The following is a 271,544-nucleotide window of genomic DNA, read 5'->3' on the forward strand; positions in this document are numbered from 1 at the left end:
TCCAGAAGCCCCTGCCCAGACCCCCCAACAACCTCCCCCTCCCCACGGTGAAGCCTTGCTCTCAGCCCCGCCCCCTTGGGGCCCAGGGACAAAGCTCCAGCCCGTCTCTGAGTGCCCACTGGCTGGCACTGCCCGTCTGGGGCCCCTCTTTGCCCAAGAGCCCACCCTGCAGCCCCACTACCAAAGCCTGGGCCAAGACCCCTGACATCTGAGGCAGGTGAGCACCCCCCTGAGCAGGACCCCTGGCCCCTGGCACAGGAGGGAAGGGAAGGTGAGCCCCAACCCGCGTACCAAAGAGGCAGCAGCCCGAGGAACCGCGTGGGGAGGGGCCGGGGCCGCCGTCAGCCCCCGCCAGCCCAGCTCCTTGGGGGCAGGGAGCGCGTGGAAGACGCCGTCTCACACCGTCAAAGGCCGCCCCCAGGGTGGGCCCGGGCCCAGCCCACCTGGGGAAGGGGCTCACGCCAGTGTTTGCATCCCACCAGGCCTCGCCCTCGGACACGCAGGCCTTTGGCTGGCCCCAGCCCCCCCACGCCCCTGAGCACCGTGCACCCCCCAAGGGGCTCCGGCTCCTGGTTCTCCTCACATTCCAGCCCACCCGGGGCCAGCAGTCACCCCGCAAACCCACACTGCACACACCAGGATGGGGCCAGGTCCTGGGGTGTTGGAACCAGAATGTGAGCCAAGGAGGCAGGCACGGCCTCTGGCTGGGCAGCAGGCCCTCAATCAGCGGGAGGCCCCCAGGGCCACGTCGCGCCTCCATCAGCCAGGCCCCCCAGGCTCCTGTGAACCCCCACGAGCCACTGACATACCCAGGGAGGGCACACACACACGTGATCAAACATGGCCTCCACCCTGCTGGCTATGGGCCAGCCGCCAGGGCCAAGAGGGTATCACCCATCTCCTGAGGGGCCGGTAGGACACCTGGGGGCATCCGTGGGGGGATCAGAAGAGGAGGGGAAGCCCCACACCCAGACTGCCCCCACCTCCCCTCACCCAAGACCCTGGACACACCCCTCTCCAGAAAGCTGAGCCCAAGTCCAACCTGAAACCACAGAGAGCAGACAGCATGGGCACTCCGGAGCCCGTGAGGCTAGGGACGGGCGCAGAGGGTCACCCAGCCTTGCCTGGGTCACCGGGACAGAGTGAGAAGGCAGTCGGGGGTCAGGGGTCAGGGCTGGCTGAGGCTCACTGGAAGGGCTGGAGAGTGCAGAGCACAAAGTAGCTCCCTGTGCGCCCTCTCCAAAGCCAGGGTGAGGCGCAGGCCGGCTCCCCACACTCTTGGGCCCCCCAGCCGTCTCCAAGGCCCTGCTCACACGACCTGCTCCAGGGTCCTGGACAGAAGCCCCCACGCCCCGCCCTCTCCCGTGACGCCACTGAGGCAGGGCCCAGCCCCCTCCTCGGTCCCCAGGGCCATAGTGGGCGCACCGCGTTCCAAACTCGCCCCAGCTCACGGGATGGAACTGGACTTGCAGGGGGCAGAGGTGGTGGAGCCACAGGGCCGCTGCCGGCCGAGCGGAAATACCAGGGCACTGGCATCACCACACGGGCCATGGACCCGGCAGCCAGGCCACGCTATCCGTGGGGAGGGGGAGATAGGAGCGGCCCTCCAAATGCACAGCCACCCCACTGCCCCACCCCCACCAGGGGCTGGGCCACCCGCCCCTCCCGGGTGCGCCCAGCACCCACCACCCCCCCCCCCCCCCACCCCCCCCCCCCCCCCCGGCTGCAGGCCCCTGCCTGGGAGACCCGGGCCTGCCCCGTCCCATTCCACGCCCGGCCGGCCGGTGGGACCGATAGCGCAAGGGACACGCGTCGGCCCGCCACATTCCTTCAAGGCCTCCCTGCCCCCACGCCCACGGCTGCCAACTCGAGCAGAAAACACATCCTCAGGTAGCGATTTCGAACCGCGCTGGCCCGGGCCCAAGCGCAGATGACAGGCTGTGGGCCCTGCTCAGACCTGCCTGCCGCCCGCTGCGGGGGCGAGGGGGCTGGGCTCATCCCAGTGCTCGGGGCCTCCCAGCCTGCCCCTGCCTCCCTCCTGTTCCACCTCAGGGACACACTCCCCACCTGCGGCCTGGGGGTCCAGGGAGACTGCAGAGGCCCCAGGCACACAGGGGCAGGGCTGTGGCCAGGGGTCAGGAAGCAGAGGGAGGGGGTAGCAGGTGAGGCCTCCTGGCCCAGGACACGGAGAAGATGCCAGCTCAGGGCTCAGAGCTGGGTGGCGGGGCGGGGGAGCCCAACCTCAGCCTGGCCTCCACCCCCAGTCTCTTTCAGAACCACAGCCCCAGGTGGACATGCTCTTGTGGCCTCCCAGTGGCTGATCCAGCCAAAGGTCCTTGGTCAGAAGAACAGTCCCTCAGTCACAGCCTGGCACCCTGCTCTGGGCACTGTCCACACACAGACACACCCCAGCTGTCCGGACCTGCCCCTGCACCCTGGGACCCCACTTAGTGGGAGCCGCTCTCCTCCCTGCCCCCACCCAGTTCCCCGCACGCAGCACAAAGACCTGGGAGGCCAGGCTTCAGGCCACATTGGGCAGCAGGGGGCCTGGCCCGCCGCAGACCCCACCCACCGGGACCCTGGACAGCCCATTGAGATGGACCGCATCCCTGCCAGCATTCCCAGGCCCACAGCTCCTGTCTGACAGGCGGGCCTCAAGCCCCTTCTCCAGAAAGAACAAACAAAACGCCAAACGCAAGACAGGAAGGTGCTTACAGAGAATCACCGCACCAAGGCCCCTAGAGTCTTGCCCCCGGGTCTGGACCAGCGGCAAAGGCTGCCACCAACCCACAGCACGAGATCCCTCGGCCCCCCGCCCGAGCAGCCCCCCACCCCCACCCCCAGCCCCGGGCATCCAGGAAACGGCAGGGCGGGCGCAGGCTGGCCACGGGCCCGGGCGACTCCGCCGGGGCCTGCCCCGGACCAGCCCCAGCACGCGCGGCGCACATGCCTGCGCGGCCTGCCCGGGCCCGAGGCTCCCGGCCGCGCCTCCGCACCCAGACAGACACGCGCAGGGCGACGCAGGCACACGCCGCGGGCCGCCCCGTACGCGGGCCGCGGCCACCCCGCGGCGCCGCGACCCCCCGCGCGCCCACGTGGCCGGGCGCGGACCCCGGAGCAGGCGCCCCCTGCCGGCCCCGCCCCGCAGGGCCCGGGCGCGCGCGGCTCGCCCGCGAAGCCGGGGCCGCAGGTGCCGGGGGGCCGGGGGGGCCTAGAGGCCGGGGGGTGGCGGGCAGGGCGAGGCCGGAGACCGGGCGCCCGGAGAGGGCAGCGCGGGAGAAGCAGACCTACCGGCCAGGCGAACTGGAACGGGATGACGACGAGCCCGGGGTCCTGGTCGCCGCCGGCCCGGGCCCGCGCCCGCGCGCGGTCCCCAGCGGCGCCCGCCGGCGGCAGGTAGAAGGAGTTGCCGCCCAGCACGGGCGTGGCGCCGTGACCGTAGCTGCAGGGCCCCGTGGGCGTCACCTTGGCCTGGTACTCCTTGAGGCACACGCGCACGTACGTGTCGCACTCGTCGTGGCCGCAGCCCCCCGCGCGCGTCGTCCGGCCGCCGCCGTCGCAGCAGGCGCCGCTCAGCAGCTCCCCGTTGGCGTTCCGCAGCGCGCTCAGCTGCAGCTCGAAATAGCCCATGGGCCGCGCCGCCTAAAAATAAGGCGGAGGAACAGCGTGGGGAGGCGCGGGCCGGGGTCGCCCGCCGCGCGCCCCGCCCCCGCCCACCGCGCCGCCCCGAGGGCTTCCGAATCGCGGCGCCCGCGGGCGGTGCCGCCGGCCCCGAGGGCGGCGCGAGGCGCCCCGTCCGCGCCCCTGCTCACCTGCACGCAGAGCGCCAGTAGCAGCAGCAGCTGCCGGGGCAGGCGCCCCCGGCCCCGCGCCCGCATAGCCGCCGCGACCCCGCCCGCCGGCCCGCCGCTGCCGCCGCCCCTGCGCGCCGGGCCCCGGCCTCCCAGCGCCCGCGCGCCCGCCCGCCCTCCGAGCGCCGGCGGCAGCGGCAGCAGCAGAGGCGGCGGCGGCGGCGGCGGGCGGGGTCGAGGCGGCGCCGCGCGGGCGCGGGCGGCGGGCGCGCGGGGGCGGCGGGCGCGCCGGGGCGGCGGCGCTCGGGCTCGCAGGCGGCGGCGCTCGGGCCCGATCCGGCTCCCTCCCGGCGGCGACGGCGGCGGCGGCAGCGGCGGCGGCGACAGCGGCGCTCCGGGCCTCGGCTCTGCGCGCCCGCGCTGCGCTCGCCCGCAGCCGACAAGTTCGGGCCGAGACTGACAGCTCGCTCGCCCATTCGTCACCCGCGCACCTGCATATGCATGAGGGGGCGGCGCCGCTCCCCGGGGTGGGGCGGGGGGGCCGGGGGCGCCCGGGATTTAAAGGCGGCGGAGGGCGCCTCCTGTCAGCGCCCTGGCCCGGCGCGCGCCTCGCTCGGCGGCCGGCTGCCGGGCGGCTGGGGCTCCGCTAGCGCCTCGGTCGGAGCCAGGAGAGCGGGACCCGGCGCCGCAACGCGGCCGCACCTCGCCGGAGCCCTGCCGGGTCTCCGGAGCCAGGGGGGTGGGGCGCCCCCTGAGGTCACCGCCGCGGTTCCCTCCCACCGGTGCGCCGCCGCCTCGCTCCTCGCAGTCCCAGGGGAGAGGCTGCCTTCTGCACAAATCAGGGCTGTACCCTACTTGGGGCGGGCGCGGCCCTACTACGCGCCCCCGCCCCCGGGAATACCTCCCCCCGCCACTCCCGCCGCAGGGGGCGCTGCTCCCCTCGGACGCCCCCCCCCGCCCCACTGCCCGCAGGTCGGAAGCCACGGAACTAACGGCCTTCTGCGCGGCCCATGTCCAGCTCTACTCTGGTGTCGGGGGTCGCCAGGCGGTACTTCCCAGGGACGTCCGGGATGGGGGTCGTGGTTTGGGCGCAGATGAAGAGGGTGCAGATAAAGGACGGGGTGCACGCCCCAGAGGACTAAGTGAGGGCCGCCCAGAGAAGCTGCGGCTGCTGTCCTGGTCGCCAGGCCCCCTTATCCCACCCCTGCCATCGCCTTATTGCCCTCTGCGGGAGTAACCTCGCTTCACCTCCACGGAGTCACGCCAAGGCTCTGGGTCTCCAAACACCGCCTCCTCTCTGCCAAACAGGGTCCCTTCCAAGGCTGGAGATCGCCTTGGTTGTTAGGGATACCGCTTTGGTCCAAAGGGGTTTTCCCGCCCAACCCCGCGTAGCAGCTGGGCTTTCTTCCATCCCTGGCTCCTCCCACAAATTTGCCTGCGGCCCTGGTTTCACTGCCCAGCCAGGGGGTCCAGCCCCCAGGAGTCTAAAGAGCTGGGCCTGACTGCTCCCTCCAAACACCCATCCCGACCTGAGCCCTGCTCTAGGCTGGGAGGGGGCAGGACACAAGCCAGGACCCGCCATGCACGGCGACCCCCACCAAGTGAGGGGATGTGAGCGCTGTTCATAGCCTTCCAGTTGCTTCCCGGGTAGCGGTTACCGCCTGTGGTGGCAGCGGGTTCACGGAGAGAGCCCCCCCCCGCCCCCGCTCTGGTCCAGGGGCAGCGATGAAGTCCTGCAGGCCCCAACAGGGACGAGCGAACCCCTGTACCATTCCGGGGGCAGAGCTCCATCCTGGCCCTTGCCCGCTGCCTTACCACCCACTGCCCTCCAGCACTCACTCACGCAAGGTGGACACAGCCCCTGCCCGCCCACCCACCCGTGAGTGGTTCCCAGTGGGGGTGGTGGAGTGGGCAGAGAACTTAGTAACACGAACAGCAAACTGTACTGAGCGAGGCACGTGGAGGTACCCTACCCAGAAGGCCTGCTCAGACCCAGTGGGCAGGCCAGGGTCGGCCAGGTAAAGCTGCTGCAAACAGCACGTGCAAAGGCCCTGGGGCTGAGGAGGAGGACTCGGGGCCCCGGCAGAGCAGGTGAGGGGTCTGGGGAGGCTGGAAGGGGTGGCGAGCACCGGCTGTGCTGGGCTGGCCTGGCGAGCCTTCCTGCGAAGAGTGACGGGAAGTCACAGAAAGCAGCTGAGCTGGGTTGGGCTGCACATTTGTGACTTACATTGTCACAGAGATCCCTGGCTGTAGGGGGGAAGGGCAGCACGGGGTGAGGTCAGACAGGGAGGCCAAACGCAAACGAGAGGAGCCGGAGGCCTGGCCATGGAGGGGCCGAGGGGGCAATTCCGGCACAAGTGAGTGGTGGAATCCAGAGAACAGCACCCCCCCTCCCGCACTCTATGCCCCTCCCTTGTCCACCTCGAAGCTTCCTGCTGGCAGTCAGCTGCAGGAGAGGTGGACAGCCGGGATGCGCCACAGGGCGCCATGGCTGACCCTGGCGGCCAGGCTGCGGGTCCCAGGAGCTGCTGCTCTGGGCGGAGGCCCTGCCCTGCTCGAGGCTGTCTTTGCTCAAAGGCAAAGGTGACAATGAGGGACGCTCAGCCCACCTCCAGATTCCAGCTCAACCTGCTGGGGGCGGGGCCACCCTGGGGCCCAGGGAGACCGCACCCATCTGGCCCCCTCTGCTTCCATCCAGGCCCTTTGGGAGCAAAGCGGGCTCCCTGCCTCCCTGCCCAGGGTGCCCCCTGCAGGCCACAGATGCCCCTCATGGTCCCCTTCCCCCCACCCCCTGCCTCCCAGGAGCCACAGCCTGGACATAATTGACCCAGGAGAAGGCAGGATGCTGGCCGCTTGAGGGAAGGAGCCGGGACTGGGGCTGCGGGGCAGGCGATCCTCCTATAGGGGCCCCTCCTATGGAGGGGGCAGCCAGAGGGCTGAGACCCAGAGACAGACAGGCTCCCGCCTCTTCCAGGAAGACCCCACATAGTTTGGGGCTCCCTGGGTCACACTCTGCTCAGTGTCCCCTAGCCCAAGGGCTCCCCCTTCGAGTCCCCTGCCCCAGGGCCCTCCAGGCAGACCCTGGGGTGGGTGTCACTCTGCGCCAGACAAGGCACCCAGGAGGGGGCACGGCTCGGCCGGTCGGGCTGCTCAGGACCAGGGCCCGGCTGCCGGGCATGTGGACAGAGCCGGTGGGGCTGAGTGAGGTACTTCCGCCCGTGTCTTGCGGTGCTAAATATAGCGGCCAGGGAGGGGAGTTTCCGGTTACAGCCCCCCCCCCCCCCCACTGCCGGGAAATCGATGCCAGCTCCATTAGGCCCGGCGGTGCCTGCTGACCTGCCCCAGCGGGCTGCTGAGCAGAGTGCGGGACTGGACCGCACCCAAGGCCAGGGCCCTGTCCTGCCAGGCCGAAGCCTGCGCGCTCCCCAGGGCAGAGGGCCCCCAGCTCCCCCCGGGGCCCAGCAGAGGCCCCTCTGAGCGTGCAGGCAGCAGAGCTCAGGAGGTGGGCAGTGGCAGCCGGAAGGTGCAGGCAGGGTGGGGCAGCCCCAAGCTGGGCAGAGCCCCTGCCTCAGACTCTCCAGACGTCCCGGCCCAGGGCCGCCCTCAGGGCCCCTCTGACAGGGTGGAGCCGGCGCTCGGGACCCCAGCACGGCACCACCCTGCCGGCCCCACACCCAGGTCCAAACACCCCCCCACAGCGCCCCACTGCTGGGCTGGGCTCCCGGGAGACCCCACCTGGGTCACGGCCGTCATTTGCATACAGGTGGTGCTGCCTGCGTGGGCCTCCTGGGTGCAGCCACCCTAGGCCAGCCCCGAGGGCCAGCCTTGGGGGCCACGGGCTCCGAGCCACTGCTGGAGGGGCTCAGCCACAATGACCCGAGGCCAGCAGGAAGGAAAGTTCCTGCCGGCCCGGGGCAGGCCCGCGAGGGCAGGGGCACCTCAGCCTGGGCAGCTGTGCCCTCCTGACAGCAGGGTCTCAGCAGAAGCCAGAGGCAGCGTGTCCTCGCCCGGCGTCCTCTCCCATTCCAGCCAGGGCCCAGGGCACGCAGGTCCACAGCAGAAGCTCCTGGTCGCCCGGGCCCCCAGTCCTGACCTGTCTGTCCAGCAGGATCTCCTGGACACTCTGCCCTCTGCAGGGTCAGTGGATCACGACCCAGGATGCCCCAGATCCTAGGGCATCACCCTAGGGGCTGGCCAGAGGATTTGGGGGCCTCTGGGAAAGGGCCAGGCCAGGCCACCACCCTCACAGAGGGGCAAGCCAGCCTTCCCTCCAAGAAACCTCCCCGGCCCTCATCCCCATCTGACGGCCCCGCCGCGCCCACAGACGCCCACGCCCATGATGACCCGCACCCTCCTCGCAGAGGGCTCCGGCACACACTGGAGGTCCCGCTGGGTGCCTGACGAAGCAGACGTCCAGCCCTCCTGGGACCCCACGTGCTCAAGGGTTTGCAGAGGGCAGCTCACGTCATCCCTGACCCCCCGGGTGGGGGTTTTGTGGGGCTTGCAGGCCAGCCTGCACACAGGTCAGCAGGTGGAGCGAGACTCATCACCAGTGTCCAGGGCCACAGGGCTACTGAGGGGGCATCGGCCCAGCCCTGGGCAGGGAGGACCCAGGAGCAGGGAGCATGCGCCTCTGAGCCTGTCCACGCCCTCTTCTGCCGTGACTGGCTCAGCCACCGCCCCAGGGATGGCCTGACCCAACACCATCTTCCTGCCTCTCCCCCGCCAGCCAGTGGCGCTGCCCAGGCCTGGCCTAGCCCTCTGCCAGCGGTCAGCTCCCAACAGCCCCCCAGCACAGCCTGCAGCAGGCGCCTCTGCTCAGGGGGAGCTGAGGGGCTTTCATGGAGGCCTCGCCCTGCCCTGCCTCCAGCCCATCCCAGTCACAGCTCAGAGTCAGTGGGCACAGGTGAGATTGATGCCAGCCTTTATTGGGTCTGCGGGACTCTCACTGGGGACCCAACCCAGGGGCCACGCAGCTGAAGAACCACGAGATACCAAAGATCACGCCGAGGGTCTTGGGAACATCCGGGTCGTCCGCAAAGGCCCGGGCGCCGTCCAGGGGCAGGTGCACCACCTCGATGAGCTCTCCCTCCTCAGCCAGGCCCCCGCCCGAGCCTCCCCGCTGGGCATCCGTCACCTCCGCATAGAACATGGTCTGGCTGGAGCTGGTCAGTCCCACACCAGACCTGCAGGTCGAGACAGCATGTGCTGAGGGGTCCACACAGGCCCCGCCGGCCACCCCTGGCTCTTCCACAGTCCTCTCCTGTCCACCCTTCTAGCCCCTGGCAGGCAGGGTTCCAGGAGGTCCCGGGGCCCCCAGATCCCCACGCAGTATCCCCTCGAGTGTGGGGGAGACCTGGAAACAGGCTGGATGTGACGAGGCTGTGACCAGGCTTGTAACTTGCAACTGGTTACATTAGGTCAAGTGATGAGGGACTCTGCAGATGTAATTAAGGGACCTAGTGAGCGGAATTTAAGTTCATCAAAAGGGGGATGATCCTGGGTGGGTGTGACCTAATCAAGAGAGTTTAGAGATCAGTGACGGGAAAACTCAGGGAGATGCTTGAAGACAAAGCAAGCTGCCTCGCTGCTGCCGGAGGGCCACCGGTCGGGGTGTGGAGGGCCTCTAAGAAGCCGAGAGCCAGCCAGGAGACAGCCCACGGGCACGGCCACGAGGAGCTGCAAGAGGACCCAGAACCCAGCTGACGCCTGGCCGCAGCTCGTCAAGCCCTCGAGTGGTGGGCCAGGTCCCCAGCAACCACGCGGTGAGAACGTGGGTGGTTGACAGGCGGCCCCTGCCCTCCCGCAGGCCCTGCCGCTCTGCCCCAGGCTGGGCCAAGCCGGTCCTCGCCCCACCGGGCAGAGCCTGTCCATGCCCAGGGCTCCGGCCGTGCAGCCTGCATCTGTGAGCACTTGTAGGGGGGGTTACCCACTCCAGGCTGGGGCTCACAGCAGGGGTGGGGGTGAGATCCCCAGGACCAGGGCTCATAGGCTGGGGGGTGGGCGTCAAGGACTCCCCTTCCTCCCTGGATGGCGGCCAGGAGTGGGTTGCTGGCCCCAGGGAGGGGGATGGGCCAGGCAGAAGACAGGGGCACAGATTGGGCCGGCGGAGGTCAGCAGTGGTTAGCCATGGTGACTGCTGGCCTTGAGAACAAGCTGACGGACAGGCTGGTCTGGACTCCAGAGGGGAAGGGCCCAGAACAGTGTACAGGGGACAGGGAAACCACGGGGTGTCTGCGAAGTCCAGGGGATAAGGGGGACCTGGGTCTTGCTGAGGCTAGCTGAGGCCAGCCGAGGCCTGCGGGGTGGAAGAGCTCCCGGGATACTGGGGCAAGGAGCAGAGGGGCGTCTGACCCCTTCCCAGCTGTCCTACCCTCGGTGGGGCCACGCCCAGACTGACCTCACCCAGCTGCTTCCTCCGCCCTCCGGCCCCTTATCTCCCCCGGACCCTTCCTGAAGCCCATTTCCGCCGGCGGCCACAGCCTGGGCTTTGATGGAAGTCGCCGTCTGCGGGGTTTCCAGGCCCCGTTTCCGCCGGTGTGTGAAGGAGACCGGCGCCAAGGAGAGTGTGCCCTGCCAGGCCGGCATGGCCTCCTCCTGCTCGCTCAATCACGCCCCCGGCCGCGAGACCTCAGGCAAGCGCAGGGCCGCGTCACCCGGGACAGGCCGGGAAGCGGCCGGGGCCCCAGAAGGAAGCCATGGGCCCGGCCACGGGGCTGTGGGAGCTTAGCTCTGGCTCGTCCGGCTGCCGTCCAGCTCCCAGGGTGAGGAGCTGCACTGGTCTCCTCTCCCCCTCCCAGGCCTGCCTCCCCTCGTCCCTAAAGTGCAGTCTGAGCTGACCGCCTGCTGTCCAGAACCCTCCGTGGCTCCCCAGTACCCTCCGGATCTTGGCCCAGAGGCAGGGGCTGCGCGTCCCCTCGACCTGAGCCTTTTCCACAAAGCACCCCTGCCAGGCCTCCACGCAGACTCAGCCATTCCAGGGACCCCACCTGCCCAGGGCACGTCCACATGCCTTCCCCCTGGCCTGCAGCACTGCTTCAAGCCCTACCTGAAGTCAGCGCCCCTGGATTCTCTCAGCCCCTGGACCGCCAGCCCAAAGGCTCAGAGACCAGTGGCCACTGGCCGGGTACACGGAGGATGCCTGCAGTTAACTGAGGCATCACACCAGGTGTCTGACCCTGGGGTGCAGAAACCCTGCCTGGAGCGTGGAGGTGCCAAGCCCTGCCCCATCTCCTTCCCAAGACTGAAGGCCATGGACGCCTGGCCAGGCCAGGATGTCGCTGAGGCGGCCCTGGGCTGGCCTGGGGGGCAGAGCTGAGGCCCCACCCCTCTGGAGCAGGCTGCTGGGGGTTGGGGCTCAGCTGGAGACCCTCCTTCTGCTCGGGGCTTCTCCAGGGCTGGGGACCCATCGCCACACCCCCAGGGCAAGGGTGGGCTTCACCCCACATCCCGTCCCAGAAGGTGTCCCCAGGGGGAGTGGAGTGGCTGGCAGACACCCGGGCTCTGGTAGGGGCAGGGCGCACTGCGACCCCTCCCCGGGAGGGCAGAGCTCCATCCCTGGCCCAGGACTCGGCCCTGCCCTCCCTCCTGAGCTGCTGTCAGAGCCCGCTGTGACTCGCCCCCAACCCCAGGCCCCGTGCCTAATCCCACAGGAAGCAGGGGCATCTGTGAGCAGCAGCTGCCGCCCGGAGACAGCCACACGGAGGGGGGGGGCAGGGGGCCTGGGCGGGGCCTGGGGGGCCACAGTAGGGCCGGGGGCCTCAGGTTCCAGCCAACCTTCTCCCAACCCCGAGCTGCAGAACAAGGCAGAATCACCCTGCTTGCACAGCCCTGGGGACGAAGCGCTCACCGCCCCCCGGCGGCCTGTCCCAGCCCGGCCTCCAGGGCCGTCTGACCGCGGGCCGCCCTCCCAGCCCCACTCACTTGTACGAGGCCACCCGGCGCAGGTCAGAGGGCGCCAGGCGGTAGCCACACTCCTCCCAGGCCTCCTTGCAGGCCACCTCCTCCGGCGAGAGCCCAGGCTGGTCCAGGAGGCCGGCGCACAGCTCGTAGGTGACCCCTGCCGAGCCAGGCAGCACCGCGGGCAGCGCCCGGGGCCCATCCAGCTCCGCAGCAGCCAGGGACCCCGGGAAGAGACGCTCCACCTCGCCAGCGTACACGGCTGGTGGGGGGAGGCGACCGCGTCACGGCCTGTGGTGGCCGGCTCCACGTGACCCGCTCTGGCCAGACCCCCCTGCCAGGGCTGTTTCTTCCAGAGCCCCCTCCCAGGTCTGCACGCTGACCCCAGGACCCCAGGGAACTGAATGTGAGCCCGCTGGCCTCCCCGCCCCCAACCTCACCTGGCCGGAACTGCTTCACCAACACCAGGCTCCTCCGGGAAGAGTTGAACAGGAGGATGGTCACGCTGGGGACGGGGGGCAGTGGGGTGGGGGGGGACGCAGCTCAGCATAGAAGCACGCCCTCACCTCGCCCCCTCCTCCACAGCCCTGGAGGGTTGGGTCCCTTGCTCAGATGGGCAGGCTGAGGCCCAGGCCAGGTCAGAGCTCGCCAGGGTCATGCTGCCAGGTGAGGACCCAGGCCTCCTGTGTGTGCCAGGTGGCAGGAGTGGGAAGGACACGCTGGGCAGCTGGACAGGCTGGGGCTCGCAGCAGCTGAGGGCGTGGGAATGATGGGGACACGTGGGCCCTGCAGGCCAGCTGCCGCAGCCACACACCTAAAGCCACGCTGCCCCCAGCCCACGCTCCCGGCACCCCAGGCTAAGGGCCCCTGGGCGGCCCGCACGGGGCCCCTCGGTGAGAGGCAGGGAGCGCGGGGGTGCTCAGAAACGCAGAGGGGGCTGCGGCTCCATGCCCTTGGGCCCCGTGTCCCTGCCAGCCTGGGGCTTCCCTGGTGCCAGCCAGGCCCGGCCCTCACCTGTCGTGAGTCTTCATGAAGTCCCACGACTTCTGGGCGCCATTCTAGAAGAGACAGGGCAGCCGTTGGGGAGTGCTCCAGAGAGCAAGGAGGCCCGGGGACCCACTGCAGTGCCTCCTCCCAGGAAAACCAGCCGTGGCCCAGGGCCCCTGGGGCCCAAGAGGTGCAGTGGGTGGGCAGGGGGCGTCCAGGGCAGCCGGGTGCTCCCCAGGAGCGACGAGAAAACTGGAGCAAGCGGTGGGGAGCTGCGGAGACGCTCGCTGTCACCCAGGCTGCGAAGGACCACGGGGTGTGGAGGGCCCCAGGCAGGGGGTGTCCCGAGTGAGTAGAGCAGAGATCAGGCCTTCACGGCTGAAGCTCCCTTGGGCGCCTGGACAAAGGGCCACGGGAGGGCTGGAGGGGGGCGGGTCACAGGAGTAGTTGGGGGGGTGTGCCAGCACCTGGTAGGAGCTTGCCCCACGGATGGAACGTCAGGGGCGTGACTGGCCGGGGACCACCCTCACCCCAGCCCGGTTCCAGCCCCGGGCTGTCTCTCCCATGGCCCATGGTCCTGCTGCTCTGCCCCTTCCTTCCGCCACCCTGCTCCCCTGCCCTGGGCACCCTGCCCCAGTGCCTCCCAGGGCTCCGGGCGGCATCCGGTGAACAGAAGGCAGCGCGGAGCGGGGGCCCAGGCCGCCGGGGACAGCCAGAACTGAAGCTAACGCGGTTCCATCCGGCAGGAGGCGTGAGGGGCTAGGACCCTGCCAGCTGGACCGTTACCCCCGGCCCTGAGCCCTCCTCAAAGAGGTCTCTGAGGACGGGGCTGGCCCTGGAGCCTGAGATCCCAGCCCCGTGGATACGCATCACCAGCTTGCTTAGCCCAGTGCCCTACACCCTCTGGTCCAGCCCTCTGCCCTGGTGAGCTGCTGGCCCGACACATGGCGCCCTGTCCAAGCCACCAAGTGGACATGAACCTGAGCACCAGAGACAGAAAGTGCAGCCGGGGCTGCAGAAGAGAAGACAGTGAGCAACAGCCTCTGTGGGGACTTCCTGGAGGAGGTGACACTGCACCAGGACTCAGAGCAGAAAGGGCCTTCCCGGCAGGGGGACCTGACAGGCAGAGGCCCACACGCTGGTCTCAGGGGAGATGGGGAAACTGGGCTGAGCTTGGCCTGGAGGCAGGAGCGTCCTGGCGGGGCAGCAGCTTTGGTTTCCGGGGGGAAGGAGAGCTGACGTCCTGTGCTGTGCCGGACGGGCTGCCCGGGAGGCCGTTGTGAGGCACCACCCCCGAGAGGCAGGCCTGGGCCTGCCTGCAGCCTGGCCACCCCAGGGCCGGCCATCCACCAGGAGGGGTTCCAGGGAAGGCCTGTCCCCAAGTCTGCTAAGTGGCGGGCTGTCCCCTGCCTCCCTCAGGGTACGTGTCACCCTGCATTGGTTTCAGGTACCCTCTGGGATCAAGATCACAACATCAGTCAAACCTGAGGTCCAGGCAAGGTGGAGGGGAGGGTCCAGAGAGGTCCACTGAGGCCCAGGCAGACCCTCCTGCAGGACCCCCACCCAGGTGGTCCGGACCCAGGCCTGGCTCATCTTCATGGCACTGGGAGGGAGAACAGGACTGGAGTGTAAACACAGCCCCCTCCCCTTCAGAGCCATGGGGGCGCCCTGCCTCAATGACCAATCTATCCATCCATCAGATCTCCCCTGGCACAGTGGCTACTGAGCGAAGTTGCAGAAGCCCCTTGCTGACATTCACCACCCAGCCGTGTCCCATGGCCCCCTGCCTGTGCCCACTGCAGCCCGCCACCCACATGGGCTCAGCTTTGGTTCCCAGCACCCATCCACCTTTCACAGGAAGTGGAGGAGGGTGCCACAGCCAGAGGCCCCAGCGGTCAGCTGCCTGGACCACCCTGAGCCCACCTGCTGCCCCCAGAGCCCTGGCCCCTGGGAGCTGTGTGGCCACCATCAGGCATCCTGGCCCCAGGCCGGCACCAGGGACAGGGCGGCAACCTCCACGTCCCTGTGCTCTGCCCTCACACCGCCCGGCTTCTGCCCCAGGCCAGTGCTGCCAGCCTGGGTCCGGCCTGGGGACAGGACTCCCTGTCCCCTAGGGCCAACGGGACAACAGTAACGAGGGTGGAGGGGGGTGCAGCCTCTGTCAGGCTGGGGGTCAAGAGGGCGTCATAGTTTGGAGAGAGGAAGGGGCCTGGGCCGGGGGGAACAGGCTGCTGCAGGCCAAGGGCGGTCAGGCAGAGAGAGGGTCACCAGAGACCTGCACCACCTGTCCTGACTGAGGGGCAGCAAGGGGCCCACAGACCTCACTGTGGGGTGCGGTCCTCACCTCGATGGCACAGTGGACTCCAGGGGAGCTGTACGCAAAGGGTGGGGGCCCAAACTGGACAAACATGTGTTTCCTGTGAACCTACTCCATGCACGGCGCCAAGGGAGGCAGCCGTGGTACCGCACTGCCTCCTGGGGAACGGCAGGAGGAGGTGATGCCCTGGGGCAGAGCCTGCAAGGACGGGGCAGGTGGAGACACGGAGGAGGCAGCCTGGGGAGCCCACCTGGAGAGGGTCTCCAGTGCACACCCCCGTCCTCACTCAATTCGCCTTCTTCTACCCAGAATGGAGAACACCACCTCCAGGAAGCTTGCCCCGACCCTTGGGGCGCCCAATATGTCCCAGCACAAAAAGAGCCGGGGCTCAGCAAAGTCTATTCGGAGGAATGAGTGGTCCCTCTAGGTGTCCCTGCCCAGACCCTCCCCGACCCCGACGTCCAACCGGCGTGTGAACCTGGACTCGGGCTAAGCGCTCCGCCGGGAGGCGAGGCCTGCGGGGCGGGGCCACGCGACTCGGGGGCGGGGCTCCGGGAGGGGGCGGGGCTGCGGGGGCCGCAGGCGGGGGGCGGGGCTCCGGGCCGCAGGCGGGGGGCGGGGCTCCGAGCCGAGGGTGGGCGGGGCTCCGGGCCGAGGGTGGGCGGGGCCCCGGGCCGCAGGCGGGAGGGGCCCCGGGGCGGTGTCCGGCCGCGCGGGGAACGGAAGGCGCGGAAGATGCGCTCACCTGGCGGTAGTGCAGCGTGAGCGGCAGCAGGTACGGCGAGGCTGCGCAGCGGCTCACGGCCGCCCCCTCGATGCGCTCCATGGCGGCGCGCTGGCGCCTCCCCTGCTCTGCGCATGCCCAGTGCGCGCGGCGCGGGGCGGTGCCGGGCGCGGGGCGGGCCCGGGGTGGCGCCTGCTCGCGTTCGCGCTGGTGCGGCGGCGGGCGCGGGGCGCTCCCGGAGCCCGCAGGCTGGGCGCGGGGCAGGAGGCGCGCCCGCCGCCAGGTGCAGCCGGCCGAGCATGCGGCCGGCGGGGCGGGCGCGGCTGGAGGTTTGAGAGGCGATCGCCGCTGCCCGCGGGACTTGGGCACCTCGGTCGCTAGAGAGGACGCAGCGCAGCGTGGGGGAGGGGGCCCGAGCCGAGCGGAGGTCTCCCCGCCGGGGTTGACCAAACCCGGGGCGGGGGGCGAAGCCGGCGCCGCCGCCGCGCCCCCCAGAGAGGAGCGTTGGGGGCCGCGGGATGGTCATCCTGTGGGCGGTGGTGGCGAGAGTGCAGACACCCCTGGAGGCCCCTGGGTGGAGGGAGAGAAGGCTCTGGAAAGAGGGCAGGGCGGGAGGAGCCTGAACCTGCCCCTGAGGCAGGAGCTGCCACTCCTGGTTGGGGTTGCTGCCCTCCCCCCGCCCGTGCCCCTCCCTGCAGTGGAAGGCCCCGCCTTCCTTGGGTGTGGACCTCCCAAGACCCGCTTCAAATTCGGCCACTGCCTCCCCAGAAGTTCCGTCGTGTCCGACTCTTTGTGACCCCATGGCCTGCAGCACGCCAGGTCTCCCTGTCCATCGCCAACTTCCGAGGTTCACCCAAATTCGTGTCCATTGAATCAGTGATGCCATCCAGCCATCTCATCTTCTGTCGTCCCCTTCTCCTCGCGCCTTCAACTCTTCCCAGCATCAGGGTCTCTTCAAATGAGTCAATTCTTCGCATCAGGTGGCCAAAGTATTGAAGTTTCAGCTTCAGCATCCGTCCTTCCAATGAACATTAAGGACTGATTTCCTTTAGGATGGACTGGTTGGATCTCCTTGCAGTCTAACGGACTCTCAAGAGTCTTCTCCAACACTGCAGTTCCAAAGCATCAATTCTTTGGCGCTCAGCTTACTTTATAGTTCCAACTCTTACACCCATACGTGACTACTGGAAAAAACCATAGCTTTGACAAGACAGACGTTTGTTGGCAAACTAATGTCTCTGCTTTTTATTATACTGTCTAGGTTGGTCATAACTTTTTTCCAAAAAGCAAGTATCTTAATTTCATGACTGCAGTCACCATCTGCAGTGATTTTGGAGCCCCAAAAATAAAGTCTCTCACTGTTTCCCCATCTATTTGCCATGAAGTTATAGGACCAGATGACATGATCTTGAAAGTGAAGTTGCCCAGTCGTGTCCGACTCTTTGCGACCCCATGGATTATAACCCACCAGGTTCCTCCATCCATGGAATTTTCTAGGCAAGAGTACTGGAGTGGGTTGCCATTTCCTTCTCCAGGGTATCTTCCCAATCCAGGGATCGAACCCGGGTCTCCCGCATTTCGGGCAGACGCTTTACTATCTGAGCCACCAGGGAATCCCTGGTGGGGATGATCTTAGTTTTCTGAATGTTGAGCTTTAAGCCAATTTTTTCATTTTTTTTTTCAGTTTCCTCAAGAGGCTCTTTAGTTCTTCTTCACTTTCTGCCATAAGGGTGGTATCATCTGTATATCTGAGGTTATTGATATTTCTTCCAGCAATCTTGATTTCAGTTTGTGCTTTATCCAGCCCAGCACTTCTCATGATGTGCTCTGCATGTAAGTTAAATAAGCAGGATGACAATATACAGCCTTGATGGGCTCCTTTCCCAATTTGGAACCAGTCTGTTGTTCCATGTCCAGTTGTAACTATTGCTTCCTGATCTGCATACAGATTTCTCATGAGGCAGGTCAGGTGGTCTGGTATTCCCATCTCTTTAAGAATTTTCCAGAGTTTGTTGTGGTCCACACAGTCAAAGGCTTTGCATAGTCAATAAAGCAGAAGTAGATATTCTTCTGGAACTCGCTTGCTTTTTCAATGATCCAACAGATGTTGGCAATTTGATCTCTGGTTCCTCTGTCTTTTCTAAATCCAGCTTGAACATATGGAAGTTCATGGTCCATGTAGTGTTGAAGCCTGGGTTGGAGAATTTTGAGCTTTACTTTACTAGCATGTGAGATGAGTGCAACTGTGCGGTAGTTTGAGCATTCTTTGGCATTGCCTTTCGTTGGGATTGGAATGAAAACTGACCTTTACCACCCCTGTGGCCAGTGCTGAGTTTTCCAAATTTGCTGGCATATTGAATGCAGCACTTTCACAGAATCATCTTTTAGGGTTTGAAATAGAGCTCAACTGGAATTCCATCCCCTCCACTAGCTTTGTTCATAGTGATGCTTCCTAAGGCCCACTTGCCTTCACATCCCAGGATGTCTGGCTCTAGGTTGGGGATCAAACCATCGTGATTTTCTGGGTCGTGATAATCTATAGTTCTTCTGTGTAATCTTACCACCTCTTCTGAGTATCTTCTGCTTCTGTTAGGTCCCTACCATATCTGTCCTTTATTGATCCCATCTTTGCGTGAAATGTTCCCTTGGTATCTCTAATTTTCTGGAAGAGATCTCTAGTCTTTCCCATTCAATTGTTTTCCTCTATTTCTTTACATTGATCTCTGAGGAAGGCTTTCTTATCTCTCCTTGCTGTTCTTTGGAACTCTGCGTTCAGCTGGGTATGTCTTTCCTTTTCTCCTTTGCCTTTTGCTTCTCTTCTATTCACAGCTATTTGTAAGGCCTCCTCAGCAACCATTTTGCCTTTTTGCATTTCTTTTCCTTGGGTATGGTCTTGATCGCTGCCTCCTGTACAATGTCACGAATCTCCGTCCATAGTTCTTCAGGCTCTCTGTCAGATTTAATCCCTTGAATCTATTTCTCACTTCCACTATATAATCGTAAGGGATTTGATTTAGGTCATACCTGATGGTCTATTGGTTTTCCCTACTTTCTTCAATTTAAGTCTGAATTTGGTGATGAGGAGTTCATGGTCTGAGCCACAGTCAGCTCCCAGTCTTGTTTTTGCTGACTGTATAGAGCTTCTCCATCTTTGGCTGTGAAGAATATAATCAATCTGATTTTGGTGTTGACCATCTGGTGATGGCCATGTGTAGAGTCTTCTCTTGTGTTGTCGGAAGAGGGTGTTTGCTATGACCAGTACGTTCTCTTGGCAAAACTCTATTAGCCTTTGCCCTGCTTCATTCCGTACTCCAAGGCCAAATTTGCCTGTTACTCCAGGTGTTTCTTGATGGACTATTACTCAGCCATAAAAAAGAACAAAGTATTGTCAATTGCAGCAATGTAGGCCTAGTGATCATCATACTAAGTGAAGTAAGCCAGACAGAGAAAGAGAAATACCATATGACATCCCTTATATGTGGACTCTGAACTTTGGTACAAATACAGTTATCTACAAATGTAGCAAACAGACAGGGTTATCAGGAGAGGAAGGGGGGAGGGATAACTTGGGAGACTGGGACTGACACACACACTGTTATATGTGAAGTAGATAACTGGTAAGAACCTAATATATAGGACGGAGAACTCTACTCAATACTCTACCATGGCCTCTATGGGAAAAGAATCTAAAAAAGGGTGGATATATGTATACATAGAACCGACTCACTTTTCCGTACACCTGAAATTAGCACAACATTGTAAATCAGCTATACGCCAATAAAAATTTTAAAAAAGGAATGAAATTCTGACACGTGCTATCACACGGAACAGCCTTGAAGACGTTCTGCTGAGTGAGAAGGCAGACAGAAGGTCCCGTGTGATATGAAATGTCCAGAATAGGTAAACGCATAGAGACAGAAAGTAGATTGGGGTTGCCGGGACTGGGGGAGCAGAGAACAGGGACAGTGTCCTTTCTGGGTGACAGAATGTTCTGGAACTAGGGAGACAACGTTGCCAATGTGCTAAATGCCAGTGAAGTGCAGAGGAGAGAGTTAACGTGGTGACCTTCAGTTCCGTTTTCTTAAAAAAGGAAAAATACATCAGGGGCTTCCCTGGTGGTCTGGTGGTTAAGGGTCTGCCTTCCAGCTCAGTGGGCGCGGGTTCGATCCCTCGTCAGGGAACTAAGACCCCACGTGCACAACTAGGGAGCCCGCATGCCACACTAAGAGCCCGCGCAGCTACAATAATTTATTTTAAAAAAAAGAAAAACACATCAGTGAGACTGTTCAGGGGCATTCCACGCTGGCTGGAACACCCTGGCCTCTGGTGGTGGGTTCGGACCAGGTCCCCGCAGGCCACTGGGGCCCTGGGGGCAGGAGAGGGGTCTGGAGTGAGACTGGAGACGTGCTTCCGGGGGCCTGCTGGGCGCAGGCAGCTGGGAACCAGGGCTCGGGGTACGCTGGGACGCGAACACCGAGGGAAGCAGGGGGCTGGGCTGGGGGGCCCAGGTGATGAGGCGCCGTCCGCAGGGACCCGGAGGAGCAGGAGGAGGGGTTGCCGTGGCTCCCAGGGGAGCCTGCTGGGCCGGGCTGGGCCCCTCAGCAGCACCAGGAGCCTGGGACGGGTCTAGACAGGGGCGTCGGGGATCGCCATAGCCGTCTGCTGGGGAGGGCGGGAGACCAGTGCGAGGGGCCTCGGCCGCTGTCCAGAGCGGAGGCCATGCGGTGAGTGGCCTTGGGCCCCGTGGGAGCCAGTGCGGGAGGAGGAGGGAGTGAAGGACGGAGCGGGGTGAAGGCCAGGGGGTGCGGGCCACACCCCGGGAGCCCGCCCGAAAGCCCCTGCGGGTCTGGGGGCCTCAGAGACCCAGCCGAGCCAGGCTAAGAGTGGACGTGGAGACCCACACAAACGCACACGCACACACACACACACTGCGGTGAGCGTGGGCTGAGCGGACGTGGAGACCCCCACACACGCGCACGCACACACATGTACACACACACGCACACGCACACACACACACACACACTGCGGTGAGCGTGGGCTGAGCGGACGTGGAGACCCCCACACACGCGCACGCACACACACTCTGCAGTGTCCGTGCCCCAGGGCCGCTGGGACCGACCGCCGCAACCTTGGCGGCCTAAGACGGCAGGGACTGGTTATGCCGAGCCGTGAAGGCAGGCCTCCCTGCGCTGAGGCAGGGGGAGGGCAGGCTGCCTCCTGGGCTCCGGGGAGAGTGGACGCTGGCCTCAGCGAGCTTCTAGAAGCCGCTGCTCTCTTGGCTTCTGGCCGGCACCTCCTCCCTCTTCACAGCCAGCGACATAGCAGGCCTGTTCCCGTCTGGACTCGGACCCGCCGGCTTCCCCTTGAGACGACCCCGGCTCTCTCTACAGAACCCCGGCCCCCTCGTGATGACCCCGGCCACTTCTGTAGCCCAGGACACCCCCCAGAGCCCCCCACTTAACCATGTCTTTGCCGTGTGAGGTTCCACACTGGCGGGTTCTGGGAATACCGTGTGGACATGGGAGCCAGGGCAGGATCCCAGGTGGGGTGCAGCCTGCTGGGCCCCTGGCAGGACTCGGGGGGCTCATGCTGGCCACTGCCTCGTCTTTCCCTCTAAGAGGCGGGGGCAGGCTCGCCTGCCACGACTGGGTCGGGAGGAGAGGGTGGCTGCGCACGGTCCCACGGGACCGGGGGCCCGGAGTCCCCTTGGCCTGGTGAGGGGCTTCCTGGTGGCCCCAGCCTGGGGGATGCCCCGGGCGGCGTCCAGCAGTCTGGGCAGGTGGATGGGTGGACGTCGGCTTCCTCCAGGGCTCAGCCTTTCCCAGAGCAGGTGATGGGCAGCCGGGGGGTCCAGAAGTCAGGCTGCTGGTCAGGGGGTTCCTGATGAAGGGGTTCCTCCGGCAGGGGCAGTGGGGGCTGGCGGGCCGCGGGAAGCCCGGGAGTCGGGCTGCAGGTTTCAAAGCAGGCGTGCAGCTGAGGCCTGGACATGGGCAGAGCCGGAGGGGTCAGGGAGGGTCAGGGTCGGGGGCGTGGGGCTCCAGGGGCGCCCACCCCCATCCCGTTCCCCTCCTGGGCAGCGCGCCCCCGCCCGCCAGTGTCTCCCCATCGCAGGACGGGGGACCGGCGGCCTCCGCAGAGGCCCCTGCACGCTCGCCCTGACCCTGCCCCTGCTCAGGCTCGGAGCCCCTGCCCTCCCCCTGGTCTTGTCGCTCCTGCCGAGCCTGGCCTGGGTGCCCAGGCTCCGTCGTGGACTCGTGGAGCTTGGGCAGCCGTGCTCAGGCCTGCAGCCCAGCCCTCCTGCTCGCCCCGACCCACCCTAAGCCCCCAGTCCCCTCTCCGCGCCGTGCAGCCCCGGCCCTGCCTGCCGCCCACCGGCCCAGGTCGGATCTGGGGTCTGTCTGCTGCTACAGCAGCCCCACCCCTGCACCCCCAGGTGCCCAGCCCCTCCCTGGAGCCTCCCAGGCTGTGAGGAGGGGGTGCCTGCTGTCCTCCGCCCCTTCTGGGGTCGCTCAGAGCGCCCGCGGCAGCTCACGGGCAGCTGTCGTCCTCAAGGACGGCTGAGCTGGGGGCGGGTGACACAGCGCCCCTTACCACTCCGGCTCCTCTCTCGCAGGGAGACGCCGTGGGCCTGGGGAGGAGGTGGACTGCCTGGCCGGGCGGGGGTCCCTGGGGGCGGCCTGCCCCCTCTCCCTGGCATGGCCTAGGTGGCTTCCTGGCCTCCAACCCCTGCGGGATCTCCCAGGACAGAGTGGCCTGCAAGGGCAGAGTCGGACGGAGCGGAGGCAGCGGGACAGCACCTGGCCCACGGGCCAGAGTCCCTGGGCGGGTCTGGAGGGCTGCAGGGGCGCGGGGAGCGCTGGGGCCTCTGGGGGTGGGGGGCGTGTGTGCGGGCCCCCGGCTCTGACCTCACTCTGACCCCCCTCAGCGCCAGCTCCTGGATGTGCACAGGCTTGGACTTGCGGGAGTCGCCCTGGGCCGGGGGCGGGACGAGGCCCGGCGTTCCCAACCCCCCGGCGCCCCGGGGTCTCGAAGGGAAACAGCGCAGCCAGGAGCCCCAGGAACGCGCGCGCCCCACTGCAGCCGGGTCTGCCCGGAAGGCATGAGCCCGGGAACAATGCCCTTCGTGTGACAGACTTTCCCTCCGTGGGAGAAAATAGAGCTTGATAGAATGGCGATTTCCTGCATTTGTGCTATGCCAGAGAGTGGTTCACACAGGGACCTCCCACAAAGAGGAGCTCCTCGCCAAGTCGGCTGGGGCCCCGGCGCCCGGCAAGGGGCCATCCCCCGTCCTCCAGGCCCCTGCCCTCCTCCCAAGCCTCAGCTCCAACCCTAGCAGCTTGCTTACATGCAGAGGGGCTGGCAGCAGCAGGGCTGGGAGGGGCATGGGGGCCTTCCTGGAGGAGGGGACCTTGGACAGAGTGGGCCATGAAGACAGCTTCTCAGGGGACAGAGAGTCCAGGGCAGAGCAGATGGGTTGCCACAGTGAGGGCAGGCTGTGGGCGCTGCCGTGGGTGGAGGGCAGATGTTACAGGGAGGCGTAGCAGCAGAGACTGGGCCTCCTTCCATGTTCTGAGTGAGGAGGGGGGCGGCTTGGAGGCACCCCTGGATATGGCGATGCTGAGTGCTTATGGCCCGTGAGGGCCGCCATGGGCTGAAGGCCCCAGTGCCTCCGTCCTGGTCAGACCCAGAGCCCAGGGGACCACTGACCTGCTGAGGCGGGCGGGCAGGATCCTGAGGGCACCCCTGGGGTCTTTCCCTTCCCTTTCCCAGAATAGGTTTGTGGGCAGGGCCTGGGAAGAGGGGGTTTGATCCGGAGCAGGGCGCCTGTGGCCAGGACGGAGTGCCAGGCCCAGGCTCACACCGCGGGGTTCTTGGGCCATGTGCTGAGGACGCCATCTCCACCCACCTCTTCCCTGAGGACAGGCCGCCGGCCGGCCCTCATGCCCAGTAATTCCAGTGCTGATGCACCCTCCAGGGCACACAGCCTGGCAGGCTGTCCCGACCTCCGTGTTTCAATCTTTCTTTGTCCCTGGACATAGGGACTCAAGTGAGCTACGAGCCGCCCACCACACCCCAGCCCAGGGGGGCCACCCTGTGGTCACTGGCCTCTTGGTCTCTCCTGGGGGAAGCCCTGGCTGACCATCCTCCTGCCTTCTTCTGCGGCTTCGGCCACTCCCACACCCAAAGCCCACCACGGCCACACCTCTCCTTGGCGCTTACACCTCACCCCCCATTCAGGGCCCAGATCACAGAGTTGGTGGGATCCATTGCCTTGCCCCGGGGACACAGGGCCCTTCTCTGCAGGTGCTTCAGACAGCATTGCAGGGCAGGGCCTCAGGGCTGAGATGAGGCTTCCCTGGACACCCTGCCTTTTCATACTGCTCACGACATTCTCAAGGAGAGAATACTTAAGTTGCAAAAAACTAAGACCATGGCATCCAGTCCCATCACTTCATGGCAAATAGATGGGGAAACAATGGAAACAGTGACAGACTTTATTTTCTCGGCCTGCAAAATCATGGTGACTACAGCCATGAAATTAAAGGATACTTGCTCCTAGGAAGAAAGGCTATGACAAACCTAGACAGTGTGTTAAAAAGCAGAGGCATCACTTTGCCAACAAAGGTCCATACAGTCAAAGCTATGGTTTTTCCAGTGGTCCTGTGTGGGTGTGAGAGTTGGACCATAATGAAGTGCTGAAGCATTGATGCTTTCGAACTGTGATGTTGGAGAAGACTCTTGGACTTGCAAGGAGATCAAACCAGTCCATCCTAAAGGAAGTCAACCCTGAATACTCATTGGAAGGACTGATGGTGAGGCTTCAATTCTTTTGCACCTAATGTGAAGAAGTGACTCATTGGAAAAGACCCTGATGCCGGGAAAGACTGAAGGCAGGAGGAGAAGGGGACGACAGAGGATGAGATGGTTGGATGGCATCACTGACTCAATGGACATGAGTTTGAGCCAACTCTGGGAGACGGTGAAGGACAGGGAAGCCCGGCGTGCTGCCGTCCAGGGGCCACACAGAGTCAGACACAACTAGCGACTGGACAACAGGACATCCAGCCTCAAGGCTGGTGGACAAGCGGCCCCACTGCTCCCCCACCCCCAGCTCCGACGCACCAGGCCGCCCTGCCCACGGCTGCTGCTGGCCTCTGAGGGAGCAGTGGCGCACCGCAAGGGTGGGAAGGCCCCTCCTGTCCACTGCCCTGCTGCCCCTGCCTTCCCTGGGGCAGGCACCCTGCACGGGGTCTGGCTCCCACTCCTCGCCCCCCCAATTCTTCACAGGCGTTCCCCCCAAATCCCGCCCACATCAGCGCCCCACTTGACCTTTCAGATGAGATCAAGTTCAAGGCGTCACCCCCTCTCCTGGGCCTTGTGACATCCAGGTGGCACGGTACCCGTCTTGCTCTGACGGGTGCCCCAGCCATTTGCACGAGCTCACTGCTCCTTGTGAATCACTGGTACCGTCCTGGTGCGTTACAGCTAACTCAGAGCGGGTCGAGGCTGCAGAGGCCCAGCACTGCGGAGATGCACCCATGGTGGTCTGGGTGAAAACTCTCCCCGGGGCTTCTCGGGCCTCAGGCAGTGGCGTCCAGCACTCCTAAGACTTCTGGGACCAACTGCTCATGTTAAATCCCACCATTGGAAATAACCACAGTGATAGCCATGATGATTTTTTTCTGGTTGAGTTGGACTGAGTCAGGGAGGGCTTTGCAGGGTGGAACACTGTGTGTGGGGTGAGGGGAATACTCTGAGGAAGGCACTGCAATTCCAGGGCTCTAGGGAGGGGAGGCAGGCCAGGGCCGGCCCAGAGAGGTCCGTCCTGTGTGGTGGTAAGGGGGCAGAGGTTGGGTAAGGACAGGGGAGCTGTGTCTACCATCACCTCCTGCAGACCCCACTCTCAGCTGTGGGTGAGCACGTGACTGAGGCTGGGGTCTAGTGATCGGGGACGGATGAGGAGGCCTGCCGTGGCCCCAAGTGGACCGCCTGTCCAGGATGGACAGGACTGCTTGGCGGAACCAAGTGCAGGAGCAACAGGTCTGGCCCAGGTGGGGAAGTACTGGGAGCCCCGTCTCCCTCTTCCTCCTCCAGGCCACAGTCCTGCCCAGCCTGGAGCCCCAGTGGGCTGCTCCTCCTGCTGAGGCAGTGGAAGCTGAGTTCCACCCTCTGGGACTTGAGTTCTGCCTGCTGCTGTTCTTAACCTCGTGGAGCCTGACACTCCTGACAAGGATCAGAGGAGGAGCACAGGCCTGCGAGGGGCACCCCTCTGCCCAAGGGTCGTCCTCCTCCTTCCCTGCCCGTCCCGCAGCTCTATGGGATTTGATCTCATGAGCCCAGCCCCCACCAGCCTTCCCCGGGAGCGACTGTTGTGGCTCGTCCGTTCACCCTGCAGACGGGCACACGGAGACCCAGAGGAAAGGGCTGAGCCGAGACCAGCCTTGCCCCTGGTCTGGCTCGGAGCCCCCGGCCCAGGGCGCAGGGTGGCCTCGGCGTCTGGGCCTCAGCTCGGAGCGTTTCCTGCCTGCCCGCCCCAGCCCAGCCCCGCAGGAAGTGGCCGCCTCCTGAACAAAGGGGCCGGCGGACAATGGCCATTGAATTGGGCCGGGGCGCTCGCGCACGGACAGGCCGCCAGCTGCCCGCGCTGATAAGACCACTCCGCGGACTCCACGGGCTCCTGGACCCCAGGCGGGGTCTCGCGGCCGCCGCGGCCCCGGCCCGCAGACCGGCGGCCAATGGGGAGCCAAGCGGCGCCCCGCCCCCAGCAGGCTCCGCCCCCACCTGGCCCCGCCCCGCGAACAGGCGACCAACGGGAGTCAGCCCTAGGCGGCCCCGCCCCCGCAGGCTCCTCCCCGCCTGGCCCCGCCCCGCGGGCGGGAGGCCAATGGGGAGCCAAGCGGCGCCCCGCCCCCAGCAGGCTCCGCCCCCACCTGGCCCCGCCCCAGCACGCACGCCGGCTGGACCTGTGGAGGGCTGCAGAAGCCGCGCTTGGGGAAGTGTTCCCTCGGAAAGCGGAGGAAGTTAGCGCCTCCTGCGTTTCCTGCGCCTACTGGAAAAGTCGGGGAGGGCGGCCCTAGCTCTCTGCGAGGGTCATGCGCGGCTCGCTGTGCTCCGAGAGTGGAGCGGGCAGCCTGATCCTCATGCCTGCCTGGGGCAGTCCTCTCGAGGCGCCCGGACACGTGGTGAAGACAGTCAGCTCTGTGTACAGAGGCTCAGCGCCGAGAGCCAGCTCCAAGAGAGAGCAGTGGGGCTGAGGTCAGGAGTCAGCCCTGAGCTGGTTCTGCAGGGCCCAGGTGACCTAGGTCATCACCTCTGGTCTGGGAGGCTCTGAATGTGGCAGGGGGTGTGCGCGTCCAGGAAGGCATCGCCTGGAACCTGCAGGGAGGACAGAACTGAGAGGGGCAAGACCTAGAGGTCTGGGAGAACCAAGACCGGCTCTTTCTTCCCGGTGGGATGACACAGCCCACTTCCGGGCCTCACATGCCCCAGGCAGGGCAGGGGCCTGGGGAGCGCAGGCCTACAGCAGCCCTGTTCTGTCTGTCCAGCCATGATGGTGGCAGTGGCTGTGGATAAGGTGACCGTTGGAGCGTTTGCATGGTGACTGCCAAGGTTCCAGGGGTGGGTGGGGAGAGATGGTGATGGGGGTGGTGGTGTGCCAGCAGCTTGTGGCCGTGGGCAGAGCTGCATGGCAGAGTGCTGGGGCTGCAGTCACTGGGGGTGGTGCTGTAAGTCAGCCCACGTAGCTCCAGGTGCCTCAGTGAGGCTGCCCAGACTGCCACTCAGTGACCTGGGGTCATGCCCTCCAAGGAGCCAGATGACCCCTGCCAACTCCTCTAACCCTTCTTGCTCACGTGCTGTGAGCACCCCATCTCCTGACTAACCGAGGTAACTGTGGTCACTGGGCAGGTAGACACACCTGATCTTCAGGTGGACAACCGGACCCTCTCGTGGACTCATGCCAACCCTGGCCTACCTGCCGTGTTGTCCTCCACCCTGTGCTGGCCCTCGCTGTGTCCCAACCTGCGCACCTTCTCCACTCCACCCTTTGATCCGAAGCTCAGAACTGTGGCCGCCCTCCGGCCAGAGGCCACGTGGGACCCCATGCCCACCTTGATGCCCCACTGTGGTCTCCGCAAGCACGGCCAGGTTCTCAGGGGTCACATGGTGTTCCAGGAGCCATTCGGGCTGGGCCACAGACCCCCGGCCTGCGTGAGCAGCCGCCCGCCCAGCCTCCGCCCAGCACCAAGCCCACTGCTCCAAATGCAGGAAGTGGGAGGCCCGGCGGCTGCTGACTCCCGCCCCTTATCAGCCCACGCCGCTTCCTGCGGCCCGTGCAGCCTGCACCCGCGGCGCCGGGACGCCAGCTCATCAGTGACTCATTGAGAGCCCGCCCAGGGGACACCCGGGCCCGCGCTCCCGACTCCTGCCCTCAGCCCAGCCCACATCTGGCTGGCAGGGCCACCCACCGGCAGCTCCCCACCTTTGAGTCCGCCCCTCCCTCCCCCATCCACAACCAGAAGGGCTGAGGTGCCCCTACCTCTTCGTGCCCCCCAGTTCCCAGTACCCATAGCCAGTAAGGTGGGCAGCCAGGGCTGCAGGGCCCACGGAGCTGAGCACGAGCTCCTGCTCTGAGCACAAGACCCTTTGTGGCTTGCTCCCTCCCACGGGCCCTGCTGTCCCCCAACCCCCAGGAGCACCGACACCACCACCTCTCCCGGTGCAGTCACTCAACCCCAGGCTGGCGGTCCACCTTCCTCCTCTGGGCCCCATCATGGCCTGTCCACCTCCTCCCTCTTCTGGTCTCAGTGTGGATCCCTCTTCCTCCAGGAAGTCTTCTGGACCGACCCCTACACCTCTCCCATCCTGGGGCCTCTCAGGGGATGCCTCCACTCCACAGAACTTGTCTCTGACCTTTCCTGGGCCCCCAGACCCCACCAATGGGAACCCAGACTCTGCCGCTCATGGGCAGACCCCTCCTCCCTCACCCCAGTGCACCTCTTGCCCAGTGCGCCTGGGGACACCGTGTGGGTCAGGACGGGAACTGAAGTTGGGGGTGGGATGGGGCCGAGAGGGCACTGGGAGGCCCATCTTGGTCTGAACTTGCAAGCACCCGCTGGGCCAGATGTAAATGCTAAAGGAACCACCAGCTGTTGGGGTGGGCCCTTCCCAAACAAGTGCAGACCCCTCCCTGGAGCCAGGTCCTTGTGGCACCGACCCCCACGCGTGCACAAGTGTGCACACACATGCACACACCAGCCGTCCCACTCAGACCCTCCCTGTAGGGCCGCCTGCAGGCTGGCCAAGCAGACCCCCTGCCACTTGCCACGCCTGTGGGGCTAGAAGTGGGGACTGCTCAGGGTGTGCCCACTGTGCACAGTGCTCCTTTGCACCCTGTGGCCTGGCCCATGACCACCACGCCACCTCCACCCACAAGATTCACATTCCCAGGCTGGGTCAGTGACCGTCTCTGCCCAGGGCCCAGCTGGGGTCCACCAACTGGGGGGAGGGGTGGAGTGCCATCCACAGGCTGGTGAGCTCGGCGCCCAGCCCTCAAGCCGCCTCTCCATCACTGCAGGCCCTTCCGCCTGCTCCCCGGTGACAACCACAGAGCCCTCCCACTCAGCCCTGCCCGGCGCCCAGTACCCCTGCGGCCCCCTCGCCTCTGCCCCGCGCAGTGGCTCTGCTCACGCCCACCCCTGCTGCCACATTTGCCCACAGCATGGGGGCCGTTCCCCTGGGAGTTGTCTCTGTCCTCACAGCCGACCGCAGACCCTCAGAGCTTCGGCAAGGTCTGCTAAGTAAACCCATGAACTGATGAACGGTAGCCGTTTTCCAGAGCCCTGCATGTGGCTGGAAAGAACACCTGGCAGGGGCTTGTGGGGAGGGAAAGCCAGAGGTGCAAGACCCCTGGGAGATCTGTCTGGGGTCCCTGCCCCCTGTCTTCAGGTCCTGCTGGTGTGGCCCCAACTGACCCAAGACCTCCCACCCTGGGAGCGTACCCCCAGCTGCCGGCTCAGCTCCACAGCTGCTGAGGCTGGTGGCAGGGCCCACGGCAGTCAGGCCCCTGCCGGGCCCTGCATGGGCATTTTCTCAGGCCCCACCAAGGCGGGCACCTGGCAGACAATGTCTTTATTCACTATGACCTTCGGGTGGGGGAAGCGATTACTCAGTCTGCATGGGGTGAAGGGCCTTCCTCGCCAAGGAAAGGACGGTCCCCACGCTGTCTGGTAGGGCAGCGCTGCCTCCAGCCAGCCAGGCCTCCGGGGCTCAGCTGAGTCTGTGTGGCCTCTGCAGGTGCCCCTGTGATGTGTGGCAGCCTGCCTGCCTGCCGCAAGCCTGCTTGGCACCTGCCCCACCACGGCCTTCCACTGGCCTCGCCGGGTCCCACCATTCTGGCCCCCTGCCTTCCCGGGACCCACGTGGACCATTGTGTGATGGCTTCCTGAGCCACGCTCCTCTTGCAGCAGGAAGGTCAGAGCGCCTTGCCTCTGCCACCGCCCACAGCCCCAGGGAAGGGCCTGGGTGGTCAGGGCCTGAGGCCCGCAGCCTTGGACCCCACCCCTTGCCAGCCTGGCTGGGGCCCAGGCCTCCCCAGGGACCGGTCGGCCCTCCAGGCACGTAGGCCAGGACGACGCGGGGAGGCGCCAACCAGCCGGGGCAGCTGCTGCCTGCCCGCGAGCGACCCCGACTTGGGAGCCCCCGCCCCCAGGAGGTTGGGGCTCCCAGCGGGCCAGTGTGCACATGCAGAGGGCCGGCTGTCCTGTGGATGTGGCCACGGGGAACCAGGAGATTGTGGGGAGGACCCCTGGGCAGGGGCCCAGAACCCAAAGCAGTGAGGTGGGCAGCCACTCACCACGGGACAGATGGGCAGCAGCTGCCCAGGAGCCCAGCGTCCCCGCCAGCCCGGCTGGTCCTGGGGCGCCCCCTGCTGCCCGGGGCTGGCCCTGCAGTGCGGCAGCGGTGGGGGCTCCCTGGAGGCGCAGGCGGCTGGGCTGAGGGTCTGGACTCAGGGGGTCCACTGGGTCCTGAGGCTGAGGCGAGGGGTGGCCGGAGCCCCGGCAGTGAAGCCTGGGGTGACACGTGGGCCCACGGCTGGGCAGGTGCTGCTTTCTGTCCACACTGATCCCCACGGTCTTGCCGGGCAAGGGGGTTCTCAGCCCAGAACAGGGTGGGCGTGTGGGTGAGCCTGGGGCACCCACGCCGGTGGGGGTGCCACAGAGCGGGGGTCCCGGGGGCAGAGCCGTCCTGGCCTACCAGAGACTGGATGGTGCATCAGAAAACAAAGACCCTGAACGGGGCTTGCGGCTTCAAAGGCAGCCTTTATTGTGCCAGGAGCAGCTTCCCCGGGGTCTGTGCTGGACCCCACCTGGGGCCTGGGAGGCGGAAGCTGGGCTCTTGCCTGGCAGCCTGAGGGCGGCCGGGCAGAGGTGGCCGTGGGGCTGGGCCCCTTGAGGCAGCGTGGGCGAATCCACCCCCTGGTGACCCCAGGCCTGAACGTCCTGGCCCTCCCGGGGCCCCCTCAGCCCAGGGGGGACAGGAGCCCCTCTCCCAGTCCCAGACTTGCGGCCTCACTTGGCCAGTGCTCCAGCCTGCTGAGAAACGGATGGGGGACTGGGGTGTGGAGACAGCAAAGGGGCTTGGGGAGGGCAAGAGCTGGATGAGAGGAGGGCATCAGTCCGGGGCAGCAAGACGGGGGGCTGGCCTGCACCTTGCCCAGCGCTGGGCCGTGGGAGCAGCATTTGTGGAGCTGCCAGCTGGCAGGGCACAGTGGGCGCTCAGGCTGGGCTCTAACAGAGGAGTATCAGGGACCCTGGTTCTCAGGGGCCCCCCTGAAGCTGCCCCTCCCTCAGAGAGACCCCCCAGCGCCCACAGAGGCCGAGGTGGCAACAGGCGGCCACCAACTCTGCTGCCCACCTGGAGGCCTGACCCACCTGGACACGACCGTGGGAGCCAGGAGGGCGTGGGGAGCCGCTGGGAGGGGGGCAGGTGTGCAGGCCGGGGCCTGGGCAGGCCGGCTTGGGAGGGGGCTCCCTGCCACCTGCGGGCACCAGGGGCGTCTCGGGCCTGCCCCCCTTCTTGGGGGGCCTGAGGCAGCAAGTGGCACGACGCCGTGGCCCACCCAGTCCCATCGGGAAGGGCGCCCGTGGCCCAGAGGGGCGGGAAGGGCACGAGGTCACGGAGTGCGGCGTGGACCGGGTGCCAGCAGGCGCTGTGTCCTCTGTGGGCAGTGGGCGGCCCTGTCACGGGGGCCCTGTGAGGGTGCCCGAGGCACCATCAGGCCTTGGGCCCCAGAGCTCAGCCCCGCTGGGGGTGGGCCTGGGTCTCGTCAGAGCCCGGGACCCGGCGCCCTGACGGTGGCCCCAGGGCCACGGGTGGAGCGGCGTGAGCAGCACCGGCGTGTCCGTGCACACGTGTGCACCTGTGGGTGTGCAGGCCGTGCAGTCCTCTCCCGGCCGGCCCTCCTCTGCCCCCCAGGCTGCTGGGGGTGAGCTGGGAAAGCAAGCCTGACAGGGAGAGCAGGACACCCTCGGGAGGGGCAGGCAGGGGACCTGGAGAGCCCTGGCCTCCCGCTGGAGGAGGGGCAGGGCACGGCGGGGACGGGCCGCCCTGGGCGCAGTGCACGCAGGCCGCCTCCCCCAGCCGCTCCTGGTGCCATGCGGGCCCTGGTGACCAGTCGCATGCCCTGCTCGGGCGAGGCCCCACGGAGGACCCTGCTGACTTCAACCTGAGTGGGCGCAGCTGGGGACGGGGCCTCCGCACCCTGCGCCTTGCCCTGCGGCTGCCCCACACTTTCTCCTCCCCGGACATGCTCGGCCCGCTCCCCCGCCCCTGGCTCAGCAGCCTAACCTCTGCAGGCCAGCCTGACCAACGCCCCCAGCCCCGCAGGGCCATCGGCCCCTCCTTTGTGAAGGAAGCCCTGCAGGACGGCCCCGTCTACCTCCGGGGAAGCATCCAGCCAGATCTCTGTGTCTAAAACACAGCAGGCGCGGCCTGGCCTCCCCCACGGCTGCCAGCCCCCTGCCCCTGGAGGCTCCCAGGCTCCGGTCCAGCACAGCACCTGCTCCCCGTGCGGGGCAGGGCCCCCCGTCCACGAGGCCCCTCTAAGAGCCTCTGCCGGGGCCCAGGACCTTCCTGAAAGGGTGGGCAGTCACTGGTTCCCCCGCTGACAACCGAGCGCCTGTGGAGCCTGGAGACCCCGCATTCCCCCCAACCTCGCTCCTCCAGGGAGCCGGACAGGGCTGCAGACCACTCACTCAGCAGGTTTCAGCTCAACCATCTTCCTGTTTCACCAGCCAACCTTCCACTCCAGCCTGCCCGGTGCCCTGGGGTCCCGGCCGAGGGGCACAGCCAGGGCCTTGAAATCCCCCCGTGAGCCGTGATGCCCTCTGGGGTGGACACCACAGGGTCTGCCCACCCGGGGTGGGGGCTGAGTCCCCCGGGGCAGGTTGCTGTGGCTCTGCCACTGTGAGGGGTGGGTGGCTGAGGCTGGCCTGGAGGAGCGGAAGCCTCTGTGGACCCCTCGTGGGCATCCCCCGTGCAGCCACGCCCAAGGCCAGGGCAAGTGCTCTGGGCCTTCCAGCAGTGAGGCTGGCCCAGGAGGTTCCAAGTGCCGCCGAGCACAGGGCCTCTGCCGGTCACGCCTCTGAGGACAGGGGCCCAGGTGCAGCTCAGGCAGGAGGCGCCCAGACAGCTGCGCCCGCGTCTGCCGAGTGGGCTGGCCGCCCTGCGGGGCCGGGCGGACTGTGGGCTCCTCGGTGCACGTCTGCGGGGCGCTCAGGCCCGGGCACAGCGGGGAGGGCCTGGCCGGGCGTCAGCTGGACGCAAAGTGCTTCTCAGATGCAGTGAGCTGGCGAGGGGCGCAGGCTCCCGGCCCCCGGGGCAGAGCAGGGTCCGGACCCCGACAGGCCTCTACAAGCTTGAACACGCGGCTGGGACTCCCTGGGCCGCAGTTTCTCTCCACAGGACGCAGCAGAGCCACCGGCAAGGGTTCCTGGGGCAAAAGACCCAGCTCTGCCTGGAGACAGATACGCTCCTCACGTTGCTCGCATCAGGGTCCCGACAGCGAGGCCACGAGATCGCGGGCAGCTGTGCGCGAGGGCCGCCGGGCAGCGGGGCGCTCATCTTGTCACCAAGTCTCGCTGCTCACCAGGGGCTCACCTGAGGCCGCGGGACCCTCAGGAGCCGGTGGCGGGGCCACCAGAGGACGTGCCGGACGTGAGGTCGCCTCAGTAGCCATCATCATCGTCCCCGTCACAGCCGTAATCTGCAGAGCGCGAGGCAGTAACCACGAGGGGTGAGGCCCGCCGCCCCGCCGGCCCCGCCCCACCGACGCGGCCCTGCCGAGCGCCCGCCCGCACACACCGTTGCCGCCCATCATCTGCAGGGCGCTGACGCAGGGCTCCCCGTCCTCCTCCTCCACGTCCTCCTCCTCGGCGTCCTCCTCCGCGTGGTACGACACAGGCCCGCTCTCAACCACGACGGCCGCGGGCCTGACGCGCTCGGCCTCCAGGGAGCGGGCGCTCGGGAGAGAGGCCTGCGGGCGAGGCGAGGGCTGGGCAGGCACGGGCATGCTCCGGGCCACCGGGGCAGGACCGCCCCACTGGCCCCGCTGCCTGGGAGGGCGCGCCCTCCACACACGTTCGCGCGCCCTCTTCCCCGAGGACCCCCGCCCGGCCCAGCCCCGCCCCCAGCCAACGCACCTCTCCAATCGCCACCTTCTTCGCTGGCTGCGTCGACACCATCGGCCTCAACCTGGAAGAGCACACGGCGAGGCGGCCTCAGCGCAGGCCATGCCCCCGCCCAGGAGGACACGCCCAGAGAGGCCTGCCTCTGACCGCACCTGGCCGGGTGTGGAGGCCAGGGACGCTGGTCCTGTCCCTGGGGGCCTCAAGTGCTGGCCCCTCACCCCGGAGGGTCCCACAGTTGCCTCCTGCACCCAGGCCTGGCCGCCCTCCACCCACCCCGACCCCGCGGGCTGGGCAGGTCGCTGACAGGCGGGCCACCCTCTTGGCCTGCTCGCGTCCACGCAGGGCACAGTGGGGGGGACTGGGACCCTCAGGCTGCAGCCGCCGTCGTCCTGCCTGCAGTGCGGTGGACACACCCACAGCGGACCCCGCAAGAGCCTCCAGCAGTGGACACCCAACAGCACGGGTCTCTGGCTGGACCACGGGCAGCCTGCCCCGTCAGCAGCAGGGGCTGAGGGCTCTCATGGGGGCCCTGGCTCCCTGTGGCCCTGGCCGGCAGCCTGGAGGGGGAGGCGGCAGGTGAAGGCACGGCTGTGCGCAGGCTGAATCAGTCCCTGCCGCAGGACAGTTCTCCGGGGAAACGGGTGTGCGGGGCTGCGGCAGCAGTGACCCCAGGGCAGGCAGAGCAGCCCGGAGTCCCGGAACCGAAGAGGTGGGAGCCAGAGTCACGCTCCTTAGCACCCAAGGGCCGCCCCACGGGCAGGGCGCGTCAGCGGCGCAAGAGGAAGGCCAGAGGGACAGGTCTGTGTCTCGGGCCCTCCTCTCGACGTGCCCCACAGCCGTTCACACACTGCCCCGCGGGCGGCCAGGCCTCTCAGCAGGGCCTGCGAGCACCAGGGACACTGACGGAGGAGGGGAGGGTGGGGGCCCAGCCCCACAGAGTCCAGCACCGCCTGCCCCCCGGGAGCGCCCCGCGAGCACACCCGGGGGCCAGGCGGGGCGCACGCCGACCAGTCTTGGGCCTAAAGGGAGCCGAGGGGCCGGTGCGCAGAGCTGCCTGGACCTGTCCATGCAGGGCGGCCCACCGGCCCCAGTGAGCAGGGCCCTGCGGCCGCACTCCTGGTTTCTCCCAGCCTGCTGGCCCTGCTGTGGTCTCCTCTCCAAGGGTGGGGCAGCACGGGGGCTTCCAGAGCCCCTGGGTGGGCAACAGGCCTGGCCCCCCCGACCCGTTTCTTCAGTCAGGATCGTCTCTGATGCTGCGGGCCCCGTCCAAGCCTAGAGCCCCACTCAGCTCCCCACCAGGCCGGCGGGGCCTCCGGACACCGACCCTGGTTTCTGGCATGCGGGTGGTGAGTGACCCCAGCCTGTCCCCCAGGCCCACCCGGCACAGTACCTCTTGCCCACGCTGGTCGAGGGGTCAGGCCGGCTTCTCCTGGAGGGCGTCTTCCGCCGGGACAGCCTCCGGGCACTGTTCCGCTCTGGGGGCCGGGCGGCCTCCCCCTGGGAGGCTGTGTCCTCCCCAGGCGGGGGGCCATGCTCCCGGGGCAGGGGGCCATCCTCCCCGGGCGGGCCACCCCCACTGTCCAGGCCCCGCAGCACGCTGTAGTTGATCTTGCTGGAGATTTTCTTCTGCTCTAGCATCTTCTCGATGGCCTCCCCAGCCGTGCTGGCCTGGATCGGCTCCCGGCGCTTGCAGGACTTCTTGGGCTTGAGGGAAACACAGAAATTACGCTTCCTGTGGGCTTTGGTGCCACGAACCAGCGAGGTGCCAGTCAGGACGTAGGGGGCACCAGCCAAACTCCTGGGAAACAGACTCACGCCGTCGGGGCTGGCTGGGGCCTCTCACCCTCCCTGGGGACGTGGGCCCCTGGATGGCCAGTGCTGCCCTCTGCCCACGGCCCACTGAGCAGCCCCCAGCTGTCCTGCGCCTCAAGCGGGACCACCCAGGGCGAGAGGCTACCAGCGCAGCCCGGAGGCGTGCGCTCAGGCCCCGGGGGCGCCCACCTTGTGCTCCTTGTAGATGCCCAGCTCCCTCTCCTTCGCTATTCTCGCTTCTTTCTCTGAAAGACGGAGAAGCGGGGTCAGCGAAGCCCGCGTCCCAGGCACCTGGGCGGGCACCGGGTGGGCACTCACCCTTCTGCTCCCGCAGGTACTCAGCGTTCTCCCGCATCCAGAGCTCAGCCTTCACGCGGGCTTCTGCCTCATTCAGGATGTACTGGGGCGGAGCACAGGGTCACTCAGAGAGCACGCCCGGAGCTCAGCCACAGGGCTGTCCGCTTCAAGCGTGCCGGTCAGGAAGCAGGTCCCTGACCCGAGAGGGAACGTGTGTGGAGCCCGGGCTCACGGCTCGCCGTCCCCCGCCCGCCCCGGGGCTGCACCCCCCAAGCAGCTCACAGGCCCCAGGCCCCAGGAGCCAGGCCCGCCAGAGTGCAGGCTCAAGGGTCCCGGAAAAGGAGCTGCGCTGACGGCCACAACAGCAGCTGAAGAACTGGCAGTGGCCACAGGCCCGAGGCAACTGCTGACAAATCAGGGGAAGGGCTTCCCGTTGCCCGTGGACTGGCATTGCCGGGCAGCCTGCTCAGAGCCCACCACCACCGCAGGCCTGGGACCCCCCAGGGGGCACAGCCCCGGCCCCCGCCCTGGGAGGCCCCGCGTGCAGGCAGCGCCTACCCGGTCGATCTCGAGGTCGTCGATGCCGCTCAGGTCCAGCTCCCCGTCCCCGCAGGCATCCTCTGGGGGGAAGAACAGGCTGGACTCAGGCTCGGCCTCCCGTGAAAAGGCACAGAGCTCACCCGGGGCTGGCTCGGGGTCCCAGGCGGTGCCAGGGCGGCTCCAAGCCTCTCCCCCCACGCTGCTCCCAGGGCCTCGTGGGGGAAGCAACTCTGACCCAGAGGAGACCCTGTCCTCACGCTCCTTACAGAGGAGCTTCTCAACAATGTTCCGGGGAGGGGGTCCCAGGGAGCCTCCATGACCACGCTGAGGATCCCCCAGACCTCTGGGCTGCCACCCTCCCGCCCCCTCGGCCTGCAGGTCCCGGCCCACAGTGGGGCAGTCGGGGCGCCCTGCTCCCTCACTGCCCGCAGTGGGGGCCCTGCTCTCGGCTGCAGCCAGGACGGCCTCTTGCTGCCCCCGGGCCCCGTGACAGCCCTCTGCTTAGTGCCCTGACCTGGGCGCCCTGGCACAGCAGCGCCAGGGGCGAAGCCGGCTCGTGCCCAGCAGGGGAGCCTGGTCTGCGTCAGGGCTCCCGTCCGCCTGCCGGGCACAGCATGGGCATCGAGCAGCGTCCCGCTCACAGGGGCTCCTCACACAGAGGCCGAGCCCCCGGTGTCAGGGAGGAGACGAGGCCATGCTCGCGTCAGACGCGAGGGAACCGGCCCTGCCTCCCTCGTGGGGAGGGCCCCGCGGGCACCAGAGCCCAGCAAGCAGTGCCCGTCCATCCAGTGGAGAGGCGGCCGATGCAGGGGACGGGCGGGGGTGCCAGTCTGCCCCTGTGGCCCCCTGTGGTGCGTGGCTCTGGCTTCCTGCGCTGAGGGGCAGGAAGGAGACGGTGGCCACAGCCAACCACGCTGTGGGCTCGGGCCAGTGCCTAGGGCCGCGAAGACACCGCCAAGTGCTGCGGGCACCCGGCTGCCAGCACAGCCCCTCCCGAACCTGCCCTCACACAAGGCTGCCCCTCAGCAGCTCCCACGGCCCAGCCAGGAAACCCCCGCCGCCCCAGCACTGGCACTCACTGGGCTCACGGTTCGGGGAGGAGATACATTCCCGGATGGAGTCCGAGATGCCCAGGCTGGCCGCCGTGGGCAGTGGCCCGAGCAGGGATTCCAGCGCAGGGGGCCTGCCGCCCTCCGCGGGGCCCCCCGCCACCTCTGCGCCGCCGGAGACGCCACCTCCCAGCAGCTCCTGGTAGAAGTCTTTGTTCAGGTGGCTGGCCGCGGCCTCCAGCTCCTCGTCCTCTGTGTCCTCCTCTCCGAACAAGCTGGACGTGCTGTCCTCAACGGAGCCTAGGACACAGTTTCACATGCCCCCTGTGAAGCATGCAGGAGGCCGCAGCGCCCACCCGGCGAACAGCGTTTCCACACAGCTGCACACGTTCCCAACGGCAGGCCTGTCCCCAGCGCGCCCACACCACACACACGATGCAAAAGCCAACTCAGAACAGATCAGACACAAGCCTAACAGCTGCAAGTACAAGCAAACGTTTCTGAGAAAAGATGGGAGATGGGAAGAAATGCTGACTCCAGCGCTGATAAGTCAGATTTCATCAAAAAATGAGAACTCTACTTTGAAAGATACTGTTTAGGAAAACAAAAAGACAAGCTGCAGACTCATCTGCAAATCACATGCTTGACAAGGACCTGCCTCTGGACTGTGTGAGCAGCTCTGAAAACACAACCCCATCACAGCTGCGCGAAAGTTGGGAGCAGAGACCAGCAGGGGCGTCGCGGGCGGGCACAGGCGCGTCACCCCGTCACGACAGGTGCCTGCAGCCACGGCGAGCCCGTGGTGCCTCCCCCCCACAGCCACAGCGCAAGGGCGGGCACCACACGCCCGCGGCTGCCGCGTCGGGAACCACGCGACCACGTCTCCCCGACCCAGCAATGCCACTCCCCCACATTTACCCTCGAGAAAAGGAAGCAAAGACGGACACAAATGTTCACACTGGTTTACATGCAACAGTCCCAGACGGCACATAACCCAGGTCCTGTGACTGTGGATCACAACAAACTGTGGAAAATTCTTAAAGACGTGGGAACATCAGACCACCTGACCTGCCTCTTGAGAAACCTGTATGCAGGTCAGGAGGCAACAGTTAGAACTGGACATGGAACAACAGGCTGGTTCCAAATAGGTGAAGGAGTACATCAAGGCTGTATATTGTCACCCTGCTTATTCAGCTTATACGAACAGTACATCATGAGAAATGCTGGGCTGGATGAAGCACAAACTGGAATCAAGATTACCGGGAGAAATATCAATAACCTCAGATAGGCAAATGACACCACCCTTATGGGAGAAAGTGAAGAGGAACTAAAGAGCCTCTTGATGAAAGTGAAAGAGGAGAGTGAAAAAGTTGGCTTAAAACTCAACATTCAGAAAACTAAGATCATGGCTTCTGGTCCCATCACTCATGGCAAATATATGGAAAACAATGGAAACAGTGGCTGATTTTATTTTTGGGGCTCCAAAATCACTGCAGACGGTGACTGCAGCCATGAAATTAGAAGACGTTTGCTCCTTGGAAGAAAAGCTATGACCAACCTAGACAGCACATTAAAATGCAGAGACGTTACTTTGCCCATAGAGGTCTGTCCAGTCAAGGCTGTGGTTTTTGCAGGAGTCACGTATGGATGTGAGAGTTGGACCATAAAGAAAGCTGAGAGACAAAGAATTGATGCTTTTGAACTGTGGTGTTGGACAAGACTCTTAAGAGTCCCTAGAACTGCAAGGAGATCCAACCAGTCCATCCTAAAGGAAATCAGTCCTGAATATTCATTGGAAGGACTGATGCTGAAGCTGAAACTCCAATTTGTTGGCTGCCTGTTGCAAAGAACTGACTCATTTGAAAAGACCCTGATGCTGGGAGGGATTGAGGTCAGGAGGAGAAGGGGACGAGAGAGGATGAGATGGCTGGATGGCATCACCGACTCAACAGACATGAGTTTGGGTGAACTCCAGGAGTAGTTGGTGATGGACAGGGAGGCCTGGCGTGCTGCGGTCCATGGGGTCGCAAAGAGTCAGACACGACTGAGCGACTGAACTGACTGACTGACAGACTTCCACCCGGGACCGGACACTCGGGACCCCTGCCCCAGAGGACTGACAGGGGATGGGCCTCTCAGAGCGACAGCACGGAGCGAAAAAGTCGGAGAAGAGACGACCCCCCTCACAGAGAACTCTAGACACAACCGACTTCCAGCCACAGGAGGCAGCTGCAGGCTGGCCTGGGCACCCGCCGGCCCCTGGCCTGTGACACACGCCCGACCCCATGCACGGCCCCCTCACGCCCTCGCGGCCCCGGGAAGCCCGCGCTATCAGCGCGCGAGTCACCAGCAGCCCGCAGAGCAAGGACCCCGGCTGGCCGTGGGCCCCAGAGCTCGGCGCCCTGCACACACGCAGCGTGGCCTCCCGCTGGGCGGACTCGACTGCGGGCGCGGCCCTTCCTCACCCCGCCCCCAGCACCAGCCTCCTCCTCCTCGCAGTGGAATGGCGGCTTCCCCAGGCGGGCCATCCCGCAACAGGGCGGTGCCGCTCGGAGGCCGGGGGTCAGAGGAAGGAGTCCACACCACGGAGGGCGGACCAGTTGCGAGGGTGGGGTGGGACGTGGAGACGGTAACCAGCGGCGGGTGTGGAGGACGCATCCCTGATGCTCCGATCAGGAGAAGCCATGAGAAGCTGGACCAGGAGCAGAGCAGTGCTCCCTCCACAGCACCCGGTAAGCATGCGGGCAGGGACAGCAAGCCCAGCCCTGTGGCGGGGCAGCTGCAAGCAGGTGCTGGGCCAGAAACAGAGACCTCAAGAGACCACATGAAGAAAACCCGGGGACAGAACACATGCTTCCCGAGGCCCAGGGAGCGCCTCGCAAAAGGCACGTGAGCAGACACAGGGGAGCCGGGTCCTTGTGGCGAGAGAGGTCCAGGCTGGGCCGGAGAGCAGAGCCCTGCTGTGTCCAGAGGGGAACATGGGCAGGGGGGGCGGGGAGGCAGGCGGGCAGGGCAGAGACCGCCAGGCGTGCACGCAGGCTCACGGGGGACGCCCGGCACCGAAAACAAGCCTGTGGGAGCATCACACAGCTGACAGCGTGGACGGCGGTCACCCCGGCAGGCACGGAGCCCAGCCCTGGTGGATGGAGCCCAGGGGGCCTGCTCCCCAAGCACCACAGGCATCTGCACCCAGCGGACCTGTGGCCACAGCACAGCGGCACGGAGGAGGGACAGCGCCATCAAAGCACCCCGCCAGCACGCAGGACAAGTGTGGGCCCCCCTGCACCGCGGAAGGGACGCGGCAGGGCAGCAACCGCAGGCCAGAACCGAGGGCGGAAGTCGCTGGCGGAGTGCCGAGAGGTCGCGGGGCCCACGAGTCAGCGCAAGAGCTGCTTCAGTGGGAGACCGGTAACGCAGCCAGGAAAACGAGGGCAAACCACCCAAGACCCGAATGGATAACACAGGAAACTGCCAGAGACAGCACCGTCGGAAGTGCCACGAGGCGCGCCGTGTCACGCCGGGGACAGGGTGGCTTGGGGCGTCCTGAGGGCACGGAGGCCCAGGGTGGCCCCGGGCGGGCGGGAGGCTGGCAGCGGGGGGGGGCTGGACACAGGCGGACTGCGGGGCGGCTCCGGATACGGCTGGACTCACCGTCCTTCGTCAGGCTGGCGAGCGCCCCCTTGGCCTTGGGCCGGCTGTTTTCTAGTTCAATTTCAATGGCGTCCTGGTAGGTGGTTATCTCACCTGAAGCAATAAGTTAAAAGCAAAAAGTGATCATGAACTCTGTCCCTGTAAGGCCCTGCAGCCTCTGTCCAGGGAGATGGGTGTTTACCTTCCACGTCCTCCAGCTGTTTCGACAGGACTTGTTCAAGCTGCAAAGGAAGGGAACGAGCGTTTAGTGGCGGCGGGACCAGGCCGCAGGCCTCTCGGCCCCGGGCAGGGCCCCACCCCGACAGGCGGGATGCGGCTTCAGGCCAGAGAGACGCTGGGCCCTGCAGGAAGGAAGCTCCCCTGAGAACCTGTGCTGGAGCACTCGGGCAGCCTGGGGAGACCCCATGAGCGAATGAGCGGACCTGGGGCCTAGGAGCGACGGTGCCCGGTGCACCCCACCCCGGCCACCCCCACCCCGGGGTTCAGCGCCCCACCCGCCTCTCCCAGGGCTGTGCATGGACGCACGCCCTCGTCAGTCTTTGTGACGAAGTCGCTGTCTGGGAGGAAGGACGGGGCACAGCGATGGCGGAGGCGGCGTGCAGGGCCCACCTGCTTCAGCCGCAGCTTCCTCTGGCCAGCCGTGTAGGACGGGGGGTCGCACTCCTCCTCCAAGTCAATCTTCATAAACTCGTCCACGGTCAGCTGACTGGTGGGCGTGTCTTCGAATTCCGTGAGCCTGAAGCACACGGAGGAAAGGGAATCTGGCGCCCCCGAGCAGCACAGTAGCCAGCACCCAGTTAGTGAAACATCCCTCGGGGGTCGCGGGCCTGGGCCCAGCACCTGCGCAGGCAGCTGTGCACACGGGGCCCGGGCCTGCCTGGCAGCCTCTCGGTCCTGCTGGACTCTGAAGGCTGGCTTCCCCGGGAGCCAAGGGCAGGCCCCTCAGGGAGACCCCGGGAAGGAGGCCCCCAGTCCCAGGCTGTCACTGCACGCAGGGCTCCTGCGTGGCAGTGAGCGAAACCATGATTAATTCTTGCCCATTTACCACACAATCTTCAAAGTGTTTAACAGAAGAATCCATAAAGAGAACTAGAGATCAAATAAGCAAACCAAACTCCCTCTGCTTTGAAAGCCGCTGTAGAATATGATCTCAGCTCAAACACAGCCATCAGGGGCTCCCGACTCGGGGTAATTGGGCTGCAGTGACCAGCGTGCCCACGACTCGCTCACGCCAGGCTGAGTGGAGCTCTGGCCGGAGCTGCCGCAATGACCCTGGGAACTCGCTGCCCCAGAAGCAGCTCCCCGGCCGCTCCGGGAAGGGCGAGCTGCTGCCTCCATGGATCACGCTGGCTGTGCCGGCCAGGGGATGGGCACGGCCGCTCTCAGCACCCATCCCTGGCCTGCGCGTCAGGGCGACCTCACAAGCCACTGTCCCTCTCAGCCCCGGGTGGAAGAAAGGGGCCGCCACACAGACAGAGGCACTGCAGAGGGGGCTGGCGGGACCCAGGCAGGACCAGAGCCACCCACCTCTTGCGCAGAGTGGACTCGCACACCTTGACCACGCTGATGACCTCCTTGACAGTTCTCCGGAAATCATGCATCCTAGCTGCAACCAGAAGTGCTGGGAAGAAACACAGGGAATTCAGAAAGGGGACAATCCAGCGACACCAGGAGCGTCCCTGGGCGCAGAGGGCTGTGACCCGCTGCGGGGGCTCCGGGAGCCGCGGCGACACTGACTTGCTCTCCTCCTGTGGGCGTTTTAAAAACAAAGAAGGTGCTGCGTCACAGGCTCCTTTTTTAAAGGTAAGAATTAAAGAGAATTTTGTGTAACCTCTCAAAGCAAGCGTATGGGAACGTTGAGGAGACACGGGATGGACCCCACTGCGCCGCACACGGTGACCACGACTGGCTGGCCCTCGGAAAGGCCCAGCTCTGGGCTGGAAACGGGGGACGCAGGCTCGGCACTGGACACGCCCCCGCGCAGCCCTGACCCTGCGGGGCGGGAGGGAGAGAGAGGGCCGGCGGGGCTCCAGGTCCAAACGGGGGGGCGGGGGCCGCAGCAACGACTCAGCACGCTGCGCCTCCAGTCAGGCCTCGGGTCAAGGCTGGGAAGCCTGGGGTCCCCTTGGCTTGAGGGTCCTGCCCGCTCCCCAAGGCCGAGGAGGCCAACAGGGAGCAGGCGGAGTCCCTGAGGGCTGGGTCAGGACCGGGCAGGGGGCGCTGGGAGGCAGCTCTGGGAGGAACCCACCCGCAGCGGCCCGGCCCACTGAAGGGTGGGCACAGACTGCACTCACTCATGGCCGTGGGGCCCAGCCAGCTCAACCCCGCGCCCCGTACCCGCCCTGCATGCCCGTACCTGCCCCGCAGAGTCCCGAGGGGCGGCGGCCCGTGTGCATCCAGTCCCTCTTCATCCTCTGCAGCAGCCTCATGGCCGTCATGGACACCTCGTGGTTCTTTTCGCCGAACTCCAGCAGGTGGGCAAAGCGTGGGATGTACAGGCAGGGGTCTGCAAAAGACACGCACCTCAGCGCGGCCCTGGGGAGACGTGCCCCTCTGCTCCCCAGCTCGGGCCTCCCTCGCCCACCCGTCTGCCGCACAAGCTCCCGGGGGCCCCTTTTCCCTGACAGGAGCCCCCCAGGACAAGCAGCCTCAGGAGCAGCTGAGGACACCGCAGCTAGGGGGCAGGACGCGTGTGCCCTGCTGTGTGAGGCGGGCCAGGCGTGCGTGTGCACCGCTCAGGCTCTGGCAGAAGCACCCACGCCTGCGGGCTGCTTCGTGGGCATCTTGCGGATTACCAGTTAGGCTGAGCAAATTTTTACGCATTCGTTTTCTGCATTTACGCTTGTGGAACAGCAGCTTAGACCTCCTGCCTCCTTGTCTGGAAGTGTGTCTGCACCTCTTAAGTGAACGTCTCTCTCTGGCTAAGGGAGCCAGCCTGGCTGGGCAGGACAGGAGCCACCCGCATGCGCACCATCTCCGTGCGCATCGGCACCTTCCCCGCGCAGCGCTGGGTGAGAAGCGTCAGAGCGGACGAAACCAACTGAGCAATCAACCCGGCAAGCTGTCAGGCCTGCCACAGATAATGAGGAAACCATCCGGCGTCCTGTGAGAGCCCTGGGCCGAGACCTCCTCCGGACACAACCATCAAGCAAGGCTGTGTTCCTCGGGGCGGTGCAGGAGGGCTGAGGAGTAGGCGCCAGGAGGGGCCGGGCTCCGGGAGAGAGGCCCAGCAGAGAAGGGGCTGGTCGGCTCCCCTCGCCCGACACCAGTGCAAGCAGGGCCGGCAGAGAGCCTGGCCCTGGCCAGCACCCAGCACCGTCCTCCTGGCCTCAGCCTGACCGCCACTCCTGGCCTCGCTGCGTCTGTGAGGGCCCTGGGGACGGCTCTGGCCCCTGGCGGCCCGCGAGATCCCACAGGGAGTTCTTCCATCCTGTCAGCCTTGGCTCATGGAAAGGACCGGGGAAGGTTTCTGAGGCTGCAGGCTGGCCGCCCTGAAGCAGCCTGGGTCCCCCGCGGCCCACAGGATTCAGGCAGACCTGCTCTGCACCTCGAGCAGATCCCACCAGCCAACCGCACAGCCAAGCATGCAAATGAGCAGGGGAGCCGCGGGGCAACGAGCCGCGCACTGCGCCTTCCGCACGCGCCTCCCGCACTGCACCTCCCGCATGTGCGCTCTCCCGCACGCTCACTTTATACCCTGGGCAGGAAGGCGGTGGCCCCGTGGACCCGCAAGGAGGAAGGGAGCCCGGCCAAGGGGAAGCAGCCATCACACGACCGTCGCTGTCCTCAACGGACCCTCAAAGCGCCCAACTTCCTCCTCCTGTCTCTGGTGAGGACCCTCTCCCCTGCCTGTAGGACCCGCCCATGGCCGGCTGGCCACAGCGTGCGTGTCCTCTGCCATTCCCGAGTACACTTGCTTTGCTGATGAGAGAGCTGGCCGGTTTAGGCTGACAGCAGGCAGCTACGACCACCTAACAGACACCGCGGGACCAGCACGGCAGAGTCATGGGGCCTAGGCAGTCTGGAGCTTCACCTACTTCCACTGTGGGTATGTTAGCTTGGAGTTTTGGGGGGTGATTTCATTATGGGGAAAAAACACATATTTTAAAAATATAATTGCTAACATTTGTAACTATTTTTCAATAAAACAAAACATATCAGAACTAAGGATTAAATTACATTAAAAGATCTTATCTTGATTTGAATGCGAATTTGACACTGATTAATTCCTAAAATAGAAAACCGTGAGCCTAAAAGCACTGGTAAGAATTTCAAGACAAATATGCCAGCAGTCTGGGGAAGGTTTGAAGTGGACTGGGGCATTTAACGTGGGGAGGAGAACTAGGAGAAAACGACAAACCGCAAGTACAGATCACGTGACGGGAGTTAAGTTCCCCAGGGCTCAGCTGTGTCCAATCTTTGTGGCCCCATGGACGGTAGTCCACCAGGCTCCTCTGTCCATGGGATTTTCCAGGCAATAATACTGGGGTGGGTTGCCATTTCCTACTCCAGAAATTCCCTAGTGCGCTTGGACAAGAACACTAAATCCAGGATACAGTGTTCATAAGAGGCAGTTACAAGTACCACAAAAGGTCGAGATCAAAAGGCCGTTCTGGGCCCCTGAAGCAGGGTCACCAGGAGGAGAAGAGCAGCTGTGAAGGGCGCAGCGACAGAGAAGCCAAGGCAAGGGAGGTGTGGGGGCCAGGGCGAACGTGTTACGGTGGGAAGGACCCAGCATCTCAAAGGACACGGGGCAGTCACACACCTGCAACACACACGGACTCGGGAAGCACTAAATGAAGCAAAAACGCTAGAGACAGAAATTTCCACACTTGATGCAAGATTTTCACATAACTACAATGATGAGGGATTTTCAACACAGCTCTCTCAAACTGGACAGCCTGGCTAGTGGGGGAAATACCAAATGGGAAACTGGATGCCACCACAGGTTCAACTTAACAACTGACTTTTAAAGTCAATACCTTATAAAGAGTAATCATCCTTTTCCAAAGTCTGTAGAACGGTTATAAAAACTGACCGTGTATTAAAGAAACTCCCTACATCGGAGAGAACAGAAATGTCACAGGATGTGTCCTTTGATCTGAAGTGGAAGAACACTAAACGCTAGCAAGAGAAAGACACACAGCTCCCTCACCTCTAAACAAATCATTAGTGAGCTGGAGAACAGCTTTCTAACTGTTCCTTAGAGAATGACAGACTAGAGATCTCTTCAAGAAAATCAGAGGCATCAAGGGAACATGTCACACAAAGATGGGAACAATAAAGGACAGAAATGGTATGGACCTAACGGAAGCAGAAGACATTAAGAGGTGGCAAGAATACACAGAAGAACTGTACAAAAAAGACCTTCACGACCCAGATAATCACGATGGTGTGATTACTCAGAGCCAGACATCCTGGAGTGTGAAGTCAAGTGGGCCTTAGGAAGCATCACTATGAACAAAGCTAGTGAAGGTGATGGAATTCCAACTGAGTTATTTCAAATCATAAAAGATGATGCTGTTAAAGTGCTGCACTCAATATGCCAGCAAATTTGGAAAAGTCAGCACTGGCCACAGGACTGGAAAAAGTCAGTTTTCATTCCAATCCCCAAAAAGGGCACCACTAAAGAAAGTTCAAACTACCGCACATGGTAGCGAAGTAAAGCTCAAAATTCTCCAAGCTAGGCTTCAACAGCACATGAACAGAGAACGTTCAGATTTCAAGCTGGATGTAGGAAAGGCACAGGAACCAGATATCAAATTTCCGACATTCACTGGACCATAGGAAAAGCAAGAGAATTCTAGAAAAACATGTACTCTACTTCACTAACTATACTAAAATCTTTGTGTGGATCACAAAAAACTGGAAAATTCTTAAAGAGATAGATATATCAGACCACCTTACCTGCCTCCTGCGGAACGTGTATGCAGGTCAAGAAGCAACAGTTAGAACAGAACATGAAACCATGGACCAGTTCAAAACCGGGAAAGGAGCCGTCAGGGCTGTGTGCTCTCGCCTGCTTGTTTAACTCACACGCAGCGACATCATGAGAAAACCGGGAAAGGAGCATGTCAGGGCTGTGTGCTCTCACCTGCTTGTTTAACTCACACGCAGCGACATCATGAGAAAACCGGGAAAGGAGCCGTCAGGGCTGTGTGCTCTCACCCTGCTTGTTTAACTCCCATGCAGCGACATCATGAGAAAACCGGGAAAGGAGCATGTCAGGGCTGTGTGCTCTCACCTGCTTGTTTAACTCACACGCAGCGACATCATGAGAAAACCGGGAAAGGAGCATGTCAGGGCTGTGTGCTCTCACCTGCTTGTTTAACTCACACGCAGCGACATCATGAGAAAACCGGGAAAGGAGCCGTCAGGGCTGTGTGCTGTCACCTGCTTGTTTAACTCACATGCAGAGCACATCATGAGAAAACCGGGAAAGGAGCATGTCAGGGCTGTGTGCTCTCACCTGCTTGTTTAACTCACACGCAGCGACATCATGAGAAAACCGGGAAAGGAGCATGTCAGGGCTGTGTGCTCTCACCTGCTTGTTTAACTCACACGCAGCGACATCATGAGAAAACCGGGAAAGGAGCATGTCAGGGCTGTGTGCTCTCGCCTGCTTGTTTAACTCACACGCAGCGACATCATGAGAAAACCGGGAAAGGAGCATGTCAGGGCTGTGTGCTCTCACCCTGCTTGTTTAACTCCCATGCAGCGACATCATGAGAAAATCGGGAAAGGAGCATGTCAGGGCTGTGTGCTCTCACCTGCTTGTTTAACTCACACGCAGCGACATCATGAGAAAACCGGGAAAGGAGCATGTCAGGGCTGTGTGCTCTCACCTGCTTGTTTAACTCACACGCAGCGACATCATGAGAAAACCGGGAAAGGAGCCGTCAGGGCTGTGTGCTCTCACCTGCTTGTTTAACTAACATGGAGCGACATCATGAGAAACGCCAGGCTGGATGAAGCACAAGCTGGAATTAAGATTGCTGGGAAAAATATCAATAACCTCAGATATACAGATGACACCACCCTTACGGTAGTCATGTAGAGATATTAGAGCTGGACAATAAAAAAGGCTGAGTGTGGAAGAGCTGACACCTTCAAACTGTGATGCTGGAGAAGACTCTTGAGAGTCCCTTGGACAGCAAGGAGATCAAACCAGTCAATCCTAAAGGAAATCAATCCTGAATATTCCTTGGAAGGACTGATGCTGAAGGTCCAATACTTTGGCTACCTGATGCGAAGAGTCAACTCATTGGAAAAGATCCTGATGCTGGGAAAGACTGAAGGCAGGAGGAGAAGGGGATACAGAGGACGAGATGTTTGGATGACATCACCGACTCAATGGCCATGAGTTTGAGCAGGCTCCAGGTTAAAGACAGGGAAGCCTGGTGTGCTGTAGTCCATGGGGTCGCAAAGAGTCAGACACGACTGAGCAACTGAACAACAAAAAGAACCATCTTCTAGGTAACTTAATAAACTTAAGTGCTCCCGTAAAGACAAAACAATGAACTACACGTAGTTAAGTAAAAAACTAAAAATAAAGTGCCTATTATATTTAAAATAGGCAAAAAATGAATATCTAAATAGATGTTTCTCCAAAGAAGACATGAAGATGGCCAATGGGCACATGTAAAAAATGCTCAGCATCTCTAATTATTAGAGAAATGCAAGTCAAAACTACAGGGAGATAACACCTCACACCAGTCAGAATAGCCATCATTAAGAAGTCTACAAATAAACTCTGGAGAAGATGTGGAGAGAAGAGAACCCTAATACACTGCTGCTAGAAATGAAAGTGGTTACAGCCACTATGGAGGACAGTATGGAGGCTCCTTAAAATACTGAAAAGACAGTTTGATCCATATGATCCTACCATCCCACTTCTGGGCATATATCCAGAAAATGTACCTCAGTGTTCATAGCAGAACTATTCACAATAGCCAAGACATGGAAGCAGCCTAGATGTCCATCGACAGATGAACAGATAAAGATGTGGTACCTATGTACAATGGAATACTACTCTTCCATAAAAAATGAGATAATACGTTTTCCACAACATGGATGGATCTGGAGATGACCAAGTGAAGTAATGGCCTTGCTTATATGTGGAATATTTTTCTTACAAAAAGATACAAATGAACTTATTTACAAAAGAGAAAGAGACTCACAGACTTAGAAAACTTAAGGTCACCAAAGGGGCAAGGGCGGCAGGGAAGGGATAAATTAGAAAATTGAAGTTAACGCATTCACACCACCACACACATAAAAGCCAAAACCCGTGAGAACTACACGCCGAGCACAGGGACCTGCGCTCGGCACTCGGGCGTGCGCGCGCGTGTGTGTGTGTGTGTGCGCACGCTCAGTCGCCTCTGACTCTTTGCAACCCCATGGATGCAGGTCATCAGGCTCCTCTGACAATGGGATTTCCCAGGCAAGAATGCCGGAATGGGGTGCCATTTCCTACTCCACGGGCTTTGTACCTGTAAGGGAAAAGAATCTGAAAAAGCACACAGATGTACACACGCTGTATACTGAGTGTACTGTATACTGAGTCATGGGGCTGTACACCTGAGTCACACGACACTGTAGATTGATGATACTTTGTTCATTAACAGTATTGAATTTAAAAGAAAGTTAATTTAAAAAACCCCAGAGACTTCCTTGGCGGTCTAGTTGTTAAGACTACGTACTTCCAATGCAGGAGGATGCAGGGTTCAGTCCCTGGTTGGAACATTAAGCTCAGTTCTGCCAATCGGTGTGGAAAAACAACAACAGACTATATAAGTGCTGTAAAGAGGGCTAAAAAATGGGAAATAGAAACATTTCTTCTAAATAAAAAATACAGGTTTTTACCTCTATAGCAATAATAAAGTAATGAAAAAGTAAATGCTACCTTCACCAGGAAAGAGTTTCAGAAGATAAAATGGAAAACAGCATGGTGCTGGTACAAAGACAGAGGTACACACACAGTGTCACACAGCCTCTGATAAGGATGTCAAGGCTGCACAATGGGGACAGGGTAACGTCTGCAACAAATGGTGCTGGGAAAACCGGATACCCATTAACAACAGAAAAAGGATGGACCTCCACCTCACACATTACATACAAATAGATTACAGACCTAACCGAAGGACATGAGACCGCCAATCTTCTAGAAGAAAACAGAGGAAGAACAGGATGCTGGAATGCAGATGATTTCTTGAATATGACAGCAAAAGAGAAAACAGACAATAACAGGACTGTAACAAACTTAAGACCCTCCGGAAGCAAAGGAAACCGTTAAGATAGTGGAAAACGCAACGTACAAAATGAGAGAAAGTATCTGCAAATCATGGACTTCGCTTGTGGATCAGAGGTGAAAGAGTCCGCCTGCAATGCAGGAGATGCGGGTTCGATGCCTGGGTCGGGAAGATCCTCTTGGGGAGGGAATGTCAACCCGCTCCAGGGCTCTTGCCTGGAGAATCCCATGACAGCGGAGCCTGGGGCGCTGCAGCCCGTGGGGTCGCAACGAGTCGGGCACGACTAAGCGAGTAAAGAGCAACAAGAAGCCCGCAAGTCTCCGGGACAGGCAGGGCACGGGCGGGGCTCAGCAACGACAAAAGCACCCGACTCAGAAGCCGACAAAGCAGCCCGAGAGGCTTTTCCGCCGGGGCCCAGGGGACCCAGCACAGCTGACGGGCCGCGCCACACCACCGACCATCAGGGGCTGGAGGCCCCCGCGAGGCGGCGCTCACAGCACGGCCAGGACGGCCGCCCGTGGGGTCGCCGCGCGGCCTCTCCCGACCCTCCCGCACCTGCCCCCGCCCAGGACCGCCCAGCGGACTGCGGACGGCACAGGCGCCGAGGCTGTGCGCAGGCGGGCCTGGTAGGGGCTCGGCCCGACTCCTGGGTCTTGCGCAGGAACGGGCCGCGCCGACCCGCAGGGCCGGGGCCGCACCCTCACCCCCAACCCCAACCGCAAGGCCCAGGTCCGGCGAGCGCCCGCGCGGGGCGGAGCCGGGGAGGGGCGGGGCCACGGGCTCGTCGGCGGCGCGGGGCGGGGCCACGAGCACGGCGTCCGCGCGGGGCGGAGCCGGGGAGGGGCGGGGCCACGGGCACGTCGGCCGCGCGGGGCGGGGATGAAGTCTGGAAGGGGCGGGGCCACGAGCACGGCGTCCGCGCGGGGCGGAGCCGGGGAGGGGCGGGGCCACGGGCACGTCGGCCGCGCGGGGCGGGGCCGTGGCGCGACGTGACGCGAGGTGGCCGCGGCGGTGCGGGCTGGAGGCTCCGGCCGGCGGGCGGGGCGGCCCGAGGGAGCAGGGCCCGCCGCCCCGGGCAGGCCGGCACTCCGCGCGCGCGGCCGCCGCGGCCCCATGCTGCTGCCCCTGGCCTGTCTGCACGGCCGAGTGGCGCAGTGCCTCACCGCGCTCCTGGTGCTCGCAGAGCCGCCCCCGAGGCCCCGGCGCGGCGCGAGGGCGCACGCCGCGCCGCCCCCGCGCGCGGAGGCCGCCCTGCCCGCGAAGATGGCCGCGGAGCTCTACGCGCCCGCCAGCGCCGCGGCCGCGGCCGCCGCCACCGCCACGGACATCGCCAACAGCAACGCCGCCGCCGCCGCCGCCGCCGCGGGCAGGAAGGGTCGGCCCAGCGCCCCGCTGCCCGCGCCGCCGCCGCCCGCGCCCGCGCCGCCGCCGCCCGACAACAACAACCCGGAGAGCCCCAACTGGCAGTCCTTCCACCCGACCCTGCGCGAGAGGTGAGCCCGGCCCGCCCGCCCCGCCCCGCCCGCGCGGCCCGAGCCCGAGTGTCCTGTGCCTCTGCCCTTTGCAGGAACGCGCTGATGTTCAACAACGAGCTCATGGCCGACGTGCACTTCGTCGTGGGGGCCCCGGGCGCGGCCCGGAGGGTGCCTGCCCACAAGGTTGGTAGAGGCTCGGCCCTGTGCGCTCCCAAAGGCGACGGGCCGCCTCCCGAGAGTGGACGGTCCTCTTCTGGGTGTGGCAGCCGCTGGGGGCAGGGAGGCCCAGGACTCAGGGCCGCGCTCGCTCTCGTTCACAGTATGTCTTGGCCGTGGGCAGCTCTGTCTTCTATGCCATGTTTTACGGGGACCTGGCGGAAGTCAAGTCAGAAATTCACATTCCCGATGTGGAGCCTGCAGCTTTTCTGATCTTGTTGAAGTGAGTCTGCCTCCTGAGGGTGGGAGGATGGGGCGGTTCATTGCTGTCTGGTTCTTCCAGTCAGCCGCCTGGAGCGTCCTCAAAGTGCACAGGGATGGATGGGCCCCTCTGTTGGGCGCTGGGTGCCCCGGGGTGCCCCCTGCTGCCCATGACTTGGTCCCCGCCCTGCCTAGGTACATGTACAGTGACGAGATTGACCTGGAAGCTGACACGGTGCTGGCCACCCTCTACGCTGCCAAGAAGTACATTGTCCCTGCCTTGGCAAAAGCCTGTGTCAACTTTCTGGAGACAAGTCTGGAAGCCAAAAATGCCTGTGTCCTGCTGTCCCAGAGCCGACTGTTTGAGGAGCCTGAGCTGACCCAGCGCTGCTGGGAGGTCATCGACGCGCAGGCTGAGATGGCCCTGAGGTCCGAAGGCTTCTGTGAGATTGACTGGCAGACGCTGGAGATCATCGTCACGCGGGAGGCCCTCAACACCAAGGAGGCTGTGGTTTTCGAGGCGGTCCTGAGCTGGGCAGAGGCCGAGTGCAAGAGGCAGGGCCTGCCCGTCACCCCTCGCAACAAGAGGCACGTGCTGGGGCCAGCCCTCTACCTGGTCCGGATTCCAACCATGACCCTGGAGGAGTTTGCCAACGGGGCCGCGCAGTCAGACATCCTGACGCTGGAGGAAACCCACAACATCTTCCTGTGGTACACAGCGGCCAACAAGCCCCTCCTCGAGTTCCCCCTGACCAAGAGGAGGGGCCTGGCGCCCCAGAGGTGCCACCGCTTCCAGTCCTCCGCCTACCGCAGCAACCAGTGGCGCTACCGCGGGCGCTGCGACAGCATCCAGTTCGCCGTGGACAGGAGGGTCTTCGTCGCCGGGCTGGGCCTGTACGGCTCGAGCTCTGGGAAAGCAGAGTACAGTGTGAAGATCGAACTCAAGCGGCTGGGCGTGGTCCTGGCGCAGAACTTGACCAAGTTTGTCTCTGACGGCTCCAGCAACACCTTCTCAGTCTGGTTTGAACACCCCGTGCAGGTGGAGCAGGACACCTTCTACACGGCCAGTGCCGTCCTGGACGGCAGCGAGCTCAGCTACTTTGGGCAGGAGGGCATGACAGAGGTGCAGTGCGGCAAGGTGACCTTCCAGTTCCAGTGCTCCTCTGACAGCACCAACGGGACCGGGGTCCAGGGCGGGCAGATCCCTGAGCTCATCTTCTACGCCTGAGGTTCCTGGGGGCCAGCCGTGCTGAGGGGTGGGCCCTGTGTGTGCAGCCAGCCCGGGACTGGGAGTGCTTGGAGGCGGGGAGCGCTCTGCTCCGGTCGGGCTGCGCTCGCGGCCTGTCTCCTGTGTACGGTCAGCCCGGGCCCGGGGTGTGACGTGGACGCTCCCCTCCCCAGCCAGAGCCCTGGTCTCTGAGCCATGACTGCTGGGCCGGCCTCACAGGCATCTCCTGTACGGTGGAGTGTGCATCTCAGGTGGAGGGCGGGTTTGGGGGTGCAAGGCAGGCCCCAGGTTCCCCCCCAGTGTCGCCTCCCACCTGCTTTGAGGGCTCTGCCCTCTCCCTTGTTCTCTTGGATTCTATTCTAAGTGGTTCTAAGCTTAAGACCTCTTCAAATCCAAAATGGGAAAAGTCACTTCAAGTAGTTCACCTATTTAAGTGGATTTTCATAATAAAGTTTTAACAAAATGAGAGCCACACACAGGTGAATGACTGTGAGTCTCACGGGCCTGACAGCCCTAACAGGTCAGCGGGCAGTCCCATGGGCCCACCTGCCCAGGGTGTGCCCTCTGCCAGCAGCCAGGCCTCCACCCAGGAGGGCTTGCTTTCTGGACTGCAGCCAGACTGCCATGGAGAAAGGCATTGGGTCATGTCTACCTTCCAAACTGTCACTCTCCACTGAGTCATCTCATCCGGCTCCAATGTGGAGGGGGTTCTCTGCAGGGCTTGGGGCTCCAGCCCCCGAGAGCAGACCTACCACCTCAGGCTCACGGGCAGCCTGCACGGGCACGCTGTGGCCTCAGGCAGGCCCCTCGGGCCTCTTGCCTCTCTGCTCCTATGCTACAAACTCCCAACCAGTTGCTTTGTCCCTGGAAAACCTCAGCTTGACCCCAGAGGGATGCGCCACGTCCCTCAGCACACGGATATAGCCCCGTCAGAGGAGAACGCCCTGACCTAGTGCATCTCTGCCCCCACCACCCTCACCCCCTGACCCCAGGGGACCATCCTGTGGCGGAGGGGGGCGGGGCGGGACTACAGCCCCTGCCCACCCTCCCTGGCTCCACATGCTGCCTCCTTAGTACAAGAAAATGTGCTTCTAGACACCCACGGGCGACGGAGCAGTCTCTCCGGCCGACGGTGAAAGTGGTTCCCCTGGTGAAGCTCCCATAGAGGCCCACCCTGACGGAAAGGCCGGCTCCGTCTGCGGGGGCCTTGCTGTCCCCAAGGCCCTTGTCACCGGGTCCCACTTGCACCTGCCGGGGACTGACTGCAGCATTCTTCACGGGAGGCGGTTTCCAGGTACCAGTGCCCCGCTGCGGGTCCTCGTCCCGCACACTGCCCTCCCGCCCCACGGGCCCCACAGTACCTATGGCCGGTGCGTTGATGCAGAGCTCTCTCGCCAGGAGGAGGAACGTCTTGCCCAGCACGTAAACGTTCACCTGTCGTGAAGAAACACAACTCAGGACAGCCCTTGGCAGCAGGAGAGTGTGTGCTTCTCGGTCACCTTTCGGAGCGGCCCTACTGCCCCCCACAGCAGCCCAGGGCGCCCCCACCCCTCGTCCAGGTGGCTTTTTAAGACTCACTGTCTCAGTGGCGGCTGACTTTGCTGAGAAGGAAAGCTGCCTGCAGAACAGCTGGCTCAGCAGAATCCTCCAGAGCCCGAGGTGCCTGGACAGCAGGGCCCAGGCCGCCCCTCCACCCCGCTCCCCGGGGCGTCCTTGTCGCGTCCCTGCAGGCCAGCGCAGGTGTGGCGGTAGGTCTGCAGACCTGAGTGCCCTGCCTGCTCGCCCCTCGAGGGCCAAGCCCTGCCCAGGCCCACGCCGGGCGTCTCACCGTCCCAGCCTGAGGGGACAAAGCCCCGTCTCTACCTGTCCACCCCAGCCCCCCACAGGATCTGGGTCTCGCAAAACGCTGGCTCTGACCCTCTGCTCTGACTCCCCAGAGGGCCCCCTGCCCCGATCAAGCCTGGCCTGTGGGCCCCTTGGCCAGCCCCCAGGAGGATGCCAGGCACAGTGGCGAGGTGGCCGAGTAAGGGCCTGGCGGACCTCCCATCACAGGGCCTGCGGACAGCACTCGGGGGGGCACGGAATGGGGCACTGAGCCCCCTTAGGAGAGGCGATGGGGGTCCCTGTGGGCACCAGTCGGGGCCAGAGCCCCCTGCTCACCCCACTGGCAGCTACTCTCTGCCCTTGTCTGACCCCACCCTACGGGCTGTGGCTCCCAGAGGGGCCTCTGGAGGGCACCCCGCCCAGGCCAGCCTCCAGCCTGCCGGTCGTCCCTCTGCCGGGTCCCCCAGCACGTCCCTGACGCTGCCTGCCCGTCACAGCCCCACACCCGGTCCCGTGGCCTGGGCAGATGACACCTGAGTGGGGCAGGAGAGGGTGCCCTGGACAACTTCAAATGAAAGATCAAATTTTTAAAAGGACATGCGTGTAAAACGTGTGGTTACTGTCAGAGATGCTGACTGCCATTAGTATTCTTTAGAAATCATGACACTGACACTTTGTCTGAGGGTCACTTCCGAGTCTGCAGCTGGCTGTGGGCGCCCCCGCGTCCGTGTCACTATGGGGGGGACGAACAAAGGGACCTCCTCCCAGTATCCTCGGGGCACAGCAGCTGCCCCCGGCTCCTGCCAGCAGCCGTCAGCTGTGAGCGCAGTGCGGGAGGTGCTCACCTGGGCACGTGTGACAGTGAGGATGGACTGGGTCCTGAGCCTTCCCGCACTTCCGCTAGGCGGATGGCCCTGGGCAGTGGGAGCCCTCTGGGCAGGACCTCCCTCGACGTGTGTGCACGACACCCACAGTCAAGTGTAGACATCTGTCCTGTGCGTGCTGAGCCTGTCCCGGCCTCACGCCCTGGAAGGGCCGGCCTCATGACTGCCAGGTCACCGCCCACCCTCCTGGTGCCCAGGCTGGGTTCTGCCCAGGACAAAGGGCCCGAGGCCCGCCCTCCCCCTGAGCTGTGTGAACTGTCTGTGTGGGTGCAGCCTGCACGCACGGGGTCCTGCTGGCCCTGACCCAGCCCCAGGGGAGGGGAGGTCTGCTCCGTCACCTCTCCACCCCAGCCCTGACTGTGTCCCGCTCCCCGAGGTGTGAAGCAGGAAGCACCGGAACACCTCCCTCCACCTTCCAAGCGGTGCCCAAGTACTTCTGGAATGCTGTTCTGAGGAATCGCCAGGAAGGAAACCCGCACGTGGACTTGCCCTGACCAAACACAGTGTGTGGAGAACTAGATTTTCATGATCCCAGGGATTCTTTCCAGGGTGACCCCAGAAGGTTTCAGCAGGGCTGCTGAGAGATGCTGTTTATACAAGGCAGTCTCTGAGGTCAGTGCAGGCCTGTCTGCCCACCGTGGGGCTGCTGAAGGCCCAGCCCTGGGCCAGCTTCCTTTGGGAGGGGGGATTCCTAGGCATTTTGCGTGCATCCTCACAATGGTCACATCTGCTTTCCCTGACATGGCGTGACGTTAGTTTTCTTTCCAAATCCTCAGTAGAGAGCCCAGCAGCACTGAGCCCAAGCTCACCCGGCGCCATAACCAGGGATTGTGCAGACCACGGCGGCCCCGCCCTGGAGGTGGCCCCTCCCCATGAGCGTCCCATCCACACTGGTGTCCCTCTTGGTGGTCTTGCTATTACCGTCAGTCATTTGGAGATGAGAGGAGCCCAGAAAGCAAGTTTCTCTAATTAGGCTGCAAGTATTAATATAAGCTGTTACACTGTTTAAATGTATGCACATGGGTCCATTTTGGTCTTTGAAGAACCTCCCTTGCCTTGGACAAAGGTCAGCTGGGTCTCTCCTGTGGCTCTACAACCAGCCCCCGGGACACTGCCCTACCCCTTCTGTTCACCAGTTTCCAAACCCAGACCCAGGTCCTGCCCATCCTTCGCCTGTGCACCCTCCCAGCCGGGGTGGGCGGGGTCTGAGCAGGGCGGGGGGGCGGGGGGGGGGTGGTATCTACCTGGAGCAGGTCGCTGAGGTCGAGGAGCATGTCTGCACGGGAGTCAAGGAACAACGACCAGGCCCACAGGCGCTGGCCACCGGACGGTCTCCGGGAGGCAGACCCTGGCTGTAGATCTAAGCTCCGCACGCCCACAGGCGCTGGCCACCGGACGGTCTCCGGGAGGCAGACCCTGGCTGTAGATCTAAGCTCCGCACGGGATGGCGATCCAGAGGTGGCCAAGTCTCCGGGAGAGGGGGATGGGAGGGAGCAGGGAGTCTCCACCACGCAGGGGGCGGGGCTGGGGGCGGAGCTACAACATGGACCCCGGCGCACAGCCGCCTGTGCGGCCAGCCCCTGCATCTGCACGGGCCCTGCCCAGCCTGGCCCACGAGCACGGGCGCCCGCTGGGCACCAGGCAGGGGGCAGGCACACACCCGGGACCCCAGGGGGCTGGCAGGCACTGCCGCAGTCCTGGTCTCCAGGGGGCATAGACCCTGTCCTCACTCAGCAGATGAGTAAGGAGTAATCAGAATACGTCCTGAGTGAGTCAAAACCTAGCCAGCCACACACACAGAACTATATATAAAACATGGGCCTCTGAGAAAACCAGCTTGTCAAATGAAGTGAAGTTAGTATTACTCATGCTGAGGCTTTGAGAAGTAACTGAGAAAGGACCCGGTGACGCTGAACCAGAGCCTGGACCGGGCATCAGAGGGAAAGAGGGAAGGAAGCCCCGAAGCCTCAGCCTCGTTCCAGCAGGCGGCGCGCTCTGAACGTGACCGCCAAGGTCCTTGAATAAAAGGCACCGTGTTTCCCAGCCTCTGAAGACGGGCCCTTCGGCAGGGAGGGCAGTGAGACAGATGAGACTGCGGAGCAGACCAACACTAGTGAGAACTTAGAAAACAGGTGAAACCACAAGAAGTGAAAGGGGGGCCACAGTGAGTACATGAGCAGGCATCAGTGACCACAGGAAAAGCCAGCACAGCCAAGAGACCAGGTGCCGTCAGGCTCCAACAATCTCACACCGAGGGAAGTCAGCGGGGGCCTGAGGTCGCCAAGGGCTGGGGCACTGGGCGGGTGGGGAGGGTCTTCAGGGGAGGGGAGGCTACATGCCTCCACCACGGGGGGCACACGGCCTCTCTCACTGGTCACGCCCAGGAGTGTGGCCACCAAGAGTGAGCCCTCAGGGCGGCTGTGGACATCGGCTAACAGAAACGACCAACGTGTGTCTGCCGAACAGAGCTCTCTGTGCAAGCCGGTGACAGAGAAGCTCTGCGTGGGGTGGAGAACGTGGTGGTCAGCACAACTTCGTAGACCCAGCGCTGCTCTTAAAATGAAGTCTATTTTTGAAATGATGCAGATTAACGTGAATGTCCCAAAAATGGGCAAAAAAGATTTGAACAGGTGTGTCACAAAGAGAACCAAAGAGCCCCCACAGGACTCAGAGTGGCCCCCACACCGACAGTCGGGACAGTGGCTCTGCAGGAGGGCCTTCCGGCTCTCAGGACAGCCAGCGGTTGAGCCCACCCCGACCACGCCCACGCCCCAAGGAGGGTGAAGTCACAGAACTTCAAGCACAAGAGCAAAGGCGGGAAGCAGCAGGGACCACCACACACTCCCGAGATGGGCCTAGGGGAGACACACACACCTGCTTCCCAGGCAGGGCATTCCGGAACAAGCGAAATGAACCCGTGGGGGCCCTGGGGAGCACGGGTGCCTCGGGGTGGGCTGCTGGCGCTGCCCTGCTCCCTGGAGGAGGAGCTGGTCACACAGACCTGTGTGCTCATCATAACTCGTCCGAGGGCACGATTAAGACTGCATTTCATTTCATGCCGGTTTTGCCTTAAAAGGAAAGAAGAACCATAACAAATGCTGGGGTCTAGTCAGTTAATAATCCGCCTGCTGAGGGCTTGGGGGCAGCAGGCAGATGTCTGCACCGTCCTTTGAAAAATGCCAAGAGGACAGGCTGAGGGACCAGCGGGCGGGAGCAGGGGAGCGCAGACAAGGTGTGTGCAAGGAGTGGTCGGGGCTTCCCACTGTATCATCGACCCTCTCACCTTTCCCATGTGTTTGAGAGTTTTCACGATAAAATGATGGGGGCGGGGGGAATGTGTATTTTAAAAAGGAAATTGGGATTCAACTTTTAACCAAGTTAAAATGAAACGGCATTTGCGGTCCTTGAACAGCAGCGCCATCAGCACGAAAGGGCAGAAAAGGACGACTGCCCAGCACCCACCCAGCCCCCAGGACCCCGCCCCGGCCACCGCGGGGCCCTGCTCAGCGAGCCCGACCCCTGGCAGCCGGCCGGCGGGCAGTTACGCACAAGCCGGCGCTCGGCTCTGCTGAGAGCAGCAGCTCACGGCCACGCCCCGCCAAGGACAGAGGCCGCTGGACACCACACCCTGGCGTCCTGCCGCATCACTTCTACCTGGCGGCGACGCCCGGCCCTGCGGGGAGTTCAGAAATCACTTGGGAGAGTGCAGCAGGGGCCAGCGGCGCCCAGACAGCAGCTGGCAGTGGGGGAGCGGGAAGCAGCAGTCTGCTTTGGCAACTTCGCCTCCAGCCACGAGACAGGAGAGTGACCGTGCTGTGGAGAGCAGGTCTGAGAGCCAGAGAGAGCGCGAGCCGCTCTTGGAAGCCACAGGGGACCCACCAGGAGCTGGGCCCGAAGGCACGAACCTAGAAATCTGGAAAGGCCAGGGGCCTACTGGCGGCTCCAGCTCAGGGCACCAGCCGCCCCGGGGGCAGAAGGCCAAGGCCCAGGCCGCATCCTGGAGCTCACACAGCCTCACAGGACTTCCAAGACGGCCAGCCTCGAGGGACCCGACTGCCAAGAAGTGGGCCCAACGCCACGCACACAGCTCCCCCGCCCCCACAGCCTGGTCAGCTCCTGCTCCGCATGGGCATGAGGGCGCACAGGCTCCACGCCGCGGCCAGCAGCAGTCAGCTCCCAGGGGCAAGAGCAGGCGGGGACCCCCGTGATGGCCCCGGCAGGTCCTGCCCAGGTCCTGCACCAAGCACCCCGAGATGCACAGCAAGGCCCAGACAGGCGGCCCTGGCTCTCTGCCCGCCAGAGCAGACGACAGCCCTTCTGAGTGAGAAATACCCACAGCTGCCACAAGTTTTCAAATCCTTCCAGCAACTCTATAAAAACTTATTTCCCTGGTGACTCTCATGGTACAGAATCCACCTGCAATGCAAGAGACCTGCATTTGATCCCTGGGTTGGAAAGATCCCCTAGACAAGGGAATGGCTACCCACTCCAGTATTCTTGCCTGGAGAATGCCGTGGACAGAGGAGCCTGGCAGGCTACAGTCCACGGGGTCACAAAGAGTCAGACACGACTTAGCAACTAACACACACATAAGCATAACAGACAGAAGCAGACCTCCAAAACCAAAAGAAAACTCAGACAACAAAATCAGATTCCTCAATGATCCCACTGTTAGAGTTACATTAAAGACTTTCATATAACTCCAGAGATGGAAGATCTTACCAAAGAATTGGAATCTAATAAAAAACAATCAATGAAATTAGGAAGTTAGTAGATTGGTTTAACATCCAGTGACACGCAGCAAAAGAAAGGATGAAAGAACTCAAGATATGTCATGGGACAATATTCAGAGAGAGGAAAAGAAAAAGAAAAACATGGAAAATACAAAATACAACCTGAGATGTGAGGAAAGGGTTTAATGTGCATGTAACTGGAGTCCTTGCTCCTTGGAAGAAAAGCTATGACAAACCTAGATAGCATATTAAAAAGCAGAGACATTTTGCCAACAAGGTCTGTATGGTCAAAGCTATGGTTTTTCCAGTAGTCGTGTATGGATGTGAGAGTTGGACTGTAAAGAAGGCTGAGCACTGTACAATTGATGCTTTCAAACTGTGGAACTGTGGAGAAGATTCTTGAGAGTCTCTTGGATTGTAAGGAGATCAAACCAGTCAATCCTAGAGGAAATCAGTTCTGAATATTCATTGGAAGCATATCAGATACTGAAGCTGAAGCTCCAATACGTTGACCACGTGATGCAAAGACAACTCACTGGTAAAGACCCTGATCCTGGGAAAGACTGAAGGCGGGAGGAGAAAAGGACGACAGAGGATGAGATGGTTGGATGTCATCACCGACTCAATGGACATGAGTTTGAGCACGCTCCGGGAGATGGTGATGGACAGGGAGGCCTGACCTGCCGTAACCCACGGGGTCACAAAGAGTCGGACACGACTGAGTGACTGAACAACCACTGGAGTCCTAGAAAGGGAACAGGATGAGAATGGGGGAGAATCTGTGCTTAAAAAGATACCTCCCAAGATTCTCCCCAAACAGACAAAAGCCACAAATTCCTGAGGCTGGACAAGTACCAAAAAAAACTATATCTAAGTACACCAGAGTCAAACCCTGAAACAAAGACAAAAGTGGCAGCGATAGGAGATGATACCCATCAGACACCGACAGGAGGCCTCGAAGCCCACCTGCTGCCCTTTCTACTGATGGTAGAGCCATTGCCCCTGGCTTTACCGCGCACGGGCAAGGGGACCTGAGTCCGCTTCTGCAACAGACAATTACATGCTGCTTGTAACCGACATACCTTAAAGATAGCAAGGAATGAATTTTAAAATATGGGAAAAGACAGACTGTGCATAGTTATACCAACACCCAATACAGCAGAGTTTAAGGGGAGAAGTGGTGATAAAGATGGACATTTCATAATGCTCAGCGTCATTCCCACCAGGAAGATACAGGCTCCTGAATCTGTATCCTCTAAACACAGCATCAGAATACAATGGGGAACCAACGGGATAAAAGGAAGTCAGTCAGTCCTCATCTGCAGTAGGAGTTTCAAACTCTTCCTTTAGAACAAGGGGACAGAAAAACCAGCAAGGCTGATTTGAACACGACTAACCAACTTGACCCAACGGACATTTATAGATGGCTCCACCCAACAGGTGCAGAAGCCCGTTCCTTTGAAGTGCCCATGGCACAGCCACCAAAATAGACGGAGCGCTGAGCAGGAAGTCAGGTCTCAGACCCGGGGAGAGGGCACTCATCAGTGCCCGTCGTGTGACCGCACGGGGACCACACGAGCCTGATGATACAGAGCACCAGGAAACTCGGGGCTGTTTCCAAAGCAAGTGGTGCACTTGTAAGTATGGCTTAATGTCTAACTAAAGAAGTGCAAGTGGAAATTAGAAAATATTTTGCACTGATCACAAAACACATCAAAACGGTGTGATGTTACTAAAACCTGCCTAGAGAGAATTCACAGTCTTAAACGCTTATAGCAGGAAAAACAGAAAAATGAAAATCAAGGACCTAAGGAAGCTGGAAAACAGCAAATTAAATCCAAAGAAATTGCAAGGAAAGAAATAATAAGCAGAAATCAATGAAATATAAAGTAAACGTACACCACAGATAAACGAAGCCCAAGCGTGGTTCTTCCGAGAAGACTGAGGGAGCGCTGGTGAGGCTGCAGAGACCGGAGCCGTCCTGCACGGCCGGTGCGGACGCAACACGGTCCCGCGCCCCAAAACAGGCGGCGGCGCCTCACAAGCTGGGCACAGCTCCCGCGGCGGCCGACGGGGCCCCGTCTGCGGCAAAAGGCAGCAGGCTAAGGAGAGCGACGGGCGGCGGGCCGCTGCTTGCTGAGGCCGAGTGCTTTCTGAGGCGACCACGCCGCTCTAACACTGACCGTGACGGCTGCTCGCTGCCGGAGTGTGGCCGACCACCACTGCCGTGCACAACCTCCCGCGTGAACTCCACCTCGACAAAGCCGCTACCGAGAGAAAGACTAATAAAACTGGCAAGCCCCTAGCAACACGGATCAAAGAGGAAAATGGCAAAATCACAAACGCAAGGCGTGACCGAGGGGCTGTCGCTACAAGCGCCGCAGACAGAGGGAAACGGGGTGTCGAGGACGGCCTGGTCCCTGACATCTGCTCTCTGAAGTAACTGGACAAAGGCCTTGCAAAGAACAGCCAAGCAGAGCCGGGAGGGAACCCAGATCCCAAAGGCCGCGAGGCTCGGCCGAGAAGTGAAAAACCACCCTAATTCACCTCAGTGCAGATCAAGGGAGAAACCACGGCACTCGATGGCCATACCGATAAATACATCGACGAGCCGACACCCTTCACAATAAGAGGCCTCGGTGACCAGGAAAAAGCAGATGCCCCAACCTGTTATCTGATAAAGGCCCACAGAGGCATCGACAGCCCAGAGCAGGCGTCTGAGGCAAAGCGCTGGAAGCGTCTCCGGAGGCGGGGATGCCCCCTCACGCCTTACACCACCACGGGGCACGGAGGCGGGCCTCAGACGGCGGACGGCCACGCAGATCACGTCAGAAGGGACCAGCGAAGATGCGCAGACACGGCTGCGTACACGGAGAAAACAAGGGCCCCGCATCAGCGAGCGAGACTCGCCACTGACTCCTGTGTTGTCAACATGCCACTGCCCTTCTGTACTCCGGGAGGGCAAGACACCGTCCACCTCAGCTCAACACACAAATGCGAGGAATAAATCTAACCAGCGAAGTTAGGACCCCTCACCAAGAACGACAGAGAGCAGAGAGCGCCCGCAGGAAACAAGGGACACTCATCGCCTGGAAGAGTCGGCATCATCAGCGAGTGTCAGCTCTACCCCAAGTGATTCACAAACCCCAAATGGAATCCAGAGGTTGTTTTCTTTTCTTTCTTCCCCACAGAAATGTACGATCTGATTCAAAAACGTATACAGAGAAACAGCAGGGCCAGACACCTCCAAGGTCTCGCGCTGCAGGCTCTGAGACGGGCCATAAACCTGCCATGGAAAGCAGTCTGGTCTTGGCACCGACGGACCCACACAAGGGGTCCGAGACGGCAGCGAGAGACCCCAGCTGAGCTGGAAGTGCTACCACTGTGTGCGTGGAGGGCCGGCCTGCAGCAGACCGCGCTGTCACTGGACCCCCAGGGAGAACAGCCAACGCTGACCCTCTCCTCACAGCAGACAGGCGGACCACAGGTCCTCAACTCCAGCGGGAAACGTGAAACCAAGAGCTCCCAGAAGGGAGCACTTCCAGGACTGCGGCAAAGCTCTCTTCAACGGAACACAAAGCATTAATCAATAAGAAGAGGATGGATGGATGGGACGTCATTGGAATCAAGAAGTCTGTTCATAAAAGATGAAGCCCAGGGAGCTCCCTGCGAGCTCAGCGGTCAGGACTCCACGCGCTCACTGACACAGCCCGGGGTCAGTCCCTGCTCAGGAACTGAAATAGACGCTGCCAAGAGCCAGAAAGCAGCCAGGAAGGGAGGCTCTTTTCCAGCAGACACGCAGCCCAGGGCATGCCTGCTGGACCCCAGGGAGCGGCCCCGCTCGGCATCATCAGGCATGGGCAGGCAGGACATGCTGAGTGGCAGGTCTGAGTCCCGAGGCCCCTGGGCGGCAAGCACTGGGCCATGCCCTCCTCTAGGCCTGCTCAACCCGCAGCTCCGCATGCAGCGCGCCCCCTGGCAAAACGCTCACCAGCCACTCAGGCCCGTCTAGACCACCGCCTCCCCGTGTGTCAGCCCGAATCCACAGGACGCGTGGCAGCAAGAGCGAGCCTGGTGGAGAGCACGCGGTGGGGAGGCAGCGAGTGTCACGGTGGGCTCAGCACGGGGGGCGAACGGCCACTTTGCTGGGACCGTCCACACCAGGCGGGCCGTGTGCGTGTGTGGACGGGGGGTTGGCAAGTGTATGCACTCTCCTCTCAGTTTCGCTGCTGCCCTAAAAATCCAGTTATTTAAAATCTTTTAAATTCTTTGGTTGTCCTTGGGGAGGCAAGTGGTTGAGGGGCAGGGGGCAGGCAGAAGGAAGCAGGCAGTGGTGGGCTGGGGAGAATCGGGTCTTCACGGGACTGTCCTCAGAGACAGAGGATCCCGGGGAGCCTGGGGAGGGGCAGAGGCTCAGCATGGAAGCACCCCACCCCAGGTCTGCAGATCGGAAGCCCCTGAGCAAGACCCGGGGTCGGAAGCCTGGGGGAGAAGGTCTAAAGGCCGAGTGGGCACACGCCACACAGCAGGGGGGACGGGATCAGCAGCCTCGGAACTGGGGGCACTGGGCTCCCCTGCTCACACACAGGCCTGCTGGCCACTCAGCTGGAGCCCAGTAAACACCAAGGACCACACGTCTCCCGAGGATGTGCGTCACCAAAGATGCGCTAGCGTAGGGGTTACCTGGCCGGGGACAGGGTGTCTGCTTACAGCCTGGGCGGGAAAGTGAGTAAAGTCGCTCAGTCACGTCTGACTCTTTGCGACCCCACGGACTATACTACATGACATTCTCTAGGCCAGAATACTGGAGTGGGTAGCCTATCCCTTCTCCAGGGTATCTTCCCGACCCAGGAATCGAACTGGAGTCTCCTGCATTGCAGGCAGATTTTTTACCAGCTGAGCCACCAGGAAAGCCCCTCAGAGCCTGGAAGTTTCTGCCAAACACGCCCACCCAAGGACAGGCAGTCTAGAAAGCAGGTCAGAGACAGGGGGTGGGGGGGACGCGTGGAGGGCAGTCTGGGGCGAGGAGAGGAAAGCAAAGGAAAGCCCTCAAATACGCTAGGGGCTTGGAATTCACCCGGAAGACAAGGAAGCGGCACCACGCAGATGCAGAGCGAGCCGGCGGCAGCGCGGGGAGGCCGCAGGGACGTCTGGGCGTCTGGACTCCGGCCGGCGCACCTGCGCCCTCCGGCCACCCCCAAAACGGCCCTCGAGGGCACCGAGGGCAGGCAGAGGGGCTGAAGCGCTGCCCCGATACTGACGCCCGCCCCCCAACACACACACTGCAGTCTCCGCGCGTGTGCAGTGTAGCGCTGCGCTGTGTAGCGCTGAGGTTAACAGCTCAAGGCCAAGGGTGGGGCCAGAAGTGCAAGTGTGCAAGGTTCTCGGTCTGTTTGCAGAGCTGCCAACCATCTCCACGATCGAAGATATTTTCATCGTCTGAAAACGAGCCCCTCCCCACCCTCCGTCAGCACCCCCGGGCCCTGGCAGCTGCGCTCGGCTCTTCGCTAAGAGCTGGTTGGCCTGTCTGCAAGTTGTGGGTTCAGGGCCCCCCACGGCGTGGGCTCTGGTGGGGCTCCTCCGCTGGGCAGCCCTCCCAGGTGCCCGGGCCTCTGGTCCATCCTCTGCGGGCCCGCCAGGCTCCACTCCTGGTCAGGGTGGTGGGCAGTGATGAGCGGCCGGGGTGCTCGTGCTCCCCCGCCTCCACGACCCCGGGGACCAGGATCCCCCTCCTCCCTCAGCAGCGCCTGCTCAGCCCCCACCCCGTACTCTGCCCCCAACCCGGGAGGAGGGCGGGGTGCGCTCAGGAGGCGGGCCTTGGGACGGGCGGCCTGCTGGTGACCTTGGCCGGAGCTCGGCTGCGCCACCTCGTGGGCCGCCAGGTGCTGAGCGTCATCCTTTCAAGCAACAAGGGCTCTTTCACGCTGAAGTGATAAATCCCCAAGATTCAAAGACATCGTAACGAGAGGCTCTGATACTGAGGGTCGCCCCCCACGCACAGTCTCCAGGGCCCCTCGAGCACTCCCGGCATAGGGCAGAGGCCACAGTCGGGCCACAAGCCGGTGGGAAAGGCCTGTGGTGACCACACGAAAGGAAAGAGCCTGCGAGGAGGGGCAGAGAGGCCTCCGCTCCTACAGACACGCGGGGGACACGCGGGGGACACGCAGGGGACGCTGCGCCCCAGGGAGGGCGCAGGGGACACACCGCTGCCCCAACTCCCACCAGGAAAGCAGAGACGCAGGCCTGGCTGGAGAGGAACTCTCCCAAAGCAAAAGGTGAGTGAGTGGACAACAGGAAAGAAGGGACCGGAAGACAGGTCAGCGGGGCAGCAGTGCGAGCAGACAGGACACAGGGAGAGGCCCGCCGGACTCCAGAGCCCGGAGACCCAGGCGGGTGGACGGGCCGCCGGGCAGCACATGCGGGCCTCTGAGCCTGGAGACACGGGGGGTGCCACAGCCCGAGCACACGCAGCTGTCCACACACAGGACCCAGAAGCGGGGCCCGGACTCAGGGTGCGCCACTGCTCCACAGGACGCAGGAAGACGGACCGGCACACGTGCCCAAATCCCGGGGAGACCAACGTGCCCCCGGAATCCTGCCAGGCTGTCCCCAACGTGCAGAAGAAAGACCGCGGGCGGTTGGATGCTCACGGTGCCCGCTCTCAGAAGCCGTGGGAGGACATGGGGCCAGCAGTACGCTCTGCATGGGGGGTGAAGGGCCCAGCGGGAGGGAGAGGAGACAGGAGACCAGGGGAGTGTGCGGGCACAGAGCCCCAGAGGCCACCCTCATGGAGGCGTGCTGGGCAGGCCCACGCCCACGCCGAGCCCGCCGTCCAGGCTCAGGGAGGCCGCACACCATCCCCTCCGAGAAGCCACGGGGCTGGGCGGGGTGAGCCCAGCAGGCCCGCGCAGCCGCCCGCCGGGCCCCGGCACTGGCCTGGCCACAGCCGGCCCAGCGCCGGGGGACGCCGCAGAGCCCGAGGGCAGCGGGCCGACAGCACCCAGCAGCCCCACCCCGCAGCCTGTGCGCCTCACCTCCCTCCAGACGGTTAATGCACAGGCGTCCCAGCAAACACAGGCGCTGGGGACGGGGGAGCCGCGCGCAGAGAGCAGCCCAGCAAAGGATACGCGGGGTCCCCTCCGTGCGGCACACGAGGTACAAGCAGGCGGCGACCACGTGCGCCATCCTCCGGCCCCGCGTCAGGTGCTTGCTCACGGCCATCTTGAAGAAGTTGAACGCGGTGTCCAGGCAGTGCTGGTTCAGCTGCAGCTGGTTCCCCAGGTGGTGGATCTGACGCCTCCCTAGGACACAACACAACACGTTACCGCGGCCCCAGCGGGCGAGCCGGCCACTCGTTAACACGGTCAGCGTTGCCTGACTGCCTCGGCAGCTCAGGGTGGAGAGTCAAGGTGTACTCTTTCCTTTCATTTTGCAAAATGTTCAGTTTTCTCAGGGGTTCCAGTAAAATCAAATGTGTGAACATGGGGTGCGAGTTCCCCCCAGCGTTACATGCCCCGAGGCGCCCTCCGCCAGGGTGGAGTGGGTCAGGGCGGCCCGGGCGGCAGAGGCCTTCCCAAGGCCCCGCGCTCAGTGAGTCTGGGAAGGGCTCCGGGTAAGCCGGCTGTCTGGTGCTGAACGCTAAACACAGGCCCCGAGTCCATACGCTCCACTGCAAGGGCCCTTCCCGTGGCTGAGCGCCCAGGCCCGGCCGCCCGCACCCACCCAGCCTTCCCCACAGGCCCACCCAGCCTGCTGCCCGTGCCCACCCAGCCTTCCGCATGGGCCCCAAGCCAGCCTCTGGCCAGTCTGGTGTGCATAGGGCGGCCACAACCAAGTCTGCAGGCACACCTCCGCCCGGAGCACGGCCGTCCCGGGAGCCACGGGAGCAGGCCGCAGGGGCACTGAGGGGGAGGCGGACATGCCCTGAGCGACCGGCGAGCCTCACAGGAGCCAGGAGCCGGCGTGCACGCCGCCTGCAGAGCTGGACCGCCCCTGGTGCCCCACGTCTCTGCCCGGGCCCGGCGCTGCCACCACCCCCGCTGCCTCGGCACAAAGGGCAAACAGGTCCCAGCACAGACTCCAGTTCTGCCCAGCAAACTCCCGCCCCTGGGCCTGCTCTCCTCTGTCAAAGACCACTCTACGCTGGGCCAGGGGCCTGCACTGCCCCCACAAAGAGCTAGGAGCCGATCCGCCGCCCCTGTGCCAAGGGCCGTGGGCTCAGACTGACCCCCGGCCCAAGGGGGCACCCAGGGAGCTGGCGCCCAGGCTGGCGCCGAGCAGCCGGCCTGCCCTGCGAGTGCCCTGGCCCCTCAACCTCCAGTGGAGCCTGCCTGGAGCCACGCAGCTCCGAGGCCTCTGCTCAGGCTGAACTGACGCGGGATCATGGTCACGGCCCCAGAGCCCAGGCCAGGGCACAGCCAACATCCTGACCGTCTGCACAGAGTCAGGAGGGCAGGTCGCGGCTCCCCGTCATACGGCGTGCACCCAGGATGTCAGGTGGATAAGCCCGGTCCGCCCCGCAGCGCAGCCGGCCTCGGGCAGACAGAGCAGCTGACGAGAGACCGCTCGGGCTGCAGTCTCACTCCCCACCAACTCCTCGGTGTGCGCGGGGGCCCCAGTAACTCGGGGAGAGGAAGGTCCTTTCCAGAGGGCGCTCACAGAGCCCGGGACCCAGCTCAGCCCCACACACCATGGGCCAGGGCCCCCCAGCAGCTGGGGGGGGCAGCGCTTAAAATTATTGCAGCAAGTTATCACATCTTCATTGCTCTGTAATTCACATACTGTAAAGTTTGCCCACTTAAATTGTCCCATGGAGTGGTTAGCATATTCAGAAGAGGTGTGCGACCTTTGCCACTTTGGTTCATTCCATCACCCCAGAAAGAAGCCCTGCAGCCGTGAGAAGTCACTCCCGGCCCCCGGGTGAGCTTCTGACTCATGCACGCCGGGCAAGCACAGGTAGCACTCTGAGCAAATCATGTGACACAGGCGTGCTTACAGCCCTTAGAGGCACAGTGATTAATAAATGCACACTTACACAAAACAGACTCCCAGTTAACCAAGCACAGATCACTCTCCTAAGAATAATAAATGAACGCAAGAAGTCAACTCACTAGCACATAGATGTCTTCAAATTTTTGACATTTTGTGAAACTAAGGCCTGCCTCTCCCTTCAAGACGGCACCTGAACAGCATCCTCCCAGAACCATGGAGACAGCGGAAAGCACAAAGATGAACACGAGGAGAGGCAGGCACCCGGGAGCATGTGGAAGGAGGGTCTAACCCGGCGGCTTAAGAAGCGAAGCCGTGGTGCCACAGGGCTCGGCCCAGAAGCCTCCTCTCACCTGGAGGACCCTCACAGCGCCAGCCAGGCCTGTGCAGCGCCCACATCAGGGTGCACAAACATGTCACACCCGTCCCATGCGGCAACACACGAGAAACCACACCTGTGATCAGATCCAGGGTCACAATGGGTGCCCTGGGTGGGCTACAGGTGTAAACAGGTCAGTTTAAGACCCACACGCGTATAAACATGAACCAACAACTGAGAATCACCCAGCCTGTGTAGAAAACGCCAACGTGGAGAGAGGAAGCAGCACCAGGTTCCATCGGCAGATGGCCAAGAGAAGGCGCGTCCCACGTTCCATTGTCATCTCAAAGTGCTGGGAAGATGTCAACAGAGAAAAGAATGAATAGGCTGCAATCAAAAAGACACAGTCCTCGAAAAATTTAAAATGTGATCACTGAGCATTTCATAAAAACTCAGAAATAACCAAACCACAGAGTGGGCACAAGTGAAGGTTTAAAAAGAGAGCTAGGAGCTGGGGAAAGGGCCGCCCCCAGAGGGAGGCCTGTGGCTGGCCAGACAGACAGACGTTCAGGCACGAAGGATCACCCAGATGAGAGGGCCTGTGATTAGGACACACGACACCACAGAAAGAGCTAACAGTCCCACCAAGCATGCAATTGGGCTGGGGAGCCGCAGGGAGCGAGTCGGAGTCCAGCAGGGGCGCCTCCCGCACGAGCCCCCTGCACGCTCGCTTTACACTCCGGGCAGGAAGGCGCTGGCCCCGCGACGAGGAAGGGAGCCCGGCCAAGGGGAAGCAGCCGCCACCCGACCCTCGCTGTCCTCAACGGACCCTCAAAGCGCCCGACTTCCTCCTCCTGGCTTTCCCGTGAGGCCCCTCTCCCCTGCCCGCGGGACCCGCCCACGGCCGGCCGGCCACAGCGTGCGTGTCTCTGCCATTCCCGAGTACATCTGCTTCGCTGATGAGACAGCTGGCTGGTTTATTTGAACAGTGACAACAGTATGGACTTAATACCATAGATTCAAATCATACCAAATAAAACTTGACGGAACCAACAGGAAAGGGACAGTACTGCCTGACGGAATTCCAGAGAGGAGAGTCGTGCTGATGCACAAGCTGGGTTTAGAGAAGGCAGAAGAACCAGAGATCAAACTGCCAACATCTGCTGGTTCATAGAAAAAGCAAGGGAGTTCCAGAAAAACATCTGCTTCTGCTTCACTGACTATGCTAAAGCCTTTGTGTGAATCACAACACACTGTGGAAAATTCTTAAAGAGATGGGAATACCAGACCACCTTACCTGCCTCCTGAGAAACCTGTAGGCAAGAAGCAAAGTTAGAGCCAGACACTGAACAATGGACTGGTTCAAAATTGAGAAAGGAGTCCGTCAAGGCTGCATATTGTCACCTGCTTATTTAACTTACATGCAGAGCACATCATGGGAAATGCCAGGCTGGATGACTCACAAGCTGGAATCAAGATTGCCAGGAGAAATATTAACAACCTCAGATATGCAGATGATACCACTCTAAATGTCAAAAAGTGAAGCAGAACTAAAGAGCCTCTTCATGAAAGTGAAAGAAGAAAGTGAAAAAGCTGGCTTATAACTCAATATTTTAAAAACTAAAATCATGGCATCCAGTCCCATCACTTCATGGCAAATATAAGGTGAAAAAGTAGAACAGCGGCAGATTTTATTTTCTTGAGCTCCAAAATCACTGTGGACGGTGACTGTACCCATGAAATTACAACACCTGCTCCTTGGAAGGAAAGCTACGACAAACCTAGACAACATGTTAAAAGGCAGAGATATATCACTTTGCTGAGAAAGATCTGCATAGTCAAAGCTATGGTTTCCCAGTGGTCGTGTGCAGACGTAAGAGCTGGACCATAAGGAAGGCTAAGCACCAAGGACTGACGCTCTCAAACTGCGGTTCTGGGGAAGACTCTTGAGGGTCCCTGGGACTGCAAAGAGACCAACCAGTCCATCCTAAAGGAAATCAGTCCTGAATATCCACTGGAAGGACTGATGCTGAAGCTGAAGCTCCAATACTGTGGCCACTTGATGCAAAGAACTGACTCACTGGAAAAGACCCTGATTCTGGGAAAGATTGAGGGCAGGAGAAGGGGATGGCAGAGGATGAGAAGAGATGGCTAGACAGAATTACTGACTCAATGGACATGAGTTTGAGTGCGCTCCGGGAGTTGGTGATGGACAGGGAGGCCTGGCGTGCTGCGATTCATGGGGTCGCAAAGAGTCGGACACGACTGAGCGCCTGAACCGAACATCCTTGAAAACAGGGCAAGCAGAGATTAAACACATACAACAGGTTCACAAAAACCAGACAGAGAGCACAGCCATAAAGCAAAAGGGAGCCACCGAGCCACAAAAGGGAAAGGAAGAGGAGGAACAAAGAATTCATTGGGGTTCACTGGAAAACAAGGTTTAAAATGGCAACGATTACGGGAAGCTAAGTTGCATCAGTCGTGTCTGACTCTTCGCAACCCTATGTACTGTAGCCCGCCAGGCTCCTCTGTCCATGGGATTCTCCGGGCAAGAACACTAGAGTGGGATGCCATGTCCTTCTCCAGGGGATCTTGCCGACCCAGGGACTGAACTTGTGTGTTTTATGTCTCCTGTATTAATTAGTAAATGGGTTCTTTACCACCAGCACCACCTGGGAAGCCCTAATGTACCAATAATCACCCTAAATGTCAATGGTCTGCATGCTGCAATGAGAAGACGCAGAGTGGCAGACTGGATCAAAACACAAGAGCGGACAGTGTGCTGCCCACCTCTGGGCAAAGGACACGTGTGGATTCAAAGTGAGGGGGTGGAAAAAGCCATTTCATGCAAACAGAAGTGACCAGCAAGCGGGAATAACAATATTCATATCAGACAAACAGACTTTAAAACATAGGCCATAAAGAAAGACAAAGGACACTACATAATGAAAAAAATTCCCTGTTAGCTCAATCAGGAAAGAGTCTGCCTGCAGTGCAGGAGACCCAGGCTCGATCCCTGGGTCAGGAAGATCCCCTGGAGGAGGAAATGGCAACCCACTCCAATATTCTTGCTGGGAAAATCCCATGGACAAAGGAGCCTGGCGGGCTACAGTCCATGGGGTCAAGAGTCAGACACGACTGAGCGACTAAACCACCACCACATAATGATAAAAGGATCGCTACAAGAGGATTTTACATTCATCAACATACATGCGCCTAACACAGGAGCACCCAAATACATAAAACAAATGCTAACAGATGTGACGGAGCGATTGGCGGGAGCACAGTGATAGCTTTAGCACTCCATTGACACCAGTGGACCTATCTTCCAGACAATCAGTAAGGTAACATAGATCCTAAACGATACCACAGAACAGTGAGGCTTAATCGATATGTTCATGAGATTATATCAAAAAAAAAAAAAAAAACAAACCCAGAATACACATTCTTTTCAAGCACACAAAGAACATTCTCTCGGACTAACCACATACTAGGGCACAAAACCAACCTCAGCAAATGTAAGAATACAGGAATTATTTCAAGCATCTTCTCTGACTATAGTGGCATGGAACTAGAGAGCAATCACAAGAAAGGAAATGAGAAAACACAACTACATGGAGACTAAACAACATGCTACAAACACCTTTAGACAAATGACAGTTTTGAGCACAAACATGCAAAATCCACTTGTGTGGTCACCAGGTCGTGCCCGACTCTTTGTGACCTCATGGCCAGTAGCCTGCCCAGCTCCTATGCCCGTGGGATTTCCTGGGTAAGAATACTGGAGTGAGTTGCCATTTCATTCTCCAGGGGATCTTCCTGATCCAGGGATCAAACACAAAATCTATGGGATGCAGCAAAAGCAACCCTTAGAGGGAAGTTCATAGAGATGTAGGCCTTCATTAAAAAACAAGAAATATCCCAAGTAAACAACCTAACTTGCTACCTAAAACAGAAAAAGAACTAATAAAACCTGAAGGAAGAAGGAAGGAAATAAATAAGATAGACATTTTTTAAAAATAGAAAAAAAAAAAAAATCAGTAAAACCAGGAGATGATTCTTGGTTTGAAAGAATAAACAAAACTGGCAAACTTTTGGCTAGGCTCAGCAAGAAGAAAAGAGAACCCAAATAAATGAAATAAGAAATGAAAAAGGAGAACTCTCACCTGATACTGCAGAAATACAAAAAAACAGAAGAGAATACTATGTACAATTATATGCCAACCAATCTGACAACCTAGAAGAAATGAACAAATTTCTAGAAACACATAGCCCACCAAAACTGAATTAAGAAAAAATAGATGATTTGAACAGACTCGATCAAGTGAAGAGAAACAAAACCTGTAAAAAACAAACAAACAAAAAAACCTCCCTACAAACAGAAGTCCAGGACCAGATGGCTTCACAGGCGAGTCTACCAAACATACAAGAAAGAACTTACTATACTGGTTTGTCTCAAACTCACCCAAAAGACTGCAGAGCAGGGAACACTCCCAAAGACATGCTATGAAGCCATCATCACCCTAATACCAAAATCAGACAAAGACACCACCAAAAAGGAAAATCACGGGCCAATATCTTTGATGACTATAGATGCAAAAATTCTCAACAAAATATTAGCAAACCAAATTCAACAACACAGATAAAAAGGTCATACAACACAACCAAGTGGGATTCATCCCAGTTTCGGCTCAACATTTGCAAATCCACTGATGTAATAAACCACATTAACAAAAGAAAAAGTCAAAAACCACATGATCATGTCAGTAGAGGCAGAAAAAACATTTGACAAAATTCAATATTCATTCATGATAAAAAATTGTTACCAAAGGGGGAATAGTGGGAACATATCACAACATAATAAAGGCCATTTATTAAAACCCACAGCCTCTATAATACTCAATGGTGAAAAGCTAAGAGCCTTCCTACTAAAATCTAGAACAAGACAAGGATGCCCACTCTCACCACGTCTATTCATCATAGTATTGGAAGTTTTAGCCACAACAATCAGACAAGAAAAAAGGAGTAAAAGATATTCAAATTGGAAGGTAAAAGGTAAAACTGTCACTATATGCAGATGACATGATATCATATATGTCAATAGAAAACCCTAAGGACTCCACACAAAAACTACTAGATCTAATAAATGAATTTAGTAAAGTAGCAGGATACAATATTAATATTCAAATATCAGTCGCATTTCTTTACACTAACAATGAAATATCAGAAAGGGAATGTAAAAAAAACAATATCTTTTAAAATAGCACCAAATATATATACCTAGGAATAAACCTGGCCAAGGAGGTGAAAGACTTCTATGTTGAGAATTATAAAGTAAATTAAAGATGATTCAAAGAAATGGGAAGATATCTCATGCTTTTGAATTGGAAGAATATTGTTAAAATGGCAACATCCAAAGCAATCTGCAGATTCAATGCAATCCCTATGAAAATACCCATGACATTTTCCACAGAACTAGAACAAAGAATACAAAATTTCATAAGGAATCATGAAAGACCCAGAATTGCCAAAGCAATCCCGAGGGGGGGGTGAACAATGCAGGAGGCATAACTCTCTCACCAGACTTCAGACAATATGACGAAGCTACGGTAATTAAAACGGTGTGGTATTGCTACAAAAACAGACATACAGATCAGTGAAACAGAAGTAAACCCACACACTTATGGGCAATTAACCTTTATATAAGGAGGCAAGAGTATAAAATGGGAAAAAGACAGTCTCTTCTGCAAGTGGTGCTGAGAAAGCTGGACAGTCTCATGTGATGTTAGAACACACCCTCACATCATGTGAAAAAACAAAATCTTACCGATGTTTTCTTAGGTCAATCTCCTAAGGCAATAGGAATAAAAATACACAAATGGGACCTAATCAAATTCAAAAGCTTTTGCACAGCAAAGTAAACCATAAAAAAAAAAAAAAAAAGACAAGCTACAGAATGGGAGAATACGTCACAGAGAGCCACACGGCCGTCCAGCAGAGATTAGCACAACATCGTGAACCAACGATACTGCAACAAAGAAAGAATAAAACTGAAAAATGCAAACCTCAACCTCTACTTCACACAATACATAAAAAATTGGCTTGAGGAAGATCACAAACTTAAATGCAAAATATACAACAATAAAGCTCCTAAATGAAAACACAAGAGTATCTTCAGACCTTAGGATAGACTAGAATTAAGATCTTTTTAAATTTTATAATTATTTATTTGGCTGCGTCCAATCTTAGTTGCAGCATGTGGGACCTTAGTTCTGTGACGAAGGATCAGAACCCAGGTCCCCTGCATTGGAAGCCTGGAGCCACTGGACCATTGGAGAAGTCTCAAGAATTAAGATCTTAGATCACAAAAACCCCTAACTATAAAAACGGATATATTGCGACTCTGTTAAAATTAAGAAATTTCTGTTCATCAGAAGACATTAAGAAAGTGAAAAGACAAGCCATCTACTGGGAGAAAGATTCAAAATATGTATATGCATCAGGATACTTGAACTCCAAATTTATAAGGAAGTTTACAAATCAGTAAGAAAAAGATGACTCAGTTAAAAGAAACAAAACAAACAAACTTGTACAAAAGATGCAACAAACAGGCGGCTCAGAGAGGACCCAGCAAAAGCAGCCGCTCTCCCTGCTCAGCAGGCGGCAGACCGAGGTCCTGGGCGCGGTGCAGCCCGGGAGGCCCGTGAGCGCACGGGACCTGCCCCGAGCAGGCGGTCACTGCAGACCAACAGGCACGCCAGAAGCCCGGACCCCGCCTGCCGCGCGGTCCCAGCGACGAGCGCGCCGCAGCGCCATCCACACGGCCGCACGCGGAGGCGGACACGGGCACGTGCCCAGGGGAGATCCTGCAAGCAGCAGACACACTGCGGATACACACACAGAGGACGTTTCCTGTGTGATTCTAACTGTCTGAAGCAGAAAAACAAGCCAAATTAATCGACAGGAGGGCGCTTTCTGGGGCACAAGAAACACACTGGACCATGCTCTGTGCTCAGACCTTAAGTCACACACACTAATCCAGGAGTTCACTTAAGGTTGGTACAGGGATGCATTTTACATACATCATGCCAAGAAAAACAGACAAGCAGAAAGAACACAATAAAACTTCCCCTGAGAAATGTCTCCCCGTGAAAGGGTTCATCCGGTCAGTAACAAAAGCTCCAGCCTAGAGGCATTTCAGAATCCACAGAGAGAGACAACCCAAATTAAGCAACCAAGAGTGAGACGGTGACTCAGATGGGACCGCATCCCCGGGCTGGCCACCCAGCACACCTTGGCCCACCCTCCGTGGGCACCCACCCCAGCCCCCTCAGGCTCCCGGAGGGAAGACGGGGGTGCAGGGCTTCTCTCCCGCTGAGCCGCATTCAACCGGGACCTCAGCATATTTCCTGCAAAACCAGAGGCAAGCCCACGAGATGGACCGGCGGGCACCAGCCTCCAGGGGTGGGGGCAGGACGCAGAGACCCCGAGGGAGCGGGACCAGGAGAGGGATCTGGGGCACCAGCCTCCATGGTGGGGGCAGGAAGTGCAGACCCCGTGTAAGTGGGACCACAACCCAGACCGTCTGTTCCTCCTCCAATTCTCTCTTGTTTTCTAAGAAAGGCAGCCAAAACTGAACATAAATAGTAACAACTGAAGGTAAATCCATAGATTTCAACCCAACCCAACAGGCTGGGGGCGGTGGCAGGAAGCAGAGTGCAGGTGCCCCCGTGGGAGGAAAGAGCAGCTGCGGCGGAGAGAAGGGGGGACCAAACCCCAGGAGGGCCGTGGAGGGGAGCCTCCAGACGGAGGGAAGGGGGGACCAACCCCCAGGAGGGCCGTGGAGGGGAGCCTCCAGACGGAGAGACGGGGGACCAACCCCTAGGAGGACCGTGGAGGGGAGCCTCCAGACGGAGAGAGGGGGAGACCAACCCCCAGGAGGGCCGTGGAGGGGAGCCTCCAGACGGAGGGAAGGGGGACCAACCCCCAGCAGGGCCGTGAAGGGGAGCCTCCAGACGGAGAGAGGGGGGACCAACCCCCAGGAGGGCAGTGGAGGGGAACCTCCAGACGGAGAGACGGGGGACCAACCCCCAGGAGGGCCGTGGAGGGGAGCCTCCAGACAGAGGGAAGGGGGGACCAACCCCCAGGAGGGCCGTGGAGGGGAGCCTCCAGACGGAGAGAAGGGGGGACCAACCCCCAGGAGGGCTGTGGAGGGGAGCCTCCAGACGGAGGGAAGGGGGACCAACCCCCAGGAGGGCCGTGGAGGGGAGCCTCCAGACGGAGAGAAGGGGGGACCATCCCCCAGGAGGGCCGTGGAGGGGAGCCTCCAGACGGAGAGAAGGGGGGACCATCCCCCAGGAGGGCCGTGGAGGGGAGCCGCCAGACCCTGGACCCGGAGGAGTGCCCAACAGACGGAGAAGGAGACGCACGATTAAGTCGGCAGACAGCCGTAAACGCTGGTCGGAAAGATGAACACAGAACATGAAATAAGAGAAAAGCTCCGGACGGCAGGGAGCTGCCTGGGGCACAAGCAGCACACTCCACTCTGTCGGCGTGCAGGCCTGCGGTCACACACGCGGCCCCGGCTCATCAGAAACACACCAACGAATGTCTGGGAAACACAGAATCCACCTTTATCTCCCCTCCAAAAGCGACAGAAGATGACAGTAAGGACATACAATCCGCATAAGCTCACCAGGACAAAGAAAGAAGACAGACAATCTCCGGGGACAGGCAAGGCCGGCACACAGCGGGCGCGTGGAGGGTAAGGACAGCGCGGGGTCGGCTGCCAGGAAGAAGCCGCTTTGGACAAGAGCAGCAGGGTCAGAGCTGGGGCTCACGGCCACCCTCGGCCCCCACAGCCCCGTCCAGCAGGGACAGGATGCGGGCGCCGGAGGGGAGGCAGGCCCCTCCCCGGGCGCCGGGTGCTGACCGGGGCTGAAGCCCCGGGGAAGGGGCAAGGGCGACCACCAAGCGGGCTCGCCCGGCCTCAGACCGCGCTGACCCCGTTCCCAGACGCCCACAAGCTCCACTTTGCCTTCTTAAACTAGGCCGTGTTTAAAATTAGATGGGGTATTTCTCTGTACCGCTGGTTTACCGTTTTACTTCCATGAATACGTCTGCATGAACTACTTTTAGTACCACTAGTACTAATCTAGCATTTTAGTAGTACTAAAAATGCTACTCTTTACAACTGATTTGGGTCCGACAGACAACCTGTTTTGGGCTTTTGGAAACAGACCCATTCTCTACTGGGAATAAAGTTCTTCACGTGCAGACCATCTTAAAGGTGGGCGCAGAGAAAAAGAAAGACTACAGCACCACCTAGAGGACAGCAGGCGGGCCGAGCGCGGCTCCGGGCCGGGGGTGAGGCCGAGCGCGGCTCCGGGCCGGGGGTGAGGCCGAGCGCGGCTCCGGCAGCGGCAGCGCAGGCACGGGCTGCCAGCAGGAAGCATTCTGCTCTGTGAGCACTAGGGAGCTCCCTACAGACAGCGGTCAGGACTCCAGGCTTCCAACACCGTGCGTGCTAACTCAGGCCAACTCTTTGTGACCCCACAGACTGTAGCCCGCCAGGCTCCTCTGTCCATGGGATTCTCCAGGCAAGGATACTAGAGTGGGTTGCCATGCCCTCCTCCAGGGGATCTTCCCAACCCAGAGCTCAAACCCGTATCTCATGTCTCCTGAATCGGCAGGCAGGTTCTTTACCACTAGCACCACCTGGGAAGTCCTCCAACACCATGGTTCGGGTTCAATGCCTGGTCAGAGGACTAAGATCCTTCAAGCCACATGATGTAGCCTAAACAAATAAATAAATTTGTGTGCCCTAAATCTGTATACACATAGTCTATACAGGCAAAACAAAAGAGCAACAAAACTATGGGTAGAAAGGGACAAATCCACAGCCATCATGGAGACTTTAACACGCTCCTGCAGCGACAGGCAGACGAGCAGAGCCAGGATCACCGAGCCCTGGGAGGAAGTCTGACCCCAGTGACGTGCACACAACACCCCACCTCTTGCAGAAACATGTTCTTTTCACGTGTCCAAACTGATTGTAACTGACCAGACAGATGTTGGGCTGTGAAGTCAAATCATTCAGAAGACTGAAATCCTGCAAAATATTGTCTCTAAACACAGAAGAATCAAGCTGGATATAAGAAAAGAGCCAACAACTGTAGCAATCCACAGCGTCAAAGGGAAAAACTCACTGGGACACCTAACACATTCTGATGCGGGTCATAAGTAGAAGCCCACCACCTGCCCTCTCGGTAGCCAACAACACCGTCAAGCCCGGCTGGACTGGGGAGCGGCTGGCCGAGGGCGTGCTGGCCGCCCCCAACCACAGCGGCAGTACGTGGATGCGAGGACCACAGGCGGGTTGTCGAGAGCCGTGGAGGAGACCAGGCTGCAGGGAAGGATGCGCCACCTCACCCAGCGTGCAGGTGAGGGCTGCGAAGCCTGGCAGCTCGTCCCGTTGGGAGGCACTTGGGTGCCAGCCTGTCCCTGAGAGGGTGCTCAGAGAGGCCTGAGGCGCCCCGCAGGCGTGCCCTGCCTCCATGACCGCAGCCAACATCGTGCCCAGCCGTGAAAGCACAGTGCGCCCCCCGAAATCAGCAAGGAGACGCCTGGACGCGGTGTGGTGCTGGAGGTTCCAGCAGTGCCGTCGGGGAAGGAAGTTAAAAGGTGCCTATGCTACTAAAGCAAGGCTGTGTCTATTTTCAGATGTCCTGATCTCATATGTAGAAGATTCTCAGGAGTCCATTAAAAAACTATTAAATGGGATTTTCAAGGGTTGCAGGATACAAGATTAGTATACAAATATCTATCATATTTCTATACACTGGCAACAAACAATCAAAAAATAAAATAATGCAATTCCATTTACAATAGCATCAAAAAGACGAAATGTTTAAAATAAATTAGCAAAGATGTAAAACTTATACTCTGAAAACCACAAAAATTGTTTGAACAAGTTAAGGAAGACCTAAACCAATGGAAAGGCACTCTGAACCACGAGACTCCGCCTGGTTAACAGAGCAACACTCCCAGACTCATCTCCAGAGGCCGCTGGTCCCTGTCTCCAGACTCATCTTCAGACCCCGCTAGTCCCTGTCCCCGGACTCATCTCCAGAGGCCACTGGTCCCTGTCCCTGGACTCATCAACTTGTCTGTAAATTCAAGGGACTCAGAACAGGCAACAAAACAGTGTTAAAAATGAAGAACAAATTGGGAGGAGTCAAACTTCCTGATTTCAAAACATGCTACTAAGATGCAACAAGCAAAACAGTGTGATACCAGCAAAAGGACAGACATAAGCCTGTGGGAAGGAGGTGAGAACCCAAACCCCTCACAGTCGCCGCCTCTGGACAAGGGCGCCATGAACGAGTAGCCTCTGCAGCCGTGGCGCTGGGAAAACGGGTACTCACGTGCAAAAGAGTGCAGGTGGGCACTCACCTGAACACCAGACGCAAACACTAACTCAAAGTGACCAAAACCTCAGTCTTAGAGCTAAAATCATAAAACTCAGACGGAAACACCTCTGCTATTTGGACTGACTCAGGCAATCTTTCTTACTAACGACACAGACGCACAGGCGACACGGGTAAACAGGCCGCACCTCTTCAAAACTAAAACCCTTTGTGCTTCACAGTTCATCGTCAACCCATGGAACGGGTGAACATTTTTTGCAAATCATAGAACCGATGACAGACTTATGTATAAAATGCATGAAGAACTTTCACCACTTAAGAAGAAGACAACCCAACTAAAACCAGGCCGGGGTCAGGACAGACATCTCTCCCATCTGTTGCAGGCTGGCTCTGTCAGAAAACGCAACGGAAGGGGTCACTCTGCGGGTCCCACTGCTGTCTCCACGTCACTTCTGTGCTCGCCAAAACTGACCGGCGTCAGAAGGCGCAGGCCCACTGGGTCCCCAGGGCACACGGAACAGCCTCGCAGCGACTGCAGCAAGCCCAGGGTGCCCAGCAGGGACCGGACGGCTGGGACGGGGCCCCCGCGGACAGCTCCTCCCGGCAGGCATGCAGGTCACTGCAGGCCGCCCACGCTCGCCCTTCACCCCGGCACCCCTACAGCCCCCTGGAGGGAAATACCGTTCTGCAGGGTCTGCGCTCGTGACTCCTTTCCCAGGTTCACATGGAAGCCGCCGCCCAGGGTTGGGGTTTTGCCAGCACCTAGAAACACAGATCAGACGGATAAGTCGAAGCTGGCAGAGATCCGTGTCAACAGCGCGTTTCGTCGCACCTGGTGTTTCCGGAGCAAGAACTCAGAGGGGTCAGCATGCAGACCAGGAGTCCGCAGTGAGTGACCCCCACCCCATCGCCTCCTCTGCCCTGCCCTGGAGCCCAGAGGAGACAATCACACAGCACCCGCCTCCCCAGGCTGCAGCGCAGGCCCAGCCCCTCACTCGGCCCTGCAGCCCTGGGTCAGCCCCTCCCGCGGTTACCACAGCCATCTCCAGGGGAGGGGGCTGCGGGCTCCTGGAGCGGGGGGCCTGGTCCGTGGGGCCTCTCAGCCGGCGGTCTGCAGGAGGCACCCGCGCGTGTACCCCGGTGTGCACTGCACTCACTCCCCGCCCACCCACACGCGGCGGCGATCTAAGGACCCTGCTCCAGAGCGTGGCCGTGGCTGCACCCACGAGCACTCTGGTTTGAATCTCCCACCCACTCCAAGCCACCCCAGGAGGTCTCACATACTCTGCTCCGCAGGGCTTCAGGGTTGGACTTCTGCCCTGACAGCCTCCTCTGGAGACAGCCAGGTGGACATCTGATGGTTCACCAGACTTAACAAGCCCCAGCCCTGAAGCGTGATCCTCAAATGAGCCCCAGTCCAGGCGCCGGAGCACAGCGGTGGGGCGGGAGGAGCTGCCCGGCCAGAGGCCAGCCTGTCTGTCATAAAGCACAGACCACAGGGCCAGATGCTCCTTGAGTCAGGGGCCACGACCGCACACCAGGCCACAGGGCCTGTGGGAGGACCAACGGGAGGCTCAAGTGACAGGAAGCAGAGAAGCCAGATCTCTGAAATCTGAGAGTAGGCCCCCGAGGAAAACACATGGCCCGGGTCCTAGACCGGCAGGCTCCTCTGGGTCATCCATGGGCGGCCACAAACGCAGACAGTGGGGGAGCAAGCTGGCCTTCGGCTGATCTGTGACTGCACCCAAACCCCAAACCAAGACTAATAAGATGCTTTAAAGAGCATCTGTGATCTCCTAGACGCAGGAACCACTAAAGAAGTCACCTGCCTGGGACCGCCACGTTGTCACCTGTGTGCAGCGTCCCAGTGCTGCCCAACTTTCATTTCAGAAGAAGGAAAGAAAATTACCGCATTAACTGAAATGAGCCTGTGTCTTAAATAAACTACTACAAGAATTCTGCATTAGAAGATGGGCAGCAAAGCAGTCTAAGCCCGCTGAAGCCCTGGATTCCAGGAGCACGGACTCGGGGGGCCTCCCTCCCAGCCACCTCCCCCTGCTGCCTGGACAGACGGGGGCGCCCAGGAGGGACTGCACAGAGGTGGTGCCAGGTCAGCGTGGCGGCGGTGTGGGTGAGTGTTCAAGGCCCCACGAGGCCCAAAGACCGCCCGCCCCGCCCCTCCGGCTCTCCCCCAACTCCCTCTCCAGCAGGCTGTGCCCCCGTCTCTCCAATGCCCCCAGCACCCGCCCTGGCACTGCCCAGCCGCGTCTGCTCAGGGAGCTGGCTCCTGACTCGCTCGCCCCGGCGCACTACTCACACACCCTCGCACACACACACACTCACACACCCTCGCACGTGCACACACTCACACATACACCCACCCTCACACACACTCGCACATGCACACTCACACGCTCACACACTCTCGCATGTGCACACACTCGCGCACACACCCACCCTCACACACACTCGCACATGCACACTCGCACACACACCCCCTCGCACGTGCACACACTCACACACCCACCCTCACACACACTCGCACATGCACACTCGCACACACACCCCCTCGCACGTGCACACACTCACACACCCACCCTCACACACACTCGCACATGCACACTCACACGCTCACACACTCTCGCATGTGCACACACTCGCGCACACACCCACCCTCACACACACTCGCACATGCACACTCGCACACACACCCCCTCGCACGTGCACACACTCACACACCCACCCTCACACACACTCGCACATGCACACTCGCACACACACCCCCTCGCACGTGCACACACTCACACACACCCCCTCACACACACTCACACACTCACACACCCTCGCACACACTCGCACACCCTCGCACACTCACACACTCGCACACACTCGCACACTCACACACCCTCGCACACACTCACACACCCTCGCACACACTCACACACACTCGCACACTCACACACACTCGCACACACACTCACACACCCTCGCACACACACACACACCCTCGCACACACACACTCGCACACACTCACACACCCTCGCACACACTCGCACACCCTTGCACACACACACTCGCACACACTCACACACCCTCGCACACACTCACACACCCTTGCACACACACACTCGCACACACTCACACACCCTCGCACACACTCACACACCCTTGCACACACACACTCGTACGTGCACACACTCGCACACACACACACCCTCGCACACACACCCTCGCACACACTCACACACTCGCACACACACACTCGCACACCCTCGCACACTCACACACTCGCACACTCACCACTGGTGCTCTCCAAGGTGCCTGTGGATAGCCTCAGGCCCCCACCTGCCGAGCAGACACAGGGACCGAGTTCTGGCAAGGAAGGAGCCTCCCTGGGCCCGGCCAGCAGGGGAGGGGAGGGGCGGGGCGCAACACCTGCTTGCCAAGTGGATGCAGGTTCTTCCATCCGACAGACACCAGCCCCCGGGGACGTGGTTACAGGAGAGCAGCGGTGGAAGGGATGGAAAGTGCTTATTCAGCAAGTCTCAGGCCACTCACACAGTGGGCTGGGCTCCCCTGAAGCGTGGAGGAACGTTTGAGCTCCACCTCTGGCCAAAACCAGCAGGGCATGCTGTGCTACTCCTTCAGAGGCCCTTCACACTGTTCCCTCCGCTTCTAAAAACATCTGATATTTTCTATAACAAGATCCTGTAACAAACAAGATACAACCAGCTAAAACTATCAAGTAGAAGGTGCAGTTTCCATCACCCCAGGTGGGCCAAGACCCCCCGCGTGGACAGCATGGGTGCGGCCAGAACCTGCACCCAGGGCGCCTGGCCCCTGGGGCTGGGGTCTGCAAAAGCAGGAAGGTCCAAGACCGACCCTTGCGACTCCACAGAGGCGGAGGGGAGACTGGGGGCCCTGCTCAGCCACTCTGAGCATGGAGGACAAGCGGAAGCACCAACACCCCAAGAGCAGACAGAGAAAAGCAGCACGCTGCACCGTCCTCCAGTTCACTTACAGACCCGTCCAACACAGATAGGCCAAGCGTGTCCAAGGCCTGTCCTCACTGTTCAAAGGGAGGGGTCCCTGTCACTGCTGTGAAACTCCTCTTAATGGGGGACGACCGCACGAGGTCCAGCTGGGCAATTCCAGGACAGAAGAGAAATCCAGTGGCCCTTCAGCCTGAGCTCGGACATGGGGATAACTCTTCTAAAGCACCCGAAAGGTCCTGGGAAGTCCACACCGAGCCAGGGCGTGGGCTTGCGGATGGACAGAGACCTCGGACGTTGGTGAAGAAACAGCTAGCCGGGGCAGCTGCCTAAACGTCTTTCAACCAGACTCAGAGCTACCGAAGAGCCTCTCGTCACAGCTGCAGGTCTGATTGTGGAAGCCACCCAGCACGGAGCACGCCAGGTGACCCAGCAGCACAGGACATTTTAGGAACAAGGTTCTCTCACCCAGGAGCCTCCAGGACAGAACTCAGCCACTTCCGGGGAGCAGGTCCCTTCTGGATAGAAAGGATAGAAACAGGGAAGCAGAACTTTCAAAACTCCAGGACCAGTGCTTGACTGGGACACGGGGCGGCCATGCCTGAGAGAGTCCTGGGGGCCACACGCCAGGCAGGGGGCGGGAGGGCCGTCTGCCCCTCAGGGCCCAGGGAGCCCCACCTGCGCCAGGGCCTCCTCCCGGCATCGCCACGGCCAGCACCTCACTCCTCCAAAGTGCGAGAACACGGGCACCCGCAGGCACCATGGTTTCGGGGACAAACTGCAGCGGTTAAGAGCTGTGATTATGGAACCCCCGGGGGGCGCGCCCCAGAAGAGGGCAGGACCGAGGAAGCTGGAGGCAGGGTTGCATGGTGGCGGCATCTGCGTCCAGGCCGTATCCTCAGGGAGCAGCGGCCCGGCTCCCAGGGGGCCCGCGGGGGCTCTGGGCACTGTCAGGCAGGGAGCCGGGGGAGAGGCCTACAGCACCGAGGGCGGCGCAGGATGCTGACAGGGCTGTGCCGGAAGCCCTCCCCTGCCCTGAGCCCACAGCACACAGGCCCCTCCCCAGGACCCAGAGACCTGGCTGCCCAGCTCCAGCCACCGCCTTGGCATCCTGCTCTCCTCACATCCATCCCTCCCTCGGCCACGCCCACCCCTCCCCAGCTGCCCAGCACCTAGAAGACAGCCCGAAGTCCCAGCACCGCCCTCGCGGCCATCACTCCGGAAGCCATGCACACACACGTTGCTGCTCCTCAACATCTCCGGCCATGTGCAGTGCAGAAAACAAGAGGAAAAAGCAACAAAACCCAAAACTGCTTCTTTGAAAACATCAGTAAAGTTGACAAAACTCCCAGCAAGAGAAACAAAGTGAAAAAGAGAGAAGACACAAAACACCAATATCTGAGAGGAGGAGACACTACTACAGACCCTGCGGACATCAAAAGAATAAGAGAACAGCACCAACACCACCACGGTCATAAAGGCGGCAACAGAGATCAAATGGACCAAGTCCTGGAAACCACAAGCTCACCCAAGATGAAAGAGATAATCTAAAAGTAAGTAAAACCTGTAACTGTTAAAGAAAGTCAACCTGTAATCAAAAACTTCTGAAAAAGAAGCCTGCAGGCCCAGAGACCTACACTGATGGATTCCACCAAATAGTCAACGGAGAAGTAATACTAACTCTACACAGTCACTTCCAGAAAACAGAAGAGAAGGGAACATTTCCCAACCCATTCCATGAGGCACATTACCTTGGTGTTAAAACCAGACAAACACATTACAAGAAAACTGCACACTAACTTTTCACATGAACACAAACGTAAATATCTCCAACAAAATATTAAGAATCTAACCCAGCAACACCTACAAAGCACACGACCCCATGCTCAGGGGGGTCTACCCCAGGAAGGCACAGCACGTCCACCGTTTAAAAACCAGCCACGCTGAAACACCAAAGGAGGAAAACTAAACTCATCACCCAGGGGCTTCACTTGTGGCCCAGGGGCCAAGACTCCCAATGGAGGGGACCCAGGTTCAACGTCCGGTCAGGAGACGGGATCCTGCGTGCTGCGACTAAAGACCCCACGTGCCGCAGTGAAGCCTGAAGACCCTGTGGGCCACAGCTGGAACCTGGTGCAGCCAGACAGACGAGTAAAGAAAAGACATTAAACAAAACACTTCACCATCCACTTATGATAAAACTTCACAGCAAACAAGGATTAGAAAGAGAACGCCCTCGATGTTATTGATAGAGAACAGGTATCACAAACCTACAGCCAACATCATGCTGGGTGGGAGAAGACTTAATGCTCCCCACTGAGACTGGGAAGAGGCAGGCATGTCTGCTCAAAAGCAAGAAGAAGAATCATGTCTATTTACAAACAACAGGATTATCTGCATCAAGAATCCCGAGGAACCTATTTTTGTAAAAATCCCTAGAACTAGTAAGTTTAGCGAGGTCACAGGACACAGGGCAATGAAAGAAATCAACCGTATTTCTATATTCTAGTACTGAACAATTGAAAACCGAATTTTTGAAAAATACTATTTACAGAAGCTCTATTTGGATTTTAGGTAAATATCTAAAACATGTACAGGAGCTAGATGCTGAAAACCATGACACATGACGAAAGAACAAAGAAAACCAAATGAATGGAGAGACCTATCTTCGTTCAGAGGTTGGAAGACACAATATAGAAAAAAGGTGAAAGTCACTCAGTTGTGTCCAACTCTTTGCAACCCCGTGGACTATATAGTCCACGGAGTTCTCTAGGCAAGAATACTGGAGTGGGTAGCCTTTCCCTTCTCCAGGGGATCTTCCCAACCCACGAACTGAATCCCACTTTGCAGGTGGATTCTTTACCAGTTTAGCCACAAGGGAAGCCCCAAAATGTCAAAGCTCCCCAAATTTATGATTTAATACAATTCCAATCAAAATCCCAGTTGGATTTTTTTTTGTAAATATGCACAAACTTATTCTAAAATCGAATGAAAAGGGAAAGAAACTACATACTATAACTAAAGCAATTCTGAAAAGGAAAACCAAAGCTGGAGGAGTCACGATGTCTGATTTCAAGACTTATGATGAATGTGCAGGAGGGACCTGCTGTAGACAGACTGACACTCTCACCAATGGAATAGGACAGGAAGCCCAGAAGGACACCCACACAAACAGCCCGTGACGTGCTCCAAAGGAGCAAAGGCAATTCAACAGAGGGCAGTCTCTCTACAAGTGGTGCTGAGGGAGCTCCCTGGGGGCCTAGTGGCTGGGATTCTGGGCTTTCACTGCCAAGGCCCAGGTTCAATGCCTGGTCAGGTGGGGCGTGGCCAAAAAGAGAAACGACACAGTGCTGAAGCAACTGGACATCCCCTGCAAAGAACAAACCTCAACACACCATACCTTATATGAAACTTAAAATGGTCCTAAGTCTAAATATAAAACATTAAAAAAATAAAACTTAGGAGAACAGTGTGTCTCCAGCTTAGGAAATTTCTTAGAATGACAGAGAAAGTACAATCTGGAAGAGAAGGGGATGACAGAGGATGAGATGGTTGGATGGCATCACCAACTCAATGAACATGAGTTTGAGCAAACTCTGGGAGAGAGCAAAGACAGGGAGACCTGGAGTGCTGACATCCACGGGGCCCCAAAGAGCAGAACACGACTTAGCAAGTAAACAATAACAATAAAAAAAAAAATCAATAAAGGGACTGCAACTAATTTTAAAGCTTTTATCAAAATTTTAAACTTCTGCAAATCACCTGTGTAGCAAAGGACTTGCAACTACAATATTTAAAGAACGCTCAAAACTCAACCTGTATAAAAACAGTAAGAAAACCACCTGCCTAAAAACTATGCACAAAACTCCGGGAACAGACATTTCAGCAAGGGGGATTAAAAGCTGTTTAACATCACTGTGCCCTAGAGGAAAGCATTAGCAAGGACAGGAGACACCAGAGCCCTCGGAACTCACGGAAAACACATGTAAAGGGGCAGGCAACACCAGGTCCCGGGTAGGCAGCATTGGAGAATGCAAAACGGCGCTGCACGCTGGGAAGCCAGTCTGCTGGCTTGCTACCCCGTTAAACACACAGCTACCATCCGGTCCTGGAGGGAGCCGCGTCCGCGGCAGGAGCCACCCACCAAGTTCCCGCAGCTCCCTCTGGATCGCCGCGGGCCAGGAAGGGGCCCCGCTGCGCGAAGCGCCCCTCCGAGCTGAGGGACGGAAGCGGGTCCCCAAGGGTGGCTCCGGGCCCCGGAGAACCAGCCGCGGGCGCCGGGGGGGGGGGGCAGGGAGCTCCGTCCGCAACGGCGCGGCGACTGAGTCCCGAGGCGCGGAGACCCCTGCCCCGGAGCCGCGGGGCTAAGCCGACCACCGCGGGGCGGGGGGGGCTGACGTCCTCGACGCCCCACAGCCGGCCCCAAGGGGCCAGGCGACGGCGGGGAGACCACGACTGGGCCCGGGCCGCGCTCCGTCACCGAGCCGCTCCCGCCCACCCCCGGCCCCCGGCACGCCACCCCCCGGCCCCCCGGGATCCCCGGGACGCCCCGCCGCCCCCGGGACGCACCGTCCAGGGACACGAACTGGCCCACGGCCGACGAGCCGCCGCCGCTGTTCTCCACGAACTGCACCTCGGACACGATGATGTTGTCCTCGAGCACTGAGCCGCAGCCGGTGCACACGGCATCGCCGCGCGCCGCGTCCAGCTCGATGTCGGTGCCGCCGCACCCGCGGCACACGCGGCCCGTCATGCCGGCGGCTCCGGGGGCCCGGCCCGCGCTCCAGGCCGCCCGCCGCCGCCGCCGCGCCGCTCAGACTCTCGCGAGGCCGCCGCCGCCGCGGCGCCCGCCGATTCGCAGCGGCAGATTCGCCGCGCGCGCAGCCGAGGGCTGCGGGCTCCTGGGCCGAGGACTCGAACCTGCCGCTACCCGCGGGGAACGCAGCCCCCGGGCCCGGGACTCGGACCCACAGGCCGCAGCGGCGGGCGGCGGGCTGGAGGGGGGCGGGGCGGGGCCCGGAGCGGGGCGGGGCCGCGGCTCGTGGGCGGGGCCTGAGCCGCGCCGGGCGCGGTGGGCGGGGCCTGGCGGCTGGCGGGCGAATCCCGGGCCTCGGGCGTGGCTCGCGGTGGGCGGAGCCTGGGAAGGGGCGCTCGGGACTGGTCGGCTCAGGTCGAGGGTGGAGACCCGGCGGCGGGCCGCCCGCCCGGCTCGGCGCCTATAGGCTGGGCCTCCGCCTCTGGGTGCCCCGGCCCCCCGTGCCTACAGGCCCGGCCTCCGCCTGCGGTGTCCCCGCGCCCCGCCGGCGGGCCCCACCTCGTAACGGGCGCTCGTGCCGCCCGCGCTCACCCACGGCAGGCACGTTTCTGTTGTTACTGAGTCTTGGCCGTTGAGTCCCCGGAAAGGGGCCTGAAAAGAAATGCACGAGACCGTGTTTTCTCTCCCTCTCAGCCGCGTGACCTGATCTCAGCTCCCCAGCCAGGGATTGAACCCGGTCCGCCGCAGCGAAAGTCCAGAGCCTTAACCACTAAACCATCACGGAGCTTCCAAGACCACGGTTCTTAAAAAACTTAAACCTTGACTATAAGACCATGAGAGCGCTAACGAAATCCGAAAATGCACTGTTCCCACTTGAAAGCAATGTTGTAAGTACTTAAACTCTTCATGAGTCAGTGTGTAAATTCGATTTAATCCCAGCCATAATGTCAACAGGATTTTCACCCAACTCAATAAACTGACCCTAAAGTCATCTGAATGACATGCTCAAGAACAGTCAAAATTCTAAAAAAAAGGAGAAAATTCTGAAAGAAAGAAAGCTCAAGGAGAGGGAAATTCCCCTTCTGTATATGAAAATATTATATCCGGTTATATCCATTAAGCCACATGGTATTTGTACAGGGACAATGGACAAACGCACTAAAACCTAGAGTACAGACACAAACCCAACGGGAATGTGGACATTTAGGGGTATCGAACCACTGTGGAGAAGACAGACCGTTCAGTGGTGTTGGCATTCCCGTTGACAGGAGGGGAAGGGTGAATTGAACCCCAACCTCACGCTGTTCTGAAAGTAAATGCCAAGTGTCACTGAATGATGGGAGTAGGAACAGACCCCCCACCGTCTGGTAGAGGAGGGCTGAGCAAACTCCAGGAGATGGTGAAGGGCAGAGAAGCCACACAGCAGTCCACGGGGTCGCCAAGGGTCGCCAAGATGCAAAGTTGCAAGATGCAAGACGCAAGACGCAAGGCCACCAAGATGAGACTGCGGTGACAGAGTACAGAGCAGGAGGGAACTGTAAGTCTGCAGTGGGTCTCAGTCTTGGGGGAGGGTGGTCTGAGCCTGCCCTGCTCATCCCCATCTCGCCCTCCAGGGCATCCTCACCACAGGGCATGGTGGCCTAGCCGGTTAAGCTTGATAACAGGCGGGACAGCTAGTCTTTTGTTGGGTACAGCAGTTTCTGTCTCCCATCTCACGCTGAGGCAACAGAGGTTGCTGCCGTGACAAGACTTGTCTTCGTGCACATGTACTTGTTCCTCAGGGAGGACCCCAGAGTATTTTCTACCCTCAACAAACTTCACATGGGCACCTTGATCCCCAAACTTGTCCTATGAAATTAGTGCCTCATGATCCAATATTCTACTGGCCAGATTTCAGTATGTTAGTCATCAATTGTTGCCTAACAAATAACCACAAAAGTCAGCAGCTTAAAATGACAAGCCTTTATCATCTCACAGCTTCTGTGGGTCTGGGGTCTGGGAGGGTCTTCACAGGACGGTTCTGGCCCAGGGTCTCCAGAGGCTGCGGTCACAGTTTTGGCCAGGGCTTGTCCTCTGAAGACTGGGCTGGACTGGGGAGGGGCGTCTGCCTCCAAGCTCCCTCACGAGACCCTTGCTGGGGCCTGGGCCTCCCCCAGGGGCCCTGCAGTGCCCTCACCAGGGGGCGGGTGGCTTCCCCATGGCCAGGGGCCGGGAACCACAGGACAGAAGCTGCGAGGTTTTGATGACTGACCCACCGTCACTGCACCAGCTCCACCTGGGCTTCAAGCCCACATCCTAGAGGGGAGGACTTGGGACATGTTTAAAAGCACCCCCAGCTGGCCCCCTGCCCCTCCCTGACACTTGCACGGGGCCCAGTGGTCCAGGCTGGCCCCAAACTCCAAGCTTGCTGCAGGCTTCTGAAGGAAAGCGCCGGCATGGGGACCCCGAGGGAGCCGTAGAGAGAGAGACCTGGGGTCCGGGGCGCTGAGAGCACCTCCCGCCCCTCGCAGCAGAGAAGAGGGTCCCAGGACAGAGAGCCAGGCCAGCCCCAGAGCAGCAGCTGCGCAGGACGCTGGACGCTGGACGGCTGTCTTCCTCCTGCACCTGTCACTGGGTAGAGTGGGGAGAGGCTGCCCGGGGAACAGGGTGGGGCCCCCCCGCCCAGCTGGGCCCAGAGTCAGAGCAGAGGTCTCCCAGCCCCCACCCAGAGCCAGGCTGGACTGCCCCCTCCCTCCCGCAGCCGAGGCCATGGGTGCAGATGTACTCTGGGGGTTGGGGGTAGAGGGGATGGGGGCTGAAGAGACACCTGCCTTCCTGCAGGGAGTCCCGGGGGGCAGGAGGCTTCTCTCCTCCCCATCCAGTGGGCAGAGGGGCAGGGGTCGTCCCTGGACCTCACGAGGGGAGATGGGGGCCTGCAGGAGGGAGTCCGCCCCTCCCCCTGGCTGGAGGCCTGCCCAGCTGCAGGACTCCACGTGTCGTGTGTGGACCCCGCAGGTGGGGACCGGGGCGGGGCTTGATGAGTGTCTTGGAGCATGGGGCACTCGAGGGACCCTGCGGCCTGGCCACTGCCCTGCGTCAGGGACACAAATAGGAGCAGCCTGGCGGCTGGAGAAGGGATGGGGCCTGTAGGAGGGGTGCTCACACCCAGGGTACAGCTGAAGCCCTCAGTCACTGCCCTGCCGCATTTTCAAGGCAGATTCCATGCATGGTCTTCTTTGCTTGCATCACTTCTGTCGAAAAATTCTGGGCCTTTTGTATTTTGTTGCACTTCAAAGGCAAGGTACAATTTTTTTCCAGAATGCTTGTAAAATTTTTAAATCTCTTTCTAGGATTCCAGTTACACCTGTGTTGGGTTTTTACTGTGTTCTCTATGCCTGTGTGTTTTTATACTTGTTTTTCTCTCCTTGTTCCCATCTGGGTATTTTCTACTTACATAATTTCCATTTCACTAATCCTCTCTTCTGCTGTGTGTAATCTGCTTTCAAAACCATCTATTCAGTTGTTCACAGGTCTTATTCTATGTATTTTTACCTGTTTTTTCCCCCTTCTTGCTTCCAACTGAGTATTTTCTAGTTACATAATTTCCATTTCACTAATCCTCTCTTCTACTGTGTGTGATCTTCTTTTAAAACCATCTATTCTGTTATTCATTTCAGCTATTCTATATTTCAGTTCTAGAATTTCCAAATGATTCTTTTACTTTAGATTTCAATTTTCTGATGAAATTCTCCATTTTTTCCCATTGATTTTCTCAAACATATTAATCAGATTTTAAGGTTCATTCTAATCATTCCAATATTGGTGACCTATGACTTTACATCTGTGATTTGTCTTGGCTTGTGTGAAACTGTTTTCTGGCGCACCTGGTAATTTTGGAATAAATGATGATTACTATGAAGAAACACTGTGAGGTTCTGGGAGATGCTTTTTTGTTATTTAGAGAGATTTTCCTTCTATCAGTCACACAGGTGGGGGCCCGTACTTGATAGAACTCCAAGCTTTAAAACTCCAGGCTTTGCAGGGCTCTCTGGCTTCCTGCTTCTCGGGCCCGTTCCGGCAAAGGCAGTTGTTTCACTGCATCACCTCACCACACCGCACCGGAAGCAATCTCGGGTGTTTGACAGCAGCTGGACCGGGGACAGTTTGCTGCCCGGCTTGCACCTGGACAGACATCTCCTCCACCAGCAGACACAGTAACTGTAAGGGACTGAAGATAACCGTGCCGGCACCGTCAAGCCAAATCAGGGACAAGAAGATAGAAAAAGACCAAAAGCCCAACTGCTACTTCTGAAGAGCCAGCAGCAAAAGCAGGGTGTCAGGAACAAAGTCAGGGGCCTGCACGCACCCCCTGCATGGGCGCGCACGCTCAGCTGCTCAGTCGTGTCCGCCTCTTTGCGACCCCAGGGACTATAGCCCACCAGGCTCCTCTGTCCATGGGATTCTCCAGGCAGGAACACGAGCGGGTTGCCACGCCCTCCTCCAGGGGAACTTGCTGACCCAAGAATCGAACCTGTGTCTCCTGCAGCTCCCGCACTGCAGGCAGATTCCTTACCTCTGAGTCACCAGGGAAGCCCCAAGCTTCCTGACCAGGGAGAAAATCCAAACCCAGGCCCACGCCAGTGAGAGCGCCAAGTCCTAAACACTGGACCCCCAGGGGATTCCCCCAGCTTCTAATTAAACACATGTATTAGGGTTGACTGAAACCCTCTCCAGAGACCTGGGAGGCAGGCACTAACTCTCTTTCTCAGTCTCCCTCCAGGTAGCCCGTGTCTCCCGGGATGGAGCTTGTGCACACATTCCTGGCCTGAATTTCTTGTCTGGCCTCTAATAATTTCTATTGATTAAGGAGGCCAAGAGCCCGGGTGGATCACACCTGGGTCACACTTCCCCACGAGCGGCAGTCAGCACAGGTGGGCGGGCCGGGCTGGGCCTGAAAATCACCAGCTCCATGCCTGTGGGAGGGTGTCCAAGCTTCAGCCTCGTCTGCATAACAGAGGCGATGGGGCCTCCATCCCAGCACCATGGCGGCAGGCAAACCCACCCTCCACCCGGTCGCTGCCTGTCCCGCCCACCCTCATCAGGTCCACTGGGGGTGGGGGCAATCCATCATCCGCCACAGAAGCCATGGGCCAGCACCTACATGTCCCACCTCCTGGGTTCCGCCCCACCCCCCACCACAGGCAGAAGGGGGTCCCTGGTGCAGCAGGTCAGCTGATCAGCGGTCACCTGCCCGCCCTGGATCTCTCTGGTCCCTCCTGGGGATGGGGTGGACAGCAGCCTGATGCCTTTTGACGGCTCTTTCCGGACCTGAGCACTGCGGCACGCCGGTCAGCTCCTGAGCTGCAGGCGCCTGGGATGGCCTCAGATGCGGTGAGCATCCGCGGGAGCAGGAGCGAGGCTGGTCCTGCTGCCTTTGGGGACAGAGCCTTTCCAGGTACCATCTGCTCCACGTCGGCAGGACCTTCATGTGGGACGTGCCGAAGGGCCAGGGAGCGGAACGGCCAGCAGCTCAGCAAACTAGGAGTCACCCGCCCTCACCAGGGAAAGCAGTCAATACGACGTGATTCCTCCCCTGGTCTGGAGGGACTGGACTCGGCAAACAAAGAGTCAATACGACGTGATTCCTCCCCTGGTCTGGAGGGACTGGACTCGGCAAACAAAGAGTCTAAGAGCACCCGGGCCACTGCACGCCCCGGCCTGGAGGCTGCCTTCGGCCAAGGCGTTGCCTCCCCTGAGCACCCCGAGGCCCCACTGAAGGCCTGGTCAGGTGTCTCACCCAGGGGCCAGAGCGTCCGAGAGAGAAGCGCCTCGCCGGGCTGCCCTGCGTAGCACCCCGGGTGTCCGCAAGTCTCGAAGCCCCGGTTGACCCCCATGACCCCAGTATGTGTCTCAAGGAGGTGAGGGCCTGGGGAGGGGACTGTTGTCCCGGGTAAGAGCGGTCAACATGCAGCGTGACTAGAAGAGCTGGACCTTCTTTTTTTTTTAGATGAACCTGTTTTTCCAAACCCCTAGTCTACTGCAAACCTTAGTATTATGTACAAACACATAATCTTCCCCAAAGGGGAAGACGCCAGCTAGTTATGATTATAGAAAAGCCCAACGTGGCCAAAAAAATCAAATAAATACGTAGAATTTTAAAAAATAACAGAATAAAACGGCCCCCTTCAGGCCTGTCGGGGTCTCTCACTGGCTTGCAGGGCCTGGAATTGTGTGGGCATCCAGACGCTCCTGTTTTCCGTCTGTGTTTGCTTTGCTTTCTGTCCTGCGTCTCCCCCTCAGGAGTTTTGCCCTTTCTCCCGGGAGACCTTTGGTTTCCAAGCCTGAGCTGGTGTTCCCTCCTCCCTTCCCATCCACCCCAAACCCGAGGGGTCAGCAGGTCACTCTGGCCATCCTCCTGCGGCTCTCAGCGGCCAGCCAGCACCCCCTCCACCCCGGGCAGCAGCAGCGCCCCTCTGATGCCCCCAGATGTCCCTCCGCCACGTCCACGCCACTGACGCCGGTCTCAGAAACGCGCTGTGTCCCTCAGGTGTCTTTTTGCTCAAGAGTGCACAAAGCCCGGCATTTAGGGCCTACCTCCACCGCCCCGACTTTATTTCTTCTGCTTGAAAAATAATACTGCTCTTCAGTACCAAAATCATGTGTACTAATTGTGAAACATTATAAAAACAAAAACAAAACGCTAAGGAAACCCAGAAGTCATTCCCATGTGAATGCGGACGGCACTGAGGCTGGGACGGATTCGTGGGCGCGGCCACCGCTCTGAATTGTCCGGGGACGTCCGCTGCGGGCTTCTGTATTAGGGCCTTGTGTCTACTTTCCTTTTCCAACATTTAACCGGTGTCTTTTTAAATTTTTGGTTGTGCTGGGTCTTCGCTGCTGGGCACAGACTTTGTCCGCTTGCAGAGAGCGGGGACTCCTCTCTGTCGCGGTGCGCTGGCTTCTCGCTGCGGCGGCGGCCCTCGTTCCAGAGCACCAGGTCCCCGACGCACAGGCTTCCGCAGTCACGGCACACAGACTTAACTGCCCCGTGCACGTGGAGTCTTCCGGGACCAGGAGTCAAATCTGCGTCCCCCGCACTGACCGGCGGGTTCCTACCCACTGGACCGCCAGGGAAGTCCCGCCAACATGAGTCTTGTACTGGCTTATTGTGACACAGTTTCCATCGTGGGAACACAGGGAACTATCAAAATTTAACTATAGAGGTGCCCCTTATTCTCAGGGCCCAGAACAACCCCTGGTAAGCGGGGGAGGGCTCCTCGGCATTATCCTGACCCCAGGTGAGCTGTCTATTCAGCTACACAACCTGGTTTTCCAAGCATCGCGCTTTCCCCATGCTGCTATAGATGCACAATCACCCGTTTCACTGGAGCCTTTATGTTCCACTGGCGGCAAATGCGGTTTGAACCACAGACGCTGCCATTATTTTCCTTTATTTTCTTTGCACAATTAATACATATTCACCATAAAGAAAATATGAGATAAAGAGAAGTAAAAAAGCAAAGCTCAATCAACTGAATTGTCTACAAAGAGATAATTTCTTAACACTTCGATTCACTTCTAAGTTTCCATGTTTTCCTTGTACATTGAGAGGTTTTTACATGTATAATCACTTGCATGTCAATATATATTTGACATGTACATGCATTTACACATGTTTTATTAACCAAATAGGATCGTATGATGCAGTCTCTTTTAAGCCAAGTTTTAGCTGACCGTGTCACTGCGAGGTGGCCGGCCTGACCTCGCCTGGCCCTGCCACCCTGGACCTGACTCCAGGCTTCACTCGCAGAAGCCCCAGTGGCCAGGTGCCCAGCATTCAGACCCCCACAGGTAAGAGGTGATCCAGGAACCGCTCACCTAGGTGGCCGCAAGGCAGTGCCACTCGCAGCGTCCCGGGCTCCTGCTCCCTCCCCAGGGGCTCCCCCCAGACCCCCTCTGGGGCAGGGCACCCACTTGCTGCCAACACCAACACAGGGTCCTAAGGTCCGCTCCTTTACCTCTCAGCGCAGAGCAGGCGTCTCTATACGGGAACTTCTATTCCAGGGATGCCAGCCAACCCGCTCCCATCTTCTGGGACACCTTCTCTGTCTGCATGGCGATTTGCAGGTGTAGGTGGTGATTACGTGCCCAGCGTACCACCCTGGGCCTGCCCTATACACGACAGACGTTCTTCTCCCATTTGCCTTTTGACTTTGCTGACGGCGGAATTTTGGCTTTGGCGACAGTGCACATCTCCAGGTCCACAAACAAGCACCGCCCAGCTACCTGCAAGCGACTTCCTCCAGACTCTCTGTGCTCAGAGAGTCCCCTCGAGTCTAGAGCTTGCTCTGCTGTATCCAGTGCTTTTTACTTTGTTGTCCATCTGGGTTTCACGTCGACATTATATATGTGTGTACGTTTACTTATTTATTTGGCTGCCGCAGATCTTAGTTGCATCTTCACTGCGGCATAGGAGCTCTTAGTCGCCGTGTGTGAGATCTAGTTCTCTGACAGGGATCGAACCACCGCACTGGGGCGTGGTGCCTTAGCCACTGGCCCACCAGGGAAGTCCCCATGTTGGCGTTTTGCACAGGGGAGGCTCACACCTGATGGTCTAGCAGACAGCCTTGAGAAGAGCCATCCTCCCGCCTGCTCTGGGCTACCGGTTGCCTCTTGGACCCTTGCCATGACAGGTGTGGCTCTAGTCACGGCCATCACATGAGACCCCGAATACTGGCTAGGACAGCACCCTCCTCCCCAAGCCTGCTAGTTGTGGTGCCCTCCTCTCCTGTGCCTTCTGGGCAGCAGCCCCGAGGTTTACACCCGCCCCTGCCGCTGACCCACGACAGGGCAGGGCAGCCACTGTAGTCACCCCGCCTCCCGAGTGAGAAGACCCAGGACGGTGTCTCAGGTATGAGCTCGTGTTTGTTCTTCCAGTTGAAGTTTAGTGTCAGTTTTTTAACCTCTGTAGCAGTCAGAGGTCCCTAGAGCCACGGACGAGGGGCCTGTGCACCCTCAGGGACGTTTACTATGAGTCCTTGGCTCCTGTGATGACGGAGGCTGAGAAGTCCCACGAGCTGCTGTTTGCAGCCTGGGGACCCAGGAAGCAGGTGGTGTGAGTCACCCCAAGTCTGGGGGCCTGAGGAGCCGGGGACAGGAGATGGGATGACGCCAGCTTAACACTGAGGCAGGTGCAGAAGGGCAGATCCTTCCTTCCTCCACCTTCTGTTCTTTCCAGACCCTCAGCGGATGGATAAGCCCACCCGCACGGGGTGGGAGGCGTGGGGGGGTGGGGGGCACCCACCCTGGGGAGGCCCACCCACACGGGGGGGCACCTGTGTTACTGAGACCACCCATTCCACTGCTGAGCTCACCAGAAACCCCCTCACACAGACCCAGAAACTGCTTAACCTGGGCACCCGTGGCCAGTCGGGTGGACACAAAATTACCTGTAGGTCCCCGCAGTGACCTTCTGGGGCCTGTCCGTTTGTGGGGAGCACTTGATGAGCCCCTCCCAAAGAAGACTCCTCCCGGCATCGTGGTCCACCACGCAGATATGCTTTTAGAGCAGCAGGCCCCAACCTTTCAGGCACCAGGGACCGATTTTGTGGGAAGCAATTTTTCCCAGACCAGGACGAGCAGGGATGGTTTCGGGATGACTCAGGCGCATCATGCACTTATCAGGCACTTTAATCTAATGCCGCCGCTGATCCGACAGGAGGTACCGGTCCACGGCCTGGAGGTCCACAACCGAGCCGCACGCTCCGAGTTTCTGCTGGAAGGCAGGGAAACGGGGTCTCTTCTCTGGGGGGTCCCATGTCCAGCCACAGACTGAGAGCTCTATCCCTCTGGAAGAGGAAAGGAGAGATTCATGTTTTATTGTTTGCTGTTTCTGGGGATGAAAAACAAACACCTTTACATCCTACAGGCTGTGACAGTCTCAGTTCTGCAGAGTTACAGCACTTTCCCCGGCTCTTCTCTCACATTTTCTCAGGATATAACCAAGTTCTATTAGTAATGACAGCACAACTCCTTCCTCCCTTCCTCTAAAACATGAGCTCTTATGAACGTCTTAGGGACTAATCTGACCACTTTAATGGGTTGCCACTAATGCTTTTCCACATACATGCTGTTGGCCTAAACCCCCACCCTAAATGGATACCTATGTAAGCAGGTTGTACCATATCCAAGTCACAGAGTGCCTATGCATGCTTCGTTGCCCCGTTGTGTCTGACTCTTTGCAACCCCATGGGTGTAGCCCGCCAGGGTCCTCCGTCCATTGGATTTTCCAGGCAAGAATACTGGACTGGATTGCCATTCCCTTCTCCAGGGAATCTTCCCAACCCAGGGATCAAACCCAGGTCTCCTGCATTGCATCTATAACCATCTGTCATGATGGTCAGATAGCATCACAGACTCAATGAACATGAGTTATATACGCAAACTCTGGGAGATGGTGAAGGACAGGGAAGCCTGGCAGGCTGCAGTTCTCGCAAAGAGTCAGACACGACTGAGCGACTGAAAAATAACAACTCAGGGGATAGATGCTGGGCGCCACCCTGGCTCACGAAGCTCAGCGGGGTGGATATCTTGTGTCTGAACCTCTACTCCTACGTTGAATACCAACGGCTGGAGGGCCAGGGCTGCCCTCGAGCTGAGTCCACCGCCCCTGCGGCTCTTGGGCCAGGTAGGGGCCGTCCCACCTGCCTGGAGCGCCTCAGACAGTCCTCCCCTTCAGCGTTCCCAGCACTGGCCCTGCGGGGTGAGCCATGCCTGCTGTGCAGTTTCCATCCTATCCCAGGGATGGTGCCTCAGCCCTACCACGACTTCCACCCACAGGCCTGGATGGGACACAGGTCACGTCAAGGGGGTTCTGCCCGGAGCTTGGGCCGGCCAGGGTCTTGCTCCTCCGTAAGCAGCTTCCCAGCACCGCCCCGGGGAGAGGAGATGCGGATTGGAGCAGGAAGGAGCCGTCCAGCTGAGCAGGTGCCTGGGTCCTGAAGGAAGAGCTGGCCGCTCACCTGACCGGCTGAAGCCAGTCCAAAGACCACTAGGCCGAGGAGCACGGCCGCCTCCTCCGAGTCCGCGCTCCCGGGTTTGCGGCGCTCCAGGCGCGGGAAGACGCGCCGCGCAGCTCCCGCGGGAGAGGAACGCCGCGGGGTCCGCACCCGGAGGGGAGCTTCTTGCCGGCAGGGGCCGCGAGGCCTCCCACGCCTGGGGCGATTTCTTTTAACTCAGAGTGAACTGACGGAGCAGTTTCCAAGAGCCAGCGGCCCAGAGGGCCCCAAAGAAAAGCGAGAGCCGGGGCTGGCCGGCGCAGGGCCCCCCAGCGGGTGGGAGCGCAGGAAGGCGGCTGCAGCTGCTACGTGGTCCCGTCTTCCTGCGTCGGGGCTTCCAGCCTGCGGGCGTCCTAGCGCGCCCTTTGGGAAGCCGAGGCCTTGAGGCGTTTGAAACCCTCGGCAGGCAGGTGGCGCACTCTCAGGGTCTCAGCACAGGGGTTCAGGGTGCCCCGCTGGGACCTCAATGCTCTGGACAACCCATCCCCCAGCTGCCTCCCCAGCAACGCCACCCCAGCTGTCCAGAGAGGTTCCTCTTTGGTCAAGTTCCTGTTTTACAAGAACAGCCATCGGAAAGGAGAGCGCTGCGCGCAACGTTAGTGTGTGTGCCGGGGGTGGGGCGCGTGGCAGGCTGCGCCACCCGGAGGGGCGTCCTCCCAGCCTCTGGGGCACTCGCCCTGCGGCACACAGGCCAGGCATTTTCGGACACAGGGAACGGCCACGCGTGGGACAGGTTCTGACGAGGAAGTGACTGGCCCCAAAGTGAGGCGTCCACTTCACCGCACCACCACCACCTCCGTTGTGGTGTGCATGTGATCCCACCCCCGTTTATAAACAGAAAATGATAACAGAGCCACAGACGGAGCACACAGCGCCCTCCTAGTCTCTGCCTCCCTACCTCGCAGGAGGAGTTAAGCACGTCCCTGTCACGGTTATCAGGGCAGCTCTGGACCAGACCGTGTGAAACCACACCCTGGCTCCTCCCACCAGGGACTGCATAGCCACGTGTGCCTCAGTGTCTCCATCTGTAAATGGGGATGGGACAGAGCTGTTCGGTCCGTGAAGGGCTCACAGTGGTGCCCGGTACAGACGCAGGGCACAGCTGGTCTTGAGCCCCCTCATCTCTGGCTTAGTCACCTCAAAGTTCCTCACTTGACCCCCAGGTATAGTCCTCTCCTGGGTGAGAGGTCAGTGCACGCAGAACCAAAGTGTCAGGTGGCCCCTTCATCTCAGGCCACTGCACCTCTCGCTGCCTGGCACCATCGCAGGCTGAACACTCAGGTCAGCCGGCCCCTGTCCTCACAGGGGGCTGCTAGGCGGTCTCTGGATGTCCCCTCCCCCACCTCGGAGGTATGAGACCCGCAGGCACTCTGCCTGGCAGGAGCCTCTATGTAAGACAATACCCAGTCAGCTGGCCAGGGACAGACAGCCCCGCGTGGCTTTCAGCTGCACCCCACCAAAGGCGCAGGAACATGCTGGGAATGAACACAGGTTCTCTTGTTCTCTCCGAAGTGCCACCCCAGCTCGAAGCAGCCACAGCTGTTTGCAGCTCCAGAGAGGGAGTCAGAGCTGGAGGCGAGCTCTTACAAAGGGGGGGAGCCAGCGTGGGGCCTGCTGCAGGAGAAAGAGCTGACAGGGGAGCTGGAGGGTAAACCCCAAGGGCGAGTCGGTTTGCTGGGGCTGGGCTTGTTTTCAATAGACAGCGAGACACAGACAGGAGCAGGGAGTAAAGCAGCTGTGCTTACTGTGGCTACAAAGAAGCAGAAGAGATGCCAGAACAGCTTTTCCTAAATCTCAGCAGCAGGATCTGGTGACTGACCAGAGCCGGGGCCAAGAGGAGGGGGGAGGGGACCCCTCCTCGGGCCCCCAAAACAAGATGCTGTTTTCCAGGACCTTTCCGGACCTCTGCTGCCCCGTTGGCCCAGTGGGCAGCTCTGGTCACTGCCTCCTTGTCTGGGTTCCCGAGTTCACTGGGAGCCCCACACCAAGGGCCGCCTCTGCTCCCAGACATTGGTTCTCCAGTGTCATCCTAAAAACCGCAGAGAGGGCACTGCCAGATAATAAGGAGGCTGAGGCAGAAAGAGGACACTCCAGAGGGGATCTGTGGAGGAGCACACCAAGCCCCCGAGCGCCCCAGTGCGCCCGCGGGCAGGAGCTCGGGGTGGGGGAGGGCGACGCGGCCGGCCCCCGCAACCCCGGTCCCCTGCTCCACGTCCCGCCCAGGCGATCTTTTGCCGGGGGAGTCGGGGCGGGGGGCGGAGGGCGCGTGGGGACGCCGGGGGCGCAAGGCGGGTTCGCGGGGTGGGCGAGCCTCCGGAGGACTCCAGGGCCGCGGGGGCCTGACGGGTGGTCCAGGCAGTCGGGGCCGAGGACACGGGGCACGGCAGGGGAAGGGGGGCGTCAGGGGACGCGGGGAGCGCGTGGGAGCGGGCAGACTCTGGGATGCGTAGCACTGGGGGTTGGGGACTCGCAGAGGCCGGGGCGGTGGCTGCGCGGCTCAGGGTCGCTGGCGGACCCTGGGGTCTCTCCGGCCCCTCCCGGCGGCTCTTGGGGGGCGGGGCGCGGCGCTCTGGGCGGGGCCTGTGCGCAGGCGCGGGGGCGCGCTCCCGAAGGCCGCGGGCGGGGACGCCTCCTGGGTCGCCGGCGGGAGGGGGCGCGCGAACCTCACTTCCGGTGAGCCCTCCGCGCGACATGATTGGGCGCGAGTCGGCGAGCGCGCGCCCGCCCAGCCAATGGGCGTCGGCGGCGCGGCCGGGGGGCGGGCGCGCGCGGCGGGCGCGCGCGCGGGCGGGGCGGGGCGGGGCGGCCGCAGCCTGGTCGCCGCCCGCGGGCCTGTCCGACGCCCGCCCGGCCGGCCCCGCCGCCCGGCAGCCATGTGACCGCGCCGCCGCCCTCCGCGCGCCCGGCCCGCCCGCCCGCCCGCCGCGCGTCCGCGGCCCGGCCGCAGCCCAGGCCGCCGAGGGAGCGGCGGGGGCCGGCGCCATGGCCGAGCGGGGCCGCTTGGGCCTGGCCGGCGCGCCCGCCGCGCTCAACACGCCGGTGCCCATGAACCTGTTCGCCACCTGGGAGGTGGATGGCTCCAGCCCCAGCTGCGTGCCCAGGTACGCCGCCCGCCCGCCGCTTTGTTCCCGCGCGCACCTGCCGGCCCCGGGGACCGGCCCCCGGGGACCTCGCGCCCGGGCCACCTCCCGGGCCTGCACCCCCGCCCGGCCTCCCGGGACCTGCACACCGGGCCCCCCCCGCCCCGGGCCGTGCACCGGGACCGTCCACCCTGGGGTCCCCGCTTGAGACCGATCACCCCGGGACCCCCACTGGGGGCCTGCCCCGGGGGCCGTCCGCTCCGGGATCCCCACCCCGGGCCGTGGCCTAGGCGCCCCACGTCGGGTGCGCGCCTTCTCTGCGCGCGAGCCCAGACTCGTGGATGGTCCCTGAGGTCTTGGTCCAGTGCAGCCGAGGAAGCGGCGCCGGCTCTCACAGGCCCCGCGATCCGCGGGGCTCTCGCGGGCGCTCACCTGGCTCGTGCCCGTCCGGCATCCTTGCACCTGCCTACCGGTGCGGTGCCGGTGGAGTTGACTTAGGGTGTGGTGTCTCTTCTCTCCGTCGGGTACCATAGATTTCCTTTTGCGTCCGGCCACACTGTCAGGCCTGGGTGGCCTGGGAGTCACTCTCGGGGCACGCAGTGTCCAGAGGACACATATCTGGGACCAGAGCTGTACTGCTTCATCCTTCATCCTTCTGAGGGTCTGACCCTACCCCTCTGTCCTGCTGGCCGGAGTGTCCGCCCTTTCTCCATTTGCACTGTGCTTTGTAATTTGGGGACTTCCCTGGACATAAACACTGCTCCTTGCATCATGCCATCGCCAGAGATGGTGCCCCTTCACTTGGTGGAGAAGCGCCTGGTCCCCAGCAGTACAGCTGGACGCGGCTCACCCGTGGGGCAGGGCTGTGGCCAGCCCCTGCTTCTCCTGCCAGCTGGAAGCTCTGTGGGCTTTTTCCCAATCAGTGGTCCTTCCTGAGGAAGCTCCCAGGCTGAGGGCGAAGAGAGACAAGAGTCATGCCAGGGCCTGGTTCTGCAATGGACACCAGGCCACGAGGGCTGCGGGCAGGCAGCCAGGAAGAGCTCTCCCTGGGGAGCCCTCCGAGCGGGACCAGAGGACGTGGCCATGTGTGCAGAGGGGTCTCTGCCGCGGCGCCGTCAACAGGTGTGCAGGGCAGGTGCTGGGCACGCAGAGGTGCCGGCGTGCCCTCCCAAGCGTGGGGCCCGCAGCTCCGGGTGTGGCTGTGCCCAGTGGAAGGCTGGGTGCTCCCTCTGTGGGCCTCTGGGAGGCTGGGGTGTTCTCAGGATGTCTGCCTGCTTGCCTCCTCTCTGGGAGGTCTCACCTGCCCAGGCCTGGTCTCCACCCTTCTCTCTCCCATCTTGGCATTGGGCCCAGTGTTGGGTCATGCTGGACCCCCCCCCCCCCACCGTGCTCCTTCTCTCTGCCACTCCGTCATCGTCAGCAAAACCACCCCCCCATGATCTCTTGCTCTCCCTGGGGGCACAGATGCCCTGCTCCCTCCCCCCAGAGCTAGGAGTGCCGCCTGCCTTTCCTGCACCTTTCAGCAGTTTCCTGGGGCTCTGAAAAGACCACTGAGGTCTTAACCAGAGGGAGTTGGGGAAGGAGGCTGGGGTCCGGGGCGTGGAGCTGGTCTAGAACGCCCACCCTGCTGTGTGTGTGCAGGACGGGGCGGGATGAGGGGCGGGAGCTACGCAGCGCCAGGGCTTGGGGTTCCACAGCTCTGCCCGGGGTGGGGCGGGGAGCAGGGCAGGCAGGTTGTTCTGTGGGCCTGGGGCCCAGCAGCCATGGGGTGGGCAGGCACAGAGCACCCCAGCCTGTCCCAGGGCGGCCCTCCCCACGGTGCTGCTGGCCCCGCTGCCCCCTGGGCAGGCTGTCCCCCTTGCCTGTTTGGAGACTGGGTGCAGAGGCACCGCTCTGTTCGTGTGCTTGGCGCACGCTCCCGGCTCTGACCGCTGGAGCTGCCGGTGTGGGTGCCCGCTGGCCCCCGTGAGGCAGCGGTGTGTCTTTGCTCTGTCTGGGCACTGTGGCCGGCCCCTGGTTTGGACTAGTGACGAAGCCACTCCGGGCCTTCTTGCACTGGCAGTAGCATTTGGGGGGGCGTGTGCTCAGTGTTACTACCAGGAGGCTTCCTGAAGCGGCTATGCCAGCTCACCCCCACTGGCGTCCCCACTGCTCTGCACTCTTGCCAACACTGCCTGACTTTTAATCACTGCCAATCTGGTGGGTGTGAAATGGTATTGTGGTTTTAATTTGAATTTCTCTGATTACTGATGTAGGCCACTTGTACTTCCCCGTCAGCGAAATTCCTGTTCATCTCTCTTGCCAGTTTTTTCCTCTTGTTTTATCCCCTGACTTGAACCTCAGTGGGTTTTTAAGGGCCAGTAATTCCTTTTCAGCGCTGTGTTGAAACCACCCTCTTCTCTGCAAGGCTGTGATGCCACCCGAGGTGCACCTGGTGTTGACCTTGGTCTTGTCCTGTGGTCTGTCCTCCCCGGGGCTGTCGGGAGAGCTCTCTGTTCTCCCTGGGAGCTGGTGCCAGGCCCGTGGGGCTCTGACAGAGGCAGGTTCGGTTTCCTGGATTCCCTTGAGGGAACAGACCGCACCCCCTTCAGTGACCCCCAGTCCTGGCGTCCCGCAGTCCCCGTCCCCTGCGGGGATTCCCTGAGCAGCCTCCTGCCGCATCCCCCCCCCCCCCGCCCTGGTCGACCCGCTTCAGTGGGGGTCTGGGGCACTTTGAACCCTTGCACTTGCCCCCTGATTTTCCGTCCTGTTGAGGTTTGTGACTTGACGTTACAGGGTCAGACATCTCTCTGCGAGTTTTCTGAACCCGCAGGTTCCCGTGCACCCTCCTGTGGCGCCCTCTGCCTGGCTCACCCTCCAGAAGGGGCTGCAGCTGGAGCGTGAGCTTTGGCGTCCGTGTGCTGGGTTCGCTGCAGCCCGCGGCAGGGCGAGTGCTGGTTGCCTGGGCCGTGGCCGCCCTGTGGGCCACGCACCCCAGCGTCGTTCTGTGCAGGTCCTGTGTTCCCCCATCATTTCAACTCCAGCCACTTTGGAGGCTGCGCTGGGGTTTCTCCGCGGGGGCTTGCCGGGCGCTTGTAGTGTGCGGGCCCTGGGTGTGATCAAGCTCTGAGGGCCGGGTGTTGTCCTGCTCCTTTCCCTGCCGATGTGGCTCTTCCAGCATTAAACTTGCCTCTCTCTCTTGGAAACATAGCAGCGTGCCGGCCTGGAGGTGCCCTGGTCCCCTTCCCGCAGGTAGGTAGATGGAATCAGACTGTGCTCAGGCCTTCGCATCTCTGTCTGGGGTCTGTAATCTGCTCATCCGCTGCCCTTATCTGATTTTGATGCCGAGATACCTGCAGAGTGAGCTGCCCCACCGTGCCTCTGTGTGAAGCAGGAGCTGTTTGTTCCCTGAACGTCCAGGCGATGGTGAAATCGCCGGTCAGGGGACCTGACTCCAGGTTGCTCTGGGGCAGGGGTAACTGCTGACTCGACTGCTTTAATGATTCCCTGCCTTTCAGTTAGCTTTAGAAATACATTTTTCTGTGAATTTGTCCATTTTCTCTTGATTTTCAAGTTTATTGACAAAAAGTTGTTCCTAATATTCTTTTTCTAAAAAATACCTGCAGGACCTGTAGAGCTGTCCCCTCCTGATTCCTTCAGTTGACCGTGTGGGTGGACATCCACACGCTGATCTATCTCACCAAGGGTTCATCGGTTTTTTTTAAATGAATATTCACATCTTCCTTTCCGTTTATGCTCTTTATTTTTGTTACGTGTACTTGTTCTGATCTCTTAAGATACATACATAGTTCCTTCTTTTTCCTCCTTTCCTTGCGTGTTCGGTTTTTTAATTGTTCGTGAATTTATTTGCCTTTGGCTGCGCTGGGCCCTCGTTGCCGTGCCGGTTTCCTTGGTTGGGGTGTGCGGGGCTCCTCTGCACCGCGGCGCGTGGGTTCCTCTCTGCAGTGGCCTCTCCTGGTGCCAAGCACGGGCTCAGTAGCTGAGGTGCTCAGGCTTAGTTGCCCCATGGCATGTGACATCTTCCCAGACCAGAGATCAGAACTGTGTCCCCTGCATTAGTAGGTGGATTCTTAACCAGATAACCAGGGAAGTCCCTCTTGTAAGATTTTAAACCTGCGAAATAAGTAATGTTTTGGCTGCATTTTACAAGCTTTTATGTGTAGAGTTGTTGAGTTTAAAATCTTTTTAAAAAATTTCCATTTTCCTTTCTTTAGCATGGTGGGATATTTCAAAGTTTCTTCACATCCAAACGTTTTTCTGTTAGTTATTTTTCCATCGTTGAATTCATTTCTTCTTTTTTCATTGTTTCTAACTGAGTCGCGTTGTGGTCGCAGAGGGTGGTCAGTATGACACCGGGCCCTTTGGATGTTTTAGGACTTGCTCTGGGGCTCCGTTTGAAGCCAGTGTTCATGCGTGTTCCGCTTGTCCTGAAAGGGCCGTGTGTTTGGCACTTGGTGGTACCGTGTTTGATACCTGTCCCTCTGGGTCATGCTTGGCTTATAGCGTCTTCAGGCTTGTTACCTTTCCTGTCTACTTGGCAAGCACGGAAGAGTCTCCAAGCCTGGAGGGGGTTGACTGTTTACCTGGAGCTCTGTCCTCAGGTCACACCCCTGCGGAGTCACAGGCCCTGAGTGCTAGGGGCTGACTCTGCACCCAGCGGAGCTTTTCCTCAGCTGTCTGTTGGATATATTTGCCTGCTATATCTTTTCCCACCTTTTTTCCTTAAACTTTCCTGTGTCCTCAGACGCTGGCTGCGTGTTTTTTATTTGGCACATGACTGAGCGACTTCACTTTCACTTTTTACTTTCATGCATGGAGAAGGAAATGGCAACCCCCTCCAGTGTTCTTGCCTGGAGAATCCCAGGGACGGGGGAGCCTAGTGGGCTACCATCTATGGGGTCACACAGAGTCGGACACGACTGAAGCGACTTAGCAGTAGCAGCAGCAGCAGATTTCATTTTCATTTAATCTGACAGTCTTTATTTTTTAACCAGGACATTCAGTCCATTGTTATTTGTCTAAATTTCTGATAGTTGGGTTTATGTCTACCACTTTATTTTTGTCCTTATTATCCTTTTTTCCTAAGTTTCTCTTTTTCATTGTACCTTATCACGCATTGGTTTTTTTCGTATTCCATTTCTTATTATTTTGAAACTTGTCACTGTTTCTGTTTCTTTCGTGGTTTCCATGTAAATCGGATGCTTGCTGTTGTGTGTCAGAGCTAACTGTAAATTCTTTCCCTGAACAACAGAGGGACCTTAGACCGCATTATTCTGACGCGTCACTCTCATGCTTGTGTGCTTTTGTTTAGAGTGTTTTAACATGCTTTTTAAGCCCATATGAGATTATTATTACTTTCTGTTTTTAATACTTGATTAATCTCAAAACTCACCACTTTTTAAATTCCTTTTGCATCTCAGAAGTGTGAAGTGAAAGTCGCTCAGTCGTGTCCGACTCTTTGCAACCTCCTGAACTGTACAGTCCATGGGATTCCCCAGGCCAGAACACTGGAGTGGGTGGCCTTTCCCTTCTCCAGGGGATCTTCCCAACCCAGGAATGGAACTGGGGTCTCCTGCATTATAGGCCAGTTCTTTAGCAGGGTATCTCCATTCTTCCTCCTCCTCAGTCTGAAAATGCGTCTTTAGGATTTTCTTGAGTGAGGATCTGCAGACAACTCATCGTTCTCTCAGTGTATCTGAGATGTTTGCCGCTGTCCCAGAGGCTGTCCCGCCGGTGTGGCTCCCGGTTTGGCTCTGGTGAGGTCAGTGTCAGTCGGGTGTCACTGGCTCGAAGGTCTGTCCTTTCTCCCCGGTGGCTCTGCGGTCACCTCTGTGGTGTCCAGGGGGGCATTTCTCTTGTGCCTGAGTTGGGGTCACTGGGCTCTGGGCTCTGGGGGGGTGGTCCTCACAAGCCCCGGGAAGTCCTCAGGCACTCTCCTCTTCCTGGCTCTTTCCTTGCCTCTGGACCTGCTGGACATGCGGTTGCCCTTTCCTGTGGCATCACAGACTGGCTGCCGGGCAGGCTCTGCTCCTCCCTGTTTCAGCGGCCAGTCCTCAGCCCTCCCCCCTGAGGAAATGCGTCCGTGCCTCAGGAGGGCCTGCGAGTGGGTGGGATGGGCCGTCCCCGCCGCGGGCAGAGCCGCGATGGAGCGGCGCTGGGCAGGTGCCCGTGGCTGAGCACCAGGCCGTGTTTGGAGCCCCGGGGAGGCCGTGGAGCTGTTTGGCGGGCATCGGTTTAGCTGGAGGCTGAGGGGGGTTGGATGTGGGTGGGGCGGGGAGGGCGGGGCGGGGTTGAGAGCGGGCTGGGCTTTTGGGGCTCTCAGGTGAGAGGCGCACTGAGGGAGGGGCTGGGGCGTCTGACCTCGGCCGTCTAGGCCTGCGGCCCAGGGTCTCGGGGCAGGCCTGGCCCCTTGCTGCAGTCACCACCTTTCCTGCCCCCACGATGGCAGCGCCAGGCCCCGGGGCACACCTGGGCGGTGGGCTGCTCCCCCAGCAGGTAGCAAAGTGGGCTCAGTGCCGTGACCTGCTGCCTTCGAGGGTAAGTGTGGAAGGAGGCAGCTGCTTGGGGCAGACGGCGTCTCCTGTGATGCTTCATGACGGGCAGTCAGCTGCATGGGCCCCGCTCATGGGCACACCGCCCTTCCTATCTTCCCAGGATCCGGGCGCCAACCCCGGCTCCCCTCCCCCCAGCGCCCCGCCCCAGGAGGTGGGTGAGGGGACCTCGGAGTGGGTGGATGGGGCCAGGGGACTGCCCCAGAGAGCAGTCTGGAGTGTTGGGGTCTTTGCACGAGGAGGCTCCGGATCGGGTCTTGGGGATCCCTCGGGAGCCTGAGCGTCACTTGCTGTGGCCAGAGTGACCTGTGGCCGCCGAGGTAGGGGTGCTCGAGCAGGTGGGCAGCAGGATGGGACCCTCTGAGGCTGTGTCCTGGCACCGCTGCCCTGCAGACCCCACCTGCCCGGCGTGGCCCCTGCGGGCACGGCCTGGGCCCGTCAGACATTCCAGTCCGGCCCCTGGGCTTCCGGCCTTGGTGGGAATTGGCTCGCAGTTGTTCCTGCCGGCGCTGGGTATTTTGGGCTCCAGGATACGAAGGGCGGTGAGTGCGTGAGCCTCCGGCTCCTCCCAGCGCCTGTGCCTGGTGCTCGACAGTGGCTGAGAGCGGCCCCAGAATAGCGCAGGCGTCTCTGGAAGCTGAGTCCCATTCTGCCCCGGGGGGCGTCTTGGACGTGGCCTTGGCCCGGGTGCTTTGCGGAGGGCCGGGACGCATCGCGAGGACCTCCCTGCCCACGGAACAGGGTTTCTAGTGAAGCGCTGTGCACTCCACATGCCCCCGCCCACTGCTGTGCCCGCGGGTGAGAGGTGCGTGTCCTCCGGGAGCCCCTCAGCGCGGTGGGCATGCAGCAGCCGCTCTGCTGGCCTGGTCTTTCTCCCCCTTGGAGGTCAAGGCCACGGTCCAGGGTCTCCTGGACAGTCAGGCCGGCTTGGGTCCTGGTGGCAGCTGGAACTGCACGGTGACGGGGACACTGCACTGGGCGCGTCTGCCCTTCTTCCCGTCGGGCCCGCGGCAGGTGGCTGGTCCCCGCTGCCCCACCCGCCTTCCGTCCTCTCCCCGGCCAGGCCACAATGCCCCCCTGCTGCGGGGCCGCCCAGCCCCGTTCTCGGGAGGGGCGCGCCTGGTGGCCTGCGCCTTTGTCCCACTGGCGGGGCGTGGGGAGGCGGCGCGGGGGCTGGGACAGGCGAGGTCTGCAGGAGGGGCTCCGGTCTCCAGCATCTCTAGCAGCGAGGGCCCCAGTGGCCGGCACAGGGTGGGGCTCCCGTGAGCCTTGAGAGGAGCCTGGCCTGGCCTCTTCTGCTTGGGCAGACGTGCCGGTCTCTCTCAGCCGAGCGGCCGAACATGTCCACTCTCTCATCCCGGTTCTGTTTCCAGCATCCGCGGGGTGACCCCCCCTCCAGCACGGGCAGCCCTGTGTGTGCACGAGGCCTGAGCAGAGTTGTGTGGGCTTGGGCGTCGATGCCCCCGAAGGCAGAGCGCTGTAGGCGGGCGGCCCCTCGGGGGCACCGCCCTTTGCCCAGATGTGGCCGTGACCTTCGGTGGCCTGGGTTCCGGCTGCCTCTGCCCCGAGCCACCTGAACAGGCCGCGTGCTGCCTCCTGTTGGCACTGGGCTCCTTTGTCCCCTCTGCGTTGTCCGTGGGGCACATGTCCCCGTCCGGACGTGGCGACGCCCCCATGGGGAGGCCCTTGGTGAGGAGCCGTGGACCCACAGCAGCTGGCATCTTGGGCCCCGTCCCTTCCCGGAGCCTTGCTGCCCAGCCCTGCAGCTGCCCTCGAGGTGATGGTGCCGTCTTCTGTTGGGCGGTGACCAGTCTGGACCTTTCTGCCTTTGCGTGGAGAGGCATGGGAAGCGCTTTTCCGTCACAGTTTGCATTCCGGGGCCTCAACTTGGGCTCCAGACGTTCTGCCCCGTCTGGTTGCGACATGAGTTAAGGGCTGTCACGCTTTGGTGGGTTAGTGGAGAACCACAGTCACCACCCTGAACGGTGTGCCCTCCCGCCGGCCCGGCTCTGGTGGGAGACAAGCTGTGTGTGGAGCGCGTTTACAAATGCCGTGGTTGTCCACGCGGTGCCGGGGCGTGCACCAGCCAGCTCCCAGAGGAGTGAGAATGGGGCGGGCTCATCTGGCAGCTGGTTGGGGGCCTCCACTCCCAATGAGCCCGCCGGAGGCTTCCCAGCGATGGGAAAGGCCGAGGGTCCGGCAGGAGGGCATCTGGGCCCATTACTGCCGGCCGAGGCCTGCCCGGGGCGGGGGTGTCACGGAAGGCTTCAGGCGTCTGTTGGTGAGTGACGGGGTTAGGGGTGCCACGCCTGCGGAGCCGTGCTGGGGTCACCACAGCCGCAGGGTCGTGCCGGCTTCGGGGCGACTGTGACGGTCATTCCAGGCGTCTCAGGGGCCGAGTCCGGGTGAGTGGGAGCCCCAGGAGGGGCCTGAGGAGGGCACACGGGCTGACAACGGGTCCAGGGCGGGTTCAGAGCAGAGGTGCAGGCGTGGCGCCTCCTGGGGCCGGGCGGTGCGGGGCGCTCGTGGGCATCTGCGGGGCCCTGGGCTCACCACGTGGGAGTCACTCCAGCTCAGGCCATGGCGGGGACAGGTCACCCCTGCCCGCCTCTGACTCCCCGTTGGCCACTGGGCAGGTCCCGCAGCGCCCCTCCTCTCCCGCTGGTCCCTCCCGAACAAGTGAGGGCCTTACAGTGTGGAACCCTGCCCCCACACCCTGGTCCCAGAACCCCCCTCACAAGGGACTGGCCTCCACACGCCCACCCCACCTCCCCCGCCCAGGTGACTGTGCCCTGGCCGCAGCCCGGGGACGGAGGACCCTGGGGCTCGGTCCGCGGCTGCTGGCTGCTCTGACCTGTCTGTGATCAGCCGTCTGCCAGGGGCGCCCCCGCGGGTGGGGTGTCTGCTCTGGTTGCTGGGAAGTGCCTTTCCTGAGTCTGGCTGTTGGGAGTTGCTGTCACGGTGTAGCTTCCTCCTCCTTGGGACCTGGTGTCTGCCCAGCTCCTGTCGGAGGAACTCTTGTTTGAGGGCCACTTGGACGCCCTGCTTCCTTCCCTGCCTTCGGTCCCCTTCCTGGACAGGGCCACGCCCCACGGTGTCCAGTCCGGCCCTGACTGTGAGGGCCAGGTGGGCACCCCTAGTGCCCAGGGGTGCCTCTGAATGGATGCCCTGGGGGAGGTGTCTCAGCAGGAGCCTCGGGGCACAGGCGGGAGTAGGTGTGGGTAGAGGAGCCCTGGGCGTGGGTTCCGGGCTCAGCGTCCTGCTGGACCACAGCCCTGTGACACCCCCCGCCCCCGCCCCCACCAAGCTGGGGCCATGACTCCTGAGTGAGTTCAGTCCTGGGCACACCTGTCTGCTTAGCAGGGGCTGAGGGGAAGTCCTCCCAGGAGACTCATGCCCCGTGTCCACCATCAGCTCAGCAAAGCATCCCAACATGCGGCTTGGACCCCAGGCCCCTAGTTCTCAGGCTCTGGGGCTCGGCCCCCAGGCTCCTAGTTCTCAGGGTCTGGGGCTGGAGGCCTGAGGCCACGGCGCCCGCAGGTTGGTTCAATGTGTCTCTCTGTTGGGTCCTCATAGCGGGGGCTCGAGGGAGCCCCCTGTGGTTCGTCTACAAGGGCGCTGACCCCCTTCACCAGGGCCCCACCCTCCACCCTCATCATCCTCAGAAGTCCCTCCTCCTGACAGCGTCATGAAGCGTCATGTGGATTTGGGGGGAACCGGAGTCTGCAGCCCCACTGGGCCCCACTGTCCTGACGGCACCTGGAGCCGCCGGGCAGGGGCCCGCAGCTGTGTGTGCCCCCAGCCTGGACCCGCGCCTGTCGGTGTGAGGACCAGCTGCTGTGAGACGTCAGAGAGGCCTGGGCCCCCACCCTGCCCTCTGGCTCCCAGACCCCTTCTCATCTGACCTGGAGCCCCCTGACCACCCCAGACAGCCACGCCCCGCAGCCAGCAGGCCAGGGTCTTCCCTCCTGGGAGCCGGCCTGATTGGGGGGGGGGGGGGGGCGGGGGCGGGGCCTGAGGCGGAGTGGGGTGGGGCTGAGGCGGCAGGGCGGGGCCTGAGGCGGAGTGGGGTGGGGCTGAGGCGGCGGGGCGGGGCCTGAGGCGGAGTGGGGGGGCTGAGGCGGCGGGGCGGGGCCTGAGGCGGAGGGGGGGGGGCTGAGGCGGCAGGGGCGGGGCCTGAGGCGGAGTGGGGGGCCTGAGGCGGCAGGGGCGGGGCCTGAGGCGAAGGGGGCGGGGCCTGAGGCGAAGGGGGGTTGCTGAGGCGGCAGGGGCGGGGCCTGAGGCGGAGTGGGGGGCCTGAGGCGGAGTGGGGGCGCTGAGGCGGCAGGGGCGGGGCCTGAGGCGGAGTGGGGGGGGCTGAGGCGGCGGGGCGGGGCCTGAGGCGGAGTGGGGCGGGGCCTGAGGCGAAGTGGGGGGCTGAGGCGGCAGGGGCGGGGCCTGAGGCTGAGTGGGGAGGGCTGAGGCGGCAGGGGCGGGGCCTGAGGCGGAGTGGGGTGGGGCCTGAGGCGGAGTGGGGGGGCTGAGGCGGCAGGGGCGGGGCCTGAGGCGGAGTGGGGCGGGGCCTGAGGCGGAGTGGGGCGGGGCCTGAGGCGAAGTGGGGGGGCTGAGGCGGCAGGGGCGGGGCCTGAGGCTGAGTGGGGAGGGCTGAGGCGGCAGGGGCGGGGCCTGAGGCGGAGTGGGGTGGGGCTGAGGCGGCAGGGGCGGGGCCTGAGGCGGAGTGGGGTGGGGCTGAGGCGGCAGGGGCGGGGCCTGAGGCGGAGTGGGGTGGGGCTGATGCGGCGGGGCGGGGCCTGAGGCGGAGTAGGGGGCGGCGGGGAACCCTGAGGCGGCGCCCACGGTGGCTGCTTGTCTGCACACGCGGCAGTTCTCGGGGGAGCCTGTCACCGAGGACTGTGCTGCCTGGACTCGGGGCCCCCGGAGCCGGCTGTGGCTACTCGCTGGGGTGGCCTGGGACGTGCCTGGACAGCGGGGAAGCCCAGGGCCGTCGCTCTGAGCCCCGGGGAAGCCGGGCGCTGAAGGGGCTGGGATGCAGCCTCCCCTCACCGCCCCCGGGGGAGGTCCCGGCTCGGTACTGTACAGACAGGTTCTGAGCGCGGCTGGAGGCGGCCGTGGGCCTCAGCCCGTGCAGGCAGCGCTTGCGGCCCTCTGGGCTCGCGGTCCCCATGTGAGTCGCCTGGTGCGGCTTCTTGCCTGGAGGGGGGCCGCCTGCGCTGCTGCTCCGGCCCTGAGGTGCCTGAGGCGCCCGGCCGGCCCGGCGCCCCACGTCCCTTGCTGATTATGCTGTCCCGCGAAGTAACGCCGCTCGCCTGCAGGGCTGCGCTGGACGCGGTCTCTTCCTAACAGGTCCCTTTTCCCTCGCGCCGGGGAAGGCGTGGGGTCCCTCAGGCGGTGGGTGGGGGAGGCCCTCGCGCCCGGGATGGCGTGGGGTCCCCTCAGGCGGTGTGTGGGGGCAGGCCCTTGCGCCCAGGATGGCGTGGGGTCCCCTCAGGCGGTGGGTGGGGGAGGCCTTCGCGCCCGGGATGGCGTGGGGTCCCCTCAGGCGGTGGGTGGGGGAGGCCCTCGCGCCGGGGAAGGCGGGGTCCCCTCAGGCGGTGTGTGGGGGCAGGCCCTCGCGCCGGGGAAGGCGGGGTCCCCTCAGGCGGTGGGTGGGGGAGGCCCTCGCGCCCGGGAAGGCGTGGGGTCCCCTCAGGCGGTGGGTGGGGGCAGGCCCTTGCGCCCGGGATGGCGTGGGGTCCCCTCAGGCAGTGGGTGGGGGAGGCCCTCGTTCCCGGGATGGCGTGGGGTCCCTTCAGGCGGTGGGTGGGGGAGGCCCTCGCGCCCGGGATGGCGTGGGGTCCCCTCAGGCAGTGGGTGGGGGAGGCCCTCGTTCCCGGGATGGCGTGGGGTCCCTTCAGGCGGTGAGTGGGGGAGGCCCTCGCGCCCGGGATGGCGTGGGGTCCCCTCAGGCGGTGGGTGGGGCAGGCCCTCACTCCCGGGGCCTCTGGTCATCACGGCCCCAGGAGGAGTCCCGATGGCCTTGTTGCTCGCTGGGCGCAGGCCCCGTGCTGAGACGGCGCTCTGGTGTCTGCTCAGCCGCTCGGGGGCCTCCCTGCTGTGGACATGGGTGCTCTCTCTGCGCGGCAGCCATGCCTGACTGGGCCATCCCGCCATGGCCGGCTCCTCCTGTGCGTGGCTCCTCTGACTTTACGCCCACCGCCTGGTGTCCCGGCCCCTGTGGGGGCAGCCTGTGCTGTGGCAGGAAGTGGGGCTCACGGTGGCCCCTGCCAGGGCCCCGGCCTTGGTGCCCGCCTGCCCTTCGCTTCCTGCAGGGCCATCCCAGCCCCACGGCGGCCAGCAGGGAAGTGGAGAAGGCACCTCTGACCTTCTCTCCTGGTTAGCAGGAAGCAGCCACATCCTCAGGCCTGGACACCAGAGACTGCTGAGCTGGGCCGGCTGGAGCAGGCGCTCGGGTGCTGGGAGGGAGCCGGGACTGCCTAAGCCTCCCAGCCCGGTCCGCCCCAGACTGTCCTGAAAGCGAGTGCCTGGGGGCAGCCACGCTGCCTCAGAGCTGTGTGTGCCTGCAGCCTGAGTCCCCAGGGCGCTGCCTGTGGGCCTGCCCCGCCCTACCCTGTCCTGCCCCCAGGCTGGCCAGTCCCCGGGACTCAGGCCGGGCCTGGGATTGCCAGCTGCCGCAGGGCCCCAGCCCCCACTGGGGCGGACAGCGACCACACAGATAGGCTCGGCCCCTGGGGACAAAAGGCCGCCTAGTTTTCCCTCCCACCTACACAGAGTCAGTCCATTTGGGGCCACAGAGGTAGCCCCCCAGGTGGCCGTGGTTTGATGGCTGTGTTCTAGGTGCCTGGAGGAAGTGGGAGAGGCCGAGTCCTCCTGGAAGGCCAGCCTGGCACTGGCATTTCTTGGAAGCCCAGGAAGCACTGTCCTTGTCCTTCATGGGCTGCACGCTGTGGGGGCTGGACTCACCAGCCCGGGAGACCCGCGTGGTCTGCCCTGTGCCAAAGCCGAGCGCTGCTGGCGTGACACGGTGGGGCAGCCTTTCAGAGGCTGAGTGCAGGGGCCAGTGGCGAAGACACCACCTTCCAGGGCACGAGTCACAGGTTTGATCCCTGTTCAGAGAACTAAGGTCGTACATGCCATGGGGCGTGAGAAGACTCCTGAGGTTCTCGTGGATAGCAGGATCAAACCAGTCCATCCTAGAGGAAATGAACCCTGAATGTTCATCGGAAGGACTGATGCTTAAGCTCTAATACTTTGGTCACCTGATGCAAAGAGCTGACTCATTGTAAAAAACTCTGATGGTGGGAAAGACTGAAGACAGGAGGAGAAGGGGGCGACAGAGGATGAGATGGTTGGATGGCATCACCGACTCAATGGACATGGGTTTGAGGAAACTCTGGGAGATGATGAAGCACAAGGAAGCCTGGTGTGCTGCAGTCCATGGGTTCACAAGTCAGACCTGAGTGAGTGACTGGACAGCAGAATGCCACTCTGAGGACAGCTCAGCCTGCCCTCTGCAACTGTGGAGTGCACACACTGGAGTGAAGACCCAGCACAGCCAAAAGCTGAAAAATAAAAAGGCCTGATGCAGCGTCCCCACGTGGTCAGCAGATCCCTCTGTGAGAGGAGGAACTGGGCTGGAGCCACGCTTGTACACACGTGTTCGTGGCGACTGCCCAGACTGCCAAGTGTAGTCCTGACACCTGCCAGGTGGGTGAATGCAGGGCGCGCTGCCCGGCAGAGGAGCTGGCCCCCAAGGCCACGTGTGTGATCCCTTGTACAGAGCATCAGACCAGGCACGGCCACCAGGAGAGACCTGCCGCCACTGTGCGGTCAGGGTGGTGGGGACGGGCAGCGGCCCTGGGCTGGTGAAGCGGCCCTGGAATCAGAGGCGATGGTTGCTTAGCACCGGGAGCGCGCTGCGTGCCGCGGGCTTGTGCCCCTGGACGTGGTTAGGCTGGCCGATCGCACATCATATGTGTTTGACTGCAGCAGAGGGAGTGTAATGAGGGTGCTGGGACGGTTCTGCACCCTAGGAGACCAGTCAGGCAGGCGGACAGGGTGCCGGGCTCGGGTGTGGGGCGGGCGCCTTGGGAGACAGCCCCCGCTAGTGGGCAGTGCCCCCTTACTTAGCGTCCTGGTGCCCCAGCTTGTTCTCCACCAGGTTGCCCCCAAATCCCGCTGGGAGGGGTCCCTGGTGGCTGGTGGGGGGCTGTCTGCTGAGCTCTCGTCATTTTCTGTGGAGCTCCAGCTTTTCCACCTGAACACCGGGGCGGCGGGCAGGGTGGCGAGTGTGGGCCCAGCTGACCCTGGAGGCGGGGTGCTGCAGGCGGGGGCCCTGCCCCTTGGAGCCGCCTGGGCGCCGTCGCCCGTCTCTGTGGGCCGATTGTCCCCCGGCGGCTCCTCTGTGGGGGCCTTTGTGCCAGGACATCAGCCCTTTGTCCGCCATCGGCACTGCACCGCATCTCACGGCCGTGTCTGTCTCTGTCTGCTTGCGGTAACATCCGCGTTTCTGATCTCAGGAAGGGTTTGAGTCCTGAGGAGCAGGGCAGTCCCTGGGTTGAGTGCCTGCCCCTGTCCTCCAGGGATCTGGGTGCACCTGGCGTTTTCCTCGGCCTGGGCCTGGTGCGTCTCCTGTGGAAATCGGCGGGCAGAACGGCCCCCAGCCCAGCTGTCCCACGTTGGGGTGAATGTTCTGAGGGATTGAAAGCAGCGTGTTCTTGAGTGTGCCCTCCCTGGGTTGCTTGCAGCACAGGTCACAGGAGCTGAGAGCCGACGGCCGCCCAGGCTGCATTGCTGCGTGAAGGGATGAGCAAAGACGCCAAGTGCACATGGGGACAGTGACCCGGCCATGCGCCCGGTCCATGTGGGGACCGCGACCCGGCCACGCTCCCGGTCCACGTGGGACCGCGACCCGGCCACGCTCCCGGTCCACGTGGGAGCGCTGACCCGGCCACGTGCCCGGTCCACGCGGGGGCACTGACCCGGCCACGCGCTTGGTCCACATGTGGTGATCTGGCCACGTGCTTGGGCCACGCGCTCAATCAGACTTCTTCTGAACACAACCGTAGCAGTTACACCATCTGAGGGTGAGGAAACATTAAAAGCAGACGCCTGTGGGCTCACCAGCGTGGATCCTCACCGCTGCCCGGCTGGACTCCCAGTGGGGACCCCGGGCAGGGCTCAGGCACGTCTCCCCGGGGCCCTGCTCAGGGTGGAAGCAGCCTCCAGACCCCCAGGCCTGCCGAGTCCCCCGGGAGAGTTTCCTTGCTCTGCCCCTTGCCCCCCCCGGGCCTGCGGACCCTGCAGAGCTCCGCCTAGACCCTGCCCCGCCATGTCCCCCTCCACCGAATGCAGCCCAGGCTCGGGGAACTTGGTCTAGGGGAGGTGCCGACCCTGCTCTGTGGGCATGCCCGTGCTCCTGGGTGGCTGGGCCGCAGGCCCGTGTCTGCTTGGCACCCACACGCAGGACGTGGGGCAGCCGGTATTCTAGGGAGAACTGGCTTTGTGCCCTCTGCAGTGCCCACTGCCCCGGCACTCACAGCCCAGGCTCCGAAGTGGGTGGGCTGGGACTCTGCGCTGGGACTGGGCATGGGTACTGGCCAGATTTGGGGGGCCTCGGGGGACCCTCAGCCTCCTCCCTGCTGTGGGTGACTTGGGGAGGGCTGGACAGACTGGCCTCCCCTTGCCCCTGGGGAGGGTTAACCGCTCCTGTTCTTGTCCGTCCACCCTGACCCTGACCCGGAGCTCAGAGTGACCACTGCCTTCTGTCCCAGGGCCTGGTGTCCGTCCACCCTGACCCTGACCCGGAGCTCAGTGACCCCCTTCTCCAGGCCCAGGCCCAGGCCCAGCACCGTGTGTGCCAGGTCCCATGTGAGTCCTCCTCGAGTCAGCTCCAGAAAGGACGTGCCTGACCCTCCCCAGCCCCTTTCTCTTCTCTCCCTCCACTCCCCCTCCACCGGCACCTCCCTCTTCCTCCAGACTCTGTCCAGCGCCCAGGCAGGCCCTTGTCCTGGGCACGGGCGGCTCCCTCCGGCAGAGTAGCCCGGCGAGGGCCAGTCCCGAGAGGCCTGCCTGCCCTCCAGCTGGGTGGGCACCGAGCAGGAGCCCCATTCTGTGCGGACGCCCTCCGCGGGGCCCGCTGACCTGAGGGCACACGGAAACCTGCGCCCCAAGTGTTGCCTGGAGAGACAGAGACCCCCAGGGTCGGGGGCTCAGCAGTGCCTCCTGCGACCCATCTGGTGGCAGGCGGTGCTCTGAGGGGGTCGCACTGCCTTCAGCCCAACTGGAGCCCAGCCCGTCCAGGTGTCCTGGGCTGTGGGCGGCGCTGCGGCTCTGCTGACTCCTGCACGCACTCCAGTTTCTGCATTGCCAGCGCCCAGAGACGTATGTCGTCCCCTGGGTCCCTCCACGCTGGCAGTGGTCCCGCAGGCTCAGCTTTGCCTGCACAGCCAGAAATAAAGACCCTGGGGTTGGAGTGTGTGTCGGGGGCCCTTTCATGCTCATCATGGGCATCCCCTTCTCATGGGCAAAGGTGTCTTCTACACCTGTCTTTAAGGTGGTCCCTGCTGGGTCAGACGGTAAAGAATCCACCTGCAATGCCAGATACCTGGGTTCGCTCCCTGGGTTGGGATGATCCCCTGGAGGAGGGCATGACAACCCACTCCAGTGTTCTTGCCTGGAGAATCCCCATGGACAGAGGACCTTGGCGGGCTATAGTTCATGGGGTCAGAATGAGTCAGACACGACTGAGGAACTGAGCACCCCAGACATAGCGGCTCCCCCAACACCAAGCAAAGCCTGGCAGCTGGACAGCCTAATGAGATGCTGCAGGAAGGGGCGAATGTGCTGTCCATCGACCAGCTGAGTCCACCAAACGCAGAAAGGTGGAGCAGAAACAGTTCTTCCGTGCGTCCACACTCGGACAGAAGAAGGGACAGTCCTTCTTGGGACCCTCTGGATGAGGAGGGGCCGGGGCCAGACGGGCCAGGGAGGGACCTGGGGGTGGGTAGCCTCGGAGCACCTCTGTGGTGGGGGCTGGGCGGGTGTTGGGGACCGCCCTTGCTGGGGGTTGGGGGACCCCAGCATGGCAGCGCGGCCATCCCGTGTGGAGGATGGCAGATGGCCCTGTGCTGTCAAAACCTGAGTTGGTGTCATGTGTGGGTTTGACTCTGAAGACTGAGACGCCTCATTTTAAATGCAGGTGTTAGGGAGTGAGAGACCAAGCCTTCTGCCATGGGAGCACCCAGCTCAAGTCATATAAAGATCAGGGCAAAGCTTAGGATGAAAACAGAGGAATGGAGGTCACAAGGACCAAAACTTAATGAAATAAAACCAATATTAAATATTAACAAAAGCCGGAAGTAGACTGCTTGGAGAGACTAATAATATGGCAAACTGGCAAAAGTAATGAAAAGCGAAAGCACATACATAAACGATTCTGGAATGAAATGATGTAGGTAAAGTTGAAGAACACTATAAGCATTGTCAGTAAATATGAAAAGTTAGTAGGAGTTTTTTCTAGAAAGAATATGAATTACTTAGTAACTGGCTTAGTAAAATAGAAAAAGTGTAGAGACCCGTTATATTAAAATCCCTTTTCTTGTCCAGAGAGCACCAGATTGTTTTATTTGTAAATTTTACCAGGTCTTCCAAGAATTAAGTCGTATCTGCTATGAAGTGTTCCAGAGATTGAAAATATGTTTTTAAAAAATATGTTTTTAAAATATGTTTTTTAAAAAAGGTGACACTGTCCATTTTATGAGGGCAGTAGAATCATGGAAACTCCCAGGGGAAGCACAAGAGTAGGGAGACCTCATGGACATAGATGTGAAAACCCTAAAGAAAATGACAGGGAAAAAAAATCCCTACAAAATAAAAAAAGGCAAAAGTATCTTGTGAAATAGAAATTATCTCAGGAGTGTGTGAATGATTTATTTAACCTTAGAGTACTAGTTATTTTTATCACACTCAGAGTGAAGAGAAAATTCACATGCTATATCCAGGAAGAACATCTGATGTAATTTAGGAGACATTATGAGGGATATGGGCTTCCCCGGTGGCGCTAGTGGTGAAGAACCCACCTGCCATCGCAGGAGACACGGGACCCGGGTTCCACCCCTGGGTCGGGAAGATCTCCTGGAGGAGGAAAGAGCAACCCACTGCAGTATTTTGGCCTGGAGAATCCCATGGACAGAGGAGCCTGGCAGGGTCACTTCAGTCCATGGGGTTGCAAAGAGGCAGTCACGAAAGAGCAGGCGCGCGCACACACATTAGGAATATGCAAGTAGATAGGAATTTCAACTTGCTGCAGTCTTCCCTGGTGGCTCAGATGGTAGAGTATCTGCCTGCAAGGCAGGAGACCCAGGCTCGATCACTGAGTTGGGAAAAGCCCCTGGAGCAGGGAGTGGCAGCCCGCAGTATTCCTGCCTAGAGAATCCCATGGGCCTGGTGGGCTGTACAGTCCATGGGGTCACAGAGAGTCAGGACTGAGCGAGTAACACTTGCTCTAGCTTAGCTACTAAAACCTGCAGGCCTGCACTAATCCTAGTATATTAGCCTATGTTTGGCACCCACATTAAAATGTATAATTCAGTTCTGTACTTGCACCAGCTGTATTTCAAGTGGTAACCACTGACTACCACATTAAACAGTGCAGTTATAGAACATTTCCATCACTGCACTTCACCGCTGTACACTCACCTTTTTTTTTTTTTCCACTCACCTTCTTAAACACTAGAAATATCTCTAAAACCACGAAGAAAGGTAACTATTACCCTTGAGGTACTGGACAGTGAAGCATGACATGAAAAGCAGATTGGATTGGGTTGAAAGAAACAAAATTGCCATTTGCAATGGCATCGTTGTTCAAATGGACAATATAAGAGCCTGTAGAAGGTGTTTGAACCAGTGACAGTTCTGGAAGGTGGACTGATACAAGATCAACACACAGAATCAACAGTGTTGAAACATCTGCATTGTGTTTCCCCTAGGAGTTTCCATGATTCTATTCCCTTCATAAAATGGACAGTGTCACCTTTTTTAAAAACATCTTCTCAATCTCTGGAATACTTCACATGAGATAGGACTTAATTCTTGAAGACCTGGTAAAATTTACAAACATTTGAAAAGAAGAAAAACAGTGTTAATCATAAAAGCAGCTAGTAGCTTATCCATGAATAAGTTGGACAAAGGGCATTCCCAACTTTCACCAGAGAAAGGGCTGACCACTTGCTCAAGGACATAAAGCACCTGAGTAAGGAGGTACCCAGGCTCTGTGATGACCCGAAGTTACCAGTTCACCCCAAATGTAATTCGGTTTTGTAGAATTCCATGAAGGAATTGAATTTGGCAAGTTATGAAGTTTACGTGAAGCGGACAAGCAACTTTCAAGAAAAAGGAAGTGTGTTGGTGTTTAGGAAGTGCCTTGCTTAGCAGATACGTGTTTAAGTAAGCTATGCTCATTAAAACAATATGCAGTTGGCAGAAATATAGACAGATTGGCTCCTGGGACACAGAGAAAGACACAGATACACACGCATGTTCAGAGACAGCCTTTAATCCGTAAGGAAGGGGTTTGCTCTTGCAGAACTGGTTGGGGGATAGGTGGGCATCCATAGAGAAAATTAATAAAGTCAGGTCCCTACCTCACACCATACACAGAACAGCTCCATGTAGATTAATGACCTCAGTGAAAAGTAAAAAAAAAAAAAACTTTGGTAGGAGCACTGTGAAATTGAAGAATATAGTATCTAAGAAACATAAATCATAAGACATCTAAATAAACATTTCCTAGAAACCCACTCGAATGATGGCCTCCAGCTAGGAGATGACGGGCATGATGGCCCGCAAGCCCGTGATTGCACGCGGAATAAATGAGGCACAGTGAGAAGATGCCAGTGCAGTAGGAAAACGGGCAAGGTTGTGGAGTCACTCACAGCAACAGACACCCGCCAAGCTGTGCTGCCTCCCTGGGAGCCCCTAGATCTGGAGCTTTTGTCCATCTGGGGAGTGGTCAGTGTTCGGGTCTGAGGTGTGTCACCCCCAGCCCACCCTAGTTCACACGTCAAATTCCTCACTCTCCCAGGACATCAGGAGGTGACTGTCTTTGGGGACAGGCCTTCCAGGAGATCTTTGGGTTCAGATGAAGCCCTGGGGCAGGTCCCACTCCGCTTGTAAGGACCAGTGCCATTAAAACGAGGAGGTCTGGACGTACAGAGATGCCGGGGATGGGGGTTGTTTAGATGAGAAGCCTCAAGACGAGGCGTGATGGGGCAGCCGAGGAGAGCAGCCTGAAAGGTCCTCTTATGACCAGAGCGCAGTCCTACGTGCACCTGGACCCCCATTCTCCAGGACCGTGGGAAGCAGATGTGTCTGAGCTGCCCGAGGACCCAGACCACCCCCTACCCCCACCCTGGGCTTCCGGGGGGGCACGTTGACCCCACAGCTTGGGAGACTGGTTTGATGCACCCCCCAGGTTCCGAGTGCCCGGAGTGGGCCTGGCAGCCCGTCAGGCTGAAGGTGCTGTGTGGCAGGTGAAGGCACGGCCAGGGTGGGCAGTGTCTGCTCACTGCAGCAGCCTGAGCGGCCATCACGGGGGTGGGGGGCCAAGACACCGTCTGCCCCTACAGCGAGCAAGTCCACAACAGGCGTGGGAGGTGCACGCGAGTCACGTGAGCGTGGCTCTGGAGAGTTGAGGAAGGAGGTCAAGATGCAAGGGCACACGTGGGGCGGTCAGTGTGACTGGAGAAACGTGACCGGGGGCCGCCTCGTCCGTGCAGATGGCGTGAGACTGGGGCCTGCCGGGCAGGGCACAGCTGACGTCTCTGATGGAGGCGGGGGGCAGAGCCACCCGGCCGGGCTGACGGCTGGTCCAGAGCTGGCGGCCCCTCTGCCGTCCTTGGCATGTGGTTGCCTCGGTCCTGCCTGGGTCCTAGCGGGAGACAGCAAGCAAGGGGCCTGCCACCCGGAACGGGATCCCTTGGCCCCTACGGCTCCAGGGCCTGGCCCACCCGCCCAAGGCAGGACCGAGGTCTCTGGCCAGGAGGCCTGCACCCAGCTGACGTGGGGGGGTGGTGGTCTGTTAGGGGACAGCTGGCAGCCTCCTGGAAGGAGACTCTTCCTCCAGGTGGTGGGTGGGTAGGGAGAACACGCTGGGTTTCCGTGGTTATGGGCGCCTTATTAATACTTCTCTCAGAGGAGGTCTGCAGCCACCGTGGAGAACGTTGGTTCGTCTTTGGCGGTGTGGGTTTTGTGGCATCACTGTAGTTTTACAATGATTTACAAGGCCGACCAGAGCTTCCCTGGGCCAGGTGTGGAGCTTGGCTGTGTACACACAGGCAGAGGAAAGAGAACTCCGGCTGTGAGCAAGGCCCCCCTCACGTGGAAGGACCGGGTTTTCACGTTTTACGGCAGCAGTTCCCAACCTCCGGGATCTCATGCCTGGCGATGCGAGGTGGAGCTGATGTAATCATAGAAAGTGCACGATGAATGCAGTGCGCTTGAATCAGCCTGAAACCATCCCCCACCCCAGTCTGTGAGAAAAAATGGCCTTCCAGGAAACCAGTGCCAGGTGCCAAGCAGATTGGGGACTGCTGTTTACAGGGACTTTGTGTGAGACCCGCTGGGCTCCCTTTTGGGTCCTTACTGAGTGTGTTGTTTACAATGCAGAGTGCTTTACGGAATAACGGTCCTCGGGTAGTGAGTCACTGTTTGTGGGGATTTTTCAGTGTGTTTGTTCATGATTTCCCTGAGGGCCAAGCCTTATGCAATAAATCTTGTCCTGCGCTGCCTGTAATGCGGCCCTCAGGCCTGCCTCTCAGAGCCGACCTCGGATAAAAAAGCAAGTAGCGTTTGTTCTGTTGGTCTGACTCCATCTCGGTGCAGGTGATCCTTTGATTCTTTTAACGTTGTCTGCACGGATCACTTCAGCTTGAACGTGCCTTGGAACAGACGTGTGTGCATACGTACGCACGCACACGCGCGCGCGCACATGTGCTCACACACACATACGCGCACATGCAGAATCCCAAATGCTGCAGGTGTCACAGGCACCTGGGAGCCTCATAGGAAGTGAGGCCGTCCCGGGTTGAGACGGGCTCCCTGCAGACCACGGTGCTCGAGCCCCGCAAGCCGTTTCTGTGCGGCGGAGATGTCCTCGTGGGTGCCCGGCTCTGCTTTCTGGAGGATCACCTTCACGCTGTGGCCTCTGAACATGGGATTCACCCCCTCCCCCGTCACACACGGCATGAGGGGTGTCGGCTTCCAGAAACAGGAGTTACGAAAGCCCTGAAAGGAAGCAATTGAGACCCTGAGACCCCACCCCCACCCCCAGATAAGGGCTAGGAGTATTTTTTAATGATTAGTTTATTGAAAGCAGGATCCAAATAAGGTGCTTGGTTTGCAACTGGACGCTATATCCTTTAGGTCTGGGTTTTTTTAACTCTTGAAAAGTTACTTAAAAAAAACATACCTGCAGTATAATTTAACCTATGTTTCCTTTTCTGTCTAAACTCTGACTCCTGTCACTGTCTCGGGCAGGTCAGAATGGCCAAACCGAACCTCGGGGTGCCCCTACTCCCCTCTTTGCCCTGCACCCTCTGCCTGCCTCCCGTGGGAGGCACACACGTGGGCAGATGCAGGGCGGGACATCTGCGCTCCGCCGCCTCCAGCTTCCCTCCCGCACCGTGTGCGTGTGTGAGCATGTGCGTGTGTGAGCGTGTGTGCATGTGCATGCGTGTGTGTGTGTGCTTCCCTGCACTCGAGTGCCCTTGGCGGTGCCTGGTCTCCGGTTCCCCAGGGGTACTCCCCAGTGTGGCTGGCCCAGTGGCTTTGAGGGATGTCTTGGTTTCCAGTTTGGGGTGGTGGTAAACTCAGCTGCTGTGAATGTTTGTGTCCGAGTCCGTGGGTGGATTCCCAGCAGTGGGGTTGGGGGTCCTGGGGTCGATGCCTCCAGGCCCTCCACCCGCTGGCTCGCGGCCCCGCCTCTCCGCCGACTCCCCAGCGGTGGGCCTTTGGGTCTTGTTTTCCTGCTGTCACTGGTGTGTGGTGTCTCTCTCTGGCTTTAATTTGCATTTCCCTGACAAGTAATCGGGGCTTCCTGGGTGGCGCGGGGGTAAAGAATCCACTTGCCACGCAGGAGATGCAAGTTCAACCCCTGGGTTGGGACGATCCCCTGGAGAAGGAAATGGCAACCCACTCCATTCTTTACAATTGCCAAGTGTTCTTGCCTGGAGAATCCCACAGACAGAGGAAGCTGGAGGGCTATAGTCCACGGGGTTGCAGAAGAGTCATACACAACTTGGCGACTAAACAGCAACAATGAATAAGGTATTCTCACAATAAGGTATTCTCATGTGCTTGTTTATTGGCCACATGTCTTTTTTAGTGAAGAGCCTGTTAAAATCTTTTGCCTGTTTTTACTGGACTATTTTCATGTTATTGAGATTTGAGAGCTCTTTATATATTTCAGATAAAACCCTTTGTCGAATATGTGATTTGCAAGTATTTTGTCCCGCTCTTAGCTTGTCTTCTCATCCCCTTCAGAGGGTTTTTCACAGAGCAGAGCTTTACACGTTGATGCCGTCCTGTTTATCAGCGACAGACTCCTGTCGCTCCACGCGCCTGCCCTTGGCCAGCAGCACGTGGCCTTGATGGCTGCTGGTTTATAGCAAGGCTCCACGTCAGGGAGTGAGGCGTGCCCAACTACGCTGTTTTCCTTTTTCAAAGTTACTGTGTTTTCCATTGCAGTACAGTTGACTTGCATTATCGTCTTAGTTTTAGCATAGCGATTCAATAGTTTCACAGGTTAAACTCCATTTAAAGTTGTTTTAAGATCCCGGCTCTGTTCCCCGCTGTACAATACTCCTTTGTAACTTGTCTATTTCACGCGTGGTGGTTTGTCCCTCTTAGTCCCCTCCCCTGTCTAACCCCTCCCCCTTCCGTCTCCCCACTGGTAACCACTAGTTTGTTCTATCTGAGTCTGTTTCTGTTCTCTTATATGCATTCATTTATGTTATTTTTCAGATTTCACTATAAGTGGCATATGGAGTATTTTGTTTTTCTCTGTCTGACTTATTTCTAGGTCCACCCATGTTGTAAATGGCAGAATTTCATTCTGTTTTATGGCCTGGTAATGTTTCGTTTTATGTATATAGACGCACATACTCACACATACACACCAGGTCTTCTTTAACCATTCATCTGCTGACGGCCACCTGCCTTGCTTTCATGCCTTGGGAATTGTCAAGAATGCAGCTATGAAAATTGGGATACATGTATCTTTTCAAACTAGTAGTTTCGTCTCTAACCGATATACGCCTGGGAGTGGGCTTGATGGCTCATACGATAGCTCTGTTTTTGGTTTTTTGAGGAACCTCCATTCCATTTTCCTTGGTGATTTCACGAACTTTCATGCCCCCCAGCAGTGCAGGCGGGCTCCCTTTCTCCACGTTCTCTCTGCCGTTTCCGATCTGTACCTTCTGATGGTGGCCGTTCAGACGGTGTAGGCGATGCCTCGTCCTGGCTTAGACTCGCGTTTCCCTGACGGTTGGGGCTGTTGAGTCCCCTCATGTGGCTGTTGTCCATCTGGATGTCTTTGGAGAAATGTCTATTCAGGTCTCCTGCTCATTTTTTAATCAGATGGGTTGTTTTTGCAATATTGAGTTGTCTGAGCTGTTCACATATTTTGGAAATGAAGCCCTTCTTGGTTGAATCGCTTGTAAATATTTTCTCCCATTCCATCGGTTCCCTTCGCTTTGTCAGTGCTTTCCTTTGCTGTGCAAAACCTTTTAAGTTTAATTAGGCCCCATTTGTTTGTTTCTGCTTTTCTTTTCCCAAATTATTTCGATTGTTTTAGTTCCTTCACCTTTCCATATACATTTAAAAGTCACTTAATTAATAATTATAAAAAAGCCTCACTGGAATTTCTTTGGACTTGCCCCAGGATCCAAGTCTTAGATCTGGTTTGGGGAGAATTAGTGTCTGTGGCCTGGCAGCGGTTGTGACAGCAGTCGGCAGTTCCTAGCATGCAGATCCTGCGTTTATTTTATTACATTTAGGTACTTTTTTTTTTTTTTTCCCATAAATGCAAGATTTTTTTACACATTGACTTCAGTTGTCATTGCTCATATATAGAACTGTGGCTGCCTTTTGTGTGTGGAACTGGTGTCGTTCAATCTTGCTAAGCTCAGTAGTTCTTGGAGCTGTTTCCACATTCTCCTGCATTCCTGGAGACGTTCTGCATAATGGCCCTGTTGTCGGCAATAAGAAGAGCTTTATTCTGTCCCTTCCTGTGCCTCTGCCTGTTGTTCCTCTGCCTGTGTGCCCTGGGCAGGCCTTCAGTGCTGTGCCGAATTGCAGCGGTGCAAGGATGTGGCTTGGCCTTGCTCCCGACCTCAGGGGAGAATATTCCATCTCTCACGTCCAGCGTGACGTCTGCTGGGGGCCTGTGGACATGCTCTTTGTCAGGTGCGGGGAGTTCCTGTCCATTCCTGGGTCACAGATTCAGCTCAGTCGTGTCCACCTCTTTGCAACTCCATGGACTGCAGCACGCCAGGCTTCCCTGTCCATCACCGACTCCTGGAGCTTGCTCAAACTCATGTCCATCGAGTTGGTGATGCCATCCAACCATCTCATCCTCTGTTGTCCCCTTCTCCTCCCGCCTTCAGTCATTCCCAGCATCAGGGTCTTTTCCAGTCAGTCAGTTCTTCACGTCAGGTCACCAAAGTATTGGAGCTTCAGCTTCAGCATCAGTCCCTCCAATGAACACCCAGGACTGATCTCCTTTGGGATGGACTGGTTGGATCTCCTTGCAGTCCAGGGACTCTCAAGAGTCTTCTCCAACACCACAGCTCAAAAGCATCAATTCTTCTGTGCTCAGCTTTCTTTATAGTCCAACTCTCACATCCATACATGACCACTGGAAAAACCATAGCCTTGACTAGACAGACCTTTGTTGGCAAAATAATATCTCTGCTTTTTAATATGCTATCTAGGTTGGTCATAGCTTTTCTTCCAAGGAGCAAGCATCTTTTAATTTCATGGCTGCAGTCACCATCTGCAGTGATTTTGAGGCCCCCAAAAATAAAGCCTGACACTGTTTCAACTGTTTCCCCATCTATTTGCCATGAAGTGATGGGACCAGATGCCATGATCTTAGTTTTCTGAATGTTGAGCTTCAAGGCAACTTTTTCACTCTCCTCTTTCACTTTCATCAAGAGGCTCTTTAGGTTCCTCTTCACTTTCTGCCATAAGGCTGGTGTCATCTGCATATCTGAGGTTATTGATACTTTTCTCGGCAGTCTTGATTCCAGTTTGTGCTTCATCCAGCCTGGCATTTCGCACAATGTACTCTGCATATAAGTTAAATAAGCAGGGTGAAAATATACAGCCTTGACGTACTCCTTTCCTGATTTGGAACCAGTCTGTTGTTCCATGTCCAGTTCTAACTGTTGCTTCCTGACCTGCATACAGATTTCTCAGGAGGCAGGTCAGGTGGTCTGGTATTCCCATCTCTTGAAGAATTTTCCAGAGTTTGTTGTTATCCACACAAATGATTTGGCATAGTCAATAAAGCAGAAGTAGATGTTTCTCTGGAACTCTCTTGCTTTTTCTGTGATCCAGCAGATGTTGGCAGTTTGATCTCTGGTTCCTCTGTCTTTTCTAAATCCAACTTGAACATCTGTAAGTTCACGGTTCACGTGCTGTTGAAGCCTGGCTTTTAGGAGTTTTGAGCATTACTTTGCTAGCATGTGAGATGAGTGCAGTTGTGCGGTAGTTTGAACATTCTTTGGCACTGCCTTTCTTTGGGATTGGAATGAACACTGAGCTTTTCCAGTTCTGTGGCCACTGCTGAGTTTTTCAAATTTTCTGGCATATTGAATGCAACACTTTCACAGCATCAGCTTTTAGGGTTTGAAATAGCTAAACTGGAATCCCATCACCTCCACTAGCTTTGTTCGTAGTGATGCTTTCTAAGGCTCAATTGACTTCGCAGTCCAGGATGTCTGGCTCTAGGTGAGTGATCACACCATCGTGATTATCTGGGTCATGAAGATCTTTTTTGTATAGTACTTCTGTGTATTCTTGCCACCTCTTCTTAATATCTTCTGCTTCTATTAGGTCTACACCAATTCTATCCTTTATTGTGCCCATCTTTGCATGAAATATTCCCTTGGTAGCTCTAATTTTCTGGAAGAGTTCTCTAGTCTTTGCTATGCTATTGTTTTCCTCTGTTTCTTTGCACTAATCACTGAGGAAGGCTTTCTTATCTCTCCTTGCTATTCTTTGGAACTCTGCGTTCAAATGGGTATATCTTTTCTTTTCTCCTTTGCATTTAGCCTCTCTTCTTTTCACAGCTATTTGTAAGGCCTCCTCAGACAACTGTTTTGCCTTTTTGCATTTCTTTTTCTTGAGGATGGTCTTGATCACTGCCTCTTGTACAATGTCACGAACCTCCATCCATAGTTCTTCAGGCACTCTGTGTATCAGATCTAATTCCTTGAATCTGTTAATCAGTGTGATTTTGGTATCGACCATCTGGTGATGTTCATGTACAGAGTCTTCTCTTGCTTTGTTGGAAGAGGATGTTTGCTATGACTGGTGCGTTCTCTTGGCAAAACTGTTCGCCTTTGCCCTGCTTCATTCTGTACTCCAAGGCCAAATTCTCCTGTTACTCCAGGTGTCTCTTGACGAGCTACTTTTGCGTTCCAGTCCCCTACAATGAAAAGGACATATTTTTCGAGTGTTAGTTCCGGAAGGTCTTGTAGGTCTTCATAGAACCGTTCAACTTCAGCTTCTTCAGCATTACTGGCTGAGGCATAGACTTGGATTACTGTGATACTGAATGGTTTGCCTTGGAAATGAACAGAGATCATCCTGTCATTTTTGAGATTGCATTCAAGTGCTGCATTTCAGACTCTTTTGTTGACTCTTTTGTTGAATGAGGGCTACACCATTTCTTCTAAGGGATTCTTGCCCACAGAAGTAGATATAATGGTCATTTGAATTAAATTCACCAATTCCAGTCCATTTTAGTTCACTGATTCATAAAGTGTTGATCTTCACTCTTGCCATCTCCTGTTTTTGGGTTTTTCTTGCCATCTCCTGTTTGACTACTTCCAATTTACCCTAATTCATGATCTAACATTCCAGGTCCCATTGCAGTGTTGCTCTTTCCATCATCGGAATTTACTTCCATCACCAGTCACATCCACAACTGGGTGTTGTTTTTGGTTTGGCTCCGTCTCTTCATTCTCTCTGGAGTTATTTCTCCACTTATCTCCTGTAGCATATTGGGCACCTGCTGACCTGGGGCATTCATCTTCCATTGTCCTATCTTTCTGCCTTTTCATACTGTTCATGGGGTTCCCAAGGCAAGAATACTGAAGTGGTTTGCCATTCCCTTTTCCAGTGGACCACGTTTTGTCAGAACTCTCCACCATGACCCATCTGTCTTGGGTGGCCCTACATGGCATGGCTCATAGTTAGACAAGGCTGTGGTCCATGTGATCAGCTTGATTAGTTTTCTGTGATTGTGGTTTTCATTCTTTCTGCCCTTTGATGGATAAGGATAAGAGGCTTATGGACTCTTTGTGACCCCATGGACTGTATAGTTCATGGAGTTCTCCAGGCCAGAATACTGAAGTGGGTAGCCTTTCCCTTCTCCAGGGGATCTTCCCAACCCAGGGATCGAACCCAGGTCTCCTGCATTGCAGGTGGATTCTTTACCAGCTGAGCCACAAGGAAAGCTCTTCCTGGTTCACACAGAGCTTTTAATCATAAAAGCATATTGAATTTTATCAGAAGTTTGTCTGAATCAGTTGAGGTCTTCTGGTTTTCGTATTTAGTCTGTTGACATGTATTACATTGATTTCAAATATTGAACCAAACTTGCAAACCAACCCCCTTTGGTTATGGCATATTATTCATTATTCTTTTAATATATGTCTGACTTCAACTTGCTAATACTTTGTTGAAGATGTTTACATGAAGGAATACTGGTCTGTAGTTCCCCTTTTTATACTGTTTTTGCCTGTTGCCGGTGCTGGTATCAGGGTATTTACTAACCACATAAAATGAGTTGAGGAATATTCTCTTCTGTTTTCTGGAAGATATTTTGTAGGGTTGGTGTTATTGGAGTTTTCTTTCTCACACATTTTTAGTTGTTAATTCAGCTTCTTTCTATGATCTGTTTTATGATAATGATGGTGACTCTTGCCTGCACTGGCCGTCCGCAGCTGCACTGAGCTTCTCTAGCCTGGAGCTCGGGCCTCTCCCTGGGCGGCCCCCCTTGTTGCGGAGTGCAGGCTACTGGCCTGGGGGCTCAGGAGCTGGTGCTTGCGAGCTTCGTCACCCAGTGGCATGTGGATGTTCCCGCAGCAGAGACCGAACCCGTGGTCCCTGAATCGGCCGGTGAATTCCTATCCCCCGAGGCGCCCAGAAAGTCCTCAGTTTCTTTAGTAGATCAGGCTGTTGTTCATCCTGCTGAGTTTGGGCGGATCGCAGCTGTCAGGGAGTTGATGCTTACAGTCTCAGATCTCAGATTTTGTGTTCGTCGGGTTGCCTGTAGGACCCCTCATCACGCTCTTCCACGTCCGTGAGCTCCGAGTGATGTGTCTTCTGACACGGGCCGGTTTTGCCCTCTCTCTCTTTTTCTTTTGTGTTCCTAGAGTTTTTAATCAAGTCTGTTGCTCCTTCCAAAGAATCAGATTTGGGTTTTATTTTTCTCTCATTGTGTCTTTGTTTTCAGTTTCATTGTTCTGCTTTTATTCTCCTTAATTCCTGCCTTCTCACTTTGGGCTTAATTTGCCCTTTTCCTGGTGTCTTAAGGTAAAGCTTAGATTGTGCACTGGAGAGTGTCTTTCTTCTCCACTGTAAGCGTTTGATGCTGTGAATCCTCCTCTCAGTACCACTTCCGCTGCATCCCACAATTCTCAACAGTGTCCTTCCACCTTCCTCTGTGTGCTCCTGGTGATTTAGCCGAGTGTGGTTGAGTTTCCCAAGTAGCTGATGTTTTCCAGTCGTCTTCCCATCACTGATTTCTAGCTAGCTCCATTCTCGTCCGAGAACCTAGAGTATGTGATTCCTGTTCTTTAGCATGTGTGTGGAGCATTGCTTCATTGCCCAGGATGTGGTCCGTCCTGGTGAACATGAACTCCTTTCATGTGTCTCCTTCTCTAGCTTTTCGCCCTGGCCCCGCAGAGTCAGAGCAGCCCCTGTGGGTGGAGGGGCTGGGCTGGGGGCTGTGAGGGGGGCCCTGCCTTGGGAGGGGTCCTGCTGGGGTCTCACTGCGGAGAGTCAGGGACTGTCGGGCGCACTGGGTCTCCATGCTGGAGTGGAGAGCTGGAGCATCTCCTGCCTGGGGGTGGCCTCGTGTCTGTCTCCTGGCGCCTGTGGACCGGTGGAGGGCGGATGCACCTCCGTGCAGACAGGAGGTGGGGCAGGCGGGACCCACAGAGGAGAGGGTGGGGCCCCAGGTGAGCCCTGAGGGCAGCTGGGAGTGGGTCCCTGGGGGCTCCCTGATCTGTGTCTTTGCCGGCTCTCTTCCCTGCCCGTCCGTGGACCCTCTGCAGGGGGGGCTTGGTCCAACAGCCTCGGCGGCCTGGGTGGGGGCCCCGGGAGACGCAAGGCCCGTCTCCACGAGTCACCAGGGTGCTGGGGTCGGAGAGCCACGGTCCACGCAGGCCCGGGCTCCGCAGGGTGGGGCGCGGGGGCGTCGGAGTCCACGGCTGCCACTGAGCCTGTCTGCGCCCTCGCAGGTTGTGCAGCCTGACCTTGAAGAAGCTGGTGGTCTTCAAGGAGCTGGAGAAGGAGCTCATCTCCGTGGTGATCGCGGTCAAGATGCAGGTGAGGGTTCCCGCTGGCGCCGCCCTGGGGCCCTGCGGGTGTGCGTGCTGCGGGGGACAAGAGAGGGCCCTCCCCTGTGCAGAACCCCCCCCAGCCCCCTGCTCAGTAAAGGGCAGGCCGCGCAGGTCCCTGGACAGGAGGAGAGCGCCTACGCAGACCTTTGCTGCAGAGGCTCCAGCGCCTAAGCCGGGCCGGAGACCTGCTCCCTCCCCCTGAGGCCTACCCCAGGCCAGATGCGCTGTGCTCCCAGGCCCTGGTGCCCAGCGTCCCTCGAGCCTCAGAGGCTCCCCTTCTACCTTTGAGCAAGCGTCGTGTCTCGAGGGGCCGGGACCCCAGCCCTCAGTGACCCCTGTGCCCAGCTGCCCTGGAGGAGGGGTCCTGTTAGCCCCGTGGGGGCCCTGGCCCTCTGGGGATCTGGGTCCCGCGTCCACTCGCGGGACGGCTCTCGACCCTTTGCCGACCCTGCAGCGGGGGCCCTGCCAGGCCCACCACTGCGGCCCCTCCTGCCCCCCAGTGTGGCTCACGGGTGCCCGTGGGTGGCTCCTTGAAGGGGGCACGTCCCCGGCGGGGCCTGTCCTCTGAGGACCCCATCGGTCAGCCCCGCAGGGTGGAGTCGGGCCTCACCCCCCACCCCAGGCTGCTGGTGCCCCATTTGCAGCCGGCCTGAGCGCTCTGACCCTGAGGGTCTGGAAGGCTTCCCAACGGGACCTCCGGGAGCAGCTCAGGGGCTCGGGGTCGGGCTGCCCTCTGGACCAGAGGTCAGCGTGGGCCCAGGGCCTGGGGAGAAGAGCCTGTGTCCAAGGAAAGGCCCCTGGCCCCGAGGGGCAGCGGCACTCCCAGCTCACGGGGAGATGCCCACGCAGAAATTGGCCCTGCCAGCTCACAGGCAGCCCGCTCTGCTTGGGGCCCCCTGGCCCGGGAACCTCTCTGGGTCAGAGCAGGGGGTGGACCCTCCCTGGACCCCAGTACCCGCGCCGTTGACCTCTGACACAGCCGACCCCCAGCTGGGGCCCCGTCCCTCCAGCTGCCCTTCCCCCAGGTCCCGCCTGGACCCCGTCCCTACGCAGCATTCGGCCTCTGACGAGGCCAGGCCCCCTCGCAGCCATCCCGCCTGTCCTGTCAGTTCACCTCGGCGCCCACTCCACCGGCCTGCCCCCCACGTGGCCTCCTCACCGGCTTGTCCTCGGGCCTCCAGTCCACTCCCAGCTCCTCCACCACCCCCAGGCCCTCAGAGCAGATGAACTGGCCCCCTGACTGACCGCTGTGGTCGCTGCCGCCCCTGCCTGCATCCTTGCTGGGACCCCCATTCACCTGGCACAGGCCTGTCGATTCAGGGCCTGACCCAGATGGGCTCAGGGGTGCAGGGAACTTGGGGCTATGGCTGTGATGGGCACAGGGGCAAGGCCGGGGGTGGGGAGCGCCAGGCTGCGGGGGTGTCCGCCTTCTGAGTGTGCGGGGGTCCGGCAGAGCAGCTGCGGGCAGAGCGGCCCCGGCCCCCACGTGCGTCTAGAGGGCGCTGTCCTTCCTGCGGGCTCGCCGCGGTGCCCTCACCCCCGCGGTCACCCCCGCGGCTCCGTCAGCCTCTTCTCTGGGGCCCGCACCCGCTCCCGCCCTCACCCGTCTCTGCACCCCTCATCCCGGTTGCACGTTGGGGAGCCCCCGTCTGCCGCGGGGTGACCTCTGCTGGCCTGCCTGGCCCCGTGAGCCTGGTTCCTTGCAGTGCTCCCCGGACGTGGGGCTGAGTTGGTCCCGCTGTGTCTGCGTCCTGTGCTCAGCGGAGCCAGTTCCGAGGCTGGCTGTGTTGGGACAGCTGTTTTTAAGATGATGCTGTGGTGAACATCTTTAATCCATTTGGAACTTCTTGTGGGCCAAGGTTTGAGGTCGGGACTGGGTGTTCTCTGCGGACCATCTGTCCACGTATCATGGCCATTTAGTGAGTGACTTTTCCTGTCAGGGGCCTCCTTTGTGGCTCAGCTGGTAAAGAATCCTCCTGCAATGCGGGAGACCTGGTTCGATCCCTGGGTCGGGAAGATCCCCTGGAGAAGGAGTAGGCTACCCATGCCCGTGTACTGGCCTGGAGAATCCCACGGACTGTGCAGCTGCAAAGAGTTGGACCCGGCTAGTCAGTCGTGACTACTCCCCCCTGCACTTTTCCTGCCAGCCCCCGGCTCCTTAGCGGGCTGCGCGCCGGGTCTGTCTTTACTTCGTCCCCGTGTTCTCCGGGTCTGGTTCGGGGCTGGTGCTGCCCTCCCCGCTGCGGCCGTGCTGCCGGGCTGTCCCTGACCGCCTCACCCATTCTGCTGCGGGCGGCGGGGGGGACACCCGTCATCGTCCTGCGGCTCTTCCGCTGACGGTCTGAAAGGAACTGCCTGGCTGGTGGGACCTGCCGCCTTCTGAGTCCGCTGCTTGTTCTGTGCCAGGGCTCCAAGCGGATCCTGCGCTCCCACGAGATCGTGCTGCCCCCTAGCGGACAAGTGGAGACCGACCTGGCGCTGACCTTCTCCCTGCAGGTGGGCCCCGCCCCGCGCGCGCGGCCGGCCCGGCTCCCACGGGGCGGGCTCTGCAGGGTCAGACACGTGGCTGGGGTGTTGGGTCGAGCCTTTCCTCACCTTCCCACGGTGGAGAGAGGGCGCTGAGGCCAAAACTCAGGTGCTCGGGTTCGGTCGTCTCACCCGTGTTCAGAAGAGATGCGGGTTGGGGAGGGGCAGAAAGCAGCTCGACATTTCAGACAAAAGCAGACGAAGCGGGGAGGGGCCGCGGAAAGCCAGCGCTGTGAGTTCAAAGCCCGCGGGTGTTCTGGGCTGCGATCCTGGCGGGCTTTAGACGGGGGCCCCCCACCGTGTGTGAAACTGGGGGCGCCCGGGGGGGTGGGCAGACCAGCACCCCCCAGGCTCCTCCTCCCCCCACTTCTCTTTGCATAATTAAGACCCAAGTTGTTTCATTCATCCCATAGAGTTCTGGCTGAGCACACCTGCTGTATTAGCGTCAGTCCGTCCAAACCCCAGAAACCCCTGTTGCTGTGAGCGCATAAGATGGGACTGTGCTGCGGCCAGTCTGCAAGACCCCTGCCAGCTTCCCCCCAGACCACCTGTGAGACCCCTGCCAGCTTCCCCCCAGACCGTCTGCAAGAGCCCTGCTAGCCTCTCCCCTAACACTGCCCCCCAGACCACCTGTGAGACCCGTGCCAGCGTCTGCCCCCCAGACCGTCTGCAAGAGCCCTGCTAGCCTCTCCCCCAACACCGCCCCCCAGACCACCTGTGAGACCCCTGCCAGCATCCCCCCCCGTCCCCGCCCCCCAGACCGTCTGCAAGAGCCCTGCTAGCCTCTCCCCCCAACACCGCCCCCCAGACCACCTGTGAGACTCCTGCCAGCGTCCCCCCCCCCGCCCCCGCCCCCCAAACTGTCTGTAAGAGCCCTGCTAGCCTCTCCCCCAACACCGCCCCCCAGACCACCTGTGAGACCCCTGCCAGCGTCTGCCCCCCAGACCGTCTGTAAGAGCCCTGCTAGCCTCTCCCCCCACCCCCCGCCCCCTAGGCCACCTCACTGCCTGAGCCACACAGCAGCTTCTGGGTTTTGTGTTGACTTTTCTTTTGGAGGAGGGTAGTGAGGAGAATCAGGTTCTATTGTTTTATTTATTTGGCCACGCCGAGTGGCTTCTGGGATCTCAGCTCCCCAGCCAGGGACTGAACACAGGCTCTTGGCAGTGAGAGCCAACCGCAGCACCCCCGGGGAATGCCCCAGGAATCAGGTCTGTTGAGTGTAATTTCCAAGCGTGCAGTTCACTGTTTCCAAGTCTGTGGCTCCTTGGGTGTGGACGCCCTTGGGGTGTCGCCCCCACCGCAGCCCGCTTTTAAAGTAGGTTGTTGGGCGTGACCCTCGAGGAAACGCGCGCGTTTGCTTTGAGTGCGCCAGCGTGGACAGCCACCGCGGGCCCGGGAGCGGGCGTGGCCCCTGGACCCAGGGTGCTGGGCGGACACGGCGCTCTGGACCGCCAGGCAGGTGCCCCGCTGAGAGGTTACCGTAGATGCACAGGCCCCTCCCAACGGCTTGACCGCTCGGCCCACGTCTGCCACCAGTGGCCCTTCCTGGTGACCGAGGCCCGCGGTGACCAGTGGGCAGGGAGCCCCCAGGCTCAGGCGTGTGATCCGTGGGTGCCGAGGGGCGTGGCCATCTGTGTCACTGTAGCCCCCTCCTCCACAGTACCCCCACTTCCTGAAAAGAGAAGGCAACAAGCTTCAGATCATGCTGCAGCGAAGAAAGAGGTACAAGAACCGAACCATCCTGGGCTATAAGACGCTGGCCGCCGGCTCCATCAACATGGCCGAGGTGAGGGCGGCGGCCAGACGGTCTCCTGTGCCTCCTGGTGGGCGGGGGGGGGGGGGCGTCCCTGCGGGCATCCAGCCCTCACTGCCCCCCTGAACCTCCTGCCCAGCGGGAAGCAGGCTGCCCGGGTGGGTGGTGGGCCAGGGCGCTGCCAGCCCCCTTTGTTAACGCGGCTTTTTTAGTGATGGTGATAGGAGGAGGTACTGCTTTTCTCAAAAGCCTCATTTTCTTACTTGACTAAAGAGTTGGCCGCTCCAGCTGAGTCCCCCAAATTAGAAAAGAATCTGGTCCCTAAAACTCCAGCATCTAGCTATATTTGATCAGATGACCCCAAACACAGCTTCTAAAACATGGAGGCATTTGTTAACTGGCTTGTCCTGACGAGGCCCATCCAGGCGAACTGCTTGGGCACCTGGGATCCTAGTGGAGCACAGGCAGGCCTGGCGGGCTCTGCTGCTCAGAGAGAGGTCTGCTTGATTCTCTCGTGATCAGAGCGGCCCCAGGGCTTCCCCGTCCTATTGGGCGATACCCAGGGGGTGTCCGCTCTGTGGCACCAGGGCCCCAGGCCCGCTTGGGGGGCCCGTCCTCCTTGGCGTTGCATCCTGAGGCTCAGGCCCTGTCTGGGCTGGCCCCTGGGGCTTCACACACTGCCCACTGCCACGGTACCCCTCCTCGAAGGCCTGCAATGCTCGGGGGCTGGGCCTGGCGCTGACCTCCCTGCCTGATGTAGCAGGCCCCCTCGTGGCCCAGCCACTGGCTCTGTGTTCTCTTGTCCTCCTGCCCCTGTGCGCCCCCTGCCCCCCCATGCTTGCCCGGCTGACCGTGGCCCCTCTGGTCACTGCTGAGAGGAAGGCCCAGCGGACCCCCGCGTGTGCCACCCAGCGTGGGCCAGCAGGGTCTTCAGAGCCGCACCCCTGCAGGTGTTGCAGCAGCCGGCGGAGGGCGGACAGGTCCTGAGCCTCTGCAGCAACATCAAGGAGGCCACGGTCAAGGTGGCCGAGATCTGGATCTTCTCGCTGTCCAGCCAGCCCATTGACCACGAGGACAGCGCCATGCAGGCCGGCCCCAAGGCCAAGTCCACCGGTGAGTGCCGCCTCGGGCCGCCTCTCTGCCGTGGACGCCGCCTCCTGGCTATGCGCCTGCGGACGTGAGGAGCTGGGGAGGGGACACAAGGGTCTGCAGGCGGCCCTCTGGGTGGTGGGCGTCCCAGCCCCGCCTGCACACAGGGACCCAGCCACTGAGCGAGTCGCGGGGAGCCCTGCTGCCTTCTCGGGTCTGGCACCAGCCTGGGCTGTCTCTTCCGGCACGGCCGCGGCCACTGTCTCCCCTGGGGTGGGGGTGGGCAGGCAGGGACCAGTCCCGCCAAAGATCCAGGACCCTGTGGTGGGCAGGAAGGGCCAGACCACGGTGGGGGGCACGTGGGGGTGAGCCCTGTGAGGGGCAGGAACACGACCGAGGGGACCCGGGGGGGCCGTGTCCGCGTGGCCCCTGCACAGAGGGGGGACCCGTGGGGGCTGTGTCCCCGTGGCCCCTGCACAGAGGAGGGGACCCGGGGGGGCCATGTCCCCGCGGCCCCTGCACAGAGGGGGGGACCCGGGGGGGCCGTGTCCGCGCGGCCCCTGCACAGAGGGGGGGACCCGTGGGGGCCGTGTCCCCGTGGCCCCTGCACAGAGGGGGGGACCCGTGGGGGCCATGTCCCCGCGGCCCCTGCACAGAGGAGGGGACCCGGGGGGGCCGTGTCCGCGTGGCCCCTGCACAGAGGGGGGACCCGTGGGGGCCGTGTCCCCGCGGCCCCTGCACAGAGGGGGGACCCGGGGGTGCCGTGTCCCCACGGCCCCTGCACAGAGGGGGGGACCCGTGGGGGCCGTGTCCCCGCGGCCCCTGCACAGAGGGGGGACCCGGGGGGGCCGTGTCCCCGCGGCCCCTGCACAGAGGGGGGGACCCGTGGGGGCCGTGTCCCCGCGGCCCCTGCACAGAGGAGGGGACCCGTGGGGGCCGTGTCCCCGCGGCCCCTGCACAGAGGGGGGGACCCGTGGGGGCCGTGTCCCCGCGGCCCCTGCACAGAGGGGCCGGACACCGGGAGTCCGAGTCTCAGGGTGCCCCGCTCTGTGTGCCCGCTCCGCAGAGAACTACTCGGAGGAGGAGTACGAGAGCTTCTCCTCTGAGCAGGAGGCCAGCGATGATGCCGTGCAGGGGCAGGTATGGCTGAGGGGTGACGAGGGGCAGGGGCAGGTAGGGCTGAGGGGTGACGAGGGGCAGGGGTAGGTAGGGCTGAGGGGTGACGAGGGGCAGGGGCAGGTAGGGCTGAGGGGTGACGAGGGGCAGGGGCAGGTAGGGCTGAGGGGATAACGGGGTGTCCCAGGGGCAGGTACAGGGCTGAGGGGTGACGGGGGGAGCAGGGGCCAGCTAGGGGGCTGAGGGGTAACGGGGGGCAGGTGGGGGGTCAGGGGAGAGGAACCAGTGGGTGCTTCAGGCAGTAGGAGTCGGGGCTGGGTAACCGGGGCCACTGGAGCCGCGTGGGGCCCCTGAAGGGACATGAGGGCCCCCCAGAGCCGCCAGCACAGGATATCCTGGGGCCTGGGTGCCGCGAGCATGCGCTCTGACGCCCAGAGTCCCCGTGGGGAGGGTCCCCGGGCCCCGCGTGGGGCTCAGGCGGGGCGTGTCTCTGCAGGATTTGGACGAGGACGACTTTGATGTGGGGAAGCCCAAGAAGCAGCGGCGATCGATAGTAAGAACGCCGTCCATGACCAGGGTCGGTGGAGACTGGTTTTACTAACCTGGGGAAGCGGGGGGCGGGGGTCTGGGGCGGGCAGGGTGTGGGGCGGCCCGTCCGATCGCATGCTGCCCTGGAAGCCCGGCTCTGTGGCTTCTCCTGAGGTCCAGCCTCATCCCTGCAAATGGTGTGAAGGTGGGTGGCCCTATGCCATGGCCTCGCCTTGGGAGGAAGGGCCCTCATGGTATCAGCGGGCCAACCCCAGGCTGCGGGCCACAGGCCCGGAGGCAGCGGGCAAGGCCAGTCCCTGAGCAGAGCCCAGCCGGCTGCCTGCCGCTTGGCCTGGACACGCCCAGTGTGAGGTCGGCCCCTGTCTGCTCTGGGCAGGCGGGCCCAGGGCTCGGAAGGGCTGCCGGCCCCTCCTCCAGAAGGGAGATCCAGGCGGAGCGTCCACCCCGGTGCCCAGCTGCCCCGCATGCCTGGCCGCAGCCGCAGGTCAGGCCAGCATAGAGGGTGGCCCGGGAAGCCTCAGAGCCGACCCCTTGCCCCAGAGCCCACCACCCCCGGCCAGGCCAGGAGGCCACAGACTGGTTCCCGAACACTGAGTGAGCCAGCTATCTGGACCGCAGTGCGTCCAGAAGTGCTGGGACAGCGTCCGTGTGAGCCTCGGGCCCAGGGCCCGACGCCCAGCTTCTGTGGAGAGAGCCGGGGCTCCTCCTGCTGGGTCGGTGCCGGAGCTGAGCCCTGTGGCCACGGCTCCACCGGGAGCAGACGGGCCCCGCACCCTGGCCGCCACCGCGGTCCACGGAGGCGGGCGGGGCCTCATGCATGGAGGCTTCTGGAAGAGCCGTAGATTCCCCTCTGTCCCTGCGTTTGACCCCCGACCACCAGCCCGTCTGTGGGCCGTTTCCAAGTCTGAGCACAAGTGTGGCTGCACGCTTTGAAAACGCCTGCCGCTGCTGAAGTGCGGGCGGCTGGAGGGCACGGGCCTCGGCTGTCTGAGCCGCCCGCCCGCTGCCGTGAGGAGCAGCCCTGTGCACTCTGACCGCGCCTCGCTTGTCTTGCAGCAGCAAAACTTCAAGCAGAAAGTGGTGGCCCTGCTGCGGAGGTTTAAAGTCTCCGACGAGGTGAGGGGGCGGCTCCGGCAGCGGGGGCCCTGGAGGGTGGAGGGCTTGGAGCCCAGCTCCAGGCGGGTCTCCGGCAAAGCTGTCTTCATTCAGGAGCATGGACGGTGGGGCCCACCCCCAGGGCCACTCGGGGGGCGGGCAGAGGCCCAGGCAGTGCCCACCGAGCTTCCTGAACGACAGATCGCTGGACAGACCTGGAAGAAAGCGGGATGTCGTCTTTCGGGGGGTGTGACCACGGGCTTTTGTGTCCCGTGGTGTTTTTTTTTAAGTCGGCTTTATTTTTTAGGGCGGTTTTAGGTTCACAGCAAAACCGAGCAGAGTTTCCATGTACCCTGTCACCACACACACGGCCTCCCCGGCTACCAAACCGTGTGCTGTAAAATTTCTTCTTTTTGCTTTCTTTTAATCTCCAAATGATGAGTTTGTAGAACTTTGATAACCAGAAGAAAAATGCCTGGTTTTTCTTAAATGTGATCAGAGGACAGTTCGTCTCCAGGCTCTGGACCCACCCAGGGCGTGTGGCATGCAAGTGTCTGAGCCCCAAGGCCTTGTCACCACGCGGGTCCCAGCAGTGAGCGGCTGCTGCTGAGCCGTGAATGATGCCGGGATTCTTGGCCTCCGGAGGACAGGAGTTTAATGCAGGGCCAGTGTCGAGGTGTGATCGCTCGAGTTTTTGTGTGATAAGGATTTATTAAAGTATGAGAGAGAGAGAGACGGCTTCTGACACAGACATCGGAAGGGGGCAGAGAGAGGCCCCCTGCTGCTGCTGCTGCTAAATCGCTTCAGTCGTGTCCGACTCTGTGCGACCCCATAGACGGCAGCCCACCAGGCTCCCCCGTCCCTGGGAGTCTCCAGGCAAGAACACTGGAGTGGGTTGCCATTTCCTTCTCCGATGCATGAAAGTGAAAGTGAAGTCGCTCAGTCGTGTCTGACTCTTAGCGACCCCAGGGACTGCAGCCCACCAGGCTCCTCCGTCCACGGGATTTTCCAGGCAAGAGGACTGGAGTGGGGCGCCTTTGCCTTCTCCGGCCCCCCTGCTGGTCTTTAGGAATAAGTTACATGCCTATCAGGAGGCTGTTAATTAGAGAAATAAAATCTCTCAAAACTCAGAGACTGTTACCAGGCTCCTCACCCACAACATGCATTCTGAGATAACGTTGGCACAAGGCGAGTCATCCCAGGCTGTGAAATGATTGACGTGAATCTTGAAGAAAAGCAGGTTTCCAAGCAAATACATGGTCTGGTTAACGGAGCTTAAGAGAACATTTGCGTGGGTAAAACATGCTGGTTTGTCAAGACTGTTCTGAGTCTTAGGTGGAACCGACTTGAAGATCAAGACAGAACCTAGAGTAAATACATAGTTCGTTAACACAGCTTAAGAAAAACGTTTCCATAAGAAAAACGCGTTAGTTCGCTCAGGGTTTGAGAAAAGTTCAGGTGGAACTAGGTGTCGTCATGGCAACACAGAATTTTAAAAGAAACCTTTTAAATTGGTATAGAGGAGGGAAAAACCTGACGCTGTAGTTGGTTTCCTCTTGCTGCTTAAGAGAGAGATAAAAAACGTCTGACACTTGCAGCCTGTTTCCCCCCGTGTGGAGACCCCTAGCCTTCCTGCCTGTCACCCTCCCAACGGACGTGTGAGCACGCGCGTGTGATTGTGAGCGTGCTGCCCGGAAGCGGCAGCCATGTGTCCGCCCGCGAGGCGGGCGCCGTCCCCTTGGGCGGCTCCTCACATGAGCCGCTCAGAGCCAGGCCACTCAGCCGTGGTCCTCCCCACGCTGGCCTCCAGGTTCACACGATTCCTTAGCAGACCTCCAGCTACCCTTTTGCAGAAACTAACCACCTAGCGCCGAAACTTACACATAAATGCAAGGGACCCAGAATCAACAAGGCAGTCATTGAGGAGGAACAGACTTGGAGGACTCACACTGTCTTCAGAACTTAGCAAAAGCTGCCGTCCTCAGCGGATCAGTAAAGTGAGGTTAAGTCGTTCTGTTAACGGTCAGCTGATTTCCAAGCAGACCATTCAATGGGGGGAAAAAGAGCCTTCTCAGCACCTAGTGCTGGAACAGTGGGTTGTCTGGGCACAGAAGAGTCCCCTCCCCACAGTGCACACAAAACTTAACTCCAGGTGAGTCAAAGCCCTAGCTATGTGGGCTAAAACTTACAGAGCTCTTAGAAGAAAACAGGAGTGCTTGTGAGCTTGGATCAGGCAGTGGTTTTTCGGATATGACACCAAAAGCATGAGCAAACAAAGATGAAACAGGTAAGCTGGACTCCATAAAAATTTAAAGCGCTGTGCTCCAAACAGTACCATCAAGAAGGTGAAACAGCAGCTCACAGGATAAAATATTTTGCAAATGATATATCTGGTAAGAGACCTGTAATCCAGAGTATATAAAGAACACTTAGGACTCAGAACAACACAGTGAAAAAACTGTCCACTTTAAAAAGTGGGCAAAGGATCTGACGAGATACTCCTCCTAAGAAGAAATACAAACAAGTCAGTAAGCACATGAAGAGATGCTTGGCATCGCTGTCATCGGGAGTGCAGATCAGTAGACGCCTCTCGGTAGCCGCTGGGCTGGCCGTCCCCAGAGACACGGAAGATAGGTGTTGTTGGGGACGTGTGAGCATCGGAGCCCTCATGTGCTGGAGGGGACACCCCTAGTGGCACCACTTTGGAAAAGAGGCTGAACGGGTTAGACACCCTTGCCAGGCACGCAGCAGTGCCCCGTGTTTCCCCGTGAGGAGGAGACATGTCCACACAGGCCAATGGCGTTACGGCAGCTTCCCGGTAGCCACAGATCCTGGGAGCACGCTGTGACCCATCGTGAAGACCCACTAGCAAGGAGGAGCCAGCTGTGGGCGCGCGTGCATGCGTGCACGCACACACACACACTCACTCACTGACACTCACACGCTGTTGTGCTGAGGGGAGACTGCATGCCACGTGGTTCCAGGGCATGCGCCCTCCTGGGAAGGCCCAGTGCACGACCTGGGGGACTGTCGGGGCAGGGGCGCCCGGGAAGGGCAGCTTCAGTTGTCGGAGCGCTGCCAGATGCTCTAAAGGCTGTGCTGGCGGTGCAGGCTTCCCAGGCGGGGAGGAGAGCGGAGCCAAGCGGCCGCGCGACCGGAGGCCTCGGCGGGACGCCCAGGGCCTGCAGGGACCGGCTGGAGGAAGGGTGCCGGGTGGCCGAGCAGTCTCCTCCCGTCTGTCCCGCAGCCTCACACCTCTGGCCTCACGTAGGTCCTGGACTCGGAGCAGGACCCTGCAGACCACGTCCCCGAGGTCGAGGAAGACCTGGACCTCCTGTACGACACGCTGGACGTGGAGAACCCCAGCGACAGTGGCCCTGACATGGAGGACGACGACAGCGTCCTCAGCACCCCCAAGCCGAAGCTCAGGTGGGCGCGGCCGCCGGCCTTCAGAGTCAGCAGTCGGCAGGGCGAGCTGCGAGGAGGCCCGTTGGGTGGTCTTCGGGGCTGGAAGGCCGTCTGGGGTGTGGGCCCTGGGGAGGGAGTGGACAGGAGGCACAGACTCCGAGGGGGCCTTGGGTCTGCAGGCCTTCAGGGATGGGGCGTGGCGAAGGGAGAGTCCAGTCTGGAGTCAGCTGGGGTCAGCCCCGCAGGAGGCCGTGTCCAGGAAGGAGGGGCGGGTGGGATGTGGACCCAGGAGGGACCAGTGGGTGCCCCCGGGGCTGTCCATCCTGCTGGGAGCCAGGGGACACTGGGGGAGGTGGGGGGCTGCGGCCTGGCCTGGGGCTGGGGGAGCGTGCAGGTCTGAGTCCAGGAGCCCACGTCAGAGGCAGGAGGGTCTGTGACCTGGCTGATCTTTAGATGTTCAACAAGCACAAATCAGAACCCGCGGAGCACCCAGGAGGGGGCTGGCGTGTTGTCACCTGCCCCCCCGCAGCCTCGCAGACCTCTCACGAAGGGACCCCCCATGGTGGGACCCCCCCCTCAGGGCGGGACCCCCCCTCAGAGTGGGACTCCCCAGTGGGACTCCCCATGGCAGACCCCCCCCCACGGCGGGACCCCCTCAGGGTGGGACCCCCTCATGGCAGGACCTCCCCCACGGCAGGACACCCCCCCACAGGAGACTGCCCCTGCACGGCAGGCCCTCCCCCCATGGTGGGAGCCCCCCATGGCAGCCTGCCCCACGGTGGAACACCCCCCACGGCAGGACTCCCCCCCGGGCAGATTTCCCCCCCATGGTGGGGACCCCCTCTGGGGCAGACGCCCCCACACACAGCAGATTGCCCCCCCCCACGGTATGATCCCCCAGAGTAGACTCCCCCCCCCCCCCCCGGCGGGACCCCCCTATGGCAGATGCCCCTCACAGCAGATTGGCCCCCCCATGGCAGCACCGCCGCCGCCCCCACCCACTGCGGAGTCCTGACCCGCGAGTGACTGCTGACTTGGCCCCCAGTCTCCTCCCCCCGACCCCTCTCTGCCTTCAGGGGGGGCAGGTCTCTGCTTCTGATAGCCGATGCCTGTCTGACCCGCGCGGTCCCCACTGGAAGCCGTGCCGCAGGGCGAGCCCCCGGCCCCCCGGCCCAGTCCTGGGCGGAGGTATGGCATCTCGGGCCTCATCCCGCCGCCACGCACTGCGGTCCAGCCTCACAGTTCCACGCCTGTGTGGCTTCATCACCAGACGCTGCAGGGATCCCGCCCCTCATTAACTTGACCTTCAGTTCCTGCAGTCTGGCCCGGGGCCCAGGTGCCCCACCCATCAGGCCTCCAGGTGTCGGGTGCCCCGGCCAGCCCCCAGGGGTGGGGCTTCGGGGCACAGGTCTGCTGGGCGGCTCTCAGGCCCGCGGTGTCCTCGCCTGTGCTCTGGCCCTCGAGGGTGGGGCCTGCTCTGTGCTCGACCCTGCCGGGCCCCCTGGGGGTGTGCCAGAGGACAACGCACTCTCTGTCCCCACCTCCCAGGCCGTACTTCGAAGGCCTGTCCCACTCCAGCTCACAGACAGAGATCGGGAGCATCCACAGTGCCCGCAGCCAGAGGGAGCCTCCCAGCCCGGTGAGCACCCCCGCTGGGGTCCTCAGGCGGGCGGTGGGCACCCTGATCCTCCCGTCTGAGTCACTGGAGGCTCTGACACGCCCAGGGCTCAGCGCCTCCTGGTTTCTGGTGTGGTCTGAGTACCCTGCCCAGTGACTGTCGTGGGGTGGCCCTGAGCCCATGGTCCAGGAAACGCTCGCTGGCCAGTCTCCCCAGGCTGCCTCCCAGCCCAGAAGCCCATGCCCAGAGGTGAGCCAGCCTGGGCACCGTTGCCGGACACCTCCTGATTCCCTCCCGTCTCATCCACACAGGCTGACGTGCCCGAGAAGACGCGGGTCCTCGGAGGCAAGCAGCCCAGTGACAGCGGGTCCGATTCGGTGGCTCATGTAAGGAGGCGTGGGGCCACCTTCACAGAGCCCTTCACGTGTCGCCTTTTGGGGTCAGACCCGTGACCAGGAGGTCCTGTTGTTCCCATGATCCAGAATCTGTGCAGAGAAACACGATGAGGGTCCCCTGGACTCTCCCCACCCCAGGGGATGGTCAGGGCCCCCTGGACTCTCCCCACCCCAGGGGGACAGTCAGGGTCCCCCTGGACTCACCTCACCCCAGGCGGGGCATTCAGGGGCCCCTGGATTCACCCTGCCCCAGGATATGGTCAGGATTCCCCCGCTTCCTGTCAGGCACAGACCATCACGGCTGCTGCCTGCTGCTCTGGTGCGGGTTCGCAAGGAAGGGCGGGGCGGGGCGGGGGTGGTGCGGGTCTCCCCACGGCAGGCGGGACCGGGAGCCCTGTGGGTGGAGGTGGAGGTCAGCTGGCTTCCCAGGGCAGCATGTGGCCATGTCCACATGCAGGGAGTCGCCAGCCCAGGAGAGGCCTGAGCGCCCTCACCCAAACCAAGGCTCCTCGGGCACGGGAGCACAGCGCCGGGAGGAGACCCCGCGGGCGCGCGTTCCCCACGGCTCCATCCTTTGCCCGCAGAGCACGCCCGCCCCCGGGGAGCAGCCAGCAGCGCCTGAGGAAAGCCCCGAGGTGGAGACCTCTGCCCTGGACCTGTTCACCGAGAAGCTGCCCCCCAGCGGGCGCATCACCAAGACCGAGTCCCTGGTCATCCCCTCCACCAGGTGACTGGCCGCCCCAGGGAGGCCGTGGCCCAGGCAGTGCCCCCGTGGGCCGGTGGGGAGCACATGTGGGTGCCCTGTGGCGGGGGGGTCTGGCTGGCTGGATGAGCATCACTCGGGGGGCCCACCTGGGACCCTTACTCACCCCCATCTGCAGCTGGCCCTCTGCTGCCAGGGCAGGGAAGGCCTGCCATCCCCATCTCCCCTTTTCTGGACCCGGGGGTGCTGTCCGGGCTGGGGCAGGCTCGTGTTTGGTGCCCGTGATTCCATGGCGCCCGGTGCCAGAGTGGGCGGGGCGTGCCCGCTGGGCGCGGGCCATGCAGCTCAGCAGAGGGCCCTCACACAGCGCGCAGTCCAGCGCCGGGCCTCTGCGGGGCGGGGGGCAGCTGGCCGGGGTCCTGTGAACGCAGGAGCAGCCTCGAACGGCAGGGCCGGGCGCCCTCCTGGCAGGGGACGAGCCCTCTGGGTCCCCCACGCACCCTCTCACTGCCCCCCACGGTCAGACCCTGGCTGCGCCTCACCTTCCCGAGCACCAGCCCCAGCGCTCTGAGCCATCTGCGTGGTCCCCCCGCCCAGGTCAGCCCCGGGCCCACCACTGCCGCAGGGCCTCAGACCCCACCCTGCGGCTCATCGTACCCCCGGAGGGCCCCCTCCACCCTCTCTCAGCGTCCGGTCCCGTGTGGTGGACACTCAACGCGTTGCTCCCCGATTTTCATCCTCGGTCAGCCCTCACTGCCTCTCTGTGCATGTCTCCTCCCAGAAACGAGACGGGAGGCCACGTGCACACGGCCTCTGGGACCGGACCTCCCGGCCCAGGCCGCACACCATGGGAGCCAGCAGACAGGCGTGTCAGCCGCTGGCCTCCGTGAGGCTTTCGCTTTGTGTTTCTGGGACAGGAGTCTTCCAGGAGCAGGGCTCTGGTGCTGGCACTACCTGGGGGTGAACAGGGGCCTGTGTCAGGCCTGGGAGGGGCACCTTGAGCTCCAGGACGCGGGCACGGCCTGCGCCAGGCTCACCGGGGGAGGAGCTGGGGTCTCTGTCCTCGTGGCCTGTGGCCCAGCTGCACGACCGCCCCCACCGCAGCCGCCTCACCGCAGAGCGGCCGGGCCCCCAGGGCAGTGAGTGCTCGCGACTGCCCCACAGGTCCGAGGGGAAGCAGGCGGGCCGCCGGGGCCGGAGCACGTCCCTGAAGGAGCGGCAGCCGGCGCGCCCGCAGAACGAGCGGGCCAACAGCCTGGACAACGAGCGCTGCCCCGACACGCGGAGCCAGCTGCAGGTGCCCGCGGGCAGGCGGGCGCGGGGGCTCCCAGACCCCAGGGCCTCTGTCCACGCGGAGGCTGCGTGCCCGCGTGCACCGGGGGTTGGGCTTTCCCGCCTACTTCCCGTGGCTGCTGGGGGCAGCTGGGCCGGCGCAGGGGACAGCTCGCCGTCAGGGCAGCTGCGGACGAGCCCCGTCTCTGCAGATCCCCAGGAAGACCGTGTACGACCAGCTAAACCACATCCTCGTCGCTGACGACCGGCTCCCGGAAAACATCATCCTCGTGAACACCTCGGACTGGCAGGGGCAGGTGGGTAGGGGCCGGGCGGCGCGGGCAGGGTGGGGCGGGGCGGGGGCGACGCGTCCGCTCGGGGGCCCTGGCCGGCCCTGCCCGCTGTGGACGCCAGGCTCGCCCCCGCCCCCAGTTCCTCTCGGACGTGCTGCAGCGGCACACGCTCCCCGTCGTCTGCACCTGCTCCGCGGCCGACGTCCAGGCGGCCTTCAGCACCATCGTGTCTCGGATTCAGAGATAGTGAGTCCCGGCGCGGGCGCTCTGCTCCGCGGCGGCTCGGGGTGGGGCGGCGGGCGCGAGGGCCGCGGCGCCCGGCGGGCTGCCCTCCTGAGGCCCTGCCCCTCGCCCGCCCGCAGCTGCAACTGCAATTCGCAGCCGCCGACGCCCGTGAAGATCGCGGTGGCGGGCGCGCAGCACTACCTCAGCGCCGTGCTGCGGCTCTTCGTGGAGCAGCTGTCGCACAAGACCCCGGACTGGCTGGGCTACATGCGCTTCCTGGTGATCCCGCTGGGTGAGCGGGCCGGGCCAACGGGGGTCTCCCGTCAGCAGGCCAGGCGGGGCCTTGCTTATCTATTAACCTGTAAAAATCCTCAAAACCAAACCCCCGGTTTTTGGCTTGCCTGAATTGGCGCGCACACGAGTCAGCGCTGGAAGGGGCGGAATCCTCAGGGAGACCCCCGCCCCAGGGCGAGGCGGGGGCGGGCGGGGGAAGCGGGGCTGCGGGCCGGGCCGCGCCTGACGCCTCCCCTCGGCCCCCAGGCTCCCACCCCGTGGCCCGGTACCTGGGCTCCGTGGACTACAGGTACAACAACTTCTTCCAGGACCTGGCTTGGAGGGACCTGTTCAACAAGCTGGAGGCTCAGAGCGCTGGTGAGGCCCGGGCCTGTCCTGCGACCCCCGCCCCTCCCCTCCCCTCCCCGCCCCGCCCCGGCCCTCCCCTCCCCTCCCCGCCCCGCCCCGCCCCGGCCCTCCCCTCCCCTCCCCGCCCCGCCCCGCCCCGCCCCGCCCCTGCCCTCCCCTCCCCTCCCCGCCCCGCCCCGCCCCGCCCCGCCCCTGCCCTCCCCTCCCCGCCCCGCCCCGCCCCTGCCCTCCCCTCGCCCCTTCCAATGGCCCGTCTGCCCTCCCACCCACGCCCGCCCCGCCGCCCACGCCCGCCCCGCTCTTCTGCCCCTCGCGCCTCCGCCCTGCCGCCCACGCCCGCCCCCCGCCCCCGCCCAGCCGTCACACCTCCTTTTGAAAGTCAGTGGTTTGCTGTGCTCTGAGACACACTTGTATGTATTGGGCCTGAGCCCGGGCAGGTATCTGGGGTCAGCGGGCGTGGTCAGTGGGGTCTGGGCCAGGATGTTTCTCTGCTAGTCAGCCACAAAGCTCTTTGGTGACCGGCCCCGGGGAGGGCTTTTCAGGATTTGGCGAGGCCTCACTGCCCTCCCCAGGACCCCGTGAGGGCGGCGGCCAGAGGAGCCCCTCAGCCGTGCCCAGCCCGGCTGCCCAGCCCCTGGGTGCTGGGGTACGCCATGCCCACGGACCCCTCCTGGTCTTCTCCTGCAGTGCAGGACACGCCGGACATCGTGTCGAGAATCACCCAGTACATTTCGGGGGCCAACTGCGCCCACCAGCTGCCCATCGCAGAGGCCATGCTGACCTACAAGCAGAAGAGGTACCTCCGTGGGCCCAGGCAGGCGGTGGGGTGGAGACCGCCATACCTCTGCGGTCTTGGCCAGGCGGCCTGCACCCTCACTGTCCCAGCTCCTTGGGTCACTCACGGGCCCACGGCATGGAAAGAGACCTGGAATGAGGGAAGCCCCTAGTTGTCCTGACCACTACACCCTTTTCTGACACAAATCAGAGTTAGGATTAGCTGGTCGATTTTTCTTTCTCTTTGAACGCACTGGGATTTCCTGTAATTGGAGTCACAAGAACAGCGGTCCCGATGCTGGCCCAGCAGCATCCTGGGATGCCTCCTCCAACAGCCAGTCTCCAGTGGGAGACCCGGTCCTCACCTGCCCAGTGCAGGATGGTGGTTAGGGGCTGGCTGATGCCCGCTTGCATGGGGTGGGGCCTTGTGTGATCTGAGGGGGTCGAGCAGTCTCCTCGCCCAGCCATGAACAGAGGTGCAGTCGGGGGGTTGCAGGAAGAGGCAGACTGCCGCAGGTCTGAGAAGCTCAGCTGCCTGCCCCGGGCTCCGGCCCCTGCTCTGTGAGGGACCCCCAGCAGGTGCCTCACCGCCTCTGAGCGGCTAACAGCGTCCTGTCTCTCTTTTTGGCGGCTCTCTGCAAAGGAGAAAGAACTTTCACTTTGACTTTACCCTCAGGTACCGCTGTCCGTGGGTCCGGCCCCTGTCTGCCCACTGGCTGGTCTTTAGGGCTGTTTGGCGGTGTCAGCAGGTGGGGTGGTCTTCAGCTCTCCCTACGGGGGTCAGGAGGCGCGGCCTCCATCAGGCAGGCTCCTGGCGCTGCCCGCTGCCCGAGCTAGCTGCCCAGTCCCTCTCAGGCGCCCACCCAGCCTCAGGGACAAAGTCTGCCGCCCGGCAGCGTTTCAGTCCCGAATGCGGGTTGGGAAGTGGCTGGCGGAACGCGTCTCTGAAGCCTGGCAGCTCTACCCCAAGGTAGCCGCAGGGGCTGGTTCCACCCCGTGAGCCAGCAAGCACAGGCACCACTCGGGGCGGGCTGTGCGCTCCGTACCCGCTGCCAGCCGCCAGGGAGAGCAGCTCGGGGCAGTTTCCCAGCTCAGTTTTGGGGTTTACCTGGATGGTGGCCAGGCCACTGGGACCCCTGCACACAGCGAGACTTTTTTTGCCCCCAAGGTGGCGGCTCCTCTGTTTGACTGTATGTCGGAGCCGAGCCCCAGACGGCCCTGCCTGCCAGGCGTCGGGCACTGGGCCCCTCGGGGCGCTGCTCTGCCAGAGTCTCAGGGCATTTGCTCTGGGAAAGCCCCAGGGCGAGTCCTTGGGTCCCAGGCCGCCTCTGTGCTGGGCCCTGGGATGGATCAGGAGGAGGGGTGTGAGCCCGTTCAGACATCCTGCTAAACAAGCCTCAGGGTCTCGAGAAAGACCAGCCGTGGTGTGCCCTGCTGACCCCGGGCTTCCTGTGGGCCTGAGCCCGCTTCCCTCCCCGCCCACCCTCGATAGCTGTGCCAGGAGCGCGGCCTGCTTTGCTGCCTGGGCCGCAGCGTCTGGCTGTGCCAGGGTGGGCTCCTTTGAGCTGCGCCTGGGCCTGGGACCTGGGACACCTCGAGCCTCCTCCGTGCTCAGCCCCCACCTCCGCGTTACAGTGGTGACACCGGCCCTGGGGAGGGGGCTGTCCCGCTGTCCCAGCCGGAGCCCCGTGCAGGCCACTGCGCCATCCAGGCTCAGAGCCCAGGGCCGGAAGGGCAGCGGGCCAGCCTTTGTCTGCAGTGACACAGAACAGGCTGCTGTCCACCCAGAGGGGTCAGGAGACCCGGGAGAGGGTGGGCAGTGGTCACGGCCGTCCCGGGCCTCCTCCAGCCCAACCCCGTGAGGGCGTCTGCAGGGAGGCTCCCATCTGCTCAGCACCAGCTCCCAGTCTGAGGTCAGACCTATCAGTGGTCCTCCCAGGCAACTGTGCGGGCTGCCCAGCACCCCTACCCTGGCCTCTTGGCCAGCGTGGGCTCCCCTCAGCTTCCATGCCACCCATGCCACGTGGTGGCACCTCCCCCACACACAGGTCTCATGAGCCATGCCCAGGGGCCTTGGCACAGAGCTGTGGGCTCAAGCCCTAGGAGTCCTGATCTCTGTCCCTGCCAGGAGCACGCATGCCCTCCGCACGCAGGGTCCAGGGTGAGGGGTCTCGATGGAAGCCGGTGTCACCCCCGTCTCGTGGGCACGTGCGTGCTGGATGTCGTCTGCATGGCCCAGGAGCACAGCTTGGCTTTGACGCTTGTGTTGTGGTCTCCAAGTCCCCCCCTCTTTGGGGTCCTCATTTGTCTGCCTCCCCGTGTGCAGATCGTGAAGGGGGTGGGCGTGCGTGGTGGGCAGTGGCTCGCTGAGGTGGGGGCCCTGTGGGTCGAAGGTCCCTGTGCACTGAGCCAGGGACCCCCCCAGACGTCTTGCCTCCTCGCATGCAGGAGGAGGTCTGGGCACAAGATTTGGGTGGTTTTGTTACATGAACTGGAATGAGGAGAAGTTTTCTTTTTCAACCGTTTTCTTCTTAAAATGGGGAGAAAACCTGGAAATTTGGTCATCTTCAGTTGGAGGGACTGAACCTGTAGGTTCTTTCATCCAAAGTCATTTGCCAGGTCTTTTACAGAGATGGGGTGGGTGGTGCTGGGTGGTGGGTGGTTCACGGATGCCCACGTCCAAGGGTGCCCGGGGAGGGTGGCTCCTGTCAGCTGCTGTCCCCTCATGTGGGTGGCGTGCTGGGCATGGGGGCAGCACCTTCTGCCAGGACCGGGACCTGCATTCTGTACTGGCCCCTGGGCCAGGGGCGCTTGTCCAGCTGGTGACCATATTTCACGGGGGCACCCCCAGTCCCAGACCTCCATCTGCCACAGGGGCAGGGAGGGGAGAGCCTCCTGCCAAGCTCTGGTGCCCTGGGGCTCCTGGTCCTGAGAGCTGGTGCCCGGGGAGCTGGCTGAGTGGGACCTGGGTCCCCACGGGCAGGCCTGCCTGGTGTAGAGGCTTCTCCCTGGGTGGCACTCCCGGACTGCTGCCCTACTGGGTGTGCGTGTGTGGACTGCCTTGCAGGAGTCGCTCTGTGACTTCAAGCTCATGTTTGAGAGGATGGCTCGGAGAGGATGCCGGCCCAGGAGGCAGGGAAGGGGATACCTGTCTGCCCTGCGGCTGGGGGAGGGACCACATAAGGCCCAGGACCAGCCCTGCCCTGGGTACCCAGGCGGAGGCAAGAAGGGGGTGCTCCCCCAGCCGCCAGTGGCGCCCAGGCCAAGGTGGACACCGGGGGTCGGAGTGGCGCCAGCTGAGCCGCAGGACCAGCCCTGGCCCGGGAGGAGCGGGTAGAAGAGACGCCCCCACCCAGGCCTGGGGACCCTGGGTGCCTTCCCTGCCAGCGGTCGTGACGGGTGGTCCTGGAGAGGCTGGGCTCTGCCAGAAGCGTTGCAGGGCCTGTGGGTGTGCAGAGCAGTGCGCCCCGAGCCTCAGCCTGGCCTTCAGGCTGCTCTTGGGATGAGTTGTGCTGTTAGAACCCACGCCCCCCGTCATGAAGGTCTTAGTCCTAGAAACGCCCCCGCAGTAGGCACCAACTTCATCCAGACTGTCGGCGGGGGAGTCTCTGCCTGACGGGACGGCCGCCCCCACCCCCTGGAGGCAGCCCCGGCTGCTCCTGGGGTGTCCTGGGGCACAGGCAGCCCGCCCTCTCCTGGGGCCCCAGGGGGCCGGCAGAGTGGCTCCAGGTGCCCCAGAGGGAGGAGCAGATGGCCTCCGGCCGCCCCATGGGGCTCTGGGCCTCATGCGGAGATGCGTTCAGCCTTCCTGCAGGTCAGCGGGCCCTGCGGTCAGAGGTCCAGGCTGGTGTCCGTGGGAGGGCGGGTGCGAGTCCGGGTGGGCCGGGCGCTGCAGAGGGTGGCCTCGCCCTCAGTGGGACTGACTGTGTGTTTCCTTGTCTCAGCCCCGACGAGGAGTCCTCCCAGAAGTTCATTCCCTTTGTTGGGGTGAGTACCGCCCGGGCAGCCGTCACCTTGCCCGCCGTCCTGCCACCCGGCTGCTCCACCGTGGAGCAGCTGCAATCCGCCGACGTGATCGGTGTGTCGTGTTCACGCGACACGGTCCAGAACCTTCTTCAGTTGGAGCTGATGACTTCCCTTCGCATCCCTCCCACTCTAAAGTCTCTCTTTTCTGCATCTAGTGGGGAGCGAGCTCAGGCGCTGCTAGGACTGGACTCGTGGAAGCAGGCAGCCTGCCTGAGGGCGCGGGGCTGGTTCTTAGCTTTGTCCTGGGCAGCGGGGATCAGCATCAAGCTTGGCTCGTCAGGGGCCACCCAGGGCTGGGCGTCCTCAGTACGGACCCCTCCTGGGATCTGCGGCAGAGGGAGCCTCGGGGCAGGCTTGCTTGGCTGGAGCGTGGCTTGTAAGTTGGAAGGTTTCTGTCCTGCAGCCAAGTAGCCAGGGCTGCCACCTGACGCCCGGCCGTGTGTTCACGGTCTGTGGCCCCACTGGGGTCTCCAGCCGGGGCGTCTGCTGGGAGGTGTGTGGCAGCCACGCAGGCGCCAGGGCCTCTAGGCCATGCTCACTCTGCTCAGGTGAGGGGTGGCTGCTGGCCGTCCTGGGAGGGAGCTTGTCCGGAGCTGTCCTGCGGAAGCTGCCGTGATGCCCACAGGGCCTGTCCTGGCTGCACGTGAGACACCGCCGTGCCACCAGGCCGGCGTCGTCGTCATGATCTCTTTCACTTGACACAGCTCCCACCCTGGTCGGTGTGGGCCGGGCCCCCGGCAGCCTGCGGGGACTTGGCGCAGGCCCTGCGGCCACCTTGGTGCCCCCGGGCCAGGATCCTTCTGGCCAGCACCTGACTCGCCGCCGCCTGTGCCCGGCCAGTCTCACGCGCATGCCTTCTGCCGAGGCCAGGGTGTGGGACCTGAGAGGTTCACTCATGGGGAGAGGGTTCCTCTCCTGCCGGAGGCCACATGTGTCCTGAATGCTGGTCACAGGTCAGGGTTACGTCGGGGGCCGGCCGGCCGGCCAGCAGCCTGGGGCCTCTGGGGCCTGTGCCTTCATCCCGGGAGTGCCAGATGGCCAGAGCCAGCTGCGTCTTGAGGGCGTTTCCCAAACACAGCACCTGAAGAGGGAGAGGCCTTCACCAGGGCTTATGGGACAGCTGACCACGCGGATAGTGGCTCCCCTGAGTGCAGCTCTGCCCCTCGCCCTGAGGAGCTGGGACCCGACTCGGCCCCAGGAGTTCTGGGGGGACGTGGCGAGTGGGCAGCTGCAGGGGGCAGTCCCTACCGGGGCTGGAGCCCACCCTTAGCAGCGTCCTCTTGCCTCCTAGGTGGTGAAGGTGGGGATAGTGGAGCCATCTTCGGCCACGTCAGGTGACTGCATTCTCTGAGCCCTGGGCTGGGATGCGGGGGTGGGGGTGCGGCGGGTGGCAGCCCCAGCGCTGGTCTCCTGCGGGGCTTGAATTCACCAGGAATGGGCCTCCCTTGTCCCTGGAGACCTGACAGCTCCTGCTCAGCTTTGGGGGAGGGGGGTCCTCCGGCTTCCCACAGGTGTGCCCACAGCCCACAGCTGCCTGGCCTCCCTGTCGCGTCTGGGTGCAGAGGGCCGCCACTGCCCAAGCAGAGCCGTGGGGGAGTTCAATGCCGCCCCCAACTCCTCCCCAGGTGACTCAGATGACGCGGCCCCCTCGGGCTCCAGCGTGCTCTCATCCACCCCGCCGTCCACGTCTCCCGCGGCCAAGGAGGCCTCGCCTACCCCGCCCTCCTCCCCGTCAGTGAGCGGAGGCCTGTCCTCCCCCAGGTAAACGCAGCCATGTGGGAGTGCTGCCCCCAGCACAGCACGGATCGGGCTGAGAACCAGGTGGTTCCTGGGGGTCCCTGACTGCACCCCAGGCTGCCAGGAAGCAGAGGGTCAGGGTGGCCTTGCGGGGGACACAGTGGTGTCAACAAGGGCTCAGACAAGTGAGTTGGGGTGCCCTACTCTTCAGTCCTGGCCTGGTGTCTTCCCCACCTGGCCCCCTCATTCCTGGGGCCGGAACTACAGAGAGTATAAATATAGGGTGTTCTGGATACGGGGGCCGGGGGTGGGAGGGGGTGGGGGGGTTTGGAAACTCGGATGTGAGTAGCAGGCCTGGGATAGAGTGGGTGTGGTTATTAGCAGACCCTCTCGGGTGCCCTCAGGGCTCTCCCGAGCAGAACCCACCCAGACAGGACTGCTGCAGGATCGGGAGGCCCAGTGTAGGACCCCCTGGGGCCTTCACCTATGAGGGGTGGCTGGCCTGGGCCCTCCAAACAGAGGTGGTCCCCGAGGTCGGGCAGCACAGGCACCAGAGGGCACCCGTTCGCCCACGCCGGCCTGGGGTGCTGCCGTCCCCCACTGAGGACGGAGGGGTGAGCCTCCCTCGTCTTTCACAGCCAGGGCGTCGGCGCCGAGTTCATGGGGCTGCAGGTGGATTACTGGACGTCAGCTCAGCCCGCAGACAGGAAGAGAGACGCGGAGAAGAAGGACTCGCCCACCACCAAAAACACACTCAAGTGCACCTTCCGGTCTCTCCAGGTCAGCAGGCTGCCCAGCAGCGGCGAGGCCGCGGCTACGCCCACCATGTCCATGACCGTGGTCACCAAGGAGAAGAACAAGAAGGGTGAGGTGGGGAGGCGGGCTGACTGTCGGGGCGGAGGGGCTGCCGCGCAGGCCCCGAGGGTGCCGTGGGCCTGGGGGCCACTTTGTTCTCACACCCCTGGGCAAGGGCCTGCTGGTGGTCGGGTGGTGGCGGTCAGGGTCAGCGTGGAAGGAAGGCCAGAGGAGGGGGGTCCGGGCCGGCAGAGCGTACACCCCGCGCTGCCCCCGGCCCTGAAGGCGCAGCGGGAGCACAGCACGGCCCCCTTTCCTCCTAGTGATGTTTCTGCCCAAGAAAACCAAGGATAAGGACGTGGAGTCCAAAAGCCAGTGCATCGAGGGCATCAGCCGCCTGATCTGCACGGCCAAGCACCAGCAGAACATGCTGCGGGGTGAGCCGAGACGCCCTCGCGGGCGGGGGCGGGGCCCGTGGCCAGTGGGCGGGGCCTGTGGCCAGTGGGCGGGGCCTGTGGCCAACAGGCCACGGAAGTAAACCGGGGCGGGGCGGGGCCGCTTCTGGAGGCTCACCTCCAGAAATGCCTGTTTGGCTGGCATGTCATGTTACGGAGTCTGAGCTCGGAGCACACTTGGGAGAGCCCACTTGTGTGTGCGGAGTGGCTTTTCAAATTCTGAGAAAGGATTTCTCAGTCCTTTCTGCCTCGTCTCAGAATTTTTATAGAAGATATCCTGCGACTGAGTGGCTGAGAACACGGAGGTCTCGAGGTCTCTCTTCCGTGGGCTTGGGTCTGACCACAGTGGCCCAGAGCCAGCCTTTCTCTGTTGATTTTCTGGCTTAAGTGGAGGGTGTTTCAGACCCCGTCTGCAGATCTCTCTGAGGCAGACAGGCTGTCGACACCAGCACCCCTGAGGTGGCTGGGGGAGAGGCTCTCCGGCCATGGGGAGGGGGTGGGGGCAGGCGGCAGGAAGGCCAGGAGGGGAGCTGGGGGTCCCAGACCTCCCACAGGGCCGATGCGAACCAGCGAGTGTCTCCTGGGAGCATGGGGGTCCCCATGGGTGTCAGCACCCCCAGCCTTGTTCTCAGCCGCGGCCTGGAGCGGGGGGCAGGCAGGTCAGGCGGTCTTGTCCCCACAGTCCTCATCGACGGCGTGGAGTGGAACGACGTCAAGTTCTTCCAGCTGGCGGCCCAGTGGTCCTCCCACGTCAAGCACTTCCCCATCTGCATCTTCGGACACTCCAAGTCCGCCTTCTAGCCCCGCCTGCCGGGGGGCCTGCCAGTTCCCACCCTGCAGCCCCACGACGGCCGCGGCCGGGAGGGCCCAGCTGCTTTTCTCTTCACACGTCAGTTTACCACAGAGACAGACCCTTAAAACCCCAGAGAAACAGTCTTAAGTATGAACACTCTCACAACCTGGAGACTAACGGGGCGGCCCCCACCGGGAGCCCGTAACTGCTCTGCTTATTAACCAGAATGTCCCGGCGGGGGTGGGAGGGCAGGCGGGATCACGGAAGGTGTGTTTCGGCCTCAGGACTCACCCCCTCCCCGTCCCCCCAACAAGAAGGGTTCTTGCCTTGGTGTCCTGTCCTTTCTGAAAGCCAGGACTACTCTGCTTCCTCAGGGAGCGGGGGTCCTGCGGGTGGCCCTGTGGACCGCAGGCTGTCTGTGCCCAGGCAGCCAGCTGGGGGGCCGGGGGCCAGAGGCCAGCCTTCTGTCAGGGACATCCTGAGCGGAACACAGAGGCCAGTTAGCCCTGCTCTGGCCCCGGCCCCCCCACCAGCCGAGAGGGCCCCAGCGCCGCCCCCTCTGGATCCCAGTGAACTCCTGCGGCCGGGGGCAGTGGAGGTTTTATAGTAGTGGATATTTTTAATGCTTTTAAATACATGTTATAATGTAGCTGCCAAACAGACGTTGCTCTTCTGAAGTCCCAGCAGCCCCTGAGGACTGAGGCAGAGCCAGCCAGGCCGCCCCGGTCCCAGCCCCCACTCCCTGCACCCTTCGCTGCCCCAAGGCACCGCTTTGCTTCTGCGAGTCGTCCTGCCCCGAACACAGTTGCCTCCTCAGCTCCCCCGCCTGCCCCCACCCCGGTCCCGCCTGCTGACTAGGGGTGTCTGTCACCTGCACCACTAATGTGGCCAGTGAGGCTCAGGCAAGTGGCCAAATGGTAGGGGCCCAAGCCCCATTGGAGCCGTGGGTGCAGCCCGGGCGCCCCCGCCTGTCTAGGCTGGGCTCCTCAGAGCGAGGGATTTGGGGTCTGGGTCCCCGGGGAGGGGGCACCTTGCCCTCCCCCTCCCCGTGCAGCAGGCAGTCGGTGTCCTGACCTGAGGCCAGGGTCCCTTCCAGTCCTCCTGCTTGGCCCCAGCCCTGCCCCCCAGGACTCCACAGGAAGAGTCCACCCACTCCGCCTGGCCGCTGGCTGCAGGCCTGGGCGGCCCACCGAGGCTCTGAGTCCAGTTTTCTGGGGCTGAGAGCCACACAGGCTGCGCTCAGAAAAACAGTGCCAAACGCCAGACAGGCTGAAGGTCTTGCCCGCTCTGTTGGAGGATAGGACTCCAACAGCCCGTGGCATGGAAGGGTCCCACTCGGGGCTGGAAGATGGTCCATTTTTCTTATATGTGACCTACCTGCTTACCTCCTCCCCCAGGTGGCTGTTCAGGGTGCGAGGGTCCATGGCCAAGAGCCTTGGGCCTAGCAGGCGGACAGATCTGAGCATGCCCTTGGAGCAGGGCCCTTGGACGGGAAGGATCTGGGTGAGGGTGTAGGCCACTGAGCCGAGGACCCCTTGGGCGGCTTGTGCAGTGTCCACCTGTGGCTGCGCCCAGCAGCTGCCTGGGTCCCGAAAGTTTCCCCACCCTCGTTCCCACCACTGGCTTCAGGGCCCTGGGTACTGCTCCTTGCATTTCCTTTTCAGAGGTCACACTCAGGGGAGGTGTGGCTGACATGCCCTCGACTTAGCTTTCCAGCTGCAGAGCTAGTTTTAGGGGAAGGGGCCAAAAGGGGGCTGCCCCGTCCCACCCAGCTGTGAGCTGTCCTCATACCCACGAGAAGACACCCAGCACCTCCACCCTGGTCCAGCCACACTGTTCCTGGGCCCTGGAGGTCATACAGACAGCCCCAGCCACCATGACTCACTCAGAGACCCGGGCTCTGCTCACGCCGGTGCCTCGGTTTCCCCATCATCTGATTGGGGACAGTCAACACTTCCCCCGCCTACCTCATGGAGCTGTTTTGAGGACACAGATAAAAGCACTTTGTCCCTTGAAGGAAGATGACTCCGAAGCCAAAGCGGCCTGTGACAGAGGCGCAGCCATGAGCACACGGAGGGCAGTGTGGGGGCAGCTTGTGAGGAACGCAGGGCCAGACCGCGACCCCAAGGACAGGAGCAGCCCTTGCAGAGCAGGGGTTCTCAGCCCACTGGGTGACCAGAGGTCACTGGGAGTCAAAGGCTAAGCCACTCGTCACGTTCAGGCAAGGCCAGGCTCCTCATGGGCCTGTGGCACATAATGGGCAGGCTCCACCCTCACTCAGGCCAGATGGGAGGTCAGCTCCAGCCCTGTATCCAGGCCACTGCTTTCTCCCTCCTTGTGTCAAGTCCCCAGGGTCACCGGCTCCTCAGGGCACGCAGGCCAGTGTCCCGAGTGTCATGGCCGCAGCTCAGGAAGGAGAGGGGCGGCAGGATTAGAGCAGCCAGGGCCCATATGCTGCGCTGTCCTCACTGGCAGATACCAAGACCCGCCTGGCCTCCGTCCCAGGACGCGTTCCTCATGACAGGACTGCGCCGCTTGCTCCCGAAGGCCAGTTGCCTGACCCCTATACGTGTCCCTTGATCCCCTTCTAGAGACCCCTCCTATCCTGCAGCGGAGAGGAAGCTGAGTTCCTGGCAGGGGCCTGAGGGGCTGGGCTTGGGGCCCTTTCCCTGGGGTCTGACCCTGCAGGCCAAGGGGTGCCACTGTGCGTTCCTGCAGACCCCGTCCGGTTCTTTGTGTGTTGTTTGGTTTCTAGGATGTACGTGTTGCTTTCTTTTTTTAATGGAAAACAGGATTCATGTAAATAGCGTTTTTGGGAAACAGATTCTAATCTGTCACGTCTGTGACCACGTGGACTATTTTAAGGTGCTGATGCGACACTAATAAACCCCGGGAGCACTCCCAGGCCCTCCCTCGCCTGCTGTGTGATTCCTCTCGAGCAACCTCGCCCCTCCATCCGTCCAGGCGCGGGCACCGCGGGCGGGCCTTCCAAGGCCCCCACACGCCGCGGGGACCGGGGGGCTCGGGGCGCGGGCAGCTGGGGCATCTCCGAAGCGTGCCCCTCTGGGCAACGCGGGGCCGGGACTCCTGCAGTCGCAGGATGAAGCTCCGGGTCATGGACGCCGGGGCGGGACAGCGTCCGCGCGGACAGCGGAAGCCCGAGCGGCCCCTGACGACTGAAGCCAGGGCGCAGGCGCGCCTCGAGCCGGAAGCGGAAGCGGCCGGGCGGAAGCTGTCGAGCGGAAGTTTTCGTAGGCTCGGCTCCGCCTTCTAGGGCATTCCGGAACCGCTGTGGCCCCACCCTCTGGCCCGCCCGCCACAGTGTGCCTACCCCCTCCTCTCTTCCCCTCCCCCGCGCACCCCTGCTGTCCCCGGGGCGCCCACCCACTCCCCCGGCCCTCCCCACAGCTTGTGTACCCCGCCACTTGTGTACCCCACTTCTCGCGGTCTTCCTGCCCCCGGTGTGTCCCGCGCCTCCCCAGCGGCCGCTGCGCCCCCCGACTCCCTCCCCTTGACCCCCTGCCCTGTCCCCTGACCCCTGCACTGCCACCCCTCCGCGGGGTGGAGACGGGCGGGCTGCCGTCTGCTGCGGCTCCTTCACGCGTGGTTGTGCAGGTGAAGGGCACGGATCCTGGGCCCTGGGGTGTGGCCGGGCGTCGAGGTGAGGTCACAGGGCTCCGGGAGAACCAGGCGGGGAGAGCTGCGGGGGCCCCCTTCTTTCTCCCCTTGTTGTCCTGCCCGCAGGCAGAGTCCCGAGAAGCTGCGCTTCCGAGGAGCTGGAGCCACGGTGGGAGAGGGGGCGTTCCTGGGGGAGCCTGAGGGGGGCAGAGCGGTGGCCGCAGCTACCCTGGCCTGGGGTGACCATGTGGAGAAAAATGGATGCAGGAGCAGGGGGACCCAGGACACCCAAGGGGAAGAACCCTTTTGGGGCTCAGCGGCTGAGGCCCACCCAGCATTGTCTGGTCAATGGCTGGAAGCTGAGCCCAGCAGACCCTAATGTGACCTTCCTCTGCCTGAGGGGCCCAGGTAGTTGTGGGGACTTCGCCCCCGAGGTGCCGGCCAGCCGCCCAGGGGGCTGCAGATGGACAGCAGGGAGTGTTCGCTTAGGGCTCTCCTGCAGCCTTCCCAGGAGAAGAGGCAGCCCTCGGGGCCACCAAGCCCAGCGATGGCCTGGGGCTCGCCAGGTGCCCAGGGCAGCAGTCAGCAGGAGCCGCAGACTCAGGACTGGGTAAGCTAGAGGAGGCTCCTCTCTGGAAACCCAGGTCCTGGCAGGGGAGTGTGGATGGAGTGGGGGCCTCAGAAACTGGGGGAGGACCAGAGGGCATCTGATAACAAGCAGGTGCTGGACTGGGGGCCACACAGAGTGTCAGCATTCTCTCCCCCAGAGTCCAGGGTGGGTATCAAGGTGGGCGCGCCCCTTCCAACCTCCCACAGCTGTGGGCAGTCCACCTCTGCCGGCCACCCCAACTGCGGGTGCCGCCAGGTGGAGGGTACCTGGTCGGGGAGGCTCTGCGCACAGCTGGGATGGTGTTCTACTGACCAGGTAGGCGGGCGGTCAGCAGGGGACCTGTCAGCCAAAGTCATGACCATTGCTGGAGGCCCTGCTCGGGGCTGGCCCCAGTGTGGAGGAACCCCCGTCTCACCGCAGCTGGCAGAGTGGGCCGCTGTCCGGTCACCATTCAGCCCTGAGTGCACAGGCCACAGCTCCCCTGGCCCCGAGGCAGCTTCCCAAGCAAAGGAAGCCAGGCCCCCAGAAGTTCCGGAAGGTTGCCTGTGCAACAGGGTCAAAGCCGGGTCTGATGGAGCCGGGCTGAGGCAGGCCAGGCCCAGCGGAGCTCGTGCAGCCGTATGCTTGGACATGTCTGCGGGAATGTCTGCAAGGTCCCCGGCTTCTGTGGAAAGGCGCTGGAGGAGGGAAGTGGGCTCTGGGTACCCTACCAGCTGCGCCCCCGCCTGAAGCCAGCCACCGCTTGGCTTCCATGAAGCCAGCCTCTCAGGACGGGCCATCCAAGACGTAAACGCACAAGTGTGTTGCCTGTCAACGGCGAGGGCTCCTTGGGAGGGGCCGGGGCAGGGCTTCTGTCTGGACAGGGGGCCTACAGACGGACGCCTGGACAGGGGTGACCTGCTGCGTTTGCACTTCCAAGAGGCGGGGGGTGGCTATGGGGAGGGGTGCATGGGAACGAGGCCGGGAGGCGGCACAGCGGAGGGGCTCCTGGGGGAGGCAGAGAAGGGGTGCAGACCTCGCTCCTCTGCCTTGGGGGCAGGGAGTCCCGCAGGGTCCGCCAACCTTGGCCGCCCTGTCGTCCCCTCCTGCCTCTTCCCTCTACTGCTTCCAGCCCTCGGGCAGCGTCAGCCGTTGGCCATAGCCGTGCCGGCTGCGCGCGGTCACTCTGACTGTCCTGCTGCGTCTATCTATCCTCTCTGTCCCTCCCTGCTGTGCCTTCGGCAGGGAAGCTTCTCCTCCAGCCTCCCCACGTCGGGACCTCATCATCTTTCAGGGACAAGCCCGGCTGACAGAGGTCTGCCCGCCAGTCCCTTCTTCCCCGGCCTTCCCGGCCTGTGTCCCACGAGAGCCCCCCTCCCCTGCCCCGCACTGGGGGGGACACATCCTCACAGGGTGGCCTCCTCGGGCTGGGGCCCAGGTCTGAGGAGACAGTCCCTCCTCCCCCAGCGAGGGTCCCCAGACAGATGGCCTCGCACAGAGGGCCTCACGGCAGGCCGGCCAACATGGCTGCAGAGGACCCTGAGAAAGGCAAGAACGCGCGGCACAGGACTGGGCGGGAGGACCGGCCCGCAGGAGACGGCGAGCCCTGTCCGATGAGTGGCCTTGGGGCGGGCAGAGCAGAGGGCTCAGCTCCCAGCTGCGTGGCAGGGGGCGGCTGGACAGGCAGCTGCCCCAGCGGCCAGGCCCCAGCCCGCCCGTGTTGCTGTTGACTTAGTCCCCACTGTAAACGCGAGTGAACGGCCAAGGGCACCAGACGTTCTGAGAAGATCTCTATTGTGAAAGAGAGCAAGACACCTGGAAAAAAAAGAGTCGGAAGAGCCACAGTGCCAGGCAGGTCGGAGCAAAGCTGGAGGTGGGTCACCGTCCCCAGCGTGGCCCACGCCGTCTCAGAAGCATTGGCCCAGCTGCCGAGCGGGGGGCACGGAGCGTGAACCCAGGGGAGGCGCTGGTGCCAGCACCATGGGAGACACGCCTGCGCCCCATCGGCGCGGGGGCTGCTCCGGAGCCCGTCCGCAGCAGAAGGTACAGGAAGGGGGTGCAGACGACTGCTCAGAAATCAGCAGCCCTCACAGACAGGTGCTGGGAGATGAACGAGTGAAAGAGGCACGTCTGGGAAGAAGAATAGACTTAATAGAAAATAACGCAAGCCTGCATGAAACTTTAAAGCACCACAGAGCGTCACCAAGAGACTTGGCAATGGAAAGACACCCTGCTCCTGGGGAGCACGACTCACTGGCTCGGCGGGTTCTCCCTGGCAGTTCACAGCCCACTCTCAGTAACGACGCAAACTGGCAAACACGCATTGTCCCTTTCTTCAGTTGGGCAAACTGATCACGTGGAAGAATCAGCCTAGGTGTAGCTCTAACACGTGTGAATTCATATCACGAAACTTCAATTATCAAACTGTGGTGTCCTGTCATGTGATACGTAACAGCAGAGCTGAATATGAAATCTAGAAACTTACTCAAATGTGCACAGACACTTAGTGTGAACGGAAGATGGCATCTCAAACCCGTGTGGGGGGGTGGGGGTGGGAGGCAGGACCTTAGTCCCCTGACCTGGGGAGGGACTGGCGCCCCCTGCAGTGGATCCATGGTGTTTTAACCACTGGACCACCAGGGAAGTCCCATGGACTTTTTGGTAAATGTTGACAGTGTGTAGCTGTCTAGAAGAAGGTAACTTGTAGTCATATCTCTCGCTGAGTACCAGGATGGAGGTGTCAAAGTTTTAAATGTAGAAAATAAAACCATAAAAGCGCTAGGGACTTCCCTGGTGGTCCAGTGGCTAAGACTCCATGCTCCCAATGCAGGGGGCCCCAGTTTGATCCCTGGTCAGGGAACCAGATCCCACATGCTGCAACTGAAACCCAGCACAGCCAAATAAATAAAAAAATATATATTTTTTAAGTGGTAGAAGAAACCCTGGGTACATCCCTCTATGGCCATGGAGTGTTAGTTGTCCAGCCGTGTCTGACTTTTTGCGACTCCATGGGCTGCAGCACACCAGGCTCCTCTGTCCTCTATTAGATCTCCCGGAGTTTGCTCAGATTCATGTCCACTGAGTTGATGATGCCATCCAACCATCTCATCCTCTGTTGCCCTCTTCTTGTGCCCTTAGTCTTTTCCAGCATCAGGGGACTCTCAGTCTTCCCCAGCACCATATTTCAAAAGCATCAGTTCTTTGGTGTTCAGCCTTCTTTATGGACCAGCTCTTAAATCCGTGCATGACTACTGGAAAAACCATAGCTTTGACTGTCTGCATCTTTGTCAGTATAGTGATGTCTCTGCTTTGTAATGCATTATCTAAGTTGGTCATAGATTTTCTTCCAAGGAGCAAGCATCTTTGAATTTCCTGGCTGTGGTCACCGTCCACACTGATTTTGGAGCCCAAGAAAATAAAATCTGTCACTGCTTCCACTTTTTCCCCTTCTATTTGCCATGAAGTGATGGAATCAGATGCCATGATCTTAAGTTTTTTGAATGTTGAGTTTCAGGCCAGCTTTTTAACTCCTCTTTCACCCTCATCAAGAGACTCCCGTTCCTCTTCACTTTCTGCTATTAGAGTGGTATCATCTCCATATCTGAGGTTAATACTTTTCCTGGCAATCTTGATTCCAACTTGTGATTCACCTAGCCCAGCATTTTGCATGATGTACTCTGCATATAAGTTAAAGAATTCCTAAACCAGCAACAACAAAAGACCAAGAATTCGACTCAAAAATGGCCAAAGGGCTTGAATAGACACTTCTCTAAGGATGCACAAATGGTCAGCAAGCACACGAAGAAATGCTCAACATCATTAGTCCCAGGGCAACGCAAATCAGAACCGCAATGAGACACCACCTCAGTCTTGTTAGGATGACTATTATAAATTTTAAAAAGCAAGTACTGGCAAGAGTGTGGACAAACTGGAGTCCTCATGCCCTGCTGGAGGGAGTGTGAAATGATGCAGTCAATGGAGTTTCCTCAGAAAGTGGCGCATAGAAGTATGGTGTGATCCAGCAGTTCCAATTCTGGGTAAATAGCTGAAAAAAATCCAAAGTAGAAAAACAGACACTTGTATATCCACGTTCCCAGGGGGCATACACTGGAGAATAACCAAAACCTAGAAGAAACCCAAGTGTCCTTGGACAGACGGAGGTGGTAAAAACATAGAGCGGAGCATAACTTAGCCCTCAAAAGGGAAGACAGTGTGACACACGACACCACATGGGTGGGCCCTGAGGACATAATGCTGAGCGGGATAAGTGGAACACAGAAGGACAGACAGTAGGGCCCACTCACGGGGTCCCTTGAGGGGTCAGACTCAGAGGAAGAAAGTAGACGAGTGGGGTGGGGGCTGGGGGAGGGGTGGGAGTGAGTGTTTCGTGGGGACAGTCTCGGCTTGGGGAGATGGAAAGTCCTGGACGTGTTGGTGACGGTTGCACAATAGTTTGGATGTGCCTATGCCAGTGAGCTGTACACTTAAAAATGGTCAAAGTGGTCGATTTTGTGTTACATGCATTTTATCACAGTTTAAAAAAAGGGGGGGAGGGAAAGAAAAGGAGCAAGAGGTCATCTGATGGTGCATAATGTAGTCTAGCAGTCTGCAGGGAGCTGGGGGAAGCCAAAGAAGCTCCCCTGGGCCCAGAGGTGGAGCTTCCTGGAGTCTGTCCCTGCCCAGGAGGAAGCGCTGGTAAATGGGCTGGCCCCGGGGAGTTAACTGAGGACACAGCCCGGTGGCTCAGATGAATGGTGGGCGGGGAAGTAGGGCTGGAGGCCGAAGGGACAGGAGAGGGGCTGAGTGAGGCCAAGCTGGCCCTGCAGGGCTCGGGGCCAGACTGGGCTGGACGGATGCCCTGGGCAGCCAGGGCCAGCAGGTTGCATAGGAAACAGCATGACTGCGAGGAAGCCCGGAGTCCATCCCTGTCTCGACACCTGCCCCCAGACAAAAGACTGGCGTGAGGCTCGGAGGGGCACCTGACAGTGGACAGCAAGCGGACCGTGGGCGCACACATCACACATGCACACATGGCACGCATGCGTACACAGCACACACACACACGCCCGCAAGAGAGGCAGATGGTCCCCAGGATGCACAGGCCTCTTACAGAAAGGGAGCCAGAAAGAAAACGAAAAGAGACTTGATATCAGGGAGATAAATGAAATTGATGAAGATGCGAGGGGCCAGTGTGTTGGCCGAGACGTGCAGGGAGCTGGCACCCCTCAGGCGAGAGAGCCCTGGGGCGTCCCAGGCCGGGCCTGAAGAAGGCCAGATGCCCACCGCCCCGCAGGAGCATGCATGCAGCCCAGACCGGCCCGCCGTCCCTCCCCGGAGCCGGGGTGGTTCGGGTGAGGGCTCCCGTGGCTCCCGTGCTGCAAGCACAGCAGTGCCACTCGTGGGACGAGCCCCGGGAGCCCACGTGGAGATGTCTGGAAAGCAGGTTGCGGGAGCAGCCGGGGGGAGCACTCTGTGACCTGAGGCTCTGGATGTGCACCCCGGCCTCACGTGGTGTGGTCTCCTCGAGGAGCCTGCCTGGGACCAAATCAACAGTTTGTTTCTTGATGGAAAGACTGGGAGCCAGTATGGCCCCATTCATTTTGGATCATGGATTCCTGGGTTTTAAAATACACTTTTCTGTGCATGTTCTCATGTGGTTACCATCCCACTTCTGAACTAAAAGCGTGCCTGAGGCCAGGCTGGGGTGGGACAGCACTTCCACTGGCAGGGCCTGGCATGCGAGGCCTCCCTGCGGTGGGCACAGCCCTCCCCCAGCCTGCGGCGACTCGGTTGCCCCAAGCACAGCCAAGGCCAGCGGGGCCTGAAGCCCTGGGCGGGGGCGTCACTGGCAGTCTTGCCATGTGGGGAGCACAGCAGAGACCCTGAACCCTGCTGATCTGAATCCATGTTGCAGAGGGGTTTTCACAACCCTGACGAGACTAAGAGCAAAGGAAACTAAAGTGGGCCCGGATCCTCCCTAATGAGGGGTCATGGGTAGGTGTCCCCGTGCCCAAGAAGCAAGTCCTCTGCGCAAGAGCTTCACCCTGGCACCCGTGCTGGCTGACGAGGCGGGGGAGAGAGGAGCGATGCCCTCTGACCGAAGCAGAGGTTGAAAAGTCCAGGAGTAAATCCAACTGCGTGGCAAACTCTGCGACCGTGGAGGGTAGCCCTGTGCAGGACGGAAGGGGCTCCGTTCTCCACAGCCCCGCCCCCGGCACCCGGGGGCGCACGGCACGTGGCGGGAGCTCGTGAGCACGTACTGAATGAACACGCGTGAATTCAAGAAAGCCGTAGCCTGTGGATGAAGTGATTGCAAATCTAACGATGTTCACTGAACCTCCCTGGTGGTCCAGTGGTTAAGACTCTGCACTTCCACTGCAGGAGGCAAGCGTTTGATCCCTGGTTGGGGAGCCACATGCCCGCAGTGTGGCCAAAAAGATTTTTTTTTTTTTTAAAGCAAAAAATATTTTCTTCATTAGCAAAAGGAGGAGGATCACGTGATTATTTCAATGGATGTAGAAAGATATATTCCAGTCTCCTTCCTTGGGAGAAAAAAATTTTAAAAACTCCATTCTTAATATTTAGGAAGGAACGGACATTTCTGTAACCTGGTGAAGGGGAGCCAGAGAGCCCACCGCGGTCGTGTTTCCCAAAGCGGCAGCCTGGCCGTCACCATGGTGCCGCTGAGACGGCGCATGCGGCCTGCACCAAAGTCAGGGGAGTGAGACGGGCCGCGGAGACCCAGAGAGAAAAGATGAGCAGTCATTGTTGGCTGTCCTTCAGTTGCTAAGTCACCTCCGGCTCTGCGACTCCAGGGACCGCAGCACAACCAGGCTTCCCTGTCCTTCACCAACTCCCGGAGGTTGCTCAAACTTGTGTCCAACAAGTCGGTGATGCCATCCAACCATCTCATCCTCTGTCGTCCCCTTCTCCTCCTGCTGCCCTCAATCTTTCCCAGCATCAGTAGCTTAGAACAGTAGTAAATATTCTCATCCCAGTTTCTGTAGGTCAGGAAACTGGGAGTTGCTTAGTTGGGTGGCTTTGGCTCAGGGCCTCTTGTGAGGTTATTCCAAGACACCGGTGAGAGCTGCACTCACCAGGAACTTCGAGAAAGGCTGGAGAAGGTGCCTCCCTGGTCTGGCTGGCAATCAGCGTCCTCGATCCCTGGTGCTGGCTGAGCAGCCTGTGGAGACCCGGGTGAGCCGGCATCACAAGTTTCAATGGCATCACAAGACTGGGAAGTGAGCCGCCTCTGAACAAGTGGAGGGGATGTGGGCTAGAAACAATACCCAATCGAGCCAGAGGAAGGGGGCAGAGAAAGGCCCTGGCACGGGCAAGGCCCGCAAAGCCCGAGACATGGCGGCAGGAGGGGCGGCAGATTAACTCGATTCAGAGGCAGCCATTGTCAGAGTGGGCTGAAAACAACGCGCCCCCCACCACTGACACACGCAGAAGGGTTCAGAGAAGTCTGGAGTACTCTCACGGGTGGGAGGAGGCAGGCCATCCACGGTTCGCGTTAGTTCAGAGGCACACACCTCTGAACTACCGGGGTCAGAGCGGGTGGGAAAGGAGCAGACGGCGGGGTGCCCATGTGAGGGGCTTTCTTTATTCAGGGCTCAGAAATGTGCAAAAGGAAACAGTATCGTTGCGGAGTAACAGCACAATTTGAAAAATTGGAAATTTTAAGTTTTTTTTTTTACCTGGAAAAGAAACCAGGCAAGAGTTTTAAAGCAGAAGAGCAGGGCCTGGCTTGCCTGCTCTCAGCAGAGCCTCGCGTGGCGCTGGGACGGAAGCTGGCCAGGAGGCCCGCAGCCTGCACAGACCGTCCAGACACGGGCCCCGGATTGAATCTGGGAGTTTAACTTTCCAGTGGGGAACACACTCTTCAATGAATAGTACTGGGGTGACCGGTCATCCATCTAGAAGATCCCCCGACTTGTCAGACACACACAAGCACGAGCTGCAAGTCAAAACCAAACACAGAAGCGCTGGGAGAACGGGAACCATGTTGTGAGTCCAAGGGGGAAATGCCCAACTTAGGCCAAACCCGTAAAGGAAAACCCTGACAAGACTGCCGTGTGTGAGGCTGGTGCAAAGAGACACAAGGGTGTTGAAGGACGGCCTGGGAAAAATACTTGTAATATTTAGAACATACAAATGTTTACCAACCAAACCTGTGAAGAGATGCTTAAGAGCAAAGAGAAGACAGTTTTTAAAACTGAGGAGAAAAGTATATTGCGTCTGTGGACATACATCGTTCATAGGGAAGACACGGGGACTGCCCTGCTGGCCCAGTGGCTGAGACTGCATGCTCCCAGTGCAGGGGGCCAGGTTCGATCCCTGGCCGGGGAATTGTTAATAGACCCCACAGGCCACAACTTGAACTGGGTGCAGCCAATATAAATAAATATGTAACAGAAGAAAAAAACGGGCATGAAAGAAAAGACTGGCAAAAATGACGAAGATGGAGTTGATGACGTGAAAAAAAGACGAATTCTGTTTTAATGGTTTTCAAAGAACCAACTTTCGGTCACTGTTCACTGTATTTTTTTCATTCTGATTTACTCACCAGTCTTTCCTAATTCTGTCTTTAAACTTTCAGGGAAACTGCTTTCGTTGTTTTCCAAGCTTCCTGAATTATTTGCTCAATCCCTTGTTCCAGGGCTTTTTTCCTAATCTTCCAGCATTTAAAGCTGCCCTGTGTCTTCAGAGGCAGCGTTGGCTCCCTGGTGGCTGGTGAGAGTCCTCCTTGTCTCCCTCTGAGAATCGGGCTCCCCTTCCACTCCAGCTCCCGTGCCCGTGGGAGCTCCTGGTGCTGGTTCCCAGGCGGGCCCATGAGGGGGTCTCTTCTGCCCACCGCCTGGACCTTGGCCTCTGCTCGTGACGGGCCTCCTGTCAGTGAGCACATGGGCCCCTGTGCATGCTATCAGGTCGCTCCACATCATAACGTCGGTCTCTGCTTGTAAAGCTGTGCGCCACTCTTGATACCCCACGTGAGCACAGAGCTGAGAAGAGCCGCGCGCCCACATCTGAGGCTCAGTGGAGGCTCCCGCCCCGGGACGAGGGGCTCCCGGCGCTCGCCTTCCCCCGCCCGCAGACACCTGCCACTCCGCAGGTCCTCCTTCCCTGGGCACCGCCGCGTCTGCTCCCCAGCGACCCTGGCCTGAAGCTGAACGTGGGCACTTTCCCTCCGCCGTGAGTGTCACCTCTCAGACAGCTCCTGTGTCTCCCAGAGGTGATGATGGCGCCCTCCCGTCCCTTCTGCATCTTTTGATCCCTCCCAGACTTCCAGCACAGCTGTGACCCTTGTCTCACAAACGACCCGGGTCTTGCTCCCGCCTAGTGGGCTGGGGGCTGGGGCCCCTCCCCGCCTCTGGCAGCTCCTCAGAAGGCCCCGCAGGTATTGAGTTCCGACCGGACCGTCCTGAAAATAGTTTGTTCTGCCTGCACACTTGAGTGACACTTGGGTGGGGTAACACTTCTAGCGGGAAGTCATCTTCCTGCGGGATTTTGGGGCCCTGGGTTCTCCGCCATCTCGCCTCCGGCGGGTGTGTGAAGCCTGGCCCTGCGGACTGCTCATCCCCCACATGTGCCTGTTTCTCTTTGCCTAGTTCTCAGATGTCCCCACACTGTCCCCTCTCTCGGTCCTGGGGGAGCGCTTCCAGCCTGGAGCCTTGTCCCCTCTGTGGGGTGCGTGTGCGTGCAGCCTCTCTGCTCTCTCTGAAGACTGCTGTTGGCTGTGGGGCCTGCATGACTGACTCTCCCATTTCTTCCTGTCTCCTTACCTTGGCTTTGGGGCTTTGCTGCTGGTCCTGTTGTTAGTCTTTGCTCTGATGATGCTCTGTGACAGACGACTCTGCAGTGTCCATGACTCACAAAAGCAGACTTCTGTCTGTCTGCTCACAGGCTCAGGTCGGCGGGTTGGTGTGCCCTGCGCCACTCACCCCCAGTGGTCTCCCCGGGAAGGCTGTGCTCGGGTGGACACACGGTCACAACAGGCCCCCCTTGGGCTGCGTGGGCCACCCACGTGTGCTGCCAGCATCCTCGGACCCGCCCCACATCAGAGGGGACCCCCGTGATACCGCTGTGAAAGTGCTGTGGGCGTGGGTCTAGGAGGGGGGGCGACGCAGGCCGGCGGGCCGCCCCCGTCTTCCACGGAACCTTTGATTCTGACGCCGCGTGTTAATGTTGGAGGGACTGTGGCCCTCGCAGCAGCCCCGTTCGCTCTGTCCTCTTTCTGCCTCACGGGTACGTGGAGTCCAGGAGCAGGGGCGTCTCTCAGGCTCCGGCCGTGGCCTCCCCTGCGCTTCTCAGATCGTGGGGGCTGAGGCCCTGTCTGCACCCAGGAGCAGGCCCTGTGTGCCGGGGGCAGCCCCGCCAGCAGTCGTGAACTTCAGGGGGTGATCGGGCAGGTTTCTGGCTGCTCTGCATTGGACACCCCCGCTTTGGAGGGCTCTTCTCTGGGGCTGGCATTTTTCCCCAGAAAGGACCGCTCCCCTCTCCCAGGTGCAGGGGGACACTTAGCCAGGCTGCCAGGGTTTTTGGTGCAGAGTGGGAAGAGGGGCTGGGGACTCTGCTTTATTCTTTTCCTTATTTTTTCTTTTTTTTTGCTTAAATAACAGAAATGTATTGTTTTGCAGTCTGGAGGCAAGTTCAAAATCTAAGTGTCAGCAGGGCCGGCTCCTGCTGACTGGGCCTCTCCTTGGCCTGTCCATGCTTCCTTCTCCGTGTCCCTCACACTCTCTTCCTTCTGTGTGTGTTTCTGGCTCCAAGAGCCCACGCCCCCCCCACCACACCCTGACCACTTTGAAGTGTCCGGTTCAGTAGTGTTAAGCATTGGGTTGGCCAAGAAGTCAGTTTGGGTTTTTCTGTCCCATGGAGAACCCCGAATGAACGTCTGGGCCAGTCTGCTGTATTCACCTCGCCGTGAAGCCTGCAGCAGCTTCCCTCCTGCAGGTCTGAAACTGTCCCGTTAACCCGCACCCGCCCCGCCCCCAGCCCTGGCAGCCACGGTGCCGGGTTCTGACTCTGCGAATCTGGTGACTCCAGGTAGCTCATACGAGTTGGAGTGTCTTTTTAAGGCTGGATGATATTCTGTCATATGGACGGGCCACACGAGGCTGATTCATTCATCCATTGATGGGCATTTGGGTTGCAGCCACTTTTTGGCTACGGTGAACAATGTAGCTCCGAACGCGAGTGCAGAAATATCTCTTTGACTTGCTTTCCATTCCTTTGAATGTATACCCAGAAGTTGGATTGTTGGGTCATATGGTAGTTCTATTTTTAGTTTTTTGAGGAATGGGGACTGAGTTTGTCTTAATCCTTTTATTTTTAGCATGGCACCTACCCCGCCCCCCATGGCACTCCAGAGGGTGACCTCCTGGGCCCCGCAGGGAAGCAGCCGGCTGGCCCCTGGCTGGGCAGAGCGGGAGGGGCTCCGGAGCCCTTCAGGGACAGCCCACCGGGGATGTTCTCTGGGGCAGGAGCGGGGTGCGGCTCATGCAGGATGCCTCCCGGCCTGTCCTGGGTGCCATCTCCCCCAGTGCCTCTCTGTGGGCATTTCAGAGGGGCCTGGGAGGAGGCTGACCTTTGGGCCCATCTTTCTTGAGGCACTGACAATCTGGCTGCCTGTTCGGGGGGCCTCCCCAGAGGGTGGGCCGGCTGTGCCCAGCAAGGAACGGGCACTAGCCGAGGGCCGCCACGGCCTCTGCTGTAATGGCCCCAACATGCAGGGGCCAACCCACGCGCAGGAAAGCAGTGCGGGTGCTGCCTGGGTGTCCAGGCGCTGAGACACTGAGCAAGGCCATGCGCAGCCCCAGAGCCACGGGCTGAAGCCCTGCCCCCCACGCGCACTGCGGTCGTTGCGGGGCGCAGAGGGATGGCGGGTGAGGGGCCCCGGGTGCGGCCAGCGCAGACCCCTGTCTTGTCCCCCCAGGTGTGCGAGCCGCAGGACAGCTGGCGCCAGAGCCACCGCCGCTGGAGCGTCAGCATAGATGAGCGCCGGAGGCTGGCCATGCTGGGCCGCGGCGAGAAGCCGGGCCTCGCGGGGGCGCCCCCCTCCTGCAGGGTGCGGGGAAGCGCGGGAGCGCGGGTCCCCCCGCCCCGCCCGGCAGGCCCGCCGGGCCCCGCCCTGACCCCGCCCCCCCCGCAGGACCTCGCGCGGATCGTGGCCCAGCTGGTGTCCGAGGACGTGGACAAGGACGTGCTTTTCCCCCACCCGCCGAGGTCCTCCGAGTCCACCAACGCCTTCCACGCCTTCCTGGTCCGGAGCAAGCCGTTCTGGCACAACGTGACTCTGGAGGCCCCCGCCTCGAGGTCGCCGCCCCCCTAAGAACCGACTCACACCGATGTTTTGTCTTCTGGCGCCTCTCCTGCGGGTACTGGGGAGGCGGTCCCTGCGCCCTCGCTGTACCCTCCAGACAGCCGTGAGCACCCGGGGATAAGAGAACAGGCCTGGGAGGACGTCTGGCTGCCCCCTCCTGAGGACACTCACCCTTGGAAGTCACCTCTGGTTGGGGTTCCTTGTCCCAGCCCAGCCTCGCAGAGGCCACCTGGAGGGTCTGGGGGACAGGGTAGAGTGGCCCTCTAGGATCGCCCCCTGGGCTGCCAGCAGGGGGTGCCCATCCCCAGCAGGGCCATCCTCCTGGGACCCGCAGCGGTGGGTGGCCTGGGAGGGCGTGAGGCTCTAGCAGCTCCCCTTCTGGGCCTGCTTCACGGACAGCTGTCAGCAGCCCAGGTGGAAGGGGCCTGGGCTGGGGAGCCTGACCCCTGGGGTGACTGGGCACCCACCAGCTGGAGGGCTGCAGTCCATAGAGTTGGATACGACTGAGGCGACTGAGCACGCATGCACGTGGGCAGGGGTGCAGCAGTGAGGGGCCATGCTCTTCCAGCGGGTGGAGATTTGGATGTTTGAACCGCTCGGTGCTGGCGCCGCCCAGCCCAGGCCCACGGGGAGGCGATGTGATGGGGAGAAGGCCAGAGGCCGCGGGGGCCAGGGCGGCTCCCACACAGAGGGAGGCTTCCTGGAGGAGGTGGCGCTGACCCTTCTCTGCACGGGGAGCTCGTAGGTGGACGAGGGCCCAGGAGGCAGGGAGGGCAGAGGACCTGGGGCAGCTGTGAGGAGCTCGCCCTGGCCTGCATGCTCTCCGCCTTTGCCTCACGTTTGGGGGTGGACAGGAGGCTTCTGGGCTGCAGGTGACAGTGGCATGGGGCTGATCTGGGGAGACCAGGCTGGCAGCGATAGGGGGCGGGAGGAGGGGGCGGGGAGGGCTCATGGGCCGAGCCCTGGGGCAGCCGGAGGCTGGCAGCGGGCGGGTCCCCTCCTGCACGTGGTGACTGACAGCTAGGGGCTGAAGGGAGCAGTGGGTGGGAGGGGGACTTTGGGCAAAACGAGGTGGTCCACCCCACCCCCAGGCCCAGGATGTGGGTAGTGCCCGAGTTCTGGCCTCGCTCGCTCAGAGAGCCGGCTGCTGAGATGATCCTAGCTGCCCATCCTGGCCTCCGGCTCTGCTTTACCTTAAGGCTCCGCACAGGTTCCTCCTCCAGGAAGCCATCCGAGATCACACAGCTAGCCCCCCAGGCTGCGCTTTCTGAGGTCCCCTGAGTGTACTCTTGTTCCAGGCCTGCAGATTTCTCAGAATCCCCAGGATGAGTGGAGGGGCCCAAGGATTGTGGGGGTGGGGAGTAGAACTGGGGGGGGGTGTCCTAAGAGGTGGGAGAGGAGTGGGCTGAGGTCTAGACAGGGCCCTGGGGAGTCTCATGACTGTCCCCCACCTCCTCAAGGACCCCTGATAAAGTGGGGGGCAGGTGTCAGGGGCCAGAACCGGCTCTGCGCCAGTCTCCATGCAGGCCGGGAGGACTCCCTCCAGCCCAAGCTGAAGTGTCTGCAGTTAAGACAGAGGTGACAAGTGCTGTGAGTTCTTTGCCCCAGAGGCCTTACAGGACCCCACGTTTTCACTGAAGACCTGGGCCTTGCTGGGCTCGCCCAGCCGTGCCTCCCGGTCTCGCCTGGGGCTCTCCGTAGGCCGCGGTCGGTGGCGTGAGTCCAGCCCGGGCTGGCCGGCCCGGCGTCCTGCAGGCAGTCTCAGGGCCTCCCGTCTGCACTGGTCTCCCCCGAACCGCACAGCAGCAGCAGCCGTCGGGGGCCTGGTGGGGACCAGCCCTCTCAGCAGAGCGTGGGGCCTGGGCGCGGCTGATGGAGCCTGGAGACAGCTTCCTTGTCACCCTGGGTGTGTCGGTTTCCTATTGCTGCCCTAACAAGATGCCACAAACTTGGTGTCTTCACACAAATTCATGGACGGTAGAGTCTACAGAAATCCGGAATGGACCTCACTGGGCTAAGAGTGGGGTGTGGGCAGGGCTGCCTTCCTCCCGGGGGCTCCATTCTTTCCAGCTTCTAGAAGCCACCCACTTCCCTTGGCTCGTGGCCCCTTCCTCCGTCTTCAGAGCCGCAGAGGAGCCCCCCTCCTCCACCTCTTCCTCCACGTTCGAGGACCACCTGGACGACCCAGGGTAGTGGTTCACGGTCACCTGGTTAGCCACCCTGACTCCTCCCTTGCTGTGTAGCCCAGTATGGCCACAGGTTTGGGGGAAGACGTGGACGTCTCTGAGGAAGGGGCACTCTGCCTTCCACAGGGGCTCCTGGCACTGAGTGGGGGCGGGGGGGGCTGGGGATTACTAAACATCCCAGGAGCAGTGGGCAGCCCCTCACTGCTGAGAACCGTCAGGCCCCAGATAGCACCAGGGACCTGTCTGGGAACCCCTGGAAGAGAGGAGGCGGCCTGGGAGCAGACAGGTCAGGCAGCAGCCTCTGGTTGGGATGCCACCCGTCGCCGCCGACAGTGGGCACTGCAGGGCTCCTTTATTCCACTTTCTCCCTGAAGGCACCTCCCCAGACTCACGGGGACACCCCCAGGCAGAGAGGACGGTCCCCCCGACTGCGGGGTCTCCTTGCACCCTGGTACCCCTCTGTGCTTGAGGGTCGGGGGCTCAGAGCAGGAGCAGAGGCTGCTCTGGACACCCCAAACAGAAAGGGGTGCCCCCCAGCTTAGTTTGCGGGGCACGGGCCCCCGGGGCAAGCAGGGTACCTGAGCGGTGTAGCCTCCCAAGGGCTGCGGACACTCAGTGCCCAGCGTTGCCCATTGAGAAAAATGACTTCATTGACTTTGCAAGAATACTTGCTCGCTATTCAGCAATAAAGTTAAAAAAAAATCTCGCCTACAATTTTATCACCGAGAGGAATGCTGTCAATATTAGGTGAGGGTGGTTCCAATATTTCTAAGGGCCCAGGCAGAGATGAGAGGATATGTGGAAATACAGAATAAATGTAGAATTCTTTCAAATTTTTAAAAATTTAAGGGAAGACATGATACTGAAATTAGATGAATGTTTCTTCATCCGAAGTTTATAAGATTCTCTTAAGATTATTTTTAGAAATTACAGCAAACATCGAGAGACGGGTGTTAATGGGGTTTGTGCGATACCCTTCCACCTGATGCTGGGTTTTGGATGGTGCAGGGCGCTGGCAGCTCTGTGCTGCCCGGCCAATGGGCCAGTCACTCCTGCGCCCCCCACCTGACCCCCTGCTCCCTGGTGGTGAGCTCCCCACCGCCAGGACTGCCCTGTCTTTGTTTTGATTACAACCTTATTGGCTACTTGAAGTTCAGCTTTTACATTTTTAAAGAACCTTATTTCTCAGGTTCCTCTAGGTTTAAAAATATTTGCCCAAGGCCTTTAGACTCTCAGGGTGGGACCTCTTCACCCACTGTTAGGCTCCCAAGGGTGCCTGCGTCACCAGTTCCCCCACTATGATCGCCTTGTGCCCTGACCCTCGTCCCTCTGTCTTCAAGGCCTCAACTGTCCTCTTTGTCATCTCTTCCCTGCCCCCCGCTGGACGGCACCCTCCGCAGGCTGGAGCAAGATTCTTTGGTTAAGTATTCTCAGCCTCCCGACTTGGTCTTCAGGTCTCAAACGCTGCTGCGGAGAATGGGGCCAGCTTTTGTCCTTGCTGCACGTGACATGGCTTTTCTGAAGAGCATCTCTCTCATCTCTGAGGCTGAGTGAGCAGGCGAGGTGGACTCCGTGTGACTCACCCTGGGGTCTGTGGTCCTGGGGGCTCCCAGGTGATTCTGGGAGGCTGGCCTGTGCTGGGTCTTTGAGCCTTTTTCTGACCGCAGCCTCCTGCACCCTGTGCCCTCCACTGGGGTCACTTGCCTCCACATGCTGCTGCTGTCCCTGTCCCTCGGCATGTGGCCGCCAGGGCCAAAGGTCAGCTCAGGTCGCCTGGAGCCCTGCAGGCTCTGCACAGGGATGCCGCCCTGTCCAGTGGCCTCTGGACCTCCTCACCCCCCGTTAGGCCCCCATGGGTCCCTCGCTCACCAGTGTCCCCGCCTCTCAACAAACAGTGCCCCCACCATGAGCGCTTGTCCCCTGACCCTTCTCATCACTTTGTCTTCAAGGCCTGAACTGTCACATTTGTTACGGCTTCCCTGCTCCCTGCTGGACAGTGACTGCCCCCCCACCCCCACCCCCAGCATCTAAAGCGTGTGGCTTGAAGTGGGTGTTTAGCAAATGAATGACGAAACGATTGTTCTAACTGCTCGGTCTTGCCCCAGACCACCTCCAGGCTTCCCCGTGCTAGTCATCGCCACCCTTGGCCCTCCATTTCTTACTCTAGCAACGGCGTGATCCTGACCCGTTTCCTCGGCTCTTACATCTTGCTGTCACTCTGCTGTCTTGTCATCTAATGTCTGACCTTGGATCACGGGGCTCCTGTGGAGGCGACTCCCATTGCCCCTCGCCCCCGCCCCCCACTCTCTCTGCTGCCCTTGTGGTCTTGGACATGGCTGCCCCGTCCCACGTGGCACGCCCTCCGGGCTCTTTCCTGAGCGTCTACTTGCTCTGCCACTAAATGCAAGAATTCCGAAGTCTTTTCTGCAAGGTGCCTGTGGTCTGTTGCCATGCCTCTGAGCTGGTGTGAGTTCTGGGTCCTGCATGCAATCCCCCTTTCTTGTTCGTCCGGAGAGGGCAAAGCAGTGTGAAGCCAGCAGAGGAGCAGGGGTTTAGTAGATGTCGGTCTGGTTTGGGAGGGGGACACCTGGAATTCCAGCAGCTTCCCTGAGACTTCCAGGGAAAGGCAGCCCTGCCTGCCACTCACCCCCATCCCCCACCCGGGCCTGGAGAAGATAGCCTCCGCCCTTGGTCGCTTCTCCCCGTGGTGGGCTGGTGGTGCTGCAGGTGGATGTCACTCTCGGGGAGACAGAAGCAGGCACTTTACAGGCGGGAAGTGTGGGGCTCTCTGCTGCCTGGGCCTTTGTCGCTGGTTCTTACTGTGGTCAACTTGGTGGGTGCTGGTGGACGGAGGCTTCGCTGCCCAGAGGAGGTGGCGCAGGTCGCTGAGTCAGGACGGGCTGTGGGGAGGGGGACGTTCCTGTCCCCTCCCCTTAGGGGGGCCTGCCTGAATGGCCCCCGGGCTGAGCTCCTGCCTTCTAGCTGCCCTCAGTCTCCACGAGGAGCGGGGCCTGGGGCCTGTCCTGGGCTCTGTCCCCTCATGTCCCACAGGGATGTCCCCAAGCAGATGGGGCAGTCACCCTGGGCCCCTCACCTCCCTCTCCTGGCCCCCGAGCAGCGGGCTGGTCTAGAATCGTCACTGGGCTCGCTCCCGGCCAGCCGGGCGCCACCTCCAGCCTCCGCTTTCCCCTGCGGGCAGCGCCCGGGCCACCGCCATCCTCGGACTTAAGCCCACACAGCGTGGCAGGTTCTGCCGCGCCTGCGGAGGGCAGGCCGGTGCCTCACCCACGGCCCTTGCACCTCGCTGTCCTGGGCCCGGACCGCCAGCCCGCCCCACATACCCCCTGCCAGGCCCCCGACGCCGCCCCCCAACCCACCGTCCGCGTCGGACCCCCCTCCTGCCGCGCTCGCGGGCGGGGCCTCCCCGAGGGCCCTCTGGGCACGGCCACCCTGTCTCCTGGCCGGTTCCTCGGGCCGCCGTCCAGGGAGGAGGTGCCCGCGCGGAGGCGGGATGGGGACCCGCCGCCGTCCAGGCGGGGCCGGGGGGCAGGACAAAGACCCCGGGGCCGGGCGCGGGGAGAGGGGGCTAGCGGGCGGCGGAGGCCGGGCGCGGGGAGCGGGCACGCGGCGCGCGCGGGCGGCGGAGGCCGGGGGCGCGCGGCGCGGGGCGGGGCGCCCGGGAAACGGCCCCGCGGGGGGCGCGGCGGCGCCCAGGCCCCTCCCTCGCGCGGCCCCTCCTCTTCCTCTCCCGCCCGCCCGCGGCCTCGGTCCCTGCGCGGCCTCGGCGGCCTCGGCGGCGGCGGCGGCGGCGGAGCAGCGCGGCCCCTTTAAACCGCCCGCCCCCGCGCCCGCGCCGCGCCCGCGCCGCGTCCTCCCGGCCGCCCGCGCCGAGCCCCGCGCCCGCCCGGCCCAGCCCGCGGCCCCCGCCGCCGCCGCCGGACATGGCCGCCAACATGTACAGGGTCGGAGGTAAGGCCGCCGCCTGTCCGCCGCCGCCTTTATGCGCCGCGGCCGGGCCCCCGCCGGGCCCCCGCCCGGACCCCCGCCCCGGGCCCCGGACCCCCGCCCCGGGCCCCCCGGACTCCCGGCCCCCGGCCCGGCCCCGCCGTCTCTGCCCCCGGCCGGCCTCGGTCCCAAACCGCCGCCCCGGGCCTCGCCATCCCCGGGGCCGCTCTGCACCCCGCGCCGCGGCCCCCGTCCGCCCCCTCCCCCGTCCCCCTCCCCCGCCCCATCCCCCCGTCCCCATTCCCCCGCCCCCGCTCCGGTCCCCTCCCCCCTCCGCCCCTCCCCCACTGCAGGCCGGCCTGCCGGGCCATCCCTCCTCCCCCGGCCGCCCGCACCCCTCGTCTGCACCGCACCCCGTCTCCTCCCCACTCCATCGTTTCTGAGCTGCCTGCCCTCCACCCCCACCCCGGCCCGGCCACGCTCACCGCGGCCCGAAAGGGCCCCTGGGGCCGCCCCGCTGGAGGCAGCGGGGACCGGGGCCGAGCTGGGGGGGAGGGGGCGCTGTGCCCACCTGTTGGGGGCGGCCTGTGGTCTGCGAGGAGCTGTGGGGGATGCCAGCGCCCTTCTGTGCGGGGCTCTGGCCGGAGCCCCGCGCCCCCAGCAGAGCGAGCACGTGGTGCGGGAGGCCCGCTGCCCTCCGGGGTGGGGGCTCTGGGGCGCAGGAGTGAGGAGGGCCCCCGGTGTGCGGGGCTGGCTCAGATCTGGGGTGCGGCCCGTGGTTGGACCACGTCCCGCTGGAGCCCAGGGCCGCTGAGGGCTTGGGCCTGGAGTATGCTTAGGGGCTGTGTCCTGGGGGATCCCCTCTCCAGGGCCTCAGCAGCCTGTGGTCACCGCGAGCGTCTTTCCAAGACACCCCAAACTTTTTGCTGCTTCCTGTTTCCCCAGAGCGGCAGGGAGGTGCTTTGCAGGGTGTGGATGAGCCAGGTGGTCCCTGCTCAGGATGCTGAGCTGGCCGAGGCCCTGGGGGCTCCCCTCCTGGGCTATTCCTTCCCCCCTTGGGTCCCAGGAAGCTCCTGGTGTTGGGTCCTCCCCACTTTGTGGGGGTGCTCTAGGAGACTGCACTGCTGGTTTTCCATGGGGGTCCCACCTGGTCCGTGGATTCACAGGGAGGTGAGGTTCTGAGAGGCCCACTTGCCCGGCTTTCGTGGAGCGTGTCAGGCCTGAGAACGGCCCCGGCCTCGCTGTCCGGGTCACTTCTGTGCATGGTTGTTGGCCAGCTGACCCCGAGGGCCAGGCCAACCGTGTGACCTTGGGCGCACACCCCCACCCGGGCAGTGGGTAAGCAGGACACCGACCAGCCCGTCAGGCCCTCCCCGTCCTCTCTGGCTCACAGGTGGTCGCGGGAGTGGGGGCCCGTGTCTGCTGTAGCACAGGCCCTGGGTGGACACGTGGGGAGCGGGCTGGCCTGTTCACTTCCCACCCTTGCCTGTCCGAGCAGGGGCAGTGCAGGAGGGCCCCCCGGGACTGACTCGCCTCCTCCGTGCTGGCAGCCCCCAGCCTCCGCCCCCCGCCCAGGTCTCCCGGCTGCCCTGTCGACACTCCTCCCGCACCATGTCCTCTCTCTTGCCCGGCGTGAGATCCCTCCGGTTGGCCCACCCTTCCGGCTTGCCTGGTGCCCCTGAGGTTTACCTGGGCAGAAGCACCCTGCACTTGTGGTCTCCTCTGCCTTCCCAGGCTTCTGCCCTGGGGCCGCGTTGGGGTGTTGACTAAATGAATGAACGGAGGCGCGCAGCTCCCGGATGGAGACTGGAGGGGGAGGCAGTGGGGGCTGGGGGCACTCTGCCGGCCCCCGCTGCACCGTGGCTGCCTGCCACTCAGGGTGGGACCCCCACTGCGTGCTGTGTCTGCCCCTCTCAGGCCACGGGCCCCGCAGCCTGCACTCGCGTCCCCCCTTCGACATGTGGGCTCCGGGCCTCCTGTCTGTGCACTTGGCCAGGGCCTGGCCGCACTCAGGCCTTCCTGTGCCTCAGACCCCCGTGTCCCCTGAGGGTCCCGGAGGCACTCCCGGGGCCTGAGCCAGAGGGCCGCTTCCCCTTGGACTCCAGGTTGGTCCCTGCTGTTCCGTCCCCCACCTCTGGACGGGATCCCGAGGCGCTGTCCCCTGGGTCTGCAGGGCCGGTGGGCAGGGTGTCGGCAGGTTGGCATCCTGTCCCGAGGAGCCGCCGGCTTGGGGTTGGGGGCCGCCGTCAGGGCCTCTCAGGACCCAGACGGACAGATGTGCGTCTCTCCCCGGGGCCGGACCCCGCTGGGCAGGGTGCCCGGCCTCAGCACACCGCAGGGGCAGAGCTCGGCTGAGCCATCTCCACGCGGGACGCTCCGCCAGAGCCGCTGGGTCCAGCACGAAAAAGTACAGGGCGCCCGTTAGGTTTGCATCGCGGATAAAGCACGTCTCAGCGTCCGTGAGTCCCAAGTGCCGCACAGCGGGACACACTGGAAGGTGGTCCGCGGCGCCCAGCCTCTCCCGGGCGTCCTGCGTCCTACCTGGCAGGCTGTCGCGAGGCCCTGCCAGGGCGTCTGGGCGGGGCGAAGGCACGGCCGCAGCTTCGTGCCAGCTGACCGGCTGGGCGGAGTGGGTCAGCCTGGGAGGGACCGGGCCTGGTTCTTCCCCAGGAAGTGGCCCGGCCTGGACAGAAGGCCTCTTGGGTGGCGGGTGGTGGAGCGAGGCCTGGATGCTGGTGCCTGGGTCAGGGTCCGCGCCCCGCCACAGCGGGGGGGTGGGGGGGGCTGTGCTCTGCACGAGGGCGGCGGGTGCCCATCCAGGGCGGCCCTGAGCTGCGGGCACCGCAGACGCCTCCTTCTGCCTCTCCATGAAGGCAGAGCTGATCTGTCAGGCTCCAGGACAGACGGAAGACCCGCGGCCCAGAGCCACGGGCGCCTCAGTCACTGGGTGGTGGGCAGCTGTGGCCGTCTCCCCTGTTTTCTCCTTTTTTGCTCATCGTCCCGTGTTAACACCTGTTCTCCTGGATAGCTCGACTTTTAAAAGGTGACAGGAACCCCCCGCCCTCTGGGCAGCTTGACAGTGCCCCTGTCACCCCTGCTGATCTTTTCTCGTCTGTATTCTGCCCTCTTGTCAGAAACGGTTTTGTGGTCGTTTGTTTACCTTTTTACGAGGTAAGATGTTGCCAATCGGGAAAGCTGCGCACACTTCGGGGGCGGCAGGGAGAGGCTGGGGACCGTGGCGAGGGGAGTGGCAGCCTTGGGCTCTGGGCCGGAAGCGGGTGGACCACTGTCACGCGCGCCCTGCAGCCTACCCCCTTGTTGGGGATCTTCTGGGGCCTTCACGATCCTCTGAGAGGAAAAAGCAGTCTGGAGTTGCAGTCTGGGGTTAATTGGCGAGGAGCTGTGGCTCAGGGATGTCTGACGCAGGCCCTGGGTTGGGGCCGGGCCGGGCAGTGGGCGCCCTCCGGTCGGCGGTGGCCTTGCTGGGCACCTGGGCTTGTGGGCATAGGTGCTGGACTTGCCAGGGCTTAGGGGGGCTTGGTCGAGTTTGGCGCAGGGCCCCCTTCTGGGGCTGAAGTTGGGGTCACTGTATGGATTTGGGGCTGCCCTGAGGCCCTGGTCCAGGCCCTGCCTGCGACTCGCCAGCCTGCCTTCTCCTGAGTCTGGCGTTCTGCGCTGTCCTCTGCCTCGTGCCTCTGCGCCCCCAGCACCCCTGCCCATCTCTCCTCGGAGAGCAGGTGGGCTGGAGTTTGAGGGCAGCAGGGCCGCTTCCCTGGGCCTCCAGGGCCCCCGTGTGGATGGAGGAGGCTGCTGGCGCTGTGTCCCGTCGGGCTGTTGGGGTGACTTCGGGGCGCGGGGCCTGGGGAGGGCCTTGCAGCCCCAGGCCCCTCCTGGCCACGATCGTGGGCAGCCAGAGGAGATGACCCTCCTGGGCAGCAGCTCTGCTCGTCTCCCCCGCTTCAAACTGCAGGATCGACTCCCAGCACCTCGGAGGCCCGTCATCTGGCCCTGCCCCCAGCTGGCCCGTCGCAGGCCCGGGTCCCTCTGGGTTACTCCCAGCTGGATGTGGGGGTGAGGGGTGCAGTGAGCCTGGGGGGTCCATGCCCGGCACCCCGGGGGGCAGGCCCGCTGCCTCACACCATCCACAGGGTGGGTGTCCAGGCGGCCCCCTGGGCTCCCGGGGGTCTGTCTGCGGATGTCGGGCAGGGGGTGCTCCTTGGGGGGGGAGGCCTCCTTCTGTGTGAGGGGGCCGGGGTCGACACAGGGCCGCCGGGGGTGGCGGGGGGCGCGCTCTCGCGGGCACCGCGTGAGCTCGGGCCTGTGGGTCCGTGTGTGGGTCAGGGAGGGCCCCGCGGGGCCTTGACTGGGGTCCAGGTGGGGACAGTTCTGCTCCTTCACCCAGAGAGAGCTGGGGGTGTCTGAGCTCAGGCCTGGTGCCCGGCCCAACCCCCTGTCACCTGTCACCTCCATCCTCTGTCCATCCGCCCTCTGGAGGGAGGCCTCCAGGCAGGGCCTGGCCTCCGTCCAGGGGGTGTGTGCGCGGGAGGTCTGGCCAGAGAGATGGTGTGGCCAGCACAGGGCGCGAGCGGGGTGTGTGTGCTGGGCCCCAGGCCCGTGGGGTGTGGCGAGTGAGCGTGGAGGTGGGCCTGGGGGTTGGGGTCGGGCTCCTGCAGACTCCCAGCTCCACGGGCTGAGCCTCCGCACGTACCCCCGCGGGGTCTGCGGGCCCAGGGCTGGTGGAGTCCCGTCCCTGAGGTGCTGACGACCCGGCCCTCCAGGGGTCATGCCGCCTTCCTGGGGGGGCCTCCCTTCATACCTCCCCCAACCCCCACCACGTCGCTCCTGGCCGCTTGCGTTTGTAAGGCCGCGGGTCCCTCAGGGTAATGCTGACCAGCGGAGCTGCGAGCAAGCGGTCCCCCGGCCTGAGGACTGGGCCATTGGAGGTTCTCGTGTTTCAGTGGGCCCAGCAATGCCCTGAGGTGCGTCCAGGGTCCCTCAGCGCCGGCAGGCTGCAGCCGTGCGCCGGTGGTGTGATGTGAGCCAGGCACGCACCTGTCAGTCTCCGAGCCGGGCGCAGAGAGCAGGTGCTGTGCTGATCCCAGAAGAAAGCGTGGCCTGAGGCTGCGGGAGCCTGGCCCTGGCCCTGGCCCTGGCCCTGACCTCGCCCTGACCTCGCCCTGGGCCAGTGGGTCAGCCCTGGAGAATTCAGCGTTAGTGGTGACTTCAGAAACGCGATTACTGTGGCTAAGGGATTTTTAACATCGAAAGCTAGGTGTGGCGAAGTACACTTTTACGCAGCCTTTGTTGTTCAGCTCTTTGATTTGAACAGGTGTGTGGTCTCAACAGGCTGGGGGGGCCCCGGCGGCCAGACGGCTGGCACGACCCGCCGGCTTCGCTCTTGCTTTGTGGTCAGCCCCCCATGCCCAGCCCGGCCCGCAGCCCCGAGGGGAGCCTGTCGCTCCCGACGCCCCCGACAGGGTGTCACGCAGCGTGTCCAGGGCTCGCCCAGGTGTGGGGAGCGCCTTCCCCTGCAGAGTCGGTTCTGTCGAATGGACATGTCACGGTGGATTCAGCTGTGGGACGTCGGGTCTGGAGGCCCCAGCCCGGAGGCTCGTCAACAGCAGAGGCAGCTTCTTGCAGTTTTGGAGGCTGCTGGTCCCTGGACGCGGTCCAGGCTGCCCCCTGCAGACCTGATGTTTCGGGAGAGCCCACTTCCTGGCAGGGAGCTCTGGGGGTCTCTAAGAGCACGAACCCCACTTCCGGGGCTCACCCTCAGCCCTTCCCAGAGGTCCTGCCTCCAGATAGCTGGCGTCAGGGTTGGGATTTCAGCGTGACGTGTGAAGGGCACGTTCGCGTCACCGCAGAGTCATTTCCAGCTTCTGGTGACTGCGCGCTGCGCTCTGCTGTGCGTGTCATTTGTCGTGGTGAGAGTCCCGGGCCCTCCACACCCTGGCCAGCTGGGTCTCATCAGGCCAGTGACTCTGTCGAGGGTCTGGCAGGCGAGCAGGGCGCCTCCAGTCTCCCTGGACCGAGGCGTGAGGCATCTTTCCACCTGTTGACTTGCCCCCTAGTGTCTGGACAGGTGTCCGCACGGGCCCTCTGCCTGGTTTCTGAGACTGGGAAGAAGCTTGCTGCTGAGTTGTGAGGCTTTATGTGGTATATGTTAGTTCTTTACTAGATATGCGTTGTGCAAATTTCCCCTTTTATAATTTACTTATTTTGTGTATAAAATCTGCCAACCCCGAGGTCATAAAGACCTCGTCCTGTGTTCTCGTAGAGTGTTGATGGTTCCGGGCTTTACTTGTGAGTGTGTGACGCGCTTTGAGCTCACTTGTGTGTGCGGTGGAGGCGAAGGTCCTTGGCTTCTTCCTCTTTGCACGTGAGTGTCCTGTGACCCGTCTCCACCTGTTAGCATTCTGACCCCCGATCTGGGGCTGTCCAGTCACAGCTGTTTGCCTCCCCGCACCGTGTGGGTCCCTGTAATTTCACAGCAAGCCTGGCTTGTCCTTTTCCTTTCAGCTGCACTTGAAGCTCGCGAGGCCCGAGTTCCCCCAGCGGGGGTCGAACCCTGGGCAGTGACGGCGCTGCGTGCTAACCAGTGGGCGGCCAGGAAGTCCCTGACTTCAAGCTGCTTCCAAATTATTGCATCTGTTCTGTTGTCTTGGATGTCCCATGTAAAGTAGGATTGTCTTACTTTCCTACAGAAAAAAACTGGAGTTTTGCTTGGGATTACGTTGAAACTGTGGCTGATATCAGTTTGGGGGAAGGTTGGCATCTCTTCTAGGACAAGTCCCTCCTGCAGGGCCTGGCAGGCTGTGGCCCGCTGACTGTTCTCCTGTGACTCACGAGCTAAGAATGGGTCCTACATTTTTAAATGGTTGAGGGAAAAAAAATGAAAAGAATACTTTAGGACAAGTGAAAATTCCATGAAATTCAAATCTCAGTGCCTATAAATAGAGTAGAGTTGGAACGAGCCATGCGGCTGTTTGCCCGTGTCCTCGGGCTGCTGTGGGGCCTTGACGAAGTCGAGCTGCGGACGGTGAGGTCGTCTGCCCGCATGCCCACCTGTCTGCCCGCCCGCCCATGGGGCCGTCACTGATCACACCCCCACGTTGTACTGTCAGTTTCCCAGAGAGCGGAGCGCTGGGCTTGGGCCGGTCCTCGCAGTGTGCGTGTGCCGGGACCGCGTGTGTGTGCGCGGGGACAGCGTGCGTGGGGACAGCGTGTGCGCGGGGACAGCGTGCGTGTGCAGACAGCCTGCGTGTGCGGACAGCGTGCGTGGGGACAGCATGCGTGGGGACAGCGTGCATGGGACAGCATGTGTGTGCGTGGGGATAGCGTGTGTGCGTGGGGACAGCGTGCGTGGGGACAGCGTGTGTGTGCAGACAGCGTGCGTGGGGACGGCGTGTGTGGGGACAGCGTGCATGGGGACAGCGTGTGCGGACAGTGTGTGGGGACAGCCTGTGTGGGGACAGCCGCAGACCTTCCAGGTCAGAGAGGGCCTGTTACAGCTGATCCTCCTTACAAGCCCATGAAGACGACACACGGGGGTGTCCACGGAACATTGGCCGGGCAGGAAAAGCCAGTCCCTGGCTGTGACATCCCTGCCCCATGCTGGCGGGCGGCTTCTCAGGCTGAGGGCCTGGAGCCCTGGGGTCGGGAGCCTGGCTCTGTGAAGTCTGCCTGCAGGCACAGCCAAGATGCCCAGAACAGCTGGGAAAACAGCCTGGTGCCAGCAGACACGGACTCGGCTGGGACGCTGGGTGCACCTGGCTGGGCTCAGGGCGGCCGGGGCTCAGGTCTGGGGGTGTCTGCCAGGGTGCTTTGGGGCAGGTCAGCACTGGGTCTGAGCCCTCCCTGCCCACCCGCAGCGCCGAGGGGAGCGGCCGGCTCCTATTCTTGCCCGTGTGTCCGTCCCCTCCTGCCCTCAGGCGCCTCAAGGGTTCCCGGGTCTCAGGCCGTCAGACTCGGGCCGACCCTCACCACCAGCCGTCCTGGCCCCCGGCTCGCAGACAGCAGACCGTCTGACCTCTTGGCCTCCATACGCACGCGAGCCGGCGGGTGGGACAAGCCGCTCCGTGTGTGCGTGCACACACACATGTGCCTCTTCCTGCCGTTGGCTCTGCTTCCCCGGAGAACCCTGGTGGTGACAGACCTGTTAGAGGGGATGGGTCGACAGAGTGGGGCATGGCTGGACACCCGGGCAAAGTGTGTGAACACGCCGGGCCGCTGCTCAGCAGGCGCTTCGTGCAGAACGTGAAGTCTCCCGCTTCACCCAGCCTGTGTGTCCGCCGTGCACCGCGTCTGCCTCGTGGACTCGGCCGTCTGTGATCGTATCCGAAGTGGAGGCTGCATTTCTTGACTTGCCCTGCCCAGAGCGAGAGGAATGGCTCTCAGCCATTTCAAACGCGGACTGCTTTTGGACATTAGATTTGCTGCACCTTTGGTAACGGTCCTCTGTGAATTCATCTGAAAAGGACGTAAAACGGCACTTACTGCAAATCTGTGCGTTCGTTTTGGTGACAGCCGATGTTGTCTGAATCGCCAGCTGCCCTGTGTAGGCCCCTCCTGTCGGAAGGTGAGATGGGACCGGCATTCGGACCCACGTTTGCAGCGGGTGTGTTCTCTGAGCTCAGGCCGTGGTGCCGGGCGGTGGAGGTGTCCAGGTTTGAGAAGCTGCTCCGCCGCCCACCTCTGAGGCGCGTCCCCTGCCGTGGCCCAGCCTGGCCCAGCTTTGGGTTTGGTGCTTCGCCGACAGGATTCTGAGAACCCGGCAGAGCTGCACTCGAGCCTCAGCTTAGGATCCTTACAGCAGACCACAAGCAGCAGAGTCACACTTCCCGCCGTCTCTTCAGGGTTGGAGACAGTGTGACCACACGTACCTCGGCATCCAGGGTGTTCCCCCCAGCTGCTCATGTAGCCAGGGCTGGCCTGGGGCCTGCTGGGCTGACCCTTCGCTGCACAGACGCTGAAAGGAAAGGTCAGAGAGGAAGCTCAGCACGTCTGACACGAATGTACTCGGTTCAGCTTTCATGCTGGCAGACGGATACTGGTGTCTGGGTGCTTCCTGTGTGGAGAGATGCTGAGGCCGCGGCATGGGCCGGTGTTAACAGGAGTGTGGCCCTGGGTTTTCACGATGAAGCACATGAACTTTGAGCCCTGCTTAAATGAACTGCACGCCCCCCCCAACAGAATTTCTTAGTATACCAGTATTTTATCACAAAAAGTGTATTCAATTATTTTATTTTAGATTTCATTGGCAAAATGTTTGTGGAAATGTATCCTGTAAATAAATAACCTAAAGCGGTATCTTTGGTTTCACTTCCTGTCCTGCGAGGCCTGCAGTCTTTACTGTCAGGCCCTTTACCGGAAAAGGTTGATGGTCTGTGTTCTAATGATACCTCATAGGTTACTACTTATTTAGACTTTATTGGTTTTTCTCACTAGTGTTTTGTAGCTTTCAGCACACAGATCTTTGCACAGGACTTTTGATCTTTAAAGATTCGTAGATTGTTAAATTGATACCTCAGCGCTGAAGTATTAAGTGGTACTTGTTTTTTTTTTCATTTGTTAATTTACTGACCCTTGGCTGCACTGGACCTTGACTGCCGCCCATGGGCCCTCTCTGGCTGTGGTGAGCATGGTCTCCAGGTGTGGCTTCTCCTGCAGAGCTCAGGCTCAGTCCTCGCGGCCTGCGGGCTTAGCCGCTCCGTGACATGCGCCGTCCTCCCGGACCGAGGATGGACCCTGCGTCCCCTGCGTTGGCCGGCAGATCCTTAACCACTGGACTGCCAGGGGAGTCCTGTAGATGGCGCTTCTGACAGACTTGTATCCTGTGAGCTCGCTAAACCCTCCCTCGGGAGCTGCTTGCTTTTAACAAGAGAAAGCAGGTTTATGGAGCAGGCTGGCCTGGCCTGGCCGCTGGCGACCGAGGTCCCTCCAGCAGGCCCCGCCCTCTCAGTGCCCGCAGCTGTTCGGCCGACTGGGAATTTCTCTGTGGACAGCCACGTCGTCTGCACAGAGATCTCTCTCTTCCTTTCCAAGCTGCACGCCTCTTGTGTATTTGCTCTTTCTGCTTGTGGAGCCAGCCGGGTCCCGTGGGTGAGCAGCAGGGGACGGTGGGCGCCCAGTCCCGGCTCCGGCTCCATCAGAAAAGGTGGCGTCACTGTAGATTTTGGAGAAGCCTGCTAGCAAGCGCGGTTGTTCCCTGGACTCCTGGTTTGCATCTGAGTTTTATCAGGAACTGTTCAGGTGTCGTCGGCTGAGGTGGCTGTGTGGCTTTTCGTCCTTACTCCGCTGCTGTGACCCCCGGGTCGGGGGTGTGGCCCCATCCAGGCTGCCAGCCTGGCCGTGCAGAGGTTGCGCCCTGGGGTGGGGGGCTCCACGCTCTGGTCCCCGCGGTGCCAGTGGGGGTGTCAGGGCCTCCTGAGCCCCAGGCCTCTCCTCCAGTGCTGCGGGGGAGTGGACCTGTGGTCAGTCTTCCCTCTGCATTTGGTGGTGGGGGGGTTCTCTTTTCCTTCCGTCTCTGTGAGGCTGTTACTTCTGAATTCAGGTCCTTCGTGGGTGTCCCTGCAGCCCCCCGCGCCCCGTGGCGGCTCAGGGTCAGGCCACTGGGCCCACCCCTCTCCTGTCCCATGTCTGTGCCCACCTTGAAGCCTGCCCTCGGGAGTGCGGGGCCCTTGGAGTGTGGCCCCTGCCCCTCCGCCGGCTCCCCTGTCCAGAGAGCTGGACGCTTCCCGGGACACATGGCGCCCATCTGTCCCTCCGCTGGGGGCGGGTGGGCTGTTTCCAGTTCCTGACATGTAGGAGCAATTCTTTCAGGTTTAATTTGCTTTTTATCTGGTTTCTTAGAGTGAAAGCTTAGATGGTTGATCTGAGGCTTCTTTGTAAAAACGGCTTTACTGGGTAAATCTACGTGTGATAAAGCCCGCCCACCACACAGCCAGCCCGCCCTGGGGACCCCACCCCGTCAGCCCGGATGGGCACACCCGTCCTGTGACCCCTCTGGGGTGCTGTCCATCAGGGGTCACCTGGGCTGCGTGTGAGCCTCAGCAGAGTCCCGCCGGGGCAGGCAGGCGCCCATGCCCGCGGGGCCGGCGACAGGCCATGGCTGAGCTGTCAGCCGGTGGTCTGGTGGCTGTCCTGGGGTTCCCTGGACAGGCTCCCCCGCTCCCACTGCGGGCCTCCCTGCGCCCACCCTGGGACTTTGGGGACACGAACTTCTGTTAGGGGAGTTTGCCCTGACCTGAGGGCTGGGACCCGGCTCCCCTGGGTGCCCGGCCTCCTCCCGCCCCAGTGGGAATCAGGACCCGGTCCGGCGCGTCTTTACAGGGACGGTGGTGGGTTGCCAGGGCCCGGGCTGGTGCGCATGGGAGTGGGGCTGGGGCCTGGCAGCCCCTCCCTGTGCTGACGTCTCTGGGGCCCCCGCCCATCCGGCCCAGGTGCCGCCCCCACTGCGAAGATGTCCCAGGGGGGTGAGCTGTGGACCCCCACCTGGAGCGGCGACTCTGCCTCAGCGTACTCCCCCCACAGCGAGGACCCTGGGGAGGGCGGTGGGGGTCTCCGCACAGCTGACATGCCCCCCCTAGCGAGGACCCTGGGGAGGGCGGTGGGGGTCTCCGCACAGCTGACATGCCCCCCCCCAGCGAGGACCCTGGGGAGGGGTGGGGGTCTCCGCACAGCTGACATGCCCCCCCCAGCGAGGGCCCTGGGGAGGGGTGGGGGTCTCCGCACAGCTGACGTGCCCCCCCCCCCCCCAGCGAGGACCCTCCGGAGGGCGGTGGGGGTCTCCGCACAGCTGACATGCCCCCCCCAGCGAGGACCCTGGGGATGGGGGTCTCCGCACAGCTGACATGCCCCCTCCAGCGAGGACCCTGGGGAGGGGTGGGGGTCTCCGCACAGCTGACGTGCCCCCCCCCAGCGAGGTCCCTGGGGGTGGGGGTCTCCGCACAGCTGACATGCCCCCCCCCAGCGAGGACCCTGGGGAGGGGCGGGGGTCTCCGCACAGCTGACATGCCCCCCCCAGCGAGGACCCTGGGGAGGGGTGGGGGTCTCCGCACAGCTGACGTGCCCCCCCCCCCCCCCAGCGAGGACCCTCCGGAGGGCGGTGGGGGTCTCCGCACAGCTGACGTGCGCCCCGCCCCCCCCAGCGAGGACCCTCCGGAGGGCGGGTGGGGGTCTCCGCACAGCTGACATGCCCCCCCCAGCGAGGACCCTCCGGAGGGCGGTGGGGGTCTCCGCACAGCTGACGTGCCCCCCCCAGCGAGGACCCTCCGGAGGGCGGGTGGGGGTCTCCGCACAGCTGACATGCCCCCCCCAGCGAGGACCCTGGGGATGGGGGTCTCCGCACAGCTGACATGCCCCCCCCAGCGAGGACCCTGGGGAGGGCGGTGGGGGGCTCCGCACAGCTGACATGCCCCCCCCCTCCGCCTTTGCAGACTACGTCTACTTCGAGAACTCCTCCAGCAACCCGTACCTGATCCGGAGGATCGAGGAGCTCAACAAGGTAGCGCGCCCGTCCCCGCGGGGGTCCTCCCTGCAGCCCATTCGTGGGGGTCCCCGCTGGCCTGGCCGAGGGGGGACGTGGTGGGCAGAAAAGGTGCGGGTAGGGCGCCCCTGACCGAGGAGTGAGCGTGAAGGGCGCCCCTGCCCGCCGCATACCCGCACCGTCGGTGACCTGGGCCGGCGCCCCTGAGCCCTTCCAGCCCCCGGGGCTGCGGTGGGCGCGGCCTCCAGAAGGGGGTGGGGCCTGTCCCTGCAGAACGCCCGGCCCCGCCGCCTCTGCCCTCGGGCCTGCTGCTTCTCCCTCCCGAGTTCCCGAGGGGTGGCTGCGGCCCCCTCCCCGGAGCAGCTCTCCGGGAAGCGCCAGGTCTCCCGTGCAGGCGAGGGGCCGCCACGCTGGGCAGGTCAGGGCGCCAACCCCCCAAGGATCAGACTTGGCCACAGCTGCACCCCAGCTCCAAGACCACACTCGCCGGGACCAGCCGTGGGCGGGAGATCGGGGGCCCCAAGCCCCAGCCCAAGCCTGGCAGCAGTGAGCCGGTGCTCCCGGGCGGCCTCAGGCCGGGACTGGGGTCTGGCCGGGACGTGCAGTGGGGCAACCTCACTTTTGGAGCCTGGGCCCTGGGGTGCCTCCCCTGCACCCTGCTCACCGCCTATTGGAGCCATGGGCGAGAGGGCTCCCCTGTGCCCACTGCTGCGACGGGAGCAGGCGGTCACCCCCACGTCGGGGGCGCGGCTTGGGGCCAGGCCTCTGCCCGCAGCATCTCCTCGGCCGGTGGGGCCGCAGCAGCCGGGGTCTCAGGGCAGCTGTGGTGCCCTCTCCGGCTGTGGCCTCTGCAGCCACGAGGCAGGCGGACCCCGGGGGCTCTGCAGGTGAGGTGGGGGGAAGGCCGCTCCCAGGAGCCAGGGCGCACAGCCGTCTGCCGTGAGGTGACTGGTCCTCAGCTCCGTGCCCTGCCTGCCTCCCCGCCGTGGGGCACGGGGCTCAGTCCAGGCTGGAAAGGCGGTCACAGCCTGGGCAAGTGCGGCTCAGGCAGGGGCTGCAGACTGGTCAGCTGGAGGGCTCTCCCCAACTGTGGCCGGGACCCCGGCAGCCTCGAGCGCATGGGGAGGTGGAGAAGGGTGATCTCCGGGGTCAGACCTGAGCCGCTGTCCCAGGGAAATGCCTGCTCTTGGCCAGAGGCCTGGTGGGCGGGAAGACGTAAGGACAGCTTCCTCCTGAGGCCTGTCACGATGACCGGGGACAGGGCTGATGCGGGCGGAGCTGACGAGGGAGACAGGTCAGGCGCACTGGGCGCCCTCAGGGGCATGGCCGCTGCTGCGGTTGGTTGGGCTGGGAGACTTGGTGAGAAGCAACCCCTGGAAGGTATCGCAGAAACTGGGATGAAATCACAGAGAGAGAGATCAGCCAAGTGGAGGCTCTTCCAGAGGCCCAGCGGCCAGCCAGCAGGGGTCAGAAGGACAGGGGCCTCGCGGAGGGACAGGCGGAGAAGTGACCGGGCAAGCGCTCCCCCGCCCCACCTGCCCCCATGGCCTTCCTCCCAGAGCTGCAGGTCCATCCAGCCCCAGGACACCAGATGCCCCAACAGAAGGGCGCCCTGCAGGCCGCTGACTCGTCTCCATGCCGCCCCCCCGCAGTGGCCTGGGGTGGTGCGTCCCGGCAGGTGGAGCAGACCCTGGAGTGAACTGTGACGGGTGGGAGGGAAGTGGGGCGTGTGGCAGGCAGGGTTGTCCCCACACTTTACAGCTTCTCCATAAAGAAGAGCAAGTGGACAGTGAGCTTTCTTTCTTTTTTTTTTTTTTTTGGATTTTCCAAACTTTAGACAGTGAGCTTTCTTTAAGAAAAGTGCAGCTGTTATCGTTCCGCGAGTTGGGGTCTGCGTCTCTGCAGGGCCACCCCTTCCCCTCTGCCTCCCGCGAAGCCCTGACCCCGCAAACCCTCCTTGAGCTGCGCCTGCCACCCCCTCCCCTGGCCCTCCCAGGACTCGGGGCTTTCATGAGCTTGCAGAGGGATTGCTGCGTTTCCTCCTTAGAAGTTTGGGTTTGTTTGCTTTCATGGAGAGTTGGGTCTACGCCACTGGAGACGATCGCTGTTCTGAAAGGAAAGGGAAAGGCCTGCTGTGGGTGTGGGGGGCAGACCCTCGGGACAGGGGTGTGAGGGGGTGGCCGGGAGAGGCCAGAGAGGACCGGCGGGCTCCCTCCTGGGAGTTAGGAGGCAGGTTTCAGAGTGAGCTCAGAGCGTGGGTGCGGGAATCTCCGCGAAGCCCAGCAAGGAGGACAAGTAGGCGCTGCCGAGCCCGACAGGACGTGCCCTGCGCCATGCTGTTGTCCTGGTGGAGGACCCCGCAGGGCGCCTGCTCCCGGGCAGGGCCCCCCGGCCTGTGGTGCACGCAGCTGGTGTGAAGCTGGGGGGCACACTCAGCGACGGGGCCCTGAAGACTTGAGCCTAAGCGCTCCGCGGTCGTCCTCCTGGCTCTGTCCTGTTGAGGTGCCGGATCGTCTGCGTCTGTCAAGGGCCCCTCCCCACCAGCTCAGCGGATGACCTCCAGACTGTTTCTAGGGGTGGCTTTTTGGTCTGGGAAGCACAGCTCGCAAAACTCAGGATGCCTGAGTCCTGCAGGCAGCGTCCCGACGGGCCGTGCTCCCACACTCAGGACAGGCACGCCACCTGCAAACATTCTGAACCTTAGTTTTCCCTGGAGACGTCTTGGTTCCCGTTACATCCCTCGTAGGCTGGAGGGAGGCTGTGTGCTCTCCGAAGTCCTTGTGGTGACCTTGTAAAGCAGCAGAGGCGGTAACAGTTACCGTAAAACTTTCTAAGACTGTCTTGAAAGATTCCTGGTCTAATGGAGTTGAATAACTAGAAGTTAAATGGTTTGTATAAAGGCAGTTTAGTCTAATGTGACAAATGCTGCCATATTTTAAATTCTACGGAGAGTAAGATTGTGATACAGTCCTTGTATTTTTATTGAAAACGTTGTAAACGCTTGTTAGTTTTAAAAAACGCCTCCTTCGTGTGAGGTGAGCACCTCTGGTTTCGCTGCATCCCGGCTGCCGCTTGGTCGGTGCCTCGTGGGCCTTGGCAGCCTGATTGTCCGGGCCACGGCAGCCGCTCTGGCCCAGACGCCTGCGTCCCTCGAGGCTCAGGCTCTGTTGATGGGGTGGCAAGGACCAGCACCCCGTCCTCAGTGGTGCCCGTCTGGTGCCCGCATGCGGGGGTGTGGGTGGCTTTAGGTCCGCTGTGCGTCCCCCCCTGCCCAGGGCGCCCGGTCCCTTAGCTGTGGGCGTGGGCTCCGCGTGCATGGTCCCTCCTCCCGCCCGAGGTCCTGCGTGGGGCCACCCCCGCGAGGGCGCTCAGAGCCCGCCTTGCTGTTGCAGACGGCCAGCGGGAACGTGGAGGCCAAGGTGGTGTGCTTCTACCGGCGCCGTGACATCTCCAGCAGCCTCATCGCCCTGGCCGACAAGCACGCCAGTGAGTCCGCCGCCCGCGCCGCCCCGGCCCCCGGAGGGCCCGCCGCTCCCGTTCCGGGGCCTTCAGTGGGGGCGGGGGTGCTGTCCATGTCCTCGGGTGGACCGTCCCTTGCACAGTGCAGGGGCCACAGGCCTGGGGCGGGCCACGCAGAGTGGGTGCCGGGCTGGTCGTAAGGGAGCAGCCGGTGGTTTGCTGGCCTGGTCCTGCCTGCGTGGGCTCCGGCACGCGTGTGTGCCGTTTGTCAGCAGCGTCCTCGTGGCACGAGCCTCTGTGCAGTGCTGTGCGCAGAGGGGCAGGGTGGGGTTCAGGGCCCCTGGCCCCCCGAGCACCTGTGCCCACTGGCCTGGTACTGCCTGCGGCCTCCGGGTGCTGAGCAGAGGAGCCGGGTCCTGGGGGCGCAGGGTTAGTGGGCCGGGCCCGTCCGCCCTGTCCCGATGGTCAGGGCCCCGAGGCAGGCCGTGGGTCTGTGGCCCGGGCGTAGGCAGGGGCAGGCGATCTCCGTGTCGCTGCCCAGCCCTGAGTGACCACAGCCCGGGCCCTCGGTGCACGCCCACGCAGGCGCGCACCTGCTCTCAGGCCCCGGGGGGCTTGGCCAGGTGTTAGGTCATGAGACCTGCAGGGAATGGGTCCCACTGAAGGCGGGAGCTGGCGGGTGGGGAGGCCCCCGCACCCAGCTCAGGGCAGGGCCTCCATTTCGCAGGGCTGGGCTGGAGGGACGTTGGTCCACCCTGATGCCTGGGACCTGGCCTGGCGCCAGGGGAGTGGGGAGGACACTCGGGGGCCCTTCTGGCAGGAGGGATACGGGCTGGGTGGGCGCCCATTGCGTGGTCGGATCCACTGCTAGAGCTGCTTCTGGGCCTGGAGCCAAAGGCACAAGCTCACGCCCCGCTCTGCTAGCACAGACGCCCCGGGTCCAGGGGCCTCCCCAGAGCAGGAACGCCCTCCCACAGGTGTGTGGGCCTCCCGCAGAGCTGTCCTGAGAGTGGACCTCGCCTGAGGAGCCATGGGCACGGGACAGGTCCTTCCAGGAACCCCAGAGCGAGTGCAGGGCTCAGGGGAACCTGTGGAGTGTGTGGGGTGAAGCCCCGGCTCTGAGCCCAAGGCCAGGCCTCGCTGGATCCTGGAGGCAGGGGTTTTGGCCCAAGGGGCCATGTGCCCCTGGGTTCCTTGACGCTGGACACTGCAGCCCACTCACATCTGCAGGTCCTTGGGGAGTGGGCTCCGGAGCCATGCAGAGACTCCTGGTCTCCTGGGGATGGGAGGATGGGCTGGCCGCAGCACCAGCCGCCCCTGGGCTTCAGCGTGGCTCCTGGCTGCTCCTTGCGTTGCTGATGGTGGGAGCCCTGGTGGGCCAGGGTCAGAATGGGGAGGGCAAGGTCTGCGGCCGTGACACGGGCCCTGTCTCTGGCCCCGGCTCCTTGCTGCTCTGCCGGGCCAGCGGGGCCGCCTCTGGATGGCATGAGCGTGATCAGTGTGGGTTGGGGGCCATGTCTGAGCGCGGGTGAGGCCCTCGTGTGGGGCTGCCCTGGGGCCCCCAGGGAGGGGCAGGGCGTGACACAGCCCGCAGTGTGTGTGCCCAGGTCCCTGCGGCCCCCGCCCAGACAGCCACGGCCTAGCTGCCTCCCCAGCTGCCCGCCGCCTGGCCCCGCCGGCCGCCCTAGCTGTGGACGCGTTGGGGGCGGGGTGGGACCCTGCGTGGCTGCCACAGGGGGGCAGCAGAGGGCCGCAGGACGCACGGGGCGAGCGTACTCTATGCAGCCTCCTGTGGGTGGAGGGTGGTCTGGCTGCAGGCTTGGCCTTCCCCGCCCCCCTGCACAGCCCCCGACCACTGCTGCCTTCAGGGGCACCCCGGCCCCAGGCCTGCCTGTGCCGAGTCCACATTCTGGAGGACCCCGGCTGTCCCCCATGTGCCAGACTTCCGGGCTCTCCCTGTGGGCACAAGTGTCCCAGCCTTGGGGGGGCAGCCGAGGACCCCAGGCGGGACACGTGTGCCGCTGATCTGGCTTGGGGACCCATCCCGCCCCCGCCCTGCCCCCCAGGCCTGCTTCTCGGGAAGGTCTGGCTCCCTCCGACTTTGCCGGGACAGGCTGGTCTGGGATCTGCTCGGAGGCATGGGCGGCGTGGGCGTGGGGGTGGGCAGGGCCGAGGTCAGCTGGGTGGGACGTCCTCTGGCTCCGGCCGGGTCCACCTTGCCCCCAGCCTCGCCCCCTCAGCCAGGCCGGGCGCTGCGGCTGACCCGCCGTCTGGGCGCTGTCTGTCTGTTGTATAGCGCTGTCAGTCTGCTATAAAACCGGATCGGGGGCCGACACCGGCGAGGAAGGTAAGAGCTGCCCTCGCAGGAGGGTCCCAGCGCCTGTGCGCCGGGCTGCATGCCCGTCCCTGCTTGCCCGCGGCGAGGTGTGCCCGCGGAGGCCCTGCAGCTTGGCCCTGAGGGGGTTCCGGTGCAGGGAGGGCTCGGGGCACGGCTGTGGGGTCTTTGCCCCCCGGCCCTGGACGTGCAGCAGTGGCTGCCTTGTCTCCCCCGTCTCCCCCCGGCCAGCTCAGGACACGTCCTCCTTCCTGATCGGACACCCAGGCTGCGGACTTCTGGGGCGGCTAGGCTAGAACCAGCGCTGCCCAAGCGCCTGCCGGGGCCCCGTGGGGGCGGGGCCTGGGCCACCAGTGAGTGGGTCTGTTCGGTGGCCTGAGCACGTGTCCTCTGTGTCCTTCAGGAGAAATAGAGGAGGAGATGGAGAACCCGGAGATGGTGGACCTGCCCGAGAAGCTCAAGCACCAGCTGCGGCATCGGGAGTTGTTCCTGTCTAGACAGCTGGAGTCCTTGCCCGCCACGCACATCAGGTACCGCAGCCCGGGGCGGGGAGCACGCGCGTCGGTGCCGCGGGCCCGGGGCGGGGAGCTCGCGCATCAGGTACCGCAGCCCGGGGCGGGAGCACGCGCGTCGGGTGCCACAGGCCCGGGGCGGGGAGCTCGCGCGTCGGTGCCGCGGGCCCGGGGCGGGGAGCTCGCGCATCGGGTGCCGCGGGCCCGGGGCGGGGAGCATGCGCATCGGGTGCCGCGGGCCCGGGGCGGGGAGCACGCGCGTCGGTGCCGCGGGCCCGGGGCGGGGAGCTCGCGCGTCGGGTACCGCGGGCCCGGGGCGGGGAGCTCGCGCGTCGGGTACCGCAGCCCGGGGCGGGGAGCTCGCGCGTCGGGTGCCGCGGGCCCGGGGCGGGGAGCTCGCGCGTCGGTGCGGGGAGCTCGCGCGTCGCGTGCCGCGGGCCCGGGGCGGGGAGCACGCGCGTCGGTGCCGCGGGCCCGGGGCGGGGAGCACGCGCGTCGGTGCCGCGGGCCCGGGGCGGGGAGCTCGCGCGTCGGGTACCGCGGGCCCGGGGCGGGGAGCTCGCGCGTCGGGTGCCGCGGGCCCGGGGCGGGGAGCTCGCGCGTCGGGTGCCGCGGGCCCGGGGCGGGGAGCTCGCGCGTCAGTGCCGCGGGCCCGGGGCGGGGAGCTCGCGCGTCGGGTACCGCAGCCCGGGGCGGGGAGCTCGCGCGTCGGTGCCGCGGGCCCGGGGCGGGGAGCTCGCGTGTCGGGTGCCGCGGGCCCGGGGTGGGAGCACGCGTGTCGGGTGCCGCGGGCCTGAGTGGGTGCGGGGGAATGCCTGCCTCCCCTGACGCACACCCTCCTGTGTCCTGCCTTGCAGAGGGAAGTGCAGCGTCACTTTGTTGAACGAGACCGAGTCCCTCAAGTCCTACCTGGAGCGGGAGGTGAGGCTCCCTTGCCCCCTGAGGGGCACAACTTGTCCTGCCTGGGGTGGGGAGGCCCGTGGCGGCTGCCGGAGTGCCGCCTGGGCTTCCCCAGCTAGGCGGGTGCCCACCCAGCCACACTGGCCGCCGAGTCCCAGCCACACTGTGACGACCCAGCACTGCCGGCCGGGCGACCGCAAGTGTCTGACTTTATGAAACAGAAGTTCTCAGTGCCACCGGGGCCAGGGGACCAACCTCGTCCCACGGGTGGACGGGCCTCGCGGTGACGCCTGAGCTCCTCACCCTGTGGCCGCTGTTCCTCCAGCCGTGACCCCCAGGGCGGGTGGTTCTGAGGGGCTTGCCTGTCCAGCGCCCCCTCTCCCAAGAAGCATGATGATCAGAGCCGTCTCCAGAGGACACATGCGTGTCCAGGGAAGACGGTGGGCCAGCAGGGGTTGCCGCAACAGGGCTCGGGCGTCACCCTGCAAGGGCAGGCCAGGGCGTGGCCAAGGGGCAGGGTCCCCTCCTCGCATGTCCAGGGGATACGCGCTGCTGGCTCCCAGGGGACCTGCCCACGATCCCTGCAGCTCCTGCAGGGGTCATCGCTGCGGGCAGCACCCTCCCCAGGCAAGGCCAGGCTCTCCAGGACCCCAGAGGAGTGCGCGAAGGGGGCGGTGTGAACTGGGAGTGCAGACGGCTGCAGTCCCAGTGGTCCAGCGAGGGCGGCCTGGTGCGCGGCCTCCCTGACGCCTGACTCAGGAGTTGGAGAACCGCCAGGCGATGCTGCTTGGAGTTGACGCAGAGGAGCCGCCGGGGCAGCCTGGGCCCCCCGGGAGCCCCTGCCTGCCTGCCTGCGGGAGGCCTGGTGCGGCCTGGGAAGGTGGCGGGCAGAGGGGGGCTGTGGCCCCAGGCAGCTTCCCCTGGGGAACAGACGCGCGGTCTGCAGTTTGGAAAGGTCCCCCTGGTGGCAGCCGCCCGAGCAGTAAGGTGGGGGGCTGTCTCTGAGCAAAGGCGACTGTGAAGCAGCCTCGGGAGGCACATGGGCCCCGCTCTGGCACCTGCGTGCGTCTGCGGGGTCACAGCGAGCGTGTCCTGCTGGTCTTCACCTGTCTGGGGAGTGGGGGCCTCCGAGGAGGGGGGTGTTGGCTGAGGCGAGGGCAGCTGGCAGCACAGGCGCACAGCTGCAGCCCACGGGACCTACCCCCAGGAGCCCTCGGCCCTGACCTGGGAGCAGCCCCTGCCCGCTGCCGCCTGTGGGAGCGAGGGCTGCGGAGGAACAGCCACACAGGAGTCAAGAAAGGCACAGTGGGGGCTCGGGGCCATGTAGACCCCGCGGGACACGGTGAGGCCCCAGGGGAAGCCCCGGGTCTGCAGGCTTGCTTCTGAGAAGCCCAGGCCAGCTCAACGTGGCTTCCCGGGGGCCAAGGAGGGCGCATTGTGCCTGCTGCCCCCTGGGTGTTCCTGGAGCCGGCAGGAGGGTGCCCATGGGCTGGGAGCCGCCAGTTCTGGGCGCTGGGCCCGGGACGTTCCGTTACGTGGCCGCTCTGTGTGCGTCTCCTGTGACAACTGCACGGGAACCCTGCCGTCTTAGAGGCCGAGCCCAGAATCTGTCAGATTTGTTCCCAGATGTCTTCTGAGTTTTGTTGCTGTCAGATGCTTCTATAAACTAAATTTTCGGACTTGCTGCTGACGGGCTCGAGGCGATTTGGGGAGCTGCCTGCAGCCGGGCCTGTGGGCTCTGCGTCTGAGCAGGTCGCTGGCCCCGTGGGCGTGGCCGCGGCGCTGTGTGCCGACACCCCCGCCCCGTGCTGCTTTCCAGGACTTCTTCTTCTACTCCCTGGTCTACGACCCCCAGCAGAAGACCCTCCTGGCGGACAAGGGGGAGATCCGGGTGGGGAACCGGTACCAGGCGGACATCACCGACCTGCTGAAAGAAGGTGGGTGGGCGGCGGCAGGCCCAGCACCCCCAGCGCCTGTCGCTGGACCCTCTGTGCTGCCTGGAGACTTTGTTTCCTTTTAGCAGTTGTTTTCATAACTTTTTATAAGCTCTTTTTCTGTTCAAAGAGCTTGTTTGAGCCATTGCCGGTGTCAGTGACTTCTGGGGGACAGTGCTGTCCGCGAGGCCCTCGTGCTCGGGGAACGCAGTGCCCGGCTCCCCTGCCTGCTCAGGCCTCCAGCGGCCTGCGGGCTGTGGGCGGGCCTGACCCCTTCCTGCAGCTCAGCCTGTCCCCAGGCACACAGTGCAGGGGAACTCGGGCCCTGGTGACCCCCCGCCCCGGCCTCACTCCCTGCGGGGGCCCCAGGGCTAACCACGGGCCTGCCATGAGCGGCCCGCATCCCTTGGGTGGCGGCCACACCGAGGCAAGTGGGGCTGACACGGGGCCGCGGGGTCCATGGTCGTGGGCATCCTGTCCCCTCCTGTCCTGGCGCGGCTCCATGAGGCGGGCCTGGCGGCTGGACCACGCGTGCGCTTGGTCTCAGGGCCCTCGGGCGCCTTGCTCTCTCCGGAGCCTGTGTCCCCGCAGAGCTGGCCCCGTGTGCGGTGCACAGGCCGCCTGGGGTCCCCGCGTGCCTCAGGGAGTGCGTCGCGGCCGCCTCACGTCCTCGGGCGGCCCTGGTGCGTGTCCCTGTGTCAGTGGGGCGCGGGCCGGGCCTGGCTCCCCTCTGCACTCTGCGTCCCGGGAGTCCCCTCTGCGGCCGCTCCTCCTGAATCCCCGGCTGCGCCACCCGCCCTGGGCCCTGCTCTTGGCCCGTGTGCACACCTGTGCCACAGCTCACTTGCCCCTCATCCACACGCTCACACCTGCCTCCCTGTCGGGCCTCGGTCTCCGTCTGGGGCGCTTGCTCATCTGGTCGGGTGTCAGGGAGGCACTGAGCCAGGCCCGTGGGAAGCGGGTGGCGGGGCGGCTCCCCTGTCCGCCCCGTGTGTCCGGCTCCATCGCAGGCGGGCCTGGCTGCGTCTCCCTCTGGCCCTGTGAGCACTCGTGTCATCCTGGGGGCCCCTGCACCACGTCTCCCACTGGAACAGAGCCGGCCGTGCTGGCCGCAGACCTGTCTCCAGGGTCAGGCATCCTTCAGGGTCCCCGGGGGTCCCCAGGCCTGCGCTCCTGTGGGGTGGCTAAGGGGTCCTGGTGAGGCCACCAGAGGACGCTGGTGGTTGGAATGTCCAAAGAGCTCGCGTTGCCAACCGCTCGGGTGGTCAGCAGGGATGAGCCTCTGTCCTCAGGTGCCCTGAGCGAGCCCTGCCGCCTGGGCGTTTTCCGCTCCTGCCCCGGGGGCCCTGGTGAAGGCCTCAGCCTGCCGTCTTCCCGTGCTTCCCAGGGCGTGAACCCTGCCCGTATGAACCTGCGCCCCGGCCGTGAACGTGTGTGGCAGCACAGAGTGTGCTGTGATGCTGCCTGCTGGCCAGCGTGGCCCTGGGACAGGTGCCACCACGCCCGGGTTTCTGGGCCTGGCTGCCTGGCCACGTCGCTGGCGCCTGGATCCAGGAAGAGGGTCCCTGCCTTCCCTGGAGAGGGTCTTAGTGCTGAGGCGCTGCCGGCGGGGACCCCACCCGTGTCCGTCCTCCAGGCACCCCATTGCATCCCGCAGCCCCAGCACCCCAGGCTCTCGGATCTGCATGCCCCGTCCCTGGGTCAGCCCTGCATGTCTGCGGTGCTGGGCTTCCCTCCCGTGGACCCCTGGCCCAGCGTGCCCCTGGAGCCCGCCAGGGTGACCTCCCCAGGGCGAGGGGGCACATGTCTTCCCGGAGACTTTCAGCCACATCCAGCCCTGCTGACCCGCACCCACCCCAGGCTCCATGGGATTTCCACGTGTGTGGGGGGTCCTGGGCCTGGAAGCGGATTCCCACCAAGAGGGACTGTGGCTGAGGGTGTCTGCAGATGTTCAGCCCGGGCGCCCGAGTTGAGTGTGGGTGTGACGTGTCCCCCACGCCAGGGTGGGCATTCTCCGGACCCTCCTTGTGGCCCCATCCCCCCTGCTGACCAGAGCACATCGGCCCTTGGCATGGGTGCTGCCCAGGACAGAAGCGTCCATGGCCGGGCCCTTGGCCCCCCTGCACCACCTGCATGCTGAGGGGGAAGACGCCCTGAGACGAGGCCTCTGGCCTCAGGGCCCCAGGTGGCGGGCAAATGTCTGCTGAGCTGGCATCAGCATGCTGGTAGTTAAGGGGCTCGACTGATCAGATCCGAACTGCCTGCCCCTCACCCAGCGTCTGTGCTGCCGGGGCCCTCCCGGTGGCTCCTCCAAGGGCCTGGGAGCCCAGACCTGGACCCCACTCCAGAGGCGAAGGCTTGCCCTGTGACACGCTCGCCCTGGAGCACCGACCCGACCGCATCCGTGTGTGTGTGTGTGCGCGCCTGTGTGTGGTGTATGCGCCTCCGTGTGTTTGTGTGTGCACATGTGTGCTGTGTCCCTACCCCGGGTTCACTCACCTTCTCCCTCCCTGCAGAAGGGGGTGCTCCATCCCTCACCCCAGGAGGCCAGGCCCTAAGGGGACCCCTGGCTCCAAGCTCTCATGAGGGCCTCGGGGCTCCTCCCACGGCCCCGGCGGCCTCACCCCGCGGCACCCGTTCCCCACAGGCGAGGAGGATGGCCGAGACCAGTCCAAGCTGGAGACCAAGGTGTGGGAGGCCCGCAACCCGCTCGTGGACAAGCAGATTGACCAGTTCCTGGTGGTGGCCCGGTGAGTGCCGTCAGGCGGGGCACAGGCTGGCACGGCCTTAGCTGCTCACCCGCCCTGTGCTGGGTTCTGGGACGTCTGTGCTGTGGGGCATCGCCGGCGAAGGGCACACGAGGTCAGCGGGGCCGGGCTGCTCTGTGGTGACCCGTTCCTGGTCCCCAGGGAGGCCTGGCCCTTCCTGCACACGGAGCTGGCTCTGAGGGGCTGCTTGGGGCCACCCCCCAACAGGCCGAGCAGGCCGGGCGCCGGTGGGGCCCTTTCCGCAGGTTGCGGGGTGGGACAGGGCGCCCGTCCGGCTCTGGGACCGGGCGGAGGCCGCTGGGGCGGACGTGGCCGAGGCCGAGGCCTCCCGGACACGAAGCGGGTGCGCTCTCCGGAGCTGCCTCTGCTGAGGCTGATGCCCTGGCCCCCCAGGGGCAGCTCTGGTGAGCACTCAGGGCCATGTGCCACCCCCCAGCCAGGCGCCATCCAGCGCTGGAATCTGAAGGCTGTTTCGTGAGAAGAGCTCTGTAGAGACTCAGACTCAGACTCAGTCCCCGAACTCCAGAGCAGAGCGCTCCTTCTCGAGATGGCCGAGCCTGGGCGCTGCTGCCTGTTGCGCTCAGCCCAGCTGGCCTGCTTGTCTGCTCCGGTGTCAGCGTCTCTCCCCCCCTGCCCCCAGCTCCGTGGGCACCTTCGCCCGGGCCCTGGACTGCAGTAGCTCTGTCCGGCAGCCCAGCCTGCACATGAGCGCCGCGGCCGCCTCCCGGGACATCACCCTGGTAAGGGGCCTGCTCAGGCCAGCCCGTCCGTCCCCCGGGCAGGGCTGCCCTCGTGTGGCAGCCCCGTCTCCACACAGGCTCAGGCTGACCTGCACGTCCTGGGGCTGCCCTGCTCCATCTTCCCGCCCCGCCTCGGGCAGCACGTCTCCCAGAAGGGGGCCCACGTGCCCCGGGCCGGCCCCGCCTGCCCACAGCTCTCTCCCCACACTCCCCCAGAGGCCCGCAGCCGCCCCGTGTCCTGTGGTCTTCCACACGTGACCCGGGTGTGTCCGCCGTCTGGGCTGGGGGTGGGTGCCAGCACGGGGCCTGGGTGACCCTGCCTCCTGCCCCGCACAGTTCCATGCCATGGACACGCTGCACCGGAGCGTGTACGACGTCGCCAAGGCCATCTCAGCCCTGGTGCCGCAGGGCGGGCCCGTGCTCTGCAGGGACGAGATGGAGGAGTGGTCAGCCTCAGAGGCCAGCCTTTTCGAGGAGGCCCTGGAAAAGTACGGGAAGGACTTCACGGACATTCAGCAAGACTTCGTGAGTACCGCAGGGCGGGCTCAGGGCCGCGCTGCTCCCAGGCCTCCGTGTTCCCGCCCCCTCGTCTGTTAGAGGCGCCTGCTGCATCTCCAGGTCCAGGTCCTCACCGGCCCTCAGGGCCCCGGGTGTGTTTGAGTCCAGTTGTTTTTAATAACCAGTCGAGCCTCCGCATACGTCCTTGGAAGTGTCCCTCGGTGAGCCCGTGGGAATCAAGTCCGCAGGGACCCTCCCGCTCTCACAGCCCCTAAAACACACTTGAGCTCGTCTGAAGGGAGAACGCTGGTCACTCAGAGGAGCACGTCTGTGCAGAGAGGGCAGCAGGGCAGCCAGGCCAGCCTGACCACGAGCCCCTGGGAGAGCCCGGGATGCAGCGGCCCGCATCTCATGCCCAGCGGCATCTCAGCTGGAATAGACAAAGCTGGTGCCGGGCTTGCCGCAGAAGGCGGAGAAGCAGTGGCTCAGAGGCCCTCAGAGGGCCCCTCAGAGCCCTGGTGCCGCGGGTGCAGGCCGAGCCCAGAGCCGGCCTCTTGACCGACAGCTAGAGTGTGCCGAAACCTCAGCAGGGCGGCAAGGCCTCCTCACCAGAAATAAGCGGAGCGCGCTGGGCAGGAAGTAAAGCGCCGGGCACACTGGCCGCACCCCCTCTTCCCCTCCGACAGGTCCCGGGCCCCTAGCACGCCTGTGTGACGGCCCAGGTGCAGGAGACGCGTAGCCTGCGATCGACTCACCTGGGCAGATGTGGGTGAACGTGCTCACGGGAGGCAGGCCCGCAGGTGGCGCGAGCCCTGCTGGACTTGCGCTCGGCCTGTGAGCCAGGGGTGATGCCAGAACAGCGGGAGCAGAGCGCGTGCGCATGTGCAGCCCACAGCCTGGACGGGGTGGGGCCTGGGTGGCTCCTCCCTGCCCCCCACCCTGGCACTGTGTGCTGGGGGCGGGAGCGCCTACCTACCCAGCCAGCCAGCCATGGCAGGAATGGAAACTGGGGAGGAGCTTCTGTGCTATGCCCTCTGCCCAGGAGCGGGCGAGCCTGGGCGGGGCCCTGACGGTGGCCTGGGTGGGCCAGCAGGGCCCATCCCCGCCCCCCCACTGAGACACCCCCTTCCCGCAGCTCCCCTGGAAGTCGCTCACCAGCATCATTGAGTACTACTACATGTGGAAGACCACCGACAGATACGTGCAGCAGGTGAGGGCCAGCTGGCGCGGGTGGGGTCTCCCCTCTGCAGACCCAGCTGCCAGCCTCTGACCCTGTGTTCTGTGTTTTAAGAAACGCTTGAAAGCGGCTGAAGCAGAGAGCAAGTTAAAGCAAGTTTATATCCCCAACTAGTAAGTGTACCCCCAGAGCACCGCCCCTGTGTCTCCACATCCCTGGGTGGGCCAGGCCTGGCGCTGGCCTCACGTGGCCGGGTGGCGCCTCCCTGGCTCAGAGCCTGGGCGAGACAGGGGCCTGTCCTCAAAGCCCAGGATGGTGGGGGCGGTGGGAGGGCAGGACCTGGCCCCAGCTCTCCCTCGGCCTGCCAGGCAGCACCGGGCGCGGAGGCTGGAAGCCGTCCAACATGGGGTCTGACTCTGACCCGAGGCTACGGGGAGAGAGCTGGGGTTGGCGGCCACCCTGCAGCCAGGCGGGTGTGGACGGGGCTGCCGGGGCCCCAGAGCCGCGCGCCCGGGGCTCCGTGCTCCTGTGACGCCCTCCCTCTCTCCCTTACCCAAGTAACAAGCCAAACCCGAACCAGATCAGCGTCAATAACGTCAAGGCAGGCGTGGTGAACGGCGCGGGGCCGCCAGGCCAGAGCCCTGGGGCCGGCCGGGCCTGCGAGAGCTGTTACAGTAAGTGGCACCCAGGCGCACCCTGTCCGCGGCCCTGGGCACCCCTGCACCGTCCCGGGGACCGGCCTGGGGGCGGGGGTCGCACCCTGGAGGAGCCCTGACGGGGAGTGAGGGGCGCGTGGTGCCCGGCCGGGGTGGCGTGGGCGGGCGACAGCTGTGGATGCTCTCTGCCGTCACTGGTTCTGCTTAAGAATCCGTCTATTTTCAACTTTGTTGTCCGTAGCCACCCAGTCTTACCAGTGGTATTCTTGGGGTCCCCCTAACATGCAGTGTCGCCTCTGCGCGTCTTGTTGGACATATTGGAAGAAATATGGTGGCTTGAAAATGCCAACCCGGTTAGATGGAGAGAGGCCGGGACCCAACCGCAGCAACATGGTAAGCCCCGCCCGCGCCCCGCCCGCCCCCCGCGCGCCCGCCCCTGCGGCCTGGCCCGCAGTCATGGCGCTGTGTCGGGGCGGCGCGCCCCCTTCCGCAGAGCCCCCACGGCATCCCAGCGCGGAGCAGCGGGAGCCCCAAGTTCGCCATGAAGACGAGACAGGCCTTCTACCTGCACACCACCAAGCTCACGCGCATCGCCCGGCGCCTGTGCCGCGAGATCCTACGCCCCTGGCACGCCGCCCGCCACCCCTACATGCCCATCAACAGCGCGGCCATCAAGGCCGAGTGTGAGTGTCCCCCGGGGCGGGCGGGGCGGGGCGCTGCCGCGGGCGAGCGCACTGACCCTGGCCCCCCGCAGGCACGGCGCGGCTGCCGGAAGCCTCCCAGAGCCCGCTGGTGCTGAAGCAGGCCACGCGGAAGCCCTTGGAGGCCGTGCTGCGGTTCCTCGGTGAGCCCGCCTGCCCCGCCCGCCGCACCCCCCGCAGGCCCCTGTGTGGGTTCGGAGGGGTCTTCCCCGTGCTTTTCCCTGACGGGCAGGATCCGGGCTGGGTGGGAGGCGTGGCCCCTGGGAGGGACGCAGAGAGGGTCGGCCTGGGGCCTCGAGCGCCCCACTTGTCCGCGGCCCTCGGCTCGGCTGGGCTGGGCTGGGCTTCAGTCCCTCCCACTGTGCCCACGTTCCCTTGTGAAGCATGCTCGGAGCCGGCGGGCTCCTAGGGGAGACAGGCGGCTGTGGCTCCTCCTGCTCTCTGGGCTCTGGCCCCTGAGAGCCGCCGAGGGCTGTGCCACTTGGCAGGTGTGGACCTGCGCCTCCTGGAGCTGGCCGGCCGGGTGATCTGTGGTCAGCTGACGGGCCCTGAGTTCATCATCTGGCCTGTGGCCAACCTGGGCTGGCAGCTCAGGGACCACTGAGTGGACCCGCTCGTTTATGGGGATCTGGACCTATGAGCTGCTGGTGGTCGCTGGTGGGCCTGTCAGCCGAACTGAGGGGCTAAGGGGCCTGGCCCCAGCCTCTCTCCCTGCTCTCAGGCTGCCCAGGGTGCCACATTGGCGTGCGTGCCGGGGCTGGGCTGCACGCACCCTCCTGGGTGGTGGGGCTGCCGCTGAGGAGCGGCCGTGTGCCCACTCGCCTGTGTCGGCCCTGCAGAGACGCACCCCCGCCCCCCCAAGCCTGACCCAGTGAAGAGTGTGTCCGGCGTGCTCAGCGGCCTGACCCCCGCCAAGTCGGCCCCCGTCATCAACAATGGCTCCCCCACCATCCTGGGCAAGAGGAGCTACGAGCAGCACAATGGGGTCGACGGTGAGTCCGGGGGGCCTCGGGCTCGGCTGGTGAGGCTGTGGGCCTGGGGTGCCCGGCCCCCGCTGCGTCCGCGCCCGCTGACCATGTGTTCTCTCCTCTCTCCTGCCGCCGGGCGCTGCCAGGCAACGTGAAGAAGCGCCTCTTGATGCCCAGTAGGGGTAAGGCCTGGCCCTTCGCGCCTGCCTCTGTGCTGTGCTCACGTGTGTGCGGCGGACGGCTCAGGGCACGTCCAGGGCAGTCCACGCGGGCTGGGCCGCGCCCCGGCGCCCCCCGACCCACCTGTCACTCGGCAGAGACCCGGGGGCTGCCCCCACCCTGTGCTGGCCACGCGCTGCCCCCCACCTGGGCACCCCGGCTCATGAAATGCCCCTCCGTCCGGGCCCAGCGCCGGTCAGTGGACTGTCCTTCGTCGGGCGGCCCTGGCGCCCCCGCCGCCCGCCCGCACTGGCTACCGCCGCGCTGCACCCACCCGCATGCTGTCAGCCTCAGCGCGCGTGGCCGTCTGCCCTGTGCTTGTGATCTCGCCCGCGCCCTGCCCGGTGGGGGGCTGTGGGACCCTGGCCCCTCGGGTGCCGACAGGACAGAGCTGTGGTGTGGCTGGCATGGCTGATGGGGATCTGCGAGGGAAAGCCCAGGCCACGGCCCCGCGGGGAGGGACACCCGGGGCTGAGACTGCGGGCCTGTCCCGAGTGCGGGGGTCATGCGCCGGGGCAGGCTGCCACAGGGCCCTCCGACCGTCCGGCGCGGCTGGCATTGGCCTCCAAAGTGTGGCTCCCTCGCCTGCTCAGGGCTGGCTTTTGCCTTCTCGGGGCGGGGGGGGGCGTTTGTGGGCTGGGGCTGCTCTAGTAGGGGTCACCACGGTGCCGGTGAGGGGCATGTCAGCCTTGTGGGGGCCCGTGGCAGCACCCGAGGGGCAGGTGAAGAGAGTCAGCGGACGGGGAACTTAGGGGAGCGCACTCAGAGCTCCTCCCGCAGCCCCTCCCAGCCACAAGGTCAGGTCCGGCGTGGGAACCCCAGCCTCATGGGCAGCAGCACGGATGTGGCCAGAGCCCTCCCCAGTGTCAGGACTGGAGACCTGCCAGCCCAGGAGACTGGACCGGGCTTGGTTCTCAAGGGAGGTGGTGGGAGTCAGTGCCCGTCTGGCCCAGCCCGGTCCCCTGGACACGCCCACCTTAGTGTGTCTGGGAGCTCGGCAGGCACTTGCTGAGGGTCAGCCACTGGCACTGAGGCCAGGTCCTCTCACTCATCTGGACGCAGGCTCTTCCCACCCCAGGCCCCCTGCTGCCTTGCCTACAACCCCTTGGTGGGGCGCCAGCTCACCACAGCCTCGCCTCCTCGCTGACCTCCCCCTTTCCCTGGAGCCATCCTTGGGGGGTTCCCACAGCCCCTGGTCTCAGCAGAGCGACCGGTCCGCTCGTCTGCCCACATCCCACAGGAGGGGAAGCGGGTCTTATCAACAGGGCTTGGGGCTTAGGGCTTGACTTGTTAAGAGCTCTTGATAGCAGGGGGATAAACTCCATTCACTTCATCAGTTTTTCCAAAATCCACGTGTTCCCGTAGCTACTTCAGCCCCAGCCCTGGGTCCCGGGTGGGTGTCGGAGGCCGCACTCAGGCCCGCTGGGGTGCTGTGGTGGCTGGAGCAGCAGTGGATGGCAGGAGTCGGCTCTCGGCCAGGGCCCTGACCCCAGGGGGCCTTAACTCCCTAACCTGGCGCTCCGTGGCCTGTGGCTGCCTCCACCCAGGGCCCCGTGTGTACGCCCCCCACGCTAACTGTGCTTTCTTCTCTCTGCCACCCGTCCCTCTGGTAGGCACCTACCTGGGTAAGTAGCGTGGAGCCTTGAGCGCTGTGTACACCCGTGGACAGCTCGTGAGCGCTGCAAGCTGGGTGCTGGGGCCCCTGCCTCTGCCTGCTGGGGTTGCGGGTACCCCGAGTTAGGAGGTGTTGCAAAGGGGCGATGGACAGCTATTCCAGGCTCATCTAAAGACGGACCTTGGTCAGGAAGCACTTTTGGGAGGAGCTAGATGTGTGTGGCAGAATGTGGGCGATGGAGACTAGCTCACGTGACCACGTAGACGCACAGTGACACAGAGCCACATGCACTTATCCCGACACACGCTCATGGCCCTGTGTACTCACCAACACGTGCTTGCGGGCCCGTGTACTCACTGACACATGCTCATGGGCCCGTGTATATACACCAACACCTGTTCGCGGGCCCGTGTACTCACACAAACGTGCTCACAGGCCCGTGTACTCACCGACACACTCACGGGCCCGTGTACTCAGACCAACACGCGCTCACGGGCCCGTGTACTCAGACCAACACGCGCTCACGGGCCCGTGTACTCAGGCTGAGGCGCTCAGGGCAGACTCACGGCGCCTCCGTCAGGGGCTGGGGCTGTCTTGCTGCCCGTTGAGGGTGCAGCCTGTGACCTGGTGCCTTTTCTGAGCCCCTGGTGGTGGCTTCCCCTCCAGATCCCCAACCACAGAGTGGAACTGCTAGCTGCAGCATGGCCTTCTGAGCTCTCCTGGGCACTTGCACCGGCTTCCCGCAGGGCACCTGGCCCCAGGCCCACACTGGGGACCGGGAGCCGCTCGGGGGAGTCTGAGCCCAGGGAGTGGCTGCCCTGCAGGGGTCCCTGTTGCCGTTGTATGCACAGCTGTTCCTGGTGTCACTTGGCTACTCTGTAAACCAGGCCGCAGTGGTCCCGGCTCCTCAGGGGAGTGCGCTCAGATCCGAGGCTCCCACACCCACCCCACCCCCGGGGGTGTCCCTGAGAGCCACCTGGGCAAGGCCAGGACTGGCAGCTGAGGCCCACCTGGGTGTGGGCGGCAGCTCTAGGGAGAGGTAGCCCCAGGCTTCCTGCTTCTGCGCTGTGGGCCCTCGGCAGGCATGCGGGTGTGGCGTGTGCCTGCGGGGGCCTCACGGTGCTCCTCCTCCTTCCTCAGGTTTGGCGAATCATGGACAGACCAGGCACATGGTAAGCGCAAGGGCCCTGTTCTCCACACGTTTGCACACACATGCTCCCGTGGGCCTTAGCCGGGAGGCCCCCAGCCTGCCAGGGGCTGTGGGAGCATCTGGGAGGCCCCTGGGGACCCCAGGGGCGGTAGCTGTCGGGGTCTTCATGGGGTCTTTGTGGCTCTCCGGGCGCCCCGGCCCACACTGCCCCTGGGACGGCCACCGTGGGGCTTCTGGGCGCTGCGTGGAGGCCCCGAGCTCCCCTCTCAGGCCTGCCCCACCGCAGGGACCAAGCCGGAACCTCCTGCTCAACGGGAAGGCGTACCCCACCAAGGTGCGCCTCATCCGGGGGGGCTCGCTGCCCCCCGTCAAGCGGCGGCGGATGAACTGGATCGACGCCCCCGACGACGTGTTCTACATGGCCACCGAGGAGACCAGGTGGGCGGGCGGGCGGGCCCGCGGGGGTGGGGGCCGCGTGCTGCGCCGCCGCCCAGCTCACTGCCCGGCTCCACCACAGGAAGATCCGCAAGCTGCTCTCGTCCTCCGAGACCAAGCGCGCGGCCCGCAGGCCCTACAAGCCCATCGCCCTGCGCCCGAGCCAGGCCCTGCCGCTGCGGCCGCCGCCGCCCGCGCCCGTCAACGACGAGCCCATCGTCATCGAGGACTAGGCCGCCCGCGCGGCCCTCTGGCCGCAGACCACGCCCGCCCGCCGCCGCTCGGATTTGGTAGTGCCCTCCCGCCCTCCCCCGCAGAGAAAGGCCCCTCGGCCACGGGAGAAGCGCCGACTTCCTCCAGGCCCGCCGGGAGCCGTTTTTTTAGCTTTGTGTTTACTGTTTGGCCAGAGCGGAGCTGAGGCCCGCCCGAGTGCCTGCCCCGCACGCGGGCTCAGGGCCGGCCGGGAGTTTTGTTGTTTCTGTTGAAGGTGCCATTTTAAATTTTATTTTTATTACTTTTTTGTAGATGAACTTAAGCTCTGTAACTTACACCTGGAATGTTAGGATCGGCGTGGCCAGCGGCCGGCCGAGCTGCCTGCTGGGGTTGGCCCTTTGTCTTTTCAAGTAATTTTCATATTAAAAAAAACAAAGAAAAAAAAACTTATAAAAACAAAAATCCAACTAGCCCTTCCTGTGTCGTTTGTCCTCAGTCCATCTCTCTGTCTCGGGCCCACTGCAGGCCTGGCGCTTTAGAGGAGCTCAGCGCCCCCCACCCCGAGCTCGGTGGGTCTGGAAGCCACCCCTGCCTGGGTCTGCCTGGCGTTGGGACGTCCAGGGAGAAGCCTGGGCAGCGGCATGTGGCCCCCCGCTGGCTGGCCTGCGGTCTCCCCTGCCGCCGCACCTCGGCCCATGCCCACCACCTGCCCCCTGGGGGCAGAGAGAGGTCCATCGGGGCTTGGGGCTCCCACATGGGGAGCCAGCACGCTGTCCGTCCGAGGCAGGGGTGGTCCGGGCCTGGCCTGCGATCCAGGCTGGCAGGTGCCAGGCTCCCTGGCTGGGGCGGCGAGGGTGGCAGGGTCAGTCGGGCTGCTGGCCGGCCTGGCAGAGCCCGCTGCAGCTGTCCGCAGATGGCTGCCAGGAGCCGCGCGGCCGCCCGAAGCAGGTGTGCCGTTTCCTCCGGGAGACTTTGCTCAGATTTCAGCAAGTCCGTTCTCAGAAACCCTACCTCGGTCCGGCCCCCCGCACACCCGCTCCAGGCCCACCAGACAGGTGCATCCAGGCCAGATGCCGGAGGGAGGGGTCCGCCAGGCCCTCGGAGGGGCCCCTCCCTGAGCTCTGCCTGCTGTGCCTCCAGCCCCACTGTGATGTGTGGACATCTCGACTGGAGAATTAAAATAGAAGCCGCTCTGTCGCCTTGCCTGGGACAGATAAGGGGTGTCCTGGCGTCCAAGGGCCTGCTGTGGGCCCCGCTGGGTGGCGGGCCAGGGTGTCAGAAGAGGCTGGGGCACGCCACCCCCATGGCTGGCCCCACACCCGCCCATCCCCCAGCTCCAGTGGTGGGGCTGGGAGGCCAGGCTGGTGACCTTGAGGAAGACCACTACCTTCCTCCAGTGTGCTGGGGAAGGGAGGGGAAGGGAGGGGAAGGGAGGGGAGGAGCCTCCCCCTAGCCAGGCCCTCCCCTCCACCCCCCAGAGACAGGCATGCCCTCAGGAGGGCCGGGGCCCCCTCCCCGGGCCCAACACTGGGCCCGGCTGTCTGAGAGGTCTGTGCCAGGCCTAGAAGTGGGGTGGGAGGTCTTGAGGACCCGAGTGTTGGTTAGTTCTGCTCGACTCCTGTGGGCTCGGCAGGGGCCTGTGGCAGCCAGCCCCAGGGTCAAGGGCATCTCAAGTGGGCACGTCCCCACAAGGGCCTTGGTGTGCCAGCCTGCCCCGCCTGGGGCCTCCCACTGCCCACCCCTGGGCACAGCCCTGTGGGCCCCGCGGGAATGTGAGCCTGGCTTCCCATGTGCCATTCGCCAGTGCCGCCAGGACACTGCTCCACTGCAGCCTCGAGGGAGGGACCTGCCCCCATGCCCGGCCAGCGGGGCCCCGCCTGCTTCCCTCCAGCCCTGCCGTCCTCACTCAGCCCCATGGCTGGTGCCTGTCCCAGCCTCTAGCTCTGAGACGGGGCTCTGTGTCCACTGGTCAGTGCCCCTTCCCGGCTAGCCCAGCACAGCCCCGAGCATCAGCCCGAGCCCTGCAGCTGGGAGGCGGGTGCCTGCGCCGCCCACCCCTGCCCAGGGCCTCTGCCAGGGCCGAATGCCATTCCTTGGCTCCACCCCCACGCTCCAAGCAGGGCTGGGGCCCACAGGTAGCCTCCTTGACAGGACTCCTGTGCCCGACCAGCCTGCCCTCCACAGCAGTCCTGCAAATTCCAGGGTGGGGTGGAGTCACACAGCCTGATGCCCTGGGGTCCCGGGGGGCTCCCAAGCTCAGAGCACCTGGTAATGGGTGCCAAGTCGGGGCCCGTGAATTATTCAGAGATACCGGACACCAGCCTGAGCAGGGAGCCGGCTGTGAGGGGCTGACCTGCAGGCCACCTTGCCCAGGAGGGGGCCCGCTGAGGTCTCCTCTCTAGTCTCCACCGCGGCTGGCTCAGGGCCAGAGCTGAGTGCCGGGGGCCCGCCCGCTGGCTGGCAGCTTGAGGGCTCTTGTCCTCACTCATGGAAATGAAAGAGGCTGAAGGGTGTGAGTGCGGGGGCGGGGGGGGGGGGTTGGCACCTCAGGGAGGAGGGGCACCTCAGGGAGGGGGGAGGGGGGCGGGGGGCGGGGGGCACCTCAGGGAGGGCGGGGGGGGGGGGGGCGCTGCCGTGAAACTGCCCTGCGAGACCAGCTCCCTCACCCGCTCTGAACAAAGCAGCGCCAGGGGCCAGAAGCAGGCCCTGGAGGCCACCACTGAGAGGAACTGGGCGTGGGGGGGGTACCCAGTGTCCAGCACAGAGCCTCAGAGACACAGGGCAGGGGGTGAGGGAGCTGGAGCCCACTGCCCAGAGTGGACCCAGTCATCTGGGCTTAGGCGTCTGTCCATCTGCCAGATCTGAGGCTCAGCAGGGATGGTGGTCCGGGAAGGAGCCGACAAGAAGGCAGAATCCCTGGGAGATGGCTGCTGCGACCTCCGGGTCCCCAGACCCTGGGGCTCAGGCGGGTTCTGCATGGCGCGAGGTGGAGGCAGGGAGGGGTGGGAAAGGCTAGGCCGTCCTGCTGGCAGGGGCCAGAGGTCCCCTGGGGAGAGGTCCTGAGCGCGGGCAGACCCCTAGCTCCCCAGCCCTCCAGAAGGAGGCTCTGGGGCCAGCAGGACGAGGTCAGAGGCCCTGGGCCCGCCGCTACTGGGCCCGGAGGAGAGATGGGGCGGGCGTCCAGGGCGGAACAGCATGGAATGCAGGTGGCAGCCTTTGTCCACGTGGCCGCTGCGCCCGCAGAGGGGGCACCCCAGGGGCCCCACGCCTCCTGTCTCCCGGCTCTCCCTCCATGCCCTCGGGTGGGAGAGCTTGTGGAGGGTGCCTTCAGAGCCTGCGGCACACACCGCGGGCCCCCTCGCTGCCAGGCACCCCCTCCCTCACTCCCTTCCAGCAGTTTCTCTCGCGCTGTTTTTGGAAGTGGCGGAGGCCCTGCCCTCCACCCGCTGAGCCTCCAGCACCAGTGACAGTGTTAGGCGGGGCCGGGACCGGGCCTGGACCGGGTGGCGCTCCCGCCCGAATCCCGCTCCTGTCCCAGAGCGAGGCCGTTGCTATAGAAACCGAGCAACAAAGGGAAGCGGGCGGCGGCGCGCAGCAGGGAGGGGTGGGGTCCTCTGGGGACCCGGACGCCAGCACCGGGCCGGGCGGGCTGCTGCGCCGTCGGGGCGTCAGTCTGCGTGTCCCGACGCCGCCCTTCCGGGTCGAGGCCCCGCTGGCCAGGGCGCCCCCCGTCAGGGGGCCGCGGAGTCCCAGCCCCACCCGCGGCCCAGCCGGTTGCCCCGAAGTTGCCATGGAAACAGGCGAGGACCGAGCGGGCCGGGTAGAGGCCACCCGGCGCGCGAGGCCGAGGGGCGCCAGGCGGGTCGCGTAGCCCCCAGTCCACCCCGGCAGGTGCGCCCCTGCCCCCGCGGCGTCCCGGGCGGCCGGACCCCGAGGGCGGGCTCCCGACGCCCCGCCCCGGCCGCAGGCCAATGGGCGAGCGGACAGCCGGGCGGGCGGGGCGGGTGCGGCGGAGGCGGCGGCTGCGGCGGGGAGACGGGCGCGCGCGGAGGACGCGGGGCGACCAGGCGTACGGACCATGGCCTCCAAGTGCCCCAAGTGCGACAAGACCGTGTATTTCGGTGAGTACCCGGGCCCGGCCACCGCCCTTGGGGTCCGCTCCCCGCTACAGAGCCGCGAGCCCCCGGCGCTCGGCGGCCAGCGCCCGGCCACCGCCCTAGGATGCCCGGCCCGGATCCGGCCAGTCCGCTGCCCACGCGGGCGCGGCCGGAGGGTGGAGCGGCGAAGAGCTGGGGGCGGCCACGCCCGAACCCCCGAAGTGGCCGACCGGGACGAGGCGGGGCCCGAGGCCTGCCGGGCGGGGGCGCGTGGACCCTCCAGAAAGCGGCCGGGCTTGGGGGAGCGCTCTGCGCTCGCGGCCGGTCGCGGTCCTGCCTGGCGGAGCCCAGCGGGGCGGGGTCGGGCGCAGCAGCAAGCTCTGCGCGCTTTTAGCGCGCTCCTGCCTTTCTCTACCCTTTCGCCCGGACCCCAGTCGCGCCTCCCACGGACACGTGGGCGGGCCGGCTGGCTTCATGACCCCCAGCCCCAGCCCCGACTTCTGCACATGCTGGGCTAGGGCTAGGCTCTGTCTGGATTGAGCCCATGCGGGGGCGACCTTGGCCTCCACCTCTTGCGCGTTCTGACACGCTCCTTTTCTTGGCCAAGTTCCCCCTGGACTCTCCTGCGGTTGGGGTGAAGAGCGAACCCCCAGAAGCAGGAGAGGACGCTGGAACCCAGGTGGCCAGGCCCCCTACCTCCTCAAGGTCAGAACAGTGCCATCCAGGAGGAGGGAGTGGGGAGGAGAGCCTGTCTCTGCCCAGACGCCCCCTGCGTTGGCAGAGACTGACCCCATGGGCGCACCCACTCGCTGGCTCTCCTACCCTGGTGTCTGGCTCACTCCCCCACTCTGCCTCACCCTGGCTGGCCCTCTTCCCCACTTTGCCAGGGTCCCTGCCCACTGAGCCTCCCACCAGTGCCCGCACAGACATAGTGGCACAAGCCAGAAGAGCAGGGGCGACAGAAACAGAGAGAAGAGCCTTCTTTCGTCATCCTCGGGGCAGTGGCCAGGGTCTGGGGTGGGGACTGGCCGAGGTGAAGATGGCCCCTTGGTTTCCCTGTGGACGGGTGGGAGGAGGAGGCGCAGGCCGTTGTTTGCTGTTCCCAGAGGGGAGGGACCGGATTTGGCCTGAAGTGCTTCTGGCCTGGCTGGAGGCCGCGGGGCTTCCGGCTGCCTGCTGGGGAGCCCGCCCAGCCCTCGGTCCCCGTCCCGAACGGGACTCATCCCTGTAAGGCTCAGGGTAGGGGCCAGCCCCAGGGTCGTCCTGCCAGCCCTGCTGCCCACATCTTTACCCCGGGCCAGGCCAGCTCAGGGGTGGGCCGACAGTCCCGTGTACAACCCGGAAAAGTGCTTCTGCCTGCTTGGGTGGCTGCTGGCTCCCAGCAGAAAACAAAGGCTGGCTTCTCTCCTGGTCTGGAGGCCCTGGTGGAGGAAGGGGCGGGGCCAGGACGCTGCCACCCCAAGTCAGGCTGCACCCCAGTGGGTGCACGGAAGAGCTGGGCCAGGGCACCCCCACAGTGACCTCAGGATGCTGAGTCTTTGTGTCCCCGACAACTGCAGCTGGGTGGGAGCTGGTTTCTTTCTAAGCCATTAGACTCAATTGATTCTGCTTTCCCAACTTGGGCGGGTAACGTGTGGCCATTGACCTGCCCAGTGGGTCCGAGGGTCATTCCCCTGCCCTCGAGTGGCCACAGCCTAACAGCTAGCCAGAGTATCATGGTTCTGGCAGCCCTGAGCCACAGCTGCCTCGGCCACCGCTGGCCAGCAGGAGAGCTGGGAGAGGATGCCAGGCTGGCATGGGATCTGAGCCCGCGTTGGGCTCAGCGAGCTCCCGTCTGCCCTGGCATGGACCTGTGGGAGGCCTGACTAGCCTGAGTCCCAGCCTCCTAGGGTGGAGTGGCAAGAAAGATCTATAAGCCTGTGATGCCCCTGGGAAGGGTGGGGTCCCAGAGGCTGCCCCTGGCCAGGCCAGCAGGCGCCACCAGGGCCACTGGAGCCAGAACTCAGAGCCCCGAACCTGAGCCACCAGGAGCATGAGCTGTCCTCCAGGAGCCTCCACAGGCCTGGGGCTGGAGGGGTTCTGGCCCGGCCCCTGATCCCCGCCCTGCTGGTTCCCTGGGGGAGGCCTGGCCCAAGCAGGGGCCGCTCTGGGAAGGCGTCCCCGCTCCTTGGCCAGGTCCTGCCTGAGCGGAAGGGCCCCAGCCCACCCACCCCTCTTCTCCCCTTGCCTCTGGCCAGGCCCCTTCCAGTCGGGAGGAATCCAGCTCGGCTCCAGTGGCTTCCTGCCCAGTCCTCCGCCCTTTTCCTGCTGTGCTTCCCTGGGGAAGCCCCAGCTTCCGTCCATCGGGAGATGGCCCAGGAGTGGGGGGATGCAGGGGGCAGGGAGGGCCCCCGACGTGACCTTAGCAGCTGGTCTCGGAGCTTGGGCGCCAAAGTCGGAGGCAGGAGGGGCCGGTGCTCTTGGCGCTTAGGGTATGGAGGCCAAATATGGACTGCCAGAGCCCTGCCCTGTCCCCTGGGGGGCCACAGGGACTGGCCTCTCCACCGGGGGTCTGGAGGCTTGGGGCCACTCCCCTCCGCACAGGGCTGGGACTCTGCCTGCTCCTACAGGGCCCTCCTGGAGGGTCTGGGGCCATGTGAGGGGGGCATGTGTCAGGGAGGGGCAGGTTTGAGCTGGAAGCCCGTCCAGGTTGCCTGGTCCAAGCAGTGACCCAGGGTGATGAGGAGTGGATGGTGGGGGCGGCCACACGGCTCCCTGGGGGTGGTTAAGGGGACCCAGGTGCCGAGGCTGCCTGGGACCTGGGGGGCAACAGGGGCTGCGCGTGGGGGACAGGGGTGCTGCGCTGACACTGCCCTTCCGCCCAGCTGAGAAGGTGAGCTCCCTGGGCAAAGACTGGCACAGATTCTGCCTCCGCTGTGAGCACTGCAGCAAGACGCTGACCCCCGGGGGCCACGCCGAGGTGAGCCCCGCCCCCAGGCAGGGAGGGGGCGGGGAGCCGGGCCAGACCCCACCCTCAACCCCTGCCCTCTGCCTAGCACGATGGAAAGCCCTTCTGCCACAAGCCCTGCTATGCCACGCTGTTCGGACCCAAAGGTGAGGCAGGGACCCCACGGTCCGGGTCGGACCCCGCCCAGCTCAGACGTCCCGTTTCCCCTCGCTCGTGCGGGCCCCTCCCTCCTGGAAGGACAAGCACTCTCTGTGCCTTCCCCACCGCGGCCCTGGGCGGGGGGCGGTCCTGGTCCCCCGTGGCTGAAGGAGCCTTCCTGGGAAGTAGGGGGTGGCTGCGAGGCGCGGGGGTAGGGAGGGCCCTGGCTCCCGCGTCCAGTGCCTGCCCCCCCACCCCCAGGGGTGAACATCGGAGGGGCTGGCTCCTACATCTACGAGAAGCCGTCCACCGAGAAACCCCAGGTCACCGGCCCCATCGAGGTCCCGGTGGCCCGAACCGAGGAGCGTAAAGCCAGCGGCCCCCCGAAGGGACCCAGCAAAGGTGGGCGGGGTGAGGGGGGCGGGGGTAGGGGCGGGGCGCCGGCGGACCCTGACCCCTCCTCTCTCCCAGCCTCCAGCGTCACCACGTTCACCGGGGAGCCCAATATGTGTCCCCGCTGCAACAAGAGGGTCTACTTCGGTGAGTGGCCGCACCCAACCCCATCCTGGGAGGTCTACCCCGGGCGCCTCGGCGTCATCCTCTGTCTCCTCCCCAGCCGAGAAGGTGACGTCTCTGGGCAAGGACTGGCACCGGCCGTGCCTGCGTTGCGAGCGCTGTGGGAAGACGCTGACCCCGGGCGGGCACGCGGAGGTGAGAGGCGCGCGGCCCCGGACGGCGACGGGGGCCGGCGGGGACCCAGAGGGATCTCTGAGGGTCCAGGGGGCCGGGGGTCCGAGAGGGGCGGATAGGGGCCCAGACTGGGGGCTGCGGGCCCGGAGGGGTGGGGCCCGAGGGGGGCTGTGAGGGACCGGGGGCGCGGGCGTCCGAGGCGGGTGGGCAGGGCTACGTGGGGGGGAGCCGGGCGGAGGTCGAGGGGAGTTATGAGGGTCGGGGGCGGGCCCCAAGGGGTTCTGCGGGCCGGGAGAGGCGGGCGGGAGCCCGTGGGGGATGCGGGCCGGGAGGGGTGGGGGTCTGTGGGGAGGGCTGGCAGGCCCCCAGGGGAGCTGCGGGCCGGGAGGGGCGGTGTGCGCTGCCCCCTGGAGGCCGGCCTGGCGCCGTGTGCTCACCGACGCTGGTGCAGCAGCGGCGCTGCGTCCTGCAGGTCCGACCTGGTAGCCGAGGGCTCCGGGAGGGGGGCACCTGGACGCGGAGGAGGCCACGGGGGGCGGTGGGCGTGGAGTCTGTGGCCCCCTTCTCACCACCCGCACCCTGTCCTTAGCACGATGGCCAGCCCTACTGCCACAAGCCCTGCTACGGAATACTCTTTGGACCCAAGGGTGAGTGTGGGCCGGAGTGTGGGCCTCGGGCTCCCTCCGCCCTCCCTTCCACCGAGCGGTCTCTCTCTGCAGGAGTGAACACGGGAGCCGTGGGCAGCTACATCTATGACAAGGACCCTGAAGGCAAAGCTCAGCCCTAGGCCCTGGGGCCGCTCTGCGCGGGCCCCTGACCCCGGACCCACCGCTTGGCTCCGCGGGGAGAGTGCCCACTGCCCAGGCCATCTCTGCACCTGCAAGTCCAGGGCCAGGGAGCTGGGGGAGGAGGGAGCCCCTGCCCGACCCCAGGACCCTGCCCCTTCTCTGTCTCCGGGTGTATCCACCTGTGTGTCCCCGACTGCCCGCTGCCCCCTTTCGTCCCGGCCCCACGTGTCCCCACGTCGGGGTCTCGTGGCCCCACACGCCCCTGGTGTCTCCGTGGCCTGGGTGACCTTTCTGAGGTGGCGCCGCCCCGTCCCGCGCCTTCCTGCCCACAGTGTTATTTATGCCCCCCTTGCCAGTGACAGCCACAGCCACGCCCCCCACCGTGTTCCTCCCGCCTGCCTCGCCAGCGCCCGCCCACCACCCTCACGTGGCTCACACTGAGTGCTGGGACTTTTGCTACCAATAAAAGGTCTGAAGGTCAAGGACGCTCGTGTCTGCGGCTCTGGGGTGGACTTGCAGCCAGGGCCCCATCTCTCAGTACAAGCGCCCCCAGAACCCCTGGGCCCCGTGTGAGGTGGGGGCGGGGCCCTGTGCCCATGGGTGGGAGGCAGGGAGGCTCTGGTTTGGGCTGGTTTAGGCGAGTGGGGGGCTGGGCCCCTGGGGAGGACCGGACTAGATGGAGGTGGGGAGTGCGGGAGGGCTGGGGTCCTGGTGCCCAGACATGGGCACTAAGACCCGGGTGCCTCGGTCCAGCGGAGGGGATGGGGGGGGCGGGGTCAGCCTCGGGAAGGGGAGCTGAGGGCACCCGGGGGAGGGGGGGAGAGACAGACGGCCCCTCCTGCAGGAGAAGAGTGGCGAGGGGTCGGCAGGACAAGTTAGACCCTCAGCCCAGGAGGAACGTGGAGGCAGGAGAGCTTTGAGCGGAGAGGCACTGACTGGTCGGTGGCCTCAGCACGGGTGGGAGCCCAGGGACAGAATGCAGGCTGTCTGGAGGGCCTATTGCTCCTGCCTGAGCAGTTTCTGCATCTGGTTTGCGGTGTTGATGGAGTCACCTCTGGGCTCTGCAGGCTGTCCCTAGCAACCGGGAACCCCCAGAAGCTGGAGGCGCCCCCTCCCAGACTCCCGCCCACGCTCCTGCCTTCCCTTTATCCGCGGCTCCCTAGCAGCCGCCAGAGGGCGCCCCTTCTCTTCCGCTCCGGGGCAGAGCCCTGGTAGACCCGCCTTCCACGGCTCAGCGCCTGCCCCGGCCTGCTCCCGGTACCGCATCCCCAGAGGCCTGGCTCTCCCGGAGCCAGGAGCTTCGGGGCCTGGTCAACTCTGGGTCTGTGCCCTCAGCACCGTAGGCAGCCGGCTCCGTATGTGCCCTGCCCGGCCCCCCCGCTGCCGGGGGGCCAACTCCCAGCACCCCAGCCCCTGGCACAGACCCCTCTCTGACCCGTCCTCCAGGAAGCGGGATGAGACAGCTGGGCCCGAATGCTGGGCTATTGTCCTCCGAGCAGCCATCCGTGTCCCTCGGGTGGAGCGGCCGGCTCGGTGTCTGCAATGCCAAGCCACCCTGCCTCCTCCCGGTCCGTCCGGGCGCCCAGCGTGGGCAGCAGTGTCTCCTTGCACTTGGCTGGCGCCGGGAACACAGCCAGGATGTGTAAGGCGGGTTGGCCTGCCCCGGGGGTGGGAGGCCCTGGTGCAGGTACCCCAGGGGCGCCCTGCTTTCACCCCGGGCAGAGGTAAGGGGTGCACTCAGGAGCGGCTGGGACGACCGTCCCCATTCCCACCTCCCTGCTGCCAAGCCGAGGCCCCTTGGTTGGGGGGTCGTTGGGGCCACCCCCAGCACCCCCAGGCACGCCCTTGCCGAGGGCTCCCCTTGCCGGATGGGAACTTCTTGCCGTCCTGCCGGTGGGGGCTGCTGAGAGCACAGCTGGGCCCCTCCTCCTCTGTGAAGCTCCAGTGGAAACTACACCGGGGAAATGCGATCTCCTGCGAGCCCTTCCCCCAGACCTGGGAGGAGGGGTGCCTATTGTGTGACTGCCGCCTTGGGGGCAGGGTGAGGGGCACCGGGTCCCCCCGCCCCGAGGGAGGATCGGCTGCAACCTGCCTGGCACTAGTGCCTCCCACTCGTGGGGTCTGGCGGGGGAGGCCACGTTCCGTTTCCTGCTTGGGGGAGAGTGCTGAGCCTCCGTGTTTGTTTCGCCGGGGTTGTCGTGGAAACCGGGGCGGGGCAGCTCCCGCCTGGCTCCTCGCGGTTGCTGGGTGCCGCCAGTGGGGGCGGCGGGGGCCCGGCACTGCCAAGGCTCCCTCGGGGACCCCAGCTTCAGGGAGCCTCCCCACGAGCCAGGTGTTTCCTCGGGCACCCTCGCAAGATGCTTGGAGGCCTGTGTGCGGTGCACCGCCCTCTCTGCCTGCCCTGGCCCGGCCTTCACCCCACCCCGCCAGCTAGCGAGGCGGCCCTGAAATGCCATTTAAGCTCCTCTCTCTGCTCCAGAACCCCAGGGCTGGGCGGCGCCCCGGCCTCCTCTGACACCCTGCTCCCCAGCTGCGCCCCCCTTCCATCCGGCCAGTCTTCCCCGCTTTCTCCACAGGGCCCTCCCAGCCCCCTGCACCCCATCAGCCTCCCAGTCCCTGGCTGGTGGTCCCCTGCCCCCACACCAGGCATCTCTTCGGCTTCCTCTGCCCCACTTCCTGAGGCCCGGAATCTCCTGCCCCCTGCCCTAGACCCCCCAGCCCCTGTCCTTCCCAGCCCCACCAGCTTCCTCCGGGCCAGTGACTCCCCAGTGCCAGCCCTGGGCTGCCCCTCTGCTGTGAAGGCTCCCTGGGGACCCCGCCCCGCTCAGCTAGCCTCCCTGAGCCCCTCCAGGCCTGGAGGGGGCATGGCCTTTCTTGAGCACCAGCTCACTGGAAGTGGCTGTGGTTCTAGGGGCTGAGGGTCAAGTCACCGAGAGCCTTCTAGTCTGGCCCTGAGCTGCTGGGGGCTGGGCCAGGGAGGACTGCCGGAAGAGGGGGCCAGGTCGGTGCGGGCTGCACACTTTCTCAGGGCCTGGCCGGCTGCAGGGGTGGGTCTGGGGCTGAGAACACGCCCAGCTGCCGGACTGGTGAGGCTGGAATCTGAGGCCATTCTGCATGGCCTTTGGCTCCAGGATACAGAGATTCCTGGCACCAGGCTCAGCCTGGGTGGGTAGGGAGGGCAGGGGCACCTCAACGAGCTGAGCTGCAGGCCCTGGCAGGGCTGGCTGAGGGGGCTCACGGTCGCAGGTGCCCCCAGCCCCTCTGCATCCCGGGCCTGCTTCCAACAGAGCAGGGGACGGACCCTCTCCTGCCTGGGCTGGTCTCAGGCCTGGAGGACAGGGTCGGAGCCCTCCTGGGAAAGCACAGATTCCACCCCCCCGCCCCCACCTCAGGGCCACCTGGGGCAGGACCTTGGGGCAGACAGGGGGTCCTGGGAGACAAGCTGCTAAAAATAGGCCCTGGGAATGTCTGAGTGCCTGTGACTCAGCCAGGCCTGGAGGAAGGGCAGGGAGGGGTGGACTCCGGGGGTAGGCAGCCGGCTCTGGCCCCGGCTCAGCAGTGGTCCCGGAGTCCACATTGGCCCCACAGGGCACTGGGTGCAGGAATGCCAGAGCAGCCCTGCCGGCCTCCAGCCCTTGCAGGGGACAGCCTTACTCTTGTCCATGCTGAGGACGGGGCCCAGAGACTGGGGCGCGGGGTGGAGGCTTCAGGAATGGCTGGCAAAGGCCAGGGGCAAGTGCCGCGGAGTATGGTCCGGGATGGGGGTGGATCTGTGTAGCTCCGAGGGGCAGAACTTCCCTGGAAGATTCCTCAGCGGTCACTGGGGCCCAGCCTTGCTCCACAAGTTCTCCCAAGTGCCTGGAGCCCCAGCGGGCCCCCACCTGCCCCCTCCATCCAGAATCCTGCTGCGGGGCAGGGTCCCAGCTGGTTCCAGTCTGGGTGGAACACGAGCAGGTGAGGGCGTGGCCGTGAGCACCGAGAGGGCGAGCCACGTGGTGGTGGCCTTGGCCAGCAGCCGGAACCCTGTGGTAGCCTCCCCCAGGTCTCTGGGCCCTGGGTGCCCTCACGCTGGCAGAGTGAGGGGCGCGTACTCTGGGCACAGAGCAGCCTGGGGCAAGTGGCTGCGCTGGTCGCTCTGTCCCTTACACTACAGATGCCTGCAGCCCTGGGGCCAGTGCTGGGAGGGAGAGTGCGGGGCTGGGTGCTGCCAGCGCGGGGGGCCGCGTCTCGGGATGCGCCTGGTGCTTCACTGTTCCTCGTGTGTGTCTGTGCAGCAGATGCCACGAGTGCCCCCAAAGGGTGGAGAAACGGGTGGCGGGCCAGGCAGCAGGGCTGGGTCTTGAACTGGCCCGGTGGTCCTGGGTTTGGTTGACCTTGGGCTGGGTCAGCGCCCCACCCCTCCAAGAGCTTCCTAGGGCAGGTGAGCTGATGGAAGCGGGAAGCCTGCTCCTGGAGGGCTGTTAGGGCCTGGCTGGCACCTCACAGGGAAGCCTCAAATGGGGGCGTGCCTGGCCAAAGAGTCTAGAGGCTGGGGGAACTGTCCACCCTGCACAGCCCCCAGTGCTGGGGGACTGCAGCTTTGGGGGGGGTCCCTAATTTCACAGGCGGGCAGGACAGACAGGGAGCTGGGGGAGCTGAAGCTTTGGGAGGGTTCCAGGGAGAGAGTGTGTGTGTGTGTGTGTGTGTGTGTGTGGTGTGTGCATGTCTGGAAAAACTGTGCTAAATACCAACCCAAGGGCTACACCCATGGGTCTTGGCCCCTCTTGGCCTCCTCCCCACACCAGCCTGCGCTGTGGCTGTAGCTATGGCAACGGCAATAACAGCCGGGCAGGCCAGGAAGAGACTCGTCACCCTGGTTTGCGAGGGGAGGGCTCTTACTCCCCCACTCCCAGAGTCTGGGGGGCTTGGACTCCGGTGGGGGGAGGGGTCATCCCAGGGTCAAGCGTGCAGAAGGAAACCGAGCCCAGTTCAGGGTGGCCCTCCCTGCTCCGGAGCCCCCCAGAGATGCTCAGATGGGTGTGCCCACACAGGTGTGTCCACAGGCCCTGGACACACGTGCACATCTAGGCGGCCAGCCGTTCACTGCCCCCTTGGGTTCATCACGTGTGGGGAGCTGACTTCTGCCCATCACACCTACTCGGGCGGTGTGCGCACCATGTATGACCTGACCCCAGGGTCTGCCATGACAGACGCCCCCCTCCCCAGATGGTCCTGCCCGGCGCCCCCACCCACCCAGCCCTCTCTGTCACCGGGGGTCTCGACCCTTCCTCCCCTCTCTGCTTCTGCCTGTCTGCGTGTCTGTCCATGTGCCCGTCCCCCTCCAGCTGTCTCATTTCCACTTCTCTCTGGATCATGAAGCTGGGAGTGGAGGGAACCCGGGCCAACCTTCCTGTTTCTGCTCCTGGCCTGGTGGACCAGGCATGGGCCAGGGAGACACCAAGGGCTGGGTGGGGGCAGGTGGGCGGCCGCAGCTCCAGAAACCGTGGAGGCACTCACTCCTGTGTCCGGGGGGAGAGGGTGGTGAGGCTCGGGGCAGGGCAGGCTGGGTGGTTCCTGCAGTGGAGGATGGGCACCCCTCCTGAGGGCAGCGGGCAGCCAGCCACCCAGGGCTCCAGGGCAAGGCTCGAGCTCTGTGGACCCCAGGGCTTGCGGAGTCCCAGTGGGGGACAGAACTGTGGCCCACCCGCAGAGGGGGGTCCCAGGGAGGAGGGAGGCTTAGAGAGTGGTGGGGGAGGGTGGGGTCCTGTGCACCCACCTCCCAGAGGCTGGGGCATGCTCCCCCACTGTGGGGCCTGGCGGGGGGCAGAGGGCAGGGCAGGTTGGGGGTACTGAGGTGGAGGTGGCCTGGCTCCCCTCCTCCCAGCAACAGGCCCGGGGGGCGGGGGGGGGTGTGTGGTGCCGAGGCTGGGGGGGGGAGGGGGAGGGGTTCCCGCTGCTCAAGGCTGAGGGCCTCTCAGAGGATGGTCTCCAGCGCCCTCCGTGGGGACAGGGCCTGGTCAGGCCCAGAGATGACGATTTGTTTTGAGAGGCGGGTGTGTCGAGGGGAGCCGAGGACGCTGGTGAAGTTGCGGGGGTGGGGAGCAGGATGGAGAGAGGACAGAGCGCTGAGGCTCTGGTGAAGTCAGGGAGCTGGGTGTGGCTTGGGGGGTCACGGTGGAGCAGAGAGGTGGAGGGTCCACAGGGAGGGGAGCAGAGGCGAGAGGGGGGTGCCCCGGGTGACACTGACCGGCAGGAGGGTGGGGCGGGGCAGGGTCCTCCGGGGCGGGGAGCAGGGGAACCCCACCCAGGCCTCCCTGCCTCCGCTTGGGCTGAAGGGCAACGGAGACCGGTCCAGCAGCCTCCCCCCAACCCCGCACCCCTCCATGAGGCCGCAGGCCTCTCCGCTGGTCAGAGGAGGATGGCCTGGGTCCCTGCAGCCCGCCAGCGCCAGCCCCCTTGGCCTTCCCCCATTCCTGGAGCGGGTGGGGCCCACAGTCTCCGCCTGGCACCGGAGAGGCTCCAGGCCGCCTCCCCTTTTCTTGGACGACGGACTTGGACCGCTTGGCCCTCGGAGCTTCCTGCAGAGATAAGGACCCCTCCCCCGCCGCCGCGCAGCTCCACGGAGGCCTGGCCATTGCCGCACAGACTCCCCCCACCCGCGACATCCCGCAGAATCCCCAGCCCCGCCGTTGATGGGTGTCCCCGCCTTGGAGGGGGATGTCCCGTCTCGGAGTCCCAGGGGAGTTCCGCTGCGGTCCGACGGACGTCCAGGAGCGGGCCGAAGGGGGGCCCGGTGGAGACCGGGATGTCCCTTGAGGGTAGGGTACTGGGGCGGGGCAACCTTCTGGCCCCACGCGTGGTGAAGGCGGAGGGCAGTTCGTGGGGGAGGGCTACCAGGCTGAGAATGCCCTGGTAGGGGCCCTCTGCCCTGTATCTAGGGAAAGGCCTGGAAAGGTACGACGCGCTCGTTTGCATCTATCTGCATTATAGCGGTTACCTTCCGGGCTCCAGAACTCTGGGGCGGGGGGTGGGGTGCTCCTTCCGCTCTGGGGAGCCCCCGCCCAGAGTCCGGGGCGAGGGCGGGGCTCCTCCGGGGTTCCAGCCCCGTCCAGTCAGCAAGAGTGCCCGCCGACCTCCTGCACCCCTCGGACCGCGCTCTGCCGTCGGCCAGGCCCGGGTCCTGCCCTAAGGCGAGGGTGGATCAGATGACCTTTCCCGGGCTGTTGGCTGGAATCCGAGGCCTCCGGGTCCAAGTCCAGAACTCAGGGGGCGGGGCGCTGGGGGCGTGTCCCAAAGGGGCGGAACCCAGGAGTCCTTGAAAGACGCGGACCGGGCGCGACCCACCCAGTCCAGCGCTCCGGTCTGCTCCCGCCTGGCCACCTGCCCCGATCCGGCGCCACCATGCCCAAGTGCCCCAAGTGCAACAAGGAGGTGTACTTTGGTGAGCGCACCCCACCCTCGCCCTCCGCGGCTCGGACTGAGGCTTACCCCGCAGCCCCACGCGGAAGCGCGGCCCAGGGTGCATCCCGCGGGGCTGCCCGGGTGGGCCGGGGACTCAGGGGGACTTCGGGCAGCGCCTCGGGGCGACAGCTAGCCTTGCTGGTGGCCACCCGGGTGTGCCGGTCGGGCCCCCTGCGTCGGGCCGCCGTCCATCTTTGCCCCGCTCTCTCTCCGGGTCTCACCGAGTCTCCTGTCTCTGAATCTCCCCGACTCTGGGTCTCCCTGTCTCCGGGTCCCGCTATCTCGCCCCTTCCCTGGTGCGCCCTGGGCGGGGACTCCAGAGGGTAGGAAGGAACGCGGGGCTCGGGCCGCCTGTCCCATCGTTAAGTAGAAACAGACGCGGAAACCCGCGCCCCGGGCGGCGCAACCCCGGCGCCACCTCCCGCCCCGCGCCCCGGGGCTCAGGGGAGGTGGGGGGGGGGGCAGAGGAAGTGGGAGGTCCCTCCTGCCCCAACACTGCGGTCGCCGGTGCAGAAGCGGGGGCGGGCTCAGTCCGGGAGCCCGGCCCGGTCCTGCCCGCACCTCCTCCTCCTCCAGCCCCACCCAAGCCCTCGGGGCGCCCCTAGGACCAGCGCCCACTCCCGCTCGTTAGGCGGGAAGGTCTGGGGACTGGGGGTGCCCCACCCGCGGGGGCACAGGTGCCGCTGAGCTCCCGCGTGGGCCACGGGGCGCTGTGGGTGGGGCCTTGGCAGAGGCGTCTGGAGAGCGTGGGTGTGAGCGTGTGCGTGTGCCCCGTGTCACGGGGTCCCGTCTGTGCCTCTGCAGCTGAGCGGGTGACTTCCCTGGGGAAGGACTGGCATCGGCCTTGCCTCAAGTGTGAGAAATGTGGGAAGACGCTGACCTCCGGGGGTCATGCCGAGGTCCGTGGGGCCTGGTGGAGGCATCCGGGAGGCTGAGGGGTAAGGGCTGGGGCAGGGTTTGCAAACCCTCATGGCCTCTCTCCCTGCAGCATGAAGGCAAGCCCTACTGCAACCACCCCTGCTATGCAGCCATGTTCGGACCCAAAGGTATGCTCCCCGCGCCCTCCCGACCCAGCCCTCCCAGCCCCCGGCCACCCCTAACCTGCCCTCTGCCTCTCCGCAGGCTTTGGGCGCGGCGGAGCCGAAAGCCACACTTTCAAGTGAACCCAGGTAGCTCCCCACGCCTCACCCTGCCCCGCCCAGTGGCCCTGAGCATGTGTCCCCTGCAGTGCGGTCTGAGCGCCCTGGGCCTGCACTCACCTCTGTCCTTGTCTGTCTCTGCACAGGTTTTGGAGACCCACCTCCAGCTGCCCACCGGGCCGCTGCCCTCCAGGCCGATGGCGGGTTTTTCTCCACAGGCACGTGGGGGTCCCCTGTAGAACCCCGTGCCCTCAATAAAGGTGCACACTTGGAAGACCTGCCTGTGTGTTTGCATCCCTGGAGCAACGGTGCAGGGGTGTGGCCGGGGTCCTGACGCCAGGCCATGCTGGCACTCCCTCTTCCTGCTGCTGCCAGCCTTGCTGCCTGATGCCTTGTTGGGGCAGGGATGCTCTGCGTGGAACCACGCTGGACAACCCCTTGTCCAGCTCTGCAGATGTGCAGGCCTCCCTGGTTCTGGAACGGGTCAGCAGGAACAGAGGGCCGCAAGGTGAATCGCTGAGTTGGTTCCGCTTTTGAGAAGCTTTGGGGTGCTGTGGTGGGGAGCCCTTGCCTGCCCTCCCCACTTCCTGTGGCTCCACCCTTGTCTCCATTCCCTACCCGACCCCGCCAGGTGGAGCCAGCCCCCTCCATGCAGCCACCCAGACACCACCCACCTCATCTGCCCCCACCCTACACCCAAGGGGCTAGCACGTGGCTGCTGCCCAATGGGGGACTGTGAGGACTGGCTGGGAAGCAACGGCTGGGGGCTGTCTGGAAACTCTCACTTCAGCCTGAGCCTCCCTCAGAGCCCTCCCCGTTCCCTCTACTTGGTCACTGCTGGTCTGGCTCTGGCAGACTGCCCCGTCCCAGGACTTGATCTAAAGAGCCCAGAGGGGTCATCTCAGCCTTGCGTGTGGCCTCCGCCCTGCCCCATAGCTTGGCTGTGGGTCTGGCAGGCCGGCGCTGGACAGGCGTGGGGGGGCCCAGGGAGGTGTGTGGGGTCACGTGTGCATGTGTGTGTGTGAGAGAGATTTGGGTGGTTCAGAGAACTCTGAGGGGTGGGATCTGGAGAGCCTCTGGGGATAGATGGGACCGAGGAGGAAGGGGCAGAGGATGCTGAGTGAGCCTGGGTTTCTCTGCAGGCGGCGGTGGGAGGGAGGTGTCTTGGGGGCCCAGGGACTGAGGGCTTGTGGGCAGAGCAAATGCAGAGTGGGGAGTCTCAGGAAAGTCTGCTGTGAGCTGCTGGGAGGCAGCCCTGAAGAGGCAGCTGACTCCTGGCCCAATGGTGTGGCTCGCTGTCTGGGGGTGATGGGCAGATGAGCTCTTAGAGAGCTGAGGCCTGCAGAAGAGTGGGTCAGGCCTCAGGCTAGGAAGGAGGGTACACCATGCAGAAGGCCCAGCAGGTGCGAAGGCCAGAGAGGGAAAAGGGCTCAGGATCCACTTAGGGCAAAGTCCGCTGGCACTATGGCGGGCAGGCCTAACCAGGGTGGTCTCGAAGCTCGGAGACAGAAGATAGCCAGACTGGAAGCCTGTGCTGGTCCCAGCCCCAGTTGAAGGAGGACCCTGGAGGGGACTGAAGTTGGGGGTGAGGGGGCAGACAGCAATGCCCCCATGCCCGTGGTGGAAGGAGGACTCTTGGGAGGTAAGCTTCTTGTGGGTTGCCAGTGAAACAGCCTCCTGGGGTCGGGGTGCCTGGGTCAGAGGCCAAGTTATAGAGAAGGGGGGTCACTTCTGCAGGGGACACAAGGGATGAGCAGCTGGCTGTGCCTGAGATGGGGGCAGGCAAAGGTGAGGACTGGGCAGAAGATGGAGTCAGGCGTGACCACACTTCCTGTCGGCTTGGCCAAAGTTAGGGTTGTTTGGGGAACACTTTCTCTCCCTCCCCTCCTCTGTCCACTTTACAGCTTTATTGAGGCATAATTTCATGCCATAAAACTCACCTATGCACATTCTGTGCTTTTTAACCAGTTCACAGAGTTCTGCAACCATCAGCACAATCCAGCTATAGATCAGTCTCCTCGCCCACAAAAATTCCTTCATGCCCATCTGCTGCCACACCCTGGTCCCAGCCTCTGTACAGGCCACCACTGACCTGCTTCCTGTCTCTGCACACTTGCTTTCTTGACACTTCCTATGGATGAAAAGTAATATTCGTGGGAAGGGCTGAGCTGAAGCTCTAATATTACCGCCATCTGATGCAAAGAGCTGACTCGTTCGAAAAGACTCTGAGGCTGGGAAAGATTGAAGGTAGGAGGAGGAGGGGGCCACAGAGGATGAGATGGCTGGATGGCATCACCCACTCAATGAATGGACATGAGTTTGAGCAAATTCTGGGAGATAGTGAAGGACAGGGAAGCCTGGCGTGCTGCAGTCCAAGGGGTCGCAAAGAGTTGGATACGACTTAAGCAACTGAACAATAACACACCACAGTGTTTTGTGTCTGTCCTCCTGCATGTCTACGTGAGTCCCCCTAGATTCCCGGCACTTGCATTGTAGGGCCGTCTAGTAGACTTAAGGCTAGCTCTGAAATAACCCAAACTGCTTTCCAAAGTGGCCGTGAGGATTCCGCTCTTCAGTGGTGGGAAGAAGGCTGAAGGGGCAGGCAGAGGGAGGCAGGGGTGGGGTGGGGACGAGGTAAGGGGTAAAGGGGGCTGGCTAGGCAGAGGCTGGCCTGGACAGGAAGGGACCGGGCGGGGGTCTGCAGGCGTAGGTTTGAAGGGGAGAGTCGCCGGCCGGTCGGGAGGAGCACCCGCCCGCGTGGCGCGGGGCTGATCGGTCGAGGGAAGTCCCCCGGTGCCGGCCCCCACGTCTGCAGCCTTGTGCGCGCAGCGGGGCCCGGGAGCCCGCAGCGGCCTGGCCCGAGAGGGCTCGAGGAGGCCGAGGATCGCTCCCGGGGATGTTGGCGCCCCGCAGCGCTGCCCTCCCAGCCGTCGGTGGTTGCCCGGCAGCCGTTTGGAGCAACGGGAGGTGCGGGGCTGAGTGGCTGGGTCGAGACAAGGCGTGTCGGGGGTTGCAGCACTTGAGTCGGGGAGGCGGGCCCCGCAGAGCTCTCCACGCCGATTGGTGCTCGACGCACCGGAAGTGCCTCCGCACTGGGCAGCACAGACAGCACCCAATGTCGGAGGCGCCGCTCATTGGGCGGGAGCTGGAGGCGTGCCCTAGCCTGCTCGGTGACTGGGCGCGGGCCCAGCGGGGGCGGGACCTGCGCGGCGATTGGGCGCGGGCCCAGCGGGGGCGGGACCTGCGCGGCGATTGGGCGCGGGAAACCCGCGTTCGCTGGGATTGGACGCGCGGGCGGCGCGCAGTCCGGGGGAGGCCAGTGGAAGCTCCATGGGGAGGCGGCGGCGGCGCCGGCCCGACCCGGCGGCCGCGGCCCGGGCTCTGCCCGAGGCCATCGCTGCGTTGAGCCGGACGCTGCCCGCCGCGCCCAGCCCCGAGATCTTCCGCCGCGCCAAGTTTGACCGTCCGGAGGCGGTGAGGCTAGCAGGGCAGCAGCCGGGCGCGGTGGGCCCGTGGGTGGACGAGCGCAGGTGGCCAGCTCCACTGGCGGCCGCTCTTTGATCTCCGCAGGCCCCCGCGCTCTGGCGGCTGCTCTTCCGTGTGCTCTCGCCGCTCTCCGCCGACAGCGCCTCGGTCTCGCTCGCCCTGGGTAAGCCTTCCCTCCTGACCCGGCCGGCCCCGCCCACCGCACAGGGCCCCGCCCACCAGCCACTCACGGGACAGCCTCTGCAGAGCCCCGCCCACCGCCCCGCCTCCCCGTCGGACCCGCCGTGGTGACCCCGCCCCTCCCCGCCTCCTGGCTAGGTCCCCGTGTCCCTACTGGACCCATCCGAGCGTGCTTTCTGCTCTGGGGTCGCGGGTGGGGCCCTTCCTTAGGGTCTGGGGGACTGTCGTCTCCAGTTGGTGGCCCTCCTGAGCTGGCGTCTCCTATCGCAGAGGCTCAAGTCCGCTGGGTGAAGTCGGTGCTGCACTCCCAGGGCTACCCGAGGCGGGCGCTGGTGCACCTCCAGGACGACGGCTCCCAGGGTGGCCGTGAGCTGCTGCTGGCCCTGGCCTGGCTCCTGGCCCGCGGACCCCTGCCCGAGCGGCTGCTGACCCAGAGCCACGTGCGGCTGGGCGACGAGATGCCCGTGTGCGAGGTGGGTGCAGGAGTGTGAGCCGGGCCCCGCCCGGCCTGGAATCCGGGGTGCGGGAGCTGGATTGGCGGAGTCGGCCCTGTGGGGGTCAGCGTTGCCCTCCTTAATGCCCGGGCGAGCACACGGAGGCAGGGCAGGGCCCGGTGTGTCCACAGGGTCTGTCCCCAACTCTTCCTGGCACCCCTCAGACCTGGTGGCGGTCACTCCCATGGGCCTCCTTTCCCTTTCGGGGTCCCTGAATGGGGTGCAGGGGCAACGTGTGACCATTGCTCCCTTTGCAGTGTGAGGCCCTGGCCAGCCCTGGCCCGCCTGCTCCCCGCGTGGAAGCAGAAGGCTCTGTGGACATCCGCCACCTGCAGTGGCTGATGGGGAAGCTGCGGCTCCGGTGGCGAAACCTGATGGCCGGTCAGCAGGAGCAGTGCGCCCTTCTGGGCAAGGTAGTGCCGCCCGTGCAGTGCCTCTGCCGCACAGGCCTGTCCAGCATTCCCAGCTCGGGATGGGGCCGGCCTTTGGCTGGATGTGGGCATCCTGTGCCTGGCTGGGGACTAACTGGTTGAGGGTGGCCTGACGGTGGGATTCTGGGGCTCCAGATTGTCCAGGAGGGGCCTTGAACAGGTGCTGCTGGGTGTCTGTGGGGCAGGGAATCAGGGAAGCCAGTGGGGGAAGGCACCTGGTCCTCCCACCATCTCCTGGGTGTGGGCCTACAGGCAGTGGTCAGCTCTCTTGGGGGTCCTGAAGGCTGGTAGGGCTCAGCTGTGGGGGCACAGGAGTCCCCCCACCAGCCCAGGGCATGTTCTGGGTGGGTGGCCTGGGCTCCCTCCAGCACAGGACTCTTTGGTGCTAGAACCCCTGGCAGAGGATCTTTTGCTCCGCTCACCTTTCCTGGAACTTGTCTGGGCTCCAGCTACTCCTGCTGTGTGGGATGTGCCCCCCTGCTGACCTCCCTGTCCCCCAGACCCAGGTAGTGTGTGTCCCTGCCATTGGTCTCACTGGACCACCGAGCCTGTCCGGGGCTGTTTCTGCACCGCCCAGGCCTGCCACTTGATGAGCTGAGGAGGGTACAGGGGTGCAGGAGCCAGGTAGGGGTGCTCCTCCCTCTGCAGGGCCTCCTGGTGGGCCCCGAGCCAGCCTCAGCAGTGCTGACTACTCTCCCTTGCCAGGCCCTCTCTGAACCCCCTTTCCTGGTCTGTACCTTGCCTAGTGCTGGGGGGCACCCGCATGCTCAGCATGGGGTCTGTGCTGTGTTTCAGATCCACTCGTATACCCGTGGCTGCCACAGTGACCGCAGCCTTGGCCACCTGTCTGTCACCGAAACGGAGCTGCTCAGAGACCCCGAGGGCGGTCGGCAGGTGAGGCTGGTGGGACCGAGGTGGGTGTGGCCCAAGGTGAGAAGGGGCCTGGGAGGGTGGCACACCCAGGCAGTGGATCGACTGTGGGCTGTGGGTGGTCGTCAAGCTCACCATCTGGCTTGCGTGGGGGATGGGCGCAACCTCTGTCCCTCTCTTCGCCCTGGCCTGCCAGTGCCGCCACGAATGTGTGTGTGGCTGGGTACGGTCTGGGCCGTAGGGAGAGCACAGGCATCAGGCGGCTGGCAGCCAGCCATGGTGGTGGCGGAGGGATGCTGGGATGAAGGCAGACGCTCAGGGTTTGGGCTGATGGGTGTGGGTGCCTTGAGCCCGTGCAGATATCACCTGGTGATGGGCTGGGAGCAGCCCTCTTTCTGCTGACCTTCTTTTCAGGAGCCCCCTCCATCACTGTGCCCTGCCCGGGGGCTCCTATGGCCAGATGCTCCTGGGACAGGCTCGTGGCCATGACTTGAGTGCTGGACTCTGGCCATCCAGAGTGAGGCCGGCACTGCCCTCACTGCCTCACTGGGGGCACTTGGCTGGGCAGAATGACTGAGGCTCAGGATGGACCCAGCAGGTCTTGGCTGTAGTGCTGCGTGCTCCTGGGGGTCTGCTCCCTGATGTGGGGTCAGGGTGGCCCTGGGACCCACCTGGCTGGCGTTCCTGGCGGCTGCCTGGCTGACTCTGTGGGCAGGAACTGTGTTTGGCCCTTGAGGTGCTGAGGCAGCAGCTGAGTGGACTGAGATGCCCTTGGCTCGGTCCCCTTTTGGGGTGACTCAGCAGGGCCTGGGCCTCCTGCCCCCGGTCCCCTGGTCGGGGGAGCATGGGGACTGTGGCAGCCCCAGCCTGGTGCTGTCTGGGACCCCAGCCTCCGTGGGTGCTGGTGGGGGGGGCACTCCCCCTCTGCCTGGGGGCTGGTGCGAGTTGGTGCCACAGGACTGAAAATGGCGTCGTGGCCAGGCCGAGGGGGATGTTGACTTCCTCCCAAGGTTTCCGGACAGTCTGTGGGTAGCAGCTGGGAGCAGCCTACTTGAAGGGCCTGTGCTCTTGGGATGGGTCCCAGAAGCTTCTGGAATGGTCTCTGGTTGCCATCAGTGATCAGGCACGCTGTGGAGTGGTTACTGCGCTCTTCTTATCTTGTCCCCCATCTGCTTTTGTACGGCCTGTGTGTGGGGGTATGGGCACCCCCGGGACTGTTTTTGGGAACTTATGAAGCTGCTTTTCTCACTCGCCAGCGGGTGTGTGCGTGTGTGTGTGTGTGTGTATGTGTGTGTGTGGTATGGGCACGTGGCTCCACCCTCCCAGGTCCACAGCCCACTCCCAGGTCACAGGGCAGTTCTCACTGCAGGTAAGCCTGCCTCTACCCTGCTCCACTGGCTTTGGGCTGGGCCCTTGGCCTGGTGTTTGAGGCCGCCACCTCTCCCCCCCCACTGTCTGGACATTGGTGTCCAGCCCCTGGTGGCCTGGTAGGCATGCAGATGCTTGTGGCCTGGGGCTCCGTGCAGCCTCTGGGGGAGGAGGCCGGCAGGGCAGCCTCGACGCTGCGACGCTGGCTCCGGCTGCTTGTTGGGCCCCAGATCACATTCTGGGCTCTCTTCTAGAGGGAGTGGCCTGGGCCTTCCCAGGGGACCAGAGTCCTGGGGGGCTGCAGAAGCCGATGTGTCTGTCACTTGCCATGGGCCCTTGGGGTGGACCACGCTCAGCCTCACCCCCTTCAGCTTCCAGAGGCGGTGGCGGCCTGGGCAGGTGGGCGGGGGCTCAGCATAGGGGCCACCTGGGCCCACGCGCCTGGGTGCGGGGTCCGCGGGTGCAGGCCTGGGGGCAGGGCGGGGCGCAGGGGGCCGAGCGGCTGTGTTCTCCATGCTGGGCCCCGGCCCTGCCTTCCGGTTTAAGGGGTTACAGGGGCGGGGCTCCCAGAACCCAGAAGCCTCTGCTGTCCAGGACGCTCAGCTGCCCGAAGCCTCCAGGGTGCAACTGTCTGTCAGCGGGGATGTGGCGTGGCGTCCGTAGTGAGGGGCACCGGCACTCAGCCCCCACCTGCAGGACCCACGGTTGGGGTGGGGATGGGGGCTCCCAGGGTGGTCGAGGGCCTGGTGAGCTTGGCCTGGGGGTGCTGGGGGTGAGGCCGGCCTGCCCTGCCCGTCGGCCTGCTGTACTAGGCTTGGCGGTGCGAGTGCGGTGAGCCCGATGGCGGGGCCCTGTGCTCGGCTCTGACCTGCGGGTCTTGTGTTGCAGCTGCTGCAGCGGCTGGAGACGGAGAATGCGCGGCTGGAGGCAGCCCTAGAGTGGCGGCACCGGGAGCTGGTCTTCTGGCGGTGGATGGTCAGGAGGCGCCCCCCTCCCCTGCCCTCCCCTCCCCTGCCCTCCCCTCCCCTCCCCTCCCCTGCTCTCCCCTCCCCTCCCCTGCCCTCCCCTTCCATCCCTGCCCGGCCCTGGCCACGCCAGCCCTGAGCCTTGGGGTCTTTCCATTCTCCAGGCAAGAAGAGAGGTCTCGGGGACACCCCCTCGCCCAACCCTGAAGCCGGTTTTTCACCTGGGCCTTGGGTTTCGAGTGTGGGGTTCTTTTCAGACATCTGTCTGTCTCATCTCCACCCTTCCCAGCTCCTGGGGAGATCCAGACTCCTCAGAGGGTCTCAGCCTTCTGGAAGTTTGGCCTCTGTGCGTACCTGGCCTCCAGGCCCCCCGGGGTGAAGGTCGCTGTCTAGCCCCCTCTGTGACCTCGAGGAAGGAGCTGAGCCCTGCTGTCTTCCCCGCTGGCTGGGGAACCCGGCCCGTGATGGAGACCCGGGCCTGCCACCCTCCTTCTCACTGAGGTCTCTCCCTGCAGGACACGGTCCTGGACACCTGCCCCCTGGAGGCCTCACCGCCCACGCTTCTGCCTCGGATCCCCGAGCCAGGGGCTGCAGCGGCGGGGCTGCCGGTGCGGGAGCTGCAGGCCTTGCAGGAGGAGCTGCGGGCCCTGCAGGAGGAGCTGCGGGAGGCGGTGGAGGCCCGGCGGGCCGCCTGGCAGGCTGCGGTGAGAGCTGGTTGCGGGCCTGGGCCACTTGACTGTGGATGTCCATGCCGGGGTTGCCCTGTTCGGAAGACGTGGGCTCACCTGCCGGACTCCCTGGTGCCCCACCCTGGCCACCCTGTTGGACGTCTGGAGTGCTGGGTGGGGCTGGGGGTGGGCTCCCTGGGGCTGTGCCCTGGGCTCTGAGCAGGCCCCTGGGACTCGGCCTACAGGCAGCAGCCAGGCCCAGTCCCCCTTCACACCTCGGGGCGAAGCTGGGCCCGAGGCAGGGTGGTCCTGAGGGCTCGGGGCTGTGGAGGTGCTCAGGCTGTGGGCCGTGTCCCAGGGCCTAGCACCCCCAGCTTGGGGCTCAGCACCCAGCACTCGATGAGGGTGAGAGCCTGGAGGGGCCGGGCCTCGGCGCCGACTTGGGGAGTCCTCCTGCCCTGGGAGCAGTGATGTCTAGGCAACGGGAGGGGCTGCTGCGGGGCTGGGGGTGGGGGTCAGGCTCAGTGAGAGCCAAGGGGCCCGGGGCCATGTCCTGGTGGACGGGGCGCCCTTGGCTCACTTGCCACCGTCTCCTGTGCAGGTTGGCGGCCACGGGCCCGAGTGGAGAGCCGCGAGGCGGGCCCTGCATGTGGCTGTGACGCAGGACCTGGCAGCCTTGCAGCGGGCCTGGGACCAGAGCAAGGCCCAGGCCCGGCCCCACGGGCCCCGCCGGCTAGTGAGGACCGAGGCCAGGGTGCCTGGCGGCCCGGGCCTGTGGGCCACCGAGGTGACGGAGGTGCTCAGGGCCCGGGAGGCCTGCCTGGAGGCGATGCTGCGCCAGCTGCAGGGCCAGTGTCGGCAGGAGCTGGCCAGGCTGGCGGGAGTGCGGCCCGGCCTCATCTGGGTCCCGCCGCCCACACGCTGAGTGCCGCAGGCGCCCCCGCGTCTGGGCTGGGCCTTGGATGGGCAGGATCCATCCTCAGCGGTGCAGGCTCTGGGCCCTGGGCCCCACCTTGGGCAGAGCGTGCCTGCGCCCTCCAGGCCTGGGGCAGGCCTGGGCTGTGCCCCCGAGGAGGTTGTGACAGCCCACAGTGGTGCCATGGGTGTCAGGCCTCGGTGAGGACTCGGAGGAATGCCATGGAGGCCTGTTGGCAGAGCCGAGGCTCCAGCTGGCCTCTGTCCGGGGAAGGGGGCACCCCTCAGGCCCGGGGAGTGCCCCTGGGCAGGCTGGCGAGGTGGGGCTGGCCCGGGGCTGCCCAGGTGCTGGACAGAGCACCCTGGGCGCCCCTGCACACCCCACCGGGGCCAGCCTGTGCCTGGGATGTGTGTGATGGGAGCCCTGGGTGGGGGCTCTGCTCTGTCCCTGGGGGTGGTGCCCAGGGGCCCGGGAGGGAGGCCAGTGCGGACAGAGGGGCTTTGTTTTCTAGGCCGCGAGGGAGCGGGGCCCAGCTTGACAAAGAGTCATCTGTCTGTGGACGTCCCGCCAGCCCTGTCAGAGCTGGCCTGTCCCCGTCCTGGGAGACTGGTTTCTCGCGGCCACGCCCCACCCCCGTGGGCACAGCCGAGGCCGGCCTCCTGGTCCAGGCTGCCCTCTCCCCAGGCGCTTGACCCCGACCTGCCGCTGGGTGGCTCAGGCCCTGGCCCCCGGGCCCCCCAGAGTATGTTCTCATTGGCACATCCCCCACGCCCGGGGGCACCAGCCGGTCCGGGCCTTTGTCAGAGGTGGGGGCACACCCACGGCGCCTCTGCACTGGCCTCTGGCACATCGGCCAGACCCGGCAGCAGCGAGCACACGCCCCTGTGAGGACCGCCTGTCTGACCCTACCCCGTGGCCGGCCCCTGGGTTCTCTGCACCTCCTCCCCGGCTGGTGCCCTCCCGCCAAGGCCGTGGCTCCCTGCTGCCTGCAGTTGGGGTCCAGGTACCTGACCCAGGCCTTCCGCCTCGGGTGTTGAGGCCACTTCTCGTCTCCCTGCCACCGCCCTCCTGCCTGCCGGATGGGAACAAGTCCACGGAAGGACTCTCTGCCTCCTGTGGACTCCCTAGGGCCGTGAGGGCCACGGCCTTCGGGAACCTGAGCTTTAAAAACGCAAGTGGAAACTCAGTGCCTTGGGGCTGTCACTCCCCCGCTGACCCTCCGGCCCAGTACAGTTCAGTCAGAAGCCCCGTGTGTCCGTGTGTCTGTGGGACTCGGGGCGCTGATCCTGAAACACGAGGTGGGCCAGCCTGAGAGGCCAGGCTGGTGGCGGCAGGGCCTCGGGTCGGCCTCCTCCTGCTGCCGTAATGAGTGAGTGTGGTCCCGATCCGGCCGCTCCGGGGGGCTGAGGTCCAGTGGGCAGGCAGGAGGCCCTGGAGAGTCTGCCCTGGGCCTCAGACCTCACGGGCTCCTTCTCTGACCCTCCGCTGCTTCTCCACATCTGCACTCCCCCTGGCTGCCGGCCACCAGAGTCCCCTTCTGCGTGTGACGTGACAGGTTCACAGGCCTGCCCCCAGGGCTCAGACCCTGCCCGCCACCCCTGGCCCCGCGTGGGGCAGCGCAGGCCCACGTGTGCCCTGGGGCCGACCTGGCTGCTCCACCCGCAGACAGCCCTGCAGGAGGCGGGCACGCCACGCCCCACTCACGGGAGAGTCATGGCGTGGAGGCGGAGGCCTGGTCACTGAAAGAAGCCGGAGCTGCAGCTCGTTGTGACACCTGCCTATGTCAAGGCTGGAGTGGAGCGGGTGGAGCTGTCTGTCCAGGGGCCCCAGAGGAGAGGAAAACAGGTGATCAGATGAATGACCAGACAGTCGCCTTCGCTGTAACCAGGGACGACGGGCAGGGCCGCCTGGGGGTGAGGGGGGCGGGGCGCCTGGATTAGAACTGCGCCCCCCCAAAGCCCCCTCAGGCACGTCTTTCGAGGTGGGCGTCCCACTGTCACCAAGGGGAGAGGCAGGGAGCGAGGGTCATGGCAGCAGACCCCCTGCCGAGGCCTGGGCTCCAGGGTCCAAAGGCCCGAGTCCTAGAAAACAAACACGCTGCAGAAGACACACAGGAGACCCTCAGGGAGAACAGCCGTGGCTCGGGCAGGGAGGGCTCACACCCGCGGGGCCTCCCTGGGGTCCCGCCGTGAAGACCCCATGCTTCCGCCTCAGGACGGGCTGGTTCTACCCCTGGTCGAGGACCTAAGATCCTCGCATGATGCAGCCAAAAAACGGCACTGATCACGCGCGTGTGACCTTGGGGACGTGCGGCTCTGGGGTCCCACTCACCCCAGAGGGTAGGGCCTCAGAAGGCAGGGGGCCCGGGGGCCCCCCGCGCCCAGACTCTCACCCCCGCCGCTCCGTCTCCGTGTCCTCTGGGCACTGGGCCTCCCTGTCTACTGGCCCCCTCCCTCGCCTTATTCACACTGGTCGACCTTGGCCTGACCTTGGCCTGGGGACGTGGCTGGCTAGTCAGGACCACAGGCCCCCAGATGCCCTTCCCTGTGGCCTGAGGGTGTCCCCGGGTCCCACTGAAGTCCAGGTGCGGGTGGGCAGGAGCATCTCAGAGGGGCATGTAGGAGACAGTCCCTGCCGGCGGGGCCCAGCTGGCCACCTGTGTCCTCCCCGTGGGCGTGGCCGCTGCCCACGAGGTGCCTGTGCGCTCTGGGGCCTCAGCTGGGTCCTGGCTGCCGAGTGCGGCCGGGCACCGGGCTCTCCCCTTGGGGCTGGGCTGACTCTCCACTTGTCCGGCAGCCAGGACCGCCGCGGTGCCCGTGCGCCTGCCCTGGGGCCACCCCCGGTGCCTGGGGTAGAGCGGACACCCAGACGAACCTGCAGAAGGGGCGGGGGCTGCGCCATGCGGGGTGGGGAGGCCCAAGGTGACAGCGGTGGTCAGAGCAGGCCTGCCCGGGGCGAGGGCGGGGGGGAGGGTGGGGTGCTGCGTGTCCTGTCCAGGAGGGGGTCAGGAAACGGGGTGCTTCCGGGGAGGCTGCACGGGAGGGGCACGGACAGCAGGCTCTCGTGTCTCTGGCGGGGGTACCCTGTCTAGGGCCAGTCCCGTCTTGGTTCTGAACAGCCCCTCTGCCCCTGGTGGGGAGGGTCTGGGGCTCAGTGAGGGCTGGGTGAGGTCAGGCTGGCGCCTGGGGTCTGTTGCTCTCTTGGCTGTGGGTCATGTCCGCTGGTGGCTCCTCTGGAAAGTCGTTTTTCCTCTTGGAGCCTCTCTCTCTCTCTGGTGGCGCTGTGTCTTCGCTGCGGCCGTCTGGTGGGGCTCCGGGGCTTGGTTGTGGTGTGGGACCAGAGGTGCCAGCGAGGGGCCGCGTCGGGCCCCCTGCACTGGGAGTGTGCACTCTCACGTGCTTGGCCGGCAGGGCATTCCCTCTTCCATTCTTTATTTACAAGTCCCGTCTCTCCCCTTCCCACTTAGGGACATTTTTAAATTGTAAAAAACACATCACTGAATTTGCCATCTTAATCTGCCTGCCAATGCAGGAGACACTGGAGACACAGGTTCAGCCCCTGGGTGGGGAAGATCCCCTGGAGACGGGAACGGCAACCTGCTCCAGTGTTCTTGCCTGGAGACTCCCAGGGACAGAGGAGCCTGGCGGGCTACAGTCCATGGGGTCGCAAAGAGTTGGGCACGATTGAACGTAAACACAAAATCATTTTTTAAAAATTGAAATATAGTAGATTTACAATACTGTTAGTTTTGGGTATATAGCAAAATGATTCAATTATATATATATATATATTTCAGATTCTTTTCCAGGGCTTCCCAGGTGGCTCAGTTGGTAAAGTGTCTGCCTGCAACGCAGGAGACCTGGGTTTGATATCTGGGTCGGGAAGATTCCCTGGAGAAGGAGATGGGAACCTACTCCAGTATTCTTGCCTGGAAGGTTCCATGGGCGGAGGAGCTGGTAGGCTACAGTCCCTGTGGTCGCAAAGAGTCGGACAGGACTGAGCGACTTCGCTTTTTTCCCACGAGATAGTGACTGTATTTCCCTGTGTCTTTCCCTAAGTCTTTGTTGCCTATCTGTCTCTCGTTTACTATACTGTCTTTAATACCATGAAAGTGAAAATGTTGGTCGCTCTGCTGTGTCTGACTCTGGCCCCAGGCTCCTCTGTCCTGGGGATTCTCCAGGCAAGAGGACTGGAGAGGGTTGCTGCTTCCTCCTCCAGGCGGTCTCAATCCCACAGTCCCGACTGACTCCCCTTCTGTAACCATAAGGTTTTTTTTTCTGTCTGTGAGTCTGTTTCTTCTTCTTTTTTAATTAATAGATTAATGACTTGGCTTCACTGGGCCTCGCTGCTCTGTTCAGGCTTCCTCTAGCTGAGGCGGGGCTGGCCTTTTGTGCGGTGCTGTGGCTTCTCCCTGCGGCGGCTTTTCTCCTGGAGCGGGCTCTAGGCTCACGGGCTTCAGCAGCTGTGGCTTACGGCTTAGCTGCTCCCCAGCATGTGGAATCCTCCCAGACCAGGGATCGCACCCCTGTGCCTTGCACTGGCAGTCAGACTCCCAACCACTCGACCACCAGGGAAGTCCTGAGTCTATTTCTGTTTTGTAAATAAATTCATCTGTATCATTTTTTAGTTTCCATCTGTAAATGATAAATAATATTAATATTTCTCTTTCTCTTTGTGACTTACTTCTCTTAGTGTTATAATGTCTAGGTCCACCCATGTTGCTAAAAGTGGCATTATTTCATTCTTTTTTATGCTATCCTAACCATTTATTTTCAGATCGAATGCTGCCACCTGAATTAATTGATCCATGTGGATTTTTGCCTGATGTTTGCTGACTCTCAAAAATTGGTTTGCAGGAGTTCCTTGAAAATTTGAGATATGAATACCTCATTGGTTTTACACATTATAGATATCTTCTCCATTCTGCCCCCCTCATAGCTTAGTTGATAAAGAATCTGCCTGCAATACAGGAGACTCTAGTTCAGTCCCTGGGTTGGGAAGATCCCCTGGAGAAGGGAAAGTCTGCCCACTCCAGTGTTCTGGCCTGGAGAGTTCCATGGACTGTTTGGACAGGGTTGCAAAGAGTCGGACACGACTGAGCGACTTTCACTTTCACTTTCCATTCTGTCGTTGGCTAAAAATTTGCTCATGGTTTCCCTTTGTTGAATAGAAAATTTAAATTTTGTTTTAATTGCATTATGTTTTTGCCTCTTGCTTTTTATAGTCAGCATTTGAAGACGTGCTTCTGTCTGATGTCATATTCTCCGCATCTCCTTCTGTCAGTTTTTGCTTCATTCCATCCAGAGTTCACCTCTGTGTGTGGAATCAGGCAGGAGTCCAGATCTCTTGCATGCAGTGAGTCAGTTTCCAGTACCGTCTACACACAAGCATACCCTGTCCTGGATCTGTGCTGTCAGCTTCTCCACACTCAGCCCCCTTCTCCTCCACCGGGCAGCTCATGCACCAGTACCACGCCGCTTTCAGCACGCTGTGCTTCGTCAGGGTTCACCCCTAGGAGCAGAACCAGTAGAGGTTCTAAGTGAAGAGATGCGCTGTCTGCGGTTGCTGGTGTAGAAAGATCCTGCGGTGACGGCAGCTTCATTGTGGCCATCTTGCTAACGCGTACCAGTCAGCATGGTGGTCCTGTTCTTAGTCTTCAAGGGCGCACATCTAAGGCTTCCCCGTGAAGAACAGTGCGTCTCTGCTCTTCTGGTACATAACTTTCTACAACTTTCAGAAAGTTTCTTTCACTCCTATTTTCCTAAGAGCCTTTTTAGAATCGTAACTATCAAATGCTCTATCTTCATTAATTAAGACAGTCATATGATTTTCTCCTTTATCATGATGAATTACATTATATTAATACTTCAGCACCCTTTCCAAAGTCAAACCACCCTTGCATTCCTGTGAGAAGTCCTGTTTCATCACGATGCTGTTAACATTTAAATATGCAGTTGGTTTTGGTTAGGTATAATTTTATTTAGAACATTTATATCAATGCTCGAGGGGAAATGGGCCTATGACTTTCTTTCTTCTTTTTCTTTGTATTTCCCTTATTATATTTTGGAATCAAGGTTACATTGGCCTCATCATAGCCTCTGCCATCTATTTTTTGGAATAACTTATTAAGATAGGAACTAATTATGCCTTGAAACTTTTTTCTTTGTCACACTGTGTAGCACTCAGGCTGTTAGTTCCTCGACCAGGGATTGAACCTGTGCCCCCTGCACTGGGAGTGTGGAGTCTTTTTCTTTTAAGATTTATTTATTTGGCTGCACTGGACCTTCACTGCTGTGCACGAGCGTCCTCTGGTTGTGGCACGCAGGAGCGACTCTGTTGCGACATGCAGGCGTCTCATTGCATGGAGGACTTCTCTGCTGTGGAGCATGAGTGCTAGGCGTGTGGGCTCAGTAGTCTGTGGCAGTTGGGCTTAGTTGCCCTGTGGCGTGCGGGATCTTCCCAGACCAGGGATCAAACCCATTACCCCTGCCTTGGCAGGTGGATCCTTAACCACTAGACCAGCAGGGGAGGCCTGGGAATGTGGGGTCTTAACCACTGAGCCGGGGAAGTCCTGAACTTGACTTTTCCCGAGTAAAGGTTTTTGATCTTGATGAGGTCCAGGTCATCACTTTATCTCTCGTGGGCTGTGCTTTTGGTGTCACGGTTTTTTGTTTGTTTTTTTTACCAGCCCCAGGTCATGAAGATTTCCTTTTATGTTTCCTTCTGCAAATTTATAGTTTTTACATTTAGACATACTAACCACTTTGTTAACTTTTGTGTTAGATATTAGGCTAGTTTAAGGATTGCTTGTTTGTTTTTCTCTTGCATATGAATGTCCAGTTAGTGAAAATTCTATCCCTTCTCTGTCGAATCACCTTCACACCTTAGTTAGAGCTTACTGGTCGCGTCAGCAAAGCAGGGCTGGAAAGGAGCTTCCCCAGGCTGATGACAGGTATCGGCCACTTTCGAGAGGCTTGTATCCAAAACACAGAAAGAAGTCCCTCCTACAACTCAACAGTAAGAGCACCACAGCACAATGGAAAAATGGGCAGCGGATGTGAACAGATGTTTCTCCAAAGGAGATACACGCTGGAGCAGTAAGCAGATGATGGGATGCTCAGCATCATGAGCCACAATGGAAAAGGCAACTCCAACTATGAGGACATAGATACTCCTTCACCCAAAGGGTGGCTGTGACAAAAAATACTGACAGGTAGCAATCACGGGAAAATGTGAAGAAATTGGAACCCTTATATATTGCTGGTGAGAGTGTAAAACAGTCTGAAAAACAGCAATTCCTCAAATTGTTAAACATGGAGTTACATCATGACCCAGCAATTCCACTCCTAGGTACACACTCAAAAGAAATGAAGACACAGGTCCACATAAAATCTTGTTCAGAAAAAAATCTTGTATAAAGTGTCCATTGCAATATTATTTGTAACCAAAAAGTGGGAGCAACATAAATGTTCAGCTGATAAATAGATAATAAAATAAATCTGGAGTAAATAATGAAAGGTTACTTGGCAATAAAAAAGACTGAAGTAATGCCATACTCATTTGCTTTGTAAATTAAGTCACAAAAGACCACACTGTATGCTTTTATTAGCATGAAATGTCCAGAATAGGCAAATCTAAGGAATAGATTAGTGGTTGCCTAGAGTTTGGGAAATTGGGAAATAATCGGGGATTGATTGCTAAGTCTGGGGCTTCTTTTTGGGGGTGATGAAAATGTTCTAAGATTATGACATGTGTGAATATACCAAAAAACCTTGAATTCTAAACTTCAAATGTGTGAATTGAATAGTATGTGAATTATAATAAGCCTGATTAAAAAGTCGACCATACTGGTGTGGGTTTATTTCTGGACTCCAGTTTGTTCATATAGATCTATGCGCTTATCCTTTGATAATACCAACTGTTTTGATTACTTCAGATTTACAATGTCTTCTTTAAAAAAGTCATTTATTTGGCTTCCCTAGGTCTTAGTTGCAGCACGTGGGATTTAGTTCTCTGACCAAGGATTGAACCTGGGACCCTTGCATTGGGAGTAGTGTGTTAGCCACTGGGCCACTGGCGAAGTCCCCTATAATAAGTCTTAAAATTGGTTAGTGAGAATCCTCCAACTTCTCCCCTTCTTTTCCAGAATTGTCTTGGCTACTGTCTATATACATTTACATTTCTATATAAATTTTAGAGTGACTTTGTCTACGTCTACACAATTTCCTCCATGGATTTTGATTGGAGTTGCATTATATCAGTAGGTCATTTTGGAGGAGAACTGGCATCTTAACTACATTGCATCTTCTACCTCATGAACACAGTTTTCTATTTATTTAGTTCTTGATTTCTTTCATCAGCATTTTGCAATTTTCAGCACACAGATCCTATACATGTTTTGTTAGATTTATATCAAAGTATTTAATTTTGAGGGGAGCTAAAGTGTTATTCCTCTAAAATTTTTGGTTTTCACTTGTTTGCTTCTAGTAGAAGCAGAATTGAAGTTGTTTTGACCTTGTATCCTACAGCCTTGCTAAGCTCAATTATTTGTACTCAGATATTTTTAAGTAGAACATTTGGAATTTTCTATATAGACTTTATTATCATCTATGAATAGAGAGGGTGTTTCCCAGGTAGCTCAGTGGTCGAGAACCTCCCTGCCAATGCAGGAGACAAAAAAGATGTGGGCTGGATCCCTGGGTTGGGAAGATCCCCTGCAGAAGGTCATGACAACCCATTCTAGTATTCTTGCCTGAAGATTCCCATGGACAGAGAAGCCTGATGGGCTACAGTCCATGAGGTGACAAAGAATCGGACACAACTGAAGCAACTTAGCACACACTCAGGCATGCATGCATGAATAGAAAGAGTCTTCCTACCTTCTATTATGTATGTCATTTATTTTTCTTATTTTATTGTGTTGGCTAGGACTGCTAGCCAATAGTGAATAGTGGATACAGGGGACATCTTTGCCTTGTTTCTGATCTTAAACACCCAGTCCTTCAGAATTAACTAACACATTAGCTGTAGATTTGTTTTTTCTCTCTCTCTTTGAGATGTCCTTTACTATATTTAGTAACGACTTTCCTGTTTCTAGTTTGCTGAGAGTATTTATCATGAGTGGATACTGAATTCTGTCAAATGGTTTCTTTACATGAATTTATATGCTCATGTGATTTCTTCTTTAGACTGTTAATACAGTGGATCATACTGATTTATTTTCCCATGTGGAACCAGCCTTGTTTTTCTGAGGTAATCTTCATGTGGTTGTGGTTTTGTTTTTTTATGTTGCTTGATTCTATTTGCTAATACTGTTGCTTGATTCCATTTGCTAATATTTTGATGAGGATTTTTATGACATGATGACATTGGATTTTCTTTCCCCTTGTGGGTTGGCTGGATTTTCCCTGGTTCTTCATATGCAGAGTAATGTTGGATTGTATCCTGCATATTTAAACATTATTTCATAAATATCTGGTTTTATTTAGATTCCATTGAGAATGGTGACATTTTTGTTTTAGCACACAATCAACCCAGTTGGGTTCAAGCTGCACATTCCAAATAGCCTTGTGTGGATAGCGGTGTCAGCGTCAGTTCTGCTTTCAAAGCCGTTGCAGTGTTGTGTGAATTCTGTCCTCTGTGGGCACTGCTCAGTGGCCGGTGTGGGACCTGGGCAACGCTGGGTCCTGCGGTTCAGTTCTGGGACTTGGTGTGACACACACAGCTTGGGGCTGAGCCCAGAAGTCATAAACCATAAACCATAAACCAGAGAGCATGGTTGCTCTCTGGAGCCCCTTCTCTGGCTTGCCTCTGTCACTTTCTGGCTGCCTGGGGCTCCGCTTTCCAGTCCTCTGGCAGAAGTCTGGGGCCTTACTCACCTCACCCTCCTGAACACTCCCCCAGACTGAGCCTGCATCTTGAGACAGAAAAGTCCTGGCTCTCCCCCTCCCCTCAAGGCAAGTGGGCCCCACCCTCTGGATCACTACTCGAGGAGAGGGACCTCCCCCTAAAAAGGTGCCTGTGAGGCCTGCTGCAGTGACTGCAGCCTGCGTAGAGGTGGGACTGCCCAGGGGCCCCAAACCAGCAAACAGGGCCACCCCTCGCCATCCCGCTCCTCTCCCTCCTGGAGCCCCCTGGCGCAGGTGGAGGCCAGCCCGGGGACACAGAAGGAAGACCCTGAAACTCACCACCAGGCTGTGCCTCCCGTCCTGGTCCCCCCGCCCCGCCCGTTTCTGCTCTGTCTTCAGAGGCCTCGGTGCCTCCTGCACACCCTTCTCCTGCAGGTGCGTTGGCGGGGAGGGGCCAGGTCGGCCGAGTTACTCCATCTCACCCGAAACGGGAACCCAGCAGACGTGAAAGAAAAAGACCACACACATACATGACTCCTTGGTCTCGCCTGGGCAGCGCTTCCTGTCTCACCACCTTTGGCTTTTCTTTACCGAAGTGAGTGTGTGTGTGCATACATGCATTGTATTCTGGACCGCTGGAGCGTGAACTGCAGGCACCCTGACAATCCACCTGGACACGTCATCACGCCTCGCTCCAGAAATGGTCTCCTGGGGAGCATCCACCCTGGAGACCCCCGTGGCGATGCCACACACCACCCTTCTTCAGTGCATATTTGCACGATCAGTCCTTCCCCATCCATACGCTCATGATTTATATGTGTCCCTTGTAAACAGGGTGTATTTTGATTTAAAAAGAAAAACAAAAGACTGATCATCTTAGTCTTTCCATGGGAATGTTTAGTCCATTTGCATCTAATGTGATTACTGATAAATTAGTTTGTAAACCTGCTGTCTTTAGAAGTTTTCTAATTTCTGCAGCTGCTCTATTCCCCCCACCCCTTTCTTGTCCATGGGGCTGATTAGGGAGAAAAGTTCTATGGTTTCTTCCCACGGGTGTGAGCACTAGGTCTGCTTATGTTCCTTCCACTCTGCACCAAGAAGCTGCCAAGTGCCGTCTTAACTCACTACAGGTAGCTGGCCCTCTGCCTTTCACTCTTACTTCACAGGCCATTGTTGGTTTGTATTTTATCTTCCTGTTTTCTAAAACAGTATCATTCCTAAGCACCTGTAATTTTTTTTAATGTGCCTCAGTCCACTTTTTTTTTTTAAAGAACCTTTGTTGAATTTGTTACAACATTGCTTCTGTTTTTAAGTTTTGTGTTTTCAGGCAAGTGGCTTGTGGGACTTCAGCTCCTTGACCAGGGATCAAATGTGCATCCCCTACATTGGAAGGTGAGGTCTCAACCACCGGACTGCCAGGGCAGTCCCAGTTTACGTTTTTATGTTTTAAGAAAATATCTATTTGGCTTTGGCAGGTCTTCGTTGCAGCAGGCGGGATCTTCGGTCTTCCCTGCAGCACGAAGGGGTGGAACCCAGGCCCCTGCAGCGGGAGCACAGAGTCTTAGCCACTGGACCTCCAGGGAGGCCCTGCTAGGCATCATCATCACTACTGTAATAGTCTGTGTTAAGACTGCCCCGTGGATTTGCTGTGTCTTGCGCTCAGCTTTCCCTCCTGCCTCCCTGATCTCATATCTGGGATTCGTTTCTTTGCCCCGAGTGCCTCCTTTAGCAAGCCTGCTACAGCAGACTCTGTCTCTGAGTAAAGTCAGATTTTAGGTCGGCAGTTGTATTAGTAACCCACTGCTGCTGTGACAAGTTGCTACAGATGAACGCAGCACATACTCAGTCTTACAGTTCTGCAGTCTCACTGGGCTAAAACCCAGATGCTCTAGAGGAGAGTGGTTTCTGTGCCTTTCCAGCTTCTAGAGGCGCCTGTATTTCTTGGCTCCTGGCCACTCCCTGCACCTTCCAAGCTGGCTGTAGCCTCTTCAGATTTCTCTGACCCTGGAACCCCACCTCCCTCCCACAAGGAGGCTGGTGATGACAACGCCTGCCCTGGCAATCTGGGATGATCCCAGATCTCAAGGCCATGATCTAATCACATCATCCAGAGGGAGCCGGCATGCGTCCCAAGTGTTCTGGGCCTGGCTGGGGAGGGGGGTGGGGTGGGGGGGTGGGTGGGCAGGGTGTGGACACACAGATGGGGGATTGGGAGGCAAGAGCTGGGTGCTGGGCAGTGAGGGGTGCGTGGCGTGCAGAGCACTGATGCAGGCGTGCAGGCTCTTCCTTCCCAGCAGCCCCTGGGTGAGTGGGGAGGGCAGAGGGGGACAGGAGGTGGGCAGGGAGGCCTGGCCGGCAGCCCCGCCTCGAGGGCGGATGGCGGCGGGAGGTGTGGGCTCAGGGCACCCAGGCCTGGCCTCCTCCACCTCCCCAGCCAGCCAGGGTGGGCCTGCCACGGGGCTGCTGGTGGTGCCCGCTGACCAGTCAGAACCTGCACCTCCATGCTACAGGAAGTGGCCTTGGTACCCGGGCCCTGGTCCCTGGAGACCTTCCTGGGGAAGGTGAACTGTCCTCGTGGATCTGGGGCCCCTCCCCGGGCACAGAGGCATCTGTGAGGCCCTGACTGCACTTCCGCCAGTGAGAGCCAGTGTATGAGTGGCTGTGGGCGCTGGTATCCGGCACTCCACCATCCTGAGAGCTCAGCTCCAGAGCATCTCAGCGTCTCCCTCATGCTTCTCAGGGACGGCCCAGGAGGGCTTGCTGGCTCCAGGGCGCCCCTGGGGGCCGGGTGCGGGGGAAGGGCACATCATCTGTGCCCATCATCTGCAGAGACTCGGCCAGCTGTGTGGGACCAGGCGCTGCCCGGGCCTGGGTGCGAGCAGACAGGGACCCAGGGGGTCCTTTCACCTTCTGATCTGCTCTCCTCCGTCAGCGGCAGCAGGCAGGCAGCGGGTGCGTGCCCCTCCGCCGTCCCGGGGTGGACGTGGCTGCGATGTTGGGGGCGGTGCTCAGTGAGGGCCGGCGGGGGGGAGGGTACTCCGGTGGGTGGAAAGCGGCCTGAGCCTCCAAACCTTAGCATGCTACCCGATGGCTGCCCACCGCTCCTGTTCTCTGGCCTCAGATGAGGACCGGGGAGAGGAAAGTGGAGGAACCCAGGGCCCAGGGTCTCTGGGAGGCGGCACTATGTCCGCAAACGAGGTCCCATGGGGCCCCCTGCAGATGGGCGGCGGCCACCCGGGCCCGCCTCGGGGCCAGCTCCGCGGTAAGACCGCCTGTTGCCGGCGATCAGAGTCGCCCTGGTCGGCGGCCTGGGTGTGGGCTGCCGCAGAATTTCAGGGCGCCCGAGTCTCTCTCGGGTTGCCGAGTGACGCCGGTGGAGAGGCTTCCCGGGCCGCGCATGGAGCCCGGGGGCGTCCGGCTTCCTAGTGCCGCGGTCCGGGCGCCGCTGCCTCGCAGCGCTGTCGCCCTGGCAACCGGCGCCGCTGAGGGGTGGGGGCGCGGGGACCCCAGTCCGGGTCCTGCGGGCGCGGGCGGCCGGGAGCGTGGGGCGGGGCCTCGGGCCGGGGGCGGGGCGCGCGCGGGCGGGGGGCGCCGCGGAGCCGAGGAGAGCGCGGCCTCGGCGGGCGCGCAGACAGGCTCCGTGGGGCCAGGCCCCGCGCGCGCAACATCTAGCCGGCGGCGGGTAGGTGCGGGCAGGGCGCGCGGGCAGGGCGCCCTGGTGAGCCCCGAGTGCCCGGCCGCAGGGGCGGCAGGGTGCAGGGGCAGCGCTGCAGGGTGAGGCCTGGCGGCCGGACTGCCTGGACCAGGCCCTGTCGGGGGGAGCGGGCGGAGCGGACCGAGGAGCCGAGACGCAGCCTGCCGGGAGCGGCCCAACCCCTTCACCGGCCTCCGTCCGATCGGGCTGCGGGAGGGCCGCCTTCTCCTCTCCCCTTGCCACTCCTTGTGGGCACTGAGGGATGCGTGCAAGGCGCCAGGGAAGAGGCGGGCAGCGAGCCGCCCAGAGGCACCGGAGTCTGTGAGGTCCGGGCAGCCGAGCAGGAGGCCCCGGGCCGGGCTCAGGACGGCGGGGGCAGCAGGGCCTGGGGCCGGTCCCCAGGGAGAGGCCCGGCGGCTGTGGGGGGAGGGCGGCCAGGCCCTGGCTCCAGCCTTTCAGGGCAGGGGCTGGGGCTCCAAGTGCGAGCGCCGATCGGGACAGTCTGTCTGGCCCCGGCGGCCCCGGCCCAGGTCTGATGAGCGCCTGAGGGAGCGGAAACGCTGTGGAGTGGATGGGAGGTGGGGTGCGCGGTGCAGCAGCCGTTTGGCTCGTTGGCCGGGCCAAGGGCTGGGATGAAGGAGATTCCCAGGCCGCTGCTGCAGCCACAGGAGGGGGAGCTTCGTGGGTCAAGGGTGTCCACTCGGGGGTCGGTGAAGAAGGGGTGGGTGTGTGATGGAGGGCAGGAGCTCATGAAATTGTGGGCGCAGGGGCTAGACCGATGACCCTTCCAAGGCATCTTCTACTCCAGGCGTCCACACTCAGAGTGGTGGGGTCCTGGGTGTGGCGGCGGAGACCCTGGGAGGTGGGTGCCAGGCGGGGCAGCAGCTGGGATGAGACCAGGGCTGGAGGTGCCCACGTGGACGGGGGCCTTCTTCCCCAGGCCGTGGGGGCTGTGGTGTCACCAGGGCGGGTCGAGCACTGGCTCCACAGTCGCGGGTGACATTAAATTTTATGTCTTTGTCTAGACAGGGCAGTAAACAGAGCTCTGGGGCCAGGGGTGCTGTGGGGGAGAGCAGAGGGGTGGGGAGCCCGGCTAGGAGTGAGCCTCAAGTGACTTTGGGTGGATGAGGCCGGGGCCCTCAGGGTGTCAGCGGGCACAGGGGTGCTGACCCACAGCCTGGTGTGGGCCGTGACAGCCAGGGCCAGGGGTGTGAGAGGGGCGCTGGGGCTTGTGGCCCAGGCGGGCGGTAGCAGAAGAGGCTTCCTAAGATTGCCCCCAAGGCTCGGGGGCAGGGAGCGACTGGGGGCCCACCCCTTCGTGCTGAGCGGGGCGAGCTGGCATGGGGCTGGGGGAGTGCAGAGGGCAGGGGTCGCTGCCAGCGCAGTAGGGAGCCACGGTGCGCGCAGGGCGGAAGAGAACGGGCCACGTGCCCTGTGGACGGTGGGCCAGAGGCAAGACCGAGTCTGCGGACGCAGGGAGGAAAGGTGGGGCTGCGAGGCAGAGGCAGTGGGGCGCGGAGGGGCTTTGGGGATGGGCTCATCCGGGGCCTGGATGACTCTCAGTCCTGGATCGGAGAACCTGCCCAGAGCCCCGGCTCCTCGCGCCTTCGTTTCTCGCCGAGCCGAGGGCGCACGCTCGCGTCCCGCCCGGTGCGGCGCCGCGAGCGAGGCCGCCCAAGCGGGAACGGCCGCGGGACGGGACCCCGGGCGAGCGGCGCGGGCCGCTGGAGCCGGAGGGAGAAACCCTCGGGCCGTCCGGGGCGCGCGCGGCGGGGAGCAGCCGCTTCCGTCCTCGCCCCTCCTTGGCTTCGGCGGGAAGGCGGCCCCGGCCTCAGGTGCGGCGGTGGCGCCCCCTGGAGGCCTGGGCCCGGCGCGCGGCCCCGCGTGCGCGCGCGCGCGGCAGAGCCCGGCCCGGGGCGCGGACAGGACCCCCTCGGGGGAAGCGCGCCGGGGGTGGGGTGGGAACGGCCGCTCGCTCTGCGTACTGACCCCGTCTGCTCTGATCTCCCCAGATTCCGAGCTCGCCGGCCGGAGCAGCGGCGCCCGCGGGTCGGCTGGACAGGCCCCGCGCCATGCCCGCGGGCTGAGCGCCGCCGCCGCCGCAGGGCCTCGTCCCGCCTCGCGTGGGACCGCGCGCGCCCAGGTCGGGGCCCAGGCGGCCGACCATGGTGCTGCCTCCCCCGGACCGGCGCCACGTGTGCCTGACTACGCTGGTGATCATGGGCAGCATGGCGGTCATGGACGCGTACCTGGTGGAGCAGAACCAGGGCCCGCGTAAGATCGGCGTGTGCATCATCGTGCTGGTGGGCGACGTGTGCTTCCTGCTGGTGCTGCGCTATGTGGCCGTGTGGGTGGGCGCCGAGGTGCGCACGGCCAAGCGCGGCTACGCCATGATCCTCTGGTTCCTCTACGTCTTCGTGCTGGAGATCAAGCTCTACTTCGTCTTCCAAAACTACAAGGCGGCGCGGCGCGGCGCGGCCGACCCGGTGGCGCGCAAGGCGCTGACGCTGCTGCTGTCGGTGTGCGTGCCCGGCCTCTTCCTGCTGCTGGTGGCGCTCGACCGCATGGAGTACGTGCGCACCTACCGGAAGCGCGAGGACCTGCGCGGCCGCCTCTTCTGGGTGGCGCTGGACCTGCTGGACCTGCTGGACATGCAGGCCGGCCTGTGGGAGCCGCCGCGCAGCGGGCTGCCCCTCTGGGCCGAGGGCCTCACCTTCTTCTACTGCTACATGCTGCTGCTGGTGCTGCCGTGCGTGGCGCTCAGCGAGGTCAGCATGCAGGGCGAGCACATCGCGCCGCAGAAGATGATGCTCTATCCCGTGCTCAGCCTCGCCACCGTCAACGTGGTGGCCGTGCTGGCGCGCGCCGCCAACATGGCTCTCTTCCGCGACAGCCGCGTCTCCGCCATCTTCGTGGGCAAGAACGTGGTGGCGCTGGCCACCAAGGCCTGCACCTTCTTGGAGTACCGGCGCCAGGTGCGCGACTTCCCGCCGCCCGCGCTGGCGCTGGAGCTGCAGCCGCCCGCCCCGCAGCGCAACTCGGTGCCGCCGCCCCCGCCGCTGCACGGCCCCCCGGGCCGCCCCCGCGGCCCCTCGCCCACGCGCGACGCCCTGGACACGTGACCGGGGCCCCCGGACTCCGAGACGCGTGGCGGCAGGCGCGCGCGGTTTGCATGGGATGGGGTGGGGTCGGGTGCGGAGAGCGCCCCTACCCGCGGGGCCTGCGGCCGCGCCTTCATCTCAGGGATCCCTCGGACCACGGACCTCGGCCCCGGCTCCTCCCGCTCGCCCCAGCGCCGGGCCAGTGTGTGCGGCCCGGGCCGGAGCGGGGAGGGTCCCGCCTCCACCCACGGGGGGTCTGGGTGGCAAGGGAGGACAGAGTGGGCCGAGGTCTGGTCGCTTGGGGTCCCTCGGTGGGGGCCTCTGGTTCAGCGGTTGGGACCGAGGAGGCCTCTGTCATTTTAAAGACTCGTGTTTACAGTTTTGTATGTAAGGTGGCCGTGCTCTGCCTGTTTGATGCGTCCAGTCTCTGATAGCCCGGGAGGGGCGCGGGCGGGACGCGGTGTGCGCGACTGATGGCGGGGTGGGGCCTGTGTCCTTCCCAGGCCTCCTCCCAGGGGCCTCTCCCTAGCCCCTGCGGGCCAGCATTTCTCAGGCACTCTGAGACAGACCCTCCAGCCTCCGTGACCCCACCCCTACCCCCACCCCCTCCCCGACATTCCCTCCCGAGATGCTGGCCCTGTCCCTGCCGCCCTCCCGCCCCAGCCCAAAAGTGTCCCTTGCCCAGGTTTCCCTGACACCGTGGGGGCTCTCCCTGGCCAGGACAGACGGATGCCAGATGGAACCTGGCCCCGGCTAGGCTCCCTGCGGCCCGGGTCAGGGGAGTGGAGCCCGGACGCCTGGGAAGCTGGCGGCACCCGGGGCCCAGGGCTCAGTGCCCAGAGGCACAGAACTGCCGCCTTGCCGGCTGGTCTGTCTGGACAGCCCACGGGAAGAAGCTCATCTGCAGGGCTCTCTGCGGCTCCGCCCAGGCCCTCACACCTGAGATGTGACTCTGGGCACCCAGAAGGCCTGGGAGGGTCTCGTAGCTTCTGGGGAGGGGCCCTTTGCCTGGGGCTTGGTGAGGCTGTGGACCAGCCTGCTTGAGGAGGCCTTGCAGACCTTTCCTGGCTTCCTGAGGTGGCTTCCGGAGGCCAGAAGTGAACGCAGCGCTGGCCAGCTGACCGTCCCTCACTCATCAGCTCACAGGTCCTCATGGAGTATCCACGCCCTGCTGGCCCCAAGCAGGCCCTGATGCTGATCCAGGCAGACTGTCCCTGTGGACGCGGTCAGGCCACGGGGCCTGTCCGGAGGGGTCCACACTGGGAGGCCTTCCTCAGAGCAGGTTTGGAGCCCGCGCCGAGGCCTGGGTGGGACAGGCCTGGGAGGAGCTTGGCGGGCTCTGAGGCGGTGGGGCCTGGCGGGGGCGTGGCGGGCTCTGGCCCCAAGAGTGGCAGCCCCACCAGACCTGCTCCAAGTTGGGGGTGAGGGCTGGGGTCACTGCATGGGGACCCTGGGTGGCCCTGGGGGATGGGAGCTCGACCAGAAGTGGGGGCACATCTACTAAGACAGGCGCTGGCAGGGTGGACGGTCACGCAGGAGTTTTGGGGGAAACCAAGAATTTTGTATGAGGCCCCCCACGTGGAGAGGATCCTGGGTCCGTCTTAGAAGGGGACATGGGGCTGGACAAGGCCCGGGCTGGGGGGCCCCTGGACTCGCGGTGGGGGCGGGGAAGGGCCTGTGGCCAGGGATCCAGAGGTTGGCTGGGTGGAGGGGCGAGTGGGGACACAGCTAGGAGGCCACAGTCAACTCTGCACGACGGTGTCGGGAGACTGGGCGGAGGCTCCTCTTGAGTGAGGTCAGGAGCGAGGGGCAGGGACGGGACCCCGGGTGCCGCCGAGTCCTGGGGAGGCGGGGCTGAGGGCGGCCAGGGGCCTGGGCCTGGGAGGGCGTGTCCAGGTGCCCCCATTTCTGCCCCTCGGGCCCTCCTCCAGGCCAGGGCAGGTGCATCCCTCACAGCTCCTCCCCCAGACCTCTGCCCACAAGGGCGAGGGTTGGAGAAGGCCCAGGCTGGCCTCTGCGAACTCGAGCCGTCCAAGCCAGGGAGACCCCCATCCCTATGTGCTGGCGGGCTGCCCTGCCGGCATCTAGGAGCTCACCTGGGCCCACTGCGTGTCTCCTGCACCCACGAGTGAGGCCCTGAGGTCCTGGGCCTGCCCCCGCGCTCACAGGGCGGCTCCAGCCTGGCCTCCGCCGGGGGGCTTGGTGTCAGCGTGTGTCTGGGGACGGAGAGCCCGCAGCCTTGAGGACACATCGTCCCACCATGTTCCCCATCTCGGGGCGCTACCGATGCCTCCCCGGCGGTCCAAGGACCGCAGCAGCAGGGAGCCTCATGTCATCTCAGAAGCAGCGTCCGAGCTGGGGCAGGCGGGGTGGGGCTCCCCTTGCGAGCCTCTGTGTGTCGCTAGGGGCATCCCGCAGGGGCCCGAGTCTAGAACTCAGTCTGGGACAGCTGTGTTCTGAGGCTGGACTCAGGAGCGCGGTCCCTGCCTCATCAGTCCTGGGTGCTGGCAGAAGGCAAGGCTCCTGGCTTCAAGCCTAGGGCATCCTCTCCTCTCCTGGTGTGAGGGGCCCCCGTGGGCCCCTTCCTCTTGCAGGAGCAGAAGGGCAGCCGGGCCTCACCTGCCATGGGGCCCAGGCAGGGTCGGCTGCCCTGCAGACGCAGCTCCTCCCTCAGGACGAAAACGCTGCGACTCCTGACCCGTCTTGTTCCCCAGCACGTTCATTCTTCTGTAGGAGAACAGTCTCATGTATTAATAGTAAAAGCCCACCTTGGCAACACTGAAGCCCCTCACATTGAGTATGACCTGCACCTCACCGTATCAGAGTCCTGCGTGCAGCGACGCCCTGGCGACCCCATGGGCTCCATGGTGGGCTTGGGAGAGGCTTGCCCAGCACCCCCGGCCGGTCAGGACGCTGCCACCGGCCGGCCTCCGGGGCCTCTGGCTGATGGTGGGGCCGGAGGCTCCGGAGTCACCGGCCTCTTGAGACTGAAGGGAAGGCAGCTTAACTGGTGGCAAAAGCCGGGTGACTGCCGCGTCATCAGAGAAAGATGGAGGGGAAGACCCCCAATCAGGCTGGGCGCTGCCCGGGGCAGGGGTCAGCAGAGTACACAGGTGCCCAGGGGCCAGGGAGGAGGGGTGTGTGAGTCAGGGGTCTGCGGAGAGACAGCCGGCAGGGGGACACCCGGCAGGAGACCTCTGAGCCCCTGGAAGCCGAGAGGCCCCATGACCTGTGGCCTGGAGGCCAGAGGGCTGTGGCGCCGTTCAGTCTGAGTCCCGAGGTCCAGGAGCGCGGCATCCAAGGAGAAGCAGGCAGGTGACACAAAATCACGAGTCACAGGTGGGCAGGGAGGAGGTGGGTAGGCCGCTGGGGAGCAGGAGGCCAGCGGGCAGTTCAGGTCCGCTGAGGAGGAAGCCTGCTGGGTTTGCGGGCAGCCACCTGTCACGGTGACGTCTGTGCCTCTCCTCAGCCCCGTGCTCAACCTGGACTCCACTCCATCCTTCCCGGCGATGGGTCACGGAGGAAGGCGTGCTGACCTCACCGTGGACTCATCCGCGTCCCCCCAGAGAGACGTGGAGCCGGAGGGGAGAGCGGCTGGACGACGTGGACGCTGGTGATGCTCCCACGCGAGTCTGGAGGTTGTCCAGGCGGCTGGTCTGCCCGCCCCCGGGACAAAGACACCCCCTCCCGGCCTGTGGCTCCTCCCTGAGTCCCGCTGGAGAGGCGCGGGTCGGGGTGGAAGACCTCAAAGGAATGTGACGCCCCCCCCCCCCCCTACTCCCCCACCCCGGCCCCGCGGCTCTTGGCCTTGTTCGCGTATAGAAATTGACCAGAGGCCAGACAGGAGATTCAGGCGAGGCTTTACTGGGGCCCTGCTGCCGCCGGGAGAGAGGGCGAGTAACAAGCTCCCTCGCTCGCTCCCCGCGGCGGCGAGCGTGTTCTTTACTGGGGTGCGGGCAGGACGCGGTCCAGAGGTGGGGCCGGGGCGGGGCGGGGCGGGGTCTCACTGGTCTGCCCGCCCTTGGTGGTGCGGCGCGCAGGGACGTGGGCGGCGCGCTGCTTTCGCGCGGGCTCTGCAAGGAGCAGCTGGGCTTTCTGCATCTTGTCGTCCACGACTCGCCCGAGCTGCTCGTGCCCAGCGCTCTGTTCAGCCCCCTGCAGGTCCTTTGTGTTTTGTTGCCAGAGGAGACGTCCGACCACGTGCCAGCCCTGCAGCGCAGGGTCCTGGCCTCGCCTGTGTCGGGGCCGCTGGTAGCATCTCTTCCTGTGGTTCTCAGAAGCTGGCCCAAGACTGTGCCCAGCTTAACCCCGCTGTCCTGACCTCGGACACCCGGGTCCACAGGGGGAGGTGCCCGGGTACAATTCTGTTCTGGAGGAAGGGGGTCCACACTGGGGCCACTTACGTCTCCCACTTATGTCTCTTTCAGCTTTCCAGATTCTTCAGTTTTTACCCTGACATTCTCACCGGCAGAGTTTGAGCCTCCACCCATGAGGCGGGTGGGAGTGTGTCTCAGCCACCTGGTTGGGCTGGAGAGCCAGCCGCACTCACGTTTCCTGCCTTAATCGAAAGGTTGAGCATCTCACGTCTCCGTGGAACATTCGTGGTCTTCTGTGAATGGCTTGTATTCCGTTTTTCTATTTGACTGTGTTTTCCTTGCTGGTTTAGAGGCACCCTGTGTAAATTCTGGTCACAGTCTTCTTGTCTTAAATGGACACCAGGTGCAGAGAATCAGGGATCATTACCATTGTTTCATGATATGCTCCCTTCCTGGGTCCACGCTGGGTGTGCGTTATGCACACAGTCAGTCCTTTGTTATTTAAATCACAGAGGCACCTGCAAACCCACCACCCGAAACCAAAGCTGAAATCTCGACACTGACTGCATTTCTCTGAGGCCCACCCGCCCATCCCTGCCGTGTTCAGAGGCAGCTTCACCCTCAGTCCTGGGAGAGCCTGTCTTTTCTTTCCATTTTGTGCAGATTTATTGAACCCTGGTTGGGAAGATCCCCTGGAGGAGGGCATGACAACCCACTCCAGCATTGTTGCCTGGAGAATCCCAGGGACAGAGGAGCCTGGAGAGCTATATGGTCAACGGGGTTGCGAAGAGTCGGACACGACTGAAGTGACTTAGCATGCACGGCACATCACGCTATTTACATATTCTTCTCTGACTGACGTTTCACTCCGCATTTTACTGAGATTCATCCATTCTGTTGCGTGTCTGTTAATTCATTCTGCTGCCAGTGTGTGAATACTCCACACTCTCCCATCCCGCCCCATCCACGGGTATTTGGATTTGCCAGACTTTTGGCACCATGAGCCACCCTGCCGTGACTGCTCCTGCGTCACTCATCCTGGGTTGACGTACTCAGGAGCAAAACTGTGGGGGTGCAGGTTGGGGCTGTCAGCCTTCCCCAGGTGATACCACTCAGCTTCCCAGAGGCTGTCGAGTATCGCCCTCAGCCTCCCCCAAGCTTGGTGCCTCTGCATCCAGGGCGGCTGTTGATGGTTTAACATCAAGATCCTCGATTCTCGGTCTCTGATCTTCGCTTTTGCCCAGCGCACTTGGAGAGTTGGTCTTGGACGGTCTTGAGTCCCCGCTCTGTGCCTGAGCGTGCAGCTGTGCTTCTCACCCTCGCCTCGCCACGGCCTGGGAGTCGAGCGGGGGCGTCAGGTGTGGGAAATCCATCGCCACCGATTCCGCCGTCTGACCCCTCTGCTGGTTTTGGGCGTGCGTGGCTGCTGGAGCCTCGCGGGTGATGGTGTCACTTTTGTGCCTGTGTTGCCTTTGCTGCGCACATCGTCATGCTAGATTTAGGTTCCCGTAAGTTGGTAACAGGTTCAGTCCTCCCGGTTCTTTGTTGCTCCGTCTCTCTCTTTTTGATTGCTTATTTTCAAAGTTTGTGGCTGCGCTGGGTCTCCGTTGCCGTGTGGGCTTGCTCTAGGTGCGGTGCGTGGGGGCTCCTCTCTAGCTGGGGGTTGCTGGCTGCTCCTGTTTGCAGAGTGCGGGCTCCAGGGCACGTGGGCTTCAGTAGCCGTGGTGCCTCGGCTTGGCGGCCCCGCAGCCTGTGGGACTGCCCAGACCAGGGATCGAACCCTCGTCCCCTTATTGGCAGGTGAATTCTTAACCACTGGACCCCCTGGGACGCCCTGTGAGTGTCTTTTTGTCGCTACTCATCCTTTGCGCCTCACAGTCCATTCTGCCCTGAGAGCGCTGTGCCACACGCGCGCGTTTGCGTTTCTGTGCTGTGTGTTCCCGTCATTCTGAAGCCCTCTGCTGTGGACGGTTCCCACCACCCCCGCGCGCTGAAGCCCCACCCCAGTGGGTAGTGTTGGGAGGCGGTGAGGGTCCGATGAGGTCAGGCTGGCATTTACTCCAGGACGTGCAGCCCCCAGGGCTCTGAGACCGACCTGCCTGATGCTTCAGCCCGTCTGTGCAGCTTGTTCTCGTGACCTGGGCCGAGGGGCCGCTCTTCACACGGCTGTCTCCAAGGTGGGCTCTGCTGTTTACATGCCACCTGGAAACCTCTGCTTGGAAAGACCCGCTGAATCCATGCTCGTTAGTTGTGAAGTCCGTTATGTTTGAACCTCTGTGTCCTGTCGCATTTTATGTTTGTCCTCTTTCTTTTAATCCCTCCCCTCTCCACCCCCAGTCCGTTAGATCAGTCACATTTCCCATCATACTTTTTTGTCTGTTTTTTTAAAGGCAGCAGCCTCTTATTTGCTTATTTTCGGTTGTGCTGGGTCTTCCTTGCTGTGAGCGCTTTTCTCTAGTCGCGTGGCGGGCTTCTCTCGGCAGCGGCTTCTCTTGCTGTGGGGCTCGGGCTGTAAGCACACGCTCAGGAGTTTGCACGGGCTTCGCTGCTCTCCCCACATTAGGGATCAAGCCCGTGTCCCCTGCATCGGCAGGCGGATTCCTTACCAGGGAGCCAGCGGGGAGGTCCTCCGCCACACTTTGTGAAAGCTAGCTTTATTTACTTAGTTTTGGCCGTGCTGGCTCTTTGATGCTGCGAGGCTTTTCCCGAGCTGCGGACAGCAGGGGCTGCTCTGACTGCGCTGCTCAGGCTTCTCCTTGCAGAGGCTTCTCTTCCGAGCGCAGGCTCAGGACCTGTGACCCACGGGCTTCTTTGCTCCCTGGCATGTGGGGGCCTCCCGGACCAGGGGTCAAACCGTGTCTCCTGCACCGGCAGGTGCATCCTTATCCGCTGTACCACCCGGGAATTCTGAGTTGGCAATTAACTTTACCCTCCAGGTCCACCTGGCTTGCTAGATGCCAACAGGACAAAGTGCCACGGCTCCTGCGAGGGCTGCCAGCCACCCTGGGGCCCCGGCTCCTTCCTCACGCCTCCTCCGGCCGGAAGGGGTGCCTGGTGGTGGGTCTGAGAACCTGTGCACACCCGCCCCAGAGTCTCTGACCTGGTTCAAGGAGGGTGGTGTGGACTCCGCTCGTGTGAGCCATGCCACCGCTTTTCCTTGCGGTTACACAGCTGTGTTTTCTCCTCATGGACCCAGACGGGGTTTGGGGCATCAGTTCTCTCAGCCCTCGTATGTCTGGGCATGTCTCTCCTTTCTCTAAGTGAGGCTTGCTGGCAGTTAAGTCTGCCGGACCCGTGCCCCCGGCCTTCCTGTGCTGAGAGGCTGGAGATGGGCGTCTCCAAGCCCCGCTCTGCTTAGTCGGTGCCAGTTCTGGCCAAGAGGAAGAAGGTGGACATCGCTGCCCTGGTTCAAAAGTGACTCAGGGAGTCTGGTGGTTTCCTGACCTCACGCGTCCGTCCCCTAGTCCTCTGCCCTGGACACCCCCAGCCTGCCGCCCCAGGACCCTAGTCTCTGTGGTGCCGCCGTGCAAGATGGGAGCATGCTGTTTCCCCTGCTGCTGACTCAGATCTCAGCCATCACACTCTCTTCCTGTAGATTCCAGAATTTCTTCCGCTTCCATCTCCTGTGCCACCCCCAGGCCCCAGCAGCTTAGCTTGTGAGTCATGCACCTTTGACCCTGGCTTCAGATCTCAGCTCTGGAGCTCCCAGCAGAGCAACCTGGGTGTGTGGCCTCCTCCTGTCTCCTGGCCTGTAAGCTGGAGTCCACGAGGATCCAGCCTGGTGACCCTGCAGCCCACCCAGGACGGGGGCCGGTGCCCGAAGGGGCCCAGGAGACACTTTCTGTATTCTGTTTCTAAAAAAAAATTTGGAGTGTAGGTGATTTAGTTTCAGGTGTCCCTGGTGGCTCAGCAGTAGAGATTCCACCTGCAGTTCATGATGAACCTAGATGGGGGTTCGATCCCTAGGTCCGTAGGATCCCTTGGAGGAGGGCATGGCGACCTGCCGCAGTATTCTTGCCTGGAGAATCCCATGGACAGACGAGCCTGGAGGGCTACAGCCCATGGAGTCACAGACTCGGACAAGGCTGAGCGACCTGTACACTCACACACGTACGGCAGAGTGAATCAGTTACAGGTATACACATATCCACTCTTTTTAAGCTGCTTTTCCCGTCTAGGCCATCACACAGTATGGGTAGAGTTCCCTGTGTTAGACAGCAGGCTCTTGTTAGTTCCTTACTTTACGTGTTGTAGTGTGTATATGGGGTTTTGGGAGAGTGCGTTTGTAACTGCCCAGGCTCAATCCTTTATATTTCACTGGCAATCTCAAAAAAGACTTTCAATCTTTCATTGAATTGAAAAGAAATATTGCAGCTGAAGTAATAAATACGTTGTATGACGGTCAGAGCAAAGAACCATACGCGGTAACACTCGCTTGGGTGGAATCTCGGCAGGGAAGCCCGATCTCAGCAGGACACTTGGTTCCGCAGAGTTTAACCAGGGAGCAGTTTGTGATGGTCACCGTGGATGGGAAGGGCACCCAGGGACGGAAGACATGCTGGTGATGTTTGGCCTGATGAACCTTGACCCACGCACCACGTCTACACTGCAGAATTCACGTGGACGCGAATCTTTATCCATTTTCTATGAAATGAGGCAGAAACTGGAGGACATCTGGAACGGTCTGACGCAGCGGAGGGCGACTCCAGGACTCCCCGCCCCGCCGGGGACCTTTGCTCGTAATGGGGGCAGCTCCGTATTGGCGCTCACTTGGTGGGGAAGTGCCAGGGATGACTGGCGGGCCGACGGCAGAATGCCGGTTCCTCACCCGAGAGGTCGCACGCAGACCTGGGCGTGGGCCGTGGCCTGCAGGGGAGATCCGGGAGGACTTCTGCAGAGACGTGACGCTGGGACTCGGCCACGAGCAGGGCTGGCGCAGAGGGGCGTTGCTTCTGGCGGGTGGGACGCCCACAAACGCTGCTGCCCGAGTCGATGGGCTGGCTGGGCCGGGCGGGCAGGACGTGCAGCGGCGCAGTGGCCACCAGGGGGCGCCGGGGCCCAGGGCTGCCCTCCGGCCCAGCTCCCCCTCCAGCTGAGTCCAGGTGGAGGGACCCCTGGGTCTGCAGCAGGGCAGCGCGGCTTCACTTCGCACTGAGGAGTGTCCTAGGGATTCTAGCGTGTGAGCCCAGCCCGAGGAGCTCTGGAGGAGCACGTTTCAACCTCAGGGTTCTTGGATATCGCGGGGTCAGGTTCCTGCGGTTTGGGGCATGAAACAAGCCGCACGCTGAACCCAGTTCTGAAAAGGGACCAGCTTTGGGGCTGATCCGGACGATCACAGTTTTAAGTTTAATGTCTCAGGACAGCTGACACACCTGCCGCGCACACACCTATAACGCAGGTGCCCGGGCACAGGCGCCCCCCCACCCCGCCCCCGCCCCCGCCCCGGGATGTGTCTGGCTCCCCGTGCGCCCCTTCCCTCGAGGCTGTTCCAAGGACCCCAGAGCTCACCTGCACTGCAGGGGCGTGGGGTGGGCACGGGGTCCAGGGTGCACACCCTCACTGGGCTCCAGGATGAACCTACATTCACACCTCCGGGTGGTGCTGGCCACGCCCGCTGCCCCTGGCTCTGCCGAGCCTCCTGCGGCCCAGTGCCTGCGATGCTGCCGATGGCCACACGGGGGCAGCAGAGTCCAACATATTGTTAGTCAATCGCTCAGTCCTGTCCGACTTTGCGACCCCATGGACTGCAGCACGCCAGGCCTCCCTGTCCATCACCAACTCCCGGAGCTCGCTCAAACTCGTGTCCATTGAGTCGGTGATGCCATCCAGCCATCTCGTCCTCTGTCGTCCCCTTCTCCTCCTGCCTTCAATCTTTCCCAGCATCAGGGTCTTTTCCAGAGTTAGCTCTCTGCATCGGGTGGCCAGAGTATTGGAGCTTCAGCCTCAGCATCAGTCCTTCCAGTGAATATTCAGGGTTGATCTCCTTTAGGGTGGACTAGTTTGATCTCCTTGCCGTCCAAGGGACTTTCAAGAGTCTTCTCCAGCACCGTAGTTCAAAAATATCAGTTCTTTGGTGCTCAGCCATGGAAATAAAAAGACGCTTGTCCTAGGAAGAAAAGCTATGACAAATCTAGACAGCATATTAAAAAGCAGAGACATAACTTTGCCGACAAAGGTCTGTATAGTCAAAGCTATGGTTTTTCTAGTGGTCATGTATGGATGTGAGAGTTGGACCATAAAGCAGGCTGAGCACCAAAGAGTTGGTGTTTTTGAACTGTGGTGTTGGAGGACTCTTGAGAGTCTCTTGGACTGCAAGGAGATCCAACCAGTCCATCCTAAAGGAAATCAATCCTGAATAGTCACTGGAAGGACTGATGCTGAAGCTGAAACTCCAATACTTTGGCGACCTGATGTGAAGAACTGACTCATTTGAAAAGACCCTGATGCTGGGAAAGATTGAGAGCAGGAGAAGGAGGGGACAACAGAGGATGAGATGGTTGGATGGCATCACTGACTCAATGGACATAAGTTTGAGTAAACTCTCGGAATTGGTGATGGACAGGGAAGCCTGGCGTGCTGCAGTCCACGGGGTCTCAAAGAGTCGGACACGACTGAGCGACTGAACGATAGCAACAACCTTCTTTATGGTCCAACTCTCACATCCATACATGACTACTGTAAAAACCATAGGTTT

At 62.3% G+C, this 271,544-nt stretch overlaps 11 protein-coding genes across 25 annotated transcripts in view; 8 read left to right on the top strand and 3 right to left on the bottom strand.

Annotated features, from left to right (window-relative positions):
• The window catches only part of JAG2 (jagged canonical Notch ligand 2), a 21,740-nt gene extending 17,801 nt beyond the window's left edge, over positions 1-3,939 (bottom strand). For both annotated transcript variants that reach the window (XM_065906546.1, XM_065906545.1), the window contains exons 1-2: positions 3,813-3,939; positions 3,292-3,642 (exon numbers count right to left, since the gene is read on the bottom strand). In XM_065906546.1, the coding sequence (XP_065762618.1) occupies positions 3,292-3,642; positions 3,813-3,878 (417 nt within the window). In that variant the 5' untranslated portion in view covers positions 3,879-3,939. The remainder of the gene's footprint in view (positions 1-3,291; positions 3,643-3,812) is intronic.
• Positions 3,940-8,698: 4,759 nt separating this feature from the next.
• NUDT14 (nudix hydrolase 14) lies at positions 8,699-15,847 on the bottom strand. 2 transcript variants are annotated; one of them, XM_065906792.1, is made up of 6 exons: positions 15,740-15,835; positions 14,162-14,280; positions 12,705-12,748; positions 12,131-12,195; positions 11,715-11,952; positions 8,699-8,977 (listed from the first exon to the last, which is right to left on the bottom strand). In XM_065906792.1, exons 3-6 carry the CDS (start codon positions 12,719-12,721, stop codon positions 8,737-8,739), a joined length of 561 nt encoding a protein of 186 aa, XP_065762864.1. In that variant the 5' UTR covers positions 12,722-12,748; positions 14,162-14,280; positions 15,740-15,835; the 3' UTR covers positions 8,699-8,736. The 2 variants fall into 2 exon arrangements, with proteins under 2 accessions (XP_065762864.1, XP_065762863.1); XM_065906791.1 differs by lacking the exon at positions 14,162-14,280 and having other exon boundaries at positions 15,740-15,847.
• Positions 15,848-31,029: 15,182 nt separating this feature from the next.
• BRF1 (BRF1 RNA polymerase III transcription initiation factor subunit) lies at positions 31,030-91,153 on the bottom strand. 3 transcript variants are annotated; one of them, XR_010659189.1, is made up of 19 exons: positions 90,873-91,153; positions 82,992-83,072; positions 68,699-68,872; positions 58,083-58,114; positions 55,492-55,564; positions 44,116-44,265; positions 43,287-43,380; positions 42,369-42,495; positions 41,941-41,980; positions 41,760-41,852; positions 38,139-38,408; positions 37,078-37,139; positions 36,541-36,622; positions 36,412-36,467; positions 35,801-36,114; positions 34,423-34,474; positions 34,085-34,256; positions 33,881-33,986; positions 31,030-33,713 (listed from the first exon to the last, which is right to left on the bottom strand). XR_010659189.1 is itself a non-coding variant. In XM_065906811.1 (18 exons), exons 1-18 carry the CDS (start codon positions 91,054-91,056, stop codon positions 33,949-33,951), a joined length of 2,094 nt encoding a protein of 697 aa, XP_065762883.1. In that variant the 5' UTR covers positions 91,057-91,153; the 3' UTR covers positions 31,030-33,948. The 3 variants fall into 3 exon arrangements, 2 of the variants coding, with proteins under 2 accessions (XP_065762883.1, XP_065762884.1); XM_065906811.1 differs by having other exon boundaries at positions 31,030-33,986; XM_065906812.1 differs by lacking the exons at positions 55,492-55,564; positions 58,083-58,114; positions 68,699-68,872; positions 82,992-83,072; positions 90,873-91,153 and adding an exon at positions 51,226-51,565 and having other exon boundaries at positions 31,030-33,986.
• Positions 52,006-54,598, top strand: BTBD6 (BTB domain containing 6). The gene is made up of 4 exons (XM_065906779.1): positions 52,006-52,503; positions 52,578-52,668; positions 52,806-52,924; positions 53,098-54,598. The coding sequence occupies exons 1-4, from the start codon at positions 52,124-52,126 to the stop codon at positions 54,128-54,130; spliced, it is 1,623 nt and encodes a 540-aa protein (XP_065762851.1). The 5' UTR covers positions 52,006-52,123; the 3' UTR covers positions 54,131-54,598.
• A 13,845-nt stretch (positions 91,154-104,998) lies between the features above and the next one.
• On the top strand, positions 104,999-164,751 carry PACS2 (phosphofurin acidic cluster sorting protein 2). 5 transcript variants are annotated; one of them, XM_065905861.1, is made up of 24 exons: positions 105,001-105,196; positions 136,479-136,566; positions 138,987-139,076; positions 140,767-140,892; positions 141,810-141,972; positions 143,015-143,088; positions 143,561-143,641; positions 144,670-144,729; positions 147,980-148,137; positions 149,665-149,755; positions 150,046-150,120; positions 150,714-150,856; positions 151,997-152,129; positions 152,317-152,421; positions 152,537-152,643; positions 152,760-152,914; positions 153,163-153,273; positions 153,952-154,060; positions 157,983-158,025; positions 159,356-159,398; positions 159,690-159,825; positions 160,440-160,666; positions 160,920-161,033; positions 161,734-164,751. In XM_065905861.1, exons 1-24 carry the CDS (start codon positions 105,078-105,080, stop codon positions 161,850-161,852), a joined length of 2,670 nt encoding a protein of 889 aa, XP_065761933.1. In that variant the 5' UTR covers positions 105,001-105,077; the 3' UTR covers positions 161,853-164,751. The 5 variants fall into 5 exon arrangements, with proteins under 5 accessions (XP_065761937.1, XP_065761933.1, XP_065761934.1 ...); XM_065905862.1 differs by having other exon boundaries at positions 144,673-144,729; XM_065905863.1 differs by having other exon boundaries at positions 143,561-143,617.
• A 592-nt stretch (positions 164,752-165,343) lies between these two features.
• Positions 165,344-179,724, top strand: TEX22 (testis expressed 22). Of its 3 annotated transcripts, none has more exons than XM_065906997.1 (4): positions 165,344-165,459; positions 165,871-166,072; positions 177,990-178,121; positions 178,206-179,724. In XM_065906997.1, the coding sequence occupies exons 2-4, from the start codon at positions 165,926-165,928 to the stop codon at positions 178,383-178,385; spliced, it is 459 nt and encodes a 152-aa protein (XP_065763069.1). In that variant the 5' UTR covers positions 165,344-165,459; positions 165,871-165,925; the 3' UTR covers positions 178,386-179,724. The 3 variants fall into 3 exon arrangements, with proteins under 3 accessions (XP_065763069.1, XP_065763070.1, XP_065763068.1); XM_065906998.1 differs by lacking the exon at positions 165,344-165,459 and adding an exon at positions 165,581-165,631; XM_065906996.1 differs by lacking the exon at positions 165,344-165,459 and having other exon boundaries at positions 165,641-166,072.
• Positions 179,725-184,336: 4,612 nt separating this feature from the next.
• Positions 184,337-217,744, top strand: MTA1 (metastasis associated 1). Of its 3 annotated transcripts, XM_065906994.1 has the most exons (21): positions 184,337-184,531; positions 196,945-197,012; positions 200,387-200,480; positions 202,750-202,800; positions 203,192-203,318; positions 204,158-204,221; positions 206,020-206,137; positions 208,782-208,884; positions 209,543-209,642; positions 209,979-210,167; positions 211,276-211,350; positions 211,432-211,490; positions 211,876-211,991; positions 212,215-212,366; positions 212,467-212,656; positions 212,728-212,817; positions 213,514-213,666; positions 213,789-213,824; positions 216,617-216,648; positions 216,913-217,064; positions 217,144-217,744. In XM_065906994.1, the coding sequence occupies exons 1-21, from the start codon at positions 184,504-184,506 to the stop codon at positions 217,292-217,294; spliced, it is 2,148 nt and encodes a 715-aa protein (XP_065763066.1). In that variant the 5' UTR covers positions 184,337-184,503; the 3' UTR covers positions 217,295-217,744. The 3 variants fall into 3 exon arrangements, 2 of the variants coding, with proteins under 2 accessions (XP_065763066.1, XP_065763067.1); XM_065906995.1 differs by lacking the exon at positions 202,750-202,800; XR_010659209.1 differs by lacking the exons at positions 216,617-216,648; positions 216,913-217,064; positions 217,144-217,744 and having other exon boundaries at positions 212,262-212,366.
• A 3,349-nt stretch (positions 217,745-221,093) lies between these two features.
• On the top strand, positions 221,094-226,419 carry CRIP2 (cysteine rich protein 2). Its single transcript, XM_065906687.1, has 8 exons — positions 221,094-221,395; positions 224,236-224,330; positions 224,407-224,464; positions 224,718-224,858; positions 224,928-224,996; positions 225,073-225,167; positions 225,736-225,793; positions 225,866-226,419. Exons 1-8 carry the CDS (start codon positions 221,353-221,355, stop codon positions 225,931-225,933), a joined length of 627 nt encoding a protein of 208 aa, XP_065762759.1. The 5' UTR covers positions 221,094-221,352; the 3' UTR covers positions 225,934-226,419.
• A 5,823-nt stretch (positions 226,420-232,242) lies between these two features.
• CRIP1 (cysteine rich protein 1) lies at positions 232,243-234,787 on the top strand. 2 transcript variants are annotated; one of them, XM_065906419.1, is made up of 5 exons: positions 232,243-232,731; positions 234,179-234,273; positions 234,363-234,420; positions 234,497-234,543; positions 234,660-234,787. In XM_065906419.1, the coding sequence occupies exons 1-4, from the start codon at positions 232,332-232,334 to the stop codon at positions 234,535-234,537; spliced, it is 594 nt and encodes a 197-aa protein (XP_065762491.1). In that variant the 5' UTR covers positions 232,243-232,331; the 3' UTR covers positions 234,538-234,543; positions 234,660-234,787. The 2 variants fall into 2 exon arrangements, with proteins under 2 accessions (XP_065762491.1, XP_065762492.1); XM_065906420.1 differs by lacking the exon at positions 232,243-232,731 and adding an exon at positions 233,196-233,354.
• A 3,030-nt stretch (positions 234,788-237,817) lies between these two features.
• On the top strand, positions 237,818-246,811 carry TEDC1 (tubulin epsilon and delta complex 1). 2 transcript variants are annotated; one of them, XM_065906475.1, is made up of 8 exons: positions 237,818-237,987; positions 238,084-238,162; positions 238,414-238,652; positions 238,931-239,086; positions 239,900-239,998; positions 242,231-242,317; positions 242,823-243,011; positions 243,577-246,811. In XM_065906475.1, the coding sequence occupies exons 1-8, from the start codon at positions 237,844-237,846 to the stop codon at positions 243,898-243,900; spliced, it is 1,317 nt and encodes a 438-aa protein (XP_065762547.1). In that variant the 5' UTR covers positions 237,818-237,843; the 3' UTR covers positions 243,901-246,811. The 2 variants fall into 2 exon arrangements, with proteins under 2 accessions (XP_065762547.1, XP_065762548.1); XM_065906476.1 differs by having other exon boundaries at positions 238,450-238,652.
• A 10,522-nt stretch (positions 246,812-257,333) lies between these two features.
• Positions 257,334-260,912, top strand: TMEM121 (transmembrane protein 121). The gene is made up of 2 exons (XM_065906509.1): positions 257,334-257,421; positions 259,446-260,912. Exon 2 carries the CDS (start codon positions 259,599-259,601, stop codon positions 260,553-260,555), a length of 957 nt encoding a protein of 318 aa, XP_065762581.1. The 5' UTR covers positions 257,334-257,421; positions 259,446-259,598; the 3' UTR covers positions 260,556-260,912.
• The last annotated feature ends 10,632 nt before the right edge of the window (positions 260,913-271,544 follow it).

Source organism: Muntiacus reevesi, chromosome 15 (assembly GCF_963930625.1).
Source record: "Muntiacus reevesi chromosome 15, mMunRee1.1, whole genome shotgun sequence".
Lineage (NCBI taxonomy): Eukaryota > Metazoa > Chordata > Mammalia > Artiodactyla > Cervidae > Muntiacus > Muntiacus reevesi.

What these genes read in the sequence shown, in the direction of transcription:
- TMEM121 (XM_065906509.1), top strand. Translation starts at nt 259,599, where the DNA reads ATGGTGCTGCCTCCCCCGGACCGGCGCCACGTGTGCCTGACTACGCTG.
- BRF1 (XM_065906811.1), bottom strand. Translation starts at nt 91,056, where the DNA reads ATGACGGGCCGCGTGTGCCGCGGGTGCGGCGGCACCGACATCGAGCTG. An exon ending in GTACCTGCGGGAGCAGAAGG is followed by an intron (nt 36,468 to 36,540) that starts GTGAGTGCCCAC and finishes TCCGTCTTTCAG; the next exon opens with AGAAAGAAGCGAGAATAGCG. An exon ending in GCATCTACAAGGAGCACAAG is followed by an intron (nt 36,115 to 36,411) that starts GTGGGCGCCCCC and finishes GTTTCCCTCAAG; the next exon opens with CCCAAGAAGTCCTGCAAGCG.
- TEDC1 (XM_065906475.1), top strand. Translation starts at nt 237,844, where the DNA reads ATGGGGAGGCGGCGGCGGCGCCGGCCCGACCCGGCGGCCGCGGCCCGG. An exon ending in AGTTTGACCGTCCGGAGGCG is followed by an intron (nt 237,988 to 238,083) that starts GTGAGGCTAGCA and finishes TGATCTCCGCAG; the next exon opens with GCCCCCGCGCTCTGGCGGCT. An exon ending in GGGCCGCCTGGCAGGCTGCG is followed by an intron (nt 243,012 to 243,576) that starts GTGAGAGCTGGT and finishes TCTCCTGTGCAG; the next exon opens with GTTGGCGGCCACGGGCCCGA.
- PACS2 (XM_065905861.1), top strand. Translation starts at nt 105,078, where the DNA reads ATGGCCGAGCGGGGCCGCTTGGGCCTGGCCGGCGCGCCCGCCGCGCTC. An exon ending in GGTTTAAAGTCTCCGACGAG is followed by an intron (nt 144,730 to 147,979) that starts GTGAGGGGGCGG and finishes GGCCTCACGTAG; the next exon opens with GTCCTGGACTCGGAGCAGGA. An exon ending in AGTTCATTCCCTTTGTTGGG is followed by an intron (nt 158,026 to 159,355) that starts GTGAGTACCGCC and finishes CTTGCCTCCTAG; the next exon opens with GTGGTGAAGGTGGGGATAGT.
- TEX22 (XM_065906997.1), top strand. Translation starts at nt 165,926, where the DNA reads ATGGACAGCAGGGAGTGTTCGCTTAGGGCTCTCCTGCAGCCTTCCCAG. An exon ending in AGCCGCAGACTCAGGACTGG is followed by an intron (nt 166,073 to 177,989) that starts GTAAGCTAGAGG and finishes TTGTCCCCCCAG; the next exon opens with GTGTGCGAGCCGCAGGACAG. An exon ending in GGGCGCCCCCCTCCTGCAGG is followed by an intron (nt 178,122 to 178,205) that starts GTGCGGGGAAGC and finishes CCCCCCCCGCAG; the next exon opens with GACCTCGCGCGGATCGTGGC.
- CRIP1 (XM_065906419.1), top strand. Translation starts at nt 232,332, where the DNA reads ATGGCCTGGGTCCCTGCAGCCCGCCAGCGCCAGCCCCCTTGGCCTTCC. An exon ending in GACCGGGATGTCCCTTGAGG is followed by an intron (nt 232,732 to 234,178) that starts GTAGGGTACTGG and finishes GTGCCTCTGCAG; the next exon opens with CTGAGCGGGTGACTTCCCTG. An exon ending in CCTCCGGGGGTCATGCCGAG is followed by an intron (nt 234,274 to 234,362) that starts GTCCGTGGGGCC and finishes CTCTCCCTGCAG; the next exon opens with CATGAAGGCAAGCCCTACTG.
- MTA1 (XM_065906994.1), top strand. Translation starts at nt 184,504, where the DNA reads ATGGCCGCCAACATGTACAGGGTCGGAG. An exon ending in CAGTTCCTGGTGGTGGCCCG is followed by an intron (nt 208,885 to 209,542) that starts GTGAGTGCCGTC and finishes CCCTGCCCCCAG; the next exon opens with CTCCGTGGGCACCTTCGCCC. An exon ending in GCAGCACAATGGGGTCGACG is followed by an intron (nt 213,667 to 213,788) that starts GTGAGTCCGGGG and finishes GGGCGCTGCCAG; the next exon opens with GCAACGTGAAGAAGCGCCTC.
- NUDT14 (XM_065906791.1), bottom strand. Translation starts at nt 15,820, where the DNA reads ATGGAGCGCATCGAGGGGGCGGCCGTGAGCCGCTGCGCAGCCTCGCCG. An exon ending in TCACGCTGCACTACCGCCAG is followed by an intron (nt 12,749 to 15,739) that starts GTGAGCGCATCT and finishes TGTCTCTTCTAG; the next exon opens with AATGGCGCCCAGAAGTCGTG. An exon ending in TTCATGAAGACTCACGACAG is followed by an intron (nt 12,196 to 12,704) that starts GTGAGGGCCGGG and finishes CCCCGTCCCCAG; the next exon opens with CGTGACCATCCTCCTGTTCA.
- BTBD6 (XM_065906779.1), top strand. Translation starts at nt 52,124, where the DNA reads ATGCTGCTGCCCCTGGCCTGTCTGCACGGCCGAGTGGCGCAGTGCCTC. An exon ending in CACCCGACCCTGCGCGAGAG is followed by an intron (nt 52,504 to 52,577) that starts GTGAGCCCGGCC and finishes TGCCCTTTGCAG; the next exon opens with GAACGCGCTGATGTTCAACA. An exon ending in GGAGGGTGCCTGCCCACAAG is followed by an intron (nt 52,669 to 52,805) that starts GTTGGTAGAGGC and finishes TCTCGTTCACAG; the next exon opens with TATGTCTTGGCCGTGGGCAG.
- CRIP2 (XM_065906687.1), top strand. Translation starts at nt 221,353, where the DNA reads ATGGCCTCCAAGTGCCCCAAGTGCGACAAGACCGTGTATTTCG. An exon ending in CGACAAGACCGTGTATTTCG is followed by an intron (nt 221,396 to 224,235) that starts GTGAGTACCCGG and finishes CCTTCCGCCCAG; the next exon opens with CTGAGAAGGTGAGCTCCCTG. An exon ending in CCCGAAGGGACCCAGCAAAG is followed by an intron (nt 224,859 to 224,927) that starts GTGGGCGGGGTG and finishes CCTCTCTCCCAG; the next exon opens with CCTCCAGCGTCACCACGTTC.